At 44.0% G+C, this 265,299-nt stretch overlaps 14 protein-coding genes across 30 annotated transcripts in view; 9 read left to right on the top strand and 5 right to left on the bottom strand.

The window, feature by feature from the left end:
- The first annotated feature begins 497 nt into the window (after positions 1 to 497).
- LOC132082899 (cyclin-dependent kinase 11B) lies at positions 498 to 18,662 on the top strand. 5 transcript variants are annotated; one of them, XM_059487341.1, is made up of 19 exons: positions 498 to 624; positions 2,071 to 2,186; positions 2,888 to 3,012; positions 4,291 to 4,429; positions 5,529 to 5,659; positions 7,427 to 7,549; positions 8,847 to 8,942; positions 9,032 to 9,163; positions 9,875 to 9,940; positions 10,883 to 11,052; positions 11,475 to 11,565; positions 11,800 to 11,921; positions 12,368 to 12,473; positions 12,990 to 13,111; positions 13,244 to 13,351; positions 14,597 to 14,713; positions 14,978 to 15,126; positions 16,086 to 16,275; positions 17,902 to 18,662. In XM_059487341.1, exons 1-19 carry the CDS (start codon positions 514 to 516, stop codon positions 17,992 to 17,994), a joined length of 2,307 nt encoding a protein of 768 aa, XP_059343324.1. In that variant the 5' UTR covers positions 498 to 513; the 3' UTR covers positions 17,995 to 18,662. The 5 variants fall into 5 exon arrangements, with proteins under 5 accessions (XP_059343324.1, XP_059343322.1, XP_059343323.1 ...); XM_059487339.1 differs by having other exon boundaries at positions 10,877 to 11,052; XM_059487340.1 differs by having other exon boundaries at positions 8,844 to 8,942.
- Positions 18,663 to 20,152: 1,490 nt separating this feature from the next.
- On the bottom strand, positions 20,153 to 33,092 carry MMP23B (matrix metallopeptidase 23B). The gene is made up of 8 exons (XM_059487448.1): positions 32,831 to 33,092; positions 29,777 to 29,886; positions 26,547 to 26,686; positions 25,548 to 25,715; positions 23,848 to 24,012; positions 22,586 to 22,696; positions 21,528 to 21,654; positions 20,153 to 20,497 (listed from the first exon to the last, which is right to left on the bottom strand). Exons 1-8 carry the CDS (start codon positions 32,996 to 32,998, stop codon positions 20,323 to 20,325), a joined length of 1,164 nt encoding a protein of 387 aa, XP_059343431.1. The 5' UTR covers positions 32,999 to 33,092; the 3' UTR covers positions 20,153 to 20,322.
- Positions 33,093 to 39,835: 6,743 nt separating this feature from the next.
- Positions 39,836 to 85,440, bottom strand: MIB2 (MIB E3 ubiquitin protein ligase 2). The gene is made up of 19 exons (XM_059487430.1): positions 85,215 to 85,440; positions 71,914 to 72,234; positions 69,896 to 70,067; positions 62,359 to 62,465; positions 60,023 to 60,217; positions 57,933 to 58,075; positions 56,197 to 56,304; positions 55,059 to 55,163; positions 53,880 to 54,042; positions 52,373 to 52,506; positions 50,431 to 50,579; positions 49,624 to 49,780; positions 48,913 to 49,067; positions 48,304 to 48,430; positions 46,311 to 46,541; positions 45,311 to 45,489; positions 44,001 to 44,185; positions 42,335 to 42,400; positions 39,836 to 41,859 (listed from the first exon to the last, which is right to left on the bottom strand). Exons 2-19 carry the CDS (start codon positions 72,158 to 72,160, stop codon positions 41,618 to 41,620), a joined length of 2,865 nt encoding a protein of 954 aa, XP_059343413.1. The 5' UTR covers positions 72,161 to 72,234; positions 85,215 to 85,440; the 3' UTR covers positions 39,836 to 41,617.
- Positions 85,441 to 95,312: 9,872 nt separating this feature from the next.
- On the top strand, positions 95,313 to 112,729 carry LOC132083122 (Golgi integral membrane protein 4-like). 3 transcript variants are annotated; one of them, XM_059487671.1, is made up of 13 exons: positions 95,313 to 95,762; positions 99,199 to 99,273; positions 100,505 to 100,554; positions 100,898 to 100,951; positions 102,652 to 102,802; positions 103,035 to 103,117; positions 103,866 to 104,012; positions 105,510 to 105,667; positions 106,542 to 106,714; positions 107,556 to 107,617; positions 108,041 to 108,205; positions 109,900 to 109,971; positions 112,242 to 112,729. In XM_059487671.1, exons 1-13 carry the CDS (start codon positions 95,576 to 95,578, stop codon positions 112,350 to 112,352), a joined length of 1,488 nt encoding a protein of 495 aa, XP_059343654.1. In that variant the 5' UTR covers positions 95,313 to 95,575; the 3' UTR covers positions 112,353 to 112,729. The 3 variants fall into 3 exon arrangements, with proteins under 3 accessions (XP_059343654.1, XP_059343652.1, XP_059343653.1); XM_059487669.1 differs by having other exon boundaries at positions 102,652 to 102,907; XM_059487670.1 differs by having other exon boundaries at positions 102,652 to 102,907; positions 109,900 to 109,984.
- Positions 112,730 to 117,454: 4,725 nt separating this feature from the next.
- FNDC10 (fibronectin type III domain containing 10) lies at positions 117,455 to 120,005 on the top strand. The gene has a single exon (XM_059487713.1). The coding sequence runs from the start codon at positions 117,455 to 117,457 to the stop codon at positions 118,127 to 118,129; it is 675 nt and encodes a 224-aa protein (XP_059343696.1). The 3' UTR covers positions 118,130 to 120,005.
- Positions 120,006 to 122,437: 2,432 nt separating this feature from the next.
- SSU72 (SSU72 homolog, RNA polymerase II CTD phosphatase) lies at positions 122,438 to 143,370 on the top strand. Its single transcript, XM_059487515.1, has 5 exons — positions 122,438 to 122,652; positions 128,438 to 128,581; positions 139,599 to 139,738; positions 140,823 to 140,941; positions 142,740 to 143,370. The coding sequence occupies exons 1-5, from the start codon at positions 122,573 to 122,575 to the stop codon at positions 142,839 to 142,841; spliced, it is 585 nt and encodes a 194-aa protein (XP_059343498.1). The 5' UTR covers positions 122,438 to 122,572; the 3' UTR covers positions 142,842 to 143,370.
- Positions 143,371 to 145,536: 2,166 nt separating this feature from the next.
- Positions 145,537 to 162,047, top strand: TMEM240 (transmembrane protein 240). Of its 5 annotated transcripts, none has more exons than XM_059487503.1 (5): positions 145,537 to 145,647; positions 147,722 to 147,828; positions 155,961 to 156,169; positions 159,459 to 160,204; positions 160,262 to 162,047. In XM_059487503.1, exons 1-4 carry the CDS (start codon positions 145,546 to 145,548, stop codon positions 159,605 to 159,607), a joined length of 567 nt encoding a protein of 188 aa, XP_059343486.1. In that variant the 5' UTR covers positions 145,537 to 145,545; the 3' UTR covers positions 159,608 to 160,204; positions 160,262 to 162,047. The 5 variants fall into 5 exon arrangements, with proteins under 5 accessions (XP_059343486.1, XP_059343485.1, XP_059343489.1 ...); XM_059487502.1 differs by having other exon boundaries at positions 159,459 to 160,252; positions 160,311 to 162,047; XM_059487506.1 differs by lacking the exon at positions 145,537 to 145,647 and adding an exon at positions 146,416 to 146,527 and having other exon boundaries at positions 159,459 to 160,252; positions 160,311 to 162,047.
- A 2,473-nt stretch (positions 162,048 to 164,520) lies between these two features.
- Positions 164,521 to 195,584, bottom strand: LOC132082929 (ATPase family AAA domain-containing protein 3). Its single transcript, XM_059487395.1, has 16 exons — positions 195,344 to 195,584; positions 194,143 to 194,219; positions 192,991 to 193,092; positions 191,126 to 191,185; positions 190,231 to 190,300; positions 188,864 to 189,029; positions 186,699 to 186,768; positions 183,612 to 183,767; positions 183,257 to 183,313; positions 182,217 to 182,342; positions 180,784 to 180,908; positions 177,492 to 177,543; positions 177,026 to 177,096; positions 175,304 to 175,471; positions 174,453 to 174,561; positions 164,521 to 164,884 (listed from the first exon to the last, which is right to left on the bottom strand). Exons 1-16 carry the CDS (start codon positions 195,570 to 195,572, stop codon positions 164,705 to 164,707), a joined length of 1,818 nt encoding a protein of 605 aa, XP_059343378.1. The 5' UTR covers positions 195,573 to 195,584; the 3' UTR covers positions 164,521 to 164,704.
- Positions 195,585 to 196,927: 1,343 nt separating this feature from the next.
- Positions 196,928 to 214,920, bottom strand: VWA1 (von Willebrand factor A domain containing 1). Its single transcript, XM_059487537.1, has 5 exons — positions 214,385 to 214,920; positions 209,939 to 210,502; positions 201,496 to 201,774; positions 199,466 to 199,738; positions 196,928 to 198,437 (listed from the first exon to the last, which is right to left on the bottom strand). Exons 1-5 carry the CDS (start codon positions 214,527 to 214,529, stop codon positions 198,388 to 198,390), a joined length of 1,311 nt encoding a protein of 436 aa, XP_059343520.1. The 5' UTR covers positions 214,530 to 214,920; the 3' UTR covers positions 196,928 to 198,387.
- A 10,743-nt stretch (positions 214,921 to 225,663) lies between these two features.
- TMEM88B (transmembrane protein 88B) lies at positions 225,664 to 229,579 on the bottom strand. The gene is made up of 2 exons (XM_059487711.1): positions 228,651 to 229,579; positions 225,664 to 225,906 (listed from the first exon to the last, which is right to left on the bottom strand). The coding sequence occupies exons 1-2, from the start codon at positions 228,918 to 228,920 to the stop codon at positions 225,664 to 225,666; spliced, it is 513 nt and encodes a 170-aa protein (XP_059343694.1). The 5' UTR covers positions 228,921 to 229,579.
- A 3,231-nt stretch (positions 229,580 to 232,810) lies between these two features.
- Positions 232,811 to 236,035, top strand: MRPL20 (mitochondrial ribosomal protein L20). Its single transcript, XM_059487412.1, has 4 exons — positions 232,811 to 233,054; positions 234,137 to 234,247; positions 234,512 to 234,589; positions 235,459 to 236,035. The coding sequence occupies exons 1-4, from the start codon at positions 232,968 to 232,970 to the stop codon at positions 235,633 to 235,635; spliced, it is 453 nt and encodes a 150-aa protein (XP_059343395.1). The 5' UTR covers positions 232,811 to 232,967; the 3' UTR covers positions 235,636 to 236,035.
- A 999-nt stretch (positions 236,036 to 237,034) lies between these two features.
- Positions 237,035 to 247,085, top strand: CCNL2 (cyclin L2). Of its 6 annotated transcripts, none has more exons than XM_059487329.1 (11): positions 237,035 to 237,336; positions 238,114 to 238,188; positions 238,459 to 238,568; positions 238,853 to 238,973; positions 240,103 to 240,167; positions 242,931 to 243,030; positions 243,118 to 243,222; positions 243,409 to 243,550; positions 244,203 to 244,320; positions 244,403 to 244,495; positions 245,199 to 247,085. In XM_059487329.1, exons 1-11 carry the CDS (start codon positions 237,070 to 237,072, stop codon positions 245,584 to 245,586), a joined length of 1,584 nt encoding a protein of 527 aa, XP_059343312.1. In that variant the 5' UTR covers positions 237,035 to 237,069; the 3' UTR covers positions 245,587 to 247,085. The 6 variants fall into 6 exon arrangements, with proteins under 6 accessions (XP_059343312.1, XP_059343313.1, XP_059343316.1 ...); XM_059487330.1 differs by lacking the exon at positions 237,035 to 237,336 and adding an exon at positions 237,361 to 237,735; XM_059487333.1 differs by lacking the exons at positions 237,035 to 237,336; positions 238,114 to 238,188; positions 238,459 to 238,568; positions 238,853 to 238,973 and adding exons at positions 240,882 to 240,995; positions 242,250 to 242,572 and having other exon boundaries at positions 240,101 to 240,167.
- A 1,461-nt stretch (positions 247,086 to 248,546) lies between these two features.
- On the top strand, positions 248,547 to 261,077 carry LOC132082984 (C-signal-like). Its single transcript, XM_059487465.1, has 6 exons — positions 248,547 to 248,729; positions 256,318 to 256,369; positions 256,619 to 256,806; positions 257,834 to 257,989; positions 259,386 to 259,496; positions 260,318 to 261,077. The coding sequence occupies exons 1-6, from the start codon at positions 248,589 to 248,591 to the stop codon at positions 260,429 to 260,431; spliced, it is 762 nt and encodes a 253-aa protein (XP_059343448.1). The 5' UTR covers positions 248,547 to 248,588; the 3' UTR covers positions 260,432 to 261,077.
- Positions 261,078 to 262,509: 1,432 nt separating this feature from the next.
- AURKAIP1 (aurora kinase A interacting protein 1) overlaps positions 262,510 to 265,299 on the top strand; it is a 3,506-nt gene continuing 716 nt past the window's right edge. The window contains exons 1-4 of one of the 2 annotated variants that reach the window (XM_059487580.1): positions 262,510 to 262,526; positions 262,907 to 262,994; positions 263,824 to 264,257; positions 265,230 to 265,299. The exon at positions 265,230 to 265,299 is cut by the window's right edge and continues 716 nt beyond it. In XM_059487580.1, coding sequence (XP_059343563.1) covers positions 262,943 to 262,994; positions 263,824 to 264,257; positions 265,230 to 265,299 — 556 coding nt within the window. In that variant the 5' untranslated portion in view covers positions 262,510 to 262,526; positions 262,907 to 262,942. Of the gene's footprint in view, positions 262,527 to 262,587; positions 262,786 to 262,905; positions 262,995 to 263,823; positions 264,258 to 265,229 lie in introns of those variants that run through there. The other variant, XM_059487579.1, reaches the window with a different exon arrangement.

The raw sequence follows: 265,299 nt of genomic DNA, 5'->3' as shown, positions 1-265,299 counted from the left end.
TATAGTTACATATATATAGGCACACACACATATATATATATATGTAAGTGACATAGTACTCTTGTTAATTAATATTCTGCCTTCTATGTGTTAATTATTCTTCCACTTCTCATGCTAATTAGTGCCTTTCTCTGTGGTTGTGCTGGAATTACCTTTTCCTCAGTGACTGCTGATTTCAGCACAGTTGGCTTCATTATTTTCTTCCTTATCTCAGGAGTTGTGCCATAAATCCTGCATTCTGTGTCCTTTTTTCCCAAAGCTTTATTACCTCAGGTCATTATTAAATAATGGGCATAAATTGGTTTTCTTGCCCTCCAGCAGCTCCCTGAGCTCTTACAGAGTCTTTCTTTGGGTGCAAAACAAACATTTTTCATCCACCATAAATCAGCTCTATCATGGCTTTACTCTAAAACAAAACATTAAATAAATGGGTGTGAAAGAGATTTGTTTCTATTTATTTGTGGGGTTTTTCAATGTCTGCTTCTTTTGCAGAGGGTGTTTTTTGGAACTCAAATGGGTGATGAAAAGGATTCTTGGAAGGTGAAGACTTTAGATGAGATTCTCCAGGAGAAGAAACGAAGGAAGGAGCAAGAGGAGAAGGCAGAGATCAAACGTATGAAAAATGTAAGCTGCGCTTTGGGACTCATTTAATTAAATTATTTACTTTATTAATAGAAAGCTGCATTTTAATGGGGTGCACTGCCTGTATCCTGATTTTCTGGTGATTTTTTCTGATGCTCTGTCAGCTGAAGTTTTTTCTGTGTGGTCTCTAATTCCAAAGTTTTACAAAAATATGAAGCTTTGTGAAGATTTCATTGGCCTTGCATTATATACTGTGATTTCTTATAGTTATTGGTCAGAAAAGAGAAATAAATTAATGCAATTAATAATTTAAATGTAGATAATTATATATAAATTATATACAATGATTAATGTTTAAATTAAATTAATTTAAAATAAAATAGATAAATAAAAAAAATCAACTGGGGCTTGCATTTCAAGGAACAATTTTTAAAGGTTTTATAGAAGAATGGGTTAAAATTCTGGGTTTGGGATAAATTTTATCTTGCTGTTTGGTTATTGGTCAGAAAAGTTATTATTTTGTTACTGGTCAGAAAAGAGAAATAAATTAATGCAATTAATGATTTAAATAATTATATGCAATAATTAATATTTAAATAAATAAGATATAAAAATATATATAAAAATAATCAACTGGGGCTTGCAGTTCAAGGAATAACTTTTAAAGATTTTATAGAAAAATGGGTTAAAATTCTGGGTTTGGAATCACTCTTATGTTGCTGTTTGGTTATTGGTCAGAAAAGATAAATTATTGTAATTAATAGTTTAGATTTAGATAATTATATATAATTATATGCAATTATTAATTTTAAAGAAAAATTGCTTTATTTATTTATATGTATCTATATGTTTATATTTTAATTCATTTAAAATTAATTAATCAACTGGGGCCTGCAGTTCAAGGAACAATTCTTAAAGGTTTTATAGGAGAATGGGTTAAAATTCTGGGTTTGGAATCACTCTTATGTTGCTGTTTGGTTATTGGTCAGAAAAGATAAATTATTGTAATTAATAGTTTAGATTTAGATAATTATATATAATTATATGCAATTATTAATTTTAAAGACAAATTAATTAATTTTAAATGAATTAAATATATGTATATATATATATATATATATAGATAAAGTAATCAACTGGGGCCTGCAGTTCAAGGAACAATTCTTAAAGGTTTTATAGAAGAATGGGTTAAAATTCTGGGTTTGGAATCACTTTTCTGTTGCTATTTAGTTTTGTTCAGCTGTGTGCAAAATAATTATTGCAGAAAATACCACACAATAATTATTGCACTCCTCCTCCTTGTTTAATTTTATCTAATTTTGTGAAATTAATGCACTTCAGCCCAAAGTGCTGCTGTCACAAATCAGTGATTTCACAGGGGTGACCAATCCAGGCTGAATTTTTGGGCCAGCAGAGGAAGATTTCAGTAATATTTAATTTTATTCACTTTGAGCCATACAAATAAACAGATTTTCCCTGTTCCCTCAGTCAGATGACAGGGATTCCAAGAGGGATTCTCTTGAGGAGGGGGAGCTGAGAGACCATCGCATGGAAATCACCATCAGGAACTCACCCTACAGGAGGGAAGACTCCATGGAAGACAGGTGAGGATGAGGAAATAAAAAGAGGAAAAAATTCCTGAAATTTACCTTTCAAATCCTTAAATTAACCTTTCAATGTCCTGAGAAAAGGTTTCAAATATCTGAAGGGAAAATCAAATTTTAGAAGGGAAAATCCTTTTTGTAGCACACACTTGTGAAGCACTGGTTGAGATTTAACCCATTTAAGTGTTGTGTTCCAGTTTGGATTTATTGTGGAAACCCAAAATAAAATGGGAATCTTTTCCAAGCAAGGAGACCAATTTAAGTGTTGTGTTCCAGTTTGGATTTATTGTGGAAACCCAAAATAAAATGGGAATCTTTTCCAAGCAAGGAGACCAATTTAAGTGTTGTGTTCCAGTTTGGATTTATTGTGGAAACTCAGAATAAAATGGGAATCTTTTCCAAGCAAGGAGACCAATTTAAGTGTTGTGTTCCAGTTTGGATTTATTGTGGAAACCCAAAATAAAATGGGAATCTTTTCCAAGCAAGGAGACCAATTTAAGTGTTGTGTTCCAGTTTGGATTTATTGTGGAAACTCAAAATAAAATGGGAATCTTTTCCAAGCAAGGAGACCAATTTAAGTGTTGTGTTCCAGTCTGGATTTATTGTGGAAACCCAAAACAAACCAGGAATCTTTTCCAGCCAAGGAAATGTGTGGATTTCCCCTGTCCCCTCCCTGAGTTCATTCCTGTCCTGCCTTCCAGGGGAGAAGAAGATGATTCCTTGGCCATCAAACCCCCCCAGCAAATGTCCAGGAAAGAGAAAACCCATCACAGGAAGGATGAGAAGAGGAAAGAGAAACGCAGGCACAGGAGCCACTCTGCAGAAGGTGATTCTGGGAGTAGAATAAATAAAATAACTCAGGCTGGGGGAAACCCAGCAGCTGGATAGACAGAGAAATTTAAATTGTTTATTTCTTTGGCTGTTTTGGTGCCCTCAGGGGACTGACAGGGGTGTGAGTGTGGTCAGAGGAGAGAAATCACTTTGGGACAGGGACTCTGAGGTCACTTTTACTCCTTGAAGCCTGATAAGATTCTCTCTGGCTTCACTGAGGGAAAGATCTCTGATCTTTGTACCTGCCAAAATATCCTTTCTAGAGATATTCCTATCAGTTAAACAATCATTTTTTACTTCAATACAAGTATTCTTTCTGGCTTCACTGAGTGACAGAGCTCTGATCTTTGTACCTGTTAAGGAAAAAATATCATTTCTAGAGACATTTCCATTGTCAATAAGAACCATATTTTAACTTTAATGCAAGTATTCTTTCTGGCTTCACTGAGTGAAAGAACTCTGATCTTTGTACCTGCTAAGGAAAAAATATCATTTCTAAAGCAAGTCCTATTGTCTTCCTATCAATAACAGCCATTTTTTACTTTATTACAAGTATATTCTCTTTGGCTTCACTGAGTGAAAGATCTCTGATCTTTGTACCTGCCAAGGGAAAAAAATATCCTTTCTAGAGTCAGTCCCATTGTCTTCCTATCAATAACAACCATTTTTTATTTTAATTCAGATATTCTCTTTGGCTTCACTGAGTGAAAGATCTCTGGTCTTTGTACCTGCCAAGGGAAAAAAATATCCTTTCTAGAAATATTCCCCTTGTCTTCCTGTCAATAACAACCATTTTTTATTTTAATTCAGATATTCTCTTTGGCTTCACTGAGTGAAAGATCTCTGGTCTTTGTACCTGCCAAGAAAAAATAAATATCCTTTCTAGAGTCATTCCCATTAATAACAACCATTTTTTACTTTAATAAAATATTCCTGCAAAATATGACTTACAGACTTTGGGCTTCCAACCCCCTTTCAGAACAGGAATTTCTGTGTTAAGAAAATTTAAGAAAACAACAGAGCTCGTGGCAATGGTTCTCATCAGTTTCACCCCCTGAGTTTTGCTTTCAGTGATTATTTGGAGCAGTAACACTCAGAAATTGATTTGTTTGTTGAAGGGAAATTGAAATGAATTTGTGTTTGTTGAAGGGAAATTGAAATGAATTTGTGTTTGTTGAAGGGAAATTGAAATGAATTTGTGTTTGTTGAAGGGAAATTGAAATGAATTTGTGTTTGTTGAAGGGAAATTGAAATGAATTTGTGTTTGTTGAAGGGAAACACGCCAGAGTGAAGGAGAAGGAACGGGAGCACGAGCGTAGGAAGAGACACAGAGAGGAGCAGGATAAAGCCCGGCGAGAATGGGAGAGACAGAAACGGAGAGAGATGGCAAGGGAACATTCCAGAAGGGAGAGGTACATCCATCCCTGCCTGCTCTGGGCATGGGGAAAGAACCAAAAAAATCCACTTTGTTCTTCACTTAATTATTTTTTAAATGCTTCATTACTGTGGGTATTCCAGGTGAATTCACTGGAATAAAAATATGAAGCTTTGTGAAGGTTTCATTGCTCTTGCATGATATACTGTGATTTCTTATAGTTATTGGTCAGAAAAGATGAATAAATTAATGCAATTAATAATTTAAATTTAGATAATTATATATAATTATATACAGTAATTAATGTTTAAACTAAATTAATTTTAAATAAAATATATAAATAAAAGTAATCAACTGAGGCTTGCAGTTCAAGGAACAATTTTTAAAGATTTTATAGAAGGGGTTAAAATCATGGGTTTGGAATCACTTTTATCTTGGTGTTTGGTTATTGGTCAAAAGTTATTATTTAGTTATTGGTCAGAAAAGATAAATTAATGTAGTTAATTTAAATTTAGATAATTATCTATAGTTATATACAATAATTAATTTTTTAAAGAAATCAGATACATTAATTTTAAATAAATAAAAAGATTAGATGGTCTTAGGGGTTTTTCCAACCTAAAAAATAGGTACAAAGCAGATTTTCACTGGGGATTAATTACCTGGATTATCATGGGATTAATTAACTGAACTGGCTTAATTTTTGCTTAAATCCTGATAGGGTGGAGAAATGCTGGTCTGGATCTTCTAAACCTGTTTTTTAAGGGATCACCTGAAAAACTCCACCTGTTTCTGACTGGAGGTGTTGAGAAGGAAATTGAGTTCAGTGGTTTGATGTTGCAAACCAATTTTCCTTCTCTTCACCAGCTGAATTTACAACAAACAAAAATTATTTAACCACATTGAACCAGTTTTCAGATTTAACCAGTTGTCCTTCTCTTCACCAGCTGAATTTATAACAAACAAAAATTATTTAACCAGATTGAACCAATTTTCAGATTTAACCAGTTGTCCTTCTCTTCACCAGCTGAATTTATAACAAACAAAAATTATTTAACCAGATTGAACCAATTTTCAGATTTAACCAGTTGTCCTTCTCTTCACCAGCTGAATTTATAACAAAAATTATTTTCCAGAGATCGTTTGGAGCAACTGGAGAGAGAAAGGGAAAGGAAAATCCGGGAGCAGCAGAAGGAGCAGCGAGAGCAAAAGGAGAGGGAGAGGAGAGCTGAGGAGAGGAGGAAGGAGAGGGAAGCCAGGAGAGAAGGTGACTCCCTCTGCACAAATCAGATTTACTAGCACTTTCCTACCTGTTTACACACTGCTGAATGGAGGGGTAGAAATGTTTTTTATTAAAGCAGCACCAGAATTTAAGAAATATTAAAGTGGGGAGGGTCTGGCATGGGAGGGAAAAGGAAATTCAAGTTTTATTTGGGGAGATAAAATGATGTGATGATGTTATGGGCCTTAAATATCCTGAGAAGTTGGTCAGTGAGTCCTTGTCTCTCCCTGTCAGGGAGATTTCCTTAAAAACAGGATTTCTGAGGGGGAAATTTCCTATAAAAACAGGATTTCTGAGGTGAAAATTTCGTATAAAAACAGGATTTCTGAGGGGGAGATTTCCTATAAAAGCAGGATTTCTGAAGGGGAGATTTCCTATAAAAGCAAGATTTCTGAGGGGGAGATTTCCTATAAAAGCAGGATTTCTGAAGGGGAGATTTCCCATAAAAACAGGATTTCTGAGGGGGAAAATTTCCTATAAAAACAGGATTTCTGAGGGGAAAATTTCCTATAAAAACAGGATTTCTGAGGGGAAAATTTCCTATAAAAGTAGGATTTCTGAGGGGGGAATTTCCTATAAAAACAGGATTTCTGAGGGGAAATTTCCTATAAAAGCAGGATTTCTGAAGGGGAAATTTCCTATAAAAGCAGGATTTCTGAGGGGGAAATTTCCTATAAAAACAGGATTTCTGAGGGGGAGATTTCCTATAAAAACAGGATTTCTGAGGGGGAGATTTCCTATAAAAGCAGGATTTCTGAGGGGGAGATTTCCTATAAACACAGGATTTCTGAGGGGGAGATTTCCTATAAACACAGGATTTCTGAGGGGAGATTTCCCATAAAAACAGGATTTCTGGAGGTGCCACTGTGTTCAGTGGTTCTGAACTCTTTGGCTGAGCCTAACTCAGTTTGATAGAGGTTGAAACATCAAAATTCAATGTTTTAGGGATTTGGGGGAATAAATTGCAAAGGGGGAGAGGTCATGAAAGTACTCCAGGCATGGCAAATGCTGCACTGGGAGTCAGGTGGGATTTTCTGGTGCCTGAAGAGTTTAAGTTTTGCACTTTTTGCATGTTGGATGTTTGCAATCTCAGATCATTTTTGGTTCAAGGATCTCTGGCCCAACTTTCAGAGGTAAAAAACACAGCCCATTCCTGTGATCAGGTGACAGAGATTATTCAAGCATAGCAAAACAATTCATATTTTTTGCTTTCTCTTTCTTGCTCAGCTCATACCAAACAGCTCCTTTTTGTGCTTGGCTTTGTGCTGATAGTGCTCAATCTGTGTAACTTTTAATTTCATTGATTTTATTGTTCTGAATGTTCTGTCAGCTCCTTCTAAACCTCAGCTGGTTTGATTCTTTTACATATTTTCCACTTCTTTCTCTGGCATTAATGCTTTAGAATCAGGGTTTTTATTGTGTAACATACAGGGCAGCTTGCTTCTGTTTTTAAGTGTGGCAGCAGCTTTCTCTAAGCAGTACAAACCCATATTTTATTTGAGATCAATCAAAACCCTTCATTCTCCCAGAAAGAAGAGTTAAATACTGGTTTAATACTTAATATAATATAATATACTTAAGCTTAAATACTTAAATTTAATACTTAAATACTGATTTAAGTAGGTTTCTCTCCCATTCTTCCCCATTACCCTGTTAAAAAATAATTAAAACATTCCAATCAGGTGGCTGTGGCAGACAGGACTACTCTAACTAGGCAGATGTAACAATTTCTTGTGGTTTTGTTTTCCCTAGTTTCTGCACACCATAGAACAGTGAGGGAAGAATATGGAGACAAAGTAAAAATGAGACCCTGGAGTCGCAGCCCCTTGCGCCAGCAGAGAGACAAGCTTGAGCAAGGAGAGAGCAGGAAACCAGGTAGCATCTGCCACTCTACACTGTCTTGGGGGACAGCTGGGGGTAAAAAATCAAATTCAATCAAACTCAATTCATTTTTAGTCTCAAACAAACATCCCAGGTGCTCAGTTCCAGCTCAGCCCCAGCGGCGTAAATCTGGAATCCTCACCAATGTCTCTTTCCTGAAGCAGTGCTGGTTTTGCAGGACATGCACAAGTGATAAATGGAATATTTAGGGGTAGGAATAGCAATTGGAAAAGGTTCTAAATGAGTTACCCCCTTTCAGTGGTGAAAGAAGCAGCTGACTGAATTTTTAAAATCCTGCAGTTGAATTGCCTTGCAGGTTAAAAAGGGATTGGTTACTCCAGCTCCAGATGGATTTGGGGTTAGGAGCTAAATTACCTTGAAAAGTGACCTCAGTGAGCATCACTGATTCTGTCATCTTGTGGATTAATTAGATACTGAAGGCAGAATTCTCCTTAGATGGTGAATTTTGTTATACAAGCCAGAAAATGATCCCACCTGAAGGTTCTTGGGGTAGGGAATTTGCACAAGTGACATAAAAATGCCTTTGTTTGAGGGAGGAAAGCTCTGATGTGTGCAGCTGTGAAAAGAAGTGGAGGCACCCAGGGCAGGATGGAATCAGCTGGAATTTTTTGTAGAGATGGAATTCCAGGTAGAGGCACCCAGAGGAGGATGGAATCAATGGAATTCTAGATGTAGGCTCCCAGAGCAGGATGGAATCAGCTGGAATTCCAAATGTAGGCACCCAAAGTGGGATGGAATCAGCTGGAATTAATTGTAGAGATTGAATTCCAGGTGGAGACACTCAGAGCAGGATGGAATCAACTGGAATTCCACCCAGAGCAGGATGAAATCAGCTGCAATTCCAGGTGCAGGCAGCAAGGCCTGGGAAGCTCCTGCCCCATCAACCAGCAGGGATTTTTCATGGTGATCACTGGAGCAGTGAGCACTGACAGTAACCAGTGTGTAGGGACCTGTCCTGGTGATTTTTGTCACCATGGTGCTTTTTCCCCATTTTCCCCCTGTTTTAATTCATCTTAGGAACACCATGTTTAAAAATCAGGTCAATGTTCCATATTTTTGCTTGTTAAACCTACACCACTACAATCCAGAAAAGCTGTTTGTCATTGAGCAGAGTGTGAAATTATTATTATTTATTTTTTTAGTGCTGTGAATTTCCAGTACTGAATATTCAGCACTGATTTAATGCCAGCAGAAAGTGAAGCAGGGAATTCAGAGGCTTGGAAATGATACTCAATTAGCACTGTGCTTTTAATTTTTGTGGTTTCAGCAGTAAAAGAAGAGAAACCAGAAGAGAGGGATCCTCTGTCAGACTTGCAGGACATCAGTGACAGTGAGAGAAAAACCAGCTCAGCAGAGTCTTCCTCAGGTGATGAAATGCAATTTAGGAGCTGTAATTAATTGTAGAGATGTAATTAATTTCACTGTGAGTGTTAATGCCTGATTATTCCTGGACAGAATCTGGATCAGGCTCAGAAGAGGAGGAGGAAGAGTCCAGCAGTGAAGGCTCTGAGGAGGAGGGGGAGGAAGAGGAGGAGGAGGAGGAGGAGACAGGAAGCAATTCTGAGGAGGTGTCTGAGCAATCAGCAGGTGAGGATTCCACCAAGGGCTGTCTGATTTTCTTTATTTTCTTTATTTTCCTCATGCTGTGCTGTTTTATTTGAACATTTTCCTTTTCTCTTAGTCTAGGCTAGGCTGAGACCTCACAGGTCAAGATAACTAAAAAGAGAACCCCCAAGTCCAAGTCCCATTCTGTCCTTTTGGTAGAGGTAATACCAATTCTTATCTAAGGAGCCAGAGCAGAAACCTGAGAGCCATTTCTGTCAGAGGTTCAGGTGGTTCTGTGGCATCAAATACTCTGCAGAGCACAGTTTGCACTTTGGGGGGTGGTGAAATCCAAATGTCTTTGGCATTTTGTGTTATCTTCATTCATTTGGAAAAAACTTCTGAAATTTGCAACAGAAAATAATTCAAAGTTCAGTAGTTCAGTAAAGAAGTCTGAGTGCAGCTGTTCTTGTCATTAATTAGTAAAGGCACAAGAGCAGGCTCTGGTTGATGGCTGGGTGTTTTTCTTTAAAATAATTACAATTAATCAGGAAATATTAATAATTTATTTACCTGCCCACCTCCCAATTCCCAGAGAATTGGTAAAAGTTGTGTTCCCTGTTGGAAGTGAACAAAATTTCTTGGTCATGGCAGTGCAGAGGCCTGGTGAGGTGGGAGAGGATTCCAGCAGGGATTTCCTCCCAGGGAGCTGCAGAAATTTGGATTTTTCCAACCAAACTTGGTTCTGTTTTGCAGAGGAGGTGAGCGAGGAGGAAATGAGCGAAGAGGAGGAGCGGGAGAATGGAAACCACATCCCAGTTGGTACAATGCAAATATTGAATGTTTTAAAGAAGTGTTTGCCTGAGGTTTTGCAGCTAGATAAATCTATTTCTACAAATATTTAAAATATCAAAATGCTGTTCTCATGTCAAACTCAGAAATTCCTTGAAATCTGCTCCAAGCTTTGTGTTTAGAGGGAATCAGTCTAATGAGCTGATGTTTCCTTCTCTTTCATTTCTTTTGTCTTCTCATCAAAATCAGAGAATGAGACCCAAAATGGGAATGAGAATCTTGGGTCAATTTTATCTTCCATTCTGGTGAAAAGATTTCTTTTTCTGACCTGCTGCATTAACACTGGAATCAAAATCAGAGAATGAAACCCAGAATGAGAATCTTGGGACAATTTTCTCTTCCATTCTGGTGTAAATTTATTTTTCTGACCTGGAGGCTGTAGGTGAATTCCTGAAAGCATCACCTTTGCCAAGAAGAGAAATTTGGCTTCTCCACCATCTGCCATGCAGTGCTCAATGTCACCACCTTTATTTACCTAAAGCTGAGTTTATTTAATCCTCACAGCTCCTCTTTCCAACACTGATTCTGAATTTTAAAGTTCCAGAGTCGAGGTTTGACTGGGATTCTGCAGGGAGTGAGGTGGAGGTCAATTTTCTCTTCCATTCTGGTTTAAAGATTTATTTTCCTGACCTGCTGCATTCACCCTGGAATCAAAATCAGAATGAGACCCAGAGTGAGAGTGAGAATCTTGGGTCAATTTTCTCTTCAATTCTAGTGTGAATTTATTTTTCTGACCTGGAAACTGTAGGTGAATTCCTGAAAGCCAAGAGGAGAAATTTGCCTTCTCCACCATCCTCTGCCACGCTGTGCTCAATGCCACCACCTTGATTTCCCTAAATAAATGAAGGATTAAGTTTATTTAATCCTCACAGCTCCTCTTTCCACCACTGATTCTGACTTTTAAAGTTCCAGAGTCGAGGTTTGACCGGGATTCTGCAGGGAGTGAGGTGGAGGAGGAGGAGATGGGGGAAGGCTCCCCTCATTCCAATGCCATGACAGAAGGGGAATACATCCCTGACTCTCCAGCTTCCTCCCCCATCGAGCTGAAACAGGAGCTTCCCAAATATCTTCCTGCCCTGCAGGTAGGGAATCACCCTCTCCAATATTTTTGATATCATTGAGATCTGTTATTTTGCTATTGCTGTCTGAAAATAGATCCTTGTGAGAGGAGAGTTCTGTTATCACAAAGAGAAATTGGTTATTCTTTATGTAACCAACAGCAAAGTGTAGAAATATTAATAAAAATCAGATTTTTACTAATTAATTATGTGAAAGGTGCTGAGTTGCTGCCTTTGTGCAAAAGTGAATGGAATAATTGAATTAATCTGCTGAAACACAGGATTCCTTTAGAAACTCCATGAAAAACAAACCCCAAAGACACCTTTCTCATGTGGTTTATAGCTGAATTCTTCTGCTAAATTTTAACTGTGAAGCTGCTGAAGTTGTTACAAAAGCAAAACCTTCCCCAGATGCTGGAGGAGTAAATTTTGTCTCTGATTTTCAGGGATGTCGCAGCGTGGAGGAATTCCAGTGTTTGAACAGGATTGAGGAGGGAACCTATGGAGTGGTGTACAGGGCAAAGGACAAAAAGACTGGTGGGTATCAGAGCCCTCCTCTTCCTCAGGGTGTTTATTTAGGGCTGGAAATTATTATTTTGCATTTTTTAGTGATGAACAAAATCTATTTAAAATATTTCTTTACCAGCAATATTTCTTTACTTGCTCATTTTCAAGGCAGAACAGCACAGATAATTAAATATTTAATCAGTGAGGCAGCACCTGGTAATGTGAATTATTAACTGTGTGATGGGAAATGTGTTTCCTTTACAGATGAAATCGTGGCTCTGAAGAGACTGAAAATGGAAAAGGAGAAGGAAGGTTTCCCCATTACTTCTCTGAGAGAAATAAATACAATTCTGAAAGCTCAGCACCTGAATATTGTCACTGTCAGAGTAAGGCTGCAATCTTTTATGTCTTTCATTTTGTTGAAATATTCCTCTTGGCTTTTAAATATAAAAATACCAGCAACCCGGGCAGATCTTACTGTTGTGAACAGTTGTGTGTTGCTCATAAGGCACAATCTGATATTTTACCAAAAAAAGAGCAATTTTTTTAATAGAAAAAATACAATTTTTAAGGATTTTTCCAATGGCAGCCTCCAGGAAACAGGAGCATTGGTGTAGTGCTTGTTGTTCTTTAACAGAGATTCAGCCTCAATAAAAAGTTATTTAATGAAAAGTTCTTTAATCTGCTTTACCACACTTTGAGCAGGCTGAGACCATGATTTGTTTAGTGTTTTCTCTGGATCCTTCCCAATTCCTCATGAATAAATAAAATAGATTTTGGATGCTTTTTAAACACCATATGTAAGTTTTGCTCATCTGGTTGTGTGTTGCAGGAGATTGTTGTGGGCAGCAACATGGATAAAATCTATATTGTGATGAATTATGTGGAGCACGACCTCAAGAGCCTGATGGAAACCATGAAGCAGCCTTTCCTGCCAGGTGCTGGGATCTCAGAGCTCACAGGGGCCAGCACAAATGGCCCTGCTGGCTCTGGGCACTGCCATGTGTTGCTTTGCAATGTCCTGTGTTCCTTGGAACTGACATTTCCTGCATTTTTCTGTTTGTTCTCCAAAACCTGACCCAAGTTAAGGTGTTGGCTGAGCCTCGTGCTGATGATGAATCCAGTTTGTGTTTGGGGTGGAAGTGGGGGAGTTTCACCTGTGCTGAACTGGAAAATAACACTGGGCTTTAATTTTGGCTGCTTCCCATGAGAGACAATAATTTCTGAGCATAATTTGGACGAATTCCAGCTGCCCAAATGAATTTTGCTGTTCTGTGACACATTTTTATAGTGCAGGCCCTACTGTGCTTTAACTAGACACTCCTTCCTGCCCTCCAAACAAACAAAACACAAATTCAAGGTAGATTTATTTTTTTCAATGCATTTTTTTATCATTTATTTATTTTCTTCAATGCATTTTTTATCATTTATTTCTTTATTTTTTATCACTGCAGGAGAAGTGAAGACTTTGATGATTCAGTTACTACGAGGGGTCAAACACCTCCACGACAACTGGATCCTTCACAGAGACTTGAAAACTTCCAACCTGCTGCTCAGTCATTCAGGCATTTTAAAAGTAAGAATTTGGAAAAAATGAGGAAATCAGGACAAATTCTGTGCTGCAGAGTTATAGCTGTGCCCAAAGTTGTGTGCAGTGGCATTGATGGTGAATGAGCAGTGCTGGAAATGTTGTTGGTTTTCCTTTCAGGTTGGAGATTTTGGGTTGGCCAGGGAATATGGGTCCCCCCTGAAGCCCTACACGCCTGTGGTGGTGACCCTGTGGTACAGAGCTCCTGAGCTGCTGCTGGGAGCCAAGGTGAGCTCCTCTTGTTCCTCTGGTTGCATTTATAAAACACCTGGCTGGATTTTATAAATCATTATCAATGTGTGAGCAATTAATTATATTGATTCATAGCTGAAAATCCTGATTATTCTATCATCATCATTATCATCATCATCATTATCATCACTATTATTATCACTATCATCCTATCATCCTATATCACTATCATCCATGGATATATAAATTATTATATAATTTATTATTCTACATTATTTATATTATTGTTGTATATCTTCATGTATATAATTATTATATAGTATTAAATATGTAATCTATTATTATAATATTATTTTATTACATAATTTTATAATATAGTATTATATCTTTTTCCTCATAATGGAAATATTATATATTATTAGATATAGTATACGGTTATATATTATAGATTATAGATTTATTGTTATTATTATCACTATTGTATAATATATTATTATATACAATTATATATTATTATTGTATATTTTAAATGTTATAATTATTATATAATATTAATTATATAGTATAATATTTTTCTTATATAATTTTATGATATATTATTATATATTTTTCATAATAATGGAAATATTCTATTATTATGTATTGCACTATTTATTTATTTATTTACTTACTTACTTACTTCCTTATCCTCCTAATGACATCTCAAACCCTTCCACCCTTCCCACACAGAGGGAGGGTGGGTGGCAGATGGATTTTGTTCCTTGGAAAGCTGATGTGCTCAGTGCTGATAGATGCTGCCAAAATGTCACTTTTGGCAGCTGGATATTAAATGCCTTTTTAAATTAGTCTAAAACCTGTGACATCTGAGAGCAGAATTATTCTAGAATGTTCCCTGCTGGTAGCTGAAGTCTGGGTGAATTCAGGGTTCTGTAGGGCTGCAGTGCCAAGAGCCCTGTCAGAAAAAAATTCTGATTTTTCAGCTGTGCTGCTTTGTTTGTGAGTGGAAAAGAGAGGCATCCATGTGGAGACTTTCACCTTTCATCCTGATAGATTTGTGTACAAGGGTATTGCTCATAATTCATCATTAGAAATCTGAAATAATTACAGTGAGATATTGAGAGAATAATCAAGACCTGGCCCTTGGGTATTGGACTGGTTGTGTGTGTTCTGCTCAAAAAAAAACCCAAATAAAACCCCAGAAACCACAACATCCCTCCAAACAACTCAGTGAAAAATCTTCCTGATTTTTCTGAGGTGTAATTTGATTTCCCTTCTTTCCAGGAGTATTCCACAGCCATAGACATGTGGTCAGTGGGGTGCATTTTTGGGGAGCTGCTGACACAGAAGCCGCTGTTCCCAGGGAAGTCAGAGATCGACCAGATTAACAAAGTTTTTAAGGTAATTTTGAAAATATTTTGGGATTTTAACTGATTCTAGAAACAGAAGCATTGGTGTAGGGCTTGTTGTTCTTTAACAGAGATTCAGCCTCAATAAAAAGTTATTTAATGAAAAGTTCTTTAATCTGCTTTACCACACTTTGAGCAGGCTGAGACCATGATTTGTTTAGTGTTTTCTCTGGATCCTTCCCAGTTCCTCATGAATAAATAAATAAAGGATTGCACTCTGAGTTTATTAAAGGGATATTTGAATTTTCATTTGCAGGATCTGGGCACTCCCAGTGAAAAGATCTGGCCAGGTTACAACGAGCTGCCAGCAGTGAAGAAAATGACCTTCACAGAGTATCCCTACAACAACCTGCGCAAGAGATTCGGGGCTCTGCTCTCCGACCAGGGCTTCGACCTCATGAACAAGTGGGTGCCAAATGCCAGGGATCCCTGGGAATTTCTGGGCAGGAAAACAATTTCCTGTGTTGTGGAAGGTTTATAAAATCATGCCCAGGTTGTGTGGTTAACACTGTGTTACAGGAGTAGCTGGTGTGTTAGGAGAATGGCTAAAATCTCTCTTGAAATAGCAAAAATTGTAAATATTCTGATGGAATTACCCTGGATCCCTTTGGAGCTTTATATTTCTATCCAAGGGTATTGATTTGGTATCATTTTATTACTGGGTATAATAGAATTATACCCAATAACAGAATGTCTAAAATCTCTCTTAAAATAGCAAAAATTGTAAATATTTTAGAATAATTACCCTGGGTCCCTTTGGAGCTTTATCTGTCTTTCCAAGGGTATTGGTATAATTCTATAAATTTGGTATTACTGGGTATTGGGTGTAATTCTATTATTTTGGTATAATTTTATTACTGGGTATTAGGAATAATTCTATTAATTTGGTACCATTTTATTACTGGACATTGGATATAATTATATTATTTTGGTATCATTTTGTTACTGGGTATTGGGTGTAATTCTATTACTTTGGCATAATTTTATTACTGGAAATTTTGTATTAATTTGGTATAATTCAATTACAGGACATTGGGTATAATTCTGTTCATTTGGTATCATTTTATTACTGGACATTTTGTATTAACTTAGTATCATTCCTGGGTACTGGGTATAATTCTGTTACTAGGTATTGGTATAATTCTATTAAAATGATACCAAAGCAATAGAATTATACCAATAGCTACTCCCAGAATTCCACCCAACCACTCGAATTCCACCAAATCAATAGAATTCCACCCAACACCTGTAACAGAATCACCCCAATACCCAGTGCCACAATTCTGCCGAACATCCCAAAACCCTCCAGAGCATTCCTGACAGTTTTGGGGGGTTAAAATCTCCTTTTCCCGCATCCTTGGCAGTTTCCTGACATACTACCCGGCGCGGCGCATCACGGCCGAGGACGGGCTGAAGCACGAGTACTTCAGGGAGACCCCGCTGCCCATCGACCCCTCCATGTTCCCCACCTGGCCAGCCAAGAGCGAGCAGCAGAGGGTCAAGAGGGGCACCAGCCCCCGGCCCCCCGAGGGAGGGCTGGGCTACAGCCAGCTGGTGAGTGGGTACAGGGCTACAGGCAGCTGGTGAGTGGGTACAGGGCTACAGCCAGCTGGTGAGTGGGTACAGGGCTACAGGCAGCTGGTGAGTGGGCACAGGGGTACAGCCAGCTGTGAGTGGGTACAGGGCTACAGCCAGCTGGTGAGTGGGCACAGGGCTACAGGCACTGGTGAGTGGGTACAGGGGCTACAGGCAGCTGGTGAGTGGGCACAGGGCTACAGCCAGCTGTGAGTGGGCACAGGGCTACAGCCAGCTGGTGAGTGGGTACAGGGCTACAGGCACTGGTGAGTGGGTACAGGGGCTACAGGCACTGGTGAGTGGGTACAGGGCTACAGGCAGCTGGTGAGTGGGTACAGGGGTACAGCCAGCTGGTGAGTGGGCACAGGGCTACAGCCAGCTGGTGAGTGGGCACAGGGCTACAGGCAGCTGGTGAGTGGGCACAGGGCTACAGGCAGCTGGTGAGTGGGTACAGGGGTACAGGCACTGGTGAGTGGGTACAGGGGCTACAGCCAGCTGGTGAGTGGGCACAGGGGTACAGCCAGCTGGTGAGTGTGGCACAGGGCTACAGCCAGCTGGTGAGTGTGGCACAGGGCTACAGGCAGCTGGTGAGTGGGCACAGGGCTACAGGCAGCTGGTGAGTGGGCACAGGGCTACAGCCAGCTGGTGAGTGGGTACAGGGCTACAGGCAGCTGGTGAGTGGGTACAGGGCTACAGCCAGCTGGTGAGTGTGGCACAGGGCTACAGGCAGCTGGTGAGTGGGTACAGGGGCTACAGGCAGCTGGTGAGTGGGTACAGGGCTACAGGCAGCTGGTGAGTGGGTACAGGGCTACAGGCACTGGTGAGTGGGTACAGGGGCTACAGGCAGCTGGTGAGTGTGGCACAGGGCTACAGCCAGCTGGTGAGTGGGTACAGGGGTACAGGCAGCTGGTGAGTGGGTACAGGGCTACAGGCAGCTGGTGAGTGGGTACAGGGGCTACAGGCAGCTGGTGAGTGGGTACAGGGGTACAGGCACTGGTGAGTGGGTACAGGGCTACAGCCAGCTGTGAGTGTGACACAAGGCTACAGCCAGCTGTGAGTGTGGGTGTGACACAGGGCTACAGGCAGCTGTGAGTGTGACACAGGGCAGGGCTTCAGCTGAGATGGGATTTGCGTGGGATCCTGAGTCCAGCTTTCCTTCCCAAAGTCAGTGTGAGCTGGGCACAGCTCCAGAGCCTTCTCTGGGGCTGGGTTTTGGTTGGGATCTTGAGATTCACCTGGACTTGCAGGGAGAATCCAGTTTTCCTTCCCAAAGTCAGTGCTGGTGAGGGTGGCACAGCTCCAGAGCCTCCCCTGGGGCTGGGATTTGGTTGGGATCCTGAGATTCACCTGCACTGGCAGGGAAAGTCCATTTTTTTCTTTCTCATGCAGTCCAAAGTGGGTACAGAATTAGGAACACTCCAACTGCTTTTAGCAATGGCCAATTTTGAAATAGCAATATTTAAAGATTATGAATAACCTTAACTGTGATGGCACTAAATCATTTATTTCTCATCTTGAGATACTTTATTTTTGCTGTTTAGAGTTTTGGAGGGGTAAGTGCAGCTGCCCAGCCCCTGCTCAGTGCCCTGTGCTTGCTTTTCACAGGGTGATGATGACCTGAAGGACACAGGTTTCCATCTGACCACCACGAACCAAGGAGCATCTGCTGCAGGACCTGGCTTCAGCCTCAAGTTTTGAACTCAACATAAAAAAGAAGAGGGAAAAAAAAATCCCCAAAAATCAAAAAAAAGCACCATTCATGTGAGTGGATTTGATGCCCCAGTTCTGTTCTGTGTTAGGGGCACAGATGTTTTTCCCTGTGAAAAAAACTCAAAGATTATCACAGATTCCAAGGCTCTTGTTTTATAAATCAATGTGGAGTTTAACTGCTGCATTCCATTAGAGGACTGGAGTTACCTGAAAACCCAGGATCATCACAAACTGTGACAAAGGACAACTTGAAATAATAGTCCTGGAACAGTTTCTGGTTTATTTTTTTTTTTTTGTTGAGTTTGTTTTGTTTTGTTTTGTTTTCCTTGTAAATTTGTAGAATTAAAATACATTTTCAATTGTTTAATAGTGTGAAGGATTTCATTGCTTCACATGCAGCAAAGTGGGATGTTGGTGACAGTAAAGAGAGTTTATTTTTTATTTTAAGTAATAAATTGTTTGTGTCTGAATATATTTGGGGCAAAAAGAAAAATGACAATTCTGAGGTTGTATCCTTGGAGAGGGCTGGGCTGGGTTTGATACTCCCTGACCAGAATTTTTTTGTTTGTTCTGTAAATGTATTTACAGTGGTGCAAAACAAATTACTCTATTGTTTTATAAATCAAAAAGATTTAATATGGAGACTTGAAACTTTATTTTCTGTGAAAGTTTGGTTTTTTATATTTTTTGCCCTTTTTCCATGCAGAGAAGACCTCAGCCTCAGTGGTTGTGCAAGGCCACATTCCAGTCCTTTCTGGGGAGAGAGGAGAGGAGGAATCCTGGTGCAATCTCATCCTCTGATTTGTGAAGCTGTCACTTTGTTTTGGGAACAGGGAGATCTGAAAACACCACATTTTCCTGCAGCCACAGCTGGGCACCAGGCCAGGCAGGGATTAACTCCAACCTTAAACATTTTATTTATCAGATTCAGCCCCTTCTGGGGAGCTTTGCTGGGGCTGGGACGTGGCTGTGCTGCGTTGTGGTGAGCTGGAAAAGCAGCCTGGGTGTTTTCCTGTGTTCCCCTCAGCCTGAAGGAGAAACAGCTGAACATGGCTGATTCCAGAAGCTTCCCCAGGAACCCAGGGAGGCTGTGCAGGATTAAAGCATGACCCCAGTGCATAGTTTGGCCATGACATGGAGCTGTTCCTTCCCAGCTTCCCTGCTCCAGCTCCTCTCCAGCTGGATGGGGCAGTGTCACCCCATCCTGAGGGAGGGAATCACCCCAATCCCACTGGGCTCAGGGCTCAGAGCCCTTAATTACCAAACTGGGCAGCTCAGACCCCTTAAGGATCAAATTCTGAGCAGTGCAGACCCCTTAATTACCAAACTGAGCATTGCAGACCCTTAATTATCAAACTGGGCAGCTCAGACCCCTTAATTACCAAACTGAGCAATGCAGACCCCTCAAGGACCAAAGTGAGCAGCTCAAACTCTTCAAGGACCAAACTCTGAGCAGTGCAGACCCTTCAAGAACCAAATTGGGCAGCTCAGACCCCTTAATTACCAAACTGAGCAGTGCAGACCCTTAATTACCAAACTGGGCAACTCAGATCCCTCAAGGACCAAACTCTGAGCAGCTCAAACCCCTTAATTGCCAAACTAAGCAGTGCAGACCCCTTAATTACAAAACTCTGAGCAGCTCAGACCCCTCAAGTACCAAACTCTGAGCAGCTCAGATCCCTTAATGATCAAACTCTGAGCAGCCCAAACCCCTTAATTACCAAATTTTGAGCAGCTCAGATCCCTTAATTACCAAACTGAGCAGCTCAGACCCCTCAAGGATCAAGCTCTGAGCAAGAAATGCCTCTTGGGGTAAGAGGAAAACCCTCAAACCACAGGAATCCACTTGGGGTAAGAGCTGTTCTGTGGATGCTTGAGCTGAACGTGTTGGAATGAGGAGCAAATCAGGGTTTGTGTGACTCTCATCCTCCTGACAAGGGAAAGAAAAGTAAATTAAGGCTTAGCAGTGTAATTTGTTCTGTAAAAATGGCAGGAAAACAGTCAGAGTGTTAAACTTGTCCTTTTCCTGCCATCCCACAGTCCCAGGGGCAGGGCAGAGCCTGCTCCTGGTTTGCAGCAGCTCACACAGCTCCATCTGACACTTTGCATACAAAAACAAAAAAGGTTTTTAATTCTCTGTACAGCAAATAGTTGATAAATTCTTTATCATTCCAAGGAATCCAAAGAGTTTGATATTCCATAAGCAGTCCCAGGTACCAAAGCACCGATGAAGAATTCAGTTGCACTATTGGAGATAAAATCTAAAATGCCAAAACCCAGCTGGGAACAGGAGCAGGGGCTGAATCCAGGGCTGGCTCAGTGCTTCAGTCTGATCCTCCAGGAATAAGTAGTGAGGATTCTTTCTTTTTTCTTCACTATGCAAGTGTAAGTTCCTTCATTAATTGCATTTGCAATGATGCTCATGTGATCTTCATTGAGGGATAAATACCCTGGGTAGGAATATTCCAGAAGTTCCTTGTCTTTATACCAGCTGGCAGAAGAAAAAGAATGGAAGGTAAATATGAATATTAATTATTTCTAATAAAAATACAGTTATTACAGAATCTTAGTTATTTCTAATAGCAATATTATTAGTTACTTCTACTAATATTAGTTATTTCTGATAATAAATTTTGCTGAATAAGTGTAGAGACTTCAAAACACAATTGAGTTTTACTCTTTATTTCAGGTGGATAATTATTAATAATCATAATCATGAGTCATTTTGGAATTTGAATATCTGAAAGTTGATGGGAATTTGGGTCCCCATGGATTTGAGCTAACCTAAATTTTAGATACATCCAGAACCTGTGCATGCTTCAGTAACAACCAACTAATTAAAACCTGAAAAGGTAAATTTAAATTTTACAGGTTTTTTTCAGAATATAAAGAATATAAAAATTTATATTTTAAAAAGAAAATTTAAAAAATATTAAAATACTAAAAATAAAATTATAAAAATATAAATAGATATAAATATATAAAGCATATAGTATATAATTATTATATCTACATATTTATATTTGTATATATTTATTATTTATAGATATTTATTAGACTATATATAATATCTATATAATAATATGTATACTATATATAATATTTATATTATAAAAATATAATATAATATAATATAATATAATATAATATAATATAATATAATATAATATAATATAATATAATATAATATAATATAATATAATATAATATATGGTTTTATATAAATATATAAAATTTTAATAACTATTTTGCAGAATTTAAAGAATAGAAATATTCAAGCCAGGGAATTCAGTTTGATAGTAGGAATTAGCTTTGTGCTATATATAATATATATATATATATATATATATATATATATATATATATATATATATATATATATATATATATATATATAAAATTGGATTTTATCCTCCTTGAGCTCCAGATTATAAACTCCATTTTCCTTCACCCTATTTTTATGATTTTTCCTCCTGGATTTTGGGTGCATGTGAGGTTTCCTGGATGGGCAGAGCACTTACTGGACTTTGCCTTTTTTGTGGATGATTTTCTGCCCGCAGCGGAAGGTGACGTTCCTGCCCTCAGAAACCGTCTTGGTTTTGGTCCTTGGTGGGGGCAGAGTGGGGGGCACCGTTGGAAATGGGAATTCTGTGCAGGGAGAGAAGGAAATGCAGCAGCTCAGGAGCTTTGTCACCCCAAAACCCTTTCACAACATCATCATTTAAGCAGATTTTAAAGTATTAATTTAAAAGTGCCTCCTCTGGCTGAGCAATTCTTGGATGGACAAACAACACGATTGATGTGCAAATATAAAAATTTTGTGGTGTGATAAAAATCAATTTGTTCCTTTCACAGCTGTGAAAGAGGATGTGAAGAGTCCAGTGTGTGAAAAGCCTGTGGAATATCTGGGTTGGTAATTATCTAATTGCATCTTTCATTAATGTGGCCCTAAAAACAAAACCTCTCTGTGCTGAAGATGCACTGGTTATCCAGGACATCCTAAGGGATATTTTTTATTCATTTCTTTATTCCAGCATTTTTTATCTGAGCTCAATTTATCTACCACAGCTGCAGCAGCTTGCCCTGCATTGGTTCCTTACCTGGATCCACAAGCTGGTGCTGGAGAAGGTGATTAACACCCTGTACTAATCACCTTTCTGGGAGCAGCTCCATCCAGCTGTGCTGGGGATGTTTCTGTCCTGTTTAACCCCGTCCCTGCAGCCCCTCTCCCTGCCTTGCTATTCCCTGCCTCAGCTAAAGAGAGGAATTAAATTCCAGAGACGAAGCTGCCTCACTGGTGTCACTGATCCCTGGTGTGAAATGAAGATTTTCCCTGTTCCAGCCTCACTTTTCCCTCTTCCCTGTGCACTTTTCCCCCTCCCTTTGCACTTTTACCTCTCCCTGTTCACTTTTCCCTCTTCCCTGTGCACTTTTACCTCCTCTTTGTGCACTTTTCCCTTTTCCCTGTGCATTTCCCCCCCCCCCTGTGTATTTTTCCCTTTCCCTGTGCACTTTTCCCTCCTCCCTGAGTATTTTTACCCCATCCTTGTGCATTTTCCCTCCTCCCCAGCCCTGGTACCGTAGCAGAAGTCGCAGGTGGCCGGGCAGTGTTTCTTCATCAGCTTCCTGCGCTCCTCACAGAATCCTTTCTTGGCCCACCCTGGGCACATGAATAACCTGTCCTTGCAGCCTGGAACAGGAGAGGAGCTGTTAGAGAGGCTGAACGACCAGCCTGAGGTGAAATGTCAGAAGGAGCAAGGTGGAGCTGGGATGGGGAACTTTCTAAGGCAGGAGTGTCACCACACTTCAGAGAAAAGTTCTTCCCAATGAGAGGAATGGTGGATTTGTCTTTCTGCTGGTAGATAAAACCAGCTCTGGGAGATAAAAGAAACAATGGGAAGGATTCCACTGATTGATGAATGGAAAGAGGTATTTGCTTTTACAAATAAACTTCAGGTTTGCTGATAAATGAAATTGGACATTGAGAGATGAAAGAAACAATGGGGGAAACCCCTAAATTCTGTAAGAATTAAAAATTAAAAGGGAGGGTTGTACATTAGAGGAGAATCTTTGGGATCAGGAAGTCTGAACCTCTCAAGTACCTCAGAAATGGGGGAAAACCCCTAAATTCAGTAAGAACTAAAAATTAATAGGGAGGGTTGTACATTAGAGGGAAATCTTTGGGATCAGGTGTTTTGGGAAGCCTGATCTCTCAAGTACCTCAGAAATGAGAAAAGAGAGAAGGGAAATGTGGCTGGAAATTGGGATAAAAAGGAGGCTGCATCCTCCAAAAATTGGAGAGACCCCAGGGGATGCCCCATGGCCTCTGCCTTTATTGGAATAAAGCAAAAAAGGGACTCCTCTGTCTCCTTTTTAGACATAAACCTCTGATGTTTGTGGATTAATTTTCCTAACAGCAAGAATATTTCTGAGCTTCACATTCTCTGAACCTCAGAGAAAGGAAAAGCAATTATTATCTCATTTGCTGTGCCTGTGTTTGAGCAAAAGTAGAATGCAATGTGGAGATTGTTTACTCAAAGTGATGGGGTTTTGTTTCCTTGGCCTGTCAGGGCCTAGGTGTGTGTGTGGACTGAGGGTGACAATCACAAGATTCTGGGCAGTTGATGCTTGGCAGATTCAGTTTAGATGTAATTTAATATAATATAAAATAATATAGTATAATAAAGTCATTAATTGGCCTTCTGATAGCAACGGAATCCTCCTCATCATTTCAAATATCCACGCTACAGGAGCCCGAGCTGGGATGTGACACCAGCACTGCTCCACAGCATCCAGCTGCCACCTGGGGCAAACCCTGCCCACACAGAGGTCGTGTCTCACCGTAGAGCCTGTGGATGCCCCACACCTCGTCCTGGGAAATGCTCTTCCTGCCCGTCAGGGTGGCGTTGATGTGCATGAGCGCGCGGGGGTTCAGCGAGTGCATCAGGCCCAGGGCGTGCCCGATCTCGTGGGCAGCCACGTGCACCAGGTCAGTGAGCCACACTCCTGGGGAGGGGAGAGGAGAGGAAACACCTGGGACTGTGCACAGCAGCTTCACACACTGCTCTGCCTGCTGTAAAACCACAGCAAAGGCTCTGGTGCCTCGGGTCTGGCTTTTCTGTTGTTCGGTGCTATACTGGTGCCTCACTCAGGTTTTGGCTTTTCTATTTTCCAGATTCTGAACTGATGCCTCAGGTTTTGGCTTTTCTATTTTCCAGATTCTGAACTGATGCCTCAGATTTTGGCTTTTCTATTTTCCAGATTCTGAACTGATGCCTCAGGTTTTGGCTTTTCTATTTTCCAGATTCTGTACAGATATCTCAGATTTTAACTGTTCTGTTTTCCAGATCTTGTGCTGATGCCTCAGGTTTTGGCTTTTCTGTTTTTCTCATTCTGTGCTGCTTTAATCTGAGGGTCTGAGCTTCATATCAGGGGATGGTGAGCTCTGTGCACAGAGCAGGTAGACAAAACAATTTCTTCTTTAGATATAATTAGAGCTAACTCATAACTCATAGATTTATATATTGAGTTCAGAGCCTGGACCCAAAAACTGAGCAGTGATTCCACACAATGATGGCACTGATGAATCCTGTGCTCAAATCGATGCCTCAGGTTTTGGCTTTTCTATTTTCCAGATCCTGCACTGATGCCTCAGGTTTTGGTTTTTCTATTTTTCACATTCTGTGCTGCTTTATTTTGTGGGTCTGGGTTCACATCAGGGGATGCTGAGCTCTGTGCACAGAGCAGGGAGACAAAACAATTCCTGCTCCAGCTGGGCACCAAGGACAAATGATCCAAATCTCAGCCCAGGAGCACAAACACCGTGGGCTGGAGAGAGAAAAACAAGGGTGGGACTGCAGGGGCTAAAGCTGGGATGAGACAATTCACTCCAATATGTAAATGAACTAAAATTGATAATTTTGTGACCCATCATCCATTTTTTGGGACCATTTTGGTTCATCCTGGGTTCATTTTGGGACCGTTTTGGTTCATCTTGGGTGCAGCCCTGGCTGGGCTCTTGTACTGCCCAAGCTGGATCCATTGAGGACTTTTACTAAATCCCTGCTTTATTCTTTAACTCTGTCCAAGGCCAACCTTCACAGTGAGAGCCAAGAGAGAAACTGCTACCACCAATTCCTTTGGATGTTCAAGAACTTGGGAGCAGAAGTCCAGGAGGATTAAAAACCCAGCCAGCGATTTCCATGTGGTTCTGACTCCCAGCAGCAGGACCCAGAGCAGTGCCAGGCTGCAGGAGAGCTGCTCTGGAGCACCAAGCTTTGACCCACTGAAGCCTCTTGGCAGCATCCAACACGTGGATTTTAACAGAAGGATGAGGCTGAACTATCCAATAATTTCACTAATTCAAATAATTCCAGCAAGAAATGGAATTCCCACCACTCAGCTGGGGCTCGGGGCAGAGGAACAACAACTTCCAACCCCACAATAAACCCCCCAACAATTCCTACTGCCACTTTCCCAGCTCAGGCCAAGCCCAGGCTAAAATCCAAACCCCAGGCACTCCACGTTCTCCCTGTGCTCACCTTTCTTCCAGCTGAACCTGGTGTTGCCCAGGATCCAATACTCGTGGTCATCGAAGTGGATTTCGCCGTGGGGAGGGAAGAAGGCGTGGGCCAGCTCCCCCGTGGTGCCGTCGAAGCAGTGGTGGGTCAGGGACTCCAGGCAGTCTGTGTGGTTGATGGAGTAGAAACCTGTGGGGAAAAGCAGCAGCTTGAGGGTTTTCTGTGCCCCTGGGGGTCAGGGGAGACAGGGAAATCCTCAAAAATGTCTCAAAATGCTTCGTCCAATTCTCAGACATAGCACTGTAGCACTCACCACCTTAAAACTGACTAAAAGACTGACAATCCAATTTGAGTACATCAATAACCCCTTAAGCGACAAAAAAATTAAGTACTCTCAAAAAATTAGTCAAAAAACAGTTGCAGAAAAATCACATCAAACCAACAATCAATCCCTAAGATTCCCCACAAAAAAATATGTCATCCACAGAAATGTCATCAAAAACTGTCATCCAAAAAAAAATCTCAGTGTTCTCATGTTCATGAGTAAATGTGGATTCTTGTTCTGTGGCTTTCCTCACCTGTGGATTCTTATTCTTATTCTTATTCTTATTCTTATTCTTATTCTTATTCTTATTCTTATTCTTATTCTTATTTCTTATTTCCTATTCTTATTTCTTATTCTTATTTCTTATTCTCATTCTCATTAATTCTCATTCTTATTCTTATTTTTATTTTCCTGTGGCTTTCCCCACCTGTGGGATCCCAGGAGCAGAATTTGAGGGTTCACTCCTGGCAAATGCCTGAAGCTTCACAACCAGTGTTAATTGTGACATTTAATATTTCCTGGAGAACAAAAAAAGGTGGTTTTTTTGCCTGTCTAAAGGCAAAGGAGCCCCAAACTTTACCCAAGCACGCCCCCAGCCCAGGAGGGCTCTGCTGCCTCCAGATCCTGCCTTACACCCTGGAATTGCTGGAATTGCCCCCCCAGCAGCCCCCTGGCGGGCCCCGGGGGGCACTCACCGATTTTGAGGTCGCTGGGCAGCTCCGGGGGCACCTCCCTGAAGCTGAACGGGGACACCTCGCTCCACATGCGGAACGCGGCCGCCAGCCCCCGGCGCGTGGCCCTGGCGCTCAGCAGGTGCCGAGGGAAGGACAGGATCCTGCAGGACACACGGACACCCGCGGGGTCAGCAGGGCAGGCAGGGATCAATCTGACTCCGTGTTCCTAGAAGGCTGATTTATTATTGGATTGGATTGGATTACACAGCAGGGACACACAGCACAGCCGGGGTCTTTATCAGGGGCAGGGAGGAATGATGCATTGGCTTCAGGTTCTCAGAAGGCTGATTATTCTATTCTATTCTATTCTATTCTATTCTATTCTATTCTATTCTATTCTATTCTATTCTATTCTATTCATTTTTGTTTTCTCTTCAATTCCAGTTCTCAGTCTTCCTCGTATTCTTCATTCTATTCTATTCTATTCTATTCTATTCTATTCTATTCTATTCTATTCTATTCTATTCTATTCTATTCTATTCATTTATTTTTTTCTCTCTCATCCTAATTCTTAGTCTTCCTTTTATTCTTCATTCTATTCTATTCTATTCTATTCTATTCTATTCTATTCTATTCTATTCTATTCATTTTTTTTTCTCTCTCATCCTAATTCTTAGTCTTCCTTTTATCCTTCATTCTATTCTATTCTATTCTATTCTATTCTATTCTATTCTATTCTATTCTATTCTATTCTATTCTATTCTATTCTATTCATTTATTTTTTTCTCTGTCATCCTAATTCTTAATCTTCCTTTTATTCTTCATTCTATTCTATTCTATTCTATTCTATTCTATTCTATTCTATTCTATTCTATTCTATTCTATTCTATTCTATTCTATTCATTTATTTTTTTCTCTCTCATCCTAATTCTTAGTCTTCCTTTTATTCTTCATTCTATTCTATTCTATTCTATTCTATTCTATTCTATTCTATTCTATTCTATTCTATTCTATTCATTTATTTTTTTCTCTCTCATCCTAATTCTTAGTCTTCCTTTTATTCTTCATTCTATTCTATTCTATTCTATTCTATTCTATTCTATTCTATTCTATTCTATTCTATTCTATTCTATTCTATTCTATTCTAATTCATTTTTGTTTTCTCTTCAATTCCAGTTCTCAGTCTCCCTCTTATTTTTCATTCTATTCTATTCTATTCTATTCTATTCTATTCTATTCTATTCTATTCTATTCTATTCTATTCTATTCTATTCTATTCTATTCTATTCTATTCTATTCTATTCTATTCATTTATTTTTTTCTCTCTCATCCTAATTCTTAGTCTTCCTTTTATTCTTCATTCTATTCTATTCTATTCTATTCTATTCTATTCTATTCTATTCTATTCTATTCTATTCTATTCTATTCTATTCATTTATTTTTTTCTCTCTCATCCTAATTCTTAGTCTTCCTTTTATTCTTCATTCTATTCTATTCTATTCTATTCTATTCTATTCTATTCTATTCTATTCTATTCTATTCTATTCTATTCTATTCTATTCTATTCTAATTCATTTTTGTTTTCTCTTCAATTCCAGTTCTCAGTCTCCCTCTTATTTTTCATTCTATTCTATTCTATTCTATTCTATTCTATTCTATTCTATTCTATTCTATTCTATTCTATTCTATTCTATTCTATTCTATTCTATTCTTTTTTGATTTCTCTTCAATTCCAGTTCTCAGTCTTCCTCTTATTCTTCATTCTATTCTATTCTATTCTATTCTATTCTATTCTATTCTATTCTATTCTATTCTATTCTATTCTATTCTATTCTATTCTATTCTATTCTATTCATTTATTTTTTTCTCTCTCATCCTAATTCTTAGTCTTCCTTTTATTCTTCATTCTATTCTATTCTATTCTATTCTATTCTATTCTATTCTATTCTATTCTATTCTATTCTATTCTATTCTATTCTATTCTATTCTATTCTAATTCATTTTTGTTTTCTCTTCAATTCCAGTTCTCAGTCTCCCTCTTATTCTTCATTCTATTCTATTCTATTCTATTCTATTCTATTCTATTCTATTCTATTCTATTCTATTCTATTCTATTCTATTCTATTCTATTCTAATTCATTTTTGTTTTCTCTTCAATTCCAGTTCTCAGTCTCCCTCTTATTTTTCATTCTATTCTATTCTATTCTATTCTATTCTATTCTATTCTATTCTATTCTATTCTATTCTATTCTATTCTATTCATTTATTTTTTTCTCTCTCATCCTAATTCTTAGTCTTCCTTTTATTCTTCATTCTATTCTATTCTATTCTATTCTATTCTATTCTATTCTATTCTATTCTATTCTATTCTATTCTATTCTATTCTATTCTATTCTATTCATTTTTGTTTCCTCTTCAATTCCAGTTCTCAGTCTTCCTCTTATTCTTCATTCTATTCTATTCTATTCTATTCTATTCTATTCTATTCTATTCTATTCTATTCTATTCTATTCTATTCTATTCTATTCTATTCTATTCTATTCTATTCTATTCTATTCATTTTCTTTTTTGTTTTCTATTCCATTCCAATTATTATTCTTCCTTTTATTCTTTATTCTACTCTATTCTTTCATTTTTGTTTTCTCTTCAATTCTAATTCTCAGACTTCCTCTTATTCTTCATTCCATTCCATTCCATTCCATTCCATTCCATTCCATTCCATTCCAGTTATTATATTAAAGAACTCGGCAGGGACACCCAGCACACCTGGGGTGTTTATCAGGTGCCCCCTGGCAGGCAGGAATGATGAATCTGACTCCATGTTCTTAGAATACAATATAGAACATCTGACTCCATGCTCTTAGAAGGATGATTTATTATTTTATAATATTATATAATATAAAAGTTATTATATAAAAGAGCACAGCAGGGACACACAGCACACCCTGGGGTACTTTTGAAGTGCCCCCTGGCAGGAAGGAATGAATCTGACTCCATGTTCTTAGAAGGATAATTTATTATTTTATGAAGGAATGATGAATCTGATCCACGTTCTCCTGTGGCTTTCTCCACCTCTGGATTCTCATTGTCCTGTGGCTTTCCCCACCTGCTGCTGACCCCACAGGATCCCAAAAACCACAGGGCCAAGACCCAAAAGCACTGGACACACCAGGAGAATCCAGGCCCCAGGATGGTTTTGGATAGAGCAGGAGAAGGCCCCAGGATGATTCTGGGGCTGTTCCAGTTCTTACTTGTAGGTGAGGTTGAAGTGGTCCCACCTGAGGTGCCCGGGGGTCAGGGTGTAGCGCCGGCTGCGCTGGGCAGGGGCTGGGCTGGGCACAGCTGGGCCTGGCACATCTTCCTTAAAGACAAAACACGACATGGCAAACACTCCAGGACACCCAGGACAGCTGATGCCTTGAGATTTAGCCTTTATATTTATCCTTTATATTTATTCTTTATATTTATTTAGCCTTTATTTCTCAAATGCTGCACTGCATCACTCTGAATTCCATAATAAAGTCTTAGGCAGTGTTTGCACATTTTGTCAGACACAACAATTCCTCCAGGCCTGAGATCCAAGGACACCCCACACAGCCTCAGGCCCTGAAAAGTATAAATAAAAGCATAAATAAAAGTATAAAATTAAATTTCGGGGGAGAATTGGGGTAAATGATTTCATTACCTGAAGCTGCAATTGGAGGATTAACCCCTGATATGTAAAAGGACCAAATTTCAATTGTGTGAACAGCTTGTGACCATCACCCACCCTGGGCTGGAAACCCAGAGGTTTCTGAAAACCCTCAGAGGTTTTTCACTGCCCAAGGGGCACCTCTTGAAGGCCTTTAGTAAATCCCAATTTATTCTCTAAAAGCCTCTGTTCTGCAGAATAAAAACCTCCATGTAGCAAAACCTGGGGCTGGGAGCAGCTCTGGCTCTGCCTGAGGGGTACCCAAGGGATGAGACCAGCCCAAAACATCCTAAAACATCCCCAAAACAGCCCAAAACATCCCAAAGCAGAGAAAAACATCTCAAACCATCTCAAAACATCCTAAAACATCCCTGCATCATCCCAAAACATCCCAAACCAGCCCTGCATCATCCCAAAACATCCCCAACCAGCCAAAACCATCCCAAACCAGCCCTGCATCATCCCAAACATCCCAAAGCAGCCCAAAGCAGTCGTGCATCATCCCAAAACATCCCAAAAAATCCTCAAAACATCCTTGCACCATCCCAAACATCCCAAACCATCCCAAACCAGCCCCTCTCCTCCCTGAAATGCAGGAATGAGCCCTCAGGAGGCTCCTGGCCACAGCCAGTGCTGCAGCTCTGCCTGGAAAGTTCTCATTTCCTCCATCACTGCCCAGAGTAAATCTGAGCAATGCCTGGAACAGGGAACTCTTTGTGCACGGAGCTCTGAAATGCCCCCAAAGCCTGGAGTGCCCCTAAAGCAGGGAACAGCCCAGGACCTCCTGGAATTGTGAGTGACACGTCTGGCTCCAGCTGGAAAAGCCTTTAAAACCTGGAGGGAAATGAATGGAACCCAATCTGGGATTTTTTGGGAGTTTTCCAACTCTGTCTCCCCCTTTTTGGGGCTAAGACATTGAAAATTGGGCTCTAGAGGCACCAAGGCAGTGGCCAAACCACATTCCTGGTGTCACCAGGGCCTGGAGAGCACAGGAACTTTCCATGGCTTGAAAGGCTGGAAAAATCTCCTGCCCATGGCTGGCAGCCCCATTTCCCTCTCTTCTGACCAAATCTCAGCATTTTCCTCTCCTCCAAGGAGGGATTTCAGATTTTCCTGCAGCTGAGACCAGCAGCAGCTTTGTGAGGACAGACATTTTGTGCAAATTTTATATATATATACACACACATATATATATACATACATTTATATGTATATATATATATATATATATAAATATAGCAATATAATATAGCTATTTTACATTTTACATTTCATATTTTAGATTTATATTACATATTATAGATTGCATATTATATATTACATTTTATATATTATCGATCATGCATTATAGATTATAGATGATATACAATATGCATTATATATAATGTAATAGGTAATATATATTCTATTACATACATTATACATATAAGAGATAATATAGAATATGTATTATCTATTATATATATTTTATAAAATACATTCTATATTAGAATATAGAATATATTATACTATATTTATATAACATATAATATACAACATATAATATATAAGACATTATATATCATATATTGATGTATCATATATTGATATATCATATATTATTTGTTCTATTTAATGAAAATAATTAAATTCCAGCCCAGGGGGAGCCCTGAGCTCTCCCAGCCCCTGGGCACCAGCAGAGAACAATTCCAGCCAGGAAGAGCCTGCTGGCTCCTCCTCCTGCAGGGAACACTGCAGCCCCCGGGGAGAAAAGCGGCTTTATTTTCTATAACTACTGAGAATAAAAGCTTCAGGCCATTAGGGCTGAACAGACAAAGCGAAAAAATTAAAATAATGTGTGACTTCTGCTTAAAATCCAAAGCAGAGCATCAATCACTGCTGGATCAGACGAGCTGCAGGGCTGAGCCCAACCCTCCTGCCTGGGCTCTGCTCGTTTTAAATGAAAATATTTGACATTAAAACATTTATCTGTTCAGATACTTCAGATCTATTTGTCCACAGACCTATTGAGATTAGACATTTAGATATTCATCTAGTCAGATCTTTATCTACTTAGATCTATTTGTCTCTATATCTATTGAGATCTCTTTATCTATTTAGATTAAATATTTTGACATTTATCTATTAAGATATTTATCTATTTAGATCTGTTTTGATCTATTTGTATTTATTCAGGTCTGTTTAGATCCATTTGTCTATAGATCTATTTATCTATTGAGATTAGATATTTAGACATTAACTGTTTGGATACTTATCTATTTAGGTTTGTTTAGATCTATTTGTCTCTAGACCTATTGAGATCTATTTATCTATTAAGATATTTATCTATTTTGATCAATTTGCTTCTATTCAGTTCCGTTTAGATCTATTTGTCTATAGATCTGTTTATCTATTTAGATATATTTATCTATAGACCTATTACACATATTTATCCATTTAGATTAGACATTTGTCTATCTATTTAGGCATTTTGACCTTTAGCTATTTAAACCTTTAGACACGTAGATATTTAGGTTTCAGCCTCTAACCAGAGCACACCTGCACCTCTCTTGGACACCCCCTCCCCTCCCAGGCATTTGAGGCTCAGCTCCCTCCTCCTCCTCCTCCTCCTCACCTGAATTTCCTGCACTGCAGCTCCAGCTGGAAATTCCACAGCTGCCAGCACAGCCAGGATGGGGAACAGACACAGAATCCCCAGCGAGGTCCTGCAGCCCCTGCTCCTCTTGTGCTCCAGGCTCGGGGAGCTTCTCCTGCCTGCAGGGAGCTGCTCAGCCCCGTCCATGCCTTCTCCGGGCCTTTGGAGGAGTTTTTGGGGTCAGGAACTCAAGACATTCCCTGCACAGAAAGCATTTGTGATCCTGGAGCTCACGTTTGTGAGCAGCTGCTGCCAGAGCTGTGCACACACAAGCAGAGGAGTTTCAAAATGCCCTAAAAAAAAAAAAAAAAAAAAAAAAAAAAAAAAAAAAGGAAAGAAAAAAAAAAAAGGACTTTTTTTAAAAGGAAAAAAAAAAAAAAAAAAAAGCAGACTTTACATTAAGCCTCTTTGCAATGTGCCAAAGATTCTCTCAGGCCCTGCCAAGTGGGATCGAGTTACTGCAGCTGAAATTTGGGCTGGCCCGGGAGCAGCAGCAAAGTGAAACAAGCTGGGCTGGACATGAACTCCTCTCTTTAACTCTGTGAGCAACACAGGGCGAATCTGCAGCTCTCAGCTTCGTGTAATGAGGGAAAAAACTCAAATAAAACCGGGGGAGAGGGCAGCAAGAGGAATGCAGAGGAATCAGCCCCGTGGAATGTGTCACTGGGGATGCTCCACGTCATTTGTCACAGCTGTCCTGGGTGAAAAATGAGATGCTGGGAGAGCAGGCTGGGCTCTCTCTGCTTGGGAAAGCGCTCAGAGAGATGAGAAACTCCCACAGAAATAAAGAGAATAAAGAGCAGCCCCTCTTGCAGCAAACCTGGCTGGGAGCTGCAATTCCTGCTGGGCTTGGGTTGTTCTGGTGTCACGCTGGGTTTGCGTCCCAAAGAGGCTCAGAGGGTTTGCCTGGGAGGTTCTTTGAGGCATCTCCAGATCCATTCAGGGCTTTTTGGAAAAGCTCGCTCAGAAATTCTCAGGTTTTCAGAGAGAGTTGAAAAATCCCACTCAGAAATTCTCGGGTTTTCAGAGAGAGCGGAAAAAGCTCACTCAGAAATTTTAAGGTTTTCAGAGAGAGTTGAAAAAGCTCAGAAATTTTCAGGTTTTCAGAGACAGCTCAAAAATCTCACTCAGGAATTCTCAGGTTTTCAGAGAGAGTTGAAAAAGCTCACTAAGAAATTCTCAGGTTTTCAGACAGCTCAAAAAGCTCACTGAGAAATTTTTAGGTTTTCAGAGAGAGCTGAAAAAACCTCACTCAGAAATTTTCAGGATTTCAGAGAGACCTGAAAAACCTCACTTAGAAATTTTCAGAATTTCAGAGACAGTTGAAAAAGCTCAGAAATTTTCAGGTTTTCAGAGAGAGTTGAAGAATTTCACTCAGAAATTCTCAGGTTTTCAGAGAGGGCTGAAAAATCTCACTCAGGAATTCTCAGGTTTTCAGAGAGGGTTGAAAAAGCTCACTGAGAAATTTTAAGGTTTTCAGAGAGAGCTCAAAAATCTCACTCAGAAATTCTCAGGTTTTCAGAGACAGCTGCACTTTTCTGTCTCACCCTGAAGTGGGGTGAACTCAACCCCAGTTCTGCTCTCTCAGAATTCTGCAGGAATTTTCTCCCCAGTTCCACCACAAATGTCAGGCAGGGGGAAGGCCATGCAAAAATTCCTTGGGGGCATCTGAGGCATTTGAAGGGTTTCAGAAAAGCTTTGTGATTTTAATAAATGAAAAATGCTCGAATTGGAATTTTTTCCACCCTAGTTCATGCACTGTTTTATTAGTTTCATATATTTGCAGCCTCAAGCTGGCCTGGAGCTGTCAAACAGCTCAGGAGAAATCAGGCCAGGGAGTCTGGGTGTGCAATTCCATGAACATTTTCAATTCTCACCAAGACAAACCACCACAAAAATCTGAAAACCAACAGGAAATCCAACAATAAAAGGGCAGAAAATTGTAGCAGTGGCTCAGACACAGGAAAAGGAAAGGATAAGGAGGGACAGGCAAGGAAAAACTGGTCAGAATTCCAGAGGGGAGGAAGAATAAAACTCCAGGGTCCAGAGCTCTCCCTCAGCTGCTTTCCAGGGATGGTTCCTCCTTCCCCAGCAGCTCTGTGCCTGTGCATGGCTCTGAAAAATGCAATTTTTTTGCATTTGGAGCTCCACAAATGGGATGCAAACTCAGCCCTTTTGGTGGTTTGAGCTGCAATCACAGCACCAAGGGAGAAACTCAACTGAGCTATGCCTGAATTCTCAGTTTCTTTTAGAGCCTGCAGAGGACAGAAAAATGCTGATGGAGAGGGGAATCTTGAAGGAAAAACTTGCCTTGAAATGGGGCTCCAGACCTCCAGCCAAGAGCTCTTCTCCAGCAAGGCAGCACTGGATTGAAAGAAAAATATTGTTATCAACCCCAGAGCTGGAAGGACATTTGAGTTTCAGTCCCAGCTTCAGGGGCCTCTCCCAGAGCCAGGAGGACTCAGCAGAGCAGGAGGGAGATTTCAGTTCATGCACTGCACACCCTGCTCTCCTCCTGCTGCAGCAGATCAGGGCACTTTAATCCTGATTTGGGGCAGTTTAAACCTAATTTAGGGCAGTTTAATCTAATTTAGGGCAGTTTAATCCTGACCAGGGCAGTTTAATCCTGACCCAGGGCAGTTTAATCCCAATGAGGGCAGTTTAATCCTAATTTCAGGCAGTTTAATCCCAATTAGGGCAGGGCTTTGTCCTGCACCTTGGACAGGCAGGATTAAACTGGGTTTATAAACCAGCACTGGGCAGGTGAGGAGATTTGCCCAAGGTCCATGTGGAATCTGGCAGGACCTAAAACCCTCCAAGCACCCACTTAGTGCATTATTTTTGTAGCACTCACTCACTTTTGTGGCACCAATTTTTGTGGCACTCACCCATTTTTGTGGCACTCACTCATTTTTGTGGCACTCGCCCATTTTTGTGGCACCAATTTTTGTGGTACTCGCCCATTTTTGTGGCACTCACTCATTTTTGTGGCACCAATTTGTGTGGTACTCGCCCATTTTTGTGGCACTCGCCCATTTTTGTGGCACTCGCCCATTTTTGTGGCACTCGCCCATTTTTGTGGCACCAATTTTTGTGGTACTCGCCCATTTTTGTGGCACTCACCCATTTTTGTGGCACTCACCCATTTTTGTGGCACTCGCCCATTTTTGTGGCACCAATTTTTGTGGCACTCACCCATTTTTGTGGCACTCACCCATTTTTGTGGCACTCGCCCATTTTTGTGGCACTCGCCCATTTTTGTGGCACTCGCCCATTTTTGTGGCACCAATTTTTGTGGTACTCGCCCATTTTTGTGGCACTAATTTGCGTGGTACTCACCCATTTTTGCGGCACTCACCCATTTCTGTGAAGAGAAGAACCCAAATTTTAAGCAGAGCTTGGGGACTCACACAAGCACAGCCTGAGGGGAGCAAGAATTCCCCTCACAAAGTGAAAGTTTTTTGTGGAATCCATCTCAGCAGAGCTGAGTGAGCGCACAGAGCGTTAGCAAAGTGCATTTTCAGTGTTCCTGAACGCTTCTCCACGCAGCCACTGAGGGTGAGCAGGGCCAAGGAAAGCTCTGTGACTTTTCCACGAGTCACAGACGATTCTGAATGGGAAGAGCCCATCGTGCTGCACATGACCTGGTTTATCCTGTGCTGCCCGAATGGGAACCTTGGCTGCAGAGCTGATCCAAACCCTCTGGGACATTTCAGGATCCCCTGTCAGGTTATCCTGAGGAGGGAGGGACAGAAGGCAGAGCAGAATTTCTTGGAAAGCACTTTGCTTTCTCTCCCCACCATGCCCATCCGCAGGGAAATCCAGCACATCCAACCCCACCAGAGCCTGGCTGCAGAGAGCTCTGCAGAATTACTCGAGTTCAAGCCAAATATTTGCTGAGAAACCAGCTGAGCACCGAGGCCAAGACAAACCTCAGTTTTTAGGGCAGTGAGAGTCAGCTGAGCATCCAGAACTCCCAGATGCAGCCTCAGGAAATCCTTACTGAGCTCTCCTGGTGAAATCTCTGCTAAATCTGCACAGAACCCTCGGGATGCTCCCACACCTCCTCAGGGTCTGCAGTGCAAATATTCGGGTTGGGCTCTGTCAGAACCCAGGAAATTCCTCGGGGGGCTCAGAGACCCCAGCACAGAGCCCCAGACCCCCCTGCCTTTGATTAACCCCTGGGAAAAAAAAAATCACCAACCTTATATGAAGAATTACAAGTCAAGAAAGTTTAAGTAGAATCATAGTTTGTCATGGAGTGAAAAATAGATTTGTGGGGGTTTTTAGAATCAGGACCCCAAGATGGAAGACCTGCAAGCCATGAAAGTTTAAGTGGAATGATAGTGAATTTAGCACGGGGTGAGAAAATAGATTTTTTTGAGGTTTTTAGAATGGGGGTGCAGGGTCCCAAGATGGAGAAATCTGCAAGCCAGTGCAGATCTGCAACTAAACAAAAGTTTAAGTGGAATGATAGTGAATTTACATAGGGTGAAAAATAGATTTTTTTGGGGGTTTTTAGAATGGGGGCTCAGGGGACAAGATGGAGGGGTCTGGGTGTGTCCAGCCTTTCTCCTTCTCCTTGGCCTCCATCTTCTGGGTGGTGTTGGCACTTTGGGATTGGTTTAGAGTAGAAGCTCACTGTCTGACACAGGTGATAGGTATTGGGAATTAATTGTACATATTGCACATGTAGTTTTTAGTATAAAAGATAACACCAGTGTGCCCCTGTCTGACCTCTGGGTCCATGGCACAGGAATCAGGAAAATTTCCCTTAAAAACCACTCAGAGATTTCACCCTTCAGCTCCCAACTCCACTTGGAAGCCTCTCTCCCACTTTCACAGATTAAAAAAATCCAAAATCTATCAAAACTGTAACAAACTCAAGTGAATATCTGGATACATGTTATTGCTAGAAATCAAGAACTGGTGAAATAACTTTCTGAATAAACCACAGGGTTATAAATAATCACTATTCCCATAAACACCACACACTCTACACAATATGGGCAGAAAAGAAAATAAAACCAAGAACCCCCAACTTGGGGGGAAAGAAAATAAATCAACAATCCTCAGCTTGGGGGGAAAAATAAAATAAATCAACAACCTGCAACTTGGGGGAAAAAAAAAAGAAAATAAATCAACAACACCCAGTTTGGGGGGAAAAGAAAATAAATTAACAACCCAGAACTTGGGGGGGGAAAAAGAAATCAACAAGCCCCAATTTGGGGGGAAAAGAAAATAAAATCAACAACCCAACATTCCTGCACAGTTCCTGTGGGAATGGCACTGAAAAATTGGATTTTTCTGTGGGTCATGGGCTAAAAAAAGGGTTTTGTGTGCTGGATGCTCCCCAGGGAGGGAGGACAGGAATGTTTGGGGCCTAATAAAGAGAATTTTGCCGTTTTTTACCCTGCAGCCCCTCGTGATCAGCGTCTGCTGATGTTCCTAGAAAAGTCCATGCTCTGATGAAGAACAAACGAGCTGAGGGCGGCTCCAGCTGGCACAGGAACAGGAATTTTTGCTTCACTGAAATGCTGCACTGGCCTGGCCCAGGCACGACCTGAGAGCAGAAATTTGGGGAGAAATCAGGGAAAAACGTTTCCCAAAACACAAATAACAAAGGGAATCCACAGTGAACTAAAAACTGCTCCCCTGGGTGGGGAAATTTTTGTCCCAGCTCTCTGGTGGGATGTGTTAATAATTATAAATATTAACAATATATTATTATATCATATGCTATATTATAGATTCATTATACACATTGTACTATATATTATTATAATATATATTATATTATATTATACATTATTATATATTATTATATTATATTATATATTAATATATTATATATAATATACTGTGGTATTATATATAAATATTATAAAGTATTATTAATAGCATTAATATAAATTATAAATATTGATAATTGATGTATTATACTGCAATATAATTTTAATATAATTAATACAATACGAATAAGTAAAATTAAATTATATTTAATTATATATATTATGTCTATTTATAATATATAATTATATTTAATTATAATTATATATTATACTATAAGTATAATAAAATATAATCTAAATAATATAATTGATTTTATATTAATAATTCATTTCTGGGTGGACCAGTCCTCTTGGAGCAGCACAGACTAGTGGGACCATAAAGGACCAAAAATCAGCACAAAATTCAAAAATCAACAAGAAATCCAAAAACCAGCAAGAAATAAAAAAACAGCAAGAAATTAAAAAACCAAGAAATCAAAAAACCAGAAAGAAATCCAAAAAAACAGCAAGAAATAAAAAAAACCAGCAAGAAATCCAAAAACCGACAAGAAATCCAACAGTAAAAAGGCAGAAAAGGACAAAAAAAGGATAAAAGTTGGCTCAGATTTGTATTTTTGAGCACTTTTGTTTTCTCCAGCAAAGGTTTTGGGAAAATTTCTGGATTGCTCCAAAGGGATTCCCATCAGTTTGGATTTCTAGGAAATACTGAGAATCTGCACCTCTGATTTTTGCACCAAAGCTGATTCTGAAATTCAGCTTTGGGTTATTTGGGTGTTAAGTAGGAGCCAAATAAATAATTTAGGGGTTAAATCTGATCTATTTTGACAACTTAAAAAATCTATTGAAATTGTACCCAACTCAAGTGAATATCTGGATAAATATTATCTCTAAAGTCAAGAATTGGTGAAATAACTTTGTGAATAAACCACAGGGTTATAAATAATCAATATTCCCACAACCACCACACAGTTCCACATTGCTTTAAAAGATTTTCCACCTCTTTGCTAACGAACAAAGGGAGGAGAGGAACACTGGAATTTTTGCTTTGTTTTGTTTGTTTAAATATTGCTTCCAATATGTAACAAACAGGAGGTTTGGGCACCCAGACAAACAGCCACACTTCCACCAAAATTCACTTTACAGGATCACTGAGTGGGTGATAAATCTTCACCCAGCTGGAAAACAATACAGCTACTGTTTGTACATTCATTTTTAATGCTCAGGAAAATATATATTTTTATTTTATTAAGTTTTGCTGCAAAACAAAGAAACAAAAATGAAATCCCTTTTTTTATTTTTTTGTCCTCCTCCCCCTCGTATCTTAATTATTACTGTTTATTTTCTTTACACCTTGATTGGAGTATTGACCACCTGCCTTTGGCATTATGGATAGAAAGCTCAGGAGTCTCTGAACACACGGCTCTGCCAAAAAAGAAATGAAATAAAATAAAATATGGAAGAAGAAGAAGAAGAGTGTCACTTAGAGGTCAGAAATATCTGTTGTAACAGATTTTCTCCAATCAATCAGTGTTCACTACTTTTTCTCTAAGGCACACACTCTGTCTGTGGGACTCCTGACCCAGCTCTGCCCAGGGGGCTCTGGGGACATCCCCCCCTGTCCCTGTCACCTCAGCTGGTCCCAGGGACCTCCCTGGGAGCTGGGAGCACTTCTGGGTGTCTCTGGAACACTGCAGGGTCTGCTCAGCTCTGGAGCACCCCAGAGATCTGTTCAGCTCTGCCCTGGAACATTCCAGGGATCTGTTCATGTTCAGTTCTGGAGCATCCCAGGATCAGCTCTGGGACACCCCAGGATCTGCTCAGCTCTGGAACATTCCAGGGATCTGCTCAGCTCTGGAGAATTCCAGAATCTCTTCAGCTCAGCTCTGGGACATCTCAGGGATCTGTTCAGCTCTGGAGCACCCCAGGATCGGTTCATGGTCAGCCCAGGGTCTGTCCATGTCCTGCCCAGCTCTGCCACGTGCTCGGTCCGGTGCCGATGGTGGATGAGCAGCACAGGTGAGGGAGGGACACCCCAGAGGAGACTCCTCTTCCTCTTCCTCCTCTGGCACATCCTTCCTGTGCTTCCCTTCTTTTCCCAGGGAGCCAAACCCCTGCAGAGGGAGGAAGAATGGCAGGGCAGGGGCTGGGGAGGAGCAGCATCCTCAGACGAAGATGTGGATCCTCTCCAGGGCAGATGAGACAAAGGGAGGAGCAGCATCCTTGGATAGAGATGTGGATCCTCTCGGGATGGCCTGGCAGCAGATGGGGCACAGTCAGGGCCAGAGAGGAGCAGCATCCTCAGATGAAGATGTGGATCCTCTCCTGGGCAGATGGGGCACAGGGTCAGGGCAGGGGAGGAGCAGCATCCTCAGCCTAAGACGTGGATCCAAAGATGTGGATCCTCTCCCGGACAGCCTGGAGGCAGATGGGGCACAGGGAGGAGCAGATCCTCAGACGAAGATGTGGATCCTCCCTCAGACAAAGATGTGGATCCTCTCGTGGATGGAGGGAGGAGCAGACCCTCAGACAAAGATGTGGATCCTCTCCTGGATGGCCTGGTGGCAGATGGGGCACAAGGAGGAGCAGGCCCTCAGACGAAGATGCGGATCCTCCCTCACACAAAGATGCGGATCCTCCCTCAGACGAAGATGTGGATCCTCCCTCACACAAAGATGTGGATCCTCTCTCACACAAAGATGTGGATCCTCTCTCACACAAAGATGTGGATCCTCTCTCACACAAAGATGTGGATCCTCTCTCACACAAAGATGTGGATCCTCTCTCACACAAAGATGTGGATCCTCCCTCACACAAAGATGCGGATCCTCCCTCAGACGAAGATGTGGATCCTCCCTCACACAAAGATGTGGATCCTCTCTCACACAAAGATGTGGATCCTCCCTCAGACGAAGATGCGGATCCTCCCTCAGACGAAGATGCGGATCCTCCCTCACACAAAGATGCGGATCATCCCTCAGACGAAGATGTGGATCCTCTCGCGGATGGCCTGGCGGCAGATGGGGCACACGGTCAGCGCCGTGCTGCAGTCCGGGCAGGAGCCGTGCCCGCACTGGAACACCAGCTTGATCTGGTCGTCGATGCAGATGGGGCAGGTGATCCTCTCCTCCATCTGCCGGTAGCGGCTCTGCAGCTCCTCCATCAGCTTCCTCTGCTCCGTGCACTCCGAGCTGGGGCTGCACTCCACCTCCGTGCTGTCTGTGGGCAGAGATCAGCCTTAATGAACTCATTAACCTCCCCTCCTGCCCCCCCAGCAGCACCAGCCCACTCACACTGCACTCTGCACTCAGCCTCAGCCAGGGATCAAATAAAAACCCTTGGGGTGATGCTTTTCTTTTTTACTTGCTCAGTGCTTTGTGTGTGTGTTTGAATTTTCACTGTTAAACCACCCCATGTGAAACCTGACTGCTTCCAATACACAAAATAAGCCAGGCCCAGGCAAATCTCCCTTAAATGTCCTGTCCTGTTTATGCAGCTTGAGCTTGGCTTAGGACACCTTTGAAAATCTATTAAAATCCACTTATTTTCCTCCTCTAAAGGTGGATAATGCAACAGGCGCACACACACACACAAAGCCAAAATAAATGAGCTCTTATTTGACTGGAAATCATTGCTGCCCCTCAAACCAAGCCTGTGCAGGACCCTCCCCACAGCCCTGCCCAGCAGGACATACCTTGTTTCAGCTTTTTGGTTATTGTCACTTGACATTTGATGCACTTCTTCATCCTCCTGGAGCACTCTGCCACAGGGAGAGTTGACAATTAAACACACAACAGACTCAAGAAGATGAGATCTGAACAACCTGAGGCTTCCCTGGGTGATTGAGGGATTGCTCCTGCATGGAATGAGGTCACTACCTGCCTTCTGAGCTGTGCCTTACTCTTTTATTTAATATTTTATTTAATTTAAATTTAAAAATATATATTTAATTAAATAAAAGAGTATTAAATTAATTGATTAAATTTATTTATTTAATACTCTTTTATTTAATCAGATCAGCAGCAAACACAACAGCTTTAAATCCTCCCTGCTCTGCGCCCCTGGAGCTGCTGCAGCTCTGGGGAGGAGGATGAAGTTCTGGCACAAAGTTCTGAGCAAACTCCCCACGCTCACTCCCTCTGTGAGATGAACTTGCTGACAAGTCTGAGCAGGCTGCCCTTAAATCAGCTGAAATCCTGAGGAATGAGGAGCTGGGAGAGCCAGAGGAGAGGGAAATCCTCCTCAGGAGGTTTCTGGGGGATCAAGCACTGCCAGGCAGAATTTTCCCTCTGAATTCCCCTGGATCCCAAGCAGAAGGTGGGCAGAACATTCTGTGTTCTCCAGAGATAACTTTGGCTGCCTGAGAGGCTGAAATCACTCTGGGGTTGCTTCAGGACACAAACAGCACAAAAGCTTCCGTGTCTGAGCAGGGCTGGATTCTGACAGGGCAAAGAGGGAGGCTGGGGAGAAAACCATGAAAAAAAATGTGGTGGTGTTCAAGGGGGTCTCAGGACTAGGGAGGAGATGAGAATGTTGACTCTGTGTTTCAGAAGGCTGGTTAATTATTTTATGATATACATATTATATTAAATAATATATAAATATAAATATAAATATATAATGTATAATATATAATGTATAATATATAATGTATAATATATAATATATAATATATAATATATAATATATAATATACATTGTACAGTATATATTATATATTTTATATATATATAATATATATATTATGAAAATATATTATATATATTATATAGAAAAGAATAGAAGAAAGGATTCCATCAGAAGACTTGCAAGGAAAGGAAAAGAATTATAACAAAATCTCGTGACTCTCAGAGAGTCTGAGCCAGCTGGACTGTGATTGGCCATTAATTAAAAACAACCACATGAGACCAATCAAAGATGCACCTCTTGCATTCCACAGCAGCATATTTATAATTATATATGTATAATTATATTATTTATAGTATATAAATAGATAAATTATATAATCTACAATTAATTATATAAATTAATATAATAATTATATAAATTAATGATACTATATAATTATATTATTTATATTATATAAATATAACTATATCATATAGATATAAATTCCCATTATATAAATACACTATATGTTTATATAACATAGCTATAGAAATATATTTTTATTATACAAACAATACATTATTGTTACATATAATTTATAACTGAATTATCTAAACAATGTAAGCGTGTAATTGTTGCTCACATTTTGTTCCCGAGGCCTCTCAGCTTCTCAGGAGGAAAAGATCCTAACGAAAAGATTTTTCACCAAACGTGATAAAAAATGGGGGGAGGAAAGCCCAGTGTGGACTCACCCTCACAGACGATGCTGTGCTGGCAGGGGAAGAAGTGGATGAGCAGGGCCAGCTCCGAGCAGACCAGGCACTCGGAGGGCACGGCCGCGCTGGGCACGCTGAGGTTGGTCATGGTGTTGGGCGTGGTGTGCACGCGCCGAAGGCTGCAGGTGATGGTGGAGCTCTCAGAGCAAAGCTGCTGATCCCTGCAAAGGGCACGGTGTGAGCCACAGGCTGCTCCAGCACTGGGGAATGGCACACCGGGCCTTTTCCTGACTCAGAAGTGGGGTAACTAAAAGGCGTTTTAAAAATTTTTATTTCGTCTTTTATTGTTCTGTTTCTCTAAATTATTAAATCTTTTTCTTGGTAAGGTTATCCTTTAAAACTTGTTTCTAATTCAACGTCTGTTCTATTCTATAACATTTCTAAATCAACATTTCTTACCTCAAAAATTACATACAGATGCATGCTACGTGAACTTTCTGTTAAGGTTTAAGAATTTTCTACAAATCCATTTCTCCTGCAGCAGCTGCAGAGGTCTCAGAGACTCTCCACCCCTCCTGGAGCATAGTTCTATTTCTCTAAATAATGAATCTTTTTCTTGGTAAGGTTATCCTTTAAAACTTTTTTCTAATTCAATGTCTATTCTATTCAATAACATTTCTAAATCAACATTTCTCACCTCAAAATTTACATACAGATGCATGCTACGTGAACTTTCTGTTAAAGTTTAAGAATTTTCTACAAATCCATTTCTCCTGCAGCAGCTGCAGAGGTCTCAGAGACTCTCCACCCCTCCTGGAGCATAGTTCTATTTCTCTAAATAATAAATCTTTTTATTGGTAAAGTTATCCTTTAAAACTTGTTTCTAATTCAACATCTGTTCTATTCCATAACATTTCTAAATCAACATTTCTTACCTCAAAAATTACATACAGATATGAACTCTATGTTCACATACTATGTGAACTTTCTGTTAAAGTTTAAGAATTTTCTACAAATCCATTTCTCCTGCAGCAGCTCTACAGGGTCTCAGAGATTCTCCATCCCTCCAGGAGCATAGTTCTATTTCTCTAAAGTATTAAATCTTTTTTTTGTAAAATTAACCTTTAAGTTTGTTTCTAATTCATTTTCTCTCCTAACAATTGTCTGTTCTGTTCTATTACATTTCTAAATCAACATTTCTTACCTCAAAATTTACATGGAGATGTATACCATGTGAACTTTCTGTTACATTTTAAGAATCTTCTACAAACCCATCGCTCCTGGAGCAGCTGCAGAGGCACCAGGGCTGGGGGAAATTCTGGTTTTCAAGGTTTCCTGAGGCTCACCTGAATTTCTGTGAGAAGTCTTTGATGATCTGGACAATCCTCCCATCTGTGGTGAGGTCCAAAGGAGATTTCCCCCGATGATTTGCATAATTAATGTCTGCTCCTTCTTGTGCCAGGTAGCAGGCAATGGCAGTCCCAACGTTCAGCTCCACGTTCCCCAGGAAGCCAGAAGCCTGCAGCTAAAAGAAATTGAGAAAAACACTCAAATATACTCCCAAGCTTCTGAGCTTCTGCTCTGATTTGCATCAAAACAACAAGAACAACAACAACAATAATAATAATAAATAATACTACCATGATAATGCAATAATAAAAACTAAAAATAAAATAGCAATAATAAAAATAATATATTCATAATAGTAAATAATAATAAAATATAATAAAATCATAATAACAGCAACAATAAATAAAATAAGAATAAAAATAAAAATATAAAGTATCATAAATTATCAACAACATGAAATTTAATAATAATGAACATTAAAAACATTAACATATAATAAAATACTATACAATTAACATATACTAACATAATAATAGAGTATAATATAGTACAATACAATATAATATAGTATAGCATAATATAGCATAATATAATATAATAGTATAGTATAGTATAATATAATAATAATATAATATAATATAATAGTATAGTATAGTATAATATAATATAATAATATAATATAATAGTATAATATAATAATATAATATATATAATAATATAGTATAATATAAAAGTATGTTATATATACTTAATATATAACATAAAATGAAATATATTGTAACAATATACTAACAATATAATAACATATAATATAAAGTATTATATATTATAATATAACAACAATATAATATATTATAATATAATATAACAAATATATATAATATATATTTTAAATATATATATATATATTTAAATATATATAATGTATATCATATATAACACACAAAAACCACACAAACACCACACTCTGTGGGTGTCCTGCTGAACTGTGCTCACCTTGGCCAGGAGGGTGGCTCCCATCTCCCCGTCCCTCTTCTCCAGGGCCAGGGCCATGAGCTGCTGCCGCTCCAGGGCCATGTGCATGGCGGTGTCACCATCCTCATCCTCGCCGTTGACGTCGCTGCCCTGGCTCACCAGCAGCTGCACCATGGCCACGTGGCCCTGGATCACTGCCAGGTGCAGGGGGCTCTGCTTCCTGCTGTTCTTCACGTTCACATCACAGCGACCCTGCAAATGCACGAATTGCAGCAGGGGGAAACAGGGCAGGAATGAACCAGGGGGAGATGGGGCAGGAATTGCAGCAGGGAATGTGGGGCAGGAATTGCACCAGGGAATGTTGGGCAGGAATGAACCAGGGGAGGTGGGGCAGGAATTGCAGCAGGGAATGTGGGGCAGGAATTGCAGCAGGGAATGAGGGGCAGGAATGAACCAGGGAATGTGGGGCAGGAATTGCACCAGGGAATGTGGGGCAGGAATGAACCAGGGAATGTGGGGCAGGAATTGCACCAGGGAATGTGGGGCAGGAATTGCAGCAGGGAATGTGGGGCAGGAATTGCACCAGGGAATGTGGGGCAGGAATGAACCAGGGAATGTGGGGCAGGAATTGCACCAGGGAATGTTGGGCAGGAATGAACCAGGGGAGGTGGGGCAGGAATTGCACCAGGGGGAGGTGGGGCAGGAATTGCAGCAGGGAATGTGGGGCAGGAATTGCAGCAGGGAATGAGGGGCAGGAATTGCACCAGGGGGAGATGGGGCAGGAATTGCAGCAGGGAATGTGGGGCAGGAATTGCAGCAGGGAATGTGGGGCAGGAATGAACCAGGGAATGTGGGGCAGGAATTGCACCAGGGAATGTGGGGCAGGAATTGCAGCAGGGAATGTGGGGCAGAAATTGCACCAGGGAATGTGGGGCAGGAATGAACCAGGGAATGTGGGGCAGGAATTGCACCAGGGAATGTTGGGCAGGAATGAACCAGGGGAGGTGGGGCAGGAATTGCACCAGGGGGAGGTGGGGCAGGAATTGCAGCAGGGAATGTGGGGCAGGAATTGCACCAGGGAATGAGGGGCAGGAATGAACCAGGGAATGTGGGGCAGGAATGAACCAGGGAATGTGGGGCAGGAATGAACCAGGGAATGTGGGGCAGGAATTGCAGCAGGGGGAAACAGGGCAGGAATTGCACCAGGGAATGTGGGGCAGGAATTGCACCAGGGGTAGATGGGGCAGGAATTGCACCAGGGGGAGGTGGGGCAGGAATTGCACCAGGGGGAGATGGGGCTGCAGAACTCAGGGTGTGGGGCCTGGCAGCTCCCAAACCCCACTGCACCTTTGCTGAGTTTAGCTGAGTTATCTGCTCCTCACAGAAGCACCAATTTGTCAGACAACAACACATTTCCTGACCCAGAGATGGGGTAACTGAGAGGTGTTTAAAAAACTTTAATTCCATTTTCAGTCCCATGTGAAGGGTGAGTGTGGGGCCTGGCAGCTCCCAAACCCCACTGCACCATTGCTGAGTTTAGCCAAGCTATCTGCTCCTGATGCTGATTTGTCAGACAACAAAATCCTTTTCTGACCCAGGGATGGGGCAGCTGAGACATGCTTTAAAAACTTTTATTCTATTTTCAGTCTTACGAGAAGGGTGAGACAATACCAATGTTATAATTCACACCATCATAATCAGGAGTTAACTATTCCCTAATTACAATAAAATTAAGTGGGTTTTGGCTTATGAGTTTTAGTTATACCATGTTGTAGATGCTTTAAATGCAATAATATAAAATGACCCCTCGTGGGACACTGGAAAAGCAGGAATTGCCCCAGGGGGAAATGGGGCTGCAGAAATGGGAGTGTGGGGCCTGGCAGCTCCCAAACCCCACTGCACCTTTGCTGAGTTTAGCTGAGTTACCTGCGCCGCACAGAAGCGCCAATTTATCAGACAATTTCACTGAGAGGTGTTTGACAAACTTTTTCTTGATTTTGGTTTTACTTCTTACCTCTTTGATGAGAATTTCAGCCACTTCCATGTGGTTGTTGAGAGCAGCAAGGTGCAGGGCAGTGAATCCATCTTCCTTTTTGGAGTCCACCAGCTGTCGAGCCCTGGCCAGAATCTTCTTGATGGCTCTGCAGGGTTGGAGAGGTTATTAAAGATGGAAGAATGAACTTCTTGAATTCTCAGAATTTCTTGAATTCTCAGAATAAATTGCTCAGGAGTCAGCAATGTCCATGACACCAGCAAGGAAGAGCAGTCCCTCAAACCCACAAACTGAATTATAAGAATACAACAAAAGCCTTCAGTTACCTTTAATAAAGTAGGGGAAAGCCACATTGCTTTGACAATAATGAGATTTATTTTTGGAAGAGTTCCAGAGGCTTTACTAAGACCTAAATATCTGAGACTGTCCACACACAGAGATTTCCCAGCCTAGGGAAGCTTGAGAAATATGGGGAAAGCAGGCAGGAGCTTCCTGTGAAGGAACCTATTCAAACCCAAAAAATATTTAACCAAATACCCAGAACCACATCTGCCACCTCCTCAGCCAGCCAGGACAAATTAACACCTGAAAAAGGCATAAAAATGGAAAAAAAAAATAAAGGTAACTTACAGCTTGTTGCCTTTCAGGGCAGCATAGTGGAGCAGGTTGAAGCCTTGACAGTTCTGGACAGTGAAATCGATGTTGGGAACTTCAGTGAGGATCTCAATCACCACTTTGTAGTCCAGGGTGATGGCATAATGCAGGGGGGTGTCTCCCTGGGAATCCTACACATGGAGAGCACAGCAAAGCCAGGTTACCAACCCCAGAAACCCCCTGGGAGCTGCTGGAACTCCTGACCAGCTCTGAGGAATGACCCAGCACAGAATACAATAAAACCTACATATAAATAATTAAATAATATGCAATAAACCCAATAAACTCTTAAAATGGGCTGGGTCCAAGTCACCATCACTTCCTGCCTTAAAAATGTTAAAAATCTTGTCCAAACAAACCTCCTGTGAAACCTCTTGTCTATAAATATGTTTCTATTTTAACTTCTAAATTCTTAGCTTATTTTATATAACTACACTTCTGCATTATAAACTCTTCACTATTTTATCAATACAGCTTCTTGATATATTCTTACTTACAACTATAGAAACATAAGTTTGAGATTTTTCTGTTTAATGTCTGTGTATTGTATTTTTACATTAACCTAAGCTTCTCTTGAGGCTGTAAATCAAATTTTCCCCATAAAGAAGCACCTCCCCACCTCAAAAATAAAACAAAACCAAAATCAAAAAATCCTCCAGCACCTCCGTGCAATAATCCCAAACTTACTGGGAGGTTGACATCACAGTTGAGCTCACAGAGGGCTCTCACCACCTCGGTGAAGCCCTGGCTGACAGCGACAAACAGGGCTGTGCATTTGGCATTGTTCAGCAGGTCTGCACTGGCCCCCTTGGCCAGCAGCACACGGGCAACTTCTGCCTGGTTTCTGGTGTAAAGCAAGGGAAAAAAGCATATTTGAGTCATTCCAGTCAATTCTTTCTCTTTGCAAAGCAACAGAAATCAGGTTTTATAGCCTCTCAGCCCCACCCCGCTTCCTCTTAGTGTTAAAAAACCTGGGGGTTTTGGGTTTTCTGTTTGTTTTGTTTGGGTTGGTGGTATTATTATTATTATTATTATTATTATTATTATTATTATTATTATTATTATTATTATTATTATTATTTCCATCAGGGCCAGCAGGAGGGGAGGTGTGTGGTGGTGTTCGCAGGGGTCCCAGGACAAGGGAAGAGATGAGGATGTGAACTCTGCATCTCAGACAGCTGATTTATTATTTTATGATATATATTATATACTAAAACTATACTAAAAGAATAAAAAAATTTCATCAAAAAGGTAGCAAATAATAATAAAAAAAAATAAAACAATACAATCTTGTGATTGCTCACAGCCTCGACACTATTAGCTGTCAGCAGTCATCAAGTAAAAACAATTTTACATGCGAAGTAAACAATTCTCCAAATCACATTCTAAAACAACAAAACACGGAGAAGCTGAAGCTTTCTCAGCTTCTCAAGAGGAAAAAAACCTTAACAAAAAGAGTTTTCCTAAAGCATGTCAGTGGCAGAGGTGTCCTACCCAAAGGCTGCGTAGTGCAGCGCCGTGTCCCCCTCGTCGTCTCGCAGGTCCACGTTGGCATGAGCCTGCAGCAGAGCCCTCACCACCTCCAGGTGCCCCTGGTAAGAGGCAATCTGCAGGGCAGTCCTGCCCTGGTTCTTGGCATCCACCTTTGGGGAGGGCAGAGACACAGAAATTCAGGCATGAGCTCGTTTTTGTGCCTGGAACAGCCCAGAAATGCCACAGGGTCCGTGCCCAGCTGAGCTTGTCCAGAACATTCTGGAAGGGGAAAGGGGCAGCATGTTTAGAGAGAACAGATCTCTGTAATTGCAGAGCCCTGCTGCCAAATCACTCTGTGCCTGAGAGCACAAAGCTCTGCCAACAATTCCCTTCCCGAGAGGAAAATGGGTGAGGAAATCAAATTAAGCTTTGCATGAAGCTCTGCGGGCGCCAAGTCCCTGCTGTGCTGCTGCTGCAGGTGCTGCAGGGGGTGCAGGGGACACCTCAGGGCTCAAGTGCTGCAGTGAGAGTTTTGGAGAGTTAAAGGTACTGAAGAAAAGAGGTAAAAAAAAAGGCAAAGCAGCTTCTGAAAGCAGTGGAGGATAAGGAGAGGAGAAGGAGGCACAAAACCTCAGCAGGTTGGCAAGGAGAACAAGTTAATAATCAAGGTTTTATCCCTGCAGCAGTCAGAGCACAGGAGAGGCAGCACTTCCCTGCACAGGCTCAAAATGATGGGAGAGTCCTTTGGGCAAAGAGGAATTAGAGGTCACTGCTGTTCTTCCATCTACACCAGGCAGACGGAGCTGATAAACTGGAAAAACCCTGCCAAGAAATCCCAACTTGCTCTGAGTCAGCCTCAGATCCAGCCTGATCTCTCTGTTAGACTCTAATAAAAACAGCTAATAAATTAATATATATATATTAAATAAAAATAGAAGTCTAATAAAATCTAACTAATAAAAATAACAGCTAATTTATTAATATAAATATTAAATAGAAATAGAAGTCTAATAAAATCCATGATCATATCATGGATTCCTTATTCTTGGGACTTTCCTATCTGGGCTCAATCTGAGAATTGCAGATATTTGTGTCCCCTTCCCATCCCCAAAAGTTTATTTATAAACTTGCATTTATTTATAAACTTAAATTTAAGTTTATAAATAAAGAAGTACAATAAATACCAGACAAATAACCACTAAATCAGCTTCTTCAGACTTAGAAGAATTTAATCTTCCGATCCTGGGTCACAGCCCCACAACCACACCCCCAACAAAACCTCTTTTTGTTCCTCATGGTTTCCAAGGACACAATACTGAAAGATTTGGTGGTTCCTATTTTTTCTGCCCTGTTCCTAAACCCTGAGCTCCTCCCTGGAGGAGGTTTTGGAGATGTGATCCTGACATTCTGGAATTCTGCAAGCACAGAAATTGTCCAGCAACGAGTCCAGCCCAGCTCCCTGCTCCAGTCAGACATGAGATAAGACACTGCACAGATCTGGGCAGCTTTTCTCCCTTCCTGATTCCAACATTGTGATTTTTACAAGGTCCTCTAAGGACAGGCACAGCCAGACACAAGCCCTGCCTTTCTCTTCCAGCAAATCTCTGATTTCTGCTCCTGTTTTCCTATAGATAAACCCCTCTCCCCCTCATTCTACAGCTGAAGGAAATCTGGGAAAAGCCACCTTGGCAAAGGTGCTGTGAGGGCTTCAGTTCAGATTTATTGCCACAAACTAGAGGCATAAAATATGCACATTTAATTTGTGAATTTAATCCTTGCAGCAATTGCAATCCTTGCAGAAATTGCAGCAAAATAATATCCCAGCTGTTGGGAGATACCACTAAGCCTGACAAATGTATTGTTTTCCTCACATCCTTTTCCCTGCTTGAGTACAAAATTTGATGATGGTGTTTTAAAGAGCAGCAACAAAGGAAAAATAAACATTTTTGTCTTCCAAACTTGCCTTGTCTGGGTATTTCTGGAGGAGCTCCCGGATTTTAGCTGCATTGTTGAGGGCTGCACAAATGACCAGGCACCCTGCATGCTCTGACTCTGTCCTCTGGGACAGCAGCTTCTCCAGGACAGTCACCAAAGTACCTGAAAAAACAAAAAATTCACCTGTCACCCCACAGTCCCTCTCAGTGTTTGAAGGGACACAGGTGTCAGAAGTGCAAAGTCAAAAAATGTTGCAATTTCTGCCCCAAGTCTGATTTGAGCAAACAGTTCCAGATCTCTACCAGAAAAACAAAAAAAAATCCTGGCAAGTCTTTGCTCTCTCCCACATGATCCTGACACTCAGAGGAAATAAAGATGGTCAGGCCACAAAAAAAATTTTGAACAGATGTGAAAAGCACAAAAAAATTCCCCTCCACGCACCATGTGATCCCAAACTCGATTTCAGGGCACATTAGGCCAAACAATTGTTGATTTCACAACAGCTCCAGGCACAGACCTGGAGTATTTCACAAGAATCAGCGTCCTTGTACAGGAAACAGGATGGAACAGGGAACTGAGACGGGGATGAGGCAAATGCTGAGCCCAGGACAGAGCTGTGCTTAGCAATTCTGAGGCCTAAATTCTGCATTTTCCTGTTAAATCCAGCATTTCCAAGTCCTAAAATCTGTATTTTCCTGTCAAGGCCAGTTTTGCTTGCCCAGTAAATCACAGCAAAGTTTTATTCTCTATTTCCTCATTAATCCCAGCATTTCCAAGTCCTAAATCCTGCATTTCCCCATTAACACCAGCATTTCCCAGGCCTAAATCCTGCATTTTCCTGTCAAAGACAGCTCTGCATGCCCAGTAAAGCACAGCAAAGTTTTATTTTTATTCTCTATTTTCTCATTAATCCCAGCATTTCCAAATCCTAAATCCTGTATTTCCCCATTAATCCCAGCATTTCCAAATCCTAAATCCTGTATTTCCCCATTAATCCCCAGCATTTTCCAGTCCTAAATTCAAGTGAGTCCTAAATTCTGTATTTTCTCTTTAATCCCAGCATTTTCCAAGGTCTAAATTCCAGTGAGTCCTAAATCTTGCATTTCCCCATTAATTCCATCATTTCCACGTCCTAAATCCTCCATTTCCCCATTATCCCAGCATTTCCCAGTCCTAAATTCCAGTTAGTACTAAATCCTGCATTTCCCCACTAATCCCACCATTCCCAAGCCCTAAATTCCTGTGAGTCCTAAATCCTGCATTTCCCCATTAATCCCAGCATTTCCCAATTCCTAAATCCTGCATTTCCCCATTAATCCCAGCATTTCCCAGCCTCAAATCCTGCATTTCCCCATTAACCCCATAATTTCCTAACTCCTAAATCCTGCATTTTCCCAAGGCCCAGCTTTGCTTGCCCAGTAAATCACAGCCAAACTTCACTTCCCCACCCTGGTAAGAACACCTGGGTTTTGCCACCACCCCAAGAGCTGCACCAAAGATCTCCCAGCCCTGGTGGGAGCGGGTTTGTCCCTCACTTTTGGGCTCCTTGGCACTCTCTGTGGTCATCAGGTTGGCCTCCTCCTCCCTCTGGTAGGCTGTCAGGCAGGCAGGGTTGAAGGTCCAGGACTGTCCCCCCACTGACACTCGCAGATCTCCATCCCCATAGACCTTGATCACCTTCCCAATGTGCCCCAGGGTCTGTAAGGGAAAAAAAAAAAAAAATTTTTTTTTTGCAAAAATCCCCAGACCCAAAACCAGGGGTTTTTTGGGGTTTACTTTTTGGTAAAGCTGCAGCTCCTGCTGTGTGAAAAGAAGCACTGGACAAGTGACACATTCACAGACAGCTCCCACTTCGAGGACACCAAAAGGTTCTCAGCAGTTTCTCTCTCACTGCTTTGCCAGGGAAGGGTTTTCCAGACACACTGGAAATGGCTGGGAGGGAGGTGCTAAGAAAAACTGGTCAAACTGGGACTGGGGATGGTTCCTCTGGGCTTAAACACCCTAGAGGAACCTGCACCCCATTTTTAGCCATGCTGGGCTGATTTTTTCCACCTTTTTGCCTGATTCCAGAGAGTCAGGGAGGGGATAAAAGGACTTTGGTGATGGAAACCTCTCCCATGAGCTGATGGCAGCCAAATCCTTTTTGTTGGATTCCCCCTTGTCCATGGAAGGGTTTTCCAGACACACTGGAAATGGCTGGGAGGGAGGTGCTGAGAAAAACTGATCAAACTGGGATTGGGAACAGGTTCCTCTGAGCTTTAACTGCTCTTGGAGGAACCTGAGAAGAACTTATCAGACTGGGACTGGGGATGGTTCCTCTGGGCTTTAAAACTGCTCCTGGAGGAACCTGAGAAGAACTGATCAAACTGGGACTGGTGATGGTTCCTCTGAGCTTAAACACCCTGGAGGAACCTGCACCCCAATTTTAACCACACTGGGCTGATTTTTCCACCTCCCTGCCTCATTCCAGAGAGCCAAAGAGGACTTTGGTGATGGAAACCTCTCCCATGAGTTGGTGGCAGCCAAATCCTTTTTGTTGGATTCCCCCTTGTCCCGTTTGGGCGCCGTGGCCACGACGGCGTCACCGAGTGCCACCAGCAGCAGGGGCTGGGCAGGGACTTCCCAGCAGGAATTTTGGGGTGGGGGACAAGCCCATGTCTTCTTGGGGAAGCTCAGGAGGTTACTGGACTGTCCTGGAACTGGAGCACACTCACAGGTGCCATCTCATCTGTCCACTCCCCATGACCAGGTTGGAAGCGCTTCACCGTTTCCATATCATCTATCACCCGGACCACATCACCAACCCAAAAGGTGTTGAGCTACAAGAAAAAGAAAGTCATAAGCTTTTGGGGGATGAAGCAACACACACAGAGACAAAAAATTAACAGTGATCAGCCCCCTCAACCCCACTCCCAAAAATCCCAACAAACAGGACACCCACTGAGTCAAAAAACAGAATTGCAAAACATAAATGCAGCTACCAAGACAATAAACACAACCCAATTCTCTTTTAAGCCAAGTGCACATTTAAGTAGGGAAATAATTTGGAACAGTTGTTCCAATAATTTGGAACAGCTTCCTAAATTTTTTTTTGGTTTATTATTAATACCAGATAAAGCACGGAAGTTTTCTTGGTCATCTCCTCCTTACACCTGGCTTGGCCCTGGAGATTTTAATTCACTCTAATAAGGAAGTTCAATGTTTGTTATTTCAAACAGAAAAGGCAAAGCAGGGATTATCTGTGCTGGGAATTTGCCAGATGCTCCCTCTGCTCACTGAGCTAGGAAGGGAGCAGTGTCAAAAGAGACTTTTCAGAGCAGACTGATTTTGTGCAAAACACTCTGACACTGCATTTTCCACTGGTATTGAGAGTTTTTACCATTCTGACCTTGCTCAGGTCAGAATTTTGTGGTCTTCCAGCAGCTTCTTCTGTACCTAATTATCTCTATTTCTAATTATCCACTTCTCAAAGTCCTCAAACCTCTGGGGAAGGCCAGAGCTGTGAGCTTCAGAAATGCAGCCACAAAATTAGAAGGGCTGGATTAAAGACTCGGAAGAAATCAAAGAGAAGTGAGACAAAGATGCAAAAAAGAACAACGTGGAGACACAAAACAAGGAAGAACAAAAAAAAAATCAAAGGGAAGTTATTGGAGAAAAGGTTCATCAGAAGGGCAAGGCAGCTGCAGAAGGATGAGGGACTGGAAGCTGAAATTAAGAAACGCAGTTTACCTTCAGGAGTGGCAAATAGAAAAGTTTAAAAACCAGGAAAATTGTGTTTAGAAGACTGTTCCTTCAGCACCTCTGGGGACACTCTGAGGCTCAGTGACCTCCTGCAGCATTTGCAGCACCCACCTTGGTCAGGGCTCCGGGGTGGAAGGTCCAGCGGGTGTCACTGTTGAACTGCACCCTCACGTCGCCCCTGTCCGTGATCCTGTGCACCGTCCCCGTCTGCCCGATGAACTGGGGACAGAGACACAACAGGGGAGAGCTTCTGATAAATCATCTTCTCTCATAGTGGGGAAAGAGGGTGTCTAAAGCTAAGTCACCCAGCATTTCCCATCCACGCTGCTCCCAATTCTTTGTTCTGGATTTTCACGCAAATCCAGCATTTCCCAGTCCTAAATTCTGCATTTTCCCATTAATCCCAGCATTTGCCAGACCTAAATTATGGATTTTCCTGTGCATCTCAAGATTTCCAAGTCCTAAATTCCTGTGACTCCTAAATTCTGCATTTTCCCATTAATCGCAGCATTTCCAAGTCCTAAATTCCTGTGAGTCTTAAATTCTGTATTTTCCTGTTAATCCCAGATTTCCCAGTCCTAAATTCTGGATCTTCCCATTAATCCCATCATTTCCCAATCCTAAATGCTGCATTTTCCTGTTAATCACAGCATTTCCCTATCCTAATTCTGCATTTTCCTGTTAATCCCAACATTTTCCAACCCTAAATTCCTGTGAGTCCTAAATTCTCTATTTTCCCATTCATCCCATCATTTCCCAAACCTAAATTTTGATTTTTCCATATATCCCAGCATTTCCAAGTCCTAAATTCCTGTGAGTCCTAAATTCTGCATTTTCCCATTAATCCCATTGTGCGGTGCAGGGTTCTAGATCAGGTTCTGAGCAGCTCATGGTTTATAAAGAGGGAAAAAATGCCAATTTCTGAGGTGACAGGAGGTTCCTGTTTCTCTGTTTAATATCCCTCTCTACCCCTGCATTCCCCAAAAACAGGAATTCAGGAGCACAGAGGTTTAACAACCAACAAAGACACAGCAACACCCAAAATCTAATTCCTGAGCTGGAATTAAAAAGCTCATGGTTCCACTGGCAGCTTTGTTAAAGTTCATCAGAAGATGCCAAGTCCCTGCCTGCCAGGCTGAAAAAAAAAAAAAACACCCAAAAAAGTTAAAATATTTCAGTTAAAAGTTAAAATATTTCGGTTAAAAGATTTTCACGTTGAAACTGAAATAACAGAGTTTGCCTTGACATTAATTTAAAGCCTGGTTTCAAAAAGTCTCCTCACCTATAGGGGAGGTTAGGCCAGGATAGATATTTAACATATCTTATAATTTTATGGTATTTATTCATGCTATTTACAATAATAAATGCCATTTCTATCTTTATTTCCTCCACTCTCTGGGGTTTTTTAAAACAACAGGCGACAGCAGACTGATGGCTCTTAATTTAAAGGCAAGACTAAGCTCCAAAAATCTGATATGGGCTGAGAAATTTTATCCCTGGCCAAGGACAGAGCCCAGTGTTGACAAAACACAAACTCTAATTACCAGTAATGCACAGCACAAAAGAAGCCAAACAAGGAATGGATCCAGAACAGCAAAGAAAACTCGTGGCTCATTTAAAAACAAACAATCCAGACTGGGTTTTTTTTTGCTTCTAAGACTTTTGCAAAGATCCACGAGGCCATTTTCATCCAACAATACCTAAAAATAACTCTGACTCCAGCGTCCTATCACTAAAAAAATCTGCATTTGTGATTCATTGAACTCTAAGGTCACCCAAAGATGTTCTGGTGATTTCCTGAGCAGTGCAGAAGGAGGGAGAGGCTGGGATCGCAGCCAGGGCCTCACCTCAGCCATTTTGGGATTCCAGCCCCCGTGGCCCTCCTGCATCTCCCGCAGGATGTCGATGTCCAGCAGGCACTTCACCTTGTCCCCGTGCTGGAAGGGGTGTCTGTCTGTGCTCTCCTTCCTCTGCAGCTCTGCTGGTTTCCCTGGGGACAACAAGGACAGCGCCCACAGGCATGCAGGGGGCACTCACACACCCTGGGTGCCTTAAAAGGGCTGAAAATTAAAATTAATGGGGGCAGAATGGTGCAAAACCCTTTTCATGCCCTATACACTCCATAGGGCAGCACCCACAGGCATGCAGGGGCACTCACACACCCTGGGTGCCTTACAAGGGCTGAAAATTAAAATTAATGGGGGCAGAATGGTGCAAAACCCTTTTCATGCCCTATACACTCCATAGGGCAGCACCCACAGGCATGCAGGGGGCACTCACACACCCTGGGTGCCTTAAAAGGGCTGAAAATTAAAATTAATGGGGGCAGAATGGTGCAAAACCCTTTTCATGCCCTATACACTCCATAGGGCAGCACCCACAGGCATGCAGGGGCACTCACACACCCTGGGTGCCTTACAAGTGTTGAAAATTAACTTTAATTTGGGCAGAATGGAGCAAAACCCTTTCCATGCCTTATACATTCTATAGGGCAGCAGAGAAATTAGTAGGAATTAACTCTAATTATATTAATAATTCCATTATATTAAAATTCTATTTTATAAGTTACAATTTACAATTACAATTCTATTATAATTACACTATATTAAAACCCCTTTTCATGCCCTATACATTCTATAGGGTAGCAGAGAAATCTGTAGGATTTAACTCTAATTAAATTAATAATTAAATTCTATTACAATTCTATTTTACAAGTTACAATTTTACAATTACAATTCCATTGTAATTACACCATATTAACAAAACAGTGTATAATTACATAATTATAATTATGTACATTTTATACACATAAATATAATCTATATATTTTATTAATATAAATTATTATATTAATAAAATATAAATATATTTATATTATATAAATTATATTAGTATAAATTATATTTTATATGTATAAAAATACAGAATTACACTATATTAATAAAACAGCTCCAACAAGAGCCATTTTGTCCCTGTGAATGCCTCTCAGGCCGTGGCAGACACCAGGAGCTGTTCTTAGCAATCCACTCACCCACAAGTGCTGTTCAGACATGCCCACACAGCACCCAAAATTAGTTCTCCCCCCAACTCTGAGGAGTTCCTTACCCTCCCACCCATCCCTACCCCTGGAATTAAGCTCCTTATCCAACCCTTTCCCTCCCCTCATGCTCTTGCCAAGATGCTCAGGGAGAGAAAAGTTTGAGAAGGGCAGGTAGAAGTCTGCTTGATAAGTTTTATCTGATAAAAACCCTGATTGTGCTGCTGCAACACCAGAACAGACCCCTCTGTTTTCCTTCAGGGGAGCCCAAGATGGTCCTTGCACCTCACTGAAAGAAAAACAACCTCACAGCTAAATTACACCTGGGTAAAATGAAGCTTCAAGTCCAAAAACACAAGGAGTTTTCTTGGACTTAAGAAGAAAGGGGGATTACAGCAAATTGCCAGTACAGTCATCACTTCTTCACATCACTTTTTTTTGATCGTTCCATTCTCCAAACTCTCCCTTTGGTCACATTTCCCCTTTTGGCTCCACCAGGACAGTGTTTGCTCTCTAAAAGCACGGTGAATACCAGCTTGCCTGAAGAATGAAAAGCTTGGGATTGACAAATGTAACAAAAGTGAGCAAAGTTGGGTTCTCTGTAGCAGAGAGGGAATTTCCTGCATTTCCAGCAGAGTTTGCATTCTTTGGGATAGAACTGTGGGGATCTGATGGTTTTAACACTGGAAGTCCAAACTATTTCATGAATCACTCTGAGATCAAGCAGGATGTTCACACACAAACCAAATTCTCTCAAATAAACCTCATTATGTAGGAAATTTAGAAAATAAGGAGGTGGTTTTGTCTTCCAAACTAAAAATGGCTTCAGCGCCAACGGCCGCGTGAATCACAACTCCTCAACAAAGACTTCACCCAGCAAAGATTTGTCTCCAAACCCACCTAATTTTGGGAGGTGCTCCTTGTAGTAGAAGCCCCCAGAAGCCTCCACAGTACATTTGAGGTCCACTTTTCCCTTGTGGCCCACCCTGTAGACGTTGGTGGTTCCGTCGGCCCAGGTGACGCTGGCGACGCTGCGGCCGGTCTCCACGTCCCAGCCCCGGATATCGACCACACGGCCGGTCTTACCCTCACCCCCTGAGGGGAAAAGAAGTGCAAATCAGGAAAACTGGAACACAGACAAGTCATTTTGGGTGATTGGGAGGGAATCTCTGTGTTAAAGTTCATTTTGGAATGATTCTGTGGAGGATTCCTGGTGTGCAGGAGCATGGCCCAGTTGGGGAATGCACACATGGTGTCATGGCACCACACTGTGGCAACAAAAATACTCAGCAGTGCTGCAAGATCCAGGATCCAACTGCTAAAATCCACCCAGAATATTTAAATCTCTCCCCAACCCCATCCATGTGCTGCAAGATCCAAGATCCAAGTGCTAAAATCCACCCAGGATCTTTAAATCTCTCCCCAACCCCATCCATGTACAAGATCCAAGTGCTTAAGATCCACCCAGAATCTTTAAATCTCTCTAACCCCATCCATGTGCAAGATCCAAGTGCTAAAGATCCACCCAGGATCTTTACATCTCTCCCCAACCCCATCCATGTGCTGCAAGATCCAAGATCCAAGTGCTAAAATCCACCCAGGATCTTTAAATCTCTCCCCAACCCCATCCACGTGGAGGAACATCAAATAAACTTGGTTTTCCTCAAGCAAGGAGGTTGAAGGATCCAGAAGAGGAGGATGGATGTGGGGAGGTGGATCTGGCTGGGCACTGGGACTCTGTGCTCTGATCCAAGAGAGAACACAGTGAAGGCAATCAGCGTTTTTAGATTCTCAATCTGGGCAAGTACCAACACTTCCCTAGGACTTCTCCAAACAAGGACAGCAAGATCTGTCTCACTGAGGAACTTCTGATTACCTGCATAGTCCTGAAATGCAACATCTGAAGGAGCTGAACTCATTTATCAGCACAATGCAAAGGTTTCTGGGTTTTGCTGGCAGTTCTACTCATGACAAGCCCATGGCTGTGGCAGCTCCACCAAAACCAGAGCCAGAATTCTTGCAATGTGTATCTTAACAGCTTATTTTTCACTCCCAGGGAGATATTTAAATGATTTATCCAGATTTATCCAGAACCAGTGCTGGAGCTATAGTTATCCAGTTAAATTCTGGGTTATCCCATTTAAACTCTGTTTAATTTCAGATTCAGTTATCCCACTTAAAGAAATTAAATTCTTAATTTCTTTTTTCCCAGCAGAGAGCAGCTGAGGGGTGGATTTAGGGTTCCTCTCTGTGCTCCTGCCCAGGTCAGCAGCACTGTCAGCAGCACCAGGCTCAGACATGTAAATGCTGCTGTGAAATCCAGAGGATGGATAAGCTGTATTGAGAATAAGCTGATTATTTCCTCTCAGACCCTGCAAGGATCCACATCCTCCCCTGAACCCAGAGCTGCAATAAATGGCAGAGTCAACTCTGGAAACCTTTGAACTTTTGACTTAATTCTTGAGGGGGGAAAAGGAGCTGTAAACACCACAGGGTGTGTGCAGGGCTCTGGGACAAAGGGGCAGGAAAGCTCCCTCAGCCCTGGAGCAATTGCTGTCACTGACCTGGGGACAGGAACTACACCCAAAAAACAGTTAAAAAAAATATTTTTGTCCCACTACATTCTCAGCCTGAAGGTTTCAATTCCTACAGAAAGCAGGACAGGAACTACATCCCAAAAGCAGCTTTAAAAAACCATTTTTGTCCCATTGCAGTCTCAGCCAGGTTTCAATTCCTACAGAAACAGGACAGGAACTACACCCCAAAATCAGCTAAAAAATCATATATAAATAAAGAGCTATATATTTTTAAAAATAGATAAATATATAAATAGGAATAAAATAGAAATATAAATTATAAATGCAGAAATATAAATATGAAATAATAAATATAAGTAGAAATATAAGTATATATATGAACAATAAATATAAAATATAAATATGGAAATGTGAAAATAAATAAAAATTTAAACTATAAAAAGAAAATATAAATATAAATATAAAATATAAATTGAAATTAAAACATAAAATATAAAAATAAAATGTAATATATGAAAAGAAAATATAAATTAAAATGGAAATATAAAATATAAAAGAAAATAAAAACGTTAAATATTAAATAAATTAAACTATAAGCTATAAAATAAAATATACTAAAAATAAAATATTTTAAATATATATTTTTTAAATATATATTAAAAAAATCAAATTCTACAGGCCATCCCAGAGGCAGCTTACCATCCTGGTTGCCCCACTCCCAGTCAGGCCCACGGACCACTTTAGCCCCCTGGAACGTCCCTTTCAGGGTGATGCGGGTCAGGTTCTGCCGAGGGCTCACGAGGACCCTGCAAAAACAGAACCAGAGGAACAGACGAATTTGTTGCTGTTACAGAATTGCCAAAGCTCTGCTCCAGCTGAGGACCCCCCTCACTTCTGGGTAATGGAATTTCTGGGGTGGCCCTGCAGGGAGGCAGGGATGGAGCTCAGCACCTCTGCAAGCAGAGACTCAGAGCAGCAGGGCTGTGGAATTCTGGAACATTCCAGGCTCCCCCAGCCCTGCCCTGCACCCCCAGCCCGGCACAGACCCCCCAGTGCAGGGAGAAGGAGAGAGGCACCTACGTGATGGTGAACAGGGGGTCTGATGTCCTGTTAAAGCAGCTCCCAATGCCCATGGTGTCACAGGGGCAGCTCCTCTGCTGTCCCCAGGCTGCCACAAAGGCACCAAAATCCACAGGGATTGTCTGGCTGCTCAGCCAGGGCACAATCAAAACAGCCACCAAAATCCACAGGGACTGTCTGGCTGCTCAGCCAGGGCAAAATCCCTTTTCAGGATAAAATCCACAAAGGCTTCTTATCAGCACGGGGACTGTCTGGCTGTTCACACAGGGTACAATCCACAATGCCTTCTTATCAGCCACTAAAATCCACAGAAACCTGCCTGGCTGCTCACCCAGGGCACAATCCAAAAATCCTTCTCATCAGCCAGCAAGGCACCAAAATCCACAGGGACTGTCTGGCTGCTCAGGTTCAGGGTACCATCCACAAAGCCACCAAAATCCACAAGAACTGCCTGGCTGCTCACCCAGGGCACAATCCAAAAATCCTTCTCATCAGCCACCAAGCCACCAAAATCCACAGGGACTGTCTGGCTGCTCAGCCAGGCCAAAATCCCTTTTCAGGATAAAATCCACAAAGCCTTCTCATCGGCCACCAAGCCACAAAAATCCACAGGGACTGTCTGACTGTTCAACCAGGGTACAATCCAAAATTCCTTCTCATCAGTCTCCAAGCCACCAAAATCCACAGGGTCCTGCCTGTCTGCTCAGCCAGGGCGCAATCCTTTTTCTAGGTACAATCCCTTTTCAAGGTACAATCCTTCTTCTAGGTACAATCCCTTTTCAAGGTACAATCCCCTTTCAGGCCACAACCCCTTTTCCAGGTGCCCCAATCCCTTTTCCAGGTGCCCCAATCCATGCCCTGGAGCCAGACAGGCTCTTGGCAAGCCCCAGCCCAGACAGGGCAGCCCAAGTTCAGCAGCTGCTGCACAGGGCAAGGGGAGGGAGGGAGGGGAAGCTTCCTGGGGCAGGGCTGACCTCAGAGCATTTCTTTTCCATCTAATACCTCCAGAGGGAAGGTGGAGACTCAGGAGGATAAAAAGCTTAGGCTTGAACTTAGTGTTTACTTATCCAGCAAATGCTTAAGTCTTTTACTTTTCTTAACCTGTGGTTTCCAACCCTGTGGGTTGCAAAAGAGGGAGGGACTATTAATGCCTTGCTGTTATAATGACTAATAATTAATATTCATTAATTAGCCAGGCTGGAGCTCAGCAGGAGGAAAATGAAGGAGATTTTATCTGCTTTAAGCACTATCAAGGCTGGATATTGTTATGAAAGAAGATAATGACAGTGGAGGGAAAGGCTCAGCTATAAAGAGCCACTGCTCAGCATTCATTTTATTGCACTGTCAGGCACTACAGACTGGCTCCAAAAACCAGCATGGATTTGGGTAGAGCCTCTGAAGCAGCCTGGATGTCTTCACTGCATTTTGTTCAATGTTTTTCTAATAATTTATCAAAGATGTCTGAGCCAAGCCCTGAGACAAAGTGATAAAAATATAATTCTCTCTTCCAAAGCCTCCTCTCACAAGGGATGGGATTCAATGCAAAGATTCTTAGTGATAGTAAAATAAAGCACCAAGCTGAGCTTAAGATGTTTAAATAGCAAAATATCCACCCCTCATTCTATTCTTAGCAGAAGTTCCCTTTTTGGATTATCATGTAACAGCAGTCACGCCCCAGCTCAACCCTCTCACATTAACCTGCCACCTCCTCTGAAACTTGTGGATGGAGACCAAAGAAAACAAAGCTGATCAATTTAGAAAGCTGAGTTTCCTTAAAAAAGGAAATTGTGAGAAACTCCATCTCCTGTCCTGCTGAAATTCTGGGGCCAGAAGTGCCCTCCTTCCCCAGCCTCACCAAAATTCTGACCCTGATTCTGATGCAAGCACCAAATCTCCTCAGCCAAAGATTCTTATCAAGGTTTTAATCTAATTCAATGTTTTGCTCCAAATACTGGATAACCACTAAAGTTACCCAGTGTGATGCAAAAATACCCCTGGGATAAATTTAATCACCGTGGTGCTGCCTTTAATAACAAATTTAATTATGACAGCACAAGTCTGCAGCCACTCCTGCCCTACAAATTCCAAGGATATTAAATCACTGCAGGGCCCAGAGAGCACTTGGGAGCATGAACTGTCCAGAATGAAGTTGTGGCTCTCCGGGAACCACTCCCTGGGGATGCTCTGCCTGCTCAAGCTTCTCTGAGGTGCTGATTTGGGTTTTGACATCCCTGAGCTGCATCTGGAACAGCAGCATCAGCCCTGCTTTAAAGAGAGGGATGGGAGATCCAAATCCACTGATCTGGAGAAATTCAAACAAAAACTACTTTAAATCTGCAGCAGCAAGGAGAGCTCCTTCACACCAAGCATGGCTGACGTGTTTAGTGGGATTTTTCTGCTGCAGAAAGTTCTTACCTGAAGAAATAAACACAATTAAAGGGACAAGAAGTAGAAGGGATGGGCACCCTGTAAAGTGGCAGCCCATAAACCTGTGATAATAAATAAATATCACATTAAACCCTTCACAAAGGCACAGCTCTAAACCAGATTTTCAACTCATGGGACACACAAACCCCACATCGCAGCCAGCACACACAAAGATTCACCTCCAGAAAAGCCAAATCATTAATTTCTTGCAGGAACTACAGACAAAAGCGACCTCAAAGCAAGAAATTCCAGGTTTTCTAATCCCCCCAGCAAAGCTTCTCCTGAAACTCTTCCAGCAGAGGATAAAGGAGGCACTTCTGACAGATGGCTGCTGGCTGCTCAGGCAGGAACCAGCCTGAGATCAGGATCACACAAACCTATTTCAGGAGCTGCCTTCACCCAGATTTTTCCTTTTCAATCCTCTCCGTCCTTGACAAGGCACTGCTCACGACAAAACCAGCTGTATCCTTAAAACACATTAATTAACAGTGGTCTTTTTGGTAACCCCAAAGTAATCTGGATCCCAAAACCTATTTCAGGAACTGCCTTTATTCAGATTTTTTCCTTTTCAATCCTCTCCATCCTTGACAAGGCACATTTATTGACAAAGCAGGCTGTAAGCTTAAAACACATTAATTAACAGTAGTGTTTTGGTAACCCCAAAGTAATCTGGATCCCAAAACCTATTTCAGGAACTGCCTTTATCCAGATTTTCCCCTTTTCAATCCTCTCCATCCTTGACAAGGCAAAGTTCATGACAAAACCAGCTGTACCCTTATATCATAAATGTGGATATTCTTATAACACATCTTTATCAGTAAAAACTGTGGTTTTTTTGTGACCCCCAAAGTAATTTGGATCACAGAAACCTATTTCAGGAACTGCCTTTACCCAGATTTTTTCCTTTTCAATCCTCTCCTTCCTTGACAGGACATATCTATTGACAAAACCAGCTGTATCCTTAAAACACATTAATTAACAGTGGTTTTTTTGGTAACCCCAAAGTAATCTGGATCCCAAAACCTATTTCAGGAGCTGCCTTTACCCAGATTTTTTCCTTTTCAATCCTCTCCTTCCATGACAGGACATATTTATTGACAAAACCAGCCTTATAACACATCTTTATCAATAAAAGCTGTGGTTTTTTGGTAACCCCCAAAGTAATTTGGATCAATTCCTGCTCTGAAAAGCCACAGCAGGGAAGGTTTCAGACCAAGGCTACAAAATGGGAACTAAAAAGGTTCCTGCAGACAGATTTTCGCTCAGAGATGTTCCCACAGAGCATTAAAAAGCAGAATATTGCACTGAGGAGATGCAGGAACACCACTGAGCACACAGAGTGAAAATGTCATTTTATCATCCTCCAACTTTCATTATCAGCTCAAAACCCAGCCAAAGCTGGGTCAGTTTCTCTTGCTTGAAGTTTTGATCATGTAATTCCAGCAAAGATAAAGATAAAATATCTCATTGAATATGTCTATATATCATATGTCAATACCTGTTATAGAAATGAAACAGAATAATCCAAATTACACAAGGGAAGCCCCAGTATGAAAATACACCTTGGTGCTCATGGTTGGGGTTTTTTAAGGAGGCACAGGCAATTTATCTGGCAAACTGTGGTGGTTTTTTCCATGAAATAAAATTTCTCTAAAGTAAAATACAAATCCATTAATAGATTAAAAAAAAAAAAATCCATATTAATAAGTTAATTTGATTCCAAACATTCCTCACCCAAATTTCTTAGCTCAAATGTTAAAAAACTATTATTAAACTATTTATTAACTATTTCTTTTAAACAAAGTTTAAAATAAATAGTTGAAAATACCACCTGCTGAGGAGGTTGCTGTGTAAATAATTTTCATTATTTATATTATTGCCCAGAAATCAAACACCCAGCAGTTGTCACTCAGCTGCTGGATCAGCTCAGCTCCCAGAGCCACAGATGGGAATTTGGATTATTGAAACTGCCCAGACCTAAATCAGAGCACACACTTGTTCCTGGATCTGATTTCCAACTCCACCAGCCAGAGCTGGTTTAAGAATTACAGCTGAAAATAACTGCAATTTCTGTTTTGACTACAGGATAAAGCACAATGGGAGAAAATATTTGTATTTCTTGTGCTTGATTACACAAAACATTTCCCTGTGTAGCTCGCTGGCTCCTCCAGCTCCATTGTTTGCCAGGAAAAAAATAAAAAAATAAAAAACAAGGCTTGTGAAAAACCACTGAGGTTGTGATTTATTGGTGAGAAAAGTCCAGAAAATAACCTGGGTAAATTATTCCACATCTGAAATTCAGCCCAGCCCTGAGCAGGTGATCCAAGCAAAATGTTGGTGTTGCACAGGAATAGAACAACATTAATATTTTCTAGGAGATTATCTCAGGTTTGATTACAGAAACCTATTTCAGGAACTGTCTTTATCCAGATTTTTCCTTTATCCAGATTTTTTTCCTTATTTTTTTTTTTTTTGCAGAACTCACCAGAATGTGCCGGAATTTTCCAACCCTAAGAGAAAACTGACGAGCTTTGCTTTGCTGCCCTGCTCTGCTCACAGACACTGATTTATCTCCCAATTATTCAGCAAATATTCAGGAAATGGATACAACAGCTCTGAAAAAAGCTCTTCAGTAAAACTCAGTTCCATCCTTTTAAGCCAAGGATGAGAGGCTCTCCCACAAGAGCCATAAAATCCAAACTAAACAAGAAATAAAAATAATATTTATTATATTTATTATATAAATATTATATATACAATATTTTATGTATAATATATATAATATATATTATATATATCATACATAATATCTAATATATCATATATAGTATATATAGTATATAATATATAGTATATAATGTATAAAATATATGACATTATATATAATGGAGTATATATTTGCTATATTTATTATATAAATATAAAAATGTTATATAATATAAAATATAATATATTATGTATAATGGATATAATTCTATTTATAATATCTAATCTATAACATATAGTATATATTGTATATAATATATAGTATAGCATATATAATGTATATTATATATAATATTATATATAATATAGTATATATTCGTTATATTTATTAGAGAAATATAATAAAAATATATAATATAATATAAATATTATATAAATATAATAAAAACTTTGGGTTTTCTCTTTTTGTCCTTAAGGAATGGCCAAAGGTTTTATTGTCTACTTTACTCAGAAGGAAAAAAAGAAAATACTCTGATTTTCTCTTCTTTTTTTCTCTTCTTTTTTTTCTTTTCCTTTTTTCCTTCTACTTAACATAGAAGGAAAAAAGTAAAATTCTCTGATTTTCTCTCTTTGTGCCTAAGGAACTCCCAAAGGTTTTATTGTCTACTTTATTTAGAAGTAAAAAAAGAAACTACTCTGATTTTCTTTCTTTGTCCCTAAGGAACTGCCAAAGGTTTTCTCCTCTACAAAAAAAATTAGAAGAAAAAACTCTAATTTTCTCTTTTTATTCTTAAGGAACTGCCACAGGTTTTATTGTCTACTTTACTTTTCTCTCTCTATATACATCTCTTTTTCTTTTCTATTTTTCTATTTTTGTTTTATTTATATTTTAATTTTTTAATTTTTCTTTCCTGTTATTTTCTCTCTCTTTTTATTCATCTCTTTTCTCTTATATTTTTATGCTATTTGTATTTTTATTTTTCTTATATTTTTATTTTATTTCTATTCTTATTTTATTTCTATTCTTATTTTTATATTTTAATTTTCTGTTATTTTCTCTCTCATTTATTGGTCTCTTTCTTTTCTCTTATATTTTTATGCTATTTATATTTTTATTTTATTTATATTTTTATTTTATTTCTATTTCTATTTTTCTTTTATTTCTATTTTATTTTATTTCTATTTTATTTTAATTCTATTTTATTTTATTTCTATTTTTCTTCTATTTCTATTTTTATTTCTATTTTATTTTATTTCTATTTTATTTTATTTCTATTTTATTTTATATCTATTTTTCTTTGATTTCCATTTTTCTTTCATTTCCATTTTTCTTTGATTTCCATTTTTCTTTCATTTCCATTTTTCTTTGATTTCCATTTTTCTTTCATTTCCATTTTTCTTTTATCTATTGTATTTATTTATTTTATTTTATTTCTATTTTTATTATTTCTATATTTTATATAATTTATATACGTTTTTACTCCTATAATATATAATAATTATATTACATATCATATATTACATATATATATTATATATATATTACATATATATATTACATATATATATATTACATATATATACTACATATCATATATTACATATATATATTACATATATATATTACATATATATATTACATATATATCACATATATATTACATATTATACTATATATTACATATTATATACTATACTATATATAATATGAAATATTATATTATATATGATATATGATATATGATATATGATATATGATATATTATATATTATATATTATATATTATATATTATATATTATTATATATTACATATTACGTATTACATATTATATTATATATAATATGTAATATGTAATATTATATTATATCTATATTACATATATACAATATAATTATATTACATATAACACATATAACAGCGTATTAAATTACATTATAACATTTATGTTATTAATATTAAACTCCTATTTCTTGTATTATTTTCTGGTTTTTATTCCCGTTAAGGAGGGGGGATGACTCACGGCTGGGAGTGCGCGGTCTCGTAGCGCTCGAAGGCGTGCGCCAGGTCGTGCTTGTTGCTCATGTAGCACTGCGTGCACAGGTCGTAGTCGAAGCACAGCTTGCACTTCCACCTCATGCCGCGGATGCCGTGCTTCTTGCAGCAGTCACAGATGATGTTGGGGTGGCGGACACCTGGCGGGGAAAGGGAATGGGAGATCGACAGGAATTCCACGGAAAATCCACAGGAATTCTGGGAAAATCCACAGGAATACCACGGAAAATCCACAGGAATTCCATGGAAAATCCACAGGAATACCACGGAAAATCCACAGGAATACCACGGAAAATCCACAGGAATTCCGGGGAAAATCCACAGGAATTCCGGGGAAAATCCACAGGAATTCCACGGAAAATCCACAGGAATTCCACGGAAAATCCACAGGAATTCCACGGAAAATCCACAGGAATTCCACGGAAAATCCACAGGAATTCCACGGAAAATCCACAGGAATTCCATGGAAAAGACACAGGAATACCACGGAAAATCCACAGGAATACCGGGGAAAAGACACAGGAATACCACGGAAAATCCACAGGAATACCACGGTAAATCCACAGGAATACCACGGAAAATCCACAGGAATACCACGGAAAATCCACAGGAATACCAGGGAAAATCCACAGGAATACCAGGGAAAATCCACAGGAATACCACGGAAAATCCACAGGAATTCCAGGGAAAATCCACAGGAATACCAGGGAAAATCCACAGGAATACCACGGAAAATCCACAGGAATTCCAGAGAAAATCCACAGGAATACCAGGGAAAATCAGGATTTCATAACCGCCCTTCCAGTACTGCAGAATGCCCAAGCCCTGTAGAAAAAGATCTTTGAGATCCACAGGAATTCCAGGGGAAATCACCCTTATGAAAACCACCCTTCTAGCATTGCAAATACGTCAAACCATTTCAGAAAAGGATCTTCAAGATCCACACAAATTCCAAGGGAAATCAGGACTTTAGAACCACCCTTCCAGCACTGCACAGTGCCAAACCCTTCCAGAAAATGACCTCTGAGATCCACAGGAATTCCAGGGAAAATCCAGTTTTCATAACCACATTTCTGGCACTGCAGGATGCCAAAGCCTGCCAGAAAAGGATCTTTGAGATCCACACAAATTCCAAGGGAAATCAGGATTTCAGAACCACCCTTCCAGCTCTGCAGAATGCCAAAGTTCTATAGAAAAAGACCTCTGAGATCCACAGGAATTCCAGGGAAAATCAGGATTTCATAACCACCCTTCCAGTGCTGCAGAATGCCCAAGCCCTGTAGAAAAAGATCTTTGAGATCCATAGGAATTCCAGGGAAAATCCAGTTTTCATAACCACTCTTCTAGCATTGCAAATACGTCAAACCCTTGCAGAAAAACATCTTTGAGATCCACAGGAATTCCAGGGAAAATCAGGATCTTAGAACCACCCTTCCAGAAGTGCAGAATGCCAAACCCTGCTCCAGCAGAGCCTTTTCAAAGAGGGAAATCAGGTGGTGCTAAATGCTGTCCCATCACACAGTATAGGGACAGGAGGTGACTGTGCCAGGGGCTGTGCCCCTGCCCATGCCCTGCTCCAGCAGAGCCTTTGCAAAGAGAGAAACATTACATTAAATTCTTTACAAATCACACAGACACATACAAGTAAGGCTCTAAATTATTACTGGGTTATTCTGCCACCAACAAATCCCAGCATCGCCAGGCAGGCAGCGAGCAGAGGCTGGCACAGGGGCAGGGGTGCTGTGGGCAGGAATGGCAGTGCCAGGGGCTGTGCCCTTGCCCTCTGTGCTCTTTGCACAGAGAGAAACATTAAATTAGACTCTTTACAGATCACACGGACATGCACAAATAAAGGCTCTAAATTACTGCTGGGCTATTTCGCACAGCCCTGGATGCGCGTGGCCGCGCAGGCAGCGAGCAGAGGCTGGCACAGGGACACTGTAGGCAGGAATGGCAGTGCCAGGGGCTGTGCCCTGCCGCGCTCACCTATCTGGGCGTTGTCATAGAGCAGCAGGTCGTAGGCGCCCTGGAAGCCCGTGCGGTAGTTGGTCCTGTTGCCCTGGTCCCACTGCACCACCACGGTCTTGTCGGGCGTGGTGGGGCTGCCCGTGCGGCCGATCTCCACCACGGTGCCCACGTTGCCCTCGCCGCTGTCCTGGCTGCCCCACTTCCAGTCCACTCCACGCACAACCCTCATCCCCACCTGCATGCTGGCATGGGGGTCCAGGTCCATGGATCTGCACAGCAAACCCTACGCGCGCTCCCGCTGCACTGGGGTCTCGGGCGGGGTCAGCATGGTCAGCACACCTGCGAACAAACCAGCAGAAATTCAGGGGGTGTGTTCCACACATCACATCTCATCTCCCCTCCCCCAGAATCTGCAGAAAAATCCTGACTTGCTGAGATAAATCTGCTTTATTCGCTGTGAAAAATGTGTATTTTATGACTGGCTTTTGGCAAATATACAAATGAGTATTATATGTGTTATGTCAGACAGTGATGCTGTATTGATTTTTTTAGTAGTGTGTTAAATATAGTTTTAGGTTATAACATAATGTTAAAATAGAAACTATGCTATGTGAGATACTTTTTTAAAGAAAGGACTCACAGGGAGATAGCAGCCACAGGACACCGAAATCTTTCAGAGAAAGAGAATTTATTGCTCCATTATCAGGAGAAACTTTTTCCTGCCTCACTCAGCCATGAAGATGCCCTCAGGATTCAGAGGAAGAAGATGACACTCACCAGACAGAATCCTGTATTTAAATGGAATTTATGCATCACTAATGAGGTGTATGAATATGCAACAGGCTGTTGCTTTTAAGGGTTAATCCTCTGTTAACTGTGTCCTTTTTTGGGCTTATTTTGCCCAGAAAAGGTACCTGGTCATCCATAACTCTTTATTTTTATTGTCTCATATTATCCTAATCCAAATTGTCCAAATTATTATTACTCTAACTACACTGCTATTTTTATAACCATTTTATTATTATTAAACTTCCAAAATTTTAAAAATAAGCGGTTGGAGTTTTTCACGTTCACAAATGGGATTCTCACAGCTTAAGCATTGACGGGAGTGACAGAAAATCTAACCAGGCTTCCAAGGCTCATCAGCACCTGCAATAAAATCCAAAAACTTCTTCCAGAGAGCTGTGCATTAGGGAAGAGAACTGGGCAAGGAGTCTACAAAATTCCAGTACCAGCCCTTGATTCCAAACTCAAGAATGAACACAACAGCAGCAGAAACAAGCAAGCACAGTAAATAAAATTGAAAGAAATGAGCAAGAAAACACCACCAGCAGGATTTTAGCAATAAAAGTGAATTTCAGTCCATTTTCAGGAAGTCTCCTCACATGCATCTCATCTTTTTACAGCACTGTCAAGTTTCACTTGCCCTTCAAGTCAGTTTTGGTTTTGATTTGAGGATACAGGAAGTTTTAAAATTTGAAAAAAGCATTTGCCTGTTTTCCCCAAGCAAAGGCAGTTTTACAAAAACATGGTCAATGTCAGATTAATTTCAGTCCTTTCCTGTTATTTATCCATGAGCCACAGCAGGAACAGGGCAGGGCTGCTGCTCCACCTGCAATAAACCCAGCAGATTTAGGGCTGCCTTTATTTGAGTGGTTCTCACTTATTCCAGTTGTTTCTTTCCCTTTCAGTAATATTTGAGTGGTTCTCACTCTGTTTTTTCATCTATTTCTTCACCTTGTTAAAGGATGTAGGTCTAAAGGAAGCACCAGTAAATTTAATATTCAGGAGCTTTGTGCAAAGTCTTCATTCCAGCATTCTGGCTTCCTAAAAAATTGATATAAACCAGCACATTTATTAATTTCACCTTGTAAATTCACGAATTTCAGCTTGTTAAAGGATGTAGGCCAAAAGGAAGGAAATTCATTAATATTCAGGAGAATATCAGTGAGATCAGCAAGACAGGGCCAGCCTTCCCAACTGTTGCCATGACAATGAGGTGAACACCACACAGATGCAGCACATCCTCAATTCTGAATTCAAGCAGATTCTTAAATCAAGCAGATTCTCAAATCCTTGTTTGATAAGGATAAGCATAAGACAGACAAAAGGAATGTGGCTTTCAATGTGCAGAGCCTGGAAAAATCTCCTGTAGCATCCTTGGGCACCCCTGGATCTTCCTCCTGAGCTATCCACAACACCCAGATTTTCTCAAAAATTGAAAGAAAGGATGCAAAGGGATGAAAAATGGGGATGGCACAAGCAGAGCTCCCCCAGTGCCAGGACAGAGAGTGTGGGGAGCTGCCCCAGCTGAGGGGATGTGCTCAGCCCCAGCAGCAGCTCTGGGCCCTGGATCTTCCTCTGAGCTATCCACAACACCCAGATTTTGTAAAAAATTTAAAATAAGGCTCAAGAGGATGCCAGGGGATGAAAAATGGGGATGGCACAAGCAGAGCTCCCCCAGTGCCAGGACAGAGAGTGTGGGGAGCTGCCCCAGCTGAGGGGATGTGCTCAGCCCCAGCAGCAGCTCAGCCTTGGGATGTGCTTTCAACGCTGCCACCCACCAATAAAAACATCTGAAACCACCAAACCCTAAAAATAAACCCATCCTCCAGCCAAACATCCCCTTTTGAAGGCGTGGAGGAGTGGTTTGATGCAAAACCATCAAAAAAAAAATAAAAATTGATGCACATTTGCAGCGTGAGCCTGATCTGTGCTCGGCCTCAGCCTCTCCCTGTCCTCAGTGCTGTGACACCCAAACACCTGGCACAGCAGGACAGCATCAAAGCAGCTGTCCTGGGGAACTGCACATCATCCTCCCTCCTCATCATCACTAAAGTCTCCCTGGGTCATCTTTCATTTGTTTTTTGTGGGGGTGGATGTAACACTGCTGAGCTGGAGGTGCACCGGTGTTCACTGTCTCTGTGAGAGCAGGAATTATCAAAGAATATTCTCTGTGAGAGCAGGAATCAACAAAGAATATTCTCTGTGAGAGCAGGAATTATCAAAGAATATTCTTTGTGCCCCACAAGGAGCAGGAATTATCAAAGAACATCCATTGTGGCAGGAATTATCAAAGAACATCCATTGTGGCAGGAATTATCAAAGAACATCCATTGTGGCAGGAATTATCAAAGAATATCCTTCATAAACCCACATTTCCCTGTGCACTTTCCCACAAATTTTGGATGCTGCTGAAATCCTTCAAAGGAGCTGTCAGTTTTACAAAAAGCATCAGCACCCTTGAGGATGCCTTCCTAACCTGAATATTCCATTTTCCACACATTTTCTCCCATCCCCTCCTCAGGGGAGATGCACAACAGGAGGGAAAAGCTGCTCCAAATCTCAGCATTATTGATTTCCTAAGTGGAAATGCTTCACTCACTGAAGCAAATACTCCTCCTTGATGCTGCCTGGGCTGTAATTATTCCAGGTGGAGCTGCCAGAAATAATTCAGAAAGGAAACATCAGTTTCCCATGGGAATTTCAGGTAAGCATGAAGGAATAATCCAGATTTCTGAATCCTCAAATAACATTGTGACCTTGCCTGCTGTGACACAGGAAAGAGCAGCACCTCAGCTTTAGGAAATCCCACTAAAAGTGAATTGGAAAAAAAGATAAATTGGTTGGATTTCAGCTTTCAGCCCGCAAAATTTAAGCTGCAATAATTGTGGCAACTTTCTGCCAATATTTCAATATTTCAGCCCAATTTCCACCTGCTGGGAGGCAAAGGTTGCTGCTGGTGTGGCCCCACAGCAAACAGAAGCCAGTGCTGGAAACAGCTGACAAAAATCAGCGCCTGGTGATCACATTATTTGAACAGCATGGTAAACAGAGGATATCTTTAAAAGAAAAAAAAAAAATTTAAAAAGAGCTTTTGTTTCTTCCCTTTAACCATATTTTGCAGTTTGAATTGTCTTGAGGTGAATCGCTCCACTTTTGAGATTTGCCCGTGCAGGAGATGCTTCCTCAGGTAATTTCAAATCCCACATTTCCCCAAAATTCCCAATTTCCCCAAGTGATCAGCCCCCAAATCAGCCAGAATTACACTGAATTTGAAAATAACACCACTGTCCATTTCTTACTCTTTTCATTCTGTTTGCCTCTTCCAGTGCCATTAAATAAATTCTTACCAAGTCATTAAAAGTGTAGATTAATCAGCTACCACCACTGGAAAGCTTCAAGACTTAATTTTGGATATCCTCACATCAAAAATATCAACACAATTTTGGTGTCCTGGCTGAATTAACCCAGTTCATATTGAATTAAAATCTGCTGGGTTTTAGCACTTCCTCCACTATTTCAGGACTTAATTTTGCATATTCTCACATCAAAAATATCAACATAATTTTGGTGTTCTGGCTGAATTAACCAGCTTATATTGAATTAAAAACTGCTGAGCTTTAACACTTTCTCCACTGTTTCAAGACTTAATTTTGGATATCCTCACATCAAAAATATCAACATAATTTTGGTGTCCTCCAGTTCATATTGAATTAAAATCTGCTGGGTTTTAGCACTTTCTCCACTATTTCAAGACTTAATTTTGCATATTCTCACATCAAAAATATCAACATAGTTTTGGTGTCCTGGCCGAATTAAGCCAGCTCATATTGAATTAAAATCTGCTGGGTTTTAGCACTTTTTCCCCTCCTCCTGTATTTCCCTACAGAAATAAGGCTCAGCAGGGTTTTCCCCCTTTCCTGACACAAATTTCACAGCTCAATGCACCATCAATTATTGTTCCCCTACCTGCAAGGCAGAAATAAACTCTTTTGTGTTCTTTAATAACACAACCAGGATCAAATACCTCTGCTCAAGGCTTATAGCTGCTAAGTTTATCACCAAGGTAATTGGTAATATTCATTATTCATGCCAAAAACCTGAAAGGTAATTAGTAATATTCATTATTCACGCCAAAACCCTGAAATTCACACAAAAATAGTTGATATTAGAGGAAAACAGAGCAGAAAAGCAGCAAAATATTTTTGATTTTGACACCCTGCAGCAGAGAAGCTGGGGCTGCCCCATCCCTGGAAATGTCCAAGGCCAGGTTTGGAGCAGGAAAATAGGATGGGATTTAATGTCCCTTCCAGCCTGGAATTCCAGGAGATTCCTCTGCAAAGCCTCAATGACATTTTTCTTCCTTTCTCCTCATGCAATCAGGAATTTTATTTGGTCTAAAATAGTGCAAAATGGCATCACTGGCACATGGGGGGAAGGCAGAAAGGAGCAGATGCTGCTTTTGTAGTTTAAATACCAACAGCAGATAAATGAATCCATTTTAATGATAAAATCAGTCTGAGATTAAATAAAAAAAAAAATCAAATATGGGGCAGCTGCCACTGGTGAAACAAATCAATCAAATAAAAAATAAAACCCTGAGTGAGGTGAAACAATTTCCAAACCTCACGTGCTCCCAGAGTATATTTAACTGTATTACATAAACAGAATAAAGCAGGTGATTAATAAGGCTCTGCTCAGGGATTTAATATCTTGTCATTCCAGCTCTGAGCAGGCACAGGCACATCCTGAAACACAAGGGAGGAAAAGCTAAAAATAACCAGCCAGGCTCAGTCCCCAGCAAGGATTTATCTCTGCAATCAACACTTGGCCTTTGCAAATGCCAGCCCATTGATCTGGTTTGCCCAAAGTGAATTTTCCATTTCATTTTTACGCTGCCACTGAGTTGCTTCTTTGCCTTTCAGTAATATTTGAGTGGTTCTCACTCTGTTTTTCCATCTATTTCCACAAATTGTTAAAGGGTTGTAGGTCTAAAGGAAGCACCAGTAAATTTAATATTCGAGAGCTTTGCTGGAATGAAGAGTTTGCACATTCTGGTTTCCTAAAAATGCCTTGTAAATTTACAAATTTCACCTTGTTAAAGGATTGTAGGTCTAAAGGAAGCACCAACAAATTTATTAATATTCAGGAGCTTTGTGCAAACTCTTCATGGTTTCCTAAAAAATGGATATAAACCAGTAAATTAATTAATTTCACCTTGCAAATGTATCAATTTCACCTTGTTAAAGGATGTAGGTCTAAAGGAAGCACCAATAAATGTATTAATACTTAGGAGCTTTGTGCAAACTCCTCATTCCAGCATTCTGGTTTCCAAAAAAATGGATATAAACCTGTAAATTTAATAATTTCACCTTGTTAAAGGATGTAGGTCTAAAAGAAGGAACAGAAAATTTAATATTTAGGAGCTTTGTGCAAACTCTTCATTCCAGCATTCTGGTTTCCCAAGAAATGGACATAAACCGGTAAATTCATTAATTTCACCTTGTAAATTTATTAATTTCACCTCATTAAATTTATTAATTTCACCTCGTTAAAGGATGTAGATCTAAAGGAAGCACCAATAAATGTATTAATATTCAGGAGCTTTGTGCAAACCCTTCATTCCAGCATTCTGGTTTCCTATAAAATGGACATCAACCTGAGAATAAATGATCTAAATAAATGATTTTTCTTCCTAAAGGTGGAAGAAGTGACAGATAAGTTGCACACCCTGAATTTTGGGTTCACTGTGTGTGAGAACGGCAGAACCCAAAAGCTGCAGTGGACACAGAAACTGCACTGAGCTGGCCTTGAACCTTCAATTTAACTCAGATTTCACCTCCCTTTGATGACCACAGGCACAGAAATCTGAACCTGCTCCAAAAATGTAACGCTGATCTGCACCAAACCCCGACTGGCTTTGTCACTGAGAGCTGGGCACCAAAAAGGGCTTTTTGTCAGCAGTGAGTGGAGAATTAATTAAACAGAAAGTGACAGGGATCAGCCAGCAGCAAAGACACACAGAGTGTTTTTCATGAATCAGCTCCCTGCTAACTGCGGGACTGAAGCACGGAATGAACCTGGATTGCACAATGGTCAATATTTGCTTTAAAACACTGAAATGCAAACAGCACCTTTAGGAAACACCAGCACAAACCACAAATAAAATTTAAAAAAAAAAAAAAAAAAAAAAAAAAAAAAAAAAAAAAACAGCAAAAGCTGTGGCCCAGCACAGGGCACTGGGCCTGGCTGGGATTCCTTCATTTCCTTCCCTGCTCTGGGTTTGTCACCAAAGCAGGGCTGACAGGGGGGTTAAACTGGGGCTGAACAATCCAAAACTTCCCAGGTTTTCCCACTGAGGCTGAGGGTGCACAGGAATTTGGAAAGGAGCACCCTGAGATGCTCAGCAGTAAAAATTGGGGAAAGAAATGGAAAAGGGGAATGTTTGGAGTCTCTTTGCCTTCCCAAGCAACCTTTACACCTCAGGAATTCCTTAATTTCACCTTTCCAGTCCTGTTGTCTGTCTGGGTTAACCCACCTCACACAGAAAGGTCAGGGATGCTCAAAATTCACATTTCTACACCAACATCAACCAAACCCCACAAAAGCACAAGTTCAGGCTCCAAATTGCTGAGGTCAGTGCTGGTGTGGCCAGTGGAGAATTAAAAGTGATTACAGGTGAAAGTTCACAGAAGGAGCACCCTGAGGTGCTCAGCAATAAAAAAATGGGAGAAGAAATAGAAAAGGGCAATGTTTAGAATCTCTTTGCCTCTCCAAGTAATCCTCACACCTGAGGAATTCCTTAGTTTCACCTTTCCAGTCCTGTTCCCTGCCTGCCAGAAACAGAAAGGTCAGGGATGCTCAAAATTGGCATTTCTACATCAACATCAACCAAACCCCACAAAAGCACAAGTTCAGGCTTCAAATTGCTGAGGTCAGTGCTGGTGTGGCCAGTGGAGAATTAAAAGTGATTACAGGTGAAAGTTCACAGAGAAAGCACCTCGAGGTGCTCAGCAATAAAAAAATGGGAGAAGAAATAGAAAAGGGCAATGTTTAGAATCTCTTTGCCTCTCCAAGCAATCCTTACACCTGAGGAATTCCTTAATTTCACCTTTTCAGTCCTGTTCTCTGTCAGGGTTAACCCACCCCACACAGAAAGGTCAGGGATGCTCAAAATTCACATTTCCACATCAATATCAACCAAACCCCAACAAAAGCACAAGTTCTCTCTACCAGGGAGGGAAAATTTCAGGCTCCAAATTGCTGAGATCAGTGCTGGTGTGGCCAGTGGAGAATCAAAATTGATTCCAAGTGAGAGTTCACACTGGGCATCTCGTGGATCTCTCTTATTCCATCCCATGGGATAATTGCTCATTGCTCATGATGAAAATTTCCTTCTGGCTTTTGATGAACTGTGTTCTTTCCAGGAGGGAGGAAAAACAGCTCCAGCCATTTGCTTTAATTGGAGCTGACAGTTTGCAGATTTGAGCCTGGAGACTTGAAAAAACTCAGCAGCTGATGAGAATCCACTTTTTCCTCAATAGCAGATCTCTTGAGTTAAATTTATATTGCTTCACAATAAAAACAAATACTCCCTGCCCACACACACAAGCACTAGGTAATGTTGTTTAAGTAAAAAAACCCCAATTATTTGCTAAGTTTGAATGAAGATCTTTGCATAGAAAAAAATGGGAGAATGGTATTTAAACTTTTCCATGGAAGATCTCTGTGGAAAAGAAACAAAAACTCAATATTATTGCACTGAGTGATTCTTCTGCATTGAATCCACTTTTTCCTCAATAGCAGATCTCTTGAGTTAAACTTATATTGCTTCACAATAAAAACAAATACTCCCTGCCCACACACACAAGCACTAGGTAATGTTGTTTAAGTAAAAAAAACCTCAATTATTTGCTAAGTTTGAATGAAGATCTTTGCATAGAAAAAAATGGGAGAATGGTATTTAAACTTTTCCATGGAAGATCTCCGTGGGAAAGAAACAAAACCTCAATAATTATTGGATTGAGTGATTTTTCTGCATTTCCTACCAGGAATCACCATCACTTTTCTGGCCCTTGGCACTAAGAGGTCAAAAATCAACCACCTGCATCCCTTTTTCCTGTGCCCAGAGCAGTGACAAAGCCACAATATTAAAAAACCCAGTTTAATAAAGTCAAATACAACCACCCAGGGCAGCTGGAAAATCTCAAACAAGCTCAGAGATCCATCAGGAAGGGTTTCAGTGCACTTTATCATGCCTTGTGGGGAAGGATGGACTAGGTGGCCTCAGCAAAATCCCTTCCAGAACTATTTTCAATCATCTAGAAATAGAGGATCAGACAGAAACATATTCCAACAGTGAGAAATCTGTCTTGGCAGAGGATTTCAGCTGTGCTCTTCCTTGACATTGCTCTAATATATTTCTCAGAGGCAAGGAGACCATCTGGCCCAGAGCTGATGGTGTGGAGCCCTGGTAAAGCTCAGCTCTGCATCTCCCTCACACCAGCCATCAACTCCTATTTACCACTAAAATCTCAGTTCAAGCATTTAAAAGTTCGTGAGTTTAATGACATGATTGTCTTTTCTGTCCATAAAGTCAGCCAGTGTCCCCCAAGAGTCGTTCAAAAATCAAAATCCTGATTCACTGCAGGAGTGAAAAAATGAAGAGGAATTAACTCTGATGTCCTGAGGGTTGAACAGTGGGGCTGAGGAAACAGAGCTGTGGCTCACAGGTGTTTAAACTCTGGGACCCTCAGCACTGGTGGCACAAAGGGATTATTAGGAACACAATTTTTCCTCCTCCCCCTCCAATTTTTCCAAAGGAAAAGCAGCTCCTTCAGCCTGGCAGGAGGCAGCTGGAGCATAAAACCCGCTGGATCCCTGATGAGCCTTGATAGCTCATCCTGCCAACCTGAGATTCTCCTTGAGGCTCCCAGAAGGGTCAGCACTGCCCTCCTGCCTGCTGTCAGCCTGCAACCTGCCCTTTGTGTGCTCTGAAAGCAGATCAGGAGCTTCAAATCTAATCTCTGCTGACATGCCTCTGGCCAGGCAGGCACAGGGAGCAGCACAGAGTGAGGAGGAGCTCTTGGTTTCTTACTCAGGAAGGTTTGAGGGGCAGCAGGTCCATCAGTTCACCCCCCAGGTCTGTGCATTTCACAAATCCAAATGTTTTCTTTGTGCTCTGGGGATTTTGGAGAATCCAAGAGCACCCTGCAGATGGGAAATGGAAACTGAGGTACACGTGGGGTTGGTGGCAGAGCCAGGAACAAAGCTCATCCCAACCCCAAGTTCTGCTCTCCACAGCCTGGTCACGGGAAAAGAAGGAAATTTCAACCCTTAATTCCCTTGGGATTCCATCAGGGAACGTGGCTCAAGGTCCAGGATCAATCAGCTGAAGGAAGGAAGTTTCAAACCCCTAAATTCCCTTGGGATTCCATCAGGGAACGTGGCTCAAGGTCCAGGATCAATCAGCTGAATATCCTGCCAGCACATCAATGGAACTTCACTGATTCCATGTTCCTAACTAAATTCTGGAAGATTTTTTTTCTGTGTTTTTGGAAAATTTCAAACACTGGTACAGAGGGAAAAGAAATATTTAAGTTCTGCAAGTCTCCCAAGAAACAACAGACTGCACTTTGTTTAAGGAGAATTGTGGGAGAGAATTCTCTCTCTCTCCCATCAGAGCTTCCAGGGAGAGCAATGGAAAGGTGAGAGAACGCTGCATTACAATTCTGGCCCCTCCAAAAACGCCCTTGACAAGCCATGAGTTATAATCCCTGACAAACAGCCAGAACTCAAACAGGACTCTCCATTCTCTCCCTGGAAAACAGGAACTGAAGGGAAAGGGCAGGAGCAGGGCTGACAGCCCAGCCCTGAATCCTGCCTGAGCCCAGGAGCACTTCTGGAGCAAGGCAAACAGATTTGATGGGAACAGGCAGGGACAACACGACCTCAAAGCCCTGAACTCCACAGAAACCACCAGGAGCAGCCTCTGTGAGCAGCAAAACCAAACCAGGCAGGAGATGAGCTCCTTTCTGAGGCAGCAGCCACAGCTCTGAGCATCCTGCGCCCCTGGAGCCACCCACTTCCACATCAAGGCAGCTGAAAAAGCCATGGACATCCCTCTTCCCCAGAAAAAGGGAAGGAGACAACTGCAACCACCACACTCACAGCACTCCCACGGGTTTTTTCTGCAGTTTCCCAGACGTTTGACAAAGTTTCAGTGGAAAAGGCATCCCAGTTCTTCCAAACAATCCCAGCAGTGCCCATTGCAGAGCAAAGCAGGAGAATAACAGATTCTTCATGCACGAATCTGGCACAAGATTTTTGCAGCCACGGAGCTCCAAACATGCACTCAAAATAAATGTCAAAACATATGATGCTGTACAGCAAAATCAGAATAAGCAGAGAATTGTGCTGAGCCAAGTATCACACAGACATGAAGCTCCTTCTGATGGCAGTGACTCACAGAGCTGTGCAAAGAGGAAGGCATGGGGAACACAATCACCTTTGTGAAGCCTAAAAAGGAAATATCTCTTCAATAAAACAGAGCCCATGGCGATGCTGTTAAATGACATTCTGTTAACAATGCTGCAGGCACCCTAAAGAACCCCTGCCCTTCCAGCACAGAATTAAATCAGTTTGAAAAACAGGCACAAGGTACTGAGGATACTCTCTCACTCTACCAGTGGCAGAGCTGAGACTACACAGAGATACCCAACTACTGCCCTGTAAGTCAAAAAAGAACTTTTTAAAGGAACCAAAAAACATCACCTGCTCCAGACACAAACCTAGACACTACAACTCAGAGCAGAAAGCAAAGCTCAAAATAGGGTAAGAACCTCTCCAGCTCTGCCAAGGCTGTGGAAGCTTCCCCTTTCACATCTCCATTATCTACCTGTCACACAGCATCATTCCCACCATAAAAATGGGGGATGTGGGTTATTTACAGCAGCTGCATCCCATGACAATTCACTCCTCCAGATCCTGAAACCATGAATGAAAAACTCAACAGGTAATCAAGCACAGAGGAAGGTCCTAGAAGGATGAACAACTGCATCATTCTCCACAGCAAGCAGTTTCAGGAAAGCAGGGAGTTGCTAAACAGAGGAGAAATAAAAATGGGATCTCATTTGAGCCAAATACACTCCTCCTATAGCAACAGAGAAGTGCAGAGGATGTCATGAGGCTCTTAGCCAAAAAGAGAGGAGGTTCAGCAGTAAAGCCAAGCTCAAGTGACCTCCATGAAGGTGAGCCAGGGCTCGCTTGCTTCCCAGCGAGGTAGGAATCAGAATTTGTGACATTCAGAAAGTAATTCTGCAGCTGAGCATGGGCAGTGAAATGAGAGCAAACACCTCCAGTGTCTTTAGTGCAGCCGCACCAACTTCTCCGGGTTTGTTCTGGGTTTAGCGTGGCCTCCATTCACAGACTGGAAATACAGAAACACGGGAGAGAAAAAGCCACACGTGCCTCAGCTCCGAGCTTCCTTCCCCACACGCTCCAGGGAAAACGAAATTCCCCGCAGGAATGAGCGCTCCGGGCTCACTGAGCCCGGCCTTACCTGAGAGAGCGGCCGGGAACAGGACGGAGCTCAAACCCGCCGGGGAAACACCGACAGGGCTGGAGCACAGCGGGGCCGGGGCGGGCCCAGGCCCGGCTCCAGGGGCTGGAACCACCTGGGCCAAAACGGCCCCAATCCCGGCTGAAGGTGCCGGAACCACCCGGGCTACAGCGGCTAAAATCCCGGCTAAAGGTACTGGAACTAGCCCGGCTAAAGGTGTCGGAACCACCCGCGATAAACTGGCCTCAATCCCGGCTAAAGATGTCAGGACCAGCCGGGCTAAAGCAGCCAGAACCAGCCGGGCTACAGCGGCCCCAATCCTGGCTAAAGGTGCCAGAACCAGCCGGGCTACAGCGGCCCCAATCCTGGCTAAAGGTGCCAGAACCACCCGGGCTAAACAGCCTCAATCCCGGCTAAAGGTGACGGAACCAGCCCGGCTAAAACTGCCAGAACCACCCGGGCTACAGCGGCCTCAATCCCGGCTAAAGGTCCTGGAACCAGCCCGGCTAAAGGGGCCAGAACTACCCCGGCTAAAGCAGGGTTTAATCCCGGTTGACGGGGCCAGAACCATCCTGGTAAATGGACCTTAATCCCGGCTACAACTGCCAGAACTACCCGGGTTTAAAGGGGCCAGAACCATGTCGGTAAAGGCACCTTAATCCCGGCTACAGCTGCCAGAACCACCCGGGTTTAAAGGGGCCAGAACCACCCCGGTAAAGGGGGCCTCAATCCCGGCTACAGCTGCCAGAACCACCCAGGTTAAAGCTCCCAGAACCACCCCGGTAAAAGGGGCTCAATCCCGGCTACAGCTGCCAGAACCACCCGGGTTTAAAGGGGCCAGAACCACGCCGGCTAAAGCGGCCCCGGTCCCGTTGAAAGGGACCTGAACCACCCCGGTAAAGGAGCCAGAACCACCCCGGTCCCTTCCAGCTGCCCCATCCCGAGGGGAACACCCCGGGGAAAGCCAGGCACGTACCTCAGCGCCAAGGCAGAGCCGAGGATCCCCAGAGTCACAAGCCCAGCGCTGCGCTCGCCGCCGTCCCTCCTCCATGCCCACAGCGGCGCCCGGGCGGGCGGAGAACGCGGGTGAACCCGGGCACCGGGGCTGGGATCCGCCCTTATCCCGGCACCTCCCGGTGTGGCTGTAGCAAACCCCCGCTGCCCTGAGCCGGGCCGTGTCCCCGGAGCCGGGCCGTGTCCCCGGAGCCGGGCCGTGTCCCCGCGGCCGCCGCGTCCCCGCGGTGCTGCTGCCGCAGCCGCAGCTCGGCCCCGGGGCCGCCCCGCCTGCGCTCCCGCGGGCAGCCGGGAGCCGTAGTTCCGCTCCGGGCGCTCCGACTACAACTCCCGGGAGCCCGCGGGGAGCCCAAGGGGTGCCCACGGGGAGCCCCAGGCCCGGCTCGGCTCGGGGGTGAGGGGAAGGTTCGGGGCAGTGCCCGGTTTGCCCGGGCAGGAAGGGATGAGGGAGGGATGCCCGTGGGTTAACGGGGTGTTTAGGATCATTCAGTCCAACAAGTGCTCGGTTTAGGGGCATTGAATGTTAAAAGAGTGGGTTTAGGTTGGATATTAGGGGGGATTCTGCACTGTGAAGGGAGTGAGGCACCCGTCCCTGGAAGTGTTCAATGCCAGGGCTTGGAGCAAGCTGGGATCGTGGAAGGTGTCCCTGGCAGGGGCTGGAATGAGGTGATCTCCAAGGTCCCTGTCCAACCCAAACCGTTCTGTGATTCCATGAAGGGAATTCATGCCTTTTTGAACTCCTCCTGTCCCAGCCTTGTGCCTGGAATGAGATCGTGGGTGGCTGAAGTGCCACCAGAGGTGAATTTAAACACCTGGATCGTGGAATGGATGGGTTGGAGGCGACCTTAAAGATCCCCCAGCTCCAACCCCCTTTTGGACAGGGACACCTTCCACAGGGCCGGGTTGCTCCATCCAGCCTGGCCTTGAACCTTAAATCACAGGACTACTACTTTTGTAATTACCTTCAGAAGCAATTTAGGCGTTTGTGTCACGTCTGTGATGCCAACAGTGATGACAGCGTTCATGTGACTCTCTCCTGTCAGGTGCAGGACACACAAACTCCGCTGACTTTGCCCTTGCTGAGCTCAGAGACACCTGAGTGAGGTAAAACCTTGCCAGTATTAATACCCTGCACTCTCCTGTCAGGTAAAGACACGCAAACTCCACTGATTTTGCTTAAAAACTCTGGTTAAATGAGGTAAAACCTTGCCAGCTTTAGTATCCTGCACTCTCCTGTCAGGTGCAGGACACACAAACTCCACTGATTTTGCTTAAAAACTCTGGTTAAATGAGGTAAAACCTTGCCAGCTTTAGTATCCTGCACTCTCCTGTCAGGTGCAGGACACACAAACTCCACTGATTTTGCCCTTCTGAGCTCAGAGACACCTTGAAAACCCCGGTTAAATGAGGTAAAACCTTGCCAGCACTAATACCCTACCAGCATTAATATCCTGCACTCTCCTGTCAGGTGAAGACACACAAACTCCACTGACTTTGCCCCTGATGAGCTCAGAGACACCTTGAAAACCCTGATTAAATGAGGTAAAACCTTGCCAGCTTTAGTATCCTGCACTCTCCTGTCAGATGAAGACACAAAAATTCCACTGCCTTTGCCTAAAACCCTGGTTAAATGAGGTAAAACCTTGCCAGCTTCAGTATCCTGCACTCTCCTGTCAGGTGAAGACACAAAAATTCCACTGCCTTTGCCTAAAACTCTGGTTAAATGAGGTAAAACCTTGCCAGCATCAATACCCTACCAGCATTAATATCCTGCACTCTCCTGTCAGGTGAAGACACAAAAATTCCACTGATTTTCTCCCATATGAGCTCAGAAACACCTTGAAAACCCTGATTAAAATGGGGTGAAACCTTGCCAGCACCAACACCCAGCAGGAACGTGGCACCAAGGAGTGTGGTCAGTGGTGGTCCCTCCCTCAGGCAGGTTTGTGTTAACCTAAATTAAAAAATGAATTAGAGGCAGGTGAGTGCAGGCAGCCCCAATTGGGAAGATCCATTCTTAGAGTTTTGGGCTTACTCAATACATACTGAGGTCATTCAGGATTTATTTTTGAGTTTTGGGAGCACTCAACAAATACTGAGGTCATTCAGGACTTAAATTTGACTTTTGGGATCACTCAATAAATACTGAGATAATTCAGGATTTACTTTTGAGTTTTCAGCTCAATAAATACTGGGCTCAATAAATACTGAGCTCAATAAATAATAAATACTGAGATAATTCAAGCCTTACTTTTGAGTTTTGGGGTCTCTCAATAAATACTGAGATCATTCAGGACTTAAATTTGACTTTTGGGATCACTCAATAAATACTGAGATAATTCAGGCCTTACTTTTAAGTTTTGGGCTCAATATTGAGATAATTCAGGACTTAAATTTGAGTTTTGGACTCAATAAATACTGAGATAATTCAGGACTTAAATTTGAGGTCTGGGTTCAATAAATACTGAGATAATTGAGGATTTATTTTTGAGTTTTGGGATCACTCAATAAATACTGAGATAATTCAGGATTTATTTTTTGAGTTTTAGGATCACTTAATAGATACTGGGATCATTCAGGACTTACTTTTGTTTACAACTTACTTTTTCTAAACAGGAGCTTGCACATCCAGGCTCTGAGTTATTTCAAGTTGGGGTTTTTTTTTCAAGCTAATTTCTCATTTAAAAATAAAAATAAAGTGTTGTAAAACTAAAAAAAAAAAAACTAAATTCAAGCCTCCTTTCTTTAAAAAATAAAAATTTAAACCTAAATATTTTTAAATTGAAAAGAATTAAAATTCAAGCCAAACTCGCTTTAAAAACAAAATTTAGAATTAAAATTAATTGTTCAAAATAAAAAAAAATTCAAGCTTTCTCTCTTTTAAAAATAAAATTAAAAATAAAAATGAAAATAGAATTAAAAATAAAATTGTTTGCAAAGCACTGAATATTGGGGAGAAACCTCTCTTTTTTTGTGGCCTGTCCTGGTTTTCTGAGGAAATCAGCAGGAATTGCTCTTTGCCCACTGGATGCCGCTGTTCCACAGAAATATTCATGAACTTTTCCTTCAGCACCTTCTGGCAGCCATGGGAGCCACTCAAGGGTCACGCAGGCTGTGTGGATTTCTTTAAAAATTTAAATTTTAAAATATTAAATTTATTTATTTATTATTATTGTTATTGGTAATTTATTGTTATTGTTATTATTCAAATATATAAAATAAATATATTATTAATAATAAACTAATAATAATAGAATAATAATAATGTTTTGAATTCCTTTTTTTTCCTCCAAAACGAATCTCCTTAATATTTTGCATTTTACACCTGGAAAACTCAAGCCACTTGATCCCTTTGCGGTGTTCTTTGAAGGTGAATATTTCATGGGATAAAAATGTGTTGGTGGGATAAAAATATATTGGTGATGGTGGGGAAAATAGGCTGCCAAGATGTGTTTTATGGATCTGTAGAGGTAAAAAATATCTCTATAAAATAGAAAATATAAAATAATATATTAATGTATAGATATACAAAAATGTATATATATATATAAAATATATAATATATATAATATATAATATATAATATATTATATTATATATTATATATTATATATTATATATTATATATTATATATTATATATTATATAATATATTATATATTATATAATATATTATATATTATATATAGAGTATATTATATATAGTATATAATATATCATGTATAATGTATAGTATATAATATATAGTATATAATATATTGTATATTGTATATCCTTTATTACATATTTTATATTATAATGTTATATATTATATTTATATAATATATATTGTATAGAAATATAATATATATAATAATTGATATTGTATATATTATATAAAATAAAATATATTTATATAATTATCTATCATAATCATATATACTATTATATTGTTATAATTATATATAATACTATAGAATAATACATAATACAGAATATAATAAAATACATATAAAAATTATTGTGTACATAAATAAAATAATTTAATAGTATATTATAAAATATAAATACGTTAAATATATAAATGTATATATTATAAAATATAAAAAAACAAAATATAAATTAATCCAAGTGCATGTTCTGCAGTGCTGTTTTGCACACTTAATACATGAAAAAAAAATATTTTTGGAGAATCTGTCCTTAAAAGCAGAGCCTGGAAGTGGCAGCAGGAGCCTCTGCTGTTACCTTCAGAGGCAGTGACCTGGATAAAGCAGCCAGGATGAGTCTGCTCCCACTTTTCAGGGAAAAACCAATTTATTTATAGCTCAGAACAAAGCAAAGTGACCTACATCCCTCCAGTGCCCAGCTCTGGGAATTAACTTTGAGGAAATTCAGTTCCACTTTTGATTTTCTCCTCTGAATAGAAACACAGCTTAATAGAACCCAAGCCCAAGGGGGATTCCTCTTTATCCCCTCCCTATTTTTAGCACTGGAAAATGAAGCAAAAAAAGAATAATTAAGGGTAGCAGGAGCAGGCAGGGACAGACCCTTAACCTGAGCCAACAATTCTGATTTTTGAGGGGTAGTTGGAGCCCTCTCCTCCTCCTCCTGTGGCTGCTCCACACAATATTTAAGGCAGGAATCCCTCCAGTGCTCAGCATCACTGAGAAATGAAGAAATCTAGATCAGCATCACTGAGAAATGAGGAAATTTGGATCAGCATCGGTGGAAAATGAGGAAATCTGGGTCAGAATTCTGGCCTTTGCTGTGTCCCAGCAGAGCCAGGTGGAAAGCTGGCTGAATTCTGGGGTGGCTGTGCCTAAAGGCCAAGGTTGTGTGGAGGAGGAGTCTGATAGAGAAAAGGAACTCAGAATAAGCTGCTAAATATCAAGATTTTCCCATGTGCAGAAAAATGCTGAGTGGGATTTTCAGGACCCAAATGCATGGCTCAGGAAAGTCTGTTCTATTTAAAACCAGTGGGATTTTCAGCATCCAAACCCTTTGGAGCTTGTACTCATGATCCATGTGCAGAAAATTCTGAATGGGATTTTCAGGACCTAAACCCTTTGGAGGTTGTTCCCATGATCCATGTGCAGAAAAATGCTGAGTGGGATTTTCAGCACCCAAAAGCATGGCTCAGGAAAGTCTGTTTTATGAAAAACCAATGGGATTTTCAGCCCCCAAACCCTTTGGAGTGTGTTCCCATGCTCCATGTCCACAAAAATGCTGAGTGGGATTTTCAGCGCCCAAAAGCAAGGCTCAGGAAAGTCTGTTCCATTTAAAACCAACAATGATTAAGCAGTGTCTGAAATCTCACACTGGATCTGTCCACGCTTAACACACAGTGACAAAGCAGGGATGATTTAAGCTCTTGGCTTATGGGGGTATCAAAACCCAGACTGAAACCTCCCTGCTGACACCTCCTGTGCAGAAACGCCAGCTTGAGTTGCTCAGAAACGATCTTTGTGTGCAGGGATGAAGTCAGACAGAGCAGCCCCAGTGTGAGGATGAGGCTGTGCAGGGATGAAGTCAGAGCAGCCCCAGTGTGAGGATGAGGCTGTGCAGGGATGAAGTCAGAGCAGCCCCAGTGAGGATGAGGCTGTGCAGGGATGAAGTCAGAGCAGCCCCAGTGTGAGGATGAGGCTGTGCAGGGATGAAGTCAGAGCAGCCCCAGTGTGAGGATGAGGCTGTGCAGGGATGAAGTCAGACAGAGCAGCCCCAGTGAGGATGAGGCTGGCTGATCCCACAGAACGCTTGTGCAGGCACAAAGGGAAAACTCTGCAGGGGGATGATGAGGAATTCTCATCTCTCTGTTGTCCTGAGGTGCCACAGAGCAGCAGAACATCCTGGAGGAGGCACCAGAACAGATCTGCTGCTGCTGCCTCCTCCTCCCACCATCACCTGCTCAGCCTGATTCATTAACAGCAATTCAAATGTGCTTCATTTTCCCCAGAAATCCCCCCCCACAACAACTCACTGACAAATGGTGCTTCACCCACAGCAGGGAAAATGATAGAATTGTTATATTCATGATGATTTCTGGAGGTCTGCACCTCCAGAATCCTGCCTGGCGTTTTATTGCTTTTTGAGGAAAAACTAACCCAAATCAGAGACTGGTCGAGGACTCAAAGCAAGGAAGATTCTCAGTCCAAACTGTAAAACATGAGGTGGAAATAAAAGGCAAAGTTGAGGGTTTTTCCCAGAGGATCTGAGATTCACATGGTGGAAGTTTTTGCACTGTAAACTCTTGGAGTAAGGACTATTTTTTGAAAGAATAAAGAGTTTCTCTCAGAATATTTTGACTCTGGTGGGAGCAGATATTTTAAGGTAAATGCAAAATAACTGCCAGAATATCCAGACATTCAATACTTGTGGATCTCCTTGTGCTCCAGTTTCTATGGAATGCTCACCTAGATGATGAATTTTACCTTTTAACTCAAAAAAACCTCATTTCTGCCTCATTTTGCTCCTCCATTCCCCTTCTCGTGTACCATGGCCATGCCCAGGCTTTGCTGAGGTTCTGGGATCTCATCTGCTCAGTTTTTAGGCTCAGAACAAATGACTCAAAGGACATTTGCAACTGAGCCAAGTTGTCATCGTCAGATGAAAAATAATTTCAGCAACACATCCTGAAAAATGGTCCCATCATCTCCCCGGGGCTGCCTCTAATGAATCCTAATTAGGAGCTGTCACTTCTTGTTATGGGAGGACAGGAATTCTTCAGCTCTCCCACCCCTTAACCCTGGAGACACCGAGGTCCCCAGGAATGGTTCAGTTTTGGGGCATTTTTGGTGCTGGGGGAAGAGAATTGGGAATTTCTGTGTGGGGAAGGGCAGCTCAGGAGTGCTGGTTCGTGCTCCCAATCCACTTGGAACACTTTCAAATATTTGTGCCTGGCATTTCTCATCCCCTGGGCTCCTCCTGCCCTGCTCAGCCTGTGCCCTCCCTCATTTGTGCACTGGTGTTCCCTGGAAGGCAAATCCAAACCCCACAAAGCCTTTAGGGCGTGAAATGTGGCACATTTATCTGTATATTTATAAAATTACAGCCCCTAAACAATGCAGCCTCCTCGCAGCACATTCCTTCCATCCATCCCTCTTGCTTCCTTGACAGAATTTACATAACCTGGCTGAAAACACTCCCAGAGCTGATTAAATCCTGCTGTGGGATCCGGAGCTCTGATTCAAAGGCTGCAGCTTGCACAGATGGTCGATGCTCACAGTTTGTTCTGCAGGGTGAAAATGTGGCATTTTCTGTGCAAGCTCCCCCACCCCGAGCTTTCCCATGGGAATTGCTTGTTCTGCTCAGATTATTATTTCAAAGCTGTCCTCAGATGTGATCACCCCTGGATTAGAGGAGCAAAAGGAGATGATCAGATAATCCCTGAGGCATTTGGGGTTGGGTTTCCAGGGAGATGTCACCTATGGTCGATTTGTTACCTCAGAGGTTTCTCTTCCTCTGTATCTCCCTAAAAAATACTCGTGCAGACCTTTAGAGATGTGGGATGTTGTGGGATTTGTATGAGGAAGAATCCTCTGAATCATTTAAATATTGGTAAAACACAAGCATGAAGCTTTTAGCTTTCACTGGCCTTAAATCTGGTGCAGAAATGTGGAGTTAAACCTAAACCCTCCTGAGTTAAATGGAGTTAAATCTAAACCCTCCTGAGTTTATTGCAGGAGTAAAGTTATTTATTACAAAAGTGCCTTCTCACAGACGTTCTGTCAGTCAAATCTTTCTCAGATAAACATTCCCTAATCTAGATTTTAACCTTTTCCATACTCCTCCCCATCAAAAACCTCAAAAACTCCCAGTGTTTCCCAGGCAGGAATCAGCACATGAGGAAGGAGGGGAAAAGTTATTTGTTATAGAAGTATTAAGTGCCTGATCACAGACATTTTGTCAATCAAATCTTCCTCAGATAAACATCCCCTCATCTAGATTTTAACCTTTTCCAGACTTCTTTCTGTCAAAAACCTCAAAAACTCCCAGTGTTTCTCAGTTAGGAATCAGCACATGAGGAAGTAATTAATGAGTGCAGGAGGGGAAAAAAAAATAAAGAAAAAATAAGAATGTGCTGAATAGAGGCAAAATTGAGACTGAAACCCCTCATCCCAGGGGTTTGCTCAGTCCCCAGGGTGCAGACAGGACATTCCAGTTGGGCAGTAAATCTGGCACAGTGGAGTGTCCTGCACTGAATATCTGGGAATAGGAACGAGGTTATCCCTGGTCCTGCACACTCAATCCATGGCACACAAATTCTGCCATGGAATTTCCCATCAGCGCTGCTCTGGTGTCCAGAAGGAGCTGCAGTAATCAGTTAATTCATTAAGGAAAGCCTGTAATGGTCAGTGGAAGCTGTGTCAGAGCCAAATCACCCCGTTTCCAGCAAGGTCTGGCAGAACAAATCCACCAAATCCACTTAAAATGCTTGGGGAGGGGGGTAAAAAAAAATCCTACCTTAAAAAAAAAAAGTTATTTTGGATAAATAATTACCTTTTATTTTGGATAAATAATTACCTTACAGGAACACTGCGCCTCAGTTTTCCCAATGACAAGTGGGGGTGACACAAGTGCCACTCAAGCAATTCCCAGCAGAGCTGTGCAGCTCATTTGATTAACATTTCTGAAACCACCAGGCACGACTCTGAGAGGGGAATTGCTGTGGAGAGCTGTTGTGATTGTTGCTTGTTCCCCAGGTGCCTGAAAGAGGGAGCTTGGCAGAATTCCTGGAGAAATATCCTTGTGAGCTCAGATAGGAGATGAGCCAAGCTCACGGTCGGAGAGGATTCACTACCAACCTGGGGGTCTCAGATCTGAGCTCAGAACCCGGGCAAGGCTCCAGGAGCTCGGTCTGTCCCGTGAGGCACAAAATCGTGGAATGGTTTGGGTTGGAAGGGACATTTAAAGGTCAACTTGTGCATCACACACGTGGGAAAACCATGAGCATCACAGCTTGTAAAATCATGAGCACCACACACCTGGTGAAACCGTGAGCATTACACAGCTGGTAGAACCATGGGCATCACACACCTTGTAAAACAATGAGCATCACACACCTGGGTACAACCATGGGCATCACACACCTTGTAAAACAATGAGCATCACACACCTGGGTACAACCATGGGCATCACACACCTTGTAAAAGCATGGGCATCACACACCTGGGTACAACCATGGGCATCACACACCTTGTAAAACAATGAGCATCACACACCTGGGTACAACCATGAGCATCACACACCTGGGTACAACCATGAGCATCACGCACCTGGGAAAAACCATGGGCATCACACACCTGGGTACAACCATGGGCATTACACAGCTGGTAGAACCATGGGCATCACACACCGCGAGCATCACACACCTGGATACAACACCTGGTAAAACCTTGTGCATCACACACCTGGGTAGAACCATGAGCATCACACACCTTGTGAAACCAGCTGAGCTCTGCCAAAAGAGAGGAGCCCACACGTCCAGAACACCTTGGAAGTGTCCAAAGCCGGGTTGGACAGGGCTTGGAGCACCTTGGGCCAGTGGAAGCTGTCCCTGTTTTTCCCAGCCCCAAACCATTGGGAAAAAGCCAAATTCCCATCGTTCCCCTCCTCCCGCCCTCCTGCCTTCATCACCTCCTATTTTCCCGAGGACAAATCCCGATCTTTTGCCTGCGTGAGGACAAACCCCATCTTTTGCCTGCGTGAGGACGCTGCTGTGAGGATGCTCTGCCGCTCCATCCCTTCCCGCGTCCCGTTAGCAACAGGGACGGGACACACGGACAGGGGGCTCCGGGTGGTGCCGGCTCCCGGGTCTCATCACTCTGCTGTCCCCCCCCGGTCCCCCCGTGTCCCCGCAGCCCCTCCCGCTGCCGAGGGCGGACCCCGGGCCCCGCAGCCCGGATGCCGCCGCCGCGTTCCTGCGTTCCTGGCCGCTCTCCCGGCGCCGCTTCCTGCGGGATCCGCCGCGGGGAGGGGGCCCGAGGGCTTCTCCTCCTCTCGCCGGGTTATTTTTTCCGGTGGGAAGAGCCAAAGGCGGCGGTACCCCCTTCCCGCCCCCCTCCCTCCTCTCCTCCGCAGCAGCACATGGGAAGCAAAAGTTTTCCTCCTCCTCCTCCTCTTCCTCCTCCTCCTCCTGCTGCCGCTGCCGCTGCTCGCTGCCCTCGCCCCCCGAGGATGCTCGGGCTCCGCTCGGATGTCCCGACGGACAGCGGGGAATAGAGCGCGGCTGGGAGCGGAGCCGAGCCCGCATTTTCCGCGGGGATCCGCGGGGAGAGGAGCGGCAGGGCCGGAATAACGCGATGGTTTAAGAGCGGCACGAACCGGGCTGCGCTGCCCCGCTCCGCCATGGGCACCGGGATGTGCTCCCGCAGGCACAAGGGGCTGCTGCCCTCGGCGCTGGGTCTGCTCTGCCTGGCCGGCCTGGCCTCGGCCGCGCTGCTCTACGGCCGCCTCCAGAGCCAGGTGCGGGGCGCCGAGGCGCTGGCGCAGAAATACAAACTGCAGCAGGAAGCGCTGTCGGCACAGCTGCAAGGTGAGTGAGCGACCCCTCCCGAGCCACAGGTGAGTGAGTGACCCCTGCGAGTGACCCCTGTGAGTGACCGCAGGGTGAGTGAGTGACCCCTCCGGAGCCCCAAGGTGAGTGGGTGAGTGACCCCTGTCAGTGACCCCTGTCAGTGACCCCTGTCAGTGACCCCTGTCAGTGACCCCTGTGAGTGACCGCAGGGTGAGTGAGTGACCCCTCTGGAGCCCCAAGGTGAGTGAGTGACCCCTGTGAGTGACCCCTGTGAGTGACCCCTTCAGAACCCCAGAGTGAGGGGACTTCAAGATGAGTGACCCCTCCAGAGCTGTCCCTGAGAGTGAGCACAGGGTGAGTGACCAGCTCTGGACTCCCAAGATGAGTGACCCCTCCAGAACTGTCCCTGTGAGTGACCCCAGGATGAGTGACCCCTCCTGAGCTCCAAGGTGTGACCCCTCCGGAGCCCCAGGGTGAGTGGACCCCAAGGTGAGTGAGTGACCCCTCTGGAGCTCCCAGGTGAGTGAATGACCCTGTCTGGAGCTCCAAGAGTGAGTGACCCCAAGATGAGTGACCCCTCCAGGGCCCCAAGATGAGTGACCCTTCCTGGGCTGTCCCTGTCAGTGACCCCTCCTGGGCTGTCCCTGTGAGTGACCCCTCCGGATCTGTCCCTGTGTGCTCACTCTGCCCCAATTCTCTCCCTCCCATCCACAATCAGGGTCCCCCGTTCATCCCTTGGCTCTGAGGATGCTGAGCTGTTTCCTTCCCCCATTTGGGTGTCAGGAATCGGGGCTCACATTTGAGTGGGAATTGGCAAAGAGAGGTCAGAGCTGGGCGGGTGAGCTCGGCTGTGTCGCCTCTATTCCATTTATTCTCCCTTTGGCTGCAATTCCCAGCCCCTGTCAGGCCAAACGCGGGGCAGTAAAATCGCGGGGCGGGCTCGGGGAGGCGGCTCCGCTCCCTCTGCCCCGAGTGGGAGCCAGCAGGGAGGGAAGGGAGCTGATCTTCCCTCGAGTTTTGTCCCAGCTGCTGCAAGGGACAAACCCACCTCGATCTAGAGAGGTTGGTGTGGACTAAAAAAGTCTGGACTAAAAAAGTCCAGGACTAAAAATGTCGTGGCAGCATTTAGGGGCTGATGGATGCTGCTGATTTTTAACTCCCTAAAAAGAGGGGGAAGAAGAGGAAGAGGAATTGGCTTCTCTGATCCTGCTTGTTCTCGAAACGTTGATCTGGGATTTTAAAAGTCGTGGCAGCATTTTGGGGCTGATGGATGCTGTAGAGTTTTAGCTCCCTAAAAGGAGTGGGGAGAGGATGAAGAGGAGGAAGAAGAATTGGCTTTTCTGATCCCTCTGACAAACCCACCTCGTTCCTGAGACTTTGCGTTGGACTAAAAAGGTCTGGGAATAAAAAAGTCGTGGCAGCGTTTTGGGGCTGATGGAGCTGCAGATTTTTTGCTCCCTAAAAAGAGTGGGGAGGGAAGAATCAAGAGGAAGAGTTGGATTTTCTGATTCTGCTGACAAACCCACCTTGTTCTTGAGACATTGGGTCCGGGACTAAAAAAGTCTGGGACTAAAAAAGGATGGGGCTGATGGATCCTGCAGATTTTTAGCTCCCTCAAAAGCAGGGAAGAAGAGGAGGAGGAAGAATTGAATTTTCTGATCCCACTGACAAACCCACCTCCTTCTCGAGAGGTTGATTCAGGATTTAAAAAGTCGTGGCAGCATTTTGGGGCTGATGGATGCTGCATGCTGGCATTTGGGGTCTGGAGGGATTTCCCGACATGGGAAGAGATGAGAATCTTGACTCCATGGTTCAGAAGGCTGATTTATTGTTTTATGATATGTATTATATTAAAAGAAAATGATGGATTAGAGCTATACTAAAATAATGGAAGAAAGGAAAAGGAAAAGGATGATAGCAAAATCTTGTGACTCTCAGAGTCTGATACAGCCAGACTGATTGGCCATTAATTAGAAACAACCCCATGAGACCAATCCCAGATGCACCTGTTGCATCCCACAGCAGCAGATAATCATTGTTTTTCTTTTCCTCTGAGGCTTCTCAGCTTCTCAGGAGAAAAAAAAAAAAAAATCCTAAGGAAAGGATTTTTCATCAAATCTGCGACGGAATTTTTCATAAACTTTTTCATGCCTGTGCCAGGTTCCCACCTGCAGCCCCAGTGTGGGGCGTGCAGAGCTCAGCAGGGCAGGAATTAACCCGAATTATTCCTCCCTGCTGTGCCAGCACCTCCTGCATCGCCAGGGTGGGACAGTGGCAGCCTCAGGGCACCCCAGTTTTGGGAACAGCAGCCCAACAACTGAGCCAAAATCATCATTTTTCCCCCCAAAGCGTGAGCTCAGCCCGGCGCTGGCATCCCAACCCCTGGCAGAGCCAGAGCTGCCATTCCCAAACTGTTGCCATGGTTCCCCTGCTTTATTTTTTATTTTGAGCAGACATTCCAATGAAATCCAATGATTTCAGCAAAGGCAAATCTGCATTTTTGGGGTTTGGCTGCTGGGGGAGCCTGGCAAGGGGCAGAGGGGAGAGATGCTCTGGGGAATGATGCTGGCACTGCCGTGGTGCCTGATTTTTTATTTTATGGTAGGAAAAATCAGATTTTTTTCTTTAATGGTGGGAAAAAACCTGATTTTTTTAATGGTGGGGAAAATATCTGAGTTTTTTTAATAGTGGAAAAAAAATCTGATTTTTTTTTAATGGCGGGGGAAAATCAGATTTTTTTAAAGGTGGGAAAAAATCCGATTTTTTTAACGGTGGGGAAAATATATAATTTTTTTTTAATGGTGGAAAAATATCTGATTTTTTTTTAATGGTGGGGAAAAAATCTGATTTTTTTAATGGTGGGGAAAATATAATATTTTTTTTAATGGTGGGGAAAATATCTAAATTTTTTTAATGGTGGAAAAAATATCTGATTTTTTAATGGTGGGGAAAATATAATATTTTTTTTTAATGGTGGGGAAAATATCTGTTTGGGGTTCTTTTAATAGTGGAAAAAATATTTGATTTTTTTTTAATGGTGGAAAAAGTATCAGAATTTTTTTAACGGTGGGGAAAATATCTCATTTTTTAATGGTGGGGAAGATATCTATTTTTTAAATGGTGGGAAAATATATATATTTTTTTTTTTTTAATGGTGGGAAAAAATCCTATTTTTTTTAAATGGTGGGGAAAATATCTGAATTTAAATGGTGCGGAAAATATCTAATTTTTGTTTTTAATGGTGGAAAAAATATCTGATTTTTTTTTTTTTTTTAATGGCGGGAAAAATCTGATTTTTTTTTTTTTTTAACGGTAGGAAAATATCTGTTTTTTTTTTTTTTTTTTTTTTTTTTTTTTGTTTTGTTTTTTTTGTTTTTTTTTTTTTAATGGTGGGGAAATAGCTGTGGGGAAAGCTCAATAAATGGAGTTTGTCCTGCTGTGCCTCTGTCCCCAGTGGTGTACGAGCACCGGTCCCGCCTGGAGCGCTCCCTGCAGAAGGAGAGAGGGGAGCACAAGAAGACCAAGGAAGGTGAGACCCAGCTGTCCCCAAAGGCCACAAAGGCCCCGGTGCCCCAAGGTGGCTGAAGAAATATATAGAAATATAGATATGCTGAACAGTGCTTTATACAAACATCACAACCAAATAGAAATAGAAATAGAAATAGAAATAGAAATAGAAATAGAAATAGAAACTGAACAATGCTTTATTCAAACATCACACCTCTAAAATATAAATATAAATATAAATATAAATATAAATATAAATATAAATATAAATATAAATATAAATATAAATATACCCGCAAATGTAAATATGAACATGCCTATAAATGCAAATATAAACAGAACAATGCTTTGTTCAAACATTACAACTTTATTATAACTATAACTATAACTATAACTATAACTATAACTAACCATAACTGTAACTATAACTATAACTATAACTAACTATAACTGTAACTATAACTATAGCTGTAAGCATAAATATAACCATAAACATATAAATATATATTTAAATAAATATATATATATAAATATAGATATGAATTCAAATATAAGTGTAAACTGCACAGTGCTCTATTCAAACATTACAACTTTATTATAACTATAACTATAACTATAACTATAAATGTAAATATACATATTAATATAGATATTAATAGAAATTTAGATATAAGTGTAAACTGCACAATGCTCTATTCAAACATTACAACTTTATTATAAACTATAACTATAACTATAAACATATAACGTAAATATAAATATACATATTAATATAGATATTGATATATATATAAGTGTAAACTGCACAATGCTTAATTCAAACATTACAACTCTATTATAAATATAACTAGAAGCATAAATGTAACTATAAACATATAAATATAAATAAAAGTGTAAACTGAACAATGCTTTATTTAAACATTACAACTTTATTCTAAATATAAATATTTTTATATATGCTGAACAATGCTTTATTTAACCATTAAACCTTTATTATAAATATAAATATTTATATATATGCTGAACAACGCTTTATTCAACCATTAAACCTTTATTATAAATATAAATATAAATATATATGCTGAACAACGCTTTATTCAACCATTAAACCTTTATTATAAATATAAAAATATATATGCTGAATATATATATTATATTATTATATAAATATTTATATATATGCTGAATATATATATATTCAGACACTACAACCCTTTTACCCACCAAAGTGCCTCCTTTTCTCCCCTTTGCAGATTTTTTAGTGTACAAGCTGGAAGCTCAGGAAGCTCTCAACAAGGAGAAGGTGGGTGTGCTTTGTGCCACAATGGGAAATATTTGCCCCACAATGAGAAATATTTGCCCCACAATGGGAAATATTTGCCCCACAATGAGAAATATTTGCCCCACAATGAGAAATATTTGCCCCACAATGGGAAATATTTTTTTTTCTGGTGCCATCTGAGTCCAGACAAGAAATTCCACCTCACACATTTCATCCCAACCCTGGCAAAAAACAAGATAAAAACTCAACATTTTCCTGCCTTGCATGTTCTGCTGGTTTGGGCAGGTGTTTCTGTGGGTTTTTCTCCCTTTCCTGGATTTTTCTGGGTTCTAATGGCACTGTTGGATCTTTTTTCTCTCCCCAGCAAGACTCCATGAACAGATACGGGGCCCTCAGCTCCCAGCACAAGATCCTGAAGGTAAGGGAGCTTTGGCTGCTGAGTTTTAGGGATTTTCTTCGTAATTTTTCTATTTTTCTTTATAGTTTTTCTTGCTGCAGCGTCAGCCCTTGAGCACTTTTATCACCCAGGGTTCGGCTGCTTTTTCTGTGTCTCTCAGTGTGAAAATGGGATTTATCCATTGGAGCTCACCTTTGGGCTCCCACCAAATATTCCAGTCCGTGGAAGAGGCTCAGCTTAAAGCATTTTATAGCATTTTAAAGTATTTTATAGCATTTTATACAATTTTATAGCGTTTTATGCCATTTTGTACCATTTTTTTAGCTTATCACCTGCCCTACCTGAAGCACACCTGGATGTTCAGTTTTGATATCGTTGGAGCAATGCAACTGGGGGCTGCTGGGGCGGTTTTTAAAAAACACTTTTGGTCTGAACTTGGCAGAGAAATGCTGATTTTAGCCCGGTGTGGAGAAGCAGGGCTGGGTTCCAGCAGCCCCCAGCACCCCTGGGCTGCATTTCCTGCGCTGAGCTGGGCTGGCTCTGGATTCCAGCGGGGGAAAAGGAAGCACAGTTCTGTCTCTTGGGCATTTTCCAGCTCTGTGGGTTCTGGGAACGCTCTGCAGCAGCAAAATTCCTCCTCATAGCAACTGCACCACGAGCAGAATGCTCTGCTTCTCTCAGGGGACACTCAGAGCTTTTTTGTATTCCTGGCTCCCTTTCTCCTGCTTCCTTTTATTGGAGGAGTGGGAAAAAAATGTACAAAACAACCCCAACCATCTCCTTTTTTTTCCTAAACTGCGTTTACAGCTGGTGCAAGACAAAACCAGCCCTTGGGACTGCGGGAGATTTCCAAAAAAATGGGATTTTTTTTTTTTTTTTCTCAGAAAATGCAGTTTTTAGCCCATTGTGAGGCTGTGGGTAACACTTCTGTCACTGGAGCCCAGGCAGGAATGTTCCCAGTGGAACTGGCTGGATCAGGAGAGGATCGCTGCCAGGAATGTCATTGTCACGCCTGGGAAATGGGATCTTCATCCTGGGGTCGTTTTGGGACCATTTTGGTTCATTTTGGGGCCATTTTGGTTTATCCTGGGTTCATTATGATTGGGTCCCCCAAATAAACTCAATCTTCAGTTTATTTTGGGACCATTTTGGGAACTGTCTTGGGTTCATTTTGGGGCCATTTTGATTCATTTTGGGGCCATTTTGGTTCATGCTGGGTTCATTTTGGGGCCATTTTGGTTCATCCTGGGTTTGTTTTGGGGCCATTTTGATTCATTTTGGGACCGTTTTGGTTCATCCTGGAATCATATGGGGCCATTTTGATTAATTTTGGGGCCATTTTGGTTCATGCTGGGTTCATTTTGGGGTCATTTTGGTTCATCTTGGGTTCGTTTGGGGGCCATTTTGGAGCCATTTTGATTCATTTTGTGACCATTTTGGTTCATCTTGGGTTCATCTTGGATTCACTCTGAGACCATTTAGGTTCATCTTGGGTTCATTTTGTGACCATTTTGGGTTCATTTTGTGACCATTTAGGTTCATCCCGGGACCATTTTCTTGGGACCATTTTCGTTCATCTTGGGTTCATCTTGGGACCATTTTAGTTCATCCTGGGTGCAGCCCTGGCTGGGCTCTGGTGCTGCCCAAGGTGTCTCCACTGAGGAGATCCTTTCCATAAATGCCTGCTTTATTCCGTAACTCTGACCCTTCTTTCTCCCCAGAACCAGCACGACGATGTCAAGAAGCAGCTGCTGGAGCTGCAGCTGCAGCACAACAGCCTCAGGCTGGAGCACAGGAAGAGCCTGGAGAGCCACAGCCAAAAACTGGCCCAGCTGCAGCAGGAGAGGGACAGCGAGGTCACCAACCTGCAGGGTGAGGGGGAAACACAAAAAAATCAAATTATTGTTCCGAGTCCTGTGGCGAGAAATGAGAGCAGGAGCTGGGGAAGAGCCTGGAGAGAAGGAATTGCTGGAGCAGGTTTGTGGTTCCTGGGCTTGGAGAGGTCTGTGAGGTCAGGAGGGATTTGTGGTGAGAAAGGGAGATGCCACACTTGGAAAAAAATGAAAAAAAAATCTCTTTAAGCAAAGTTCTTCTCCTCCTGCAGACACAGTGCAGAAACTCAGAGAAGAGAGCAAACTCCTCAGGAAAGCTCACCTGGAGGTTCACTCCCAGCTCCTCAGTGCCCAGGTAACCGCCTGGGCAAGCATTCTCTAAAGAATAAATATTGTATAAATAATGAATATTCTCCAAATAATAAATATTCTCTAAGTGATACATATCCTTTAAATAATAGAGAATATTTAGAGTTCCCTGTTCCCAGCAGGGAGATGTTTGACCCCTTGTGAGGTTTCTCTGTGTCCTTCTCCTACCCTCAATGCCCAGGTAACCGCCTGGGCAAACATCCTCCAAATAATAAATATCCTCCAAATAATAAATATTCACCAAATGATAAACATTCTCTAAATGATAAATATTCTACCAATAATGAATCCAGGTCCCAGAGGGGAGATGTTTGACCCTTTGTGAGGTTTCTCTGTGTCCTTCTCCTACCCTCAATGCCCAGGTAACCGCCTGGGCAAACATCCTCCAAATAATAAATATCCTCCAAATAATAAATATTCGCCAAATGATAAACATTCTCTAAATGATAAATATTCTACAAATAATGAATCCAGGTCCCAGAGGGGAGATGTTTGACCCTTTGTGAGGTTTCTCTGTGTCCTTCTCCTACCCTCAATGCCCAGGTAACCGCCTGGGCAAACATTCTCCAAATAATAAATATCCTCCAAATAATAAATATCCTCCAAATAATAAATATTCGCCAAATGATAAATATCCTCTAAATGATAAATATTCTACAAATAATGAATCCAGGTCCCAGAGGGGAGATGTTTGACCCTTTGTGAGGTTTCTCTGTGTCCTTCTCTCCCCTCAGGCGCAGATGGAGGAGTTCAGGCAGCTCAAGGAAGCTCTGCAGAAGATGCCAGGCCTGAGAGGAGGAGGAGGAGGAGGAGGAGGAGGAAGGAAGGGGCAGCAGCCCCTGGTGCCAGCCAGCAGCCAGCTGCAGCCAGGAAGGCACCAGGTGTGGAATTCCCTGGAATTTCCCTGGAAAAGCCCAGGATAAACATTCTGCAAGGCTGCTGGAGCTGTAAAAGAAGAAAGCTCAGAGTTTGCTCTTGTCTTTCCTTCCTTCCTTCCTTCCTTTTTGGAATTATTCCTTTTTTAAACTATTGAATTATTCCCAGACAAAGCTGGATCTCAATTTTTCCTTTTTGGAATTATTGAATTATTCCCAGACAAAGCTGGATCTGAATTATTCCTTTTGTGGAATTACTCATTTTCTGGAACTGTTGAATTATTCCCAGACAAAGCTGGATCTGAATTTTTTCCTTTTTGGAATTATTGAATTATTCCCAGACAAAGCTGGATCTGAATTTTTTCCTTTTTGGAATTATTGAATTATTCCCAGACAAAGCTGGATCTGAATTATTCCTTTTGTGGAATTACTCATTTTCTGGAACTGTTGAATTATTCCCAGACAAAGCTGGATCTGAATTTTTTCCTTTTTGGAATTATTGAATTATTCCCAGACAAAGCTGGATCTGAATTTTTTCCTTTTTGGAATTATTGAATTATTCCCAGACAAAGCTGGATCTGAATTATTCCTTTTGTGGAATTACTCATTTTCTGGAACTGTTGAATTATTCCCAGACAAAGCTGGATCTGAATTTTTTCCTTTTTGGAATTATTGAATTATTCCCAGACAAAGCTGGATCTGAATTTTTCCTTTTTGGAATTATTGAATTATTCCCAGACAAAGCTGGATCTGAATTTTTCCTTTTTGGAATTATTCAATTATTCCCACCCAAACCTGGATCTGAATTATTCCTTTTTGGAAATATTGAATTATTCCCAGACAAAGCTGGATCTGAATTTTTCCTTTTTGGAATTATTGAATTATTCCCACCCAAACCTGGATCTGAATTATTCCTTTTTTGGAATTATTCCTTTTGGGAATTATCGAATTATTCCCAGCCAAACCTGGATCTGAGTTATTCCTCTTCTGGAATTATTGAATTATCTCCAGATAAAGCTGCATCTCAATTATTCCTTTTTGGAATTATTCCCCTTTTGGAATTATTGAATTATTCCCAGCCAAAGCTGGATCTGAATTATTGAATTATTCCTTTTTTGGAATTATTCCTTTCTGGAACTACCGAATTATTCCCAGCCAAAGCTGAATCAGAATTATTCCTTCTTGGAATTATTGAATGATTCCCAGCTAAAGCTGGATCTCAGTTATTCCTTTTTGGAATTATTCCTTTTTGGAATTATTGAATTATTCCCAGCCAAAGCTGGATCTGAATTTTTCCTTTTTGGCTGCATGAGAGGAGGGGTCTTCTACTGCAGGGTGGGCAGGGCTGCAGATTTCTTCTGGAGCACTTGAGGATGTTTTTTCTTTAAAAAAGGAATTTCTGGCCCAGATTTGGGGCTGTTATTATATATATATATATAAAATAGATTTATATTTCTATTTATTTGTATCTATTTATATAAATCCAGGGGTGTCTCCTTGCAGGATGTGGAGATGGAGATGCACATCCAGGTGAGGAGCCACGAGCAGAGCCCGGCCCCTGGGCTGGCGCTGCCTGAGCCAGGACCAAAATCTGCAGCAGAAAATGCGCCAGGGCCAGGCAGGCAGCGCCCAGCAGGGAGCAGAGAGCTGCCACCGCACAGGTTGGTGACACAAAATTCTTCAAAAGGGGCATTTTCACTGGGTTTGGGGACACAGAATTCTACTCTCACCTTTTGGGATGAAGGTGCCCAAAAGGAGCATCGCTCCACTTGTCTTTATTGTGGGTTTGCTTGAAAAATGCGATTTTTTTAAACTGGTTTTGGTGGAATTCCTGGGATTCTGGGCATCCAGTGGACGCTGTACAGATGCGGGGAATAGATTTGTAGAGAATTTTTAAATTTTTATAGAAGGTTTATGTAGTATGTATTTACATGTAAATTTTGAGGTAAGAAATGCTGATTTCAAAATGTTATGGTATATTATATTGTATTATGTTATGTTATATTATAATATATACATTATATTATAGTATATTATTACATATACTATATATAGTATATTTATATAGTATATACTATATATAGTATATCTATATAAAATATATTATTATACATACTATATATATTATATATAGTTATAGTGTATATATATAGTGTATATAAACTATATATAGTATATATATTATATATACTATATTATAGTATAGTATATACCATTATAAATCATTATATGATATATCATTATTGTATTATATAATCATTATTACATTATATTATATTATATTATATTATATTATATTATATTATATTATATTATATTATATTATATTATATTATATTATATTATATTACATTACATTACATTACATCATAGTGTATTATAGTATATATCATTATATTATATTATATATCATTATTTTATGATACTACATGAATATAATATAGTATAATAAAATAATAAATGAGCCTTTGGAGCACATGGGGTCAATGGTGATCATTCCTCCCTGCCAATCCCACCCAATCCTTCTGTTTGCAGCTGGCAGGTCCCTGTGAGCCCAGGGAATGCCCAGAGGGACCCAGGGCCAGGGCAGGGCCAGCCCAGGAGTGCCCAGGACAGCCCCAGGGACGGGCACAGGGGCAGCACCCGGACCCCCGGGACAGAAACAGCGGCACACGGGGACGGGGCCGACCAGGAGGAGCTGCAAATGGGTATGGAAATTATCCATTTTATTTTATTTTATTTTATTTTATTTTATTTTATTTTATTTTATTTTATTTTATTTTATTTTATTTTATTTTATTTTATTTCTATTGGAAACACCAAGTGTTATCTTGAATTGAAGGGAAGGGACTACTGCCAGGCTAAAACCAAAATGTTACATAGGAACATCAGCCTAAAAGGCTGTGAGACTGAATTTTTTTTTTTAAATTAGATTTAAAATTAAAAATTTAAAATGAGATTTGAAAGTTTTAAAAGCAGTCAAACGTAGGTCAAAAGTAGTCAAAAGTCTCTGTTACAATATATAACATTGTAATCCAATGGAAAGTTGCCACAAAGTTAATTTTGTTTTTTCTAACCTACCACCTTTGCTTAATTCTACTGCCCCGGGTATAGTTTATCCAATGGGTTACTGCTACATGTACACAAATATACTTCTATTATAAGATATATTATAATTATATATTGTATATAATAATTATATATATAATATAGATATAATTATATATAATTATAACAATAAAATTTTATATACTAAATTATATATTATATATAATACATATAATATTATATATATTATATTGTATATAATACATATAATATTATATATTGTATATTGTATATTATATGTATGTTATATATAGTATATAATATTATATATATCATGTTATATATTGTATATTATATGTTATATGTTATATGTTATATGTTATATGTTATACATTACATATTATATAATATATATTCTCTATATTACCTATCTCTTAATATATTAGTCATTATATATTTATATACTTTTATACTGTATATTCTTGTCCCTGTCCCTGGCAGATGCAGGAGTCATTGACAGGGAGCTGCACTCCCAGAAAGAGCCCGTGGTCCAGGAGCCCGTGGTGAGTGACCAGAGCATCACAAACCCTTCCAAAGCTTGGGAGGGACCTTAAATCTCATCTGACCCCATCTCCCACTGTCCCAGGGTGCTCCAAGCCCTGCCCAGCCTGGCTTTGAGGAGTTTTCACCTTCTCATCCTGCCCTGTTTCGCCTGGATGCAACTCTGGCTATAAGAGTCCATCCAATAATAAAAGCTCAATCAGTCAATAATTACGCAGAAGTTTCTGTGAACTCCAAACTCCCTGGGTGCAGAGGGATAACAAAGATGGTTTGGGGTTTTTTAACAAACCCTAACAGGTTTGGAGAGGTGCAAGTGCTCCTGGCTTGCTGGGGAAGGCAGGTTGCTGCCTCCTGAGGGAATAAATAAATAAAATAAATAAAGAAAAATAAATAACTAAAAGGCACAAGAGGCTTTTCCTGTCCAGGTGCCAGATGATGCTGCAGATCCTGCCCAGGACCCCAACAACCAGGGGGAGGACGAGTTTGAGGAGGCTGAGCTGGAGAGGCCTGACTTTGAGGAGAAGGTGGGAGCCTCAGAGAAGTTCAAGGAGCCCAGAGTTAAAGAAGAGTGGAAGGAGAAGCCACCAAAGGTGACAACCAGCAGGGCCAGGGAGGGATCCCAGCTGGGGATGGATGGGTGGGCAAGAGAAGTGAAGGGCTGGAAGGGAAACATCAAATCCCTGGTGGATCCACAATCCAAATTCCTGGGTGGATCCATAATCCAAATTCCTGGATGGATCCATAATCCAAATTCCTGGATGGATCCATAATCCAAATTCCTGGTGGATCCATAATCCAAATTCCTGGGTAGATCCATAATCCAGATTCCTGGTGGATCCATAATCAAATTCCTGGCTGGATCCATAATCCAAATTTCTGGTGGATCCATAATCCAAATTCCTGGTGGATCCATAACCCCACTGTGAGATGTGGCAGACAGCAGAAAGCTCTTTGGCAGGTTGCTCAAACCCAACCTATTTTTTCTTCCACTGCTTGTAGTGGAGCTTGAAATTTACATTTCATGGGACTTTCTGGTCTTTTGTTTTCATTCTGCTTGTGGTTTTTATCAGCACAAGCAGCATTTCAGAGCTCTGCCTCCTTGTTTGCTTCCCTGCAGATGGAATCCATTTGTTTCACCAAGTGTTTCTTGCTGCCTGAAGCCAGACTCTGCATCAGGGAAATGTTCATTTGTTTTGACAAGCAGCTGAACGCTGCTTGTTTTAAAAAAAGAAAAGGAGTGTTTTATCTGTCAGGCTCTAAAATCATGATTAATGGTGGGATTAAGAAAAGAAAAAGAAGAAATCCAGGCCAACGAAATCAAATAAGAGAGAGGTGCTGGCACGTCCTTGAGATTAGTGAAAATGTGGAAAGAATTAGTGATGTAAATACCTGGCTCTCAGATCTGGCTGTGCTGTTCTCCCTAAAGCTCTACCCTAAAAAAACCCCAAAATTTTCCAGATGCAACAGCCCTGGGGTACTCCTGCTGCAGGAGAGAGAACTGCCAGCTGCTGGGAAAAGAGACTGGGTGGCAAAAAAATAAATGGAGTTTGTGCTGCCTGATTGTCCCTCTGCTCCCCCTGATCTGCCCTGGGGTGTGGGGCAGGAGCTGGGTCCTGGCAGGGCTGGCAGCAGGCTTTGGCTGCTCACAGTGACCCCAAAATGTGTCAGAAAATCTCTTTTACCAGCCCCAAAATGTGTCACAAAGTCTCTTTTACCAGCCTGGCACTTGAAGGAGGAGTCGGAACTCTTCAGTTCTCATTCTCAAGGTTGTTTATTGTTTCTTATCTATAAAATTCTCTCTCCTGATCTGCTGAGGTCCTCTCAGCAGGACAGACAGAGGCACTCTGGTGTTATTTTTTTATACAAAAAACTACAATATTTACAATTCCTTCCCAATACCTATCACCTGTGTCAGACAGTGAGCTTCTACTCTAAACCAATCCAAAAGTGCCAACACCACCCAGAAGATGGAGGCCAAGAAGAAGAAGGAGGAGAAAGGCTGGACATGCCCAGATTCCTCCATCTTGCCCCCTGAACCCCCATTCTAAAAACCCCAAAAAATCTATTTTTCACCCCACGATAAGTTCACTATCATTCTACTTAAAATTCTGTGCCTTGTAGATCTTCATGTAAGGTTGGTAATTTTTTCCATGGGTCACAATCAAAGTCACAGAGTCCTGGGCTCTGTGCCAGGGTCTCTGAGCCCCCTGGCAGGGACAGACAGAGGGATGTCCTGAATCCCGACATCTGGGCACTCCCAACCCTGCCTGCCTGTGTTTTTCAGGATGCTGGCAGAGCTGCCAAGCCCAGGGAAGAGCCACTGGAGGATTACCAAGAAGATCAGGAGCAAGAAATTGTACGACACCAAGGTTCTTCCTCTTTCCTCTCTGCTGTGGGGTCACCTGGGGTGGGGGTGGCAGCCAGGAATTTGGGGAGATTCAGATTTTGGGGGGCCAGGGGTGAGCAGGGACTCCAGGTCTGCCTCTGCCTGCTCTGTGAGGTGTCCACAACAAAGCTGGAGCTCACTGCTGCCTTTTCCAGGTGTCCAGAACAAACCTGGAGCTCGTTGCTGCCTTTTCCAGGTGTTCAGAACAAACCTGGAGCTTGTTGCTGCCTTTGCAGGTGTCCAGAACAAACCTGGAGCTCACTGCTGCCTTTTCCAGGTGTTCAGAACAAACCTGGAGCTCACTGCTGCCTTTTCCAGGTGTTCAGAACAAACCTGGAGCTCATTGCTGCCTTTTCCAGGTGTTCAGAACAAACCTGGAGCTCACTGCTGCCTTTGCAGGTGTCCAGAACAAACCTGGAGCTCATTGCTGCCTTTGCAGGTGTTCAGAACAAACCTGGAGCTTGTTGCTGCCTTTGCAGGTGTCCAGAACAAACCTGGAGCTCATTGCTGCCTTTGCAGGTGTTCAGAACAAACCTGGAGCTCACTGCTGCCTTTTCCAGGTGTTCAGAACAAACCTGGAGCTCACTGCTGCCTTTTCCAGATGTCCAGAACAAACCTGGAGCTCACTGCTGCCTTTGCAGGTGTCCAGAACAAACCTGGAGCTCACTGCTGCCTTTTCCAGGTGTTCAGAACAAACCTGGAGCTCACTGCTGCCTTTTCCAGGTGTCCAGAACAAACCTGGAGCTCGTTGCTGCCTTTGCAGGTGTTCAGAACAAACCTGGAGCTTGTTGCTGCCTTTTCCAGGTGTCCAGAACAAACCTGGAGCTCACTGCTGCCTTTTCCAGGTGTTCAGAACAAACCTGGAGCTCACTGCTGCCTTTGCAGGTGTTCAGAACAAACCTGGAGCTCACTGCTGCCTTTGCAGGTGTCCAGAACAAACCTGGAGCTCACTGCTGCCTTTTCCAGGTGTTCAGAGCACCCTTTGTGCTCTTTGTGCCCTCCTCCTTTCTATCTGCACCCACCTGCAGCAGCTGAGCTGTGGGGTGCTCCCAAACAGCAACTGGGGGGAATTATAGCAGGAATTACAGGAGGAATTATAGGGGGAATCACAGGAGGAATTATAGCAGAAACTATAGGAAGAATCACAGGAGTAATCACAGGAGGAATTATAGGAGGAATTTTAGGAGGAATCACAGGAGGAATTAATCATAGGGGAAATTATAGGAGGAATTATAGCAGGAACTATAAGGGGAATCACATGAGGAATTATAGGAGGAATTTTAGGGAGAATCACAGGAGGAATCACAGCAGGAATCAGTCACAGGAGGAATTATAGGAGGAATCACAGGAAGAATTATAGGAGGAAATATAGGATGAATCACAGGAAGATTTATACAAGGAATCACCACAGGAATCACAGTAGGAATTAATCACAGTAGGAATTATAGGAGAAATTACAGGAGGAATTATAGGAGGAATCACAGGAGGAGTTATGGAAGGAATCACAGCAGGAATCACAGCAGGAATCAGTCACAGGGGGAATCACAGGAGGAGTTATAGGAGGAATTTTAGGGGGAATCACAACAGGAATTAATCCCAGCAGGAACCAAGGCTGTGCCGGTGCAGCAATGCCAGATCAATATTTTTCAAGCATGAGCTGGACAGGGTCACCTTGGTACCTTCAGACATAGAAATGAGTCCTCTCCCAGTCTCATTCACTCTCTCCCTGCCCTTTATGAGTGGCTCCTGAGGATTTTTCCTGCAGTTTCCCAGGATTGCTGAGGGTTTGGGAATGAAGGGAAATACAGGGTGGGCAGAGCAGGGTTGGTGTCAGGTCTCCTCTCCCTCAGTGATTCCAGGCCTCTTGTAGGTGTCTCCAATGGATGGTTGGAGCTAAAATCCTCCCTGGAGGCTCTGCATGGCCTGGCTGGGGTGGGTGACACAGTTTGAAATGTGGAGGATGTAAAATATCAGCTCCTGCTCTTTCCATCTGCCCCTCATGCAGCAGAGGCAGAGATGTCAAAGCTGCATTGCACTGCCAGGGTATTAAAATGTGCCTAAAACACCTCTGAAGGTGCCACCAGAGGTGGGTTCTGCCCTGTTCTCCCAGGTTTCCAAGCTGGGCTGGTTTGGTGGAACAGTTCTGCTCAGGGACAGCGTGGCGTGCTTTAGGATCTCCTTCTCCAGGATTTCCTTTTTGCTGATTTTTTTCCCTTCCTGGCTGTTCCCTGTGCCCCCAGGAGGATCATGGAGGGGAGGTGGATGACAACGATGACCTGGAGCTTATCCAAGAGCAGAAGGAGCCTGTGGGAAGGCAGGGAGGTGCTGGCAAGAAGGATGATTACTTCTGAGAGCTGCTGGAAATCCAGGATGCTGCAGGAATGAGGGGATGGGAGCTCCTCCTGAAGGAAACACTGCCCAGAGCAAAGGCAGGAGGAGAGAACTCCCCCAAACAAAGAGGGGGTTTGCAGATGAAAATATGAAAATCCCATCTCAGTGTGGGGCCACTGCTGCCTCTGAGATCTCTCAGACTGGGGATGATCTTACCCTGCTGCTTTTCTTAGGAGCACTTTTTGATTTACTGTGTTCTTCGCCCTCTTGTTCTTCACATCCCCTTTCTGAGCTGGAGAGGGTTTTTGGGGCTGGTTTTGGGGGTGTTTTTTACCCCCTCTGGGCAGCAGAGGGGTCCCTGGACTCACTCAAATACAAAGGAATCTGTCTTCATAAATGATTTTGTGTTTCTTTAACACATCCTCTGAGCAGGGTGGGGAGGGAACCAGAGGAAATTTCCTGTTCTTTGCCCTGGAGATGTGCAAGAGCACCAACCACAGCCAGAAAAATGTGTGTGTGTGGATGTGGACACTTTCCTGCTGCAGAGACCCTCCAGAAACTGGGAGCAGATCCCTGCAGAGCTCTCCCTGCCCTGCCCTTGAGCTGTGTGACATTCCTGCTGGCCTCAAAGTGTCCCCAGGAATTCTGTGCCTCCCCCCTGCTGGAGGTGAGGGCTGCCCTGAGATCTTCCCCATGGGGACAGTGACAGCCACGCCAAGAAATAGGGGAAAAAAAGGAATATTTGCAGCCCAATTCATGCAGTTCCAGCCTGGTTGGATTATTGCCAGTCTCCCGGCAGGAGCCAAGGTAAACTTTGTGTCTTCTAGAGAGGTTTTGATCAGCAAGATGGGAGTTGTTGGTGGAGTGGATTGAATCCTGTGGGACTTTACTCAGCCTCCAAAAGACTTAACCTGACCTCAGGGACAAAGAAGGAACAGTCAGCTGGAATTGAAAATGAAAGGAGAATGGGTTTAATCATGATATCTCAAAGCCCAGAGCCTTCTTTAAGTGATAAGAGCAGGGCAGAGCTGTCCCACTCCTGCCCTGAGCTGTGTTCTCCTTCCTCATCACCAGACTCTGGCACCTCAATCACCAAACACAGGGAATTGTGCCTGAATCTCATCACCTGCTAAAAAATCAGAGCATCTTTGTTCTCTATTTGAATTAATTGAGCTCTTTCTAATCCCTTGTTTGTGGCATATTTTGCAAGCACTTTTAGGCACTGGGGAAAACAATATTTATTTCCCAACAAGCTCAGCCTTTTTCATTTTGACAGCATTGATTATTTTTTTTTTCTTCCACTGGTTGTAATAGAGCTTGAAATTTACATTTCATAGGAGTTTTTGGTTCTTTGTTTTCATTCTGCTTGTGTTTCTTACCAGCACAATCAGCTGTGCAAGTCCAACTCTGGCATGGAGCAGAATAAGGAAAGGGACAATTTCAGGAAATTATCTTTTAGCCAAGAGCCAGAGCTGCTCATGGAGCCCAGTAAGGACCTCACTACCAAACCCTGGTGGGGTTTAAGATGCACAAAATGGCCAACTATCTCTTGTTACAAGGCATTTTAAGGATAAACTATCTAATTAAGAAATGGCACCTAAATTAATTTCCCTATTAACCCAATAACTGATCCCTCGAAATCCTCAATGTGGACTTTTCTGTCCAATTACACAAAACCACCCAAACCCATGGAGAAGGAAGAAGAAGGTAAAGAAGAACAACCTGTCTCCGCCCTAAAGCCTCCATCTTGCTTCATATTTATTTCTATATTCTAAAACCCCAAACTCCTACGTTTTCCACCCTGTGATCCCCAAACCCCAAACTCTTTAAGTTTTTCTTTTCTACCCAACCCCGCACCCACAATCCCAGTTCCATCATTCCATTTTGGAACTCTTCTCCACAGCCTCAGGTCAAATGCAGTTTTCTGTGCCTGTCAGCACTGAAAGTTTTAATTTTAGACAGAAAGTTTAATATTTTCAGCAGCCAGGGTTCCATCACCCCAGCTGTGTTCAGCTCAGCTCTCCCTCCCTGCTCTGGCTGGTTCAGCCCTGACTGGAAGTGAATCAAGCACTGGAAATTAGAAGCCCAATGGGGGTGAGGCTGCTCATGGATTCAGGCTGCAGGAAAATCTAAATTAGGAGGCAGATTCTCTGTGTTTGCACGTCTAGGGTGAGTAATCCTCAGAGTTATGACTCGGAGGGAAGTGCAGCAACTCGGCTGAATGCAAAGCTCCCAGCTTGGAGGGTGCTTTAGGAACCATATGTCATGTGCTGCCCTCAGCCGAGAGCAAACATCTCTGCCCTGGGGACTGTCTGCCCTGGCCACATCTGAGGCTAAAATTAGCAGAGTGCTGCATAAATTGTGAGCTGGAGGTTGTCAGTGCTTCACTGCCTGGCCCACAGCGAGTTCTGACACTCCTTCAGTGTTTCCTTGAGAAGAGACAATAAATCCAGAGGAGGAGAAGCAGAAAAGCCAAACCCTGTGATGGTGCTGGGTCTGGCTGGAGGCTCTGAAGCAATCTGGGATCCTGCTGGGGCTTCTCAGCTTGGAACATCAGAGTTGAGCAGCAGAATGCTGAAGCAATGCCATGAAATAGCCCGGGCTGGGTTTTACTGCACAGAACAAGTCTCAGGAAACAGATGGATTGATAAGAGAGCAAACAATGAGATAAAGGATTCCCAGGGAGCCAGCACAGCCAGGCTGGCCAAGCCAAACCACAGGGTTCTGCTCGGCTCTGCATAAATAATTGGGGTTTTGCCCAGCCACAGTGCAAGGCCAAACAAAGAGTAGAAAGTGTAGTTAACCTGGAGTGTTATAATTTCTTTTATGGGTTCAGGGCCTTCACTGCTGTGCCAACCATTTTCCTTCCCTGCAGCACACTCCAGACCCTTGGATCTCCCAGCAGAACTCAGGGTGAGTTCATCACAAGTTGTTAATAACAAGTTGTTAATAACAAGTTGTTCATCATAGGTTGTACATCACAAGTTGTTCCTCACAAGTTGTTCCTCACAAGTTGTCCCTCACAAGTTGTCCCTCACAAATTGTCCCTCACAAGTTGTTCCTCACAAATTGTCCATCACAAGTTGTCCCTCACAAGTTGTCACTCACAAGTTGTCACTCACAAGTTGTTCATCACAAGTTGTCCATCACAAGTTGTCCCTCACAAGTTGTCCATCACAAGTTGATCCTCACAAGTTGTTCCTCACAAATTGTCCATCACAAGTTGTTCCTCACAAATTGTCTATCACAAGTTGTTCCTCACAAATTGTCCCTCACAAGTTGTTCCTCACAAATTGTCCATCACAAGTTGTCCCTCACAAGTTGTCACTCACAAGTTGTTCATCACAAGTTGTCCCTCACAAGTTGTTCATCACAAGTTGTCCATCACAAGTTGTTCATCACAAGTTGTCCCTCACAAGTTGTCCATCACAAGTTGCTCCTCACAAATTGTCCATCACAAGTTGTCCATCACAAATTGTCCATCACAAGCAGACAGAGGCTGGTGCCAGATCTCCTCTCTGGACACAGCAATGACAGCTCTGGAACAATCATTGCTGTCAGTGCAAGGACACAAAGTTTGAAGGAGGAAAATCTTGGTTTGGCTCCAGCCACTCTCTGAACACGCTCACCTTGCTCAGGAAGGGCTGTCAGAGCTCCAGTTTTTGCATCCTGGCTCAATTCCAAACGTAAATTTGCCAAGAAGTGCCTTCAGCAGCACAGCACCTCTTCTGCTCCAGTGTCTGAGTGTTCTCCAAGCCATAACTGCACCTTCAGCATCCTTTTCTATGCTGATCCTGTTTTTTTATTGATCCCTCTTGGTATCAAAGGAGATTTCTGGCAACTTTCCATAGGCTAGCAGACACCCCCATTCAATCTGGCGAAAAATTAATGTGGAAATAACTTGAAATACTTGATATTGGGAAATTAAAGATTTCCTCAGGAAGCACACACTTGAAAAATCCAACAGGAAAAGGTGCCCTGATGTCAGAACATTCATGTTCAATGCATCAGAAAGCAAAATTATTTAAACAAATTATACTTTGTGTATATGCAAGCCTCACCTCCCAGGTATGATTTGGGTTTGGGTTTGTTCAGGCTGTGAAATAAAAACAGGCCTTGGGGTCTTATTTTTGTTGTATTTTCAAGTTACATAAATCAAATGTTGTTTTTAAAGGAAACATACACAGGAAACTGCAATGTGTTTCTAAATAGGTAACACAGTGAGGAACTACAGCAATGTGTTCAGGCAGATTTCTGAGGAATTTTTTTAAAAATCACATGTTAACTATTCTATTTTACAAGTTAAATATAGACAAATGCTTATGTTCTGCTATAAAAATTAAAATAGGATGCTATGTAAAACCAGATCAAAACTACGGACAAATTAAAAAATTTTTTTTTTTTTTTTGGTCTGAGATGAAATCTGCAACTTGACCAAGACAGGACTGAGCAGCCCCCCAAGCCCTGGAGGGACATGACCCCGGTGGGCACAACAGAGCCCGGGGGAGGCACAGAGAGGCTGCACATCCCCTGTGCCAACCTTTGGGGGATCTCAGCATCCTTGTACAGACATTTGGGGCGGGGTCTCGGCATCCCTGTGCCAACCTTTGGGGGGGTCTGAGCATCCCCGTGCCGATACTTGGGGGGACTGAGCATCCCTGTAGCACCCTTGGGGGATCTCAGCATCCTTGTACAGACACTTGGGGAGGTCTCGGCATCCCTGTGCCAACCTTTGCGGGGTCTGAGCATCCCTGTGCCGATCCTTGCGAGGTCTGAGCATCCCCCGCATGTGGGATCTCAGCATTCTCCGTGCGTGTCCTTGCGGGGTCTCAGCAACCCCTGTGCGTGTCCTTGCGGGGTCTCAGCACCCCGTTCAGGTCTTTGCGGGGTCTCAGCCCCCCGTTCCCGCCCCCGCGGGGTCTCAGCGCTCCGTGCGGATCCCCGAGAGCCGCGTCCGGGCGGCCACCAGCGGCCGCATCGGGCGGGTGCTCCGCAGCCCGGCGAGAGTTAACGGCGGCACCGCCTCTCCATTGGCGGCCCCGCGGCGGCTGCCGAGCCCCGCGCATCCACCGGCGCCGCGCTCCGCGCCTCTCCGCGGCTCCATGCGGCGGCGGCCGCCGGCATGCCCGGCCCGCCCAGCCTGCTGCCTCCTCTGCTCGCCCTGCTGTGCCTCGGGCTGGCCGAGCCCAACGCCGACCCCGACGAGCCGTGGTGCCCCTACAAGGTGGGCGGCGATGGCGCCGCGGCGGCGGCGGCGGGGGCGCGGCTGTGCTTCCGCCCGCCGGCCCGCGGCTTCCAGTGCTCGGCGCGGGCGTGCCGCGCCCACCGCTCCGCGGGCGGCGCGCTGGTGGCCAACGTGCTGCGGAACGGCAGCGTGCTGCTGCAGTGGGGCACGCGGCACTGGGGGCCGCCCGCCCGCCCCGCCGCCGCCCTGCGCGGCTTCGCGCTCAACTGCTCCTGGGACGGCACCTACACGCGCTTCCCCTGCGACAGCGTGGAGCTGGGGGCCGCGTGTCGCGATTACCTGCTGGCCGAGGCGCACGGCAGCGTGCGCTACCGCCTGTGCCTGCAGCCGCGCTTCGCCCCGCCGCGCCCCGCGCCGCCCGCGCAGTGCGTGGAGTTCCGCGTGGAGCCCGCGGCCATGCGCGACATCGTGGTGGCCATGACGGCCGTGGGGGGATCCATCTGCGTGATGCTCGTCTTCATCTGCCTGCTCGTGGCCTACATCACCGAGAACCTCATGAGCCCCGCGCTGGCCCGCGGAGGGCACGGGGCGGCCGCTGCGCGCCGCGCGTAGTGCGGGAGGGGACGGTGATGGTGATGGTGATGATGATGGTGATGATGATGGCGATGATGATGATGTTGCGGCGCCCGGCGGCTCCCGCAGCCCCCGTTCCGGCAAGAGGTTTTCCAGACTGTTCTGGCAGCGCTGTGCCCAAACCTGCAGGATGCGCGTTCCCAGCGGAGCTCGGAGCTCTCCTTCCTCCTGCGGTGGCTTCTCGGCCGGAGCCGTTCGTGGTGAACTCCTGGCATCTCAGCGGATCAAAAATCAATAGCAGAGGTCCCCAAGTGCCAGAAATCGTCTGTTTTTAAGGGCAAGCGGCTGATCTTACCGAGGGCCTGTTTGAAAAGACTCTCCAGAACACCCTTATTTTAAGCCTACAACCTCTTGGTCTTAGAGCCGTGCTTGATTTTTTTCCTGTGGGGTAAAGTTGTGTAAAGTTAAGTAGGACTGACTGGTGGGACCACAAACCCCATAGCTAAGGGTGTGCTTGATCCAAAGCCCACTTAATTTCGTGGTTTAGGTGGGTTTTTTGTCATGCTTTACGGTGGTCACAAATTTTGGGGCCACTGTACAAAACCCACTGGGGTTTTCTGGTCGAGGGTTTTTGACCATCAACACCTGCTTTTCTCCCATCAGAATCGCGTTGTAGTTTCACAAAGAGTGCAGGTAAAGGGATAAATTGAATAAGAAAACTCCATTTCGTTGAGCAAGTAGGAACCAACCCTTAATTATAAGATAGAAGTGAGTGCCCCCTGAAATCCCCTCCTTTAGCAAAGCAGCTGCACTAAGGTAGAAGCTTCTTGACCACAGAACTCACTGATGTTGTAGCCGAGTGTTTTGAGCGTAGGAACACTCCCTGGTAACTCCTCACTTGATGCTGTAGTGAAGTAAGGTTTTAGCCATACTCTAGTACTGATTCTATTGTGCCTTAGTGCTGAGAATTTGTCCCATTCCTCTTGGTGTAGCTGTTCCTGTAGTCCTCGTAGTTTTAAGTGTGTCTCCCTCGTGTTCTTGTCTCTGGAATTAGTGGTTGTTGGTTTGTCTGATTGTTTTCTTTAAAAAAAAAACAAAAACAAACAACTTGGGCTGAGCATTACTTGAAATTTACTATATCCACAAAGTAGTTACCTTCAGAGAGGTATTTAGTGAGGTAGTTTTTAGTACGTGTTGTTTGTATGTAGTTAACTGCTGTAACACAAAAAAATTAATTTATTATCACTTAGGAACTGTGCACTTAAAGCAAAAAACAAAAAAGTAGGGGGAAGGCTCTTTTTAAAGGGACTGTCAGGTTCAGTGTGATCTGTTTGTGTAAATGTTTAGCACTGGTGAACGACCTGTTTGCTTTTCCTTGTGAAAGTCGTTTGTGGTAGAGGGTAAATATAGGAAATGTGTGGAATCCTTAATAATACCCAGTATTTGTACTGAACAGAATCCCTTCTTCCAGAACTTGGGAGTGGCTGAGGAGCTGAAGGTCTGAATTTCATCAACATTTTCCTTTGTTTGTTATTCCTGCCGTGTTTCATTCTCACCTGCAGCTGACTCCACCGAGCTGCTCTGTGTTTGTCACCTTGCTGGATTTAGGCACCTCACTGATGCCTCATTTTTGGGTTTTTATCCCTAAGGACATGGACTGCTGGAAGAAAAGGCAATTTTGAAGAACATTAAGACAAATGTTGGTCTTTTAAAGGTTTCAGGTTTGTTTTTTTTTTTTTTGCTGTAGCCAGTTCAGCACAGGAGCGTTGGAGTGCCACTGATTTTGTGCATTTCTGTCACATTTTGTCAAGCAATGTCACTGTTCTGTTCCTCATCTTGTCATGAGTTGCCAGATGTGAAAACCAGCTGTATAAACAACGAGCCTTGTACCACCTTGGCATTGAACTTAATAAATTAAGAGGATGATGAAGAGAAATGAAAATCTCATAAATATTTAAAGGTTCAAGATCTTGCTTGACTCAAATTGAGTCTGCCCAAACTGGTCATAATAATATTCCATTGCTTACTGTAAAATTATGACAGCATTAATGGGAAAATAAGAGATTTACTCTCTGAATATTCCAATTTATTTACTAGAGGTTTGGATTATAGATAACTGGGTAATTCAAGTGGTAACACTGATGTAAGTGTGAGGAAATGGAAATTTAATTTACAGTTTGGAATATGAACTGTATTCTGCAGGTAACAATGGATACCCATAATAATAATAATAATAATAATAATAATAATAATAATAATAATGGTATAACCCTAATGGATGGTGGAAAATATAAAAGAGAGGGAGAGGTTTTACATGGAGGAAAGTGGTGGTTGTGGGAGCTGGAAGTTCTGTGGTGATAATGGGGAAAAAAATCCTCAGAAAGCACAAAAGGAAAAAAATATCAATGCGAGGGCAGAAAATATTTTTAGGAATTACTGAGGTGAGAGTCCTCATTAGTGAATTTCAGCTGGGCTGGGGAATAGATTTGTTCCTTTGATGTCCTGGTTTATCCCCTGTATTTCTCCTGCTCCATTACCTCCTCCTGCCATTGTAATAGTGCAAGGAGACCAAAGCAGAAAAAGGGAAAAGATGACAAAAACCTCAGAGAAAAATGGGATTGAGCTGGGCTGAGCACCGTGATAATTTTGACCTGAATGCAAGAAAACAATCCTGAAACCAGCGTATTTCACCAGTCTGGTGAAATATTTGAGTAAATAATATAAACAACTCCTAGTTTTGGCGCTCTAATTTGTGCAGTTTGCAGTAAAAGCGCCAGCGTTTCCTCCTGGAATGCAGAATTCCATATTTAATCCTACCAGTGTTGGCAGTGTTGTGTTCCCTGTGGAACAGTATTGTCAGTGTTCTGCTCGCTGTGGATCCCCCTGGGCACAGGGCTCATCCAGGGTGTCCAGCCCAATTCTCCTCCTCGGGATGACTCAATCCTGCATCCGAACCCTTCCCGCGGCATCCTCCCAGCCCCGCCGCGGCATTCGGCTGCCATCTAGCGCCAAACTGAGAGAGATTTGCCCTAAAAACCCGCTTTTCTGACGGGTTTTTTAATCCCACAGCCCGGAGAGGCAGAGGGATTCAGGGACTGGCGGGGAACGGCATTTTGGTGGTGGGAGCGCTGGAGGCCTCATCGCTCTTTATGTGATAAAATTTTCTTAATGTTCAACCTTGAACCTCTCCTGAGGGAACTGAGGCTGTTCCCTCTGTTCCCTGGGAGAAATCCCGATCTTCTCTGGTGATCCCCTCATGTCAGAAATCCTGATCCCCTCATGTCAGAAATCCTGATCCCCTCACGTCAGAAATCCTGATCCCCCTCAGCTGTCCCTTCATGTCAGAAGTCCCAGTCCCCTGATGTTAGAAGTCCCAATCCCCTCACTGTCCCCTCATGTCAGAAATCCCAATCCCCCTCTGGTTGTCCCCTCATGTCAGGAGTTCTGCAGAACCACAAGGTCCCCCCTGAGCCTCCTTTTCTCCAGGCTGAGCATCTTTCCAGCTCCTTCAGGTGCTCCTGGGGCTCCAGCCCCGTTCCCTTCCCTGGATGAGGTGAAGGAGAAGCTTTACAGCCATGGAACATCCCAAGCTAGAAGAAACCCACAAAGATCAGAGTCCAAGCCCTCACCCTGCCCAGACACTCCAAAATCCCACCCTGCACATCCCTGAGAGCAGCATCCAAACCCTCCTGGAGCTCTTGGGGCTGGGACCATTCCCTGAGGAGCCAGAACCCTCTGGGGGAAGAACATTTCCCAAAATCCAACCTAAATTTCCCCTGACACAGCTTCAGCCATTCCCGGGGTCTTGTCGCTGGTCCCCACAGAGTTCAGCGTCTGTCCCTGCTCTTCCCCTCACGAAGTTGTACATTGCAATGAGGGTGAACAAGCCCTTACGCTCCTCCTCCTCTGAGCACCAACACCTTATAAATACATTATCTATATATATCGATAACGCATCTACACAGCTCCAGCCATTCCCGGGGTCCCATCCCTGGTCCCCATAAAGATCAGTGCCTGTCCCTCCTCTTCCCCTCACAAAGTTCTACATTGCAATGAGGCCTGCCGCCTCCAGGCTGGACAAGCCCTCACGCTCCTCCTCCTCTGAGCACGAACACCTTATAAATATATAATTATCTATATATCGATATCACATCTATAAACATATTATTTTTTAATATATTATTTATCGCCCTCGGCGGTGAGGTGGCACAACGCTCTCCCTCCACGCTGCGCCCAACGCTTCCCACAGCTCGCCGGCAGCTCGCACTCCGCCCGCTCTCGCCCAGCACCCTCCGCTCCCTTCTCCCGGCACTCCCCTGCCGGCGGCCGCGGCCGCTCCGCCTCCCCCGCGCCGTGCCGCGGTTGGCCGCGCCGGGGCCCTGCTGACACGTCCCGTCCCCGCCCGCCGCGCTGCCGCCGCCATTTTGTGGAGCGGCGGCCGGGAGGGAGGGAGGCGCGGGCAGCCCCAGCGCCGTGCCCGCCATGCCGTCCGCGCCGCTCCGCGTGGCCGTGGTGTGCTCCAGCAACCAGAACCGCAGCATGGAGGCGCACAACATCCTCAGGTAAACGCTGCTGCCCGCCTCACCCTCCGTGCGGCCGGCGCTCCGCTGTCAGAGAGGCGCGGAGGGATGGGGCCGTGCTGCGGGGCCCGCGCCCGGCCCGGCAGGCCCGTGGTTGCGGGGCAGCACTTTGCCTTCACCCTGCCTTCATCCCGCTCGTACCCGCTTTTCACCTCGCTGCCACCCTGTTTGTACGCCCTTTTCACCCCCCTTTTATTATCTTTTTACCTCGTTTTTATCTCGTCTCCGCGCCCCGCTCCAGGCCGCGGTGGGGTCCCGGCCCTCCCTGACGGAGCCGTGGCCTCAGCGCTGGAACACGGGCCGGGCACTTGGGTGGAGCCGGGCCTGTGTCTCGCCGTGTGCGTGTGGAGACTTAAATGTTCCTTTTTTCCTGGGGTTTCCCCCTTTTTTAATTCTTGAGTCCATCTGAAAGAGGCCCACAGGGAAGCCGGATAGGGGCTCTTCATCAAGAGCTGGAGTAATAGGGCAAGGTGTAATAGGTACAGAGTGAAAGAGAGGAAATTTAGGTTAGATGTTAGGAATATTTTTTTTTTTTTAGTGTGGTGATACGCTGGCACAGGGAGATTGTGGCTGTCCCATCCCTGCAAGTGTCCAAGGCAAGCTTAGATGGGGCTTGGAGCATCCTGGGGTGGTGGAACGTGTCCCTGCCCATGGGTTGGGTTTAAAGTCCATTCCCACCCTTTAACACTCTGTGGAAACTGAGCCACTCTGTGCCCTGAAGGGGAACCCTTTCCTCCCACAGGAGAACCAGAACATTCGGTTCAGAGTGCCAAATGTCTTTGAGATTATGATTGTTAATCTGTTTAGCACTGCCAGTGCTCTCAGCTTGGCTGCAGAGGTGAGATGGGAGGCTTGGGACAGACAGATGGACAGGAGAGACCTGAATCTGCCTGAAATAGTGTCCCTAAATCTCCCCTTTGCACTGCTGGAACATTCACACTAGAAATACACGTTGATGGCATAATAAGCAAAACAACCGTGCATAAGCTGTGTGCTACATGTAAATAAAAATAAAAGCTTTGAAAGGAATAAATAATAGAAGCATTTGATGTGGCAGCCATTTTACTGTGACAGCATTTCATGCACTTCACGCTCACTCTTGGCATCGGATTTTATCTGTGAAAACAGGACATTGTTTTTCCTCTGATAATGCTGGAACTGAGTTGGAATTGAAAGCTGAGTGTTTAGGACCAAGTTAAATTTACTTCTGATGTCTGGCCCTTTCCTCCCCCCGTGGTTTTGCAGAAATAAATCACTTCCTGTGTTACTGGTGTTTGCCTGACATGGCAGGGTGGTTTTTAAAAGTCTGTTCTCAAGATTTGAATTTAAAACAACAAAACCTTAGGTAGAAAACTATATTTTATTAACACCTTTTGTAGTTACAGCAGCAGTAGCATAAATGGCAAAGCAAAGGAAATAACAGCCCATTTGCAGTAAACTTGAGGAAAATGTTGTGTTGGCTCCAAGCCAGGCTGCCTCACCCCTTGAGGGCAGTGTGTTGCAATGCAGTTGGAAAAAACACATGATTAAAAGAGGAAGAAGCTGAGGAATTACGAAATTTTAAGGTATTTTGTTAGTGGATGACAAGACTTTAAAAGACACAAATTCTGTGTGCTGCTGGAAAACAAAGCCTGGGGTCCAGGGTGTGCTTGAATATTTTGTAATTAACCAGGTTTTAAACACTTTGTTCCAATTTTCCAGCAGAGGAAGCTGAGGAATTACAAAATTTTAAGGTAGTTTGTTAGTGGATGAACAAGACTTTAAACAACACAAATTCTGTGTGCTGCTGGAAAACAAAGCCTGGGGTCCAGGGTGTGCTTGAATATTTTGTAATTAACCAGGTTTTAAACACTTTGTTCCAATTTTGCAGCAGAAGAAGCTGAGGAATTATAAAATTTTAAGGTAGTTTGTTAGTGGATGAACAAGACTTTAAACAACACAAATTCTGTGTGCTGCTGGAAAACAAAGCCTGGGGTCCAGGGTGTGCTTGAATATTTTGTAATTAACCAGGTTTTAAACACTTTGTCCCAGTTTTGCAGCAGAAATGAGCCTGAAGGGCTGTCTGGAGTTGGTTGCTAGAGTCAGAGCCATCAGCACAGGGCGGAGGAGGCCAAGGGAGCAGGAGGAGCAGTCAGAATCCACAGCCCCTCCCCGGAGCTGCCGTGCTGCGTGACCCGCCCTGGGTCAGGTTGTGCTCACCCTGCGTTATTTGATTTTCAGGCTCTGCCGGGGTGGGGTGAGGTGAGAGGCAGAGCGGGCCTGGCTGCTGTGAGCCCTGCACAGCAATAACAAAAACATCCTCTGCTGCAAACACAACTCACCAGCACAGCTGCTGGCACAGAATTAACCCTACCCCAGCCAAAACCAGCACCTTGTAGAAGTGAATTTATCATTTATTTTATATTTTGTCATGCAGACTCAGGCCATGGCTCTCCCTCTAAGGAGGAAGGCAGAAGGGTAAATCTCTTACAGCCAAACTTTTTTATTCAGCCATTTCCACATTTCTGTTTGTTTGGTTGTACCCTGATGGCTTTGGAAGGGAGTCACTGAGTTCAAGTTCTCTGTGTCACTTACTGGCCATAAAAAGTTCTAAAATGCTGATACACTTGTGCCACATATCCCTTGTTGTAGAAAACTAACTTTTAGGAAATTAGGAGTATGAACATGAAATCTTAGTGGCAGGGAAATTAAAATATTGTAACCTCTGTAGCAAAAACTTAATTCTCATATTGATGTTAAAATTTGTAGTTTAATATTGAGGTGTAAGAGAACTTAAAGTGCACCTGTGCTGCTTCCAGAAGTTATTTCTCTCCTGTCAGCCCCAAAATGCAGGCAGGTATTGACATCTGTATTGCCTAATGTAAGAAATCCTAAATTAATAACTCCCTACCCCAAGAAGGAGATATTTTCACATTTTTATATTAAAGCACACTTTCATTTGCCAGCTTTGTAGTGATAATGCAAATTACAAGTTGTTAGTATTCAAAGTGAGTGAACAGTGATTTAGTCCTGCTTGGTTTGGGGGTGTTTTTTAATATTGATTGGGTGGCATGAGTTATTTTTTAAGTAACCCACAAGGGTTGCTGATTATTTTCCTGCTACCTCTTGTGGAAAGGGATGTGGTAAAATTAATAATTTTAATTTTAAAATTCAAATTTATTTTGTGCCCTGAAATCCTTCCCCACTCTGAGTGCAGTGGCACTGCAGGATTTATTACATTTGCTTTAATATTTAGCAATGTTTCCTGCAGCCATCGGAAAGGAACATAAAATAAACTGAAAATAAGATTTAATTAAATTCTATTTAATAAGAATGTGAGAGATCCACAAATAACAGCGAAACAAGAGAAAGGTGTGGACAGAAGTTCATGTCTGAAGCTGCACAAATTAAAATAATAATTTCCAGTGGTCCCTGTCAGTGCAGTCCAGGTTGGTTTTGGATTTCAGAATTATTCTCAGTGAGCTCTGAGATCTTTGGGGGAAATGCTCAGGGGCTCTTGGGTGACTCTTTGTGATGAGCTTTGCACTGAGGGCTGAGATCTGGGCACTGACTCACTCTGTCCTTAAATTGGAGTTTATCCACATCAGCCTTAATAGCATTAACAGAAAGGACTCCCTGAAATAAGGTCATTATTAACCTGTAAAGTTTAAGCTCCACATTTTCAGGAGACAGTCTGTTTGTCTTTATTAAACTTTATTTTTTTTGCCCAAGCTCATTTTCCCCCATTTTCTGGGTAATTTTACGAGGTCAAAACCAAACCCATTGTCTTGTAGGAATTGCTCATTTTTACATTTTTCATTTCCACAAACACCTGATGATTCACTACACTGGATATGTCCAGCTGTTTAATAAAAGCTGAGTAATATTTAATAAAAGCTCCTGACTAATGGCTTTCTGCAGGCAATTTCCCTTTCCTGTGCCCCAGTTGTTGCAAGAAATGTTTTTAGAATATTTTATTGTACCTGGGGCATAAATAGTGTAAAAACTGACACCACCGCTCACCAAGGTACAAAACACAAAATTCCATGTGAGGAACTCATATTCCAGCTATTCAAGGAAATAATTTTAAATGTATCATGGGCCTTGGAGGCACAAATTTTTATGTGTTGAATGTCAAAGATTTCAGGTTTGATCATGCAAACTTCAGGGACTTTACAGCAATTAGAGGTGAAGGTTTAATGTGTGTGATCCAAGCAGAGCTGTTCCAAAGAGAAAGAAAATGAAGCCATAGAAGAAAAGATCCAATTGAAACATGAATTTTTTAGCACTGCAATTTCTTCTGTACATATTATGTCTCTCTCCACATCCAGCAGAATCAAAACTTGAATCTTCAAGTATTGCAGGGAAAATAAATGTACAGTGACTCATAACTGCACCAGTTCCATGTGATGGAGGGCTGGGAGGGACAGAAAATTGCACTTTTTTCCACTTGTATCCCTTCTCAGTCACCAGTCCTGCAGAAAGAAGCAAAAACCCTCGTGTATCTTGTTTGTTTACAGAAATAGGCCCCTGTAAATAAATAGTGCTGGAGGAAAAGTGTGGGGAGCAGAAGAGGGAAAGGGGGGCTGTGTGCCTGTAGGAGGAGCTGCAGGAATGGGGGTTGGTGTTTCAGGGCTGTGGTTGAGGCTGGGCAGGAGGAGATCCCAGAAGGATTTGGGGTCACTCTGGGGACACCTTTGAAGGCAAACAGAGAATTTGGGGTCGGTGTTTTCTGAATTTCCCTGGATGTGCAGAGCCTGGGGCCAGCTCTGGCACTGGGTCCTGTTGTGCCCACTCCCCTCAGAGGGAAGCAGGAAAGCCCTGCAGATTTGGGTTTAATTCTGGGGCTCTGGGGGTGTTCACCTGATTTTTGTTCTAACATTGTTCACTCCATTCACTCTCTGCTAAAATCATTCAAGCTGAAAGTGAGTCCTTAAAAAAACAGATTAACTCCTGCTCTGGCTGCTTTGAGTTCTGTTGTCATTACAGACCCAGATGGTGATAGCAACACTATTTTGCCATGTCACTTTGTCCTTTAGACCACCAGAAAATCTCTTTTTTGTCCCATTATTCCATAGATTGCTGTATTTTTTAGTATTACTGAAGGAGGTATTGAAGTTTGAGTATTTCAGTTAATCAGCAAGAAGATTTTGGCATTGCTCCTAAAGACAAGCAGGTTCCTGCCTCTTTTTATATAATAAGCAAGTGGTTGTTTGTAAGAATGGGATGAGGTAATTCCTGCTTTAGCCAAGAGTTTCAGAGAGCAGCCAGCAGAACATCTGCCCCACTCATGTAAAGGTGATTGCAGTGCATGGTTTTCAGGGGCAGGCACACAAATGTTTGTCCTGGGCTAATTAAATTGCACTTTGGGCAGCAAAGAGTCTCAGCAGGACACTTCAATATTGATCAGCAGTGCAGTTATTTATTTGTATCAAGAGAAAACCATCTTTGTGTTGTCATGAATACTGAAGGGGTTTGGTGCAAATCCAGAATGCAAAAGGAAAGCACAAAAGGAAAGCACAAATGACATTTACAAATAGCTCTGTACCATAATTGTAAGAAAATTCCTGTCAGATAGAGGTGCTTCCTTTGAAATGTGTGTGAGTTTACGTTGTGACTGCAAGGAAAATACACAGTGGGAACTTCAGGTAATTTGGCTGCTCAAATGCTGCTGGCTAAGAGGTGTTTTTAAGAGGTGTTTTGAAAATTCATTTTAATGTTCTTCAGCACTTTAATTTCCAGTTCCATGCAGTCTCATTGTCTCCTCCCCCTCCCTTGTGTCTTTCAGCAAACGAGGGTTCAGCGTGCGATCCTTTGGCACAGGGACTCACGTGAAACTGCCAGGACCAGCCCCGGACAAGCCCAATGTTTATGACTTCAAAACAACTTATGATCAGATGTACAATGATCTGCTTAGGAAAGACAAAGAACTGTATCCCTGTGGCATGGCCTCTTTAAAAAATCCACTGTGCTTCATCCTTGAAAGGTGTAATTCATTATTTGCCATTAAGAATCTCTTAGAGTTGCTTGGCTGCAGAACTTTAAATGATTTTAAGTTTATAGGAGGTTTTTTTTTTTAACAGTGGGCCTCTAATGCTCCCTTGTAAATTGTTACACGCATCCCAAATGCTCTTTTGTAGTGTGTTACCATGTTTAGCTCTTGAGTGAACACATCAGTACCCTCAGATTGTGCATTGCCTCCCCTGCACTGTGGATCCTGCTCAGTGCAAAGACTGTCCTGAGTTTGGATGTGGGAAGAGCGACCACCTCGACTTTAATGTTGTATTTAGCTCAGACAAAGTGCCAGGTAAGGCTTACAGAATATTTCTCTGGGAGAGAGGATGCCTTTCATTAAAGAGCTCACCCTTCTCACTGAGGATTTTGTGATATGTGATTTGCTCTGTGCACCGAGGGAACATAACTCTGTAGTTGGTTATAAAGAATGGCCAGAGGAGGGCCCAGTGACATTTAATCCTGGAGAGCAAAGGTGATCAGGGTTAGGCACACTGCTAAAAATGTCCCAGCTGCATTATTTTAAAATACCTGTTTTTAAAGTTGATCTTTTTAATAAGAAAACCCACAAACAAAACTTGGGGAACTCATTCTATATATTTTTTCAACAAGGATCCTTTTTTTTTTAAAGTTCAAAATGTAGGATGTAGTCTTAATATATCACATGTGATGTGCTGGTTTATTTGATATTTTTTATTTGATTTTTTTTTATCCTTCTGCCTATAGAGAAAAGGAAAATCTTGCAAACCCATCTTAATGAGGTATGCCATATCCATATCCTGATTAAAAGAACTGCTTAAAAGAAAATCCCTCGAACTGAGAATTAATTTTAACAAGCACCAAGGACTTGAGATTTCCTTTTTTGAATTCTTCACTGCTGCTGTGCTGAATATGGCAGCACTTGAGAAAAACCAAAACAACAGGAAGCCAACCTGTTCCCCCTCTCAGCATGATTTGGAGTCACCACTGTGGTTCTGCTCCATGCCTTGCTGTGTTCCCCAGGTATATTTGCAGTGTAACAGTTAAACCTTTTCTCAGGATAAAGGAGCTTTAAACAAAAGCCACTGCAAGGGAAATAGGGCACCAACAAATGCCTCTGTGACTTTGCTTTTTTGATTCTCAGATAATTTAAGGTTTTCAGATGAAGACTGGCAGCACAGAAAGCAACTCCATTTCCAGAAGTGGGTTTTGAGGGTAAAGATTTTAACCAAAACCAGACCTGCTCTCATCAGCGAGTTGTGGAATAGATTTTTGTGTTGGGTGAGCATAACTTCAGAGAGGGGCTGGGAGTTACCTGTGGCCTGGGAGTGTGGTTGGGATGGGGGTACAAAAGGAGGGGGGTTCCATATGATTGAGCTGATTATTCTGTTTCCCAGCCTTGCTTTCATCATCTGTACTCTGAAATTTTGAGTCTTGCTGCCAACACTCTGCTTATTCCTATATCCCAGTGAGGGGACACCTGAGCCTTTCCCATGTCCCAGTGAGGGCACACCTGAGCTTGTTCCCATGTCCCAGTGAGGGCACACCTGAGCCTTTCCCATGTCCCAGTGAGGGGACACCTGAGCTTGTTCCCAAATCCCAGTGAGGGGACACCTGAGCCTTTCCCATGTCCCAGTGAGGGGACACCTGAGCCTTTCCCAAATCCCAGTGAGGGGACACCTGAGCCTTTCCCAAATCCCAGTGAGGGGACACCTGAGCCTTTCCCAAATCCCAGTGAGGGGACACCTGAGCTTGTTCCCAAATCCCAGTGAGGGGACACCTGAGCCTTTCCCATGTCCCAGTGAGGGGACACCTGAGCTTGTTCCCATGTCCCAGTGAGGGGACACCTGAGTTTGTTCCCAAATCCCAGTGAGGGGACACCTGAGTTTGTTCCCAAATCCCAGTGAGGGGACACCTGAGCTTGTTCCCAAATCCCAGTGAGGGGACACCTGAGTTTGTTCCCAAATCCCAGTGAGGGGACACCTGAGCCTTTTCCCAAATCCCAGTGAGGGGACACCTGAGGTCTGAGTGCTCTCCTTGCTCAGTGCCACTGTGGCTGTGAGGGAACATCTTCTGCCCAAATAAACAACCCCAGCTTCAGAAAGCTCCAACCAAAAATGAGCTGCTGGACCTCACTCAGAGCAAGGTTAGAGACATCACTGAACCTCTACTGTTCACTTTTGAGGAGGGGAACAACAATTAAAAACCCACTCTGCAGAGATGCAAAGCACCTTCCTTGCAGTTAATTAGTGAAATATAGAGCACAGGCTCTCATACCTTGAAGGCATATGTTGAATTTCACAGCACAGGAGTAGGGGATTAATGGAGCCAGGAATACAGATTCAGTTGAGTAGGTGGTTACAGTAGATCTAAAATGGAAGCACTTCAAAGCCTTTTAAGATGTGGCAGTTAAAACTTAGAGTTAAAATAAGTGTCAGCAATCTCCCATTGAGTGTTTATAATGTAGCATTGAAATTCCCTGAGCCCCAGTTGAGGACTGCCCCAAAACCATTTAACAATGTTCTAAATGTTGCTGTTTAAAACATTCCTCTGTTATTTCTAGGACAACAATAGAGAACTCTGCTCCTGGTTTGAGGGAGGCACAGCCATGGTCTGTAGTTCTCATCACCACCTTGTGTGTAGCATTTAAATTCCCTGAGCCCAAATCAAGGACTGCCCCAAAACCATTTAACAGTGTTGTAAATGTTGCTTTTTTTAAGCATTCCTGTGTTATTTCTAGGACAAAAACATAGAATTCTGCTCCTAGTTTGAGGGTCTGTAGTTCTCATCCACCACCTTGTATGTAGAATTTCAATTCCCTGAGCTCCAAACAAGGACTGCCCCAAAACCATTTAACAACTCTCTGAATGTTGCTTTTAAAATGTTCCTCTGTTATTTCTAGGACAAAAATAGAGAATTCTGCTCCTGGTTTGAGGATTTGTAGTTCCCATCCACCACCTTGTATTTGCATATGTAACCCACCTTCCCCACATCAGGATTATTTGTCCTTATCATTATTTGCCCCTCACAACTCTCTGAAGGGGTTTGAGGACTTAATTCTAATTCTGTGGTGGTGACCTTAAAGCTGAAACAAAAATAGAGCAAAAATTGCTGCTGAGCTTTGCCTTCAAGTGAAGCAGAAACTAGTCAAGAGTGAAACTTGCTAAACAGTTTAAATTGAAACTCAGTTTAAATCTTCATCAGCAGTTGATGTTGTGCCCAGGGATAGGAGCTGTTCAAGTGGAAATTTGGCCAAAATTCTGCAGGAATTGCTCCTGGGTTCTTTAGCAATGTGAGGAGCTCCATGGCTGATTTCTCTCCTTTCCTCAGCACTGCTGTGTCTGTGACCCTCCCATTAAAGATGATTTTCACAGATTGGGGGTATTTTTAATTAGGATTTCTAGGCAGCCTGCACTTACCCTGCAATCTTGGCCTCCTACTCTGCTCCTGACATTTTTTACCTCCTCTTAATTTGTCCTCCCTGACTTCAGACAGGATTCCAGTTTTAGCTCCTTAACTCCATGAGGTTATAAAATTGAGGGGAGGGTGGAAAACATGTCCTGAAGAAGTCCCTAGAGCTGCTTCAGTTAGGAGGAAAATTCCAGAAATGAAGAAGAACTCTGTGCATCTCCCTTGAAGACATTGATTCTTTTCTGCCAAAAAAACCCCAAAAAGTTGTGCTGATCTTGGTGCTGGGATCTGGCTTTAACTCTGAGCTCCTGTTGAACTTGGATGCCCATGTGATATTTTATGTATAGCTCAGTCTTGAGGAGTAACTGACCTAAATTCTGCTTCAGGTAAGCTCTTCATGCATGTCTTTATATCTTACATTTTCATCTGCTTTTTCTTCATGGATTGGAACTGCTGAGCACTTGTCAGCCTCTCTCCTGGGGGCTGTGTCTCTGGAAGCCACTTTTGAATGTTTCATTTAGATCTGTTAAGGGATTTTTTTCTAATTTTTTTATTTTGTTGTTGAATTTGGGTATTTTCTTTTTTTTTTTTTTTTTTTTTTTGAAGGCTGACCTTGCAAGGACTAAGAAATCATGGCCTGGGTGTCAGTGGCAAAACTTCTTCCAAAGCAGAGCAGTACAAGTCTCATTTTCTTTCTCACCATGTCTTACAAAGCTCTCCAGTGCTCCTAGAAATGGAGAGAAGGGATGAGGGTGGAAAGAGGTGTTTAAACTGGATTTAACAGGCTTCTGAGGCACATTTCTGCAAATCAACATGCTGCATCCCAATCCCTTTTTCTCCATGAAGGGTTGTAAAATGCTTCACAAAACCTTGGTACTTTCAAAGGCAACAAATTTTCAGCACTTCTTCATCTGCCTTCTGATCACACTGCCTTTAATCTTGCCTTCATTCACATTAAAAAGGAAATACATCAAAATATTAAAAATATATGAGCTGGATATTTATTATTTAAGTACTGTTTGAGCTGTGGGACATGGCAGAAACTCCAGACTCAGATCTAACAGCAAATGCTTTTCAACAACATGAAACACCCTCTGCCATCCTGGCTGTTCTGGGTGCTCTGAAAGGTTTATTCCTTATCCAAGGTGAGTCCCAGACGTGCTCTGAGCAATTCTGACTGGAGCATCCAGTCTGAGGCTGATGATTTTTGTAAAATCCATTCAGAGCTGCAGTGATTTCATTCTTTGGCACTTTCATCCCAGTTTGAGGGAGGGGAGTGAGGTGACAGTCGGTGCTTCTTGCCTTGAAGTTCCCTCCTATGAACACAAAACTTCTGTGCCAGCGTTAGGGATGCTTATACTTCTCTTTTCTTTATTTCAAACCAATTTCCATTTTCATTTCAAGTGTAATTCCTTAAACTGGTGTTGATTGCAGGCCAGGAATGTTGCCTGCACACCTCACCCAGCGTGCTGCATTCTCTGCAGCCTCCTGTGCCAAGTGGCCCTGCTGGCTCTTCATTGTACTCTCAGGTTTCCCAAATGTGCTCAATTAAATGGTTTTTAATCGATTTAGGCTTTGTGCTTTGCTCTGTCTGAGGTACCTTCAGCTGGAACTGGAAATCCTGAGTTTCCCAGCACAAGGGTGGCAGCGCCAGAGGCAGTTTGGAAATGCTGGTGCAGTTTCATTCATCCTTTCCCTCAGATTTCTCCTCAAAACACTTCCTCCCTCCCAGTCCTGCATCTGCTGCTCCTCTCTGGATCCTGGCCCAGCTTCCCAGCGCTGAGGGAGCAGCCCCAGGTCCTGTGTGAGCCCTGAGCCCTTCCCTCACCTGCTGCAGCAGTGACATCTCCCTGTCACTCACTGCCAGCTGATCAAACTCTGCATTCCAGCAATCCAAAGCAAACTCCTCTTGAATTTCCACTTGGATGAGGTGCAGGCTCATCTGTTTGATGGCACAGACACAGGGCCACGTCCTCCAGTCATCTTGTCACCCTCCAGTGCATCTGTGACATCCCTTCTCCACTCTTTGTCCCTGTCCTTGGCCATTACTCCCTCTCTTTCCCCTCTGGCAGCTGGACCTGTCCATTCTCACCCCAAATAAATTCTTCAGCACTGATCAGTTCTTCAGCACTGATCAGTTCTTCAGCCCTGATCAATTCTTGCCTGGCACTGGAGCTCAGGGCTAAACTCAAGGTATTTTCTGCCTTCACTGATGTGTGGGACAGACCCCTCAGCTTTGGGCTGGGCTGCCACGTGGTTATTTATATTTGTGGTTATTTGTGGTTATTTATATTTATGGTTATTTATATTTGGAGCAGCTCTTGGAGCAGTTGGATTTCTCCTTGCAGCTCATGGATTACAGTGCTGGGTGCTTGTCCTTCACTAGGAAAACAATGCAGGATTTTTGCAGCTCATTCAGCTTGGCATCTTCCTGATCCTTTTGGATGGCTTGTTTTAGAATCCCACACTGGTTTGGGTTGGAAGGGACCTTAAAGCTCATCCTGTGCCATGGGCAGGGACATCTTCCACTGTGCCAGATTGTTCCGTGCTCCATCCAGCCTGGCCTGGAACACCTCCAGGGCAGCCCAGCTTCACTGGGCACCTGAGCAGGGCCTCCCCACCCCCACAGGGGGGAATTTTTCCTAATATCCCCCCTCACCCTGCTCTGTTTGCATTTGAATCCAATAGAATGGTTCAGCATTAAGATTTTATCAAGTCAGGGACCAGCAAAAGACTTGTGAACAATCTCTGGTTTGTTCTAAACTACCCAGCTTCAATTCCAAAGGACAAGCATTGTATTAGGATTTTTTTTCTTAATATTCCACCTCACCTTGCTCTGTTTCCATTTGAATCCAATAGAATGGTTCAGCATTAAGACTTTATTAATTTAAGGACCAACAGAAGACTTGTGAACAATCTCTGATTTGTTCTAAACTGCTCAGTTTCAGTTCCAAAGGACAGGCATGGTATTAGGCATTTTTTCGTAATATCCCATCTTATCTTGCTCTGTTTCCATTTGAATCCAATAGAATGGATCAGCTTAAGACTTTATCAAGTTAAGAACAGCAGAAGACTTGTGCAAATCTGTGGTTTATTCTAAACTGCAGTTTCCATTCCAAAGGACAAGCATTGCATTAGGAATTTTTTTCCTACTATTCCACCTTACCCTGCTCTTTTTCCATTTGAATCCAATAGAATGGTTCAGCATTAAGACTTTATTAATTTAAGGACCAACAAAAGACTTGTGAATTTTCTCTGGTGTGTTCCACACTGCGCAGTTTCCATTCCCAAGGAGTGAAGGCAGCACTGCAGCCATACCCACTGTGCCTGGAAAATGGAATTTTGGTGCCTGTGCCCATTCCAGGCTTTCATTCCCTCCAAAAGGAGCTGGTTCTGAAGGTGGAAGATGCTCGGGCAGCCTCACCCCCTCACACATTTCACTTAAGGAAATACCAAGTTCTAGACAAACTTTAACACAAGGTGTTCTGATTATAATGCAGATACTAAAAAATAAATAAGAATAATAGGGAAAAGAGACTCGTGCTCTGGTGAGAAGCACTCTGCTCTGCTCTGCTTTTCCCAAAGAAGAAATGCAGTGTTTGAGGAAATAATCAGATTTATTTGAAGATGTAGAATCTTTAGGTGCCAGCCATTACTTTAAAGATTTTTTTTTCCCCTAAACAGGGTATGTACATTTTAGCAAGTATCATTTGCCCAGTTAGGTTTGATAAATTAGGTTTTATATTTTCAGGAATGGCCTGGGTTGGAAGGAACCTTAAATATCCCATTCCACCCTGTGCATGGCAGGAACAGCTGGCACAGACCAGGATGCCCAGAGCTTCACCCAGCCTGCCCTTGGACCTTCAAGGGATGGGAATTTTAAATCTAAAGAATTCATAGATTAGTCTGTTAATTAATTAATAGAATTAATTTCTGTGCCCCAACACTTCCAGCTCAAACCACTTGTGAGCTTCAGCCTCACATGGGAGTTAAAAGGAAATACTTGAATCAGCAAGATCATTTTTCTTTAATCATACAGGATAGAGAATTGAATCTCTTGGCCACCTCTAGCTGCGTGCTCATGGCTAAAAGTGATTTTTGGGTCAGTGACAAATAATGATAAATTTGGAGGGGTGAGGGAGGAATTTACCCACATGTCTGGAGCAGGGACCCATCCATTGGATGGTAAAAGGCATTTCTGGTTCCATGACAGGAATTTTAAATTTGGGTAACAAAAGCAGTGAAAACTTTAGGGATTTAGCTAAACACATTGCTTTTTTTTTTTCAAATAAATTTCATCACTAGAATGGGCTAACCTGAGCCCAAAGGAGAGAATGCACAGTCAGTAACAGAAATTCTCCATGAGAATGAGCAGCAGTGCTGTGCCTGTTGGAAAAACCCAATTTTGTGCTGCAACATCTCCTTTTTATATCAAACTTTCCCACTGCTGAGTCTTCTGTCTAAATTCCACCACACTCTGGGCCTGTTTATAGGTGAAATTAAAGGTGAAATCTGAATTGGAATCTGTGAAAATGTGGTGGATTTACTCTGCCAAGAGTTTGCCGTAGGTGAAGGGAAATGTGGGCAAGTTCTGTTGTCCTCAGCATGACAGGGCTACAAAATGCACAGAAAATCAGGGGAAAGCCCAGAAAATCAGGGAAAATTCAGTCCTGAAAAGAGAGCAGGTATGCACAGGACAGGGAGAATGGAATTAAAATCTGTTGGGAGCAAAGCAGAGCCTGACTTAAATGACCCAGCACCTGCCAGTGTGGTGGAAACCATTCATAAATTGTATTTGCATTTACCTGAGCTCCCAAAGAGCAGCAAGTTTAAATGATCCAACACCTGCCAGTGTGATGGAAACCATTCATAAATTGTATTTGCATTTACCTGAGCTCCCAAAGAGCAAAGAATTGGATTATTTATTATTCCTTGGAATAATAAATTTAATAAATAATAAATTTAATAAATAATAAATTTAATTATTAATAATTTTTAGAATAATAAATAAATAAATACATTTATTGCTAATTTAATAAATAATAAATTATAAAATTAATAAAAATCCTTGTAATGATAAGAATGTGCAGAACCTTCCTGCACATCAATAATGTGCCCACCCCCTTTCCTGGCTTTTTCCAGGTAAAAAAGATCCCAGGGCAACCAAATAGGAAATCCATAAATCTTCCCTGCTTCTCTCAGTCTCCTTTTATAGGCAGATGGACCCTTGGAAAAAAAACTAAAAACTAAAAACTAAAAAATAGCTGGAAGTTGGCAGCAGAGAGCTGGGCTGGGAACAGAAATCTTGTGTGGGTTTGGGAATGTGCGTAATTCTGTCTCCAGGCTCACTCAGGAGAGCGAGGGGACAGATGCCAGCAACATTTTATCCTAGAAAGGGAAAAAAGAGAACCCAAAGAAGTGTGTGGGATGTTGTGGATTTTATTTTTTCCCCCTTTTGAGCTGCAGTGATGTAGAAATGAGTGCAGAGCCCAGGGAGGGCTCCCCTCCCAACTGAGCAGGCAGATGTTGGCATCTTTGGGAAATGGCAGATATTCTGGAGATGGGATTTGGGAAATTCTGTCATTTCCCTGCTCTGCAAATAACCAGGGGTCGTAGATGGCTCCATCCAAGTGGGTTTTATTTTATTTTATTTTTTTTTTCCCCCAAACATGACAAACCCCAGGAAAATTCCCAGGGGTGCTGGTGTGCAGTTCCTGCTTTGGGCTGTAAAGGACAATTCCTTAAGAAAATAAGGAAAAAAAAGAGTAAAAAAGGTTTGAGAGTGATGTGGAGAAAAGCAATGCAGCAGAAGTCAGGCTAATTGACAAGATTTAATTGTGATGAACATCCCAGCACTCAGTTTGTGGTGCAAAATTGAAATTACACAGAGCTGAAGTGCGGTGAGGCAGACACACAGAGGAACTGAAGCCCAGATCACTCTTACATATTGCTACAAATACTGGAAATTGTTGTTTTTTTTTTTTTTTTTTTTTTCCACAAATACTGGAAATTGTTTTTTTCTCAGAATTGTAATCTCAAGAAATTACAGGCTGTTATCTTTACTGTTAATTGTAAAAATAGTCTCAGATGGTTAAAAATACAGCTGTGCTCAAGTCAGGCAGAGCTGCATCCCCTTCCAGGCTTTCTCAATCCAAATTTTCCTGATTTCCAGAAGTCAGGCTAATTGTCAAGATTTAATTGTGATAAACATCCCAGCTCTCAGTTAGTGGTGCAAAATTGAAATTGCACAGAGCTGAAGTGCAGTGAGGCAGACACACAGAGGAATCTATTTCCAGCATGAAGTAGACTCTTGTAGGTAGAAAACCGGTTTAATTTTTAATATAAATTAAACATTTGAAGGATTTGAGAGCTTTGGAGGGTGTTTGCTTGGACAGGAGCTCTGAGCACACAGGTGCACATCTGGGCAGCAGAATTGGAGCTCCTGCTCAAAGGAAGGCAGGAAATTGTTTGTCCTTTGTTATAAAACCAGCAGGAGTGGTTTCTGCAAAGAAATACCTGCCTGTCACCTTTTCAGCAAGGAAATGAGCCCAGATCACCTCTTACATATTGCTGCAAATACTGGAAATTGTTTTATTCTCAGAATTGTTATGTCAAGAAGTTACAGGCTGTTATTCTTAGTGTTACATTGTAAAAATTCCTCCTCAGATGGTTAAAAATACAGCTGAAAAACAAGAATATAAAGTCAGGCAAAGCTGCATCCCCTTCCATGCTTTCTCAATCCAAACTTTCCTTGATATTCCCAATTTTCCCCTCAAACTTTCCCTTCAGAGCTGTTTGGTTTCACTCCAGCCAGCAGATTTATGTGTCAGTCAGACCTGGAGGGCTCCCAATGGAAGTGCAATCCCACAAAGGTGGGAACGGTGGGATTGGAGAGCCCTGCCTGCAAAAAGGGCTCCAGGGTGTGAAATCAGAGCCTCAAGGTGACAGCAGCAGCATAAATTTAGCTCCAAGCAGCATCACAGATTCCTTTCACACAGTGATGAGGCTCTGACAGGCACAAAATCTGTTTTTCTTCATTCCTCCCCATTTATGCAGCTCAGGATATTTTTGTGGCATGTGATTCTGTGCTTTCTTTGGCTTCCTTTGGAGTTTCAGTTGCAGAAATTCACATTTCCAGGTAGGGCTTTGTGCCTGAAACACCTTGGGGTGGCCTTTGAAGAGTGAGGAGGAATGGAGGACATCCTGCTCACAAAACAGCACAGAAATTTTTAATAAAATGTCTTTAATTTCTTAGAAAAAAAGGTTGGGGGGGGGGTCACATATTTATGGATATAAAAATAACTTCCCAAGCAAAATTCTGAGAGCCTTTTAAAGCTGTAAAAAGCAGCTGCAAGATGGAGGTCACACCTTAGGAATTTCTTTAGTGGTCACTGATTTTTAGGTTTGCAAACAAAATATTTTATTTTAAATAAATATTTCAGAATATTATTTAAAATTATTCATTTACAAATTAATCATTGACCTTGTGGTGCTCATTTGCTCCATACTTTCCTTCAAGTAAAGATACTTAACTCAAGCAACTTCAGATACACACAGAATGGAATTTTACACATGTTGGACAGAAATAAGAGAATCAAGCCACGACCAGAAAGATTCCAGAACTGCAAAGATGTTTTTGATTTGATCCTAACGTGTGAAGAAAGAGTCTATGATCAAGTAGTAGAAGGTAAGGAGATTAAACTGATAAATCAAATTAATTTGGGGTTTTTTTTCCCTCGAAAAAATCTGTGAACCTCCAGGAGCTGCAGTTATAGGTGGAGATTTATTCACAGAGGTGAGCACCTGTAAGTGCTGGCAGCTCCTCAGAGTGTGTGTGCACAGCAAGGGAATTCTCCAAATTCCATGTTTGCTTTGGAAATGCTCGTGGATCTGAAAAACTGAACAAACTGGGGATGAGCTGATGGAAAAACAAATGTGAGCTGCATTCCCTGCAGGGTTCCCAACCAGTTCATCCCAGTAAACACCTCCTGGGCAGGGGAGTGAAGCACAGACAGCAATTAATTAATGTTAACAAGAGGGTTTAATTATTGCAGTGCTGGACACGTGGGGAGTGACCCCCCAAAGATGTGTAAAAAATCACAAACTCATATGTTGTCAAAATCCACCTCTTGTTTCTTGAAATAAAAGGGATTATTAAGGCAATAATATATAAAATACATTATACATTAAAATATAATATAAAATATAACATAGAATGTAATATATACAATATATAATGTAATATATATTATATCTAAAAGTAGTATAAAGTATAAAATATAATATATATAAAATATAATACAACATATAATATATACTACAATATATAAAATATAATATAAATATGATATAGAATATAATATGTAAAATACAATATATAATATAAATTATAATATATAAAACAATATAGAATCTAGCATAAAATATAGTACATTAAGGTATATTATAAAATATATGTTTTAAAATAGATATCAAAAATATATGTTTATAACTTAAGATTATTTTATTTTTATAAAATAAAATAATAAAATAATATAGGATAATTAGGATATATATACAAATATATTTATATTGAATAAATATGTAGTATATAATATTAAAATAATATAAAATACAATTTATTATTAAGAAAATATGCAGTAAGTTATAAAAAATACTTTGGAATATTTAAATGTCACAACACCTATGTATTTTTAAAAATCCTGTTACTTTTTTGTGTAAGGTATGACCCCGTTTCACCCCAGTTTTTGCTGCTGTGCCTTTTTATCCAGATTTAAACTCCAGGGAGCAGGAGACGTGTCAGCCCGTGCACGTCATCAACGTGGACATCCAGGACAACCACGAGGAGGCCACGCTGGGGGCTTTCCTCATCTGTGAGCTCTGCCAGTGTGTGAGTACAGCAAAGTCACCAGGCTGGGGCTGCCAGGGATGGCCTGGGCGTGCTGCTCCAGAAAACCCCTGCATTTGCAGTTATTCCATTAAAATCCACGTTAAAATATGAATTTCCACATTGATGATGAATCTGACTCCCATCCTAGGCTGCCATTCATTGCTTTTGCTCGCTGCTCCAGAAAACCCCTGCATTTGCAGTTATTCCATTAAAATCCACGTTAAAATATGAATTTCCACATTGATGATGAATCTGACTCCCATCCTAGGCTGCCATTCATTGCTTTTGCTCGCTGCTCCAGAAAACCCCTGCATTTGCAGTTATTCCATTAAAATCCACGTTAAAATGTGAATTTCCACATTGATAATGAATCTGACTCCAATCCTGGGCTGCTGTTAATTGCTTTTGCTTGCTGCTCCAGAAAAACCCCTGCATTTGCAGTTATTCCATTAAAATCCACGTTAAAATATGAATTTCCACATTGATGATGAATCTGACTCCAATCCTAGGCTGCCATTCATTGCTTTTGCTCGCTGCTCCAGAAAACCCCTGCATTTGCAGTTATTCCATTAAAATCCACGTTAAAATGTGAATTTCCACATTGATAATGAATCTGACTCCAATCCTGGGCTGCTGTTAATTGCTTTTGCTTGCTGCTCCAGAAAAACCCCTGCATTTGCAGTTATTCCATTAAAATCCACGTTAAAATATGAATTTCCACATTGATGATGAATCTGACTCCCATCCTAGGCTGCCATTCATTGCTTTTGCTCGCTGCTCCAGAAAACCCCTGCATTTGCAGTTATTCCATTAAAATCCACGTTAAAATATGAATTTCCACATTGATGATGAATCTGACTCCAATCCTGGGCTGCCATTCATTGCTTTTGCTTGCTGCTCCAGAAAACCTCTGCATTTGCAGTTGTTCCGCTAAAATCCACCTCAAAATGCAAATTTCCACATTCTCCTGGTTTGTGCTTGTGGAGTTTCCAGACTTCAGGACTTCACTGCTGCTCAGTAAAATCCTCATTCCATTCAGAGACTGGACAGCTGTAGAGTGGACAGTAATATTCACCTGAAAAACCTGAAAAACATGTCTGGTCACTTGGGAATCTCAGTAAAATCAGAATATCAGAGCCTTTGGGAATCTCAGTAAAATCAGAATATCAGAGCCTTTGGGAATGATCAATAGAAACTGAATATCGGTGCCTTTGGGAATGATCAATAAAATCAGAATATCTGTTCTATAAAAACAGAATGTCTGATCATTTGGGAATGATCAATAAAATCAGAGTATCTGTGCCTTTGGGAATGATCAATACAGTTGGAATATCTGTGCCTTTGGGAATAATCAATAAAAATAGAATATCTGTGCCTTTGGGATTCTCAATAAAACAAGGATCTCTGTGCCTTTGGGAATCTCAAAAAAATCAGAATATCTGTTCTATAAAACCAGAATATCTTCTATAAAAACAGAATGTCTGATCATTTGGGAATGATCAATAAAATCAGAATATCTGTGCCTTTGGGAATAATTAATAAAATCAGAATATCTGTTCTATAAAAACAGAATGTCTGATCATTTGGGAATGATCAATAAAATCCAAGTATCTGTGCCTTTGGGAATCTCAATAAAATCAGAAATTTGGGAATTCTGGGATCTCAGTAAAGTTCAATAAAGCCCACTGGGTGCAGCCTGCCCAGTGAGGTTTCCCAGCAAACCCAAAATTGGATTATTGGAGTTCTGTAACCATCCAACCCTTGGATTTTGCTTGCTCAGACGCTTTTTCTCTTGCAGATCCAGCACACAGAAGACATGGAGAATGAAATAGATGAGCTGTTACAGGAATTTGAAGAGAAAAGTGGAAGGACTTTTCTTCATACTGTCTGCTTTTATTAAAGCACCTCTGTCTCTTAGGCCTTAACCCACATGAGGGGAGCATGTGTTTCAAGTTCTGATTATACTGTATTTTGGAAAATGAATATTGACCTTTTTTTGTTTGTTTGTTTGTTTAAAAACTCCTTTTCAGTGTCTTTTTTTTTTGGTTTTTTTTCAGGTATTCTGTCACAGGTAGGCAGAGATACTGGTTGGGCTTGTACATATAAAATTAAAAGTATACACAAAAGCCACCTATTTAAAAATTCAAATCAAGTTTTTTCTTTAAATCCTACTTTAATTATTACAAGTAGGTTTTTAATTATAAAGAGAATGTTTCTTGAATATAAGTTTATAATGTATTTTTCCAGCCTTTGGATTTATTTGATTTATTATATTTCAGTTGTGCTTTTTTTTTTTATTTTATTTTATTTCAATGTGACAGAATGGCTGAACTCTGTGAGGATGTGAATGGAACAATGGAAAAACTGAATATCTGTATATTATTAGCTATAAAGTTGGAAGCATTAAATAAAAATGAAAAAACCTTTAAGTTTGTCTGGTTTCAAAATAGAAACTGAGGAAGTGTGGCTGTTCTTTTTGGGGTAAAATATGGAATATTTGGGTGAGGTGAATGAGAGTGTGAGGCTTCAACTGGATTTAGGGAATTGGGGCCAAACTCCTGTCAATAGAAATAATTGAAAGTTGTGATTAGGTGGGATCACAAGAATTGTGATTATTATTACAATTAATCACGATAATTAATTGTGATATATAATGTATAAATATATATATATGAATTTTAAATAATTTTAATTTCTATAATTTATATACAATATATAATTTATACAATAGATAAATATATAATATATAATATAAAAATTATAATATATAAATATATTGCTATATATTATCTAAATATGTAAAATATAAAATTTTCACTATTAAATTTATTTAATATATAAAATACAATAAATATATTAATGTATCATATTAAATTATATGTTCTATTATATATTAATATATGTTAAAATTATAATAAATAATAGAAAATATATAAAATAAAATTATAGAATTTTTAAATAAAAATGTAGAAGTTATAATAATTTAAATTACCATAACTGATATTTAATAACAAGTATAATATTAATTGGGATTAACACAACAATCACAATAATTATTATGATAATTATGATAATAATTCTAATAAATTATAAAAATTCTTGGCAGCTGCAGCTGCTGAGGTTTGAGTGCAGCCCTCAGTGAAGGCTCTGCACTCCTGGGCTCGGCTGTGCTCTGTGGTGAATCTCAGCCCTGTGCCAGCTCAGAGCCCGGCTGGCCTCTCTCCAAATGGGTCACGGCATCACATTTGGGGCTGGGAATCTTTAATAACCCAAAATCTCCTGTGCTGGGGTGGTTTTGGGCTGTTTTATATTAAAACAGGAATTCTGCAAGGGAATGGGGAGCAGCGCTTGTGATGAGGTTTGCAGAGTTTGTTTTGCTGGTTCTGTCCCATCTCCACATGGGTCACGGCATCAGATTTGGGTGTTTAATAACCCAAAGTTACCTGTGCTGGGGTTTTTTGGATTGTTAAAGACACTTAAAGCAGGAATTCTGCGAGGGAATGGGGAGCAGCACTTGTGATGAGGTTTGCAGAGTTTGTTTTCCTGGTTTGGTCCCATCTCCACACGGGTCACGGCATCAGATTTGGGACCTGTGCACCCCTCGGGGTGAGGGTGGTGGTGACAGCTTGGGGCTGAGCAGGAGCCACAGGCAGGGTGGGAGCGCTGCTAATTGTTAATTAGAAACGAGTTGAACAAACCCATTGTTAATTAGGAAGGCGTTAACAAACCCATTGTGGGGGCAGCTCACCCATTAGAGGGTCTTTGCTCAGGTGTGAATGTCCCTGGCTCACGGCTGGTGACACCTGGGCCAGGACCAGGCTGGAGTTCGTCACCTGTCGGGGATGGTTGGGGTCCCCAAAAGCCAGGATTGACTGGGCCAGGGATGTTTGGGATCTCTCAGCAACCAGGACTGATCAGGACAGGGATGTTTGGGATCCCCAGCAGCCAGGACCGACCACAGCAGGGATTTTTGGGATCCCCAGCAGCCAGGACCGACCACAGCAGGGATTTTTGGGTGGCTTTTGCTCCAGAAGCACAGGGAGGGAAATGGCTTTACCCGAGCCAATGACAAAATCTCTCCTCAGTGTCTGAGCCCAGCTGAGACTGACCCAGCCTGGCTTGTGGGAAAACTTCTGCTCCACAAAACTCGCTGAGACTTGTCCTCAAACCGTTCCTCATCTTGTTTTATTCAGCTGTGACTTTAGAAACGCTTTTGTTTCCTACAGCAGGCAGAGTAACCAGCTGCCTCCTCCCTGAGCTCCGCATTTCCATGGCAGAATCCACTTCTGAGCTCAGGACAGGATAAAGCAAGAGGTGCCTTCCCTGCCCTGCTGCTCCTTGGCATGAAGAGCCTGGCTTGTCAAATGTTTCATGTGTGTGGTTTAATATAAAAAAAAAAAAAAAAAAAAATCTGCAATGCAATCTGTGCTCTAATTTGAGGACACCATTTAGTGATTTTAATTGTGTGACAGTATTTTGGTATTTTCAATACCCAGTAGTAGGTTAATGACTGTTCCTTGAAGAATGGAGTTTATATAACACCAGTCATTACATAAGAAGGCTGATTGTGGCCTGAGGAGCAGGAGGGAAACAAATTTGCAAAAATGCAAAACCCAGCACCAGCAAACTCTGCTTCGGTCACTCTGAGACGCCCAAAAAAAAGGGAACACCTGGATTCCGGCAAGGAGAAACTCTCCGTGAGGAAGGTGGGGATGAGGGGAGGCTCTGCAGGACACCGAGCTGAGCTGCCGCCCATTCCCCACGTGCTGCTCCCTCACCTCGCCCCGTTCGCTGTGAAAGGAACAACAACCAAACAAGCAAAAAGTTACCGCCCGGTCACTTCTCTTTTTTCTTTCCATTTTTCCCCAGCAGCTCCTAAGCCGGACAGACCGATAGCACGGTGCGGAACAAACGGACCCTCGCCCTTAGGGACAGAGGGGGCACAAATCTCTTGGTGTCCCAGCCCTGCCGGGGTCCCCCCGCCCCAGCCCGGCCTTTCGGGGCGGTTAAGAGAGGGAGGATTTGCCGAGGGAGCGTTTCCAGCCGGGCTGGGATTTGCTCCCCGCTCCGGGCGGCTCCGCTGCCTCCCCTGAACCCGCGGGGCCGCGACCCCCGCTCGGCGCCCGTGACAACTCCGCGACCCCTGCTCGGTGCCCGCGACCCCTGCTCGGTGCCCGTGATTCCCGCTCGGTACCAGCGATCCCCATTCCGTGCCCACGACCCCCGCTCGGTGCCAACGCTCCCCGCTCGGTGCCCGCGGTCTGTGATCGGTGCGGGCGGAGGAGGCTCCGGGGGCAGCGCGGGGGAACGCGGGGCTCACACCCCCGGCCCGCCCCGCTCCGAGCGCGGACCCCCGGGCGGAGAGAGCCCGGGGAGGGGTCCCGGAGGGGCAAAGGGGGCCGGGGCCGACCCCGGGCGGAGGAAGGGCGGGGTGAGGATGGCGTGTGGCTCTGGAAACGCGGCCAAGCGCCGCTGCCGGGGCTCGGCGTGCGGCTGCGGGGCGGGGGGAGCCCCGCAGGGCCGGCCCGCAGAGCTGGAGCCGCCGCTCGCCATGAGCCGCTCCCGGAGCAGCGCCTCCCCACGTAGGTAAATGCCCGGGGTGGGGAGGGGGCGGCCGGCGCTGCCTTGGGCGCATCTTCCCCCTCGCTGCATCCCGCATCCCTCCCTGCATCCCGCATCCCTCCCCCGAGCGGGGCCGGCCCGGGGGCTGCCCGCGGGGACAGCGCAGCCCCGAGCCGGGAGGGCTTGTGGGGCTGATTTTTTTTGGTTATTTTTTGGGGGTGAGGTGGTGAGGGTGGGCGCGGTGATTTGGGGGCTGGGGTATTTTATTTTTTTATCGCCGATATTTATTTAGCAGCGCTCGGCAGCGGGGATGATTTTGGGGAGGGTCGGCGGGGAGGATGCGATGAGGCTCCCCCGGAGTGGGTGATTTTTTTGCAGCCTGCCTCCTCCTCCCCCAGCCTCTCCCCCCACCCCGGCTTTGGCTGCCTCGCTTCCCAGTTGCTGCATGAAGGCTGTGCTTGCACCGGCGTGTGCCCGCTCCCGGAGCCGCGCACCCGCCCCCATCGCGGCCGGGGGGAGCCCGGGGCCGGAATTATTATTATTATTATTATTTTTATCTTCAATTTTTTTAAAAAATATTTTTTAATTTTTTTTTTTTTTTTTTTTTTTTTTTTTTTTTTTTAACCTATCACACCCACCTTCAGAATTATAAAAACATAAGGCGGGCAGGGCGCGGGAGCCCGCGGCGTCCCCGGCACGGGGGAGCGCTCGGTGCGCGGTGTGCGCGGGGGGCTCCGCGCCGCCCCGCCGCCCCCCGCCGCACCGCAGCGTGCGGGCAGCGAGCGCGATGCGCCCCGCGCTCGGCGCTGCGGAATAGCGCGGCCGCCGCTCCGCGGGCTGCGGGCGCACGGACCCCACCGCTGGCCGTTCCCTCTTGATGTCCATGAATGCAAACACCATGATTTTCATGATCCTGGGCGCCTCTATCGTTATGGTAAGAGATTTTTTGCTTATTTCCCCTCCCCATCCGTGGTGTGTCCCCCCCCCCCCCCCCCACCTCTTCCTCCTCCTCTCCATCAGCACCGCCACCCCCCCGCCTCCTCTCCACCTTCCCCCCGCGCTGTCCCCGAGCCCGAGCACCTCCGTGTGTGTCCGTGTGTCCCTCCACACGCGCATCTTCTCCCGATGGCTGCTTCGGTGCCCGGCAATCGAACTGGAGTGGATGTTTTACCCCAGCGCCCAGCGCTGACCCCGTGCCTCGCTTGTGGGCTCTTACAGGCAATAGCTTGCTTGATGGACATGAACGCCTTGCTGGACAGATTCCACAATTACATCCTACCGCACCTCCGAGGGGAGGACCGAGTTTGTCACTGCAACTGTGGAAGGTGAGTTCTGCCTGCAGAGCATCCCCCGTGCCCGCCCTGCCCACCTGGGGACGAGGTGACGGGGACACGGTGGCAGCTGTGCCACCATTTCTGCATCCTGGCCGTGCCTCACCTTCCCCAGCGGCTCCTGCGTGAGCAGGGTGAGGAGGGGGTGCTGTTTGTTGTTGTTTTTTAAATTTGTTTTGTTTTTTTCTGGAAGAAGAGTTTTCCGTGGGCTCTGAGTGCGTTTTCCTTTGTGTACAGGAATTTGGGAGCCCTGGGGGAGTGAGAAACTTTGATTTAAGCGTTTGTCATTGTGGCTTTTGTGGTTCCCCAGCCTGTTTGTGGTCTGGGTGTTGCAGTTGGTGCTGGTTTTGTGGCTCAGAAATGGAATTGGGGCTTGGCCCTGTCCAGGCTGGGATGTGGACAGCTAGGACAGTCACTTGGTGGCTTTGCAATCAATCTTTGGTCGGATTTTCATCCCCTGTGGCTTTTCCTGCTGGACACAGCACACGGAGGAGGCCGGGCTGTGCTTCAGGAGTGCTGCCTCTGCTGTGCACAACTTTGTCTGGACAAACACCTTCCTCATCCTCCCAAACAGCATCTCTGGGCCTTATCCATCCCTGGAGGGCTCGGCTGGGAACTGGGATCTGCCTGCTCTGAGGCTGCTCAGGCCCAGGGATGAACAGAATTATAAAAATATAAATACTGGGGAGGTGAATTTTGTCCTTCTCTGTGGGACTGTTCCTGGTGCTTCTCTGGACTGTGTTCAGGCCCAGAATTGTAAAATATAAATACTGGGGAGGTGAATTCCACCCTGCTCTGTGGGACTGCTCTGAATTTTTCCCTTCTTTGTGGGACTGTTCCTCATGCTCCTCTGGACTCTGTTCAGGCCCAGGACTGAACAGAATTATAAAAATATACATACTGGGGAGGTGAATTTTGTCCTGCTCTGTGGCACTGCTCCTCACGCTGCTCTGGAGTCTGTTCAGGCCCAGGGATGAACAGAATTATAAAAAAATAGATATGGGAAGGTGAATTCCACCCTGTTCTATGGAACTGCTCCTGGTGCTGTTCTGGACTCCGCTCAGGCCCAGAATTATAAAAAAATATATATATATGAGGAGGTGAATTTTGACCTTCTCTGTAGGACTGGTTGTAGTTCCTGGTGGTGCTCTGGAGTCTGTTGAGGCCCAGGACTGAACAGAATTATAAATATATATATAACGGGGAGTTGAATTTTGTTCTGTTCTGAGGGACTGCTTCTCACGCTGCTCTGGACTCTGCTCAGGCCTAGAATGATAAAAATATAAATACTGGGGAGGTGAATTTTGCCCTTTTCTGTGGGACTGTTCCTAGTGCTGCTCTGGACTCTGTTCAGGCCCAGGGCTGAACAGAATTATAAAATATAAATAATGGGGAGGTGAAGTTTGGCCTTCTCTGAGGGACTGCTCCTGGTGCTGCTCTGGACCCTGTTGAGGCCCAGAGCTGAACAGAATTATAAATATATATAATGGGGAGGTGAAATTCCCCCCTGTTCTGTAGGACTGCTCCTCATGCTGCTCTGGACTCTGTTCAGGCCCAGAATTACAAAAATATAAATATGGGGAGGTGAATTTTGTCCGGTTCTGTGGGATTGTTCCTCACGCTGCTCTGGACTCTGTTCAGGCCCAGGAGCAGGCCTGGCATGTGGCAGCGCCCTCAGCTCCTGGGGCTCCTCCTCGCAAGGCAAATTTCAATAGCAAAACACTTCCAGAGTGTCTGCCCCTTGGTTTTGGCAAGGATTTGCTTTTTCTGAGCTGTTTTTTTGTTGTTGTTGTTTTTTCTTGATTTTTTCCCTAGTTTTGAGAGTTTTCCTCTGCTCCTCCCACCAGTTTTTCTGTGACTGGTCCCAGCTCATTTCAGTGCTGGTGGAAGGAGCTGCTGGGATGTTTGGGGTGGCTGAGCAGTGCCAGGGCTCTCTGAGTGTCCCCAGAGCTGGGGAGGTGCCAGGGTCACCCTCTGAGCCCCCTCTGTGCCTGCAGAGCTGCTCCTGGAGCAGATAAACCAGCCCTGGCACTGCCCACAACCAGCACGGGCTCATTTCCTGGAGAGGGCACAAAAACACTCCCAAACTGCTGAGATTGGGTGGGAGAGGAGGCAAAAATCAAAGTTTATCCTTTGCCTCAGGTGTGTGGGAGCAGCTGCCAGGAGAGGCAGCTCAGGAGGCTCTGAGAGCTGGCTGGGAGCTGCTCCTCCCTGAGCAGGAGATCCCAAACCCTTCTCTGGGCTGTTCCACCTCATCCTGAGCTCTGCCCTGCAGGACCAGGAGGTCCCAAACCCTCCCTGGGCTTTGCCACTACTTTTGCCTGCCCTGCTGTCCCCCTGGAGATCCCAAACCCTTCTCTGGGCTTTGCCACCTCGAGCTGAGCTTTTTCCTGCCTTGTTGCCCCCCTGGCAGCACCAGGAGATCCCAAATCCTCTCTGGGCTGTGCCACCCTGTACTGAGCTTTGTCCTGCTCTGCCCTGAAGGACCAGGAGGTCCTCAACCCCTCGCTGGGCTCTGCCACCCTGTCCTGAGCTTTTTCCTGCCCTGATGCCCCCCAGGAGATCCCAAACCCTGTCTGGGCTGTGCCACCTCATCCTGAGCCCTGTCCTGCCCTGCTGCCCCCTTGGCAGGGTTTGGAGCCCTCTGGTTTCCAGGCTGTGCCCTCTGCTCTCTGCCCGGGAGCCCTGAGCCCAGCCCTGGGCCAGGAGCAGCTCCCCAGGCTGGGCTGGATGAAGGAAAAGAAACTGAATTTGCCAAAAACCAGGGGGAGTCCTGGCAGGAGGAGGGAGCTGCAGCTCGGTGTGGGGCAGGAGGGGATGGGGAACATCAGGAAATGTGGGAGAAATGGGAGGGAAGGAGGAATTGGGATGGGTGGATGGATGGAGATGGATGTGCTGGGCTGAGCTGCTGCAACTCATGATGTCCCTGTGCCCCAGCCTGGGTCACAGTGCCAGGCAGAGCCAATAACTCAGGCAGAAATGTTTGCCCTGCCCTCCCATCCTGTCCTCTCCTTCCCCAGGGTGCCAGGGAGGGCCCAGTGTGGGTGGAGCTGTCCTGCAGCCAGGCTGGGTGTGGGCCCAGGCCCTGGCAGTGCCCCCGGGAGGGGCTGGGGCTGTGTGCCAGCTGTGCCAGGGACTGGGAGGGCATCCCCAGCTGGGGAAACTCTGCTGAGCCCTGCCAGGGTGCCCTGGGTGCGTTCTCAGCCTGGATCCCCAATCTCCTGGCACTGGGATGGCCCTGCCAGGTCCCAGCTCCCCTTTGGGAGTCCCCTGTCCCCGTGCCCAGGATTTGCTGTTGGTCCCTGGGGTTCTGTGCCCAGGCTGTGCCCACGGCCTGGGGGCTCTGGGCTCACCCAGGGACATTCCCTGGCCCAGCAGGATGGGCACAGGAAAGGCTGTACCTGATTTATTTTATTTATTTTTGCAGTGTTTTTAAGCATTGGGTGCCAGGATGGGCACAAGGGGTGCTGAACATTATTTTTGCAGTGTTTTTAAGGGGCTTAAAGTTTTCTCTCGGTTCATACCAGGAGGGATTTTTGGGAGGTGTTTTTGAGGTCTGTGGGAGCCAGGAGGGAGCTGTGCTGTGTTGGTGTTCGCAGGGGTCCCAGGATGAGGGGAGAGATGAGAATCTGACTCCATGTTTCAGAAGCCTGATTTATTATTTTATATATCTATATTTTATTATATATTATATATACATATATTAAATATTTATGTGCTTATATAAATATATAATAAAATATAAATATATAAAATAACAAATAATTTTATTTTAATATAATATATACAAGAAATATAATATATATTATATTTATGATATAAATTATATTAAAAGAAAATGATCTATTAAAACTATACTAAAGGAATAGAAGAAAGGGTTTCATCAGAAGGCTTAAAAGGATGATAATAAAATCTTGTGACTGACCAGAGTCTGATACAGCTGGACTGTGATTGGCCATTAATTAGAAACAACCACATGAGACCAATCAAAGCTGCACCTGTTGCATCCCACAGCAGCAGATAATTATTGTTTTTCTTTTCCTCTGAGGCTTCTCAGCTCCTCAGGAGAAAAAATATCCTGACAAAAGGGATATTGTTCAGAAAATATCCTGGTGGCACTGTGGCACCTGTGCTTTACTGTGTGTTTGATGGGGAGGTTAACACAGCTGCAGGATTCTAAATTAGCAATTTAAATGATAACCCTATAAATGATAGCCCTAAAATGACAACCCTAACCCTAAACTTACTCCAATAATATGAACAAATCTACAATAGGATGGCACAACTTTATCAGAGATCCCATTTGCAGTTGGTGACCACCCAAAAATTGTGGGTGGTGATTTGCATTTTGTTTTATTCTTTGCAGGATTTTGGTGATTTCTTTTGTACCTTTGAGCAGAGCTGGCCTGGGGAAGCTGGGGCTGCCTGCAGCTGCCCAGGCTGCCCTGGGGCCCAAATTTGTGGATTTTTGGGGTGGTTTGAAACTCTATTTGCAGTTTTTTGGTGTGGTTTGAGCCTCTGTTTGCAGCCTGAGTGAGCCTGGGCTGGGCAACCTCTGGTCCCTGCTGAGCCGTGTGTTCCCCTGGCTCTGAGAGGTGACAAATGTGTCCCCTGAGCAGGTGAGGTGTCACCTGAGCAGGTGAGGTGTCACCACCAGTCTGGGCTGGGTTTTCCCCTCCAGAGCAGCAGAAAAAGGAGGGCAGAGCTGGCAGTGCCCCCCAGGGCATGGGGGAGCCCCCTGGGAATGGGGAGCTGGGCTGGGCTGGGGGGACAGGACAGAGCCAGGGGTGGCACCTGGACATGGCTGGGGGTGACAGGGACAGCTCCTGGGGCACATGTGGCTCAGGAAGGGGTGGCATCCAGGGGTGACAGCCACGGGTGACAGCCACGCTCCCTGCAGGGATGTGGCTGCTGGAGCTGATCCCTGGGGCAGCTTGGCACTGTCCATGCCAGCGTGTGGAGGCTCCAGGCTCTCCCAAATATCTGTGCCAGCCTCTCCAAAATCCCTGTGCCATGCTCTCCAAACCCTGTGCCATGCTTTCCAAACCCCAGGCTGTCCCAACCGCTGTGCCAGCCTCTCCAAAATCCCTGTGCCAGGCTGTGCCAACCCTGTGCCATGCTCTCCAAACCTCAGGCTCTCCCAAATCCCTGTGCCAGGCTCCCAGCCCCGTGCCCGTGCTGGGACCGGCTCGGAGCGGCCCCGGGCTCGGGCAGGGAGGCTCGGGGGGTCTCTGCTCCCCCAGCCCCGCCCGGATCAGCCCCAAACCCGGGCAGGGCCGCTCCGGCCGGGATGTGGCAGCTGCGGCGGCGGGAGCTGCGCCGTGATGTCACTGTCACTGTCACCTGCCGGGGGAGCGGGGCTGAGCCCGAGCATCGGCGCCTCCCCGTCCCTGTCGCTGTCGCTGTGCCTGTCCTCATCCCTGTGGCTGTCCGTGTCCCCATGCCTGTCCCCATCCGTGTCCCTGTCCCCGCCCCTGTCGCTGTCCCCATCTCTATCCCTGTCCCCCATTGCCATTCCCATCCCTGTCTCTGTGTTCCTATCCCGGTCCCCATCCTTGTCCCCGTTGCTGTCCCCGTCCCCCTCCCTGTCTCTGTCTCCATCCCTGTCCCCCATTCCTGTTGCTGTCCCTGTCCTCATCCTGATCCTTGTCCCCCGTCCCTGTCCCCCATCACTGTCCCCATCCTTGTTCCCTGTCCCTCTTCCCATTCCTGTCTCTCCTTATCCGTGTTCCCATCCTTGTCCCTGTCCCCATCGCTGTCCCCATCCTCATCACTGTCCCCATCCTTATCCCTGTCCCTGCCCCTCTCCCCCATGCCCCCATCCCTGTCCTTGTCCCCATCCCTGTCCCCATTGCTGTCCCCTCCCTGTCGCTGTCCCCGTGTCCCAGCCCCGCTGTCTCTCCGTGCTGTGGCTGCAGCAGCAGCAGCAGCGCTGGTGGCGCTCACCCAAGGTCACCGCAGGGGACAATAGCGCTGGGGACAGAGCCCGAGCCTCCCGTGTGGCACAGCCGGGCCTGGGGACACCGGGCAGACTCACGGACAGTCTGTCTGTCTGTCCGTGTGTCTGTCTGTCTGTCACCCGAGCCGGAGGGCAGAGCGGAGCCAGCTGGGCTGGGATTCCTGTCCCTCAATTTCTGTTCCTTTAATTTCTGTCCCCTGTGGAAGTTCCAGCACGGCCAGAGTGGGCACAGCTGGGGATATTTTGGGGTCCCCCCAAGGTGGGCACAGCTGAGGACAGGAGGTGGCACAGCGTGACCTGGCAGCAGCTGGAGCTGCCCAGGAATTGCCCTCAGGAATTGTTTGGTTTCTCCTTCTCTTGTAAATAATCACAAGGAGAGCCCAGGGCACGAGTGGCACCTCTGTCACGGGGATTTGGGGACAGTGGGACATGGGACATGTGTGTGCAGGGATTTGGGGACAGTGGAACATGTGTGTGCAGGGATCTGGGGACATGGGACATGTGTGTGCAAGGTTTGGGGACAGTGGAACATGTGTGTGCAGGGGTTTGGGGACATGGGAAATGTGTGCAGGGGTTTGGGGACAGTGGGAGATGTGTGTGCAGGGTTTGGGGACATGGGACATATGTGTGCAGGGTTTGGGGACAGTGGCACACGGGAGGTGCTTGCCTGTGCCCATGGCACCCCTCCCATTCCTTTCGGGGTCCCCTCTCCCCGCTGCAGCCCCTGCCCGGATTTCCCTGTGCCCGAGGAGGGACAATCCCAGTTCCCAACCGGGCAGCACCGGGAGCAGAGCTGCCACCCCTGTCCCTCCCCTTTCCCGGTGACAATGGGGCTGGTGCCACCCTGGAGCCGGTGCCAGCCCCGTGCCAGCCCCCTGAGGGCACGGCAGGGATCGGGGCTGTTTTGGGAAGGTTCTTGGAGTGCAGCTTTGTTTGTGTCAATATTTGGATGTTTCTCAGGCGTGATTACGGAGCAACCTGAGCCTCATGAATATTCAGAGGCCTCGGGGACTGCCCCGCTCTGCTCTGTGTGGCAGGGACAGGGACACAGGGATGGGCACTGGGGGCACTGGGCATGGCTGGCACTGCCCGAACTGGGGGCACTGGGGGTGCCAGGGCTGTGCTGGTGGAGCTGGACATCACCTGGATGGGTGTGTGCTCACTGCTGGGCAGGGACAGTGCCACCTGTGCCCACCTGAGCAGGGACAGAGCCACTTGTGCCCATACTGGTGTAATCTCCCCATACTTTGAAGGATTTAGACCCTGAGTTTAGGATTAAATATGGCTTGAGGTTTTCATATTTATTTCTTGCTTGTTTTCTTGCGTTTTGGGTTGGTTTTTTGTTTTCTTTTTTTTTTTTTTTTGTTTGGTTGGTTTTTATCTAATTCAAAATGTATATCACATAATAACATAGCAATATAATAATAACAACAATAACAATACTAATAATAACATATCCAATAAGGATAAAAGGCTTAGGCTCAGGGATTTTTATGCTTTCCCTCCTTTTTTCATGCTTTCTTCTGCTGGCAGCAGCACAGACAGCCAGGCCAGCCCTTCTGCTGCTGGGGATGGTGGGATAAAAACCAAAATAAGAGTTTTCACTGATTTTTTTTCCCCTTTTAAACCTGATTTATGGCCAGGCACCTTGTGCACTACTTGTGCTTTCCCTTTTTTTTTGTGCTTTCTCCTTTTTAATGCTTTCCTCTGCTGGCAGCAGCACAGAGAGCCAGGGCAGCCCTTCTGCTGCTGGGGACAGTGGGAGAAACTGGAAGAAAAACCCAAATAAGAGTTTTCACTGATTTTTGCCCATTTTTGCCTGTTTTTGCCCAGGCACCACATGCACTACATCATCCTGTACATTGTGCTTCCCCTCCTTTTCACGCTTTCCTCTCTTCTGGCATAAGGAGCCAGGGCAGCCCTTCTGCAGCTGGGGACGGTGGGATAAAAACCAGACTAAGAATTTCCGCTGATTTTTGCCGTTTTTCCCCCGTTTTTGCCCAGGCACCACGTGCACTACGTGATCCCCTACGTTATATTTTCCCTCCTTTTCATGCTTTCCTCTGCTGGCAGCAGCACAAAGAGCCTCTGCTGCTGGGGATGATGGGATAAAAGCCAGGAGAAGAGTTTTCACCGATTTTTGCCGTTTTTGCCCCGTTCCCGGCAGGCACCACGTGCACTACGTGATCCCGTACGACGGGGACCAGTCGGTGGTGGACTCGTCGGAGAATTACTTTGTGACCGACAATGTGACCAAGCAGGAGATCGACCTCATGCTGGGGCTGCTGCTGGGCTTCTGCATCAGCTGGTTCCTGGTGTGGATGGACGGCGTCCTGCACTACGCCGTGCGCGCCTGGCGCGCCAGCCGCCGATACGGTACGGACCCGCCTTCTTCTTCATCTTCATCTTCCTCCTCATCCTCATCCTCATCTTCATCTTCATCTTCCTCCTCATCCTCATCTTCATCTTCATCTTCGTCTTCCTCCTCATCCTCATCTTCTCATCAGCCTCATCGACCTCATCTTCTCATCTTCCTCCTCCTTGTCCTCCTCATTGTCCTTGTCTTCATCATCTTCCTCTTCCTCATCTTCTTCACCATCTTCTCATCTTCACTATCTTCATCGTCTTAATCTTCACCATCTTCTCATCTTCATTATCTTCTCATCTTCCTCCTCCTTGTCCTCATCTTCATCATCTTCCTCTTGCTCATCATCTTCTCATCCTCATCCTCATCATCTTCACTATCTTCATCATCTTAATCTTCATCTTCCTCCTCATCTTCCTCCTCATCTTCTCCTCTTCTTCTCCTCTTCCTCCTCCTCATCTTCCTCATCATCTTCTCATTTTCATAATCATCTTCATCATCTTCTCTTACTCATCATCTTCACCATCTTCTTCATCTTCTCATCTTCATCAGCTTCATCATTTTTCTCCTCATCTTCATCATCTTCTCCTCATCTTCCCCATCCTCCTCCTCATCTTCCTCATCATCTTCTCATCTTCTCCTCTTCTTTCTCTCCTTCCTCATGTTCCTCCTCATCTTTTCCTCTTCCTCATCATCTTCTCCTCTTCATCATCTTCCTCCTCACATTCTCCTCTTCCTCATCTTCTCCTCTTCCTCCTCCTTCTTCTCTTCATCCTCTTCTTTCTCCTTTTTCTCCTCCATTATTTCCGTTCCCATTTCCATTATTTCCATTATTTCCATTATTTCCATTCCCATTTCCATTATTTCCATTATTTCCATTCCCATTATTCCCATTATTTCCATTATTCCCATTTCCATCCCTTCCCACCCCTCACCCCTGGCCAGATGTGGAGATGTTTTTATTCACTTGTGCCACCAAAACCAAAACCCTTGGGCACAGTTTGGTTTGGAGCAGTAAAATCCTGAATTAACCCCGGGAAGGCCCAGCAGACCCTTCAGAGCCTCCTCAGCCCGTGGGTTTTCATATTTGAAAGAGATAAAAATGACAGGAAAATGAGGGAATGACTGGAAATTCCCTCTAAAAGTGCCCCAAAATCTCCATTTCTCCAACCCCTGACTGATGGTGCTGCTGTGCCCAGCTCAGGGAAGGAGCAGCAGGAAGATTTATCTGCAGGCCCATAAGAAATTCTAATGAGAAACACGGAGACTCCTTCTAAAAGCTCAGATAAAAATGAAATTAATTTCCCATTAATCTTCCCAAACCCCAGCAGGCTCCAGGAGCCGTTTCTGAGCTGGGATTCTGAATTTCCTGGGAGGTTTCAGCCTTTGAGGAGCAATTCTGGGGCTGGGACTCCTGAATTCCATCAGAGATCGGAGCAGGGCTGCCAGGAGCTCTCCCTGAGCTGGGATCACCTGCCCCTACTGAAGGGAGGATTTTATTTTTAGTAATTAATTTAGTGGTTTATTTTTAGTAATTATTTGGTATTTTTAATTTTTAGTAATTCATTTCGTATTTATTTTTAGTAATTAATGTAGTAATTTATTTTTAGTAATTATTTCATATGGTTTTATTTTTAGTAATTATTTAGTAGTTTATTTAGCGGTTTATTTTTAGTAATTTAGTAGTAATAATTAGTAGTATATTTTTAGTAATTATTTAGTATTTTTTATTTGTAGGAGTTAATTTCATGTTCTATTTTTATTAACTAATTTCGTATTTATTTTTAGGAATTAATTTCATATTTTATTTTTAGTAATGATTTAGTATTTTTTATTTTTAGCAATGAATTTCATATTTTATATTTAGCAATGATTTAGTATTTGAAACTAGTATTAATTACAATATTATAAATAGTAAATATTAGGAATTATTAATATAAAATAGTATACAGTATATAAAATATTAATTATTATAAATTACAAATTATTATAAATATTATTACATAGTATTACTATATATTGTATAATATATATTTAATATATATTTAATATAATATATATATTATAAAATATATATAATATATATTTTATATTGTATTATATATTAGATATTGCATACAATGTATAATATATAATATACAATATATAATATATAATTATATAAATATTTCATATTATATATAGTATTATATTTAATACATATATACCATATATAATATATATGCTATATATTCTATAAGGTATTAAATATAAATTATAAATTAGCAATTAGTACAATTAGATAGTATTAGATAGCAATTAGATAGTATTACAAATTATTACTATAAAATATTATATGGGATAAAATATTACTTATTATAAATTTTCAATTATTATTAATTATATCTAATATACCAAATATTAATTATTATAAATTATTAATTATTATAAATATTAGAAAATATAAACGTATCCTTTAGTCAAGGTGTAGAATGAATTCCCAAGTTGGAGAATTCCCCCAGGCTGACCCTGGGGGTGCCAGGAGGAGAGAGGAGAAGCCCCAGAGCTGTGCTGGGTGTGCTGGCACGGGGACAGGGAGCTGGGCTGGGGACATGGGGACACAGAATTCTGGGGACATGGGGACACACAGAGAGCCCCGGGGACATGGGGACACAGAGCCTTGGGGACACACAGAGAGCCCTGGGGACACAGAATCCTGGGGACATGGGGACACAGAGCCTTGGGGACACAGAGTCCTGGGGACAAGGAGCTGGGCTGGGGACATGGGGACACAGGGCCTTGGGGACACAGAGTCCTGGGGACATGGAGCTGGGCTGGGGACAGAGCCCTGGTGGGTGACAGAGCCTGACCCTGTTGTCCCCTGCCTTGGAGACAAGGAGCTCTGTGGGGGACACCCAGAGCTTTGGGGACACAGAGCTTGGGGGACACACACAGAGCCCTGGGGACGCAGCCCTGATGACAGAGCCTGACCCTGCTGTCCCTCATTGCAGTCAAGGAGCTCTGCTGGGGTCACACAGAGCTTTGGGGACACAGAGCTTTGGGGACACACCCATGGCCCTGGTGGGTGACAGAGCCTGACCCTGCTGTCCCTCATTGCAGTCAAGGAGCTCTGCTGGGGTCACACAGAGCTTTGGGGACACAGAGCTTTGGGGACACACCCATGGCCCTGGTGGGTGACACCCTGACCCTGCTGTCCCTCATTGCAGACAAGGAGCTCTGCTGGGGTCACATAGAGCTTTGGGGACACACCCATGGCCCCGGTGGGTGACAGAGCCTGACCCTGCTGTCCCCTCGTTGCAGACACGCCCTGGTGGTGGCTGCCCAGGCTGTGTAAGCTGAAGGAGCTGCGCAAGCGCCACCCGCGGCAGTACGAGGAGCCCACGGGGAACATGGTGCACATCAAACAGAAGCTCTACCACAACGGGCACCCCAGCCCGCGGCACCTGTGAGGGAACCGCACTCCAGGGACTCCTCTTCCTCACGGGACGGCCCCTGCAGCGCCCCCAGGCCGGCCGGGCGCTCGGATTGCCGCGATTTTGCCGCGATTTTGCCGCGATTTTGCCGCGATGGCCCCGGGTGGACGCGCCGCCATGCACAACCAGAGCCGGCGCTGGGCGCTCTGCAGCCCAGGCTTTGCACTGTGGTCCACGTTTTATTGTCAGACTGGTGTAAATATGTAAAAAAAAAAAAAAAAAAGCAGACGAGAACAAAGAGATTTGCATTATAATTTCAACCCTCATCTCATTGTCCTGGCTGTCCTGCTCATCCTGCTGGCAGTGGTGGCCGAGGGGATGGAGGTGGGACAGCAGCAAGAAGATGCAAAGTGTCTCCTCCAGGAGCTCCAGCCCCACAACATTTCTTTCTTCCTTTGGCTGCTCTGAGCCTCCCACGGCTACAAAGGGCCTGGCTGGTCACAGGTTTGGATGGGGGAAGGCACAGTGTCCCCTTTTTGGGGTTTTATTTTGCTTTCGTTCACAGGTTTCACAGTGTCCCCTTTTTGGGGTTTTTTGGGGTTTTATTTTGCTTTCGTTCACAGGTTTCACAGTGTCCCCTTCTTGGGGTTTTTTGGGGTTTTATTTTGCTTTGGTTCTCAGGTTTCACAGTGTCCCCTTTTTGGGGTTTTTTGGGGTTTTATTTTGCTTTGGTTCTCAGGTTTGGATGGGGGAAGGCACAGTGTCTCCTTTTGGGGTTCTTGGGGTTTTTTTGCTTTGGTTCACGTTCTGGAATTGCTGTGGGGGAAGGAAGGGCTGGGAATGGGTCAGGGCTTTGTGTTTGCATTGCTGCCCTCTGAACCTGACTTGAGCACCCCTTTAGTGGTGGCACCTTTGGAGAAGGCACCTTTAGTGGTGGCACCTTTGGAGAAGGCACCTTTAGAGGTGGCACCTTTGGTGGCGCTTTTGGAAGTGTCACCTTTGGTGGCGGGAAAAAAGGAGCTGCTCTGCCCCTCTTCCTGCAGGGTGACCCTGGTTAAAACAGCCCAAAAACCCCAAAACCCCAGAGGGCAGCAAGAGGGGGCCCTGAGCAGCCTCTTCTTGTAGGGTGAGCCTGGTTAAAACATCCCAAAACCCCAAAGGGCAGCACAGAGAGAGCCCTGAGCAGGGTGAGCCTGGTTAAAACACCCTAAAAACCTGGATAGAGCACCCCAAAACCCCAGAGAGCAACAAGAGGGGGTCCTGAGAATGGTGAGCCTGGTGAAAACACCCCAAAAACCTGGTTAAATCACCCCTAAAGCCTGATTCAAACACCCCAAAAGCCCAAAGAGCAGCAAGAGGGGTCCCTGAGCAGCCTCATTCCTGCTGCACCCCTTTCTTATGGGGCTGGGCTTGGGGACACACAGACACCCAGACCAAAACCCCAAATCCACAGACACCCTGACCAAACTCCTCCCCAAACGTCCCAAATGTCCCCAGAGTTGAACCCAAATGTGAGGAAGCTCCAAAGTGGTTTTGTGGGGCTGCTCCTGGGCGGGTTTTGAGGTCTGATCTTTTGGGCTCAGGGCTCTGGGGGCAGTGTCCTCACCCCAAAACCTCCTGTAGGGCCAGCAGGAGCTGGGGGTTTTGGGGGGTTTTATCCTGTCCTGGGATTTGTGAGCAGGGATACAAGAGGGAAATGCCATCCCCAGGATCTGAGAACCCTCAATATTTCCCTCAATATTTCCCCCCGCCTTTCATCTTTTTGTATCCAGTGGGGTGGTGCAGAAAAAGGGGAAAAACCCAGAAGTAAAGGATGTTGAGAAAAATCTCATTTTTTTCCCCATGGATTCCATGACATTTTCAGTGGCCTCCTGCTGTTTGGTGGCAGCAAAAGGGACACCCCAACTCCTGCTCTTCCTCCCTGCTTCACTTTCTGTGTTTTGGGGTCATTTTTAAATTTCCTATGCCCATTTCTGTTAATTACAAGCCCAAATATTCCCATTTTTCTGCCATCCCCACTTTTGCTATTCCCTAGTGCCTCTTGTCTTGGAGCCCCAGGTTTTTTCTGGACCTCAATAATTGCCTGGTCCTTATTTGTGTCTGTCTGTCTGTCATTGCTGGCTGTCATGTCCAAAATTCCTTAGGATCTAAGGAATGACTTTTCCTTGAGCAGTTATCAACAAGTGGGGACAGCATTTTGGAGGGGAGGAGAAAATTCCATTGGGATAAGGAGAAAACATTGAGCCCCTGGGACTGGTTATGTAAAAAAAAAGGGGAGAAAAAAGCACTTTAAATCAAATTTTCCACTGATTTAAACTCAGACTGAATGTAAAGCCTGGCTCTAGCAGCTGAACTTGGTTGAAATATTAAAAATTAGGCAGAAATATTAAAAATTAGTCAGGTGGAAATGGTGAAGTGATGGCTCACACCTGTTAGTGTTGATCTGGCTGATCCGTGGCAAAATTCCATAAAAATTTGAGGATCTGGAAGGGGGGGGGGAATTTTCTATATAATAAAAATGGTCCTGATGTCTAAAAGGAGATTTGAAAAAAATATGGTGAGAGGGAAGGAGAGGAAAGGGAAGGAGAGAGGGAAACAGGAGAGGAAGAAGAGGAGAGGGAAGCAGAGAAGGAAGGAAAGGAAGGAGAGGAAGAAGAGGAGAGGAGAAGAAGAGGAAAGGGAAGCAGAGAAGGAAGGAGAGAGGAGAGGAAGCAAAGGTGAGGAAGAAAATGAGAGGAAGGAGAGGAAGAGGAGAGGGAAGTAGAGAGGGAAGTAGAGGAGAGGAAGAAGAGAAGGAATCAAAGGAGAGGAAGGAGAGGAAAAAGAGGAAAGGGAAGAAGAGGAGAGGAAGGAGAGGAGAGGAAGAAGAGGAGAAGGCAGAGAGGGAAGCAGAGGAAAAGGAAGGAGAGGAAAAAGAGAGAAGCAGAGGAGATGAAGTAAAAGAGACGAAGCAGAGTAGAGGAAGGAGAGGAATTAAAGGAGAGGAAGAAGTGAGGAAGCAGAGGAGATGAAGTAAAGGAGATGAAGTAAAAGAGAGGAAGAAGAGGAAAGGGAAGCAGAGGAGAGGGCAGATGTGGCAGAGCCAGGAGGAGCTGCCCGCCCCAGCTGGGCTGAGGGGCCCTGCTGTGTGTCCGTGTGTCCTGAGCTCTGTCTGTCACTCTGTGCCCTGCATGGACCTGACCCCCTCTGGCACCCCCATTTCTGTTCCCCAGGGGCTCCCAGAGGAGGATTTTCACTCCTGGAGCACCAGCACAGAGCCTGCAGTGCTGCCTGCCCTCACTTCCATCCTTATTTTTCCTTTTTTTCCTTTTTCCTGCACCCGAAGCACTCCTGCATGCATCAGGCAGGGAGAGGCACAGCCCAGACTGCACCAGAGAGACCCAGCTCTGCTCTGGGTCCATCACAGAACCATCCCTACTGTGGTTGAAAAGCAATAATGGCTAAATTTTATTTTTATTTTTATGAAATACAACTTGCACAGGCAGATTTCAGCCAGGGCTGTGCTGAAGGAGCAGCTGAAGGTGCAGAGAGCTTGGGCTGGGGGAGGCAATAGAAAAAAGCACACTGTGATTTATTTTGGGTCAACAAGTGAGTGTATTTCAGCCATTCCTTCCCTTCCAAGATGTTTGTACCATAGAGAACCAGTTCAGCTCCTGGAACCAAGCCCATTCTTTGCTGTTTGTCAGTAAAATAGTTTTTTGCATGTTTTGCATCTGAGTGGTTTTTATTTCCCCAACCCTCTGAAGTCAGTAATTCCCTCTGGGAGCAGCAATTCCCCAGATTTTGGGCAGGGAGGAGATGCAAAAAGGCTGGGAAGGTGTGGGGAGAGCCCTGAGGAAGGAATGGGGGATTCCCTCACATTTTGGGACATTTTTGGCTTCTGCTGGCTGGGAGAACAGGGAAGCTCTGAGATCCAAAACTGATTTTAAAGGAAAATATTTCACTGATTTTAAAGGAAAAAGAACCCTGATTTTAAAGGAAAATATTTCACTGATTTTAAAGGAAAAAAACCCCTGATTTTAAAGGAAAATATTTCAATACTGTTCAATTCTGGGTGCCTGCAGAGAGGAGCCTGAGCCTCTCAAGCTCAGTGCCTGGAAGGGCAGGAAAAGCAGGAAAAGCAGAGGAATCTCAGGAAAAGTGCCAGGGACAGCTCAGCATGGCCAAAGTGGGGCTGGTGGCAGCTCCTGTGTGAGCAGAGCTCAGCAAGGGCACAGATTTAGGTCAGGCCAACGTGCTGGGGCTGTGTAGCTACACAAGAGGCCTCAGAGCAGAGCAGAGAGTTCAGATCCAGTTCAAACACAGCGAAAAAAAAATCAGGAGGTTTTCTAACCTGTCTCTCACATGCACAGAAGAACAAATGTCATCTCATCAAGACAGGCTCGTGTTCAGGCCCTGACAATAGCACATTCTCCCAGCTGGTGCAGAAATGCAGCAGAAAATTTGTGTGGCAAGAGCAGTGGGAGCAAACAAACTCATCTCTCTCTTCAGGCCATGCTGCATCTGTGTGCCCCAAAGTCAGCTCTCCATGGAGAAAACTGATTTACTTGGGGGAAAAATATATGGGACTGCTCTCAGATCACTTTTGGTAAACAGTGAATCCCCCCAAATCCACTTTTCTAAGAAAAATTTACTCTGAAGGGCAGTTCAAGTGAGCAAAAAAAAGTGATTTACTTGGGGGAAAAATATGTGGGGCTGCTCTCAGATCACCTGTGTTAAACAGTGAATTCTCCCAAATAAATTTTTATTCTGAAGGGCAACTCAAGTGAGGACGAGCTGTGTCATGGGCAGGATTTGGGGATAAAAGGGTGAGAAATGGCTGTGCTGGAGAACAAACCCTACAGATTTAAATGTATGGGAGGTCAGGCTTGGACAATCCCTGGGCTCCCACAGGTGCAGAAACACCTCAGAAGGATTTGGGGTCAGGCCACAGACACCAACAGAGCCAGTGGTGTTTCACCAAGGGTTCCTTTAATAAATCCAGTTATTTCTTCCTTTTGAACCCACTTTGCCTTTCTGCTTTTGCACTGGAGGCCCAGGGCAGCCCCTCCCTGGCACCACGGGCTGCTCTCCACGGCCGCCCCACCAAACCTCTGCCTTGTTCTCTGTGCTCAGGTGAATCCTGCGGGCTCCTCACACCGGTGTCCCTTGGTGGAAGGGCAGCAGGGGGTTCCTGGCAGTCTCTCTGCTTGCTTCCACACCTTCTGTCTGCAGCCACTCCATCTTCTGCCGGTGCTGCCGCACGGCGTCGGCCACGCGCGCGTCCATCATGGCCTCGGTCAGCACGCCGTCCTCCGAGGCGTAGGCTGCGGCCTGCGGGGACAGGGACACCTCAGACACCTCAGGGATGGCCTGTGCCACCAGCAGGGGACAGCTCAGGCTGCGGGGACAGGGACACCTCAGGGATGGCCTGTGCCACCAGCAGGGACAGCTCAGGGATGGCCTGTGGGGACAGGGACACCTGAGACACCTCAGACACCTCAGGGATGGCCTGTGCCACCCGCAGGGACAGCTCAGGCTGCGGCCTGTGGGGACAGGGACACCTCAGACACCTCAGGGATGGCCTGTGCCACCTGCAGGGACAGCTCAGGCTGTGGCCTGTGGGGACAGGGACACCTCAGACACCTCAGACACCTCAGGGATGGCCTGTGGGGACAGGGACACCTCAGACACCTCAGACACCTCAGGGATGGCCTGTGCCACCAGCAGGGACAGCTCAGGGATGGCCTGTGGGGACAGGGACACCTCAGACACCTCAGGGATGGCGTGTGCCACCAGCAGGGACAGCTCAGGCTGCGGCCTGTGGGGACAGGGACACCTCAGGGATGGCCTGTGCCACCAGCAGGGACAGGTCAGGCTGCTGCCTGCCTGCTGTGCCCGTTCCAATGTGGGATTTCACCACAGCGCTCTCGGTCCTTGTGGTGTGCAGGGATGGCCAATGAGCTCTGCCCAATTCTGGATTCCTGGGAATCAAAACCTTGGTTGGAGAAGAAAAACCCAACATTTGGCTTTTTAAAATTCCCTCTCCTGGTCTAGAAGAGCTGCCCATGTGAAGCCTTTTTTTCAGAAGATCCCACACTTGCTTCCTTTAAATTTCTTCTGCTCTAAGAGATGCACTTGCAAAGCCTTGTTTTCAGAAGGAAAGACCCCACACTTGGCTCCTTTAAATTCCCTCTCCTGCTCTAGAAGAGATGCACATGAGAAACCTTGTTTACAGAAGAAAATACCCCACATTAGGCTCCCTTAAATTTCCACTCCTGTCCTGCACATATGAAGCCTTGTTTTCAGAAGAAAACCCTCACATTTGGCTTTTAAAAATCCCCTTTCTTGCTCTAGAAGAGCTGCACATGTGAAACCTTGTTTACAGAAGAAAATACCCCACATTAGGCTCCTTTAAATTTCCACCCCTGTCCTAAAGGAGCTGCACATATGAAGCCTTGTTTTGAGAAGGAAAGACCCCACATTTGGCTTTTTTAAATCCCCTCTCCCGCCCTAAAAGAAAAGAGCTGCACATGTGAAGCCTTGTTTTTAGAAGACCCACATTTGGCTCCTTTAAATCCCCTCTCCTACTCTGGAAGAGCTGCACATGTGAATCCTTGTTTTCAGAAGACCCCAACATTTGGCTTTTTAAAATTTTCTCTCCTTTAAAAGAGCTGCACATGTGAAGCCAATAAAGTGAAGAGAGGTGGGTGCTGGAGGGTGATGGAACCACTCCATCCAAAGCTAAATAAAATTGTTTAAACACTTGCACAGCAGAACAAACAGCAGTGCTGGGGGGGCACATGGGCTACGTGGTGCCTTTAAAATTATGTTTAATGTGCCTCTAAAATGATGTTTAATGTGCCCTACCCTGCTTTCCTCCCTCAGGAACCTCCCCTGCATCACCTCAGTGCTGTGGCAGCTCCCACCTGCACCCAAACCCCAACTCCCCAGGCCAGTTGTGCTTGCAGGGGCAGCACAGTGGTGAGCACAGCTCCTTGGGGCAGCTCCTGCCACCTCTGTCCCCCAAGGGAACACCTGTGGGGCAGCAGAGGGACTGACTCTGATGCAGGGGACACCCAGCACAGCTGGGGCTCAGCCTGGGCTCCCTGAGATGCCAGCACAGCACACAGGGCAGGGATGCTGGTGCTGGATGCTGGTGCTGTCAGCTGCACCCATCTCCACGGTAACAGAGCGGCCCCCGAGCTGCAGAGTTCTAAATCTGGTTCCTCCCTCTGCAAGGGCTCCCGTGAGCAGCTCAGGGAATGAGGGAGCTTGGCTGAAAAGAGATCCCCTGGCTGTACAGGGATCCCTTTTATGCACACAGATCCCTTGGCTGTACACACAATCCCTTTTATGCACACAGATCCCTTGGTTGTACACAGATCCCTTGGTTTCACACACAATCCCTTTTATGCACACAGACCCCTTGGCTGCCCAGGGATCCTTTGGCTGCACACAGATCCCTTTTTATGCACACAGATCCCTGGGGTGTACAGGGACTCCCTGGCTGCACACAAATCCCTTTGATGCACACAGATCCCCTTGGTTTCACACAGAATCCCTTTCATGCACACGATCCCTTTTATGCAGACAGATCCCTTGGTTTTACACAAATCCCTTTAATGCACACAGATCCCCTGGCTCCACACAGATCCCTTTTATGGACACAGATCCCTTGGCTGTACAGAGATTCCTTGGTTGCACAGAGGGTTGTACACAGATCCCTTGGTTTCACACAAATCCCTTTTCTGTACACAGATCCCTGGGACGTACAGGGATTCCCTGGCTGCACACAGATCCCTTTGATGCACACAGATCCCTTTGCTTCACACAGATCCCTTGGTTTCACACAGATCCCTTTGATGCACACAGATCCCTTGGTTTCACACAGATCCCTTTGCTTCACACAGATCCCTTGGTTTCACACAGATCCCTTTGCTTCACACAGATCCCTTGGTTTCACACAGATCCCTTTGATGCACACAGATCCCTTGGTTTCACACAGATCCCTTTGATGCACACAGATCCTTTGGTTTTACACAGATCCCTTTGATGCACACAGATCCCTTTGCTTCACACAGATCCCTTTTATCCCACAGGGACTGGGAAGAGGGCTGGGAGCCCTGCAGCTCCCCCAGCCACCCTGCCTGACCCTAAGAACCCCAAACCTCTCCCCCATGCTGGATTTTCAGTGCCAACCCTGCTGTCCCCCGTGCCAGTGAGTTTAACGTGCATTCAGCACTCACTGCAGCGATCCTGAGGCATCACACACAGCCTCCATCCATTATTGATGCTGCAAAACACCAATTCCAGCAAGGAAGGAGCCTGACAGAAAAACAGCACAGGAACCAACTCAGGGGTGACCCCTTTACCCCTCAGGGATGTCCATGGGGCAGCAAACAAAGCCCAGCACGAGCTGCAGCTCTGCCACCACCACAGGGCTGGAGCTGCCCATGGCATCACTGAGGAGATGCAAGGAGAAATAATAATTTCCAGCAACGAGCAAAAGGTTCCTCAGGCTGGTTTTCAGCTCCTCTAACCCCTTTTCCTGCCTTTTTTATGGGGGGAACTGGTTGGACCACAAAAGGTCTCAGAGCTGGCAGGTGCTGGATTTTCCTGCAAAATCCTTTCCCTGTGCAAACCCTCTGCAATCTTTGCTCCAGGCAGGACTGAGACCTAAAACCAGGAGTAAAACCTGGCTTTTGGAAGGAGCAGCTCTGTAAATAGATATTCACTAATTATTATTATTTATTTTCTATTTATTTATTATTTATTTTCTATTTATTTATTCACCAAGGTTCTTGTGCTGCTCTCACTGCCTGAGCAGGATCCTCAGCACCTCTCCTGTCCTCTCTGCAAAAGCTGACACTTAAACCAGGAGTAAATCCTGGCACTGGGAAGGAGCAGCTCTGTAAATAGAGAATTCTCCACTTATTATTATTATTTATTCTCTATTTATTTATTATTTATTCGCTATTTCTTTATTCACCAAAGCTCTTGTGCTGCTCTCACTGCCTGAGCAGCATCCTCAGCACTGAGGCTGCCAAATATTCCCTCAGCACCTCTCCTGTCCTCTCTGCAAAAAGGGAAAACTGCAAAGGTTTTGTTCAGACCTCCCTCACCCCTATGACATTTTTATTTTTTGTAAAATAAAAATTCTTCATAATTTTTTTTTTTGCAAAATAAAAATAAAACCAGGGCTCTCAGTGCAGCCCTGAAACCACTGCAAAGGTTTTGTTCAGACTTCCCTCACCACCTTGACAGTTTTCTTTTTTGTAAAATAATAATTATTTATAAAATTTTATTTGTAAAATAAAAATAAAAACAAGGCTCTCAGTGCAGCCCTGGTGGGGTGTTTGGAAATGGAAATAGAGTTTTTTGGGATGGATTTTTGTGCTGCCAGAGTGGAACCTCCTGCAAAGCTGTGCAGTTCATGCTCTGCTGATTTTCTCAATGACTTTCTATTTTTAGAAAGCCTCAGGCCCTCACTGTCAAGAAAGCAAATGGGAGAAGCAGCTGCCCCTTCTGGGAGTAGCTTGCACACACACAAAAATGGTACCAAGCTTCATTTATATTCATACCTCTGCCTCCTGCCTGGGCAAATTTTAACCCATTTTCTGCAGTGCAGCAATTCCTGTTTTATCCCTCCAAGCCAATTAGGAAATAATTGTGTTTGCTGAGGATGGAACAGATGACAAGTCCAGCCTGAATGACCTCATGTTTCATTCCAGCCAAGATTTGTGGTTGATTTGAACCTGGCCAGACTCATCTGGATCATTTAAATCCCATTTATAATGAAAATAGCCTGATGAAATAAAAAAAAAAATCATCCCACACAAAAATACAACAGCTATTTTTAAAATATAAACAAGGGAGTAAAAAAAAAAAAGGCATTTATGTCAGTGGCATAAAAGGCAAGGAAATGACAGGAAGCTCCCACGGGGACATAAAACTCCTGGGAATTCACCTGAAGTGCTGCCAAAACAATTTTCCAAGATTACAGCTTGGAATAGTGAAAGGTTGCTTTTTTGCTTTTAGGTTTTGACATTTTATCTAAAGCACATCAGCAGCTCTGAGTGCAGGGCTGGGAAGAGAATTTTTCCATTTTTCCTGAGGGGAATTTTTAAGGTGAAAATGCACCGAGCCCATGCTGGAGCCACAAAGGACAACGGAAAAGCACAAGGACAAAAGGGAACGCTCAGACTCCTGCAGGAGAGATCAAAATGGATTTTCAGCACGCACACTCCTGCCTGTGCCAGACAGCAATATTTTTTCCCAGTGCTGGAGGTTACACTCTTGGCTTTTCTGCTTCTTGGTTTTGAATTGTGTTGGTAAATTCAGGCCAGAGGCAGACTGAGGCAGCAGGGGGGTAAAACTTCAGCAAATCCATCTCATGGGGGGTCAAAGGCTCTGAGAGCTGCAGCTCCTGCTCAGCCTCACCGAGGTGGCTTTTGTCATGGGCAGATTGTATGGAAAATACGTAAATAGAGAATTTTTATTTTGTTAGGATCTTTTCTCCTGTGAAGCTGAGAGGCCTCAGAAACGAAATGTAAACAATGATTATCTGCAACAGGTGAATCTTTGGTCTCATGGGTTGTTTTTAATTAATGGCAAATCACAGCCAGCTGGCTCAGACTCTCTGGTCAGTCACAAGATTTTACTATTTTTCCTTTTCCCAGATCAGGATATTCTGATATCAGATTATTTCCCACCTTTTTCAGAAAACACCTTGAAGTAAAAGGGAATTAAAATACCAAAAATGAGATCTTGATATGAGATATCAGATTATTTCCCACCTTTGACACTCAGCACCTTGAATTAAAAGACCAAAAAGAGATATTGATATGAAATATAAGAAATACAGAGTAATCGGATTATTCTGTAATCAGATTATTTCTCACCTTTTTCAGGCAGCACCTTGAATTAATAGGGAATTACAATACCAAAAATGAGATATCGATATGAGATATAAGAAATACAGAGTAACCAGATTATTCTGTAATCAGATTACTTCTCACCTTTGGCAGCACCTTGAATTAATAGGGAATTAAAATACTATTAATAAAAATAATATATTAAAAATGAGATATTGATATGAAAAATAAGAAATACAGAGTAATCAGATTATTCTGTAATCAGATTATTTCTCACCTTTTTCTGGCAGCACCTTGAATTAATAGGGAATTACAATACCAAAAATCAGATATATTGACATGAGATATCAGATTATTTCCCACCTTTGGCAGCCAGCACCTTGAATTAAAAGGGAATTAAAATACCAAAAATCAGATATTGATATGAAATGTAAGAAATACAGAGTAATCAGATTATTCTGTAATCAGATTATTTCCCTCCTTTGGCATTCAGCACCTTGAATTAAAAGGGAATTAAAATACCAAAAATGAGATCTTGAGATGAAATATAAGAAATACAGAGATGAAATATAAGAAATAATCTGATTATTCTGTCATCAGATTATTTCCCACCTTTTTCAGGCAGCACCTTGAATTAAAAGGGAATTAAAAGCCCAAAAATGAGATACTGATATATTAGAGTGTCTGTGGTACACGAGCTCCCTGCAGCTGCTGCATCCAGCCTGGTGAGGATTTTTTGCAGTAATTCCTGGTGGAATTCTGGGGTGAATTCCTCCCTGAGCACTGTAGCTATGCAGTTAACTCATCCTGCAGGGTTATTTTTGTCTGTGCTCAGCTCCCTGACCCAGTTCAGAGCACAGCCATCCACAGGGGTGCAGCAGCAGCACGGCAAGGGGATGGGCAGGCAGGAAAACACTGCCACAAAGGCTGGGAAATGCAGCTCTGAACCTTCCCTGCTCCTCCAAAGAGTCACCAGGGCTAAAACAGGGAATAAAATAAAAACAGAACCCAGGAGAGCAGCGGGGGTGAGGGAATTCACCTGCGTGGAAAGGGGATTTTCACCAAAGCTGCTGAGGGGTTCACACAGAAAAACTCAAAGGGCTCCTGGCAGGAATCTCCAAATTCCTCATCCAAAAAACGGACAACAAGTCACAGATTTTAATATTTTTATAAGTTTGCATATTTGGGTTTAATCTCCCAATTACAGCTTGAAGTGATGAAGGAATTTATTCCAAGTTTGCCACCTCCAAACTCATTTTTGTCTCACTTTTTTGGGGACAGGAACAGCAGCTCCAGTTGGTCCCAGCTCCAAATTAATCCAAAAAATGGACCACAGGTCACAGGTTTTCATATTTTTATAAGTTTGATCCATTTGCATACTGGGGTTTAATCTCTCAATTACAGCTTCAGGTAATGAGGGAATTTATCCCAAGGTTGCTCCCTCCAAACTCATTTTTGTTTAACTTTTTTGGGGCAGGAACAGCAGCTCCAAACTACAAATTCCTTGTCCAAAAAATGGACAAAAAGTCACAGGTTTTCATATTTTTATAAATTTGCATATTTGGGTTTAATCTCCCAATTACAGCTTGAGGTGATGAAGGAATTTATTCCAAGTTTGCTTCCCCCAAACTCATTTTTGTTTAACTTTCATGAGGTCCCTTTGATTTTAACCTTGATTTTAACTTAGATTTGATTTTCACTCCAATTTTCATCTTGATTTCCACTCTGATTTCCACTCTGATTTTCACCTTGATTTTCACTCTAATTTTCACTCTTTCACTCTAATTTCCACCTTGATTTTCACTCTGATTTCCACCTTGATTCTCACCTTGATTTTCACTCTAATTTCCACTGTGATTTTCATTCTCATTTTCACTCTAATTAATTTGCACTCTGATTTCCATCTAATTTCCACTGTGATTTTCACTCTAATTTTCACCTTGAATTTCCCTCTAATTTTCACTCTAACTTTCACTGATTTTAACGTTGATTTTCACCTTGATTTTCACCTTGATTTCCACTCTCATTTCACCACAAATGAAGTTTCTTGCCACATCCAACCCCCTCAAACATTTCTCCTCACTCCCCTCTCCTAAATATATTTTTTCCCAGCCCTTTGAGTGCTCCATGAGAGCAGAGAGCAGCACAACAACTTCCTGCTGCAATTTTACACCAAACCCTGGTAACAGTGCTGGCAGCACCAGGTGCATTTTTAAAAGCTGTCAGGGAAAATGATTCACCCCCACCTTTTCCCTTCCTTCAGCAGCACTTAAAGGATAAATGATAAAAGCTGAGGTCATTCCTGGGGAGAAATGACAAATTTGCTGATAAGGGGGTGATAAAAAGCAAAGCATCATTTATCACAACTTCTTATTACAGGAAATAGTTGGCAGCAGAGCCTTTCATAGATGACAGCACATATTTTGAAATATGATTCAATATCATAAAAATTATCCAGGAAAATTAACCAGCTGTGGGCTAGCAAAGAATAAAATAAAGAATTAACAGCACTCAAATTGGACCTCAGCTCATGAGTGCTGCAATTGAAATTAATTTCTACTAGAAAGGATAAATATTTATGTTCTTTAAAAGGTGGAAAATCAGAAGTAGAAAGAATGAAATGCACAAACTTCCTCAGATGTTTGTGAGCTGCTAAACTAAATTAAAAATTTAAGAGCTAAACAAAAAGCCACTTTGTTTTTACAAGCCCTGCAAGGAAGCTGACATGAGTAGGTTACATGAGACACAAACTGGAGCACATCCCTGCAGCTGGTATTTCTGGGTTAGTGCATGAAAATCCCCAATCCAGTCAGAAACTGGCAGCTGTGACAAAACAAGGTGAAAACCTGATTTAAATAAAAAAACAACACTAAAGCTTGCTGAGCATGTGAATAATTGTACTCCAAGTGACTGCATTTCCTATTTTTATATATAAATATATAAGATAAATGTATAAATAAATGTAATGTAAAAATAAAATGTACAAATATCTGGTTTTTTTCACCTCCAATCCCAGTTTTGTTTCTTTAATAGCTCAAACTGCACTGAGAGGGTTTGGAACAAAGGAGAGGAGGAGGATGGTTCAGGGCCCCAATGAAGGCACCAAAATCAGGTTTCTGTTCTGCTGAGCTTCCTGAGCTGGAGCTTGAGTGTGGCCACCCCAAACTGAGCCCAAACTCACCTGCTTGGCCTAAATTCCATAAGGGATTTCCCAGTAGGAATTATCAAAACTGCTCCTGTTTATGGGGTGAGGAATTGAGCTGATATTGCAACACCCACCCCAGAGGCAGCAGGGATCTGGGGACACCCCATGGACAATGAATGAAGGAATTTATCCCAAGTTTGGGAAACCTTCACAGGGAGAGAGGAGCTGAGAGTCCAGAGTCAGAGCCTGGAACCTCCCAGGAGGAAAGGGAGGGAAAGGGGGAAGGAAAGGGAAAGGAAAAGGGGGAAGGAAAAGGGGGAAGGAAAAGGGGGAAGGAAAAGGGGGAAGGAAAAGGGGGAAGGAAAAGGGAGAAGGAAAAGGGGGAAGGAAAAGGGGGAAGGAAAAGGGGGAAGGAAAAGGGGGAAGGAAAAGGGGGAAGGAAAAGGGAAGGGAAAGAGAAAGGAGAAATGAGAGAAAAGGGGAAGGAAAAAGGGGAAGGAAAAAGGGGAAAGGGAAAAGGAAGGGAAGGGAAAGGAAGGAGAGGGAAGGAAAGAGAAGGAAAAAGGAGGGAAAAGGGAAGGAAAAAGGGGAAGGAAAAAGGGGAAGGAAAAAGGGAAAAGGGAAAAGGGAAAAGGGAAAAGGGAAAAGGGAAAAGGGAAAAGGGAAAAGGGAAAAGGGAAAGGGAAAAGGGAAAAGGGAAGGGAAAGGAAGGAGAGGGAAGGAAAGAGAAGGAAAAAGGAGGGAAAAGGGAAGGAAAAAGGGGAAGGAAAAGGGAAAAGGAAGGGAAGGGAAAGGGAAGGGAAAGGAAGGAGAGGGAAGGAAAGAGAAGGAAAAAGGAGGGAAAAGGGAAGGCAAAAGGGAAGGGAAGAGCCCCTCTCACCTGCCATGCCACAGCAAGCTGGGAGATCTCCCGGCCGGACATGCCCTCGGTCAGCCTGGCAATCTCTGAGCACTTCTTGCCATAATCAAACTGGGCCAGCTTCAACCTCCTGAAAGGCACAACCACCTTTGGTCAGCTCCACACCACACGAGTTCCTACAGGTTCCTGCTTGCATCCCTGCCTCCTGAATTGTAAGGGCACTGTAGCCATGATATTTTATGAAAAATCCTTTACAATCACCAACTCCTGTCTCTTTGAAGAGCCCAAACTTTCTCCTAACTCCAAGGATGCCTCTGTCATGGACATATTTTATAAAAAATCCTTTCCTTAGGATCTTTTCTCCTGAGAAGCTGAGAGGCCTCAGAAACAAAATGTAAACAATGGTTATCTGCTGCTGTGGAATGCAACAGGTGCATCTGGGATTGGTCTCATGTGGTTGTTTTTAATTAATGGCCAATCACAGTCAGCTAGCTCAGACTCTCTGGTCAGTCACAAGATTTTATTATCATTCCTTTCTATTCCTTTCAAGCCTTCTGATGAAATCTTTTCTTTTATTCTTTTAGTATTGTTTTAATAGATCATTTAAACATATCATATATATAATAAAATAATAAATCAGCCTTCTGAACCATGGAGTCAAGATTCTCATCTCTCCCCTCATCCTGGGACCCTGTGAACACCAGCACAGGGCACAACAAAAAATCTGGGACAGTGTCACAGCGAGAGGCACCTCCCAAATCTTTTGCCTGTTGAAAGAGGATTTATAGACAAAATACACAAGAAAGGGGATGAGGAAAAACAAATAAAGAGAGGGAATTCTCTAAAGTGGGAGAATTGTGAGGGGCACTCACTGTTTGCCCTCTGTGGCTGGCTTCAGGACGTGCTGGTCGAAATACATCCTGACGAGGCGCTCGCGCTCCTCCAGCTGGGGCAGCTCAAAGTTCACCATCTCATCTATCCTGTCATTGATGGCCCAGTCAAACTGCTCTGGCTGGTTGCTTGCTAAAACAAGCATAAACCTGGAATTAGGGGGAAAAAATAAATAAAGATTGACTGACAAAGGCATAAAAATCAAAATTGATGAGCTGAGTTTGAACATCGGGAGCTGCCGTGGTTGGGATCAAAGATGTTTCATTACATGAAAAAAAACCCTGGATTCATTAGAAATACCTTAGAAATACCTTTAAAACCTTAGAAATAACCTCAAGCAGCACACTAAAATGTGTTTGGGGTTGTTTAGAACACTCTGAAGCGTGCAGACCCAGCTCTGCTCCATGAGCTGCTCCAGGTCCTGCTGCATTTTGGAGCTGGAATTTCTTTTTTGTTTTATTGCTTTGTAATGATGCTTCTTCCCTGTGCCAATACTTTAATGCTTTAATTGATGTCACCAGTTAAACAGTGCCTAATAATTTGAAATGGGCTTTTAAGCACAGCTATTGGAATATTGATGTTCTTGCTGTCTGGCTGAATCATTGCCTACAAGGGGCCGTGTTCTCTGCTGTCATTTCTGGAGATAACTTGGCCAAACCAAGACTGTGGAATTTTTACCATCAAAACTTGCAGAAACACAAGCCTGGATTAAGGATTAAGCCAGGATTGCCATGCAGCCTGATATTCAGGCAGTTTGATATCCCACAAATGATTCTGGGAAGTTGAAAAGCAGCAATTCCCAGTCCTGGTGCAAATTCTCTGCTGAAGGAAGAGTTTTCCTCAGGGTGTCACCAAAGCACCCCATTCATACACCCCATTTCATCCATTTCACCCCAGTGAGCTCCCCCTGATGCATGCAGGGCTGCTCCTTGCCCAGAGCAGCAATGAGGCTGCTCAGAAGTAAAAAGCAGAGCATGAATCACCAGGGCATGTTCAGTGTCCTCAGATGGCTCATGGGTGAAATCAGGGCTGAATTTAATGGCAGATCTCATTGTAAATGAGAGCTCAGCTGTTCTGGGCATCCCCAGCACCCCAAAAAACACCCCCAGAGCTCTTCCAAGGCAATTTAAAATCACCAGCACCCAAAAAACATCCTCAGAGCTCTCCTGAGGTATTTTAATATCAGGGGAAAGAAAGAAAGAAATGTCCCCAGCACCCCCAAAAAACTCCCAGAGCTCTTCCAAGGCAATTTTAAATCCCCACAGGGATTTTAAGCACAGGGGAAGCAATGGAAACTCAGCTGCCTCACACAAGAGGTCACTGCAGAGGAGCAAACACCACCCAAGTGTTTTTCCTGGGAACTTGAAGCACCCAGCCAGGAGAACTCTGAATTTTTGTGGGAATGATTTTCCTGGGCTTTTGTATAAACAGGAACTGGCCAAGAAACACAATATAAACATCAAGATACTCAAGATGTCCAAATATCACCAAAGTCTGAGGGAAAAGTTTTCCTTCTGTTCTGATTTCCAAGTGCCAGGAAAAGTTGAAGGATGAACAAGCTACATGAAGCACATAAGAGAGGGGAAAATTCTCTGCAGATTCTGTTCAATCCCCCAGCAGCACAGATCATTTCCAACCTCCAGAGATCCTTTAAAGACTTTTCTCAACCCAGGCAAATATCAGCTGCTGAAGTGGATACTCACTTGTTGCTGTGCTGCCCTGTTCTGTGCAGAAATGCATTTAGAGTTGCTCTGAGATCTTCACTGATTTTCTCCTGCAAAGGTAAAAGCCAAAGGAGCATGAGCTGCTGGGGACTGCAGGCAGCTCAGAGCTTTAATCAGCATTAAGGACTAAGGGAATTCTGTTATTTGGCCATTTGTTTATTTGTATTCCTTTATTTAAGGAGGAGAAGGAACAGGAAGGAGGAGAAGGAGGAGAAGGAGGAGAAGGAGGAGAAGGAGGAGAAGGAGGAGAAGGAGGAGAAGGGGAGGAGAACGGGAGAAGGAGCAGAAGGAGCAGGAGAAGGAGCAGAGCAGAACAGGAGCAGGAGCAGAAGGAGCAGAGCAGGAGCAGAACAGGAGAAGGAGCAGAGCAGAAGAAGGAGCAGGAAAAGGAGAAGGAGCAGAAGAAGCAGAGCAGGAGCAGAGCAGACACACACCCAGCACTTACTGTGGCCCTTTTCCTCAGGAATGCATCTGCCTCGTCCACGAAGAGCAGGAGGCTGCAAAGGGAAGCACCACAGTGAGAGCACAGGCTGAGGCAGGCCTGGGGAGCCTCTGCTGCTTTTAGCCAGGGTTGGGATTAAATGGACAAGATGGAATTTCTTGTTTGGACTCAGATGTTTGTTAGTTCTTATCTCTGTTACAGTTTCACAAACCCTGAGTTCTGCAGCACTTTAACAAACTAAAACGGAGCCCTGTCTGTCTCTCTACAAGGCCTTTTAAGGATAAAGTGTCCAATTAAGAAATGACACCTAAATTATTTTTACTTTTAACCCAAAAACCAACCACCCATGGCCTGCAATGTGGAGTTTTTATCCAATTACACAAAACCACCCAAAGGCATGGAGGAGAAGAAGGAGAAGAAGAAGGAGGAGAAGAAGGAGGAGAAAAAGAAGGACCAGCCTCTGCCCTAAAACCTCCACCCTGCCCCATATATTTCCATATTCTAAAACCCCAAACTCTGAGTTTCCCACCCTTTTCCCACCCACTTCTATCCAAACTCCACACCCACAATCCCAGCTCCATCATTCCATTCTGGAAGCTTCTCCTCAGCCTCAAATGCAGAAATTTAGACCTGCTCAAGTCTGAGTGCTATTTTAGCATTCCCTCCTCTTTACAGAGATGTGTGCAGGGCACAACACAGAAATCTTGGTGACAGTGACACCTCCCTGCCATTTCTCCTCCAAAAAGCTCAAACCACAGTCCTGCCCTCAGCCTGCTTTGTTGTTTTGTGAGGTTTTTCTTTCCCAAACCACAGCAGCACTAATGGAATGGCTTTACTACCTGTGGAGAAGTGAATTAATAAAGGCCATGAATTATTCACCAAAATAAATTCACTTCTAACCCAAGGGCAGAGCTCTTCCCAAGGGACTGAGCCTGTAAAGATGTTTATCAATAACAGGAGCAGGTTGCTCATAAAGCTGTCACAGCTTGTATTACCTCCCTGCCTAACTTCAAACCCAGCTTTTTTCCAGGGCATTTCAGGCCTGTTAACATCTTCTCCCAAATATTCTCTGCAGAAAATGTGTTATCACAATTTCAGCTAAATAGGAAACAGCTAACTGGTGGATATTCAGAATTAAATATGCTTAAATACTTCAGTGCTGCTGGAGGAGAGAATATTGATTTTATGGACACATGTAAGCTTTGATCAGGCAGTGTAGGGAGCTGAAATGCACAAAATTTTTATTAGGGCAGAGAAATTCAGAGCCAGGCAGTGTTGGAAGAGAATTCCTTGATGGGAGCATCCAGCTGAGCACCCTCACATCTCCTCCAAGTTCTCACTTAAATTCTGAGCTCACAAATTCTGACACCTTCCCCTCTATAGCTCCTCAGGATAGAAGCTTAAAAAATTAAATCTTGCTTTTAAATCCCTGAATTTTTTTTCTTTGTAAGGGGAAATAGAAAGATTCAAGTGATGAATGAAGCAAGGATTAAAAGAGACAGCACAAGATAATGTCCATCTGAAGCAATCAGAGCACATAAATCACTGGGCAGCCCCATTGACAGATCTGAGCTCAAAGCAGCACAAAACCCAAAGTGACATCTCTGAAAGTTCACTATTGAATTTCACCAGCCTGGCTGGACAAGAATCTCTGCAGTGCAAAAATCAAAAATCCATTTATATTGGTAGGAGCAAATGAACCACACACTCCTACAAAATCAGGGAGCCAAATTCAGCCTCGGCCTGAGGAGTCTCTGCAGATAAAAATCTGATTTTAAAGGTGACTGAAAAAGCAAAAGTTATTTTTTGTGTTTGTGTTTTCTATACCTGATATTTTACACCTGTTTGTGATTTTTATGTCAATACCTTTAGCATCTATGTCCTCCTTATCCTCTTTTATTTCTTTTATTCACTCTTCCTGTTTAGGACTCAAAAGTAAACCAGAAGCTGCATTTAAATACTAACAGTGTTTAAAATCTTCAGGAGATTCTGTGTTGCCTCACTCAGTAACAACTAATTTATTATGATTATTCTTGCAAATATAATGAAATAACAATCATTATACTGAGCAATTTATAGAGCAACTCCATGGATCATTTCAGAAGAGATCTGCTGCCCCCTCAAAGGGAAAAGCAAGGTTCTTGCAGGATCAACACCTTGCTTTCTAACAATTAATATAACATAATATAACATAACATAACATAACCTAATATAACATAACATAACATAACATAACATAACATAACATAACATAACATAACATAACATAACATAATATAATATAATATAATATGATATAATATAATATAATATGATATAATATAATATAATATAATATAATATAATATAATATAATATAATATAATACAATATAATATAATATAATATAATATAATATAATATAATATAATATAATATAATATAATACAATATAATATAATATAATATAGATACGGTTCTTGCAGGATCAACCCCTTGCTTTCTAACATTTTATTTATTTTAAAATAAAATAATATAATATAATATAGAATATATATAGAATATATAATATAGATATGGTTCTTGCAGGATCAACCCCTTGCTTTCTAACAATTTATTTATTATAATATAATATAATATAATATAATATAATATAATATAATATAATATAATATAATATAATATAATATATAATATAGATATGGTTCTTGCAGGATCAACCCCTTGCTTTCTAACAATTTATTTATTTTAAAATAATATAACATAATATAATATAGAATATATATAGAATATATAATATAGATATGGTTCTTGCAGGATCAACCCCTTGCTTTCTAACAATTTATTTATTTTAAAATAATATAATATAATATAATATAATATAGAATATATATAGAATATATAATATAGATATGGTTCTTGCAGGATCAACCCCTGCTTTCTAACAATTTATTTATTTTAAAATAAGTAAAATTTATTTATTTTAATAAATAAATATTTTTATATATTATATATATTTATTATGTATAATAAATGCATTATATATTATATATTATATTATAGATAATGCAATGTAATATAATATAATACAAATATTTTACATATATACATATATATACACACACACACACATATATATATATATATATATATATACATACACATATATATATATACACATATACACACACACACACACACACACATATATATATATATATATAAAATATTAGGGCCGAACTACACTGTTGTAGCTGTGGGTGAGGGATTGTTGAACAAAAACCCAAAGTGAGCATTAAATAAAAGCCCAACTTACCCTCTCCTGCTGGTGTTGGCCCAGTCAAAGAGTTTGTGCATGGCTGTGACCCCTTCCCTGCCCATGGGGGCCACGTCCCCTCCTGTCATGATGGCATAGTCCATGCCTGAGTGCACAGCCAACTTCTGCAGGCAAACAAAACCCACCAAATTCAACCTTTATTTTCACTGCAAGGCCAGGGAGGATGAAGAGGAATTAAAGTAATTTAAGTCCTGTCAGTGCTGGTTTGCAGAGGGAAGTATTGGCTTCTTTATGTTCTTTATCACTTAATGGCAGCTTTTTATTTAGGGCAAAAATAAACCACATAAACCCAACAGAGGTGGATATGAAAGGGCTGCTGCTGTGATTCTATTTATTTTCTCAATTTTTATCCATCTCTATTGGCTATAGAAAGCTCAACTACGTGGCTTTAGAAATCCAGTAGGTGCCATACAAAGCTTTAGGTGCCATAATCTCAAAGTTATTGGGGTAGGGGTTTAATGCACTGATAGAGGAAAAAAAAATCAATTTGCATCAGTTTGGCAAATCTGCCACTGTTAAAAAGTTGATGAAACCTCAGGTGTTGTGGACAACCTCTGAAAAGCAAGGAAAAAAATCAAATTTTGACTGCAATCCATGTAAAAATCACCCTGGCAGTGCCTCTGCACACAGAGCCATTTGGTCAAGGGCTTAAACCCAACAGAGGTGGATATGAAGGGGCTGCTGTTGGGATTTTGTTTATTTTTTCCATTTCTATCCACCTCTATGGGCTTTAGAAACCCAAACTAGGTGGCTTTAGAAGGCGCCGTACAAAGCTTTAAGTGCCATAATCTCAAAGTTATTGGGGTATGGGTTTAATGCAGTGATAGAGGAAAAAAAAATTCAATTTTCATCAGTTTGGCAAATCTGCCACTGTTAAAAAGTTGATGAAACCTCAGGTCTCATGGACAAACGGCTGCTACTGTGATTCCCACAAACAAATCCCAGCCCCAAGGGACTCCCACAGATAAATCCCAGTCCCAAGGGACTCCCACAAACAAATCCCAGTCCCAAGGGACTCCCACAAACAAATCCCAGTCCCAAGGGACTCCCACAAACAAATCCCAGTCCCAAGGGACTCCCACAAATAAATCCCAGTCCCAAGGGACTCCCACAAATAAATCCCAGTCCCAAGGGACTCCCACAAATAAATCCCAGTCCCAAGGGACTCCCACAAATAAATCCCAGTCCCAAGGGACTCCCACAAATAAATCCCAGTCCCAAGGGCCCTTCCCAGGTGGAAATCCAGACCCAAGTGGCTGCAGTGATTCAGAGCTGAATCAGGCTGCTCTCTCCTCCTTCCCCAACAGAACAAAATGTTTGTTCAACACTCCAGCCAGAGATCCCAGCCCAGGGAAGCTCCACAGCCCTGGAATTTTCAGAACACTTTGGCAGAATCTTGGCAGGGTTTTTACCTTGGCAAAAAGAGTTTTCCCAGTGCCAGGGGGCCCGTACATCAGGATATTCCTGTAGAGGCTTTTGTTCCTTTTTGTGTTTCTCGTTGCTATGGCAATGTCTCTCACACGTGCTTCCAGCTGGGGCTGCAGGGAAAAAAAATTCAATTTAAGGATCAGAAGGTACCAAAAAGAGCTGCACCTACCAGGTTCCCAAATCAGTACCTGCAGGAAGGAGGCAGCACTCCAGGCTCAAGCTTTTAAGTCTTAACTTCAGCTGCTCATGACTCCACACCAAGGTCATTTCCTGTCCTATGTGAGGATTTACTGGATTTTCTGTCCACTTGGCTACAATTCTTTCATAAGAAAAAGCAGCAGTGCAGGAAGGAGTGCAGTGACTACTCTAGGAACAGATAACACCTAAATATTCACTTCCTACTGGATGCCCTGGGAGGGATATGTCAAAACATCAGCAACTCTTTGCAGTGCTAATTCCTTCTCAAGTCATAAATTGATATTTATATTCCTACTGCATTTGGGGATACTGGGAGAGAGATATTCCTGCAGGAGCATTTTCTCTCAGCAGCTTCAAGCAGCTCTTAAATTTGCCAGATAACCAGGATTTCAATTCAGAAGTAAATATACAGAAGTAGCACTAATTAGCAAGTTAAAAACCAATCTCAGGGTGGGTAAATGTACAGAATATTTAGATTTTTTTTGGCCTAAAAGCTGGTTTGGGTTCAGTAATCCTTAACTTCAGATGGCACAAGTGGAATTCTGAATCTTCACATGCTGACTACAGAGAGAAACTGCAGCAGAGCAAGGATTGAACTAAGATTTCCAACTGCTTTTCAGAGAGGGATAAAAGGTGAACAAGCTGCTTAATGCATGTCACACTGAACACAGGAGCTTATTTATGGTCTCAGTATTGTCCCAAGGGACAAAAAGCCACTAAAACTGCTGGAATTGCAGCTTTAGAAGGGAGTTTAAGGCACCAGCAGCTCTCATTTGGAATCCAAAGTCATCCTTGACAGCCCAAGGCAGGAGAACAGAGTACTCACACTGAGAACAACTCCTTCAAGGGCATCCTGAGCCTTGCTGGTGAGACGTTTACCAACCTTGGGAGGACAAATTCAGTTACTCACAGGCAGAATAAAACCACATTTTGACAACTCACTTGGACTAAAACACCTTAACAGAACACCAGAGGGCTCAGTCCATCCATCCCACCTCCAATATTTTATTTATTTATTCACTGACAGTCCCAGCTGAGTGGAACACAGAACCCAAGGTGAATTTTACCTTGATGGGAAGTTTCAGAGCCTCCAGCCATCCATTCCACCTCCAATATTTTGTTTATCCAGCCCCACTGACAATCCCAGCTGAGTGGAACACAGAACCAAAGGTGAACTTTACCTTGATGGGATGTTTCAGAGCCTCCAGCACAGTGATCCTGGAGGTTTCCCTCACCAGGGAGGGTTTGCCCAGCCTGGCCTCGATGTAACGCCCTGCTACAGCCGTGGCATTTTTGGCAGAATAAACCCCCACTGCCAGCAGGGTCAGGCCTGCCACCTGCAAAAAAAATTGGGAAAAATGAGCAAAAACCACTTGGCAAGGCAGTGCTGCTGTGGTGGGGAATTAAGATTCAGGACAAGTGCTGAGCAGGAGGGGTTTATTTTTGGTAAGGTGTTTTTTGTTATCCCTGCTCAGACAGTCAAGGTCTCACACTCCCTGTTCACTGACTGCTCTTGCACAGCAAAAAAGCACAAGTGAAGCATTTAGTCCTGAATCCAAAAGTGCATCCTGGCCAAAAAAAAAAATGTGGGGATGTCCAGATTTTCAAGTAAATTGAGTAATGAAGATAAACCACATCAGCCAAAAAGTGTGGGGCTGAATTTTCAGCTAAATTGAGTAATGAAGATAAAACAGCCACACCAGCCCAAAAGTGTGGGGCTGAATTTTCAACTAAATTTGAGTAATGAAGATAAACCAAAAAGTGTGGGGCTGAATTTTCAACTAAATTTGAGTAATGAAGATAAAACAACCACATCAGGCAAAAAGTGTGGGGCTGAATTTTCAAGTACATTGAATTCCCAATTTTCAATTTACTTGAAAATTCAGCCCCACGCTTTTTGGAATTTCCACCATGGGAATGGGAATTGCCATAATAGAATGGGAATTGCCACCATGGGAATGGGAATTGCCATAATAGAATGGGAATTGCCACCATGGGAATGGGAATTGCCATAATAGAATGGGAATTACCCCCATGGGAATGGGAATTGCCACCATGGAAATGGGAATTGCCATAATAGAATGGGAATTGCCACCATGGGAATGGGAATTACCCCCATGGAAATGGGAATTGTCACCATGGAAATGGGAATTGCCATAATAGAATGGGAATTGCCACCATGGGAACGGGAATTGCCACCATGGGAATGGGAATTACCCCCATGGGAATGGGAATTACCTCCATGGGAATGGGAATTACCATCACAGAATGGGAATTGCATCACTCACTGGGCTGTTCCTGCAGAAACCCCCCAAAATGAGCCTTTCCCATGGATCTGCCAGTGAAGCAGAAACACTCCAGACTCTGGAGTCAGCTCAGAGCTGATGCCAATAATTCATATCAGAGAAAAGAGCAAACTGCAGCAATTGCTTTTAAAATGAGCTGACTTCTCAGATCAGGGTGAAAAGCCTCAAGGACAGCAAGGATGGTGGCACTGCTCAATAAACCATGAGGCACCATCTGGTAGCCCTCACTCTGCTGGAATGTGTGACATCACCCCTGCTCTGGGTGGGAACACCAAGGGATCAGAACTGAGAGTTCCAGGATGCAAAGAGTGAGGGATCTCCATGCCCAGCTCAGCCCAGACACAGAACACAGGACAGATTTCACCTTTTTAGCAGCCTCCCTCTATAAACAGAGCCATGATCTCATGCTCTCTGAGACCATCCAGCACAAAGTTCCTGTGCCTGGATGGAGCTGATGTAATTTTCTCAGATTTTTGATGATGTTCATGTCACAAGATACAGAGCTTTAAAAATTCTGTATCAAACAAGAATCCAATTGCCAGCTCTAAAAATTAATCTGATTACAGGGAGTTGTGGTTTTGCATGGGAGACATTTACCCACTTTTTTATCATAAAGTATCAAAGGAATGGATTTCTGATCAGTAAAAAAATGAATTACACTAAAAAACAATGAACCAAAAAATTTGAGGTAGAACCTTTGGGAATAGGGAATGAGGGGCTCCAGAGGAGAAACAAAACCAAAAACATCATGGGAATGGGAATTGTCACCATGGGAATGGGAATTGTCACCATAAGAATGGGAATTGCCACCATAAGAATGGGAATTGCCACCATGGGAATTGTCACCATGGCAATGGGAATTGTCACCATGGGAATTGTCACCATGGCAATGGGAATTGTCACCATAGGAATGGGAATTGCCACCATGGGAATGGGAATTGTCACCATGGGAATGGGAATGGCCACCATGGGAATGGGAATTGTCACCATGGGAATTGTCACCATGGCAATGGGAATTGTCACCATGGGAATGGGAATTGTCACCATGGGAATTATCACCATGGGAATTGTCACCATGAGAATGGGAATGGCCACCATGGGAATTGTCACCATGGGAATGGGAATTGCCACCATGGCAATGGCCACCATGGGAATTGTCACCATGAGAATGGGAATTGTCACCATGGCAATTGTCACCATGAGAATGGGAATTACTGCTTGGCTGGGAAGAGGTAGAGAAAGAGCAGCACTTAGAGCTGAAAATTCAGGTTTCATTTACAAGAACCTTAAAATAACTGGTTCTTACCTTATAGTAACTTCAAACTTTTTAAAGCAACAAAAAAATATGAGTTCCAGCTGTGTTATCTCCTTTCCAAAAATACACTTGCCTTTTTCTTTTCTTTTTTTTTTTTTTTCAAGCTAAATGTCCCAAATTCACAAGAGAAGAACATGTCAGAAGCAAAAAATGACAATTTGTATGTGGGTCAAGTGAGTGCACAGCTCAAAGCACCAAGCACTGATCTACAAAGGGCTCTGAATGCTGCAGATGACAAAAGGAGCCACTAAAAGTTTCTCCTGTTCTCCCCACAGCTCTCAGGCAAAGGATGTTTTGTATCAGCCTTTTTGTGTGTATTAAAAATCAGAGGGTGGAGCAGATGGTGGTGACTGATTTAAAGCAGAATTTCTATTTTAACCAGCTACCAAAAATATTTTTTTCACTGTTGTTTTAAGTTGTACACTGAGAAACAACTTTCTGTCCCCAAGATTCCACTGCCAAGCTCTTTTGTCCTGTGAAAAGATGCTGCTCTGGCTTTTAATCAATGTAATCAGCACACGTAGCAGTTCTCCAAGTGCTCTCTGGGCTACATCAAAATTGGATTGAAAGCTGTGACACAATCAGAGTTTAACACACATTTCCAACCTGGCTGTTCTGGAAGTTTCTGCCAGGTTTGCCAAGCTTACCGTGGCTGTGACTTTATCCCAGTCTGTCACAAAAGCACGGAATCCTTCCCCAAAGAGCATCCCAGCTGTCCTGTGGCAAACAAACAGCAAGGCAAACAGGAGAAAAAGGGAATTCAGTGAATTAATAAATTTTAAAACAGGATTTCAGACTGTTTTAAAGTTGTTCATCTTCGGAACAAGTCAAAGCTAAAGGCTCACCTCAGAACTGGAATGTGAACATGGAAAATATTTATAATATTTATAATCATCTGATATTTATATTAATCTGAAAATATATTTATAATAATCAGAATATATATTTATAATAATTTGAAAATACATTTCTAATAATCTGAAAATACATTTCTAATCATCTGAAAATATACTTACAATCATCTGATGCCTACATCTGAGCTGGGATTAAATCCAGAAAAGCACCTGGCCCTAAGATGGTATCAATTGAATTTAATGCATTATTTGGGCTGGACTGGAGGTATTTAAAGCTTTTTTTGTTCAATATTATAAAGGATCTAAAATGAGCCAATTCCAAAGCTAAACAGCCAGCCCTGAGGAGCCAAAGTGCATGATAGCTTGTGATGGATGTTCTGAAAGAACTGAGGGGACTGAAAGAGCTGAGGGGTTCTCAGAGCTACTGAGCTCCAGGACTAGAGGAAAAGGCCTGAAATAATTTGTTAGAAAAATTGTATCACCCTGAATGTCTCTGGTTGCTATTTCAAGTGACAATGTAGCGAGACAAGCACAAGAGGTCACACAACCCTGGAATTCCTCAGAGGAACAAACCCCAGGGTCTCCCACACGTGGGGACACATGTGGAAAAGCGCCAGGCTGAAATTCCTTGGAGGAACAAACCCCAGGTTTTCCCATATATGGAGACACTCTTGGAGAATCACCAGGGGAACAAACCCCAGGTTCTCTGAGATGTGGGGTCACACTTGGAGAAGCATCAGAGGAACAAACCCCAGGTTCTCTGAGATGTGGGGTCACACTTGGAGAAGCATCAGAGGAACAAACCCCAAGTTCTCCCACACATGGGGACACACTTGGAGAAACACCAGGCTGAAATTCCTCAAGGCAACAAACCCCAAGTTCTCCCACACGTAGAGCAGCACCAGAGGAACAAACCCCAGGTTCTCCCACATGTGGGAGAAGCACCAGGCTGAAATTCCTCAGAGGAACAAACCTGAGGCTCTCCCATGTGTTGGGACACACGTGGAGCAGCTGCTGAGGAACAAACCCCAGGTTCTCCCAGATGTAGGATCACACTTGGAGAAGCACCAGAGGAACAAACCCCAGGTTCTCCCAGATCTGGGGTCACAATTGGAGAAACACCAGGCTGAAATTCCTCAGAGGAACAAACCCCAGGTTCTCCCAGATGTTGGGACACATGTGGAGAAATTCCTCAGAGGAACAAACCCCAGGTCCTCTCCTACTTGGAGAAGCTCCAGAGGAACAAACTCCAGGTTATCCCACATGCAAATCCAGGTTCTCCTGCATGTGAGGACACACTTGGAGAAGCACCAGGCTGAAATTCCTCAGAGGAACAAACCCCAGGTCCTCCCACGTGCTGGGACACACGTGGAGCACCCCCAGAGGCACAAACCCCAGGTCCTCCCACACACCTGGAGCACCCCCAGAGGCACAAACCCCAGGTCCCCCTAACACACATGGAGCACCTCCAGAGGCACAAACCCCAGGTCCCCCTAACACACATGGAGCACCCCCAGAGGCACAAACCCCAAGTCCTCCCACACACCTGGAGCACCCCCAGAGGCACAAACCCCAAGTCCTCCCACACACCTGGAGCACCCCCAGAGGCACAAACCCCAGGTCCTCCCAACACACATGGAGCACCCCCAGAGGCACAAACCCCAGGTCCTCCCAACACACCTGGAGCACCTCCAGAGGCACAAACCCCAGGTCCTCCCACACACCTGGAGCACCCCCAGAGGCACAAACCCCAAGTCCTCCCACACACCTGCAGCACCTCCAGAGGCACAAACCCCAGTTTCCCCCCAACACACCTGGAGCACCCCCAGAGGCACAAACCTCAGGTTCCCCCAACACACCTGCAGCACCTCCAGAGGCACAAACCCCAGGTCCTCCCACACACCTGGAGCACCCCCAGAGGCACAAACCCCAGAGCCCCTGCAGCCCCCCTGCCCCACCTGAGGGACTCGAGCACGGTCTGGCGGTGCTCGGCCGCCTTGAGGCGGATCTGCTCGCGGATGATGTCGGCGTTCTCGCGCTCGGCCTTGGCGCGCGCCCGCGCCTCCGCCTCCACCCGCAGCATCTCGTTCTTGTGCCGCAGCTCCATCTCCCTCTCCACGGTGGCTTGGGGGAAAATAAACAGCACAGAGGTCAAAGCGTGGCCTGGGAGAAGGAAAACCCCAGGGAAGGTGCTGTGGACTGGAAGGAAGAGGGGCAAAATGGTTTCAAAGGGGATTTTGGAAGCGCTGTTACGTCAAACATGGAATTGTGTGAAGGGAGAATGAATGAGAAATTCAGGAGTGGAATAACCCTCTCCTCTCCTCAAGTATGAAATCAGAATTTCAGGTATGAATCAGAATTCCAGTATGAAATCAGAATTTCAGGTATGACATCAGAATTTCAGGTATGAATCAGAATTCCAGTATGAAATCAGAATTTCAGGTATGAAATCAGAATTCCAGTATGAAATCAGAATTTCAGTATGAAATCAGAATTTCAGGTATGAAATCAGAATTCCAGTATGAAATCAGAATTTCAGGTATGAAATCAGAATTCCAGTATGAAATCAGAATTCTAGTATGAAATCAGAATTTCAGGTATGAAATCAGAATTCCAGTATGAAATCAGAATTTCAGGTATGAAATCAGAATTCCAGTATAAAATCAGAATTTCAGATTTTGGAAGCGCTGTTACTTCAAACATGGAATTGTGTGAAGGGAGAATGAATGAGAAATTCAGGAGTGAAATAACCCAACCCTACAGGGTTTCCCCACTGGGATGTGTTATTCAGCTATACTTCCCTCACTGGATGGCAGCACAGCTGGCCACATCTGTGCTTGGAGCAAACCATCCCATTCATTCAGTTAATTAACATTAACATTTCTCAACATTTCTGAGACCTGCATCCAGTGGAGTTCTGCAAACCCAGGAATTCTGACAATTCCCAACAACAAAAAGAAGCTTAGCAAGTTTCACACCACAACTTTTTTATTTTCTGCAGGAAACTGAATGGAGATGAGGTGACACAGATTCAACCACTCCTCCCAGAAGATGTTTTGTTTCTCTCCTCTCCTCAAGTACGAAATCAGAATTTCAGGTATGAAATAAGAATTCCAGTATGAAATCAGAATTTCAGGAGATCCTGACAGTTCACTGGGAAGTCCAGGAGTGGCAGGGGAGATGTTCAGGAGTGCAGCCCTTTCTAAAGCTAACCTTGGAAGCAATTGGAATTTACCTCCTGAAATTTATCTGACAGCAAATGGACACAAAGACCAGCACAAGGACTCCACATGTGCTCACACCCTCACAGCTGAACAAAACTCACCTCGCCTCATGGCCTCCTGCTTCTGCACAGACTCCTCCTGCTTCCTCAGGTTCTCCTCATTAGCAAGTTGCTACAGGGAGAGATGAGAGCAAAAGAGATGTTGATGTTGTAATGAGTCCATCAAGTGTGAACTGAAGTGCTACTGATGCCTCAGGTTTTGGCTTTTCTATTTTCCAGGTTCTGCGCTGATAGCTCAGGTTTTAACTTTTCTGTTTTTCACATTCTGTGCTGCTTTAGTGTGTGGGTCTGGGTTCACATTATGGGATGCTGAGCTCTGTGCACAGAGCAGGGACACAAAACAATTCCTGCTCCAGCTGGGCACCAAGGACAAATGATCCAAATCTCAGCCCAGGAGCACAAACACCGTGGGCTGCAGAGAGAAAAACAAGGATGGGACTGCAGGGGCTAAAGCTGGGATGAGACAATTCACTCCAAGATGTAAATGGAGCAGGACTTATAATTTTGTGACTGACCATCCATTTTTTGGGACCATTTTGGTTCATCTTGGGTTCATTTTGGGACCATTTTGGTTCATCTTGGCTGCAGCCCTGGCTGGGCTCTTGTGCTGCCCAAGGTGGATCCATTGAGGAGAAACTTATCATAAATCCCTGCTTTATTCTTTAAATCTGCCTGGTCTGTTCTAGCATAGCCTTCACAAATATTTCCAAGGTTGAAGTGTGTTTTCCTCTCCCCATCTCCCACATTTCTCCTCCTAACCCCAAGCTGCTGCTTTGCCCCAATGCCCAGCCTTGATGTGCAGTGCTGATGTTGATAACAGAGATAAGCAGTGCCCAGCAGGACAGGGCACAGCTCCAGAGCATCTCTGGGATTTCAGAGGGCTCCCAGCCCATTCCCAGCTGGATCAGAGCAGGAATCCCCACCCACCCTACCCTACCTGCTGTCTCATCTGCTCGTCGTAGCGCTGCCGGGCCAGCTTGTCCTGGTACTGGGCTCTCTTCAAAAAACAAAATAAAATACACAGATTAGGCAGTTAAAAACCAGCCTGCTCCTCAGGGGAATGAGGTTCAGAGGGAAAAAAACAAATAAAATGGGGAAATCCACACAAACAAAAAGTTATCCTGGATTTGAATGTGAATATCCTCAGCCAGCACCAAAAACTTCTCTGTGCTGAGAAATCTCTACAGTCTGACTTTATTTTATGGTATCACAGATGCCAAAATAAAAAGCAAAGATTTCTTTGCCTGCTCCTCAGGGAAATGAAGTTCAGAGGGAAAAAAAACAAATAAAATGGTGAAATCCACACAAATAAAAAGTTATCCTGGATTTGAAATGTGAACGGGGTAAAATATCCTTAGTCAGCACCAAGAACTTTTCTGTGCAGAGGAATCTCTACAGTCTGACTTCATTTTATGGTATCACAGATGCCAATATAAAAAGCAAGGGTTTCTTGGCCCACAGAAGGAGACTTCAGAGGGAAAAATAAGGTTTTCATGTTCTAAACCACATTATCTGGACTGGAGACTGAAAGCAATAGAATTGTCATGATGTGCTGATGGTTCTGATGAAGATTTATTTATTCCATATGAATTGCTCTTATCAATCACTGCAACTCCAAATAAACCCAAATCATCTCCACTGAACTGGAAGGGGGCTGAGGATCCACAGGTCAGGGGGTGACACCATTCCCTATTCCAAACACAGCACAACAGCTTGGGAATTATCTCCTCAGCAACTTGGAATAAACCAAGCTGATTTTGGTTATTTACCAAGAATATTTGAGTTTGCTGTGGTTTCAGACAAGCCAGGAGCTTGCTGTGAGCTCCAATGGTGCCCTATGAGCAGCAGGAGGTGAAGAACCAAGCCCTGAGTGTGCAGCTGCTCCCTGGGCCAGCCCTGCTCAAAGTCCAAACTCTGCCAGGGTAAAAGCACCACGTGCCAAATAAACAGCTCTAGCAAACTCCCCAGGCTGGAAATTCCATTAGAATTAATCAATTCCCTCCTGTCCTGTGCTCTCAGAGCAAGAAATCCCCACAATTTAACTTTTAACATTTAGGCCAGCCTTTGTTTTCCCTGTTTCAGGATTATTGCCACATCAGCCACTCAAGCTAAAACAAACCAACACTGCTCACAACGACTCAGATTTGCATCACTTCTCCTCAAGATATTTTTTCCTGTTTAATTCAGAAGAAATAAAATACTTAAGACTGAAATCCAAATAACTTCAGAGCCATTTCACTGTCCAGGCTAACATAAACAGTTGATAAATCAGTATTTCTCAACATTTCCCTGAAAAGCCCCTTAGGAAAACCCCAAAAACACAAAATGAGAGAAACTGCTAGAGAGAAAATTAACTGCACAATTAACTCTTAGACTTTTATCCAAACTGCTAGAAAGAAACTGTTAATTGGACAATTACCTCTTGGACTTTTGTTCCCAATTTCTTGAGCATCCAATTCCTTTGGATGCTCAAGAACTTGGAATGAAGTCCCAGAGCATTAAAAATCCAGCTCAACATCACAAATCCAGAACAGCTTTTCCCTGAAAAGCTCTTTAGGAAAACCCCAAAAACACAAAATGAGAAGAAACTGCTACCACCAATTCCTTTGGATGTTCAAGAACTCGGGAATAAAAGTCCCAGAGGATTAAGTTCCAGTTCAACATCACAAATCCAGGACAAAATGGGGGCTCAGCCTGTGAGCACCCCCAGAGCCCCTCTCCCCAAAAAGGGATAATTAATAAAGGGATAATGAATAAAGGGATAATGAATGCATCATTGCCTTTTCCCCCTCATTCCCTTACTGCTTGGTGCTGTTTGGTTTCTTCATTGAGAGTTTTCCTTCTCTCCTCTGCCTGCACCCGGATCTGTTCATTCTTCAGCTGTTCTATGGCAGCCTCGTACTCCTGGGGCAGAAGCAGAATTTAACCATCAGAAATTCACAGAAATTTCACCACCAGGAATTCACAGAAATTTCATCATCAGAAATTCACAAATCATCTGTACAGAAATGCTACTGACAATCACATTCCAGGAAATCCCTCTGCATTCAGAGTGGTACCCTTAAAAGATGACCACTGACACAAGATAGTAAATATGAATAATTAAAATAAATATAAATAATAAATTATTATACTAAATCCCTATAATAAAATATTATACTATAATATGATAATAAAATATGTTACTATTATATAATAATAAAAGATGATACTATGAGGCTATAATATGATACTAAAATATAATAGATATAATAGATATTATAATAGAATATTATACTAAAATATGATACAAATATGTTACTAAATATTATATTTTAATATATTGTGTATATAATATATAATTATATTGTATATTTTAATAAATATGATGATAAAGTATGATGATAAAGTAAAGTATGATAATGAAATATGATAGAATATAATACTAAAATATGATAATAAAACATTGCAGTAATATACTATAATAAAATATTACAGTAAAGTATTACAATAAAATATTATAATAAAGTATTGCAATAATATATTACAATAAATATGATAAAATATTAATTTCTGAATCATCATAAGAAACATCATAATCAACCATTTCAGGATTAAACACAATTTAAAAAAATAAATTCAAGATATCAAGCAACACCCAAACAATCCCTAAATTCCTTTACAAGAGAAACAGAAATCTGTCCTTCACACAGTTACAGCTCCAGAAAGTCCTGGTCACTCCCCAAAACCAGCAGGGATATTCAAGGCCACAAAAAATTGTGTCAGAATAGCCCAAATCAGCTGAGATCACCTCCCAGAATTACTCATTTTTTCCCCCCAAAGGCAAATAACCACCATTTGCTGAAGCTGAGCAGAAAGACAAATTCCTCACCCTCTGCAGAGGAAAGATTTGAACTTTGTCCCTCCCAGAGCTGGCAGTGCCTGAGGGCCCCAAGGAGAGGAATCCCAACCCACCTTGAGTTTGGTTTGCTGCTCCAGCTGCAAGGTCTGCTCCTGCATCTGGGCCAGGCTCAGCGCGTCCTTGGCATGGCCTGGGGGACAGAAAGGGACAGGGACGGCTCAGGGGTTGGATTTTATACTCTCCAGATTCTGTGCTCATACATCAGGTGTTAACGCTTCTCTTTCCAGATTCTGCTCTCCAGATTTTCTATTTTCCAGATTCAGGTTTTGGCTTTTCCATTTTCCAGATTCTTCCCTGACATCTCAGGTGTTAACGCTTCTATTTTCCAGATTCTGTACTGATGCCTCAGGTGTTAACTTTCCTGTTTTCCAAATTCTGTACTGATATCTCAGGTTTTGGCTTTTCTGTTTTTCACATCCTGTACATTTTAACTTTTCTATTTTCCACATTCTGTGCTGCTTTAGTGTGTGGGTCTGAGCTTCATATCAGGGCATGGTGAGCTCTGTGCACAGAGCAGGGAGACAAAACAGTTTCTTCTTTAGATATAACTTAGAGATATAATTCATTGATTTATATATGGGACCCAAAACCTGAGCAGTGATTCCACACAATGAATCTTTCAGAGAAAATAATTTATTGCTCCATTATCAGAAGAAAGGAACTTCCCGCCTTGAAGGCGCTGTTAGGGTTCAGAGGAAGAAGTTGATGATGACCAGACAGAATCCTGTGTTTAAATGGAATTTATGCATCATGGACGAGGTGTATGAATATGCAACGGGCTGTTGTTTTTAAGGGTTAATTCTCTGTTAACGTGGGTCCTTTTTCGGGCCCAGAAAAGGTACCCGGACTTCCACAGCTCTTTGTCTCTATTGTCTCATATTGTCCTAATTCAAACTGTCCAAATTATGATTACTGTAACTGTATTCCTATTTATATAACCGTTTTATTACTATTAAACGTTGAAAATTTTAAAAACAAGCGATTAGCGTTTTTCACAGTCCGGGACCAAGCTCTGCTCCCTGGGAAGGGCAGGAAGGGGCGCCCGGGAGATTCTGCCTGCGTGAAAAACGCCAATTTTTTTATAACCTAAAACTATATTTAATTAAGAGAACTAATACACCATAACTTTCTAACACAACACATTTAACATCCATTTGTATATTTGCGAAAAGCCAATATAAAACACACGCTGTTTTTCACACAGATCCTTTTCCCCACACCCCTCCGAGCCCTCCCTCCCGTCCCCTCACGCACGGGACGCGTCCAACTCCCGCGCCGCCTTGGCCGCGCGCTCCAGGCCCGTGGGGTCGAAGTTGCTCCATTTGTCCTTGGGCGTCTGACGGTCCCCGGCGCCTCCAGCACCGCCGCCGCCTCCAGCAGCGGGGCCGGGCGGCAGCGAGAGGCCGCTGCCGGTGCCCGGAGGAGCCGCGTCCCCGCCGCCGCCCGGGGCGGCCCCGCGGTTCAGCCCGAACAGCCACGACATGAGGGCGGCGGCGCCGGCTGCACGCGGGGACGCGCCGCGGGCACTGCGCGTGCGCGGAGAGGCGGGCCGCGTTCTCATTGGGTGGAGGGAGAGGCGCGCCGCGCGGTGATTGGTGGAGGGGAGGCGCGTGTGGGGTTTGATTGGTGGGGAGAGGAGGGAGGGGCGGGAGAGGAGGGTGGTGGGGACGGAGAGCGCGGAGGGACAAATGGGGCGGTGCTTCCGCATAGCAACGGGAGTGAGGGGCGTTGCTAAGGGCCGCGAGGAGGCGCGGCCTGGGCGTTATCCCGGGATTGCCTTGGGAATATCCCGGGATTGCCTTGGGGTTATCCCGGATTTCCCTGGAAATCGGCCCCAGCTTGGCGTTATCCCGGGATTGCCTTGGGAATATCCCGGGATTGCTTGGGGTTATCCCGGATTTCCCTGGAAATCGGCCCCAGCTTGGCGTTATCCCGGGATTGCCTTGGGAATATCCCGGGATTGCTTGGGAATATCCCGGATTTCCCTGGAAATCGGCCCCAGCTTGGCGTTATCCCGGGATTGCCTTGGGAATATCCCGGGATTGCTTGGGAATATCCCGGATTTCCCTGGAAATCGGCCCCAGTTTGGCGTTATCCCGGGATTGCCTTGGGAATATCCCGGATTTCCTCCGAAATCGGCCCCAGTTTTGCGTTATCCTGGGATTCCCTTGGGGTTATCCCAATTTCCCTTGCCATTATCCCGAATTTCCCCTGGCGTTATCCCGGGTTTGGCTTGGGGTTATCCCATATTTTCCTTGGGGATATCCCAGGATTCCCTCGGTGTTATCCCGGGATTCCCTTGGGGTTATCCCGAATTTCCCTGGAAATCGACCCCAGCCTGGCGTTATCCCGAATTTCCCTTGGGTTAATCCCAGATTTGCTCTGAAATCAGCCCCAGTTTGGCGTTACCCCGAATTTCCCTTGGGGTTTTCCTGGATTTCCCTCGAAATCCTCTCCTTGGAATGGCAGAGAGGATGGGAAAGCAGAAAAGGGGAGCACAGAGAAACCTCTTGCTGTGGTTATGTGGGATAAAGAGCAGGATTTCCCTGGAAATCATCATTTTGGAACTGATGTTTCATCAAGACCAATATATTTCTGTTTTTTACATTTCCCACACATTTTTTGAGGGATGGGAGTAAAATTTGGGGTAAATCCCGTTATTCAGGCATGGGTGGAACACACACTTCATTTAAAATTATGATTTAAGGGTGATCTCAGAAGCTTTTCCCAACTTTTATGATTCTATTAATTCCAGCTTTTCAACCCCTGGAACAAAACCCACAATTCCCCCACATAAAACCCCACAGATTTCCCAGCAAGCACAGAGGAACCATTCAGTAGCTCTCATATTTATATTTATTTGTCTTCAAAAGGCTGTGTTACAACTGAGGGGGGATGAAAATTAATGCATTAATAAACTATGCAGGAAGTTGTGCAAACTTATTTCCTGTCCTACAGCGAGAAGAAACAAAATCATTTTATTGCATGAGCAGTTCCAGGGGCTTTGTGATCCTTTCAACGCTGAGATTAATCAGTCACAAATGCACATTCCAGAGGAGGACAAAAACCACATGAAAATCTCTTTATGGAGTTAATGAATGACTCACCTCCCTTCTCTCCTGAACAAGGCAGCCCAAGGAAAAATGCTCCAGAAAGGTGGAAATGAAAAATTCAGCTCTCAGGGGACAAAGTCAGGGGTAAAATTCCTCTCAGCTCCAAAAGGAGCTGATTTAAGCTGATTTAAGAAGGGTTTTTGAGGCTGAATGGGGCTCTCCACAAACAGCACTGCTTCAAAACCAAGCTCCACATGGAGGGAAAATAAGCAATAAATTTAAAATAGAACAAGAGTTACTGAGGGAGGGTGTTCCCACTGATGCTGGGGGTTAGCAGAGAAATATCTACATTTCTTTACAGCCCTAAGCCCTGAACTTTGAAACCATTTGCTTGGTCACTAGGTATTTATAATTAATTTATCTTTCTTTCTTTTTTTTTCCCCAGCTCCCCCTTCCAGCGTGGCTTAGAGTCAGCGAGTTCAAACTTAGGGAAATAATCAGATTTATATTTTTTTTCCCCTTAAAAACATTGATTTTTAAGTGTAGCTCAAGCTTAGCACTGGGTGAAAGCCCAAGACAAGACACCAGAGATGTGCTCTGTGTGTTCAGAGTGCAGAGGAATGATAGTGCTGGAGAATTATTGCCTGTAATTAATCACAGAACAGGCTAATTAACCTCCACGAGGGCAGCAGCACTCCCATTTGGTGAAGGGGGTTTGCAGGTATGCCAGAGCAATGATCCAGGCAGGAGCACAGAAACAAAAACAAATGTTTTAGATGGTTTTGTCTGGCTTTTCTGGGCTCTGGAGGGAAGCACATTGCCAGGATTTGGGGTTTTCTGCTCTCTCATTCCCTCCAGGGGATGGGTTGGATTCAGGACTGGATTTGGCCAGGATGGAATTGCAACAGCCAAATCCTGAATGAGCTCATGCAAAACGAAACCTGCATCAGCCTTGAATAAATAGAGAGCAGGAGCAAGCAGCAGTGAGGATCCACCACTCTGCCTTCTGTTTGTTACTGGTGTTTCTGTGAAATGGGGACACATTTGGCATCTTTTAGTCACATTTTTAGTCACACTGGCTGTTCCATGCACCCAGGCAAGCCTTTAGACCTGGCTGGGGCCAGGTTTGGGCTGGACACCTGCAGGGGCAGCACAGCCTGGGACAGGAGCTGCTTCCTCCCTGGCTCCTCCTTTTTTTGTCCAAATCTTTGTCCATTCCAGACCTTTGCTGTGCTGGGCAGGAGCTCACTGCAGTCTGTGCTGCTCTCTGGGCCTGGATCCTTGGGCCTCTGTGGCTGGAGGGACACGAGGAACAGAAATGTCACAATACAAGGAATTAAAATGGCAGAAAATAAGGGATTAAAATGTCAGAACACGAGGAATTAAAATGTCAGAACACGAGGAATACAAATGTCAGCTTTAGTCACCCATTCTCCACGTCTGAGTCACAGATCTCACCCCTTATTTTTATCCATTAGATGCATAAATAAACTTTAATAAATAAATTTATTTATTTATTATTTAAATAATATTAATCATTAAATTAAAATAATAATTAAATTAATAACAATTAATATAATATTAAATGATATCTAATTAATAAATTAAATAAATTAATGTATTTTCATTAATTAAATGCATAAATAAATTTTAATAAATAAATAAATTTATTGAATATTTAAATAAAATAAAGAAAATCAGCAATTAAATTAGTAATAATTAATATAATATTGAATATTTAAATAATAAATTTAATAAATAATTAAACTTATTTTATGCATTAAATGCATAAATAAATTTGAATAAATTTGTTTAATATTGAAATAATATTAATAAATAAAGAAAGTTGATAATTAAATTAATAATAATTCATATAATATTAAATAATATCTAATTAATAAATTTAATAAATAAACAAATGAATGTATTTTTATGCATCTGTCTCCACTGTACTCTTTTTCCTCCTGCCTGCAATAAACTCCACTAGGAGGAGTCTTACTCCTAAAAACGGGGGGAAAACCCAATTTTGGTCAGTCTGCGGTGAAACAAGAGGGGTGATGAGCACAGAATATCCCAGCCCCGGGGGCTGCTCTGTGGGTTTGGAATGCCTGAAACAGAAACCCCTCGGAGAGCGAGAAAGGAATGCAGGGCTTGAATTCTGAGCAATAAAACCTGGATTCAGAATAATAAAAAACTGGATTCTGAGTAATAAACCCCTGGATTCTGAGTAGTAAAACCCCACTCAGGGGCTGGATTTTGGGTCCCCCCTGAGGCAGGTGACCCTGTCTGTGCTGGGGCCCCTGTCTGTGCTGGCCCCGCTCACCTTGCAGGGTGCAGGCCTTGGCTGACAGGGATTTCTCCGTGCCAGACCTGTAGACGGCCGTCACTGTCACCAGGTAGGTGGTGTTGGGCGCCAGGTGCTCCAGCACGGTGCTGTTGTGGCCGCCGTCCACCTGCAGCAGCCTGGCTGAGCCCCCTGGCAGGGGCCCGTAGAGCACCTGGTAGGAGGCCACGGTGTCCAGAACAGGAGCCCAGCTCACCTGGAGGCTGCGGGGCCCACAGTCTGAGATGAGAACCTCGACTGGGCTGATTTCCTCTGGAAAAGGTGGAGAGAGGTGTGGGTGGGGATTTAGTGAGAATTATTGACGTGCATCATATTGGGGTTCAGGGGTGGGGAATTAAAATCAACCCAGTGGAACTAAAATCAACCCACTGAAATGAAAATCAACCCAGCAAGGAAGTAAAGTCAACCCAGCAAATAATTCAAGTCAACCCATTGGAATTAAAATCAACCCAGTGAAACTGAAATCAACCCACTGAAATTGAAATCAACCCACCGAAATTGAAATCAACCCAGCAAGGAATTCAAATCAACCCAGCAAGGAATTCAAATCAACCCAGTGGAATTCAAATCAACTCAGCAAAGAATTAAAATCAACCCACTGAAATTAAAATCAACCCAGCAAGGAAGTAAAGTCAACCCAGCAAATAATTCAAGTCAACCCATTGGAATTAAAATCAACCCAGTGAAACTGAAATCAACCCAGTGAAATTCAAATCAACCCAGTGGAATTGAAATCAACCCACTGAAACTGAAATCAACCCAGCGAGGAATTCAAATCAACCCAGCAAGGAATTCAAATCAACTCAGCAAAGAATTAAAATCAACCCAGTGGAATTAAAATCAACCCAGTGGAATTGAAATCAACGCAGCAAGGAATTAAAATCAATCCAGCAAGGAAATAAAATCAACCCAGTGGAATTACAATCAACCCAGTGGAATTAAAATCAACCCAGCAAAGAATTAAAATCAACTCAGCAAGGAATTGAAATCAACCCAGTGGAATTAAAATCAATGCAGCAAGGAATTAAAATCGGCCCAGCAAGGAATTCAAATCAACCCAGCAAGGAAGTAAAATCAACGCAGTGGAATTCAAATCAACACACTGAAATTCAAATCAACCCAGCAAGGAATTCAAATCAACCCAGGGAATTCAAATCAACCCAGTGGAATTAAAATCAGCCCAGTGGAATTCAAACCAGCCCAGCGAGCAGATGTTGGTGCTCACCCCACAGCTCAGCCCAAAGCAAAGGGTTTCTCTGCCTTTCAGCCAGAGCTGTTCTCACATGCAGAAAATGAATATTTTGTACGAGTCCACCTTGACTCTGCCACCCCAGCCCAGTTTTCAGTTTGCCCCAGCACAAATCTGAGTTATTCTCTGCACAGAGAGGCTGATCCTGCTCCCAGTTCTTCCCCTCTCAAACCCAGACTTCCCTTAGGTCATTCCAGCATCCTCCATCTCCAGCTCCAGCCCCAGGCGGGATCCTGTCCTTGTCCCTAAGGTCCAAGCCATGCCCATTTTACCTGGCAGGGTGGTGACCCAAGGTGCATGCCATGTCCCTTTACCTGGCACAGTGCTGCTCCTGGCCCCATCCATGCCCCTTTACCTGGCAGGGTGGTGACCCTGATGCCCCCATCCATGCCCCTTTACCTGGCAGGGTGGTGACCCTGATGCCCCCATCCATGCCCCTTTACCTGGCAGGGTGGTGACCCTGATGCCCCCATCCATGCCCATCTTACCTGGCAGGGTGGTGACCCTGATGCCCCCATCCATGCCCATCTTACCTGGCAGGGTGGTGACCCTGATGCCCCCATCCATGCCCCTTTACCTGGCAGGGTGGTGACACTGGTGCTCAAGGTCCCAGCCATGCCATCTTACCTGGCAGCGTAGTGACCCTGATCCCAGCCATGCCCATTTACCTGGCAGGGTGGTGACTCAGGCCCCATCCATGCCCCTTTACCTGGCAGGGTGGTGACCCTGGTGCCCCAAGGTCCCATCCATGCCATCTTACCTGGCAGGGTGGTGACCCTGGTTCTCTGGGGAGGGACGTAGTGCACGTTGGACTCGGGGGTCAGCGCCACCTCGTAGGTGGTCGCTGGTGCCAGCTGGGTGAGCACGAGGCTGCTCTGTGCCCCGGGCACCTGCAGGGCCCTCCTGGCAGCGGGGTCCCCCCCCGGGCCGTACTCCAGGCTGTAGAAGCCGCTGTCCTGGGACAGCAGCTGCGGCCACACCAGGCGGAAGCTGCTGGAGGTGACGTCGGTGGCGTGCAGGCGGTTGGCACGGATGGCATCTGCAAAGGGACAGGGCACAGAGATCGCTGCTGGCATCGACCCCCAGAGCAGGAGCAGCCGCAGTGCCAGCCCTGCTGGGGCACACGTGCAGCTGGCAGCACCCATGCAGTCACCGAGGGGTGGTGCTGGATTGAGGTTTTTATTTTGATGCAGAGATGGAGTAACTGAGTAAAAGGCTTTTAAAATATTTTTTTTATTAAATATACTTATATACTTATATTTTTATATATTCTATATCCATATATTTATATTTAATATCAATATATTGAATATTAATATAGGATATCTTATTCTAATAATATTTTATATATTCTGTACTTATTTATATTTAATATTAATCTATCCATATTTAGTATAGGTATATTTACTTTATGTATTTATATCTTAATATTTTATATTTAATAATTTTATTCATTTTATTAATTTATATATTCATATATATGTATTTTATATTTTAATATTTTTACATTTTTACTTAAATATATTTTATATCTTTATTATATTGATATATTTTATATATTTTTATAAAATTTTATACATTTTCATATAATTTATATATTTAAATATATATTTATATGATTACTTAAATACATTTATATATCTTATTCTATTTTTATTAATAGATTTCTATTTTGTATATTTTATTTATATATTTTAAAATTTTCTTTTTAATTTTTACTTTCATGTGAAGGATGAGGCAATACAGATGTTACAATTTACGTTATCACAATCAGAAGCCAACTCTTTATTATTGTACATTATAAGTGTTTCTTGACCTATCAGCTTTTATAACACTGAATTTATATATTTGTATATTTATTTAAATATATTTAAATGTATTTATATATCTCATTATATTTTATTTTATATATTAATATTTTGTATATTTTTATTTAGAATAAAATGCTGAAAAATTCTTAAACTAATTATCAAAAATTACCTTTTATGAGTCTTATTACAGTGTATTTTTCACAGTTCTATTTCCCTGAAGCACCTAGCCTAGAGATCTGGTCTAGATTGAGAGATCCGGTCTAGATCTCTAATCTAGGGTAGAGAATTAATTCTCTACAAATTAATTTCCCTGTGGAAATCCCCAAACCAGCAAACCCCTGCACAAGAACGGCCCAGAGCATGGAGAGCTCCATTCCTCCTGCTCTGTGCCCATCCCAGTGCCCAGGGGACAGGGCAGGGCCTGGGCAGTGCCAGCCCAGCTGAGGGCTCACAGAGCTGCCTTGTTCGGTGACATTCAGCACTCAGAGAGAGCCCCCCTGTGCCACCTCACCTCTCCCTGCCCCCGGGGCACGGGATCCTCAAAACCACAGAATCCACAAAACCACAGAATCACAGAATTCTCAGAATCCACAAAACCAAAGAATCCACAGAACCACAGAATCCACATGATTCACAGAATCCACAAAACCACAGAATCACAGAATTCTCAGAATCCACAAAACCAAAGGATCCACAGAACCACAGAATCCACATGATTCACAGAATCCACAAAACCACAGAATCACAGAATTCTCAGAATCCACAGAACCACAGAATCCACATGATTCACAGGATTCTCAGAATCCACAGAATTCTCAGAACCACAGAGTTCTCAGAATCTCTGGGTTGGAAGAGACTTTTAAGATCAGGTCCAACCCAGCCCCAACAGCTCAACTCAACCCTGGCACGCAGTGCCACACCCAGGGATGGTGACTCCACCACCTCCCCAGTTCCTGGGAATTCCCAAAATTCTCAGAATCCCCAGGTTGGAAGAGCCCTTCAAGACCATCGACCCAACCCCTCAACTCAACCCTGGCACCCAGTGCCACATCCAGGCTTTGTTAAACACACCCAGGGATGGGGACTGCTCCTTTTTGAGCCTTTTTTTGTGCTACCTTTGAGCTCCAGAGCACAAACTCCAGGCTCAAATCCCTCTGGTGGTGCTCCCTGACCCTTCTGACACTCCCATTCTGGGCACAATTCCACTGTTCTCTGGTCTTCCAGAGAGGCACAAACACACAGGATTTTGTTTCTAGCTCCAGGGAAGTGACATGGAGATATCTTTTGTTTTTAAATTATTTTTAAGAGCTTTGAAAAGCCCCTAAATCCTTATAAAAACACTTCCAGCTCATGCTCAGAGCACTCACAGAGCTCTCACCAGCTCCCCATTGCACAGAGGTGAAGGGAGGCACAAAATCCTCTCCCAAAGCTGCAAATTTGGGGCTGCTCTGCCTTCCCAGACTCATCCTTTAGCTGGGACAGGATCAGCCCTCCTCCTCTGAGCTGCTCTGAGCCCTGCCAGCTTCCCTGTACCAAATAAAACAGGCTCAGATTTTCCTCTGAGCTGTTCCCTGGCAGGAACATTTCCCTGCTCTGTGCCCTGCCCATCCCAGTGATCCCATCCCATCCCAAATCCTGGGGCCCTGCACTCTTCTGGGAGCCCCACAAACCTCAGGGACCAAGCCACAAAGGGACAGGGAGCACAGGAAAGGTCTCAGTGCTGCCAAAAACCCTGCCAGAAGCTCAGGGAATGGAAATTAGTGAGCTGGGAGCAGGGAAAATGTGAATGGAGGGGGCAGATCAAAGGAGAAGCCCACAGCAAACAGCTCTGCCCCTTGTTGCCAGAGCCCTGGAAGTTTCAGCATATAAAGAGAGAAATAAAGCACAGAAAATAAAGACATAAATGCCCACAGTGGTGAGAAATGGATTTACAGAGAGTTCTCAAACAGAAGGCTCACACAGTGTGCATCTGTGTCCAAACCTGGAGATAAGAAATGCCGGTTTAGAAACCCCGTGGAACAGGACAGACGTTGTGGAGAGAGAAATGGAACCAGAAAAGAAGTTTCAGAAGATGACCTTACAGAAAAGATTAGACACTTTAGAGAAACAGAACTGTGAAAGATGCATTGTAGTAGGAGCCATGAGGGGTAATTTTAGATGATTGGCTTTAAAACATTTACAACATGGTGTAGCTAAAGCAAATAAGCCAAAACCCCTTATAATGTAGTATAATTAAGAAATAGTTAACTCCTGATTGTGATGGTGCGAATTATAACATCTGTACTGTCTCACCCTTCACATGAGACTGAAAATAAAATAAAAGTTTTTCAAACATCTCTCAGTTGCCCCATCTCTGGGTCAGAAAAGGGCTCGATCCAACACTCAATGTGTTTCCCAGCCCCTCTGCTCCCAGAGGGAAGCAGCAATAAATAAACAAACAAATAAATAAACAAATAAATAAATAAATATTTTTAGCATTATCATTATTTAATAATTAATATCCTGTACTGGACTGAGGCAGTGCCTGCCTGGTGACACTTTCCCTCCACCTCCTGCCTCTTGGGGACTCCAAACACCATTTTGTAGCCAGGAGCTCTGCAGAGATCAGGATCAGACTTGCAGGAATGCTGCTGGCTTCATGATGAGGATGAGAAAATAAAAACAGCAGCAAAACCAGCTAGAACAGGACAGATTTGTCCCAAATCCCAGCTGCAGCTCCTCTGACCCAGACTAGGACAGGTTCTCCTGCAATTTCTCAGACCCAGATTAGCCTGGATTTTTTTTCCTGGCTGCAGAAGAACCCGTCCTAAACTGGGTCTGAGAGGCTGCAGCTGGGATTTGGGATTCTGGTTCTGTTTGATGTGAGTGGGGCAAAGTTCTGATTCTGGCAGGGGTGACAGAGCTCAAAGCCTTCCCTGCAGCAGAACTCTCAAAATCAGACTTGCAGGAATGCTGCTGGCTTCATGATGAGGGTGAAAACAAAACAGCAGCAAGAAGAGCCAGAACAGGACAGATTTGTCCCAAATCCCAGCTGCAGCTTCTCAGGATGAGTTAGATTGGGACAAATTAGATTAGGACAGGTGAGATTAGGACAGGTGGGATTAGGACAGGTTCTCCTGCAGCTCCTCAGACCCAGTTTAGGACAGGTTCTTCTGCAACTTCTCTGACCCAGATTAGGAAAAATTCTTCTGTAGCTTTCAGACCCAAACTAGGACAGGTTCTCCTGTAGTTTTCAGACCCAGATCAGGACAGGTTCTCCTGCAGCTTCTCAAACCCAGATCAGGACAGGTTGTCCTGCAGATTTTCTGGCCCAGACTAGGACAGGTTGTCCTGCAGTTCTCAGACCCAGATTTGCCAGGATTTCTGCTTGGCTCCAGCAGAACCTGTCCTAATCTGGTTTAGAGAAGCTGCAGCTGGGATTTGGGACAAATCACTTTGATGTGAGTGGGGCAAGGTTCTGATTCTGGCGGGGCTGACAGAGCTCAGAGCCTTCCCTGCAGCAGGACTCACCCAGGGCCCATTTTGGGTGAGAAATGCTCTTTCCTGAGCGCATGTGGGACGTGGGGATGCTCAGGGCTTGCAGGCTCCTGCAAAGCCTGGCTCGGGAGTGGTGCCAAAGGCTGGCAGGAGGCAGCAGCCCCAGCCTAACTGGGCTGGGCACGGAGCAAGTGGCTGCAGGCTCAGGGCTGATGTCAGCTCACAGGAATGCCCTGGTTTCACAACCAAGAGGGTCCTTCCCCAGCACCAAATGCCACATTTTGGGCACAACAAAGGGAGCCTGAGCTCCTGCACAGCCTGAGAACCTTCCCCTCCCTCTGGGCAGGGTGGAGGCGCCTGCCAGGAGCCAGCTGTGCTTTCTGCAGAAAGAGAAGATGTCCTGATCCTAGGACTGAAAACCTCTTGTAAAGCCATGGAGAAGGTTGCCATTGATACATCAGACTCCCCTTTTCCTCATAAAGCCTTGAAAAGTGTGGGGCAATAGTTCATAGACACAGCTGTGAGTCCTCTTTGTTCTTTTGGGGTCTCACACAAAAGGGCACAGCTATGACTCCCCTTCATTCTTTTGGGGTTTAACCCAAAAGGACACGACTGTGACTCCCCAAACCTTTGTTCTTTTGGGGTCTCTCTCAAAAGGACATGACCGTGCCTCCCCTTTATTCTTCTGGGGTCTAACCAAAAAGGCCTCCATGGTAAAGGAAGCAAATGTTAAAGGAGCTGTGATCCCATGAGAAATCTGAACAGAGAAAAAGAGAGGAGTGATGAGACCCTGTGCCCTCACAGAGGGGAGATCTCTGTTCTCAGAGGTGAAGGTGATTTCAGAAATAGATGTAAACAACATTTGCTCTTGAACTAATCTTTAAACCAATACCCCATCAGCTGACATGGCCCATAAACACAGCTGTGGGAAAAGCTGTGAAAACACAGGAGGGACTTCACGATTGCATGGGCTGAGAAAAGCAGGCAGTGAGCACCCCCAGCCCCTGTCCTGAGCAGCTCTGGGGCCATTTCAGCCCCAGCACATCTCCCTGTGCAGGCTGAGCCCACCTGAGGCAGCAGCAGCCTGGCAGGGAGCCCTGGTTTGGAATTTCTGAGGAGCAGGCAGGAAACAGCCCAGCCTGGAGAGGGGATGGAAGGAGGGGAGCAGCTCCTGACAAAGCTTGTTTGTGCCTCTCCAAAAGCCTCCACTGTTTTTTTTTTTTTGTTGGTTTTTTTTTGGTTGTTGTTTTTTTTTTTTAACATTAGCAGAGATGAAGATAAGAGAGGAGTGATAATTAAACCATTCCAGAGCTGGAATTAATTAATTCCTGCCTGTCCCTGCCATGCCAGGAAGGGTGGTGGAGCTCTGAGCTCCTCCAGGTAGGCACCAGTGGATTTAAGGGGTTTTATTAATGTGAAATCAGGTGATGTGACCAAAATCTGGCACTTTGCAAGCCCTGGATTCCTGTGGGAACCTCACCTGGCATTAAAACCCCAGCCCAGGAGGTTTCAGGGCTTGCTGGGTTCACAGAATGGACGCTGCCCTCAGGCACAGTGCTGACCTCTGCAGGTTTTAGATCTGCTTTGTTCTTTTGGGGTTTCACCCAAAAGGACACAACTGGGACTCCCCAAACCTTTGGTTTTTGGGGTTTCACAAAAAAGAATATGGCTGCGACTCCTCTTTGTTCTTTTGGGGTTCCACACAAAAGGATATGGTTGGGACTCCCCAAACCTTTGTTCTTTTGGGGTTTCACCAAAAAAGGACGCAACTGTGACTGCCCTTCATTCTTTGGGGTCTCACACAAAAGGACATCATTGTGACTGCCCAAATCTTTGTTCCTTTGGGGTTTAACCCCAAAGGACACAGCTCTGACTCCCCAAATCTTTGTTCTTTTGGGGTTTCACCCCGAAGGACACGTCTGTGCCTCCCCTTTGCCCTTTTGGGGTCTCACACTGCAGGTACTCTGGCTCAGTGCCATTTCCAGTGCCATTTCCCTCTCTCCACCCTGTGAGGGGCACAGAATCCACCTTGGCCTGCCGAGGCAGGGCTGGGCTGCTCCTCCAAGGGCTCTGCTGGCCAAGTCAGGCCAGGGATCTGGCAGATGTGGAACACGTTAGAACAGGGATTTATGGAACAAGAACATTCCTTTCCTATAGCCTCAATGCTGACAGCCTGCACTGTCCCGAGTTGTGTTTTTGAAGAGAGCAACTGCGGGAGTTGGAGGTCTCAGCCCCTGATGGTGAATTTTAGAGATTCAGATCTATCCCAAACAAGAGCTGGAAGGAGCTGACAGGAACAAATCCTTGCCAGGGACACACATCCCATTTTAGATGTGCTCAACACGTTTGTGTTCCTCCATCAGCTGGCACAGAGACAGAAACTTTTGAGAGGAAAAAAAGTAAAAACCACTTAAGTGTGAAAATCAACTCAGGGGGCTCAAGCACTTTGTGCCCGCAGTTTGCTGAGGTGAAATCATCCCAGTTTGGGCAACCTGTGGTTAACTGCCTGTGCAGGTGGGGCATTTTGAGCTCTGCCTGGGGTGTGCAGATGCCTGACCTGCATGACTCATCCCAAAGACTTGTGGGGTTTTAAGGAACTCAGATATTTCGAGTTCCTCCTTCCCAGCTGAACTCACAAACACAAGTTCACCTCACCGAGGGGAATCTGTCCCACTCACACAAACATTCCAAGGGCAAATATTTGTCCCAGACCTCCCAAGAGCCTTGGTTTGTACTTGGACCTGTGGCGGGGATTTGGGAATTTATGTTAATTAACCAATCACTCAAAGCTGTGCCGACCTGTCTGGAGACAGTCACAGCTTTTCCTTTAGTATGATGTAGTATAGTTATAATATAAAATACTAATAATATATAATAAATAATATAATATGGTATTAATGTAATATAGTATAGTTTTAATAAAGCAATTGTTCAGCTTTCTGAATCATGGAGTCAGAGTGCATTATTCTCTTTAATATAGTTATAATATATTATATATTTTTATATATGTATATTATATATAATATACATATATATTATTATATACATATACTAATGTATATTATACATTTATATACTATATATGTACATATGGTATAATTGTTAATGTATATATAGTATTAATGTCATATAATATAGTTATAATAAAGCAACTCCTCAATTGTTCTGAACCATGGATTCAGAGCACATTATTCCCTTTAGTATAGTTATAATATAGTATTAATGTAATACTATATATATAATTATAATATAATATATATTATTATAATTATATAATTATATATAATAATGTATATTATATAATTAATATAATACATATACACTAGACAATATTAATACTATAGTAAGTTAATAGTATTAATATAATACAGTATTAAAATAGTATTAATATAGTATAGTATACTATAATATAGTACAGTATAATATAATTAATATAATATGGCAATTGTTCAGCCCACTGAACCATGGGGTCAGAGCAGATTATTCTCTTCAGTATAATTATAATACAGTATTAATGCCATATAATATAGTATTAATGTCATATATTATATTTCAATAAAGCAATAGTTCTGAACCATGGGGTCAGAGCACATTATTCTCTTCAGTATAGTTATAACATAGTATTAATGCCATATAATATGTTATTAATGTCATATAATACAGTTAAATAAAGCAATTGTTCTGAACCACGGAGTCAGAGCACGTTATTCTCTTCACTATAGTTATAATACAGTATAAATGCCATATAATATGTTATTAATGCCGTATAATATAGTTTTATAAAGCAATTGTTCTGAACCATGGGGTCGGATCGCGTCATTCCCCAGCTGGGGATCACCTACACCACCAGCTAACAGCCTCCACCCTCTGAACGCCAGGCTGAGCCCTGCTGCCCCTGCCCTGGTGCCCGCGTACCTCGGATGGCGTCCCTGAGCTCCGGGGTGATGATGGGCAGGTCATCCACGTCCACAAAGTGCAGGTGCGCGTCCGAGGGCGCGCTGGCGGCCGCCGACAGCTGCAGGAAGTTCCCGCGGCCGGTGCTGACGATGAACACGGTGACCCCCATGTCCTTCAGCAGCCGCATGGGCTCCGAGATGTCGTCCGTGGAGAAGCCGTCTGTCACCCACACCAGCACCTTGGGGACGTCGGGCCTGGCCCCGGCCCGGCTGCTGAAGAGCTTCTCCTTGGCCAGGGCCAGCGCCTTGCCCGTGTTGGTGTCGCCCATGCGCTGCCGCGTGCCCGCGATGGCGCTCCGCAGGCTGGCCCCGCTCAGGTGCTGGTCGAAGGGGAACTCCATGCTGGGGGTGGTGCTGATGTGGATGAGGCTGGTCTGCACGTCCCTGGGGCCGAAGGCGAAGGGCTGCAGGAGGTCCCACATGAACTCCTTGACCTTGGAGAACTCATAGCGGGAGACGCTGGCAGAGCTGTCCAGCAGCAACAGGAGGTCGCCCTCGGCGTTGGAGGCGGAGGGCTGGGGAGCTGCAGGGCAGAGAGGGGGAACAGCATCAGTGGAGGGCTGTGAGCCCAAAACCTGCACAGGCTGGGGAGGCACAGCCGTGTCCTTTGGGGTGAAAACGCCAAAAAACAGGGGTTTGGGGAGTCACAGCTGTGTCCTTTGGGGTGAAAACGCCAAAAAACAGGGGTTTGGGGAGTCACAGCTGTCTCCTTTGGGGTGAAACCGCCAAAAAACAGGGGTTTGGGGAGTCACAGCTGTCTCCTTTGGGGTGAAACCACCAAAAAACAGAGGTTTGGGGAGTCACAGCCACGTCCTTTGGGGTGAAACCCCAAAAGAATAAAGAGGAGTCACAGGCGTGTCCTTTTGTGTGAAATCCCAAAAGCCAAAGGTTTGGGGAGTCACAGCCGTGTCCTTTAGGGTAAAACCCTAAAAGAACAAAGGTTTGGAGAGTCAGAGCTGTATTCTTTTGTGTGAAACCCCAAATAACAAAGGTTTGAGGAGACACAGCCAAATCCTTTGGGGTGACACTCCGAAAGAACAAAGAGGACTTACAGCGTGTCCTTTTGGGTAAAACCCCAAAAGTACAAAGGTTTGAGGAGTCACAGCATGTCTTTTGGGGTGACACTCCACAAGAACAAAGAGGAGTTACAGCCATGTCCTTTATTGAAACCCCAAAAGAACAAAGGTTTGGGGAGTCACAGCCGTGTCCTTTTGTGTCCTTTTGTCTGTACCCCGCAGCTCTCCGGCACCACATTCCCATCCCATAAATGCCGGTTTTCCCCATTACTCATTGCTGTTAATTACTCATCACTGTTAATTACTCATTGCTGTTAATTAGGGACAGCCCCATCCTGACCCCACAGGGCTCTGCCTTGGTTAACCAAAGCAGCAGCTGGAGGGCAGAGGGTGTTTTGGGGCTGAAGCTTCTCCTTCATTCCAACCCCATCCCGTCTGTGACACTGACTCCTGCACGAGATGGAAACAAATTCCTCCTGTTCAGCAGAAAGAATCCATTAAAAAAAAAAAAACTAAATAAAATCGAGACAAAGGCTCTGCCCCCATCAGGAGCGTGGCAGGGCTCACAAAGCAAGCAGACACTGCAATCAGCCTCCCTGCAGGTCCAGGCTCTCCATTCCCTCATCCTTCCTCCCGCTCCTTGTCCTGCATCCAGCACAAACATGCCATCCGCGCCAGAGGTGGAGGTTTGGAAGCACCAAATCCCTGCTCACGCAAGCAGCTGCTGCTCCCAGGCACTGCAGACGGCGTGGCCAGGTGCCAGAGGAGGATTTCTCATTTTTCAGGGGGGATCTGGAGCGCCCGTGAGCATTTTCAGTATCAGGGATAACTGAGATGTGACCCCTGAGCTGTGCCGGGGCCTGGGCAGGGACAGTGACACTGCAGGGTCCTGCTGTCACCCCCTGCGCGAGGCTGGGTCGATGGCCCGGGCTCTGAAGTGTTTGGAAGGGCTGGATTTGGGAAGGAAAATCTCCCCATGGAAACGCAACGCTGGCTGCTGGCTTTTCCAGCAGGAGGAGGAGGAGGAGGAAAGCAGCTGGCCAGGCTTCCCCTGATGCTGACAGGAGACATCCGGGCTGATTCACACAGCCCCGGGCTCTGGGGCTCCCTCACAGCCAGCAGGGATCAGCTCCTGTCTGGGGTAATTCTGCTTGACGTCCCACTCCTGTCTTCTCTCACTGCTTGGGCTGGAAACCTGCGCGCTGAGGAATTTAAATTTTCTATGCTTTTAAAGGTACAGACCCCAAAGAACGTTTCTCCACATCCCCAGGTCAGTGCAGTGTTCCAAAATGGAATGATAGAACTGGGATTGTGGGTGTGGAGTTGGTTAGAAGTGTGTAAAAATCACAGAGTGGAAAACTGATAGTTTAAAGTTTTAGAATATAGAAATAAATATGAAGCAATATGAGGTTTTAGGGTGGAGGCAGGTTGTTCTTCTTCACCTTCTTCTCCGTGGGTGAAGTGTTCCTGTCCCTGTGCCACCACAGCCCTTCTGGACAGGGCACCAGGAGCTGTGCCAGGCTGGGATGGGCATCTCCTGCCCACAGGCGGAGAGGCCAAAGGCAGCTCAACCCAAACACTGATCCTCCTGAACCCAGCTCATCCAAACCCAGTTTAACCCAAACACTGATCCTCCTGAACCCAGCTCATCCAAACCCAGTTTAACCCAAACACTGATCCTCCTGAACCCAGCTCATCCAAACCCAGCTCAGCTCATTCCAAACCCAGCTCAGCTCATTCCAAGCCCATCTCAATCCCCAAACCCAGCTCAATCCCCAAACCCAGCTCAATCCCCAAACCCTGATCATTCCAAACCCAGCTCAGCTCCTAACACTGATCAACCCAAACCCAGCCTCTGGAGCAGGGCACAGCCCTTGTGGAATGCCAAGGCTGGCTCTGGCACAGCCCCTGAAGGCCTGAGCATTGTTCAGAGCCCGGGCTGGGAAATGCCATGGGTTGGGAAAATGCCACGGGCTGCCACCAGGAGAGCAGGACAATGGGAATGTGCCACGGGCTGCCAGGGTGGCAGGAGGGCAGGACAATGGGAATTGCTGCTCCCGGCGTGGACTTGGAGAGCTGGGACAATGCCAGGAGCTGCAGAACTGTAACTGCCCCAGTGGGACACTGAGGGACAAAATCCAGCACCCTGTGAGGGACAGTGGGACATGGAGGGACAAAATCCAGCCTGGGACACTGAGGGACAGACACGAGGTTCCCTCTGGTTTCCCAGTGTTTGCAGTTCCCAGGGGCCCTGAAAATCAAACAGAAGCATCCCTGGAGCGACAGAACCAACCAGAACCATCCCTGCAGGCACAGAACCTTCTCCAAACCAGGACAGACAGAACTGCAGCAGCTCAGCCACCACTGAGGGGTGAGTCCTGCCCAGGAACGGGACACCATCCATCCATCCATCCATCCATCCATCCATCCATCCATCCATCCATCCATCCATCCATCCATCCATCCATCCATCCCTCTCCCAATTCCAGCTCTGCAGGGCTGCCCCGTTATCGTTTCCCATCTGCAGCTCCCAGGAGAAAGAAAAGCTGAAGTTTTAGAGCCGAAGCGATTGAATTACAGCGATCAGGAGAGAACAGAGCGTTAATCACCGCTGGCTTCCCTCAGAGCCCTCAGTGAGCACTTTTCCATGGGGTTCCTTTAACTCTGTGAATTTCTGAACAATTCCCTCTTCCCCACCGGGAACAAAATAGACAAAATTACATTCTAAGTAATTTCCTTCTGCAATTGCAGACAGGTTTCTTGTGCACAAGCACTTCTAAAAGCAGCAAACACCTAAAGTAGCACCGTAGTCTCAGTTTTTATTCTGAGAAGGGTTTTTGAGGAGAGCAGGAGGCAGGGAATGGGGAAAAGCAGGGCAGGAACCCTTCACCTTTCCAGCACTCACCTGGCTCAGGTGAGCAAATTGACAGCAAAATGCAGGCACAGAAAAAGGGACAGCAGCACTGTAGGCTCAGTTTTTATTCTCAAAGGGGTTTTTGAGGCGAGCAGGAGGCGGGGAATGGGGTAAAGCAGAGCAGGAATGCTTCGCCCTCCCAGACACTCACCTGGCTCAGGTGTGTCCTGTCCCACAGCAAAATTCAGCCACAAAAAAAAAGGGAAAGCAGCACCACAAGCTCAGTTTTTATTCTGAAAAGGGTTTTTGAGGCGAGCAGGAGGTAGGGAACGGGGTAAAGCAATGCAGGAATGCTTCAGATTTCCAGGCACTCACCTGGCTCAGGTGCGTCCTGTCCCGCAGCAAAATGCAGCCACAAAAAAAGGGAGAGCAGCACTGCAAGCTCAGTTTTTATTCTGAAAGGGGTTTTGAGGCGAGCAGGAGGCAAAGAGCGCGGTAAAGCAGCTCAGGAACACTTTGCCTTGCCAGCACTCACCTGGCTCAGGTGCGTCCTGTCCCGCAGCAAAGCGCAGCCACAGCAGAAGTGGAAACACCACCTTGGCCAACATAGCCGAGCCTGGTGCTGCCCAAAGCGCCTTGGATGCCCCTGAGGGGGCCCAGCAGAGCCCGAGCTCGGTCATAGTCCGTGTCCCGCAGCCCCCAGAGCCATCCCGCAGCTCCGGCTTGGCTTTGGCTGCGCTGCGAGCTCTGGCTCCGGCAGGGAATTTTCTTTCCTTCCTCCCCCCACTCCTTTTAAAGCCATAAATCCATCCTGACAGCGAGAGCTGGAGCACAGGCAGCTCCTGCTGCTCGTCCTCCTCCTCCTCCTCCTCCTCCTCTTATGCTGAGTTAAGCTCGCCCCAGGAGCGGGGTTTGGTCCGTGCGCAGCTGGGCTTGGCTTGAAAAAAAAAAAAAAAAATATATATATATATATCTATCCCTGTAGATAAAACTTTGGCCGTGAGAAGCACTGGCAGCAGGCCAGGAACTAGAGAGAAAAATAAAAAAAAAAAAAAAAAAAAAAAAAGGGAAAGAAAACTGCCAGAAATCCAAAGTCGTGCCGGTGTGGAATGAGCTGGAAGAAGGGAGAAGGCGCTTATAAAGGGAAGGAGGAGTGGGGAAGGCAGGAGCTGCCCTGCCCTGCCCCGGGAATATTGGCCAATAATCCGCTGGGAGGAGCCTTGGGAGCTTTGCTCAGCTCGGGGCTGTCCTTGGGGACAATCCTGGGGCTGGGACACGCGGGGCGCTGTCACCTGGGCCCCGCCGACAGGGAAATTAATGCTCAAACACCGGGAAATTAATGCACAAACACCGGGAAATTAAGGCACAAATACCGGGAAATTAATGCTCAAACGCCGGGAAATTAATGCACAAATACCGGGAAATTAATGCTCAAACACCGGGAAATTAATGCACAAATACCAGGAAATTAATGCTCAAACACCTTTGCTGGAAGCTTCAGAGGGAGGAGAGGCTGATTGAGATCCCTGAATTCCTGCATCCCAAACCCAGACACCCACCTGCTCCCATTATATCCCATAATATCCCCTGATATCCCACCAAATCCACCAAATCCCACCAGATCCCATCACATCCCACAAAATCCCATCCCATCCTCCCCCTGCCCCATCTCCGGACCCATCCAGCGCCCCTTGCAGGAAAAATGGAGATGACTCCCTTCCATTCCTCACTTCCCAAATTTATAATTAAAATTATAATTCTTATTAATTTTTATACATTTTTATTGAATTATTTATATATTTTAATTAAATAGTATTAATTCAACAATTAATATTAAATTTTTATAAACTGCGCCTCTCTGAGTTGCCTCCCCTCTTTCCAAAGGATTTGTTGAAAGCTTCAGATGGAGGAGAGACTGATTCGGATCCCTCTCACAAATAAAAGGCAAGTATCATATACAGATGTTAGGAGAAGTTTTATAGATTTATAGTTATATTTTATAGATTTATAGTTATATTTTATACAGTTTAGTTATGTTTTATACAGTTTTAGTTATGTGTTATAAGTTTAGAGTTATGTTTTATAGATTTAAAGTTATATGTTATAGATTTGAAGTTATATGTTATAGATTTATAATTATGTTTTATAGATTTATAGCTATGTTTTATAGATTTTTGTTATGTTTTGTAGATTTTTAGTTATGTTTTATAGATTTATAGTTATATTTTATACATTTTTAGTTATGGTTTATACAGTTTTAGTTATGTGTTATAAGTTTAGAGTTATGTTTTATAGATTTAAAGTTATATGTTATAGATTTGAAGTTATATGTTATAGATTTATAACTATGTTTTATAGATTTATAGCTATGTTTTATAGATTTTTGTTATGTTTTATAGATTTTTAGTTATATTTTATAGATTTATAGTTATATTTTATACATTTTTAGTTATGGTTTATACAGTTTTAGTTATGTGTTATAAGTTTAGAGTTATGTTTTATAGATTTAAAGTTATATGTTATAGATTTGAAGTTATATGTTATAGATTTGAAGTTATAGGTTATAGATTTATAATTATGTTTTATAGATTTATAGCTATGTTTTATAGATTTTTGTTATGTTTTATAGATTTTTAGTTATATTTTATAGATTTTTAGTGATGTTTTACCGCTCTTGTGTTGTTATCAGGGTTTGGGACATTTGGGAGGGTGGGATTGTCACTGTGGCAGCACCTGACCAACAATCAAGATTAAAGGGTTTAAACTCCACCATGGACAGAGAAGAAAGAGCTCATGGGCAGAATTTTGGGGCAGAATTTAAAGGGTTAAAAGGCAAAAAATCCTGGTGGGAAAAATCCTCTGCTCTGGTGCTGTTATATTTTCTCCATTCATTCTTCTGTTGTATTTTTTGATAAGGTTTTAATAAACCTTTCTCAATTTTTTTGGAAGTGAGCAGCATTTCTCACAAGTTCTCCCACTTTGAAGGTGATTTCTGCTGATTAATTAATTTCTGCTCATTAATTTGTGCTCATCTGCAGGCCAAGGGCTCCGGGTTCATCTCGCTGAGCCCAGAAATGCCAGCCTGGGTCAGGCCTGGCTCTGTCACTTCTCAGTTACCAGCGGGTCAGGCAGGGCTCAGCCTGGAGTCATCTCTTATTTTTGCTTGACTTGGAAGACAAACTACAAAAATAGAAGTGTTTACATCTCACAAACACCAGTTTTATGTTTCGCAGAGGATAAGCAGGGCTGGGAATTACTCCTCCTTGTTTCTGTGAAGAGATTGGGAGTGATTTCATAGATTTATATATTTTAAAATTTCTGAATTTAAAAATTCTGTATTAAAAATGACATTAAAATTTATATTACCGTTATAAAACTATGATTCAATAATATTTAAAATATTATAAACACTATATTAAAATATTATATATAATATTATAATGTATATCTCTAATATTATAGTATTATAGAATATATAAAAAATATAAAATATATAATATATATACTGTATGTAATATATATAATATATTATATATTTTATATAATATATTATATATAAAATATATAATATATAATATAGCATAATATATAATATAATTATATATTATATATTATATATTATATATTATATATTATATATTATATATTATATATTATATATTATATATTATATATTATATAGATAGATATTACATATAATATATTACATATATTATATATTATTAATATTATAATATATTAATATATAACTATACTATTATATATAATAGTATATAATGATATATATAAATATATATTATTCATTATGTATTTATAAAAGATTATATTATAATACATTAGAAATATATAATGAATAATATATATAATGAACTATCTCCTAATTAACATTTATATTAAAAATGTATTTTAATATATTTAAATATATTATAACATATATTAAATAGACTTATTAATATATTATAAATATATATAAATAAATGTACATTATAAACACATACTTATATATTGATTTTATTATATTTAATGTTAATATTAATATATTAAGTAAATATATAAATGTTTAACTATAATATATTAAAATTTATATTATTTATCATTTAAATTCTATAAAATTCTTTTTTAAATTAATAATTATACTACATATTACATATAATATATAATATATAATATATAATATATAATATATAATATATAATATATAATATATAATATATTATATATTATATATTATATATTATATATATTATATTATATAAAATTATAACTTATATTAAATTTTAATAAAGTGCACCTCTCTGAGTTTCTTCCCCTCTTCCAAAAGCTGCAAGATTCTGTCGAAATCTTCACAGGGACAAGAGGCTGATTCAGATCTGTGTGAACCAACTTTTCCATGCAGCTCATCCTTCCTTCAATCCAAATCCAACCTTTCACGTTCCTCCCTGAGAACCTCCAGCAAAAAAAAAAAATCCTCAAAAATTTGAAATTCCCGCTCCATTTCCTTCAGGATCAGGATTTGAGTGCTTTTTTCCTCAGTTTTTTTCCCTTTCCTCACCAGGAACCCAAACAACTCCAAAACCTGGACTCGGTTCTGAGCATCCCGCGGAGCTGTGCAGACGCAGCTCCATTTTTAGCCCAGCCTATTCTTTGGATAATTTCCTTTATTTCTGGGCTCTTTGTCCTGGCTCCATCCTGTCAGCAGAGCCCAGAGCTGTGCAAAAGCCAAATTTAGGAGAATCTCCTCAGGCCGGAACTTCCTGAGGGATTTCCACCCACGTCAGGAGCTCTGATCTCCTGCGTTTGTGTGTCTGGAAGAGAGAAAAAACCCCCAAAACAACAATTTGGGGTGGTTTTTTGGTTTATTTTATTACTGTTTATTTTTTGGTTTGTTTTGGGGATTTTTGGATTTTTCTTTTATGGTCTGTTACTTTTTGGGGTTTTTGTTTTGGTTGGTTTTCCTTTTGGTTTTTTGTTTGGTTTGGTTTGGTTTCTTGGGTTTTTTGGGGTTTTTTGTTGGTTTAGGCTTTTTTTGTTTGGCTTTGGTTTGGTTTTTGAGGGGATTTTTGGTGTTTTTGGGGGGTTTTTGTTGGTTTAGGTTTTTTTGTTTGGCTTTGGTTGGTTTTTTGGTTTGGTTTTTTGGGGTCTTTTTTGTTTGGTTTTTTTGTTTGATTTTTTGTTTTTTTTTCGGGGTTTTGGGTGTTTTTTTGTTTCTTTTTTTGTTTGGTTTTTGGGGATTTTTCTTTGGTTTTTGTTGGTTTAAGTTTTTTGGTTTGGGTTCATTGGGTTGGTTTGGTTCTTTGGTTTTTTGGGTTTTTTTGTTTTTTTTTTAATTTTTTTGGTTTTTTATTTGGTTTGGTCTTTTGGGTTTTTTTTGTTTTGGTTTTTTGGGAGGGTTTTGTTGGTTTAGGTTTACTTGGTTTGGGTTCAGTTTGGTTTTGGGGTGTTTTATTTGGTTTTTCTTTGATTTGGGTTGGTTGGGTTGGTTTGGTTTTTTGGGTTTTCCTTTTGGGATTTTTGGGTGGATGTTTTTTGTTTTTGTTTTTTTAAATTTGTTTTTTTGGGTTTTTTGTGTGTTTCTTGTTGTTGTTTTTGGTTTTTTATTTTTATTTTTTTGCTTTTTCCCTCTGCATGGATGCAGAGTGCAGCAGGAACCCCCAGGCCTTCTTTTAGGGCTTTAAAAATTCCCCACAAAAAATTCATTTCTCATTTTAATTTGCTGCCCAGGCAATGCCAGGACAGTGGGGGGCTCTCTGTCCTTCCTCCCACGCCAGCCTGGGTACAAACTGCAATTCCAGAAAAGGAGATTTGTGCAAATCACAAATCCCAAACAATCCCCATCTCTTCTGGGCATAAAGGACTTTTGTTCCAGAGCTGGCTGCAGGAATTCCTGAACGATGAAAGAACAAGCAGAGAACAAAAATTCCCCCACAAATCAGGGGCAGAAATCTCCTCTCTGCTCTGCCACGGGGTGGTCAAGCTGTTTCTACAATATAAATTTGCTTTTTCAGCCATAAAGAAGTGAAATTGTTGGGCAGAAATGTCCTCTCTGCTCTTCCACAGGTGTAGGAAGACCTCAAAAAGACCCTGATATAAAAAAAGCTCAAATAAATATTATATATATATATAAATATACATAAATGTATATAAAAATATATATAAATATATGAAAAATATAAACAATATATAAATACAAATAGAAATATACCTATAAATAGAAATATACCTATACCTAGAAATAGAAATAGAAATAGAATTCGAAAAGACCTTTATATCACATGGTGGATCAGGCTCTTTATGCAAGATAAATTTTCTTTTTCAGCCACAAATAAGTGAAATTGTTGGGCAGAAATGTCCTTTCTGCTCTTCCACAGGTGCAGGAAGACCTCAAAAAGACCCTGATATCAAAAAAACTCAAATATATCTATCTATATCTATATCTATATCTATATCTATATCTATATCTATATCTATATAATATATATATAAAATTCAAAAAGACCTTTATATCATATGGTGGATCAGGCTCTTTCTGCAAGATAAATTTGCTTTTCCAGCCAAGAAAGAAGAGGTAGAATGTGAATGCAGAGCCCATCCACATTCCCAACTTGCCAACGGGGATAAAATAAATAAAAATAAAAAATAAAAATAAAAATAAAATAAAATAAAATCCAGGAAGAAGCATTAGGAAGGAAGAATTCCTAGGAGGAATTATGGGGAAATGAGGGAGGAATTGAGGGGCTCAGAGTTTGAGGGTTCTGAACAGATCAGCCATATGTGGAAATCTGCATTTACAGCAAAATCCTGAAGAATGACCCTAAAAATCCCCCCAAAATGGGATGGGTCTCTGGGAATGCCACTAAAAATTGAGAAAAATGGGAAAAGCAAAACCAGCTGCAGCCACACCAAATCCTGAAAATTTCCCTGAAATTTCCACTCAGTTCTCTGAAAATCTGCAATTCCAGCCATCCACTCAGAACTTCCACTTCCATTTTCTCCAAAGGACAACCAGATATTGCTGTAAATAAAAAATCTGCAGATATTTCAGTACAAATGGGGTGGAAAAGAGGGAGGAAGCGTGGCAGATCCTGTTTTGCAGACTTCTCCCACACATGGGGATTTTTCTGCCTCTGCTCGGCTTCCTGGCACCTGTCAAGGACACTGCTTGGCCAAAAAAAGCCACCCAGAGCTTCTCTCCTGATTTATTTTCTCCTTTTTCCACCATCTCCAGGGTTTGCAAGCCGGGCAGGAATGGAGGGAACGCCTGGAACAGGAGGGGAAAATGTCCCAGAGGGGAAAACAAGGGAAATTGAACCGCGAAATTTTAATGAAAAAGGGAATTTTTTGATCCCTTTTTATTAAAGTTATTAAGTTTATTAAAGTGAGTTTATTAAAGTGAGTTTATTAAAGTGAGGTTTTTTATTAATTTTATTAAAGCAGCCCCTCTGATTATTCATGTTACTGCTTCCATCAAGGTTTCTCTCCCTTCAGGGAATTCCTGGAAATCTCCAAATTCTGGTGGAATTCTGGGGTTCTCCCCTGTTCTCTCCTGGCCCAATCCATGGAGGGTGTGAGGAGACCCCACTGCTGCAGTTTCATAGTTAACCCAGCAAAAATCACAATTTTTCACCCCACATGTCAGACCCTGCCCTGAATCCGGCGTTTTTCCAGGGCTGCAGATCAAAAAGCAGATCCAAGGATTCCTGGAATTATCTTTTGTTAGAGATGATCATTAATTAAGTGTATAATTCTGAATCATCTTTTGGTACAGCTGATCATTAATTAATCATTAATTAAGTGTATAGTCCTGAATCATCTTTTTTTACAGTTGATCATTAATCAGGGTGACAGGACTTTGCTGGGAGCAGCTCTGCAAGGAGCAGGGGAGATGGAGACTGAGGCAGGAAGGATCCCAAATCCTGGAGAGTCTCAAATCCTGGAGCATCCCAAACCCTGCAGGGTCCCAAACCCTGCAGGATCCCAAATCCTGGAAGATCCAAAATCCTGGAGGATCCCAAATTCTTGAGCATCTCAAACTCTGCAGGATCCCAAATCCTGGAAGATCCCAAATCCTTCATGGTCCCAAATCCTGGAGGATCCCAAACCCTGCAGGATCCCAAACCCTGGAGAGTCCCAAATCCTGGAGTATCCCAAATCCTGTGGGATCCCAAATCCTTCATGGTCCCAAATCCTGCAGGATCCCAAATCCTTCATGGTCCCAAATCCTGCAGGATCCCAAATTCTTGAGGATCCCAAATCCTGGAAGATCCCATACCCTGCAGAATCCCAAACACTGCAGGATCCCAAATCCTGCAGGGTCCCAAACCCTGGCAGATCCCAAATTCTGCAGGGTCCTAGATCCTGGAAGATCCCAAACCTTGCAAGGTCCCAAACCCTGCAGGATCCAAAATCCTGGAGGATCCCAAACCCTGGAATGTTCCAAATCCTTGAGCATGGTCCCAAATCCTGCAGGATCCTCCAGGATCCCAAACCCTGCAGGATCCCAAACCCTGCAGGATCTCAAATCCTGGAAGGTTCCAAATCCTTGAGCATGGTCCCAAATCCTGCAGGATTCTCCAGGATCTCAAATCCTAGAGGATCTCAAATCCTGGAGGATCCCAAACCCTACAGGATCCTAATCCCTGCTGGATCCCAAATCCTGGAGGATCTCAAATCCTTGAGCATCCCAAACCCTGGAGGATCCCAAATCCTGGAAGATCCCAAATCCTACAGGATCCCAAATCCTGGAGCATCCCAAACCCTGCATGATCCCAAACCCTGCGTGATCCCAAACCCTGCGTGATCCCAAATCCTGGAGCATCCCAAATCCTACAGGATCCCAAACCCTGCATGATCCCAAACCCTGCATGATCCCAAACCCTACAAAGCCCCTTTTGCCCCACAGAGTGAGCCACAGGAGCATCACAAAGCCCCAAACATTTCAGTTTCTGGTTCTGAACGTTCCAGCCACGGGAGGAGCTCCAAGAGTGACCTCATGGAAATGTCTGCAGCCAGAGGAAAACACTTGGCCAGGATTTAGAGGGAATTTTCTGCTCTCCAGGATGTCCACGGGGTTCTCTGAGCAGCCTCATCCAGCAGAGGAGGTTCCTCTCTCCTTCAAAAAAAAATTTGGGTTTTTTTGTCTTCTGTTTTTCCTTTTAATCATTATCTTGCTGTGGAGTGGCTCAGCGCCAGCACAACTTTGCTGCTTCTTGCTAGGATTGTTTTCCTCTCTCCTTCAAGACTGTTCTGGGATAAAAAAAATTGATTTTTTGGTCTCCTGTTTTCCCCTCAGCACCAGCACAGAGTTGCTGCTTCTTGGTGGGATTGTTTTTCTTTCTCCTTCAAGGCTGTTCTGGGACAAAAATTTGATTTTTTTGGTCTCCTGTTTTTCCTTTTAATCAATATCTTGCTCTGGAGTGGCTCAGTACCAACACAGCTTTGGGATTGGTTTCCTCTCTCCTTCAAGGTTTTTCTGGGATAAAAAATTAGATTTTTTTGGTCTCCCGTTTTCCCCTCTTGCTGTGGAGTGGCTCAGCACCAGCAGAGTTTCACAGTTTTGCTGCTTCTTGGTGGGATGAATTCAGCTTCACCCCGGAGCTGCAGCACTGCTGGGAAATTTATCCCCCAAAATTCATATATTAAATTCATATATTAAATTAATTTAATTCAAATTAAAGGAATAAATTAATTTAATATATATAATATATAAAATATAAAATATAAAATACTCTGTGGAGTATTTTATATTTAATATATTATATTTCATATTTTTATTTTATATTTTTATTTTATATATATTAAATGCCAACTGAAATACAATTTTGCTTTCTTGGGGAGGCTGTAACAAATAACTCTGGGTTTCTCTGCAGCCCTACCACACTGAGGGATGTTTTCCTTTTAAAAGCAGGTGGATTAAACAACAGGCGAGCAAAAGGAACAGCAGCTCATATCAAATATCTGTACCCAGTGAGCAGACAGAGCCCTCAGGCAAAACCTCATTATCCTCCAGCAGATCTCCCTGCCTGGAACAGAACTTTCTTGTTTTTCTTCAGGCTTGTCAGAAAATGTCAGCTTGTTTGTCAAACCAAATAAAAAAACCTCCTTTTTTTCCCTCTCCAGTTCACTCCCCCCTGTAGCCACCCCTGGTTATTCCTCTGGGTGGTATCAGGGCAAATAGCAGGAAAAATCAACCAGAAAATTGATTTTTTTAAAAAATAAAAATTAAAAGAAAATCATCAGATAGAGAACAAAAATTCCATTTTACCTCACAGTGCCACAGAGCGGAGAACAAGAGGTGGTTCTGCTGCAGGAGGGCTTTGAGACACAACAAACTCCTCAGGAGGGATTGGGCACAAACTTTATTTGTACAGAAAACTGGGAATGGCTCTGAAGGGGACAAAGGGGACAGCAGGCAGTGATGGCAGGAACAACACCAAAAACAACACCAAAAACAACACCAAAAACAACACCAAAAATAACACCGAAAACAACAGCAGAGAGGATTTAGGGGGATGGAGCTGCCCTGCCCACCCCACACCTGTCCCACCTGTGTTTCCAGTCAGTTCCAGATTTTTGGGATAAACCACAGGGGGATTTGGAAGGATGAAGCTGCCCTGGGATTTTTGGGATAAACCACAGGGGGATTTAGGAGGATGAAGCTGCCCTGGGATTTTTGGGATAAACCACAGGGGGATTTGGAAGGATGAAGCTGCCCTGGGATTTTTGGGATAAACCACAGGGGGATTTGGAAGGATGAAGGTGCCCTGGGATTTTTGGGGTAAACCAGAGGGGGATTTAGGAGGATGAAGGTGCCCTGCCCACCCCATACCTGTCCCATGCTGTGTCTCCACTCTGTTCCAGATTTTTGGGACTTTTGGGATAAAGCACAGGGTGATTTCCTTGATTTAGGAGGATGAAGCTGCCCTGCCCACCTCACACCTGTCCCACGTGTGTTTCCACTCCATTGCAGATTTTTGGGATAAACCAGAAGGTGATTTAGGAGGATGAAGCTTCCCTGGGATTTTTGGGATAAACCACAGGGGATTTAAGAGGATGAAGCTGCCCTGCCCTCCCCACATCTGTCCCACACTGTGTCTCCATTCCATTGCAGATTTTTGGGATTTTTGGGATAAAGCACAGGGGATTTAAGAGGATGAAGCTGCCCTGTCCTCTCCACACCTGTCCCACACTGTGTTTCCACTCTGTTGCAGATTTTTGGGATTTTTTGGGATAAACCACAGGGTGATTTCCTTGATTTAGGAGGATGAAGCTGCCCTGCCCACCCCACGCCCGTCCCATGCTATATTTTCACTCAGTTGCAGATTTTTGGGATAAACCAGAGGGGGATTCGGAAGGATGAAGCTGCCCTGCCCTCCCCATACCTGTCCCACACTGTGTCTCCATTCCATTGCAGATTTGGGGGATTTTTGGGAGAAATCACAGAGTGATTTAGGAGGATGGAGCTGCCCTGCCCACCCCACACCTGTCCCACTCTGTGTCTCCCACTCTGTTGCAGATTTTGGGGATTTTTGGGATAAACCAGAGGGGGATTTGGAAGGATGAAGCTGCCCTGGGATTTTGGGGATAATCCAAAGGGTGATTTCCTTGATTTATAGGAGGATGAAGCTGCCCTGCCCTCCCCACACCTGTCCCATGCGTGTTTCCACTCCATTGCAGATTTTTGGGATTTTTAGGGGATTTTTTGGGATACACCACAGTGTGCCCAGGCCGAGGAGTGACACCTCCCCACGGAGGGCCGAGGATGATGATGATGATGATGATGGGGCACAGGGAGGGGACCCCGCTGGTGCTGCAGGCTCACACCCAGGCCTTGAGTTGGCGGCTGCAGCCCCCGGCCCAGCAGCAGCGGCCCCCCTTGTAGAGGGCCAGGCTGTAGGGCTGGAAGCACACCAGCAGCTGCAGGCGCCGGGCCAGGCTGCAGTAGATGGCCATGGCCACCACCAGCAGCGGGGACATGATGACAAAGCCCAGGATGATGAGGGCAGAGGAGCTGTTGTCGTCCAGGAGGCTCTTGCAGTAGCGGGCGGAGGAGTGCAGCACCTGTGGGGGCACAGAGAGGCACAGCCAGGATCAGAACGTGGGGAAAGAGCTCCAAAAAGTGACCAACAAAAAAAGCACTGTCTACAAATCCCTGCAAGGTGGGCGTGGGTTGGGGTTCCTCTTTCTCCAGGAAATGACAGAACCAGAGGACACAGCCTCGAGCTGCACCAAGGGAAATTCAGGTTGGATATTGGGAAGAAGTTTTTCACAGAAAGGGGATAAAGTTTTTTACAGAAAGGGGATAAAGTTTTTTGCAGAAAGGGGATAAAGTTCTGGAATGGCTGCCCGGGGAGGTGCTGCAGTCCCCATCCCTGGGTGTGTTTAACAAAGCCTGGATGTGGCACCGGGTGCCAGGGCTGAGTTGAGGGCTGGGTTGGACTCAGTGGTCTTTAAGGTCTCTTCCATCCTGGGGATTCTGAGAATTCTGTGATTCTGTGGATTCTGTGAGAAGTCCCCCATTAACCCAAGTCTGCCAGAGCCACCCCTGTCATGTGGCCTGGTGCTGACAGCAGTGGCCAAAACACCCCTGAGTTTCCAATGTTTCCATGGAAAAAGAAAACATTTTTCTTTTGCTCCCTCTCTCAGAGCTGAGCAATCCTCAGGCACAGTCTGTGACAGAAATCACATCTTAATCAAGCTTTTAATTCTCCCTGTGAGACGGGAGCACTGCGTCCTGACCCTGGAGCAGGGAACTCTCATTTTATTCAGTCATCCAATAGCATTGGATAGGCACAAACCAAATCAAAAAAACCTCCTGGTGCTATATTGGTGTGGGTGGCACAACGCTGGGAAGAACAATAAATAAATAAATAAAATAACATCTATATAATTTTATAAAATATATATTATAATTGTATATAATATATATTTTATATAAATAAAATGAAATATAAATAATATATCAATATATAAATAAAACCAAATAAAAATACAGAAATCTGTTAGATTCTGCACAAACTAAATCCAAAAAAACTCCTGGTGCTACATTGGTGTGAGTGGCATAACATTGGGAAGAACAATAAATAAATAAATGAAATAACATCTATTTAATTTTATTTAAAAGATATTATACTATAAATTTATATAATATATATCTTTTAATATAAATAAAATAAATATAAATTATATATGAATATATAAATAAAATAAATATAGAAATAAAGAAATCTGTTAGATTCTGCAGACAGATTCTGCTCATTCCATGGCTCTCCAGAGCCCTTTGTGTTCTGCTCTCTGTGTACACTCATTTCTGCCTGAAAACCCTGCCAGAAATGACCACTTGCAAAGAAAACCTCTCTGGGCCAGCCTGAGTGGTGCTCAGAGCCCTCCTTTCATGCTGGCACTCGCTTGTTCTGCACTCCAAATGCTGCAGGCAGCCTCTGACTTTATTCTTTTCTCCTTTCAGCAGTGAAGGGAACACAATCATGCTAAAACCCAACAATAAATCCATCTAATGGAGCTGCAGTGCAGAAATCAGCCCCTGGCTGCTGGGGAGCCACTCAAAAACCGTGGCCCGAAGTCAGAGACTGCTCTGCCGAAGCCACAATTCCTTGCTATGATTGCATTGAAGGAAAAGCTGAGTTTAAAAATCTCCTCACAGCTCCCAGCAGTTTTCACTTCTGGTGCACTTGGCTGCACTCAGAAACATTCTGCATCTCCTCAAAGCCTCTGAGTGTGTGTGCAAAGCAGAACTCGAGGTTTTCCAAGGTGAGGGAAGCTGGAAGGGGCAGTTCTGGGAGGGTTTTTTCCCATTTTCAGTCCCTGTTTATGACTTATGAAAAAGGCACATTGAGCTGGTGTAACTACCCAAGCCTGCAAGGAAAACAGGGAATTGCTTTTGGTCAGCTGATCCCAAAAGTGTTTAAAGGAATATAGCAAGAAGGGATTGGTAAATAAGGAAATGATGCAATGCAGAGGGCAGCAAACAGAGCCTGGATGGACAAAGGAGTCTTATTTTTGGTGTGAGGAATGCACAGAATTGTTGGGAGCAGGAATGTTAGATTGGCACAAGAAGGGGATTAGATATCCTGTCAGATTTTACTGATCCTAATTAGGCAGATCCTAATGGATCTTAAATTTAACTCAACAGAAAGCAGCAAACCCCACCAGAGCCCAGGCAGGGCTGTGAGCTCTGGAGCTCTCAGTGACAGAAATCCCAGGGAAGAGAGAAATAATTGTGAAATTAAAATGCAAACAGCAATTCCATCAGGGCAGGGAGTGCGTTCACCTCACCTGGCACCTCTGCTTGGCACTTCCAGGGGGAAACAACTCCACTGCCCAATTTCCACGGGGACACAACTCCATTGCCCAATTTCCATGGGGACACAACTCCATTGCCCAGTTTCCATGGGGACACAACTCCATTGCCCAATTTCCACGGGGACACAACTCCATTGCCCAATTTCCATGGGGATACAACTCCACTGCCCAATTTCCATGGGGACACAACTCCATTGCCCAGTTTCCAGGGGGACACAACTCCACTGCCCAATTTCCATGGGGACACAACTCCACTGCCCAATTTCCATGGGAACACCACTCCACTGCCCAATTTCCATGGGAACACCACTCCACTGCCCAATTTCCCACAATACCTGTCCTTGTCAGCCCAAGCTATTCACACAGGGAAAAATCTGTGCCCAAAGCCAAACCCTGAGGAATTTTCCTGTCCTTTCCAGGCACTGCTCAGCTGGGGCTCAGAGGGACCCTCAGGTGTGGCCCTGCCCTTGAGGAGTGGCTCTTACCTGGGAGTGGCACTGGAAGCCAAAGTAAACCACCACGATGGTAGGAAGGAGCACGACGGTGAAGATCACAAACATCAGGAGCAAATTCAGGAGGAAAACCAGGCAGTTCATGGTTCCTATCAGCAGGGTCCAGGCCAGGCAGCAGCAGGGGCTGCGGGGCTGCCTGGGCAGGAGCTGCTCGTCCATGTCGTACGGGGGGAGCCCAGGGATCATTCGGGATTTTTCTGACGGGATTTCTGCTCCAAAGTCCCCAGGCTCCTGGCCGGGCATCCTTCAAGGAGGTCCACCAAGCCACGCTCTTCTCCAAAAGTATTTCCTTGCTTTTGGTCTGGCAGAGGTGGGAAGGAGCTTGCAAAGGGTTCTTCTGTCTCCTTCAGGAGCCCTCAGGCAGAGATCATCGTGGGGCAGCAAGGAAAGGTCTCCCTGCTCAACACAATTTGCTTCCTTTCAGATGCTTTTCCCAGCCTCTCCCAAAGCAGATCTGCTGGAAGTTTGGCAGTAATTTTTATTTTGGTTTAGAATCCTGAGTCCTGCTGAATTTTGCTGTTGTTTTTCCCAAAATTCCGATCCCAAGAGGTCCCAAAGGGTGGCTGTGGTGGCTGTGATGGGCTGCTCAGTGGGCTTTGGTATCCCCCTCCAACTTGGAGCTCAGCTGGGTAGTCAGGATGTCAGGTTTGGGTTCAGCATGTCAGGGTTAGGTTCAGGATTTCAGGCTCAGGTGTTCAGAATATCAGGCTTAGGTTCAGAATATCAGCCTTAGATGCTCAGGATATCAGGCTTAAATTCAGAATATCAGGCTCAGATGTTCAGAGTATCAGGCTTAGGTTCAGAATATCAGCCGTAGATGTTCAGGCTTAGATCTTCAGGATTTCAGGCTCAGGTGTTTAGAATATCACGCCTGGATGTTCAGGATGTCAGGCTCAGGTGTTCAGCAGATCAGGCTCGGGTGTTCAGATCAGGCTTAGGCTCAGAATATCAGGTTTAGGTGTCCAGAATATCAGACTAGGATGTTCAGGATTTCAGGCTCAGGTGCTCAGAATACCAGGCTTAGATGCTCAGGATGTCAGGCTTAAATTCAGAATATCAGACTCAGGTGTTCAGAATATCAGGCTTAGGTTCAGAATACCAGGCTTAGATGCTCAGGATGTCAGGCTTAAATTCAGAATATCAGACTCAGGTGTTCAGAATATCAGGCTTAGGTTCAGAATATCAGGCTTAGATGCTCAGGATGTCAGGCTCACGTGTTCAGCAGATCAGGCTCAGATGTTCAGCAGATCAGGCTTAGGTGCTCAGAATATCAGGTTTAGGTGCTCAGAATATCAGGTTTAGGTGTTCAGAATATCAGGTTTCGGGACCCCCAGGCAGCTCCTTGTCTTCAAATCACCTTTCCACGCTCTCCAGGTGTATCCAAGCAGATGTTCCTGCCCAGGTCTCACCCCAGGGAGGTGAGCAGAGCAGAGGAAGGGCAGGAGCTGTTTCCCAGCTCCCGTGCAGCAGGGATGGGAGCAGTGTGTGCTGCTGTCACTGCAGCCACTCACTCCCAGCACTGAGGTCCCTTCTGAGCTCAGCTTTGCTGTGTTTACAGAACAGCCTCAGTGCTCTCTGTGCTGGCCAATCCTCCACATCTGCCTCCCCACGCTCCAGCCATCCATCCCCGGGTCAAGATGGTCCCTCTCCAACTTTAATTATTCTGCCTCTGGTTCATTTTCTAAAATTCCTCTCTAGATTAAATAAAGGAAAAAAAACCCTAAGAGAAATTGATAATAATCACTGTATTCCTCAGAAATCATCTGTCCCCTGCAGTCATTTGGTATTGTTTGCAGAACATATTGATACTCTTGTAGAGGAGGCACAGCAATTATCAATTATTTCATCTCCCTCATAAGATCAATATTATTTAAGAATTTCAGCCTCATCTCCGTGCCTGTGCAGCCTCCAAGATAGAGTGGCAGTAATAAGAGAGAGATATTAAAAAACACAGAGAGAAACAAGCTCTGAAGCAGAGAGCAGAGTGTGACAAGTCCATTTCCATCCTGTTCTTCCCTGCACTCCAGGGCTGGATGGCTCCCAGGGGGGTTTGCAGGGCAGCAGCCTCCACTCAAGCTGCAAAATGTGAAATCTCTTCTCAGATCTGTCCAGACATCCCAGGGGAAATAACTGCTGGATCCATCCTGTTTTCAGGGCTGCACAGGCCAGAGAGAGCGTTAATAATAAAATCTGGAGCAGTGCAGGAAACCATAAATGTGACAAGTGGTAGGGAGCTCTGGGAGCCTCAGTGGTTCCTCTGCCTGTCTAAATTCTGGTTAGATTTAAAGACATAATATTTTTCAAACTTGAAGTGGAAAAAAAGGAGGAGTCACAAACAGAAAGAACCCAAACTCAAAACTATAGGAAGAGAAATCAATTTTAGGCTTAAACCGTGGAAAGATTAACTCAGGGCTGGGCAGCTAAAAATCGTACAGCTGCTTTTACCATCTGCTGGTGATGGCACAGGGTGTGGTGAAATACAATTTAAGCATTCATAAAAGTGCCAAAAATTCTAAGAAGCTTTGCTAAATCCAGGGAAACTTTCCAAAGTTCTTTTGCTGTCATGAAAATGTGTTTTAACCTTTTCAGGGAGGTCTGAAAATTGTGTTCTGTACATTTATTGTCTACTGGTTCTTGTAATAACCAAGTGAACTTTGTGTCAGACAAACCTCAGCGATATTGAGAAAGATTTCTCTGAAATTTCCACATTCTTGACAAGAACTTTCCCAGAAGTGGGGAAGATCTTGATGATTGATGATGGAGCAGTTTACAACAGGAGCAAGATTGCTTTGAGATGCTGGAAGTGGTGATGATTTTAAAAAATCCGTCAGTTCTCTGATGCTGAGACTGCTGCTCCCATGGAATCATTTTCTGGCAGCACCATCTTGTGGTTTGCACAGCTCATAAATTTTCCATTTATGTGTCCCATTCTCCAACCCTAACCCTTGCAGGATGATGTAAGGTTTGTTACCCACCATGGAATCCTTCCAGCCACTGAAAACAACACCAAACCTGCTCACACTGGTGGCTGGAGCACTGCTGGGGATGCAAAATCCCAAATTCCTCACTGAGCTGTGGGAATGCACACTCCAAGCAGCCCAGCTCCTTTTTCCAGGGGATTTTGGTACAACCCCAGTGTGTGTGCCTGCTTCCAGCTGAGCTGTGGGTTTTGGCTGCCTTGGTCACACCTCAGGCAGGTGGTGAGGGCACAACAGAGGGCTGGGGTCAGGTAAAAGGTTCTTCACCCAAAGGTGAAGGTTTCTGGTGACCCGAGGGAATGGCTGGAGCTGTGTCAGGGGAGGTTTAGGTCAGATTTTGGGAAAGGTTTTTCCCCCAGAGAGTTCTGGGGCACTGCCCAGGCTCCCCAGGGAATGAGAGCTCCAGGAGGGTTTGGACAACGCTCTCAGGGATGCACAGAGTGGAATTTTGGGGTGTCTGTGCAGGGCTGGGCGCAGGGCTGGATGATCCCTGTGGGTCCTTTCCTACTCAGGATATTCCGTGATTCCATGGCTGAACTCGGGCTGGGGCAGAGGATGCCCAGCACGGGGCAAAGGCACTGTGCTGTGAGAGAGGAGATGAGGGAGGTGGAAAAGCCGGAGAATGACCGGGAAAGGGGCCGGGAAAAGGGCTGGGGACAGGACTGGAGGAAGGGCAAGGGGAAGATCGGGAGAAGGGGGAAGAACTGGAGGAAGGGCTGGAAGAACGACCGGGAAGGATCTGGGCAAGGACCGGGGAAAGGACCGGGAAGGCTCGGGGGATGGACCGGGGTAAGAACCGGGGAAAAGACTGGAAGAAGGACCGGAGGAAGGACTAGAGGAAGGTCCGGAAGGCTCAGGGGAAGGACTGGAGGAAAAACCACAGGAAGGATCGGAGGAAGAATCGGGGGAAGGACGAGGAAGGCTCGGGGGCAGAAACGGAGGAAGGATCAGAGGAAGGACCGGAGGAGGGACTGGAAAAAGGACGGGGAAGGCTCGGGAGCAGGATCAGAGGAAGAACCGGGAAGACTCGGGGGTAGGACCGGAGGAAGGATCAGAAGAAGAACCGGGAGAAGGACTGGAAAAAGGACGGGAAGGCTGGGGGGCAGGATCAGAGGAATAACCAAGGGCAGGTCCAAAGGAAGCTCCGGGAAGGCTCGGGGACAGGATCAGAAGAAGCAGCGGGGGCCGGCTCAGAGGAAGCCCGGCCAGGCTCGAAGGCAGGCTCAGGGAGGGCCGGGCAGGTCGGTGCCGCCCCGGAAGGAAGGCAGGAAGCCAGGAACACAGGAAAGCAGGCGGGCACCGTGCCGTAGCCATGGTGGTGCTGAGCGCGGCGCGCTGGCTGCGCAGCCGCCTCTCGGATCGCTTCTGGAGGGTGCAGGAGGTGCTCAAGTACGCGCGGGTGAGTGCGGGGTCCCCGCCGCTGTCCCCGCGTCCCCGGCACTGCCCTGTGCCCCGGGCACGGTCCCGGAGCCGGGAATGCACCATCCCTGCAGGGCTGGAAGGGCTCTGGAGCAGCCCGAGGGATCCCTGCCCGTAGCAGGCCGGGAATGCCCCAGCCCTGCAGGGCTGCAAGGGCTGTGGAGCGGCCTGAGGGGTCCCTGCCCACAGCAGGGCTGGCACCGGCTGTGCTCGGAGCTCCCTTGTCCACCCGAACCATTCCGGGCTTTTCTCTTGCTATAAAAGTGGTCTGTGTTTCATTAAATACAGCTGGGCTGGTTGTGTTTCCTTCTGAGTGTTTTTGCTTTGTTTGTTTTTCTGGGCAAAGAAAAAATTAACCTTGTTCTCAAGTGCATTTTGGATTTCTGCTGGAGTTCGAGCTGCTATGCTGAGGCTAGGAATTAACCTTTCTCAAGGGCATCCTAGGCACTATGATAAAATTCTTAAAATTACATCTTGCTGTAATGCTGAGATAGAAAAGTTGAAGGAAATGAGAATATTTTGGTTTTGTAGCACCTAAGCTGCCCACAGTATCAGTTATTCCTGGTGCAGCACTGGCTGCTTTCTCCTGTGTTGCGTTAGAGGGATGGCAGAGAACAAATTTAATTTTTTTTCTGTTTGATAAATGTTCCTTCCTAATCCCTGTGTTCCTAAAAACACAACAGAGGGGAGCTGAGGAATGAGGATAAATATGTGAATTCAGTGTATGATTTTGTAATTGCCTTTCCCACAGAACCACAGCCCAAAGCGAGGCCTGGTTTTGCCTCTGCTAAGCTGAGATTTTTCCGCCCTGCTCCAACTCCTCAGCTTCAGATTTTTCATGAAAAAAATTATATTTCCATGCTATTATATTCCATATGATATTATTTTTCATATATTTCCAAGATAAAAAGAATATTTTCATTATGTGCCAGCTGAAGGCTTAGGGGGTGCTTGTGAAGGTTTCCGTGATCGTCATTATGCAGAACTGGGAACGCAAATGAGCTTTATTAGTGTTATATATTTAAATTAATTAAATAAGACCATTATGGGGGTTTTTTGCAGCATTTTCGAGGCAGGAAGAACCGCTGCTACAAGCTGGCAGTGAGGAGCGTCCGCAGGGCTTTCGTGAAGTCCACCAAGGCCAGGAGGGAGAAGAAGAGATTCCTCAGAGCGGTAAAGAGCAAAATGTTGGGTGGAAACATCAAAATGGGAGCCAGGCAGGAGTGAAACAGCTGCTTTTCTTACTCTGGGGGGGTTTATTAAAAAAAAAATGAGTGAAAAGTTGGAGTTTAAAGCAACATTTTCTTGTGGGTCCCTTCCAGCTCAGGATATTCCATGAAAATATTATAATTTATATTTATATTTAATAAGTGTGGGCAGACAAGGGTTTATTTTAGAGTGTTTTATCATGCAATATATTGTTTTTTACAACTTCAGCTCTGGATCACAAGGATTGAGGCAGCTTCCCTTGAACATGGTTTGAAGTACCCAGCCTTCATAAGCAACCTAGCCAAGGTAAGGATGTGGTTTGGAGGATAATTATTTACTAATTAGAGAGATGAAAGGCTTGTGAAAGCAGTTCCATCCACTTCAGGAACTAAGTTCTGCCCTAAACTATTTCTCTTCCCTTTTATCCTGGTGAACATTGTGGCTTTACCTCATGTTCTGTCCCCAAAACTTAGGAATGGGATTTTTAAAATGCTTTTTTTGTGAGCATTCAGTGACAGCTGCTTTTCCTTTTACTTCAAGAAATTTAAAAATACAAAACTTGTGTTAGCAAAAACCTCAAAAACCTAAGAAATCCTTATTTTTTTCATTATAATTGTGATTTGGTGAGTGTGGAGAATGCAGAAACTTGGTGCCATTGTCCCTTGTTTTTAAAACAATTTGTTTCAGTTTGCTGATTCTGTTTTAATTTTTTTTTTTTTGAGCTGAAATGGATGCTATGGATTAACCTGGCCTTGAGGCAGAATTAGAGATTTTTCTTCACTTCTTGGTTTCTACCAGAAAAACTTTAGAGAAAGTCAGGAAATAATTTTTACATGGTAGGTTAATGAGACATCCATGGCCAGGGAGTGTCTGACAGTCTTAAACAGCTCCAAATTGCACAGGGTAGAAAAAAGTTAATCTGCTTTAAGACCTCAGGTCTTAAGCCTTAAGAGTGTTTAATCATACTTAATGAAGGGTGTTTATATAAACAGTAAAGAGTGTTCATTATATTTAATAAAGGTTTTCATTATATTTAATACATTTAATTTTATTTAATAATAAAATTTTACTATATTTAATAAAATCTATTTAAATTAAATATATTTAAAACTAAGCATTGCAGTGTTGCTCCTAAAAATCACAGTCCTTAACCAACAATTTTTTCTTGCCTTTAGTCCCAGGTGGAGCTGAACAGGAAAGTTTTGGCTGACTTGGCTATTTATGAGCCAAAGACATTCAAATCCCTGGCAGCTTTAGCCCAGAGGAGGAGACAGGAAGGGTTCCTGGCTGCCCTGGGAGATGGAAAAGAACCTGAGGGGATATTTTCACGAATTGTGCACCACTCCTATTGATGTCAGAGCCTGTGTGTGTGTTTTAGAAGCAGGGGTTTGATTGTGATGCAAACCTGTCGTGGGACTGCTGCTGAAAAATGGAAAATGTGGAACAAATCCTCTGAGGATCATGTGGGTGTGAAGCTTCTCCTTGATGGCTTTTCCCCTGTGTTGTTGTCACTGAAACCCGTTAAATTAAAAGCACACTTCTAGATTAGCAGTCAGGCCACACAGTGGCTTAATAAAGGTATTTTCTTTTTGGTAACTGCTAGTAGAAAATAAATTTGATTTGTGTGGTGAATTCTGAATGGAGAGAACACTGGGATGGGAGGGAATGTTGACCCTCACAGGTGGAGCCTGGGAATTAAGGATACGCATAGTTTGTACTTAAAAGATTTAATAAAGAGATTTTTATTGAAAACTGCTATGGGGAAACAATTTGTGTTAATTTTGGCACTTCAGTGGGAAAATACAGCTGGGGGATGGAGGGAGGGCAAGATGTCAACCCTCACACACAGCCCCTGTGTTAAGGACACATATAAGAACTTATAAAGGTAGTTTTAAGAACTTTATAAGAACTTATAAAGATAATTTTTTGTAATTGCTGTGGAGAAACAATTTTTGTGGTGAGTTCTGGCACTGCACAGCAAAAAACCAGCCTAGAGTGTGAGGGAGATGTCAGCTCTCAGACACGAACCCCGACAACCCTCAGGTGAAGGACAAACATAACCTATTCTGTTAAGGACTTAATATTAAACATATTTTTGGTACAACATTTTGTTGGCAACTGCTACGGGGAAACAATTTTTGTGGTGAAATTCTAGCATGGGGAAAACCCAACCGTGGTGCGGAGCGGCATGTCGGCCCTCTCATACGAACCTCGGCGGGCCCCACGTTAAGGACACGCATTGTGTGTTTTTTTAGGGAATTAACAGAGATATTTAACACGGTGAGCGCATAGTGTGTTTTTTTTAGGGATTTAATAAAGATATTTAACTCGGTGAGCACATAGTGTGGTGCTTTAGGAAGTTAACAAAAATATTTAACTGGGTGAGCGCATAGTGTGGTTTTTTACGGAGTTAACGGAGATATTTAATTGGGTAAGAGCATAGTGTGTTTTTTTTTACGGAGTTAACGGAGATACTTAACTCGGTGAGGGCATAGAGTGGTTTTTTAGGGAGTTAACAAAGATATTTAACTCGGTGACCGCTCAATTCCAGCCCCCTCACGCCCGTCCCCGCACGGCCCCGGCTCTGAGGGCGCCGCGGCCCCGCCCTGTCCGGATTCCCGGCCGCTGCGTCACCCCGCCGCGCGCGGCCCGGGCGGCGTCCTGCGTCACGGCTTCTCAGCCAATCAGCGGCCGCGGCCCCGCCGCGCTCCGCCAATCGGCGTCGGGCGGATGCTGGTGGGGGAAGGAGACGGAGCGCGGAGCCAGCGAGGCGGCGGCGGCACAAAATGGCGGCGGCGGCAGGCGGCGGCCCCGCGGGCCCTCAGGCGGCCGGCGCGGCTCCCGCCCCGGTACCGGGTCCCGGCGCGGTGCTGATCGGCGACCGGCTGTATTCGGGCGTGCTGATTACGCTGGAGAACTGCCTACTGCCCGAGCACACGCTGCGCTTCACGCCTTCCATGAGCAGCGGCCTAGACCCGGACACCGAGACCGAGCTGCGCGTCACCGGCTGCGAGCTCATCCAGGCGGCCGGGATCCTGCTGCGGCTGCCGCAGGTGGGGCCGGGCGCGGGCAGGGATGGGGCCAGGACTCAGCAGGGCTAGGCTGGGCTCTTCTTTGTGCGATCTCCCGGTTACCGGGCGGGCGGGCCCCGGGGGCGCCGCGCAGTTACCGGCCGGGCAGGCCGCGGGGCCGCCCGGTGTGCGGGGCTCGTTCGGGGCCGCCCGGTGCTCGGGGCTCGTTCCGGGCCGTTCGGAGCCGCTGGCTGCCGGATGCGGTGATGTCAGCGCCGCCCCCGCCGCCTCCGCGTGGCGATTGTGCAAAGACGGATTTCCTACGGCTCCTCTGCAGCCCCGGTGACCTCGGCGAGGTTTTTGTTTCCACGGAGAATTTCAGCCCAAACAGCCTCGCTGCTCTCTGAGAGTAAAACTTTCCGAGCCTTAGCGTAATCAAATGTATGCAAATCATGACGCGATTAGAGTGCTCCTCACTTTCCACGCCCAAAAAGCAAATATTTTTCTGACGTACTTTCATAACTTTGAATTTTATTTGGTTTTCAGAATTTTCTTGTTTTTTATTATTAATTTAATAGTTTAGAGCGTATTTCCACATATTTTATAAAAGAAAATTAGGATTTGCCGTCTGTATTTGACTTGTAGGCGGCATTTAAAGCATTGATAACATTTGGGCAATTTAATTACTTTAGTAATTAAACTTAAATACCATTAAACTTCCTCCTATGCTTAGTTAATCTTCTGGGTCTTAAATCTATTAAATTTTCTCCTTGGAAGTGGCAGTTTTGTTCATGGCTGTTGTGATTATCTCATTTTTAGGTGGCTATGGCTACAGGACAGGTGCTATTCCAGCGTTTCTTTTACACCAAGTCTTTTGTGAAGCATTCCATGGAGGTAAGAAGGCATTAAATGACATTTGTTGCCATATTTGACTTCTGATCTCTCTTGGCAAGCTGTTATCTGAGTGTGATCAGTGTTAGGAACTTGTCTGGAGTTTATAGAGAAATACGATTTTACAAAGGTATTTAATTGTGATTTTTGCCAAGTATTTGATATTTTCTTGGTTTTTTCCCCTCATTATCCATCCTTAAACTGTTGTAGGAGCTCAGTTCCTGAACTAGAAATGAAATATAGAAAATATTCTATTTTGTGCTTGTTTTTCAGCATGTTTCCATGGCCTGTGTCCATCTGGCATCCAAAATTGAGGAAGCCCCCAGACGCATTCGGGATGTGATCAATGTGTTCCATCGCCTCAGACACCTGAGGGAGAAAAAGTAAGCTGAGATTTCAGAATTATCTGAGTTATCTCTGTTGTATTTAAGTTATTAAGCTTATTATTAACTATTATTATGATGCTATTATTAAACAATATCATCATTCCCTGTTTCATAAATCAGGGAATATTTCAGAGTGATCTCATGAAGTGAGCTGACCTGGTTTAATAAATCAATGTTTTGATGATCTAAATAATGATTTTTATTATTATTTTTACACAATTCAACCTGAGTTTTCCTAAGGATTAAGATGATAATTTTTTGGGTTTGACCTTGTCTTGCAGAAAACCTGTGCCTCTAATATTGGATCAGGAATATGTGAACTTGAAGAATCAAATAATTAAGGCAGAAAGAAGAGTGTTGAAGGAGTTGGGATTTTGTGTTCATGTGAAGCACCCTCATAAGGTTTGTATTTTCTAAATTCACTCCATAACCAAGGTTTTGTGTTCTGTAAACCTCTGAGGAGGCTGCCTGGAAGCTCTGTGGACTGCACATGATGATCAGTGAACTCAGTGAGATTTAGTTTCTTATCATCCTGATGTTTTCTTTCTCATTTAAGAGACTCTTACTAATTGCTCTCGTATCACTGCTGGGTGACGGCGAGGTGGCTGCAGGTGCTCATTATTCCTGGAAGGCAAATTGGATCAGTAGGTAGCTGTGGTGGTAGAAAACATCACCTCAGTTTAGATTCCCCCAAGCAGGGAACAATTTGGAGGCCTGGGGTTGTCCTGGTCACTCGTGCTGAGGTATTAAAGATCTCTGAGCCAGTTTGGAGTGTGTTAAAGCCACGCTCAGGCTTGGCTAGAACTGAGGCAAGGCTCAAATAAAAGTAACAAGTGTCAGAGTGGATGATACTTGGAAGATACAATTGCCTCAAATGTTTAAATTGTGCTTTAGCTGGTAAAAGAACTTTGATTTTTGTGCCAGCACAATTGGGGATCTTGCTCTTCTCTGCTCTAAAAACCTCCTGTTCAGAGCTGCCTTCTGAGCTTCTTGACATTCAGAATTTCCTGTTGTCACCCACCCCAGAGGGCAGCTGTAGCTTGTTAATGGGGTGAATTCTGCCATTATCCTTCCTCTCTGCAGCCTTGTTTTCCTTCCAAACTTGAGGAAAACCCCTCAGAGCTGAACAAACCCTGGCACAGTGTTAGATCTGTTCTCTGCAAGCACTGCCAGCTTCCCTCACTGCTGATTGCACCAGCTAAAAAAAGGATTTGTGAGGTTTGTAGGAGAACAAAATCAACCCACAAAATCCCTAAATCAAAATGCCTAAATGAAAATCCATCCACAAAATCCCTGAATCAAAATCCATCACAGAATACCCGAACCAAACCCAGGTGGAGACAAGGCCAGGACAGAAGGGCTCAGAAGGTCAGAACTGGTGTGGATAAACACTGGGGATGGTGCAAACTCTTGATGTGTGGAGTGCTTTAGGCCTTGAAAGAGGATCACAGATGCCTCATGGATGTCCCTCTGCAGTGAGCAGGTGGCTCTCCAGATGCTGGTTAATAACTCAATGACCCATATCTTCCAGATAATCGTTATGTACCTTCAGGTATTAGAATGTGAACGTAACCAACACCTGGTCCAGACCTCATGGTAAGTTGATTTTCTTTGTTCTAAGAGACCAGAAGGGGCAGTAGCAGAAATATGTCACTTGAGGCACTGGGCAGGATTGCTCAGCAGTGCTTGGGGCCACCCCAGACAGCTCCACTGTCCTTGGTGTGCCCCAAACTTCCCAAAAGTTGAGCGGCCTCTTAAGTTGGAGGCAGTGTTTTAATGGTAAGGTAGCTTTCCACCCTGACTCCTCACTTCCCTCCTCTCTGCTCTCACTTTCCAGCTGAAGGGAAAAGCTTGGGTGGGTTTAGAGTTGTTCCCTTGGGGTTTTCTTCAGGGTTAATGCAAGTTTGTTCCCAGTGCTGGGAAATGGCTTTTCCCAGGGCCTGAGTTTGATTTCAGGTGTATCTAAAGCTCAGCACAGATAAATTTCTTTTATCTATGTGGATAATGCAAGATGTCAGCTTCTAAGAGTGGATAGATGGATAGCCTGCATTCATATTTGCCAAGAAATGTTCTCTGTCTTGTTGCTCTCATTTAATAAATATTTACTCGGGGGTGGGAAGCTTCTGTAAAATTCCACATCTTAAACTTTACCAAATAATCCTTTTTTAACAATAAAAAAAAAAAAAAAAAAAAAACAACACCTTTAGTGAATCCAGAGACCATATTTCTGCTGACTGAACTGTCTGGTACTGTGAGCTGTGTGTAGAGAACCAGTTTTGACTTTTCTTTTCTGTACTCTTTTGATCAAAGGGTAGCCTCTGAGGGTAAGTGACTAAGACTTCTCCTCTGCTGCCCATGGTGCAGGGATAGCTGCCGTCTTCAGTCAACCCAAAGCTCTCCCAAGAGAAGGCTGGCTCTAGACAGGTGGTATATACATGATAGTAGAGTAACTGGCCAACTGCTTCTTGTGCTTCTATTTTTATTTTTTATTTTACTCTGCATTTTTTTTTTGATTGTTTGTATATTTGATAACCTGAGCGTTCAAGTTCTGAATTTATTTTTTTTTTAATTGTTCTATTTCTCTTAACTGTTATAATGTGGTGTGTTTATGATAAATGAATTAAGGTGGGGTTTAAAGCTTTTAAAAGGGATGAATTAACAACAGAAAAATGAATAGTTTGCAAGATACAATTATCTGAAATGTTTAAATGAAAATGTTTAAGTGATAAAGCTAGTACATGTGTGAAGCTTGGAGACCAAATGTGATATTTAGAGACACTTCCCAGAAGCATTGCATGGAGCAGTGGAATGGGATTTTGGACTGCCAGAATCTGCTGGTTATGGAAGGAGGGGAGGGGAAGGGGAGGGAGGGAATTACCCCAGCTGGGAGAGGGGTCAGATGTTCCAATCACACATCTCTGTGCTCGTGTTTGTTGCTTCCAGTACCCAAGAACTGGTGGGTATCCAGTATAACTGGTTTTTGAAATGTGCATTTTTACAACATGACCTTTTTCTTAAGCTATTGTGACAAGGATTCATTTCCTCCTGTGTCTGGCTGAGCCCACAGGGAAAATGTGCAGAGGCCAAGCTTGGAAGCTGGAATGGTTCTCAATTTGGCAAATCAGAAAAAAAACCACTGTGGAGCTTCCAGATGTTCAAAGTCAACCTTTCCTTTATAATTCCTTTGGCCAAAAGCTTTGTGCTCTCTTTGTAGGGGGTTTAGAAGTTCCTTTCTCCCAGAAAGATGAGCTGATGTTGCTTTTTTGGGGCAGCAGTTGCTGTTTGTGTGAACAAGAATTGAGGACAGGTGGGAGTTGGAAACTCTGGGATTCCAATCCCTCCTCTCTGTCCTTGCAAACCTTGCAGGTGCCTGTGGTCTCTGCTTGGATACCTTGGGGGTCAGTGAATCCTTGTATACTGGGTACCCACATGGGTAATTATTATTGTTTAAAGTATTATTTTAAGGACTTTTCTTATGTCTGGTTTTAGTTTTTCTCATCTGATATTTTATTGACATATGTGCTCTCAAGTGTAGATCTCCTAAAGCACATCAGCTGAGAGATTCACAGGAATTTACTTTGTGTATTTAAGATTTAACAACAAATAATGCTTCATTGTACTGACTGGAATATGTGCAATATTTTACAGTTTGCTCATTCTGTGAATATTCATTTTAAGCAACCTTACTGAAATGGGACAATTTGGAAACCTTATTTCATGTGCCACAGAGGAGATCTGCCTGAATTCTGACTGTTCTCCTGAACTGATCTTCCCAAATACCCTGATTTGTCCTATGGCTGACTTTGTGCATCAAAAAGAATTCTGTTCTGGATGGAAATGGACCCTGAAACCCCACTGGAAGTTGAGCTGTGCTGAAGAGGATTTCATTTCATGGGAGAACTGCTCCAGGAGCTGCAGCTTTTGCCACACACCTGGTCCTGCCCTGTTGCAGGGGGACATGTGAACCTAAAATTCTATTTCTGAGTATTTCTGAGCACACTGTATGTTGTCTTGATGAAAATAACTTGTTTATTGCATGAGAGCAGGCCAGTAGAGATCCAGCAGCAAAAGTGAAGTTAAAATTGGTTCTCTTCTCACCACTGAATTTGCAGCAGTCAGACTTTGTTTCTGTCACACATCCCTCCCCTTGAGGGATTTAATTTTAGTTATTCCTTTTATTTTTCTTGTAGTAAAACCATTCAGCTTCTCTTTAGATTTACAGGAATAGAATGTTGAAGTCTAGTAACTGAATGCAGAAAGAAATAGCCCTTGTAGAAGTAAAACCAAGTCAAAACCCCAAAAAAAGAGCCCCAAAGAGCTTTGCAGTGCCTTGCAACCTCCTGCTCTCCTGTTTTTCAGGAACTACATGAACGACAGCCTGAGAACAGATGTGTTTGTGAGGTTCCAGCCAGAGAGCATTGCCTGTGCCTGCATTTACCTGGCAGCCAGGACACTGGAGGTGAGCCACACTTTGATGGATTTGGGGTTTTTTTCAAGCCTTTTTAACAGGAGGAGAAATCTGAGCTTTGTCTGTCTCTCCTTTTAGATCCCTCTTCCAAATCGCCCACATTGGTTTTTACTGTTTGGAGCAACAGAGGAAGAAATTCAAGAAATCTGCTTAAAAATCTTGCAGCTCTACACAAGGAAAAAGGTTTGCTTGTTTTTCATGTTGGGAGCCCTCAGTGAAGGAGTTGGAAAATTTGAGCTTGTTTAAAACCACAGCTGCAAGCCTGGAACAAAGAGCCACTGCCTGGAACCCCTTGAATTTTCATTCCTCTCCCTGGGAATGGGTAAGCAGCAAATTCAGCTCTCACAAGCAGTGCTCCTGTGTTTATAGGTGGATTTATCTGATCTGGAAAGTAAAATAGAAAAGAAGAAATTGGCCATTGAAGAGGCAAAGGCACAAGCTAAAGGTCTGGTACCTGAGGGAGTTCCAAGCTTGGATAACACATCGGGATTTTCCCCCATCCCAAAAAATGGTAAATAGTGGATAACTCATTTTTAATAACTCTTTCACATCTTTCATGTATATTTACCCTTTTGGGAAGCTTTTACAAGTGTGGTTTGGAGTTTGTTGGGGATTTTTTTAAGATGGCTTTTAGCACTACTCGACTGGCTGGGTTTGAATAGCAGTGTAGCTTTGTGATTTCTTGAATCAGATAAAAGCTAAAATCAAATTAGTCTGAAATTAAGACTAGTTTAAACCCATATAGGCCAGGGGCTTGTTTTAATGTGGATTTGGCAATAAACTCAAATCCTTGCCCCTGGCACGTTGTGCTGATGCAATATTGAAGCAGAGCTGGGATGTTGGGTGAGGAATCTGTTGGTTAAAGTTTCCAGTCTGGTGCAGTCTCACCTAGAAGACAAAATTCACCATCTTCTCCCCCAGTTTACCTTTCAAACAATGCAGAATAATTGGCAAGGAAAGGAGGGTGGTTTGCTGCCTTTTCTTGCTGTGACTTCAGTACTTTGGCAGAAACATTTCAGGTGAATTTCTGCCTTCTGTGAACTTGTTGAGATCTGCTTGTGGGTGCTGTGTGAGCAAAGCCCAGCTGTGCAGACTTGGGGTGAGGGGAGCCTCAAGTCCTTTCAGGTACTTTCCAAAGAGGTAACAAAGGCTTCTTCTTGCAGAGTCTCCAAAAGAGGTGAAAGGAAACAAACCCTCACCCCTACCTGTGCAGGCCATGAAGAATGCAAAAAGGAAAACAGAGGGAGCCAAGAGAACCAGCTCCAACAGCCCAGTAAATGGGTAAGGTTTTGTAAGGAAACAGCTGATTTTTATCCCATGAGTACTTAAAGCTAAATAACTGAGTGTTCTTTGTGTCTGGCAGTGTCCAGAAAGGAAGAGAGAGCAGGAGTCGAAGTGGAAGCAGAGATCAGAGTTACTCAAGGTCCCCATCGAGGTCTGCATCCCCCAAGCACAGGTAGGGTGTGATCCCAGTCCCTCCAGTCTCATTTCCCAGTCTCAGCTTTGATAATTCATCACCAGGAGGCTGAGGGGATCCAGCTGTGGGTATTCACAGCATTACTGGAACTGGAGCTCCTAAAAAAATCAGTGTTTTTACTGTAGCCAGATGGAAATTTAGGACACAAGATGCGTTCTCATGGTAGAACAGCAAAATGCAGAAGGACATTCTTCAAATTCAAAATGCAAAAGAATGGTCTTAAAATTCCAAATGTAGAAGGGCATTCTTAAAATTCAAAATACAGAAGGAAGGTCTTAAAATTCAAAATATATATACAGAAAATTCAAAATGCAGAATGGCATTCTTAAAAATTCAGAATGCAGAAGGGCATTCTTAAAATTCCCAATATAGAAGGACGTTCTTAAAATTCGAAGTACGGCAGGATGTTCTTCAAATTCAAGGAAATGGCAGAATGAGGAAGGACATTCTTCAAGTTCAAAGTACAGAAGGACGTTCTTCCAATTTAAGGGAATAGTGAAATGCAGAAGGACATTCTTCAAATGCAAAATATGGAAGGACATTCTTCAAATGCAAATTGCAGAAGGACGTTCTTCCAATTGAAAATGAGGAAGGAAGGTCTTAAAATCCAAGAAAGCAGCAAAATGCAGAATGAAGTTGTTGTAATTGAAGAAAACAAGGTTTGCTCTGTTTTCCCTTGCAGGAAGAGCGAGAGCTACTCCACGTCCAGCGGCTCCAAGTCGCAGAGCCGCTCCCGGAGCCGCAGCGATTCCCCCCCGAGGCAGTTCAACCACAGCTCCGCCTACAAGGGCTCCAAGGGCCGCGGCTACAAGAAATCCAAGGACTACAGCAAGTACCAGGGGGGGCACAAGGGCCGCAGGTCCCGCTCCAGGAGCTCCTCCCGCTCCCGCAGCCGCTCCCGCGAGCGCCCCGAGCACGCGGGCAAGTACAAGAAGAAGGGCCAGGGACACTACTACCGCAACCACCGGCACGAGAGAGCGCGCTCCTACGAGAGAGGGCACCGCTACGACAGGGACAGGGACAGGGAGAGGGACAGGGAGCACCCCGGGCACAGCCGGCACCGCCGGTGAGACGGACGGACGGACAGAGAGCAGCCTGGGCACAGCTGGCGCCGCCGGAGAGGGACAGACAGACAGAGCGCCCTGGGCACAGCCGGTGAGCCCCCGGGGCTGCTCCCGTGGGATTCTCACCGGTGGGTCCTGATGGGGTAGCTAAGGGAATTCCTGCTGGTCATCCCCTTCTGGGGCTGCTCCTGGGGGATTCCTGCTGGGGCTGCTTCCCAAGGGAATTCCTGCCACTGAGCTCCTGAGCTGCTTCTGAGGGAGTTCCTGGTGGTTAGCCCTTCCTGGGCTGCTCCTGGGCTGGTTCTCACTGGTGAGCCCTTCTTGGGCTGCTCCTGAGGGAATTCCTGCTGGTGAGCCCCCACTGGGGCTGCTCCCAAGGGGATTCCTGCTGGTGAGCCCCTGGGCTGCTTCCCAAAGGTCCTGCTGGGGCTGATTCCCAAAGGAATTCTCCTGGTGAGCCCACCAGGCTGCTTCCTGGAATTCCCAGAGAGAATTCCCTCTGGTGATCTGGGGTTGCTTCCTGATGGAATTCTCTCTCTGGCACCCTGGGCACAGAGCTGGGAGCTGCTTCCCCATGGAATGCCCACCAGGGCTGCTCTCTGAGGGATTTCCCTGCAGCACCCAGGCACAGTTGATGAGATGGGGCTGCTTCCCGTGGGAATTCCCTCTGGCACCACTGGTGAACCAGCAGAGCTCGTTCCCCATGGCTTGTGCAGGGTTAATCTGGCTCCTGAATTGTGCTCATCCCTGAACCCAAAGCAAAGCCTGGCAGGTGATGTCAGCAGTGCCGCTGTCACCCTCACTTGGGGCTCCTGTCCTGCTCCTCAGCGTTTCCATCCCCAGGACAGCCCATCCTTGGGGTGCTGTGCCCAGCAGCTCTTCCCTGTGGGGCTGGGAAGCTGCTCAGCCCCCCAGGAATGGTTTGGTGCTACCAATGCCCTCTTTCCATGCTGGCTCGGTGATGTTGTACAGGTGGGAGGTGATTTTTTTTTTTTTTTAGTCCTGTTGCCTATATTAGGTTTTCTGTATATATATATATATATATATTTTGCAGTGTTACAGTATGGGAAAATGGCCTTCCTAGCCTTTACACTTTACCCACAATGTAAATAAGCATTTGTTTAATACAGGTGAAGATATATACAGAAAAATTCAAAAACTTGAATTCTATCAAAAGAAAAAAAAGACTTGTGTAGAAAATTCTGATAAATGTGAAAGTATTTAGCTCTGTGCATTGAGAGTAGAATATTTTTATCTGTGCAATGCTGTGTGCAGGCCACCAGCTCAGAAGACATTTCCTATATATCCATTTGAAGTGGTTGAAAATTCTTGACTCAGGATCTTTGAAGAATTGGTAGTTTGTCAGTCTGCATGCTTGATGAACAGAGCAATTAAAACTCCAATTAGCAGAGCCCCACAGCCCAGTAGTATCAGTTCTAGTGGTATATCTGAGCTGTTACTCTCATGCTCCCTAATTTCATTAAAGTATTTGATTTTCTATTACATTCACTCGAGTTTCTTATGAGCTCCACCACTTGTGCCTACTCATAAGGAAAGAAATTGCTGCAAAATGAAGATATTTTTAAACTGTAATAGATTCGAGACTTGGAATTCAATCCCGGTTCCCTTAAAGGCAGGAATTTTGGGCACCAAATATAAAATCCCCCAATCCACTAAGATTTGAGGTGGGAATTGCATTGCTGTGACTTCTGGAGGAGCTGGCAGTCCCAGCTGAGCTCCCTGAGCTGGGTTTGCTCACCTGGACAAGGAGGAGGAGCTGGGCTTGAGGAGAATCCCATCCCTTGGGATGTGGGCCACTTCTTGGGGGTGAAAATGTTGGGGTGGCTGAACAGCTGGGGTGGGTTTGCTGGGACATTGGGGGCGAAAATTTTTGGGTGGCTGAACATCTGGGGTGGGTTTGCTGGGGCTCTGAGAAGTGAAAATGTTGGGGTGGCTGAACATTGTGGTGGGTTTGCTGGGACTTTGGAGGATGAAAATCTTGGGCTGGCTGAACATCTCGGGTTTGCTGGGACGCTAAGGAGTGAAAATGTTGGGGTGGCTGAATGTCTTGTGTGGGTTTGCTGGGGCATTGAAGATGAAAATTTTGGGGTGGCTGAACATTGTGGTGGGTTTGCTGGGACTTTGGGGGCTGAAAATTTGGGGTTTGGGGTGTCTGAACATCTGCTGGGTTTGCTGGGACATTGGGGCTGCACTTTGGGGTGGGTTTGCTGGGACATGGGGGGTGAAGATTTTGGGGTGGCCGAACAGCTGGGCTGGGTTTGCTGGGACATTGGAGGATGAAAATTTTGGGGTGGCTGAACATTGTGCTGGGTTTATGGGACACTGAAGCAGTCAGTGCTGCTGCTGGAGCTGGCAGAAGTTCACCTGAAATCCAAAGCCCCACGTGCACCTGAGTGTGCAAACAGCTCTCAAACCTTCAGGTGAGTTATGGCTTTGTTTTCTCAGCCTCTGGTGGCTCCCCCGTTCTGTGGGGCCGATAATGAGGGTCACAGGGCTCAGGGGCTGCTCTGCGCCCACCACTGTCACACGAAGGGCTCTGAAGTTGGTGGAACAGAGTTTGGGTACCAGCCGGGAGAGGGATGGAGGGAGAAAAGCCAATTCCTCTTCCCCTGTCTGCTCTCTCCGTGCCCTGAAGCCGGGCGGGGGCAGAACCATTTCCCCTTTCCCTGTCCGTTCTCTCCCGGAGCTGGGAGGGGTAAGAACCAATTCTCCTTCCCCTGGCCCTTCTCTCCGTGCCCCGGAGCCGGGAGGGGCAGAACCAATTCCCGTTCCGGCCCGTTCTCCGTGTCCGCAGCCGGGAGGGGCAGAACCAATTCCCCTTAGAACCAATTCCCGTTCCCGGCCCGTTCTCCGTGCCCGGAGCCGGCCGGGGGCGGCGCCGCGCTGGGGGCGGGCCGGGGGCGGCCCCGCTCGGCTCAGGTTGATCGAGCCCCGCGTGGGCTCCGGAAGCGCCGGGAGCGGAGCGGAGCGGCCGAGCCGAGGCAGGAATGGCCCAGCCCCGCTGCCGCTCCGTGCTCATCACCGGCTGCAGCCGCGGCATCGGCCTGGGGCTGGTGCGGGGGCTCGCAGCCGCCAGCCCCTCCCCGGATTTGGTCTTTGCGACCTGCCGGTACCCCGAGAAGGCGCAGGTAAACGGGGCGGGGGCGCTGGGGGTCCCCGGAGAGGGGTAAAGGGGTCGGGAGGGAGGAGAAGGCAGTTTGGAAATGAGGAACATCTCGAGCATCCCTGTGCTGGCAGAGAGAGAGCCCTGGCTGGGGATGGAGCCCGGCTGGGATGGAGCTCTCGGGCTGGGATGGAGTCGGGACGGAGCTCTCGGGCTGAGGATGGAGCCAGGACGGAGCTCCTGGGCTGGGGATGGAGCCAGGGCGGCTGGAGCCGATACCGGGCAGCTCTCCGGGCTGGAGCTGGGGTTTATCGATGACCGGGAGCGTTCCCGGGAGCAGGAGAGCGAGCGGGACAGGGCAAGGCAGCTGCAGCATCTCCAGCGCTCCTGCCACCCCTTCCGTCCATCCCCGAGTTTCTCGCTGGGTTTGCTGCTGGAGATTTCTGTGCTGTCCTTGCCCGGACCTGCAGGGACAGCCCGCGGTCCCTCAGAAACATTTCCCAGAAAGGGGAGAAACCCGGCACAGCTTTGCTTCTCTCTCTCTCTCTCTCTGTCCACGCGTCTCTGTGTGCCCTCTCTGCCTCTTGTTCTCTGCTGCGATTGCAGCAATTGAGAAAGCGCAGATGAGCAATGAATTAATCACTTCTCTGAGTTCCCCTCTGTGCTGGGCAGGGCTCAGAGCTCCTGCGGCAAACAGGAATTTTTGGTACCTGCTGCCCGTGGATCCACTCGCAGCTCTCTCTCTTTCTCTCCCATTTCAGCTCAAGTCCCTCCTGCTGCAGCATCGCAGTGGTTTTGGGACCAGTGGTTTTGATTTGCCTCTCAAACTTTGGGAGGCAAATCTCTGAGGGTGATCAGTCGCTCTGTGCCCAGCGGTGTCACCTGAAACTCCCACAGGTGCCCATCCCCTGCTCCTTCCTGCCCTGCCCTGTCCCAAACCCCTCTGGAACAGCCCAGGCATTTGGAAGGAGAATTGACATCCACAGCCCCATCCCTGCATCTCCCCTGCATTTCCAGCAAGGAAAAATGCAAATTCCAGAGGGAGAGAGAGCCCCTGTGTCTGCTCCTGCTGGAGGATTTGGTGATCACACAGATTGTGATCACACCCTCCCAGCAATAAACCAAACACAGGAATTTTCGTTACTGCTTAGCTACAAAAAAAATCTCTAAAAGGTGCTTGGGATGCGGGACAGGGCTGGCCAGGTAACAGCTGCAGTCTGAGCTCTGCAGGTCCTTATGAAACCCAAGGAAAATATTTTAATTTAAAAAAAGTCTCCAGCATAAAGGTGCATTTAGGGCATTTCTGAATGGAAGTGCAGAGAAACTGCCCAGCAAGGCTGGGATCAGGTGCACAGCTCCCTTCCAGGGCTGCTGCTCCCGAGCTCCTCGTGGCAGCACCTGGGCAGAAATTCACCCCATTCTGTTCCCTTTAACTCCTGTTCATCACCTGAGCAGAAATTCACCCCATTCTGTTCCTTTTAAGTCCTGCTACCTGAGCAGAAATTCACTCTGTTCTGTTCCATTTTCATTCCTGTTACCTGAGCAGAAATTCACTCAATTCTGTTTGCTTTTAAATCCTTTTCCCTAAGCCCCTCGTGGCAGCACCTGAACAGAAATTCACTCAATTCTGTTCCCTTTAACTCCTGTTACCTGAGTAGAAGTTCACCCCATTCTGTTCCATTTTCATTCCTGTTATAGAGCAGAAATTCACCCCATTCTGTCCCTGTAACTCCTGTTACCTGAGCAGAAATTCCCCCCATTCTGTCCCTCTAACTCCTGTTATTGAGCAGAAATTCCCCCCATGCTGTCCCTGTAACTCCTGTTATTGAGCAGAAATTCCCCCCATTCTGTCCCTGTAACTCCTGTCCCCTCCTGGCACCGCTCCCAGCCCCGTTTCCTACAGAGATTGCACAAATCTCGCTGTGGCAGTGGCACAGGAAGGCAGCAGAGACACCTGACCCGGGCTAGATCAAAATCTCCCTGCCTGGCTGTTTGTCCTAAAGCTGCTCCAGCCGCTGCTGACAGAGGTTCTTTCTCTTTTTCCAAATGGCCCCTGCGATTTTTTCATCATAATGGTCTCAGATCCATTACATGGAGAAGTGAAATTGTTCCTTTAACAGGAAGAGCTTCCTAGGAAACATTACACGGGCAAATCTCAGCATAACTCATCAGTTTTTATTTGGTTTTTGTGTGTGTGTGTGTGCTTGTGATTTTTATTTAAAAATCTGCAGCAGAAAGGCTGCAAACCTGCAGAGGGAGATGAAACAGCCCTCAGATAGTGCAATGTGTTTGGCAAGAGTCTGGGTCACTCCTTGGTACCTTTCCTGGAAAGCCTCTGGCAGGGTGTCTCCTGTAGGAAACTTCTCTTTTTCACAAACAGTATGATTTTATTTCATCATAATGTTCTCAGGAGTGAAATTGCTCCTTTAACACGAAGAGCTTCCTAGGAAACATTACACAGGCAAATCTCAGCACTACTCATCACTTCTGGGGTGGTTTTTTTGTGTAGTCAATATTTAAAAATCTGCAGCAGAAAGGCTGCAAACCTGCAGAGGGAGATGAGCCAGCCCTCAGCCAGTGCAATGTGTGTGTCTGGGAAGAGTCTGGGTCGCTCCTTGCTGCTGGGAGAACCCTGGAAAGGCTCTGGCAGGGTGGACTGGCCAGGAGCCACATTCCAGCAGCCCCACGGGGACCCTGCTGGACACATGGGGTGCATCTTCAGCTTTCCCCATCTTTTAGAGGGGCAGGTTTTGTCCTTGGTGCACCAGGGTGGGTTTTTGTTCTCTGTGAGGACCTCCAGGCCATGTGCTGTGCTTTGGCAGGACATCAATGGAAACCTCTGCAGCCAGCTGAAAGCACATTTCTAACAGATGGCTTTGGAAACTCCACAAGGAAGAGAAATCTTTACTAAAGGTACTGTGGTGGTTTCAGCAGCATTATCTGCCCCATCTGCAAAGCGTGGAGCTGGCACAAAGCTTTCTGACCCTCTGAGAGGGCTCCCACTGGTCCTTGGGGCTGACAGAGGGCAAGAACAGACCTGCCCCAGCCTCCAGCACTGGGAATCGTGGGCATGGCAGCACCAGATTCAGCTGCTGCTCTCACAGCTTGGCTGCAGCCTGGCACTGCTGCTGAGTGTGGTAGGAAAGGCAAAGGTTCTGTGATTTTCTTGTCATTTTTCCTTTTCTTTTTCCCTTTTTTTTTTCCTTTCCTTTCCTTTCCTTTCCTTTCCTTTCCTTTCCTTTCCTTTCCTTTCCTTTCCTTTCCTTTCCTTTCCTTTCCTTTCCTTTCCTTTCCTTTCCTTTCCTTTCCTTTCCTTTCCTTTCCTTTCCTTTCCTTTCCTTTCCTTTCCTTTCCTTTCCTTTCCTTTCCTTTCTTCTTTTCTGTCACTGAATTTCCAGTCAAATTTTGAACTCCCAGAGTTCAGGTTTTTGCTCTCCAGGAATTGGCACTGCAGGCTCAATTTGGGGCACATGAAACGGGCTTGGTCCATCTCAGACCTGTTTGTGGGCTGTGAAATTGAGGGAGTTTTTCTTTCTCTGCGCACCTGGGCCAGTGCTTGTTCTCCTGACAGCAATTCAGGTGGTGTGGTTTTGGTTTTTCCTCTCGTTTTTTTGTTGACCATGTGAAAAATCCTCCTTGTCCAAGAGAAAAGCAGCTTTGGACAGTTCCTTTGGCAGAGCAGCATTTTCCCTTGGCAGAATGGAGATGGGCAGAGCTCAAATGAAAAGGCTTTTAAAAACAATCTCCCAATTTTTAGAGGAAAAGTGATTAAATACACCTGGCAAACACAGCTCCACTTTGGGCAGGAATCCCTCAGCAGAGTGATGAGTGAATGTTTTGGAGCCCTCCAAAGAGTGGACAGAGAGGAGCCATTAAGGAGCTGCTTTTCCAAAGATGCTGGGGAAAAATCTGAGTGTGCAGGGGAGATCTCAGAGTGTGCTTTCCTCTCTTCCCCAGGAAAAGCAGCACATCTATCTCCTGTAGCTCCCTAACCTTGGGTAATGCTGAACAGCTGCAGGGTTTTGCATGTGAGTCTGTGCTGGCAGAAGTTGTGAAAACTCGAGCTCCGGGGCTGAGGAGCTCCTAGGTGGCCTCCCCAGAACATTTGCCTAACAAATGGGCTGCAGATCACAGGATAACGTGCAGCAGGCAGGCAGATAACCACTGCCCCTGCTGGAAAACACCACCGGAGACTCCTCCAGCCACGCTCTGATCCCAATCTGCCTTTTCTTGGGCTGTTTCTGCCTTTTCTTGGGCTGTTTCTGCCTTTTCTTGGGTGGTTTCTGCTTTTTCTTGGGCTGTTCCAACGTTAAAAAGCAGCCACAAATCTCCTGGGAAATCATTCTGGTGTCCTGGTTTTGCTCTCCAGATGGGCACAACTCTGTCACTATAGGGCTCACTGCTGTTTTCAAGGTGAAAAAGGGATTTTATTTTCTGGCTCCAGCATTTATAGGTTTCCCAAAGTGGCAGTGAATTGGAAATGGGCAGTTTGTCCATTGCCACCTCTCCAATGGCACTGGACAAACCAACAGCCCCCCGTCAGATTTCTCCTCCTCCTCCATAAGAGAATGCAAAACAGAGTTTGTAGAAAGTGGGTGGGAAAAGTTTGTTACAAAAACATAAACATCAGAAGGCTTAGAAAATCTTAAAAAATCTTAGGAAAAAAGCTTAGAAAATCTTTAAAAATCAAGGTGACACAACCCCAGTGCTGCTAGCAAGGAGCCAGCACAAGCTGGAATTCTCTTTTCCTTCTTTGCTCCTTCCTCCCCCATCCTGCTTTCCTATAAAAGGGAAAACTCTTAAAACGGTGCAGGCCCAGGTGTGATGGGGAAGGAGGAGGTGAATAAATCAATAAAAAAGTGCCCAGAGCTGTTGGATGTGCACAGGAGCATCTCCCCAAGCCCCAGCGAGTTCCCAGGTGGGCAAATCCCTCTGCAGAGCTCTGGGAAGCCCAAATGTGCATTTTCCCCCTCTCTGGAGCAGGGGATTGAGCTCCAAGCTGTGCCTGGTCCCTGCTCAGCCCCGGAGCTCCCTGCTCACCGTCTCTGTCAGCTCTGGGGTTTGTTTTTCCCTCTAACACATATTTCAGCCATGTGGTTTGCAACTGGGGAGAGCAGCTGAGCGATCTGTGCACCACATTTACCAGGCAAAGGGGGCATTTCTGAAGTCTTTTTAATTTTGGGCTATTGCAGAGTCGCTTTGTTTGGTTATTTTATTTTTTCTGGAAGTGTTTTACACTTCCTACAGCAGCGAGGGCTGGATTTTCTGGAGGCAGAGAGGGCTGTGGGTCAGGGCAGTGCTGTGGAAGCTGTTCCAGGGTTGAACAGCGAGCTGGCTGTACACTGTGATACTGAAAATCTGTCTCAGAGGGACGCAGAAAAATAGGATACACCTCTGGCTTTGTCCTGAGTGCAAGCAGGATGAGGTGAAGGATACCCGAGCACCTTTATCCTGCCCTCAGGCTCTGTTTGTTTGCCTTGATTGCTTCCAACTGGCTGAGCGGGGCCAGGCCCTGTCCAAGAGCTGTAACCCAAGTGGATAATGCTTTCATAAAGAAGGCAAAGTAAATCTTGCTAAATGACAAAGACAACAAAACATTCCTGCTTGAAATCTAGCAATAAATACCCCGTGTGCTGATGAGTCTGTGTCTGGAGCCCTGAGCGCCAGAGGATCTTGTTTAAATCAGAATAGGCCGAGTCTTTGTTAATCGTAATTAAAAATCAGCAGGCAGGAAACAACAGATGCTAATCAGAGTTTAATTCTTGTCTTGGACTCCCCACAAGTTTGATTCTCAGGGGTGATTGCTCAGGTGCAGAGCAGTTCTGCAGCTACTATGCTAAATAAACACTGGTAGGGAGTTGTGTTGTGGCTTTTTGTTGGGCTTTGTTTGTCTTGTTTGTTTTTAAATTATCTGTCACAGCACACTAATTAAAAATGCCTTGGCTGGGATATGTTGGCTGTACCTCCTTGTCTCAGTCCTCCTTTTCTCATGCTCCTTCTAGTCCAGGAGGGGGAAAATAGGCTTTCCTGCCAGTTTTAGATGTTCTAACTGGGTTTTTCAGCTTCTATCAGGTGTAACATTCTTGAAGACCAAAGCTGTCCAGATCAGCTTTGTGCTGGGAGCTGCTTCTCAGAAATTCAAACCCCTGAAGTGGGAGTCACTTGTTAACCAAGTAATTAACTGGAAAACCCATTGAATTTTAAACCTAATTTGCATGCAGCTATTGTGATTTCGTGCTGTGTACTGGAGAATGCTTCAATTCTTAATTGAAAATATTGTTTGCTCAAGTCTCTCAGCCTCTCTTGCCTTTCAGCAGCAGCTGGTAGCTCGTTTCTGTCAGAGAGTAAAGCATATAAATAAACAAACTATAAATAAATGGACAAACCTGGAGCAGCCAGAGCACTCCTGGAGCTGATTTTGCACTGAGTGATGCCGTCAAACTGAAATCCAGTGACAACCCAAAGGCACAGAATCACTGCAGGCTGAGCTGTTTCATCAATAAACAAGCCAGTGTGTTCTGGGCCTTTAATTTATGGAAATCTGTCCCACCAGGCCCTGTCCAAAGCGAGGAATGTCTTCTGGTTTTGTGCTTCTGGCTTGTTTTTCCTTCCCCCTCCCCTTAACAGCCTTAACTGCAGTTGTGGACTGGCCTGGGTGGGAGCACAAATCTCCCAAAGAAGCCTGGAGAGAGCCCTGCAGGGCCTGATGTGAGATAAAAGACGTGATCCATTAGGGTTTGTCAGAGCACACCGAGTCCCTGAAGCGTCTCCAAGGGGCAGGGAAGGATTCTTTCCAAGCCTGCCCTCCTGACCCCTATTCCCAAAGGGCTCCTAAAGAAAGGGCTGGAGTGTTTGGCCAGGTTTGCTGTGTCTCCTGAACATGACTGGGAATATGGAATCCATCTGTTGTCTTTGGCCACGCTTCCCACTTGGCTCCATGGCACAGAAACCTGAGAGCTCCAGCTGGGCCCATAAATCCAGTTTGGACTCTCTTTGTGCAGGGGAGAGCAGGGGTTTCTGCAGGAACAGCAGCCTGCAGCGCTGACAGGCACTGAGCGAGCTCCAGCAGGGAGGGAATTGTTCTCCTGGACAGTGGCTGTGCCCCAGACTGATTCCTTGGTGGGCTCAGCCTCCACTTACAAGAAGTGACGCTAACGAGGCTGCTGGGGAAACCAAATTCCCATGGGGAAATGAAATTTTCCTGCAAACAGAAATTCCAAATGGGTTTTTAAAAGCATTCCCTGAAGTTGCCCTGAAGGGGTGTCCAGCACTAGCTGAGCTTCAGGAGAAATTAGGATTTTCTCACAGAACTGGGGAGGCACTGGATTTTTACTGGAATGCTGAGGACTGAGCACTGAAGCTGGGAAATGTCCCACTAAAAATCCAGCAGGCTGGAGTCTGGACTGAGCAGGGGAAGAGTCCAATTTCCTGATCTGGCTCTTAGGAAAGCTGCTCAGCAGGCTGGAAAACAAAGGAGAATCTCTGCCTTCAGTCCAATCAGGGAAATATTTCAGTTACAGTTCTGGAGGAGATGCAGAATTCAAAGTGATTTATGTAATACCCATGGAGATACACACACATATATATAAAATAAAAATAATTCTTCTTCCTAGGAACTGCAGCAGCTCAGCAAGCAATACAGCAACATCAAGCTCCTGCAACTGGGTGAGTAAAGGTTGAAATTTGTTCAGCTTAGGTGAGTGCATCTTAAAAAAACTGGTGTCCTGAGTGATCAGGAGCTGAAAATCATCTTAAGATAACACTGGGGAAACGTAATTCTGTAAAATCTGTGCATTTCCACATGTGTGCTGCCCAAACACCCCCAGTGAGCCTCAGCTTTGGTTTGGCACAGTTGTCCTGTGCCAGGCACTCCCCGCACTGTTCATTGGGGCTTTTCCTGCCTCCCCTGTGCAGATGTGGTCTGTGAGAGCAGCATCAAGAAAGTGGTGAAGGAAGTGGAAGAAATAGTGGGAGACAAAGGGCTGAACTGCCTGATCAACAACGCCGGCATCAACGTGCTGGCCTCGCTGGAGGAGGTCACGGCAGAGACCATGCTCACCATTTATGAGACCAACACCGTGGCCCAGCTCATGGTCACTAAGGTGAGCAGGGATGGGCTCAGCCTGGGGCTTTTCCACGTTTGAGCTGGAATCGTGCAGGTGTTTGTGCCCTTGGAGCTGCACAGAGACAGTTCTGCCACAGAGCTGCTGTCTGTGCACCACTGGGGGGGTCACTTTGTGGCAGGGGGGGTGTTGTGTTTGCAGGGAGGAGTGATGGATCTGACTCCGTGTTCTCATGGAGTAGTAATAAATTAACCTTCTGAGGTTAATCAGCCTCAGAAGGTTAATTTATTACTTTATGGTACTACATTATATTAAAGAATACTATACTATACTAAAGAATACAGAAAGGGTACTTACAGAAGGCTAAAAAAAGATCAAAATGAAAATTTGTGACTCTTTCCAGAGTCCCAACACAGATTGCCCAAAGAGTGAAAACAGCTCACAGCAGAAACTAGTGAAACAATCACCTGTGGGTGAACAATCTCCAAATACATCCCACATGAGCAAAACACAGGAGAAGCAAATGAGATAAAAATTGTTTTCCTTTTCTCTGAGGCTCCTCAGCTTCCCAGGAGAAAAATCCTGGGCAAAGATTTTTTCAGAGAATGTGAATGTGACAGTGGGGACAATACAGAAAGGGTACTTACAGAAGGCTAAAAAAGATAATAATGAAAATTTGTGACTCTTTCCAGAGTCCAGACACAGCTTGGCCCCAATTGGCGAAAGAGTCAAAACACCTCACAGCAGAATCCAACGAAACAATCTCCAAACACATTCCACATGAGAAAAATAGAGGAGAAGCAAATGAAATAAGAATTGTTTTCCTTTTCTCTGAGGCCTCTCAGCTTCCCAGGAGAAAAAACCCTGGACAAAGGGATTTTTTCAGAGAATGTGAATGTGACAGTGGGGACGGGAGGTGGGCACAAGAGACTGCTGGAGGAAGGTCTCCTCTGGCCACGGGGGCTGAGGAGCCACCACCACGCTGTCCTGGGGCTCCTGCTCTGGATGAGGGAATGATCCAGCTCCAATCCCAATCACCAAATGAAGCAAACTCTGCTTTTCACAGGCGTTCCTCCCGCTGCTGAGGAAGGCAGCGCAGCTGGGCACTGGCATGGGCTGCCACAGAGCTGCCATCATCAACATGTCCTCCCTGGCTGCCTCCATGCAGCTCGTCCAGGCCAACGAGATGTTCCTCAAGGTCTATCCCTACAGGATAGCAAAGGTTTGTGGGTGCTGGGGTGCATGAATACATCACTTGTTTATTGCATGAGTGTGGTGGTGTTCACAGGGGTCCCAGGATGAGGGAAGAGATGAGAATTTTGACTCCATGTTTCACAAGGCTGATTTATTATTTTATGATATATATTATATTAAAAGTAAATTGATATATATTATATTAATGATGATATATATTATTTTTAAAGTATATATTATATAATACAATTATGATATATTTTGTATTAAAAGTATACTAAAACTATACTAAAAGAATAGAAGAAAGGATTTCATCAGAAGGATGAAAGGAATAGAAAGGAATTATTCTATTCAAGAAAGGAATAGAAAGGAATGATAATAAAATCTTGTGACTGACCAGATAGTCCAAGACAGCCAGACTGTGATTGGCCATTAATTAAAAGCAAACACATGGGACCAATCAAAGATGTACCTATTGCATTCCACAGCAGCAGATAACCATTGTTTACATTTTGTTCCAGAGGCCTCTTAGCTTCTGAGAGAAAAATCCTAGCAAAGGGATTTTTCATAAAAAATATCACAGCTACAGGCTGCCCTGGGCTGTGTTCCGTGGCTGAGGGCAGGTGGAGCCATGCTGGCCTTAGCAAGGGGTGCAGCACCTCTGTGGGCACAAAAATGTTCTTGTTCTCCACCTGGGTGGAAATGGGAGCTGTGGGATGCTGCACCTGGAGCAACTCCTGGAGAACAGGCTCCTAAATCCCTGCTCTGATACAGATCCATTCCCAAGGGATTCAGGGAAGAGCTGATGCCATGGAGTGTGAGAGAACAGGCTCCTAAATCCCTGCTCTGGTACAGATCCACTCCGAGGGGTTTGGCACTCAGGGAGGAGCTGATGCCATCGAGTGTGGGCTCCATCAGCTGTGTTCCTCTCCCATCCCAGAGAGAGAGCAGGAAACTCAGCAAAAGGTGTGCTGACCTCTGTGGTGATGTCAGTCAGTGACAGGTGGGATTTTCAGTTTTCTCACATCCAGGGATTGAGTTTGTACAGATAGTCAGGATCACACATACAGCTTCTCCTACACCACCTACTCAGAAGCTGTTAAACGCTTGTTTTCCCTGTTCAGAAGTAAATGAATGTTTGCGTAGTGGTTAGTGCAGAAAAACACAGTCCTTATGTCAATATTATTCTCCTCCCAGCTCCTGAGGATTTCAAATGCTACTTTATGTTCCCTTACAACTTGGTTTCGTTTTTGGGCAGTGAGTTTGTGGTGGCAGAGCTTTCAGAGTTCCCAGAAAGCCTGGATGAGTCCTGAGAGCCTCCTCCTGCCCCTTGCTGTGGAAGGGATGTGCCCAGCAGCTGGGCTGGGGTGGTGCTCCAGGCTCATTAATCACACATTAATTAATGGGCGTTTCCACCCCTGCAGACTGCCCTGAACATGATCACCCGGTGTCTGGCTGCAGACCTGAAATCAGACGGAATTCTCTGCATCTCCTTGCACCCAGGCTGGCTTCAGACAGACATGGGTGGGAACATGGTGAGTGCCAGTGTGGAAATGTCACACTGGGGTCCCTTGTGTGGGGGTGTTCACAGGGGTCTCAGGATGAGGGAAGAGATGAGAATGTTGACTCCATGTTTCAGAAGGCTGAGTTATTATTTTATGATTTATATTATATCAAAAGAAAATGATACATTAAAACTATACTAAAGGAATAGAAGAAAGGATTTCATCAGAAGGCTTGAAAGGAATAGAAAGGAATGATAACAAAATCTTGTGACTGACCATAGCTGGACTGTGATTGGCCATTAATTAAAAACAACTACCTAAAACCAATCAAAGATGCACCTGTTGCATCCCACAGCAGCAGATAATGATTGTATACATTTCGTTTCTGGAGAAAAGGTCCTAGTAAAAGGATTTTTCATAAAATATGTCTGTGACACCCTTGCTGTCCCAGCCCCCTGGCTGCACACACCCCTCTGTGGGCTGTGACACACCAAAATGTCACCGCTGAGTCAGAGATGACACAGATAAATGAGTGACACACTCCATGCATTCTCAGAAGGCTGATAACTTTATTAAGAATTCCTTTTTATACTCCAGTTTGCTACAGAAAGGGTGCTAAGAAAAGACTCTTTTGTGAACAACTTTATGAGGAATACAGCTTATTACAAAACACCACGTGGGGATTGTTTTAATTCTTTCTCTCCAGCTCCCTCAGACCAATTCACGGGAAAGCTTATCGAGCTTTCTCTCTGACAAAAACACATCTCCCTCCATTCTAGAGCCTCCTGAAATGTATTTAATTATATTCAGCAGGAAATTCCCAGTAATGACCTAAGCTTGATTCATTCCAGGCTCCCATGCAGGTGCAGGAGGCCATCCCAGGTATTCTCTCTGTTCTGGAACGTCTCGGTGAAAAAGAAAATGGTTCTTTCCTGGACTGGCAAGGGGAAACTCTGCCGTGGTAGAAGAGCACAGAACTCCACAGGAACAGCTCCTCAGTCACAATTTAACCACTCCTGTCTGTCTCTAAGGGCTTTTTACACGCTTGTTGAAATAGCCATTGACACTCAGCCTCCCTGTGGGTGTGTTTGGGAAGCAGAGGGGCTGAGTCTTTCCCTTGGCATTGCTGCTGCTCTGCTCTAGCTGCAAACACTGCTGTGCTCTCGGAGATGGGCATCTCCTGGAGCCCTCTGAAATGGATCCAAACCTGCAGGTTAAATCCAGGGGCTGCTGCTTCCTTTCCACTTCCAAAACCAAAGTGGGCTTCTGGCTCTTTGCAGAATTAAATGACCTGACCTAAGAGTAAGGCCAGTGGAGGCTGTCAGATTCCAGCAGGCTCAGTTAACTCCAGAAAAAAAAAACCACCCAACTCCTTTGATTCCCTTTGTTCCTAAGTGAGCCAAGGCTGAAATTGCCCAGCTCTAAACCAAGGGGATTTGTTACCTTCTGTGAATTCCGTGGCAAACTCTGAGCGTCCCCAGGTTGCCAGTGTGCACCAGGCACTTGCTTTGTTCCCAGTGGGTGACTAACAGCCTGATATGGGGGTGGGAATGTTGTTTTGTACATAAACTTCTGAAATGTCTTCAATAAAGTCTCAGTCTGTTTACCGAACTGTTTACTTCATTTAATTTCTCCTCCATAGGTTTCTCTTTCCTGAGAAGGGAACTTTATTCTTAATTTTCAGGAAGAAACTCTAACCCATGTTAACCTTTCATGGTAGTTGGGTTTGACACAGTGGGGCGTACCTGAACCAGAGACAGACCCTTGTTCTGCACTGAAATACAAGCAGCTGGTGAATAAATCTCTGACAGACCCTTGTTCTGCTCTGAAATACTACAAGCAGCTGGTGAATAAATCTCTGACAGACCCTTGTTCTGCTCTGAAATACTCAAAGCAGCTGGTGAATAAATCTCCTGTGTTCTGGCTGAGGTAGGTACAAAAGCAAAAAGCTCTTTGAAGTTTGGGATTGGCTTTGACATCCCTCCCTCATGCCAGCTGATTAGGCCCTTTCATGCTGTGCCAGGATGGTGGGGTCCTGTGCCGAGGCAGGGAGGACAAACAGCAGCCAGGTGAGGGAGAGGACAGGTGTGGCTGCGCCTGGACAGCGGCCACCAGACCCGCCCTGGTGCAGACAAGGTGTGGGAGAGGTGGCTGTGTGTCTTCCGTGATCCCTGCAGGAACAGGGACAGCTCACTGGAACAGCATCACAGGATCCTTCAGAGAATCACAGAATCCTTCACAGCATCACAGGGGACTGTGAGGGACCATGAAGGGCCATAAAGGCCCGTGAGGGACCATGAACCATTAAGTCCCATGAGGGACTGAGACCGGCCCCTTGCGAGACCCTGAGGGGCCGTGAGGGACCATGAAGAACCATGAAGTCCTATGAAGGGCCCTAAAGTCCCATGAAGGGCCATAACTGCCTGTGAGTGACCATGAAGAACCATAAAGTCCCATGAAGGGCCATAAACACCCATGAGGGACCAAGACCGGCCCCTTGTGGGACCATGAAGGGCTGTAAGGGACCATAAACACCCGTGAGGGACCATGAAGAACCATAAACGCCCGTGGGGGACCAAAGAGCCATAAAGTTCCATGAAGGGCCATAACCTCCCGTGAAGGACCATGAAGAACCACAAAGTCCCATGAAGGGCCATTAACGCCCGTGAAGGACCGACACTGGCACCTCGCGGGTCCCTGAGGGGCTGTGAGGGATCATGAAGGGCCATAAACGCCCATGAGGGACCACGAAGGGCCATAAATGCCCGTGAGGGACCATGAACCATAAAGTCCCATGAGGGACCGACACCAGCCCCTCGCGGGACCCTGAGGGGCCGTGGGGGACCATAAACGCCCCTGAAGGCCCATGAAGAACCACAAAGTCCCATGAAGGGCCATAACCGCCCGCCAGGGCCCGACACCGGCGCCTCGCGTGCCCCTGAGGGGCCGTGCGGGGCCGTTCCCCGCGCGCGCCGCCAGGGGGCGCTCCCGCGGCCGGCCGGAAGTTCCGGTGGCGGCGGCGGGGCCGGTGGGTGATGGCGGCGGCGGCGGCGGGGCCGTGAGGGGAGGGCGAGAAGCGCGGCCCGGGGGCTCCGTGCGGACCCGCCCGGGGCGGGGCAGCGCCGGGGGGGCTGAGGGGAAGGAGGCGGCCCCTCGGGGACCGCCCGTTCTTAGGCCGCGCGCCTGCTCCTGCCGGCCTAGGGACCCTGAAGTTGCCGTGTTTTTAAAGTTGAAACAACCCAAGGTTTATTGATAAATTCCCTCCGCGGCTCGGCTGCCAAAGTGCTTGACCCCCACAGCAGAGCCCGACAGATTGAGGGTAAAACTAAGAGGATGTTAAGATTCTCAGCCGGTCTTTTGGGGTTGTGGGGTTAAATAGGGAAGGTTTTTTTTAAAGCCGCACGTTTGCATGACTGAATGAATGTTCTTATTTGAACAGTCATTGCTGGCTCTGCCAGTGAACAAAGAGAAACAAAATGTTAATATCACGGCTGAGTTCCCAGTTACTGAAGGCTTCGAGAATTGCAGGTAAATTGGTGTTGTGTGGCCAAGATTTCTGTTTGTTTGGATTTATTTTCCTGGGCTAATTGGGCTCCCAGAAGTTTTTTTTTCCACCAGGCAGTGCAGGAAGGAGAGGCTGTTGTTGAGTCAGTGGTTGTTAAATGTTTTTATGTCTCTGATTTATTATGTAAGTATGGTGTGGCTTTGGAGAAGATTCCTTAGCAACAGAGAGTTTTGACACAGCCAACACTTCCTTACCATTCCAAATTGATTTTCAGTCAGAAAACACAAGAACATTCCCCTTAATGGAATCGTGGAAGGGTTTGGGTTGGAAGGGACCTTAAAGGCCGTGGAATTCCAACCCCTTCACCTCCCAGTGAGAGAGAACCTTAAAGATCATGGAATTCCAACTCCTTCAGCACCTCCCACTGAAGGGGAACCTTAAAGACCATGGGATTCCAAACTCCTTGCTGGGCAGGGGCACCTCTCAGTGAAGGAGAACCTTAAAGACCATGGAATTCCAACCCCTTCAGCTCCCACTGAAGGGAATCCTTAAAGACCATGGAATTCCAACCCCTTCAGAACCTCCACCCTGCTCTGCCTGCATGATTTGGGCAGCTTACCCACTAAAATATAATACATTTTTAGCATGACAGCATTGTAGTTAAAATTGAAAAATCGAAGGCTTGAAAATCCTTCCTCGCTTTTATGATGTCGATACAACTTCTCTGAGCGTCTCCCTTTATCAGCTTGCTCTGGCCAGCTCTCTCTGTCAGTCTGAGATCCGGGCAGAGCTTTTCTCTGTCAAATCCTGCGGTTTTTAAGCACAAACCCCCCCCCTTTTTTTCTCCCACAGGCCACCTCCTGCCCAGGTCGGTGTCCTCGTTCCTGTGCTGCCGCTCCCCGTGCGCCCGCTACAGCACCCAGCCCCAGAACCCCAGCGGGGCCCAGCCCCAGCAGTGGCACACGCTGGACCCCGAGCTGGAGGAGATCCTCATCCCCAGGAAACTCTCCATCAGCCCCTTGGAGAGCTGGCTCACCGTCAGGTACTCCCTGCCCAAGGCTCAGCAAGAAGCCAGCCGTGAGCGCCCAGAGCCCCTGGAGTGTCCCCCTGCTGCAGGGACGGGGCAGCTGGAGGAGGGAGAGGGAGCTCAGGGCGACAGAGTGCAGTGCAGGAACGTGCTCAAGATCCGCAGGAGGAAGATGAACAGGCACAAGTACAAGAAGCTGCTCAAGAGGAGGAAGTTCATCCGCAGGAGGGTGAAGGAGGGGCGCAAGAAGAAGCGACAGGTGAGCCCTCACGTCAGAGCAAGCCTCTGTGCAGGTGTTGGGGGATGGATTTAGGGAAAAATCAGCTTGGATGAGCTCAGCTCGTCTTGCTTGACTTTCCCTGCAAAACAGAAAGCTGGTTTAAGAAAACCAGCTGATACATTACTTTTGAGTTACATCCCTGATTTGAGGATTTTTTTGTCTTGCTCCTTGCATGGACACTAAGAACTGTAAAACTGAGACTTGTCCCTCTTGTATGTGGGTTTATTTTAAAGTCAAGGTTGACCTGCTTAACTTTCCCTACAAAACTGAGGAATAAAACTGAAACAAGGAGTTCTGTGAGTCAGGAATTTAAGAAAACCAGCTGATACATCATTTTTGGGTCAAATCCCTGATTTACGGATTTTTTTTTTTGTTTTGCTCCTTGCACGGACACTAAAACTGAGACCTGTCCCTCTTGAATGTAGCTTTATTTTAAAGTCAGGCTTGTCTTGCTTGACTTTCTCTACAAAACTGAGGAATAAAACTGAAACAAGGAGTTCTGCGAGTCAGAGAATTTTAGAAAACCACCTTTTGGGTCAAATCCCTGATTTAGGGATTTTTTTGTCTTGCTCCTTGCATGGACACTAAGAACTCTAAAACTGAGCCTTGTCCCTCTTGAATGTAGCGTTATTTTCTGCAAAATTATGGGAAGAAGGAGGAGTTGCAATGGACAGTCATACTTGACAAGGCTAAATGGAAGTGGCTAAAATTTGGTTTTTCCTTCTCAGTTTTCCTTGCACAGGACTTTAAAAATGAAACTGCCAAAATCTCAGTGCATTTTAATGTCTTCTGATGAATTTTCTGCAGTAAAATTCAACATTTTAACATTTAAAACCTTTGTTTTCTTTTTGTGTGTTACACCTACACTGTCCTTGAGACACGTGGGCAGTGGCTGTTACTTCTAAGCTGTGTTACTATTTTTCTTTTCTTTTTTTTTTTTCCCTATTTTAGATCAAATTTGAGAAAGATTTGGAGCGCATCTGGAAGAAAGCTGGCTTGAAAAGTGCCCCTGCAGGCTGGC

Source organism: Ammospiza nelsoni, chromosome 22, assembly GCF_027579445.1.
Source record: "Ammospiza nelsoni isolate bAmmNel1 chromosome 22, bAmmNel1.pri, whole genome shotgun sequence".
NCBI lineage: Eukaryota > Metazoa > Chordata > Aves > Passeriformes > Passerellidae > Ammospiza > Ammospiza nelsoni.
The sequence above is the reverse complement of the archived record's forward strand: the minus strand, read 5'-3'. Positions and strand labels throughout refer to the sequence as shown.

Coding starts and splice junctions, on each gene's coding strand:
- LOC132082899 (XM_059487338.1), top strand. CDS start 514: ATGGGTGATGAAAAGGATTCTTGGAAGGTGAAGACTTTAGATGAGATT. Junction 11,566..11,799: donor GGCAAAGGACAAAAAGACTG/GTGGGTATCAGA, acceptor TTTCCTTTACAG/ATGAAATCGTGGCTCTGAAG. Junction 11,922..12,367: donor TGAATATTGTCACTGTCAGA/GTAAGGCTGCAA, acceptor TGTGTGTTGCAG/GAGATTGTTGTGGGCAGCAA.
- MMP23B (XM_059487448.1), bottom strand. CDS start 32,998: ATGGACGGGGCTGAGCAGCTCCCTGCAGGCAGGAGAAGCTCCCCGAGC. Junction 25,716..26,546: donor GCCCAGCGACCTCAAAATCG/GTGAGTGCCCCC, acceptor TTTTCCCCACAG/GTTTCTACTCCATCAACCAC. Junction 22,697..23,847: donor GGGCATCCACAGGCTCTACG/GTGAGACACGAC, acceptor CTCCTGTTCCAG/GCTGCAAGGACAGGTTATTC.
- MIB2 (XM_059487430.1), bottom strand. CDS start 72,160: ATGGACCTGGACCCCCATGCCAGCATGCAGGTGGGGATGAGGGTTGTG. Junction 49,068..49,623: donor ACTGTGATGTCAACCTCCCA/GTAAGTTTGGGA, acceptor CTCCATGTGTAG/GATTCCCAGGGAGACACCCC. Junction 42,401..44,000: donor GCACAGCATCGTCTGTGAGG/GTGAGTCCACAC, acceptor TCCCTGTGGCAG/AGTGCTCCAGGAGGATGAAG.
- LOC132083122 (XM_059487669.1), top strand. CDS start 95,576: ATGGGCACCGGGATGTGCTCCCGCAGGCACAAGGGGCTGCTGCCCTCG. Junction 99,274..100,504: donor GCACAAGAAGACCAAGGAAG/GTGAGACCCAGC, acceptor TCCCCTTTGCAG/ATTTTTTAGTGTACAAGCTG. Junction 100,952..102,651: donor CCCAGCACAAGATCCTGAAG/GTAAGGGAGCTT, acceptor CTTTCTCCCCAG/AACCAGCACGACGATGTCAA.
- FNDC10 (XM_059487713.1), top strand. CDS start 117,455: ATGCCCGGCCCGCCCAGCCTGCTGCCTCCTCTGCTCGCCCTGCTGTGC.
- SSU72 (XM_059487515.1), top strand. CDS start 122,573: ATGCCGTCCGCGCCGCTCCGCGTGGCCGTGGTGTGCTCCAGCAACCAG. Junction 139,739..140,822: donor CTATGATCAAGTAGTAGAAG/GTAAGGAGATTA, acceptor CTTTTTATCCAG/ATTTAAACTCCAGGGAGCAG. Junction 140,942..142,739: donor TCTGTGAGCTCTGCCAGTGT/GTGAGTACAGCA, acceptor TTTCTCTTGCAG/ATCCAGCACACAGAAGACAT.
- TMEM240 (XM_059487503.1), top strand. CDS start 145,546: ATGCAAAACCCAGCACCAGCAAACTCTGCTTCGGTCACTCTGAGACGC. Junction 147,829..155,960: donor TGTCACTGCAACTGTGGAAG/GTGAGTTCTGCC, acceptor CGTTCCCGGCAG/GCACCACGTGCACTACGTGA. Junction 156,170..159,458: donor GCGCGCCAGCCGCCGATACG/GTACGGACCCGC, acceptor CCCTCGTTGCAG/ACACGCCCTGGTGGTGGCTG.
- LOC132082929 (XM_059487395.1), bottom strand. CDS start 195,572: ATGTCGTGGCTGTTCGGGCTGAACCGCGGGGCCGCCCCGGGCGGCGGC. Junction 190,301..191,125: donor ACGAGCAGATGAGACAGCAG/GTAGGGTAGGGT, acceptor CTCTCCCTGTAG/CAACTTGCTAATGAGGAGAA. Junction 177,097..177,491: donor TCCTGAGGAAAAGGGCCACA/GTAAGTGCTGGG, acceptor TTACCTTTGCAG/GAGAAAATCAGTGAAGATCT.
- VWA1 (XM_059487537.1), bottom strand. CDS start 214,529: ATGACCGAGCTCGGGCTCTGCTGGGCCCCCTCAGGGGCATCCAAGGCG. Junction 201,775..209,938: donor GCTCAGGGACGCCATCCGAG/GTACGCGGGCAC, acceptor GTCCCTTTGCAG/ATGCCATCCGTGCCAACCGC. Junction 199,739..201,495: donor CAGGGTCACCACCCTGCCAG/GTAAGATGGCAT, acceptor CACCTTTTCCAG/AGGAAATCAGCCCAGTCGAG.
- TMEM88B (XM_059487711.1), bottom strand. CDS start 228,920: ATGCCCGGCCAGGAGCCTGGGGACTTTGGAGCAGAAATCCCGTCAGAA. Junction 225,907..228,650: donor GCTTCCAGTGCCACTCCCAG/GTAAGAGCCACT, acceptor GTGCCCCCACAG/GTGCTGCACTCCTCCGCCCG.
- MRPL20 (XM_059487412.1), top strand. CDS start 232,968: ATGGTGGTGCTGAGCGCGGCGCGCTGGCTGCGCAGCCGCCTCTCGGAT. Junction 233,055..234,136: donor AGGTGCTCAAGTACGCGCGG/GTGAGTGCGGGG, acceptor GGTTTTTTGCAG/CATTTTCGAGGCAGGAAGAA. Junction 234,590..235,458: donor TCATAAGCAACCTAGCCAAG/GTAAGGATGTGG, acceptor TCTTGCCTTTAG/TCCCAGGTGGAGCTGAACAG.
- CCNL2 (XM_059487329.1), top strand. CDS start 237,070: ATGGCGGCGGCGGCAGGCGGCGGCCCCGCGGGCCCTCAGGCGGCCGGC. Junction 243,031..243,117: donor TGGCAGCCAGGACACTGGAG/GTGAGCCACACT, acceptor CTCTCCTTTTAG/ATCCCTCTTCCAAATCGCCC. Junction 243,551..244,202: donor TTCCCCCATCCCAAAAAATG/GTAAATAGTGGA, acceptor TTCTTCTTGCAG/AGTCTCCAAAAGAGGTGAAA.
- LOC132082984 (XM_059487465.1), top strand. CDS start 248,589: ATGGCCCAGCCCCGCTGCCGCTCCGTGCTCATCACCGGCTGCAGCCGC. Junction 256,807..257,833: donor CCCAGCTCATGGTCACTAAG/GTGAGCAGGGAT, acceptor TGCTTTTCACAG/GCGTTCCTCCCGCTGCTGAG. Junction 259,497..260,317: donor CAGACATGGGTGGGAACATG/GTGAGTGCCAGT, acceptor GATTCATTCCAG/GCTCCCATGCAGGTGCAGGA.